Genomic DNA, 287,223 nt, shown 5'->3' on the forward strand with positions numbered 1-287,223 from the left:
CCCTTAGACTGACGCTGGCAAGGATTCACGGGGTCCACCCTCTGGGAGGATAGGGTGAAGTTATCATGGAAGAGGGCAATCTCAGCAAATAAAAGAGGCACGCAGTGAGGTAGAAGGGGGAGCGCATAGAGAAAGCTGAGCAGACTGCTATGTTTTGGCTGGAAGATTCACTCTCTGCAAACTGAAATGGTCTGTGAATTAAACAGCACTGCAGCTACACCTGGAAGGGGGGGGCTCCACTTGGTCACAGCAACACGAAAAAAAGTTGAGAGCATGGACAAAGCCCCCCCCCCTTTCTGGCCCTCACACTAGAAGTACTTTGGATGTGGATTAATTTCTGGCTGAGGTAGTTTCAGTGCAAAGATAGACATTTCAATTTGAATAAAAAAGAGCCCAGTAGGACTCACCTTGAGCAGGCTCTGAAACCCATGGGGCAGCTCCCACAAAGGCCATAGGCTGCAAGCCAGAGGCTCTTTGGCAGTTGCCCAACAGCCTGCTCCTCTAGCCATGCCCAAGATTTCAGCCCCTGTCACCAGGAAGGAGACAGCTGCTCTACTTGGTGGAAAATGGCTGGCTCCCTCTGCTCCCTCCCTAGGCACAAGGAAGATTACATTGTGCATAAAAATGCCAACGAGAAACAAAGAACTTTAAGCACCGTTTCAAACAACCGTCCCGCTCAATAGTACACAATCCTCAACTCCTCAGATGAAAGCTCTGTGAAGTAAAATACGTTTACAGGCTCCTAAAAACCAGAAGGAAAGGAACAGCCCCCACTTTTCGTGATATCTGGTCTCGGAGCAGCAGGGCCATTACGGGAAATACCCTGCAAATGGGGCCACCCCCCTCCAGCCTTCCCTGTGGAGGAGGATAACAACGAGAGACCGAGTTTATGAGGGACGTCTCTCTACACGAGACATCTTAAACAAGACCCCTCAAGTGTAGGGAGACGCAATGCTATCCGGGAAGCACAGTTTAAAAAAACAGAACTGAAGTCTCTGTTAATTTCCCCTCTCTACAGAGCCGGCAAAGATCCCTCCTCAGAGGGTTTGTCAATTTCCTCTTCCCCCTCCCCAAGGCTCTGTCAATTTCACTTCCCCTTCTGGGAGGCAAAGAGGAAATTAACACACCCTCTGAGGAGGGATCTTTGTGTGCAAAAGAGGAGACGTCTTTTGCACCAACAAACCAACAAAGCACAGGGAAGAGACATCCATCAGGTATGCATGTTCCAGGCTGTGATGGTCTCTGAAGAATAAAACTTTAACTGATCCCAGAAACATACCAGCAGCCAGTGCAGATGTTCTAAAACAGAAGTGATAAGGCAAAAGTGAGTTCCCGTAGTAGTCAGAAGATGGGCTGCTGTCATTTGCACTAATTGAAAGGCAGTACAGCACAGTGGTTAGAGTGCCAAATCCTGACTCTGTCACAGAAGCTCATTGGGTGACCAATCACATACTCTCAGCATGACCTACCCCACAGGGTTCTTGGGAAGATACAGTTGGAGGAAAGGAGAAAAATGTAACCCTTTTTGGGTGCCCACTGGAAAAAAAGGCAAGGTAAAAATGAAGCAAGTAAGTGAATAAATAAATGAAGTTTCCAAAAGCAGCAACAGGTAAAATGTGTTATTATAGTAAATCAAGTCTAAAAGTTACACTTGCAAATCAAATGGAGTCCAAGAAAGAAATTCATTAAAAACCATGTTTTTTAAAAATGCAGTTCTTGTCTTTGAGTTTTTAGCACCAGAACAAAAATGTATGAGCTATTCTGGAATCAGTGGCTTATGGACTGAAGAATATAGATGCTAGGATTTTAAATTATTTACTTAAAAATGGTATTTGTGAAGTCTTACAATGGTGCATTTTAGAAGACTTCATGCCACCCAAAAACGTTAAATGTATTCATTCATCTCTGCCTGTTACTTTTCACTGTATTCACCTCCCCTACGGGACACAAAGATGTTCAAGGATTATCTTTCATTAGCATCCCTCCTTTTTAAAAAGTCTTTTAGCAAAGAAAAAGAAACCCTATATTCTATCAGCAACCAAGTTCATTATTGGTATACCTATTTTCCCAATTTATATCAGATCCATACTAATTTAACTTTCCTGAACATTTTTTTTGTAGAATAATGTATTTATTCCTTATCAGTATCAGAAAATAATACTCTACACAGTTACAGTTGCTAGAATAGTTTATGCTAAACACTGAAAGAGAGATCTTTGGGATGATATTAAGGAATGGATAGAAAAAGTAAAAGATAACATTTTTGTCGGTAAAACTCACAAATTTTGCAGTGAGGTGGAAATTTATATCAATTTGAAACACTTTGTAAAAGTTTTCTTAACAATATAGAAAGATGATGAAATTAGATTTGTTAAGTTGTTTATACATATAATAATAATAACATAATAACATTCGATTTATATATCGCCCTTCAGGGCAACTTAATGCCCACTCAGAGCGGTTTACAAAGTATGCCATTATTATCCCAACAAAACTCCCTGTGAGGTGGGTGGGGCTGAGAGAGCTCCGAGAAGCTGTGACTGACCCAACGTCCCCCAGCTGGCTTCAGGCGGAGGAGTAGGGAATCAAAACTGCCTCTCCAGATTACAGTCCTTCCGCTCTTAACCACTACACCATTTTCCTCCTTTCTTTTCTCCCTCTCTCTCGTTTTCTGTGTTGCTTGTTTTATGAAATAAATAAATATTATTAAAGTAAAAATAAATTAAAAATACAAAATTTACCTGCCTGGACTCCCTAACCCCCTCTGAAATACTTGCCCTGGAGCTCAGGGGTAAGGTTGCAGGAAGGGTGTGTTAGAAATGTTGTTGTTGTTGTTGTTGTTGTTGTTGTTAATAATAATAATAAAAATAAAAAAGTTGACTATGCATAGCAAATCGATCCTGGCAATTTCTAGCAGGGCTGTATCATAAGAAATAGCTTAGAGAGATGTCTTGGTAGGGACGGGAACTAAATGCTATGCTACTGGGTACTGCCTGCAGATGTAGATGTGCACTTACTAGAGGGTTTCCACACTGCTAAACAGGCTGTGGAAATAGATCAAGATGGGTAGCCATGTTAGTCTGTCTGTAGCAGTAGAAAAGAGCAAGAGTCCAATAGCACCTATAAGACGCACGAAATTTGTGGCCGTGTATGAGCTTTTGTGAATCACAGCTCACTTCTTTTTGCTTTGTTTCTGATAGATTTCATCTCTGTGCTCGGCTTCATGCGTGTTTCAAATTTTTCTGCTACCATTCCCTATTGTTTCTGCTCACTGAACGTCCCAGCTATTGTTCATTATTGTACTTTGCTCAGTGAATGTCCTCGCTGTTGACTGTGTTGTATTTTCACTCACACTGTATAATCTGCCTTGGATCTCAGTGGGAAAGGCAGACTATAAATACATTAATAATGATACTAATAATAATAATAAGGATGTCAGGTAGCCAGCGTTGAGAAATAGCTTTCTCTGTCAGAAAACCCAGAAAACTGCTGCCAATCAGACTTGATGATCAAGATAGTGCAGTGGACTGAGTCAGGCTATGGCAGTTTCATATACTCAAAATAGAACAGAAGTCTTGGTTCAAAAGCACGGCCCCTGCTTTGAAAAGGTTCGTTTCCATTCTCCATATCTCCATGAAAGCTGCAGGTGTTGGACGCATGCCTTTCTCTGCAGGAAACCCACCGCCCGCCAGCAGAGTGTCTGTGGCTCCATAGTAAAGCAACTGCTTAGTGTATAGAAGTTCCCAGGTTCAATTCTCAGCATCCCCAGTTAAAAATGATCGGGTAGTCCATGACGTGCAAGACTGCTGGCCGAGTCCTTGTAGAGCTACTCGCAGTCTTAGATGATACTGACCTTGAATCGGAGCCTGATTCAGTATCGAGCCTGTTGACAAGGTGATCTCGTTCTAGACGAACCGATCCTCCGATGGTCTAATGCAACTTCATACGGCCATATCATCTGTCCGTTTCAGTCTTGAGAAGAATGGAAACTTTGTTAGGGATTTCGCTAGATCCCAGAGTTTTCAGCTTTTCCTGCCGGGAGGGAATGACCAGTAAACTTCGTGCTGCAAAGATGTAAGGTGTAGATAGGAAGCTAAACCGATACATACTTCCTTGGAGGTAAGTTAGCATGTGGCCATAGCTCAATGGAAGAGCAACTGTTTTGCAGGCATTGGGCAGGGAGTTGGACTAGATGGTCTGTAAGGCCCTTCCGAACTCTAGGATTCTATGATTCTAGGTCCCCAATTCAATCTGTATCATCTCTTAAAGCAGCGGCCCCCAACCTTTTTGGCAACAGGGACCGGTTTCGTGGAAGACGATTTTTCCACGGATCGGGGGGGGGGGATGGTTTCAAGGTGATACAATTGTGTACTTTGTTTCTATTATTACATTGTAATATATAATGAAATAATTATACAACTCACCATAATGCAGAATCTGTGGGAGCCCTGAGCTTGTTTTCCTGCAACTAGACACTCCCATCTGGGGGTGATAGGAGACAGTGACCCCAGAAGTGTGTTGCTTATGTCCAGTCTACTCCGTAATCTCGTTTTGGTTGCTGTCACTGCAGAAAACCCTGCTTCACAAAGATAGGATATTGGAAATGGAAGCAGGATTTTTAGTGCTTTTGTGGCAATCTCAGGATATTCCACCTTGACTTTAATCCAGCCGCTCACCTCCTGTGTGGCCCGGTTGCTAACAGGTCACGGACGGATACCGGTCCACAGACCACGGGTTGGGGACCCCTATCTTAAAGGATCAGATAGTAACAACCTCGATAATGGCCTCATTCAGTATTAGTTGCTTCCTGTGTTTAAACATGAAATCCTAAGCAGAGTTACTCCAGTGTAACTCTACTTAGGATTTCACTCTGCATTCAATGGGCCTTACTCCGTTAATATGCTATCTCACATCCTTCTATTAGTTTTAGACCCCACCATAGTACGGTTTCCTCTTTCTGCCCCAGCCCAAAAAACTCAGACAGCCGATTTCAAGAGAAATACTATCCCAGCTTTGGCACCTTTTTATTCTCTATTTAAAAGAACACACAAACAAAGCATATTCAGGAAACACAATCCACTGATTTCATTTCCATAAATTCAGATTATCCTTATTCCCCAGGATGCAGAATTCTCTCTTGGTGGTTGCAACGTCTGTACCTTTTAAAAAAGGCTTCTGCTCCCTGCATGGGGACACTTTTCTTTCTTTCAGAACAATTTGCAACACATTTACTAAAGCAGCAGCTTCCGAAGGGCACGAGGGGAGGCAGCTTCCGCACAGACGCAGCGGCTGTCGGGGTCAGAGCAGCCACAATGCTTGAAGAGAAGAAGGTTCTAGTCTCTCTTTGCCTATCCCATAATTAGCTTCTGCACTGACTGTACACGATGTGGAGATGGCACTGGTTTTAGGGAGTTTTTAAAAAGGATTTGAGAAATATGTGAAGAACTGGTCTATGAAATACTATTAGCCTTGGTAGCTAAATGGAACCTCCATCTTCAGAGGCAGTATATCACTGAATACTAACTGCTACAGTGGGGTGAGGGGTGATAGGGAAGGCGGTTGACTCATGCCCTGCTCCTTGTCAGCTTCCTGGAAGCCTCGGCCTATTGGAAATACAGTTTCAGCTGGGTAGCTGCTGGGTTTGTCTGCAGTAGAAAAAGCAAGATTCGAATCCATAGCACCTTAAAGACCAATAAGATTTTCCGGGCATGAGCTTCTGAGAATCAAAGCACCCTGACAAAGACAGTATCTGATGAAGGGAGCTTTGGGTTTTGAAAGCTTATACCCTGAAAATCTCGTTGGTCTTCAATAATAACAACATTCGATTTATATACTGCCCTTCTGGACAACTGAACCACTAATTTCAGAATTGTACTCCATCGATGCTCAGAGGCAGGCAACGACTTCCCCTGCCATCCTCTCTTCCTGCTAGAGCATTCACCCTGGAGCATATAACATAAAACAACTGCCAGGGTCGAAGATACAAAAGGATGCCTGAACTCCCTTTGAAGAGAACTGAAAGAGACAGGAAAGAGAAATCCTGTTCTTAAAAGAGAAAAAAAAATAGAGTAAGAGGAATCAATAGCTACATCTGAAAAAGTGGATTTCAGAAAAAGAACTTCCGCACCCCATAATAAATCTAGTCTGATCATTCTCAGGAGCTGCTTCAGAAGGGCTAGAAACTTGTGTATATCATTCTACATTCTGCATATGCTTGCCAACCACCAGGTGGGGCCTAGAGATATCCAGGCATTACCTCTGATAATAATATAATAAAAATAACCTTCGATTTATATACCGCCCTTCAGAAGAACTTAATGCCCACTCAGTGAGGTTTACAAAGTGTGTTATTATTATCCCCACAACAACAATCGCCCTGTGAGGTGGGTGGGGCTGAGAGAGCTCTGAGAGAGCTGTGACTGGCCCAAGGTCACCCAAGTGGCTTCAAGCGGAGGAGTGGGGAATCAAACCCGGCTTTCCAGATTAGAGTCATGCCACTCTTAACTAGAGATGGGCACGAACAGCAATACAAACTAAAAAAAGCCATGAATAGCCCAATCAGCTGCTCATGAACAAGCTGTTCATGAGGCCCCATTCTAAACGAACAAGCCTCGTTCATTGCTGTTCGTTGCTGTTTGTCAAGCCAGACAGTCTGGCACCTGCAATCAATTCCCTTGGCAACCGGAGGCAGGGACTGCCTGAACTCTGTCTGAACTCCTGCTGTTGCCCTGGAAACCCCAATCTAAGCCCAATTTAGCTTGATGGGCAGGTCTTCCTTTCAAGTGTGGAGCTCCAAATTTGTTACAAGGAAGCAAAGAGCAGGGGGGAGGGGGCTCCCAGCTCTGGTTTTGCAGACAGTGAGGGAGAGACAGCTGCTGTTGGCATTTTGAGAGAGAGACAGGGAGAGTGCATTGGAGCTTGGATTTTCTTTGTGTGTGGTGGGCTAGGGCTCTACCTCTTCAAGTTCCAGGGCTGCTGCCAGGCTCTGGGCCAAACTGTTATTTTTTACTGGTACCTTTCCTGCTGCCTGCTCAGGTAGGGTTTCTGGGAGTGGTGTGATAGGGATCTTGATGGCTGGAGGAGGGCCTGCTGGCCCCCACGAACAACGAGCAACAAACATATTCATGAACAGGTCATGTTCATCAATGTTCGTTGTTCGTGGATGGCAACGAACAATGAACACCATGTTCGTTTTTTTCTGTTCGTGTCCATGTCTACTCTTAACCACTACGCCAAACCACTACGCCAAAAGGTGCAATTAGACTCAAATTTTGGAAGCACAGGGCTCCAAGCTCAAGCTGTCTTAAACTTGGAGGAAAGGTCATATGTAAATAAATTAAATTAATAGAATAATGAAATGGACATTTGCCCTAATCTAATAGGGCTCCTCTTGGGCTTTTCTTACTATACGACAAAAAGCATCAAAATTTACTTTGAAGTCACAATGTGTGTAAACACGGACAGTCTATGTGAGAGTTCTCCTTGTGTTGTATGTGGAAAAGGAACAGGAGTATCTGTGCATCTGCTAAGCTCTGTTACATGCTGTGCAGGTGCAAAGGGTCTACTCATTCACACATCAGCAGAAATCAATGAATCAATATGAAAAAGAACCATTGCGCCTTGTTCACAACAAGAATCACGTTGTGGCCCGTCCATGCAAACTTATCACCACCTTGTGCAAACGTGTGTGGATCTTCGGAACATTGTGAACGCAGCCTTACATTTTATAAATAAATAAATAAATGGTTAGATGGTAATTGGCATATAACCACAAACTGGCAAAAGCAAATTGTATGGATTACTGAAGAACCAAAGAAAAATATTGTTGACAGGTGCCGTTTGCTAAGCTTCATGGATCTGGGAATAGCAAGGTCCAGCAGGGGAGGAGGGGTCCAGACAAGAGGGCACGATGGTGCTATGGTCACTATGCCATTTGTATCCCAAGAGGAAGCTTTTCTTATAATAGCGATAACAATAGACTGTGCTCATCTCCAATCCCGTGGAAATATGCCTTTTAAACCTGGTTCTGGCACAATACTAATAGGCCTTGCTTTTGTTTTTTTTTAAAGCTATTTTCTTAATTTTTCTATAAAAGGGAATATTTCATGTTCCCTGGTTTGGTGGGACCTGCCTTAGAAAAATAAAGAAAGGCAAGAAATAAGACTTTTTAAAAAGTTGTAAATAGAATAGTAAATATAACCTTTCCTTCTGTTGATAAATGGCAGGTTTCCTTCCTTCCTTCCTTCCTTCCTTCCTTCCTTCCTTCTTTTTCTTTCTTTCTTTCTTTCTTTCTTTCTTTCTTTCTTTCTTTCTTTCTTTCTTTCTTTCTTTCTTTCTTTCTTTCCTTCCTTCCTTCCTGTCTGTCTGTCTGTCTGTCTGTCTGTCTGTCCCTTCCCGCTTTCCTTCCTTCCTAACATACCTCGCTTTTCTCTCCAGCGGGAACCCGTAGCAGCTTACAACATTCTCCCCTCTCTATTTAAACTGTAATTAGTGTGCCCTTTTAAAGATTTCAGATGTATCGTTTGCATTTTATAACTTGTAACTGTTCTTTTTTAAAATGTATTTTCAACTTCAACCTTCAGTGGTTAATTTGTAATTGTTGATCCTCTGACTATAATAAATTTAATTTGAATTTGAATGGTAAAGAGTCCAGCAGCACCTAACCAGCTTTATTGTAGCGATGAAGAGAGCTGTGGTTCTCAAAAGTTTATGCTACAATAAAGTTGGTTTTCTTAAAGGTGCTACTGGACTCTTTACTATTTTGCAACTACAGACTAATACAACTAACTCCTCTGGCTCTATTTAAATAGCTCAGAGACATGCTTTGGTAGGGACAAGAACTATATGCTATGCTTTTGGGTACTGCTAGCTGATGCAGATATGCTCCACTAGGGAGTTTCCATGTTGCTTAACATGGAAATTAGTTATGTGTCATTTCAGAAGATTTCATCTCTAAGCTCGACTTTATGCTTGTTTTCAAATTCCCTGCTACCATACCCTATTGTATGTGTTCACTGAAGACCCTAACTGTTGTTCATTATTGTAGTTGCTCAGTGAATGTCCTAGCTCTTGATTATATTATATCTCATCTGCACTGTGCAATCCTCCTTGGATCTGAAAGGTGGACCATAAATGAATACATAATAATAATAAAGTTATCTAGACACTCGGAGAGTGCAGGCAGAAACCTCTGTCTTCCAAGGACGGACGGACGGACGGACGGACGGACGGACGGACGGACGGACGGACGGACGGACGGACGGACGGACGGACGGACGGACGGACGGACGGACGGACGGACGGACGGACGGACGGACGGACGGACGGACGGACGGACGGACGGACGGACGGACGGACGGACGGACGGACGGACGGACGGACGGACGGACGGACGGACGGACGGACGGACGGACAGACAGACAGACAGACAGACAGATAGATAGATAGATAGATAGATAGATAGATAGATAGATAGATAGATAGATAGAGATGATATGCAACTGATGATCTGAGGAAAAGCTCAGCAAGCTTCGTCTCCGATGGCTGGACTCCCTTTAAAAGGACTGTGTAGGGAAGTGGCTACTTTACAACCTACGTTCTCAGTGGAGTTTGCAATACTTCTTCGATGGGAGGGAGATCTTTTTATTTCCTACCTATCCCCTATTGACAAGCACTGAAAAACCCTTCCCCCAAGTGCATTGAGAGGTCACTGTGCATACAGGATTGCATTCAAATCCGCAGGGTGAAGGACAGAAATGAAGATAATTTCAAGCTAATTTAAGGGCTTGTGGGGAAGATCGCCATCAGCCTCCTGTTGTTATACTGGAGATGTTCTGTGAATAGAAGTTTAGGTGGGGAGAGACGGAGTCCATCTGCTAATAGCTCTGAGAACAGGCTCCATTCAGTATTAGAGAATATACCCCAAGAAGGAGAAGGGAGGGAGGTTTTAAGAAAGGATGCTGTGAAGCATTTATGTAGCTCTCTCCCACATACATACCTTTAGCATCTGAAGAAGGGAGCTTTGACTCTCCAGTTTTCACCCTGAAAATCTTGTTGATCTCTAAGGTGCCAGTGGACTCAAATCCTGCTATACCTTATCTTGTAATCTTTACAGTATTCCTGCTAGGTAAATCAATATTATTGGCTGCATGGGTGGAAGTGGGGGGGGGGGGCTATGCTCAAGGCCACCTAATGGACTGGTGGCAGAGACCAGACCATAACCCTGGACTTCTCTGATCACGGTTCTACCAGCAGTATAAAGTCGGTGGGGTCAGTTTCCTTTGGAGTCTGTTGGAAAGTCTCCCTTCCCTTAAAGAAACCTGGAGGGTTAATAAACACATGGATCACAACACAACAATTTCTCACCCCCAGCTGAGAAACGACCAGGAGCTGGACCCCGCAAGCCCTCTTCCACCTGCCCCCCAAAGATACATTTCCCCTTTCCTAAACCAGCTCTTTCCAAGCGATGCGGTTTTGCCCGGCGCCAGGCTTCCACCAAGCAAAAGCAAGGGTGCAAAGGCGAGGAAGAGGGGCAGGTGGGTTAGCAATGCAGGAATGGGGAGGTGACGGAGAAAGCTGCAGCCACCGCTGCCCTCCTCCACCTCCTCCCCAAAGACGCATTTCCTCTTTCCTAAATAGTAAAGAGTCCAGTAGCACCTTTAAGACTGACCAACTTTATTGTAGCATAAGCTTTCGGGGACCACAGCTCTCTTCGTCAGATGCATCTGAGGAAGTGAGCTGTGGTTCTCGAAAGCTTATGCTACAGTAAAGTTGGTCAGTCTTAAAGGCGCTACTGTACTCTACTATTTTGCAACTACAGACTAACACAGCTAACTCCTCTGGATCTGTGACCACGGAGAGCACCCCTTTCCTCAGCAGCTCTTTCCCAGCGATGTTCACACGCAGCCGGTTTTGCCTCCTGCCAGACAAAAGCGGGGGCGCAAAGGACTAGACGGGCGGCCAGGAGAAGGGGCAGGTGGGTTAGCAATACTGTGCTGGGAGTCCATGAAGAAAGCTGCGCCCCCTGCCCTCCTCCTTCCCCTTCCCCACTGCAGCCCCTTCAGGAGTCGCACTGATGTTCCCAGGGGACCGGGTCGCTCTCCTCGCCGGCGGCGGTGTTGCGCCTGTCTTTCCAGAAGTGCTCCACGTCGGGGAGAACCTTCTCCTCCGCCGCCTCCCCCTTCAGGTCTCGCAAGGATTGCGGGGGCTCCCTTGCGGCGGCCCCGCCGGCTGCCTCCGCCGCTCTCCTGCAGTCCAGGGCGCCCCAGACGCTGCGCAGCCCTTCCCGGAACTCCTCGGAGGCTGCCATGAAGACCCCGGGGTTGAAGGCGCTGTTGAGGAAGAGCAGCACCTCGGCCAGGAAGAGCAAGGCGGGAGGGGGCCGGGGGCCGTCCCCGAGCGGGGCGTGCCTCTCCCACAGCCACACCACCCACTCGGGCAGCCACATGGCCTGGAAGAGGAGGCTGAGGCAGAGGAGCATCCGGGTGACTTTCCGGCTGGGGTGGCCCGGCTTGGCCAGGCGCTTCTTGCGCTCCCTCTGGAGGCGCAGGGCTCTCCCGTAGCACGCCCAGGTGAAGCCCGCGGGGGCCAGGTACGCCGCCAGGGGGTAGACCTTGCTGAAGACGTCCATGAAGTTGGAGGCGTACGGTGGGGTCTGGAAGACGCAGTCCAGCGGCTCGCCGGGCGCGCCGGCCTCCAGCCGGGTGAAGAGCAGCAGGGGCAGGGGCAGCAGCAGCGCCGCCGTCCAGAGCGCAGCCAGCACCCCCGCCAGGCGCGCCCGGCCCCAGGCCAGGCACTTGGAGGGCGAGAGGACGTGGTTGTAGCGCGCTCGGCCCACCGCCGCCCAGCTCAGGCTCTTGGCCACCAGGCAGGCGTGGAGGAGCCAGTCGGTGGCCCTGCAGAGGAAGCCGCCCAAGAGCCAAGAGCCCCGGGAGTAGGTGGCGATGCGGACGGGCAGGCAGTAGAGCGCCAGCAGCAGGTCGGCCGAGCACAGGTTGAGCAGCAGGGCGTTGGCCGGGCCGCTCTTCCCCCGGCGCAGCTCGTGCGCCAGGACCGCCAGCAGCAGCAGGTTGCCGGCCGAGCCCGCCAGGCACAGCCCGGCCAGGACCGAGGGCAGCGCCGCCGGCACCTCCGCGCCGCCGCCCGCCCGCCAGCGCTGCGGCCCGCCGGGGAAGAGCGCCTGGGAGCTGTTCATGGTGCTGAAACGCGGCGGCGGGAAGGTCCGAGCCTCTGAGTGGCTGGGCGCGGGCGGCTTGTTTTCAACCGCCGGGCCGGAGGAGGGAGGCGCGGCGGGCGGGCGGGGAGGCAGGCAAGTTCTCCACACCTTCTCCGCCGGAGGCCGATTTCTGGGCTGGCTACTTCCACTCCGGGAACGCAGGCTCCATCCCCGCCCGGAGAAACTGCGGGCTGGAGAAACTTGTGGCTGGCAGCCGACAGGTGAGCAGAGAAATGCTCGGCAGTTGGAGGGCTGAGCCCAGATGGGGCAGGCCCCGCCCTTGGGCACCACCCCCCGGAGCACATCGCCGCCCCAAGGAAAAGGGAGAGAAAAGCAGCTCCCTTCTTCGCTCTCTTTAGAATTGAGGGAGAGAGAATAAAACTTTTGGGATTTTGCTCGGGAGAGAGGGGGGCAGAGAGGAAGGAAGGAAGGAAGGAAGGAAGGAAGGAAGGAAGGAAGGAAGGAAGGAAGGAAGAAAGAAAGAAAGAAAGAAAGAAAGAAAGAAAGAAAGAAAGAAAGAAAGAAAGAAAGAAAGAAAGAAAGAAAGAAAGAAAAAGGGAGGGAGGGAAACAAAGAGAGAGAGAAAGGAAGGAAGGAAACAGAGAGAGAGAAAGGGAAACAGAGAGAAAAGAAGGAAGGAAGGAAGGAAACAGAGAGAAAGGAAGCAAGGAAGGAATAAGGAGGGAGAGAGAGAGAAAGGAAGGGAAACAGAGAGGAAGGAAGGAAGGAAGGAAACAGAGATCAAGGAAAGAAGGAGGGAAGGAAGAGAGAGGGAAAGAGAGAGAGAAAGGAAGGAAACAGAGAGAGAGAAAGGGAAACAGATAGGAAGGAAGGAATAGGGAGGGAGGGAAACAGAGAGAGAGGGGAAGGAAGGAAGTTATTTGGTTTATTGGTAAGAGTGCCTGAGTCTGGCAGAAAGAGACAAAGCAAATGGCCAGAGCTGTTCACCAAATGCGGTGCTGAAATTCAAACCCTCTCTATCTGAATTCCCATCAAGTCCACTGTTCGTTCTCCCATCCATTGAATATCCGTGCCATTCCCCTCCTTTGTGGATGATGCCAGATCTCTCAGTCCACTTTGATAATAGCAGCAATTGGGGGAAATGAAGCTGAGGCAGGAGGAGGGGGAGGGGGGATCTGTTTTTCTGCTGCAATTGGGCACTCAGTGGGGGAAATGCGTGCTGTGTTTTCCAGCACCCACTGTATTATTAATAACAAAAAAATCCCTCCAGCCATCTATGTAAAACTCACTAATCCGGTGCTGTAATCATTTATATGTCTAGAAGGCTTGAACTTGACTCACCTGATCTTCCTTGTAATCAACTCAATTTATTAAAGGGCCATGGGGAAGGGGACTCAATTGTCATTCATGAAGTCCCCCTCCTCACAACCCACCCATCAGTTATTGGTTCCCATAGGCTGATCGGTGTGTTAAAGTTTTCAATGGCCTCAGTCAGCCCTGTGGTTTCTTTATTGGATTACATAGTGCTAAATTCTAACTGCCACAAACACGTATTCTGAAATCGAGATGACTGCCTTTTTATTATCAGCCGCTGATAACAATCTTACAGTCTCTCTTAGTTTGCATTGGCAGCCAACAAGATTGGATCTACAGTGGTACTGAATGCGGTGGCCTCAGGACACTTGGGCTAGCTGGGTTTATTGTATTGTTTTATTTAATTTATTTTAATTTTTTAAAATTTAATTTATTTTAATTTTTTTTAATGAGGGGGAGAGGCTTGATGATTTCATCGGAGGTGGACTCTAAGTGTAAATGGTTCTTGATGATCCTGTGAGTACTGGATGGGAAAAGCTACCAGGTTAGATGAATTAGTGAAGAGTTTCTTGGGAGACCTCATTGTCCTAAATTATGTCTTTCCCCAGGGCGTGGAGGGAGCCATTAGTCAGCCAGTTGCTCAGACTCCCTTCTAAAATATTTTTCCAGGCTCCTACCTGGCTGGCATCCATTTGGTTTTATTTCAGGCCTGGCTGTGCCTTGCACTTATGCTATATGAGGAAGAGTGTTTATGATTTCATATCTGTAAACTGCCCTTTAAAGGAAGAAGGGGTCAGACTTCTAACAATGACAGAGAAACTTATTGACAATATAGACAATAATTTTGCTTACTTCCTTACTTAGTGCATGGATACACTTAGTGGGAAAGGAAGAAGGAGAGAGAGAGAGAGAGAGAGAGAAATCCTCAAGCAGAAGAGGCAAGCCTCCGAGAATAACCCCGGTACTAACTGAGGACATAAGCTGCAGTAAGTGAAATTGGGAAAAGTGAGAGTGCAGGTGTATTTTATTTGAGGGCATTTTCACTCTTTAGGCTTAAATGGCTTTCTGCTCTGTAAGAAACTAAGAAAGCTCTAACTGGGTTAGACCAAGGACCCAGGTATCCCAGCATCCTGTTTTTAACAGAGGCCAGTTTATAGTTCAGGGAAGATCATAAGTAGGTCAAGAAGGCAGTAGCACTTCCCTGCAACCTCCCCCCCCCAAATACAACTAGTATTCATAGGTACACTGCCTTTGATCATGGAGGTTTCATTTAACTAGCCATTGGCAGATCTTTCCTCCTCCATGGATTTTATCCCCTTTTAAAGACATTTTAGCCACTGGCCGCCACCCCATCCTATGGCAGCAAATGCTATAAATTAATAAATTGTCCCAAAGGAATATTTTTGTCTGTCCTGGTTTATCTTCTGCCATTGGGTTAGCTCAGGATCTGGTCTTATAAGACAGGGAGAAAAATCTCTTTATCCATTTTTCCCATAACAAGCACAACTTTAATAAACTTTTGCCCTGCCGCCTAACTAAACTAAACAGTTCCAAGTGGAGCCTTCCCAGAGTCATTCTGTGCTTTAAATACAAAGCTTAGATTGGCTGATTGGTACTCACTGGTTCAAGATAACTTGGTCACCAGAAAAAGAAATGCCTCTGAAATGCAAACATCCAAACTGGTGTGTGGATTCCCACTGTCCAGCCTCTGACTTGAGGGGGGGTCCAGTGGCAGCCAGAAATGAATCTATACTTTCTAGAATCCAAGTGATGCTTACTTGTTATATAAGCATTATTTTAAATAAGGTATATAATCTTTTGTTAAATTCTCTTGCAAGCCTTAAAGAGAAATCCTAAGGCGTTCCTGGATTCCAGACCCCAATTTGTTGAGGTTGGGGGGAATGCTTCAAAAGCCAGTAACAAAAGTCATGGGGGGCAGTGTTTATGTGTGTATGCAATTGTGGGGGGGGGCGTACAGAACTGGCTCCCATCCGACTGGTTGCTTGCTTTCTATGACGATTCACGAAAGTAATACAACTTTGTAACTTTAAAAAATAAAGCAAGAGATCACCAAGGACCAGAGCTTTCATCGGAAGCCTGCGATGGAATCTTGAATTTAAGGTTGTGTAGCTCCAGTATAGGGCAGACCTCAATGGGCATGCCATGTGTTGGTAGGTAAAGGTAAAGGTGGTCCCCTGTGCAAACACCGAGTCATTACTGACCCATGGGGGGATGTCGCATCACAACATTTTCTTGGCAGACTTTTTACAGGGTGGTTTGCCATTGCCTTCCCCAGTCATCTACACTTTACTCCCAGGAAACTGGGTACTCATTTTACCGACCTTGGAAGGAGGGAAGGCTGAGTCAACCTTGAGCCGGTACTTGAACTGGCTTCCGCCGGGATCGAACTCAGGTGGTGAGCAGAGCTTGGACTGCAGTACTGCAGCTTACCACTCTGCGCCACGGGGCATGCGGAGGTACCTGCCAGAAAAGTCACTCCAAATGACTTAAGCCAATGAACTGTGCTGCATTATACAAGAAAAGGGGGAATCTGCAGAGGGTCAAGCCCTATGAGGAACAGCTGAGGGACCTGGGAATGTCCAATTTGGAGAAAAGGAGGTGGAGGGGAGACGTGATTGTTCTCTTTAAGTATTTAAAAGGCTGTCCCTTAGGGGCGGGGAGGGAGCTGTTCAGGACAGGACTTGAAAAAATGGGTTTAGGAAAAACTTCTTCACATTCAGAGTAACCTAGCAGTGGAATCAGCTGCCAGGGGAGGTGGTGGGTTCCCCCTCGTTGGCATTCTCCAAGGGTGGCTGGACGAAAACTAGTCGGAGATGCTTTAGGCTGTTCCTGCATCGGGCAGCGGGTTGGACTGGATGGTCCATTGATCAGTGAACCAGATTCTCTGATTCTCTGATCAATAGAAACTGGATGGGGTGATAGAGTATCCTTTCCACAATGTTCAAGCTCGGGAGTGGGAGGAGAAGAACGCAAGTTGATACTGCATGGAAATGATACTACATGGAAATGTCCTCGGTACTGATTGTACTAATCTCGTGCTATGTAATCCGCCTTGAGTCTCAGTGAGAAAGGCGAACTATAAATGACATAAATAAATTAAGTTTTATATTCTTAAATAAAAATGGAGCAAGGAGGTGATGACAGCGAAACTCATCAGAGAGAGAGAGAGAGAGAGAGAGAGAGAGAGAGAGAGAGAGAGAGGAGAGAGCAGCAATATCCTTTTTCTCCCAGCATTGCTGAGTTCCTATATTGGAGCTAGGCTGGACATAAAAGGCTTCAAGAACCAGAGAAAGTTGGAGAATGGACAGGATTTAGTTTTCCTTAAAAATAGCTCCCATCCCAAACACTTCCCTTACGTGTGAACAGGCAGCAGCGTGTCTGTTTTCTCCAACCGGGCTAGCAGCCATGCCCAGGCCTGGGGCCGGGGGGGGGGGAGGCAGTTGTATCTGTGAAGAAGTCAAACTGCTTGTCCATTAAACCAAAGCTCTGGAGAGACCTCATATGATTTGATCCTCTCTCACTACCAATTTTTCCCATGTCATTTGGCTTTGGGTGTCTGTATGTTTATTGTTTGGAGGCTGAAGTCTAGCATACCTTCCACACCAAAGGTTCAACTTGGATGCTAATGTGAAGTTGTTGAGCTATTTTTTCCTGCTTCCTCACAGCATCGTTGTGCATTTGTTCAACATTTAACTTCATGATTTTTCTATTTTTCCCCCTAAACCTGCTTTATTATGATGTGTGTGTGTTATGTGCCATCAAGTCACCTCTGACCCATGGCAACCCTACAAAGAAAAGACCTCCAAAACGTCCTGTCATTAACAGACTTGCTCAGATCCTGCAAACTGGAGGACGTGGTTTCTTTGATTGAGTCCAGCCATCTCATTTTAGGTCTTCCTCTTTTCCTACTGCCTTCCACTTTTCCTTGCATTATTGACTTTTCCAGAGAATCCTGTCTTCTCATGATGTGATCAAAGTACAATAGCCTCAGTTTTGTCATTTTAGCTTCTAGGAACAATTCAGGCTTGATTTGATCCACTACCCACTTATTTGTCTTTTTGGCCATCCCTGGTATCCACAAAACTCTCCTCCAGCACCACATTTCAAATGAATCCATTTTCTTCCTGTCAGCTTTCTTCACTATCCAACTTTCACATCCATACATAGCAATGGGGAATACCATAGTTTGGATTAACTTGATCTTGGTTCTTTACCTTTAGGGATCTTCTCTAGCTCCCTCACAGCTGCTCTTCCAAGTCTCAATCTTCTGATTTCCTCATTGCAGTCTCCCTTTTGGTTGATGACTGAGCCAAGGAATAGAAAATCTTGAACAATTTCCAATTTCCTCATTATCAACACAGGGCCGGATCCAGGGGAGGCAGGGGGGGTAGCCTGCCCCCAGCGCCACCAAAGAGGGGGCGCCGGGTGCGGCTGCCAGGCCCCAGGAGCACGCCACAGCTTCCCGTGTGGGAGGCTGAGTGCAGGGTTGGGAGGCCCTCACCAGCCCCGTTGATGGGGCAGCTGGCTTTGCCACACCCACAGGACCCCCCAGCCCTGCACTCAGCCACCCACTCAGCCACCTCATTGGCAGCGCATGCTCTTGCCACCGCCACCAGCTCCATGGTGCTCTGTGTGCTGGGGCAGCCAGCTTGCCACATTGGCAGCACGGGGCAGCGGCGCAGGCGAACCATGCAGAGGGTCTCCTAGCCCTGCGTTCAGCCGCCCGCGCAGCAAGCCACCCGCCCCAGCGCATAGAGCGCCATGGAGCTGGCAGTGGCGGTGAGGGCATGCGCTGGGGCAGCTGGCTTGCCGCGCGGGTGGCTGAGCACAGGGCTAGGAGGCCCTCCGTGTGCGGCAAGCCAGCCAGCCACCCCAGCACACACCTGTGCCGCCGCCTCCAGCTCTGCAGCGCACCGGGCACTGGAGCAGCCAGCTTGCCACGCGGGTGGCATGCCTCCTGCCCTGCGTGATGATGTCATGAAAGTGACATCATCACGCAGCGCCGGGAACACGCGTGCACACACACACACACACACACAAACCCAGGCAGGGTTGCACCTGCGCCCGTAGATCCAGCCCTACGTCAACGTTACTATGATACTTTTCAAAAAAAATCTCAGGAGAGTGGATGGCCGTCTGGTGGCAAAAGCCTGGCTCTTTCCTGGCCCTGCCTACATCTGCACCACTTCCCCTGCCCCAGTGTCCCACAGTGGCCATTTCCCCCACTGGAGGGATTTTTTGTTCGCTCTTTGATTGGTAATTGACACACGTTGAGATAGAATTATAAAACCATCGCGATATGTTAATTACTAGGGCTTTTTTAAAAAATGAAAAGCTCACTGGAGGTATGGGAGACTGATATCTGGGGTGGGTGATGGAGCAGGAAGAGTGCCGAGAAATCTGCGATGTGCAATCTCTGTCGATGCAGCGGCAGCAAGAAAATTACGCCGAATCATTGCCGTGCAGGGGATGCCTTAGTTTCTGCTCTCTATTCTTCTCCCAGCCTTCAGTCTGTAGAAGCATATCTTCCTCCTAGACAATGTTAGCAAAGCTATTGCTGCCATCATCTCCTGGAGAGCAGGCATACAGCCTATCGTGAGGGGGAGGGAGAAAAATCTGGGAGCAAAATTTGGGAGCACAATCCATCTTTGTCTCTCACACACACACTCAGGTTTGAGTTGCTGCCTCTCACCCCTCCAGTAGAAAATCTCTCTCTCTTTCTCTCCTTCCTCTTGTCTCTATGGCCAGTTTGGTGTAGTGATTAAGAGTGTGGGACTCTAATCTGAAGAACCAGGTTTGATTCCCCACTCCTCCACTTGAAGCCAGCCGGGTGACCTTGGGTCAGTCACTTAAGAGCGGCAGGACTCTAATCTGGAGAGCCAGGTTTGATTCCCCACTCCTCCACTTGAAGCCAGCCGGGTGACCTTGGGTCAGTCACTTAAGAGCGGCAGGACTCTAATCTGGAGAGCCAGGTTTGATTCCCCACTCCTCCACTTGAAGCCAGCCGGGTGACCTTGGGTCAGTCACAGCTTCTAGGAGCTCTCTCAGTTCCACCCACCTCACAGAGTGTTTGCCATTGTGGGAATAATAATAACATACTTTATAAACTGCTCTGAGTGGGCGTTAAGTCATCCTGAAGGGTGGCATATAAATCGAATGTTGTTGTTGTTGCTTATGTAATGGCTGGTACAAGTTTGTCCTTCCATACAGGCCAGTCATATGGCTATCATAGTGGAAGAGGGAGCCTCAGCTTCCACTTCTATCTCCACCTGAGTCTGCACACTCCTGCCTGCCTGCCAGTAGGAAGGTGCAAAATTCACAGTCTACGAATGGTTATAACAGAAATTGTTATAACAAAGCTGGCACTTTGTTGAGCTGCACGGCTCTCACTACTTGATTTGTGCTATTGACGTACCCTTGTAGGTGTCTTTCTGAACTGTTCTGACAGCCTATCAAGACCACCTGAAAAGAAACGAGAAACAAGAATGCATTACAATGATATACGGACTGTAATGAGTTTACCTACATATAATCATTGGGTTGAGGCTGTGGAACTGGAACACATTTAACCAGGAAACAGAGTAGTGAATGAAATGTTTTGTATTGTGTTGTTGTTATACTGAAAATGCATAGAATAAAATGTTTATTTCTGTTATAACCATTAGTATACTGTGAATTTTGCACCTAGCACTTTCAGTAAACCCTATAAAGTACTTTACATCGTTATTTGATGCCAGGCTTATTGTGGTGGGGTTTCACTTTGAATTGTAGATTCACTGCAATACTCCTCTATTTTTTGCCTGCCAGTAGGTACAAACAAAGCTTTGTCCCTGAATCACTGGCTCAGCACCAGAAAACATCTTCCCTGTTTGTAGAGCTGTGTTAGTCTGTAGCAGTAGAAAAGAGCAAGAACCCAGCAGCACCTATACAACTAACAAAGTTGGTGGTAGGGTATGAGAAAGCCTTCCCAAATCCAGAGACAGTGCAATGATTATTAAAAAAAAAGTGGCACCATGCACAGAATTGCCAGTCAGATAGACTCACTTGAGAGGAAGTCTGCTTGCTGTTTTAGATGGCTCACAACCCTGTCATGCCCATCTCTGCTGAGTCACTCTTCTCCCTTCTTGCCCCTCCCACCGCCTACACGGTTAAAACCAGACAGTGAGGCACCAGAATAACAGCAAGACCTGAATGTTTCCTATTGTTACTGATTGCTGGAAATTACTACTATCAGTTTAGTTAGATTAACTATATTAAAGAATGGGCCTGATTTGGTTCAGATTTTGATTACTTGTTATCTAAACGCACATCTGTAGTATTATCCACTGATTAGCAGAAACTTTTTAGGGAGCCAGGCAGAGAAAAGTCTCAACACTTGCTACCTCTGATCCATTAATCTGAGATACTAGGAATGAAACCTGGAATTACCTACATGCAATCAATGTGCAGTGCCACCTTTGACCCAAGGTTCTTTCCCCGAAGCAGGAAAACAAAGGGGCAGGTGATTGAAATGCGATCTCCCAAGTTCTTGTATTGATTTCAACTCTTTGCTAATAAGGTAATGTGGAGGGGGGGCGGATAGCAAACCCAATGAACTGAGATAGCAAAGCTGAGTTATTGAGAGAAGAACAATTTACTGGTGCTCAGTTTTGGCCCTTCGCTCTTTTCTGTCCCTGCGATTAATACGGTAACTTGCTGTATTAAATCGGACCCTGGTAACCTCCTCTTGATTGCTTGTCATCTTTCTTAATCAAACTGTTTTGCTGAAACTTGAGAGATGAAGATGGTGGGAGAAAGCGGGGTGGGTCTGAATGGTGAATGCGCCGTCTTGCCTCCCTCCCTCCTCACTGTCTTGCGTGATTCATCTCCTCCCATGTTCAATTAAGCCCCTTCACACAGCAAGTAGAGTGAAAATTAACAAGCAGGGGGAGATGATCGCTGTGAACCATTGCTATTGGGGTGGGGGGGGGGAGTCAAGAAAATGGGGCAAGGAATATGACCAGCAGCAACCCCTGATTGCATTTTGAGAGGGAGGCTATTGACGACAAAAGGCCATGTCACAATCAGCTAAAGAGTCTTAAAGGCAGAGGTAAGGGTGGTTTTATTTGGTGGGGGGGGGGTGTCAGAGCAAGCCACATTTTTAAGCTTGGGGGAAGGGATGGGAGGAGACCCGACTGCATGTGGATGGATCGTAGAATCATAGGATCTGAAGGGATCTCCAGGGTCATCTAGTCCAACCCCCTGCACAATGCAGGAAATCCACAACTACCTCCCCCCCCCCCACACACACACACACACTCCATCCCCAGAAGATAGAAAAACACCTCCAGGATCCCTATGCAAACTGGCCTGTGGAAAACTGTTACCTGACCCCAAGGTGGCGATTGGCCTTACCCTAGGCATGTAAGAAGGGGCCACAAGGACTAAGCACTGATGTAACCCCCTTCCTGCCCTCCCTCTCATGATCTGCCCAAGTTCACAGAATCATCACTGCTGTCAGATGGCCATCTAGCCTCTGCTTAAAATCCTCCAAAGAAGGAGAGCCCACCACCTCCCAAGGAAGCCTGTTCCACTGAGGGACCGCTCTGACTGTCAGGAAGTTCTTCCTAATATTTATCTGAAAGCTCTTTTGATTTAATTTCAACCCATTGGTTCTGGTCCGACCTTCTGGGGCAGCGGAAAACAACTCCAAACCACCCTCTCTATGACAGCCCTTCAAGTACTTGAAGATGGTTATCATATCACCTCGCAGTTGCCTCCTCTCCAGGCTAAACATACCAAGCTCCTTCAACCTTTCCTCCTAGGACTTGGTCTCCAAACCCCTCACCATCTTCGTTACCCTCCTCTGGACATGCTCCAGTTTATCTACATCTCTCTTAAAATGCAGTGCCCAAAACTGAACACAAGACTCTAGTAGAGGTCTAAGCAGAGTAGAGTGATACCATCACTTTGTGTCATCTGGATCCTATTTCATGGTCAGTGACTGGCCTCAAAGTAACGCCGCTTGTGTTTCCTTGTGCCCGCATGCTTCTTCCCTAAAGCAAAGAACCGCTCCGGGCTTTCCTGCACATCATTGCAGCAGGAGATTTTATTTTCATTTATTTACTGACTTCATTTATAGTCTGCCTTTCTCGCTGAGACTCCAGGAGGATTACAAAATATAAAATCAATTCAGTCAGACAATATAAGACATCCAATAAACAATGCAAAAGTACTGAGATTACAGAGTCGGGAAAAGTGCAAATAGGAAAAAAAATCCTATCTATGGTATGACATACCATAATGCAGACAGTGAGTTACAATGTAGAATACCAAGTAGTAAAAACAAAGTGATACATACAGTAAACATTGCAATAGGCTGCAGCCCAATTCTTCTATAATCGTGATCCTCTAAGCTGTTCCATTACGCCAGTTCTAAGATACCAGGAAGTGTCACATTTTGTCAGCATGGACTGCCTGTACAGAAACGCTATTAGGAGGATACTTGCCTGGGAACGTCCCACCATTTTCTAAGTGTCTCTCCACAGCACCCATTTTGTTGTTGCACCCAATGTGTGTGTTATGTGCCATAGAGTAACCTCTGACCTCTGGCGACTCTACGAACACAAGACCTCCAAAACGTCCTATTGTTAACAGACTTGTTCACTGGAGGAAGTGGCTTCTTTTATTAAGACAAGCCATCTCTGTTTTGATCTTCTTCTTTTCTTACTGCCTTCCACATTTCCTAGCATTATAGATTTTTAATAATAATAATAATAATATTATATTTATATACTGCCCTTCAGGACAACTTAATGCCCAATCAGAGCAGTTTACAAAGTATGCTACTATTATCCCCACAACGAAACACCCTGTGAGGTGGGTGGGGCTGGGAGAGCTCCAGAGAGCCGTAACTAGCCCAAGGTCGCCCAGCCGGCTACAAGTGGAAGAGTGGGGAATCAAACCCAGCTCTCCAGATTAGAGTCCCGCGCTCTTAACCACTACACCAATACTCTTCCTCAAAACTCCAATAGGCTCAACATGGTTAGTATCTCTCTCCCTCACCCGATCCACATGTTCCAGGCGGTGATTTACTGAGCAACATACTAAAAAGAACAACCTTTGGACATAAATCAGCAACAAATGGCCAGTACAGTGCATTGATTCCCTCCAAAAGGCTGTATAAAAATGCCAGATTTCCTGAAAGGCCACAGGGGGAAAAAACGGAGAACTAACCAAAGACCATTTTGAAATCTCAGAGGGAGTTTATCTCTTTGGCTATTTTGAGACAGTTTTGAAGGTATGTAATATGAGCAACCATGTGTTGCCATGGTCTCTTTGGAAGTTTAACGTATTTCTATGGCCATTCAGTGTCAATCGGTTATGCCTCTGACTTAGGAGCTTTTCTTCCACTGACTCCGTTGGTTGAAATTACTCATTGATGCAGGGGGAAACGCTCTGCACATGCTCACTGCCACTCTTCGTATTATGACCGAGACTTCATAGTATCCAGAGCGAAGCCCCTAACACTGAGGAACGTTCTAGAACATCTGCCTTCAAAGGCACCGGCTCCCTTAAAGGCCAGTTTCTAGAAAAGTCTGTTGGGAAAAAAGGGCAGGGAGGGGATATAGAAAAAGAGGGGAAAGAAGGAGAAAGGCTTGGAAACAAGGCAAGGAGAGAGGGAGGGAACTACTGAGAGGAGAAAGGATGAATAGGAAGGGGAAAGGAAATCTGTGCAGACAAGAGAAACAAAAGACGCAGCGGAGCAAATAAAGAGTGAAGGGAATGGGCAGGCACGGAGAGAGGGGGAAAGAGGGTGAGACACACCTGAGCCCTACATGTTGCAGCCTCTGTGGGTGGTCAAGAGACCCTTTTCCTGCCCTCTTCAACAGCTTGAGTGCCAGTAAACCAGGCTGCAACCCTCTGTTGCATCTGGGTCTTTGCACTCCTAATATAAGCTCCAGCTGAGAGCTTCTCCCCCTGCAGCTTCTAACTGTCATTGCTAAAGCCTCCAAGTGGAAGGGAAGCTCTCTCTGCTTTTAGACTCTGGGGACGAAGCACCTCTTCACCAGGCTACAGCTGAGGCCCTTATCCCCCTGCCCCAAAAGCAACCACTGTAAACTGGGTTGAGGATGCTCGTATTGAGAAGCAGTATACGCACACAGAAAGTGTCCGAGAACTCAAATCTAATCTCGTGTTGCAAAGTACTCCTGTCTCCCAAATGCCTGCCCCAATCTTGTCAACCACCACAGAATTCCCAGAGCACGTCTGATCAACAAGACCAGGACGGATACGCGGGGGACTCAAAAACTTTGGAAAGCGTGATCATTGACTTCATTTATGCCCCGGCTTTCCCCGCAAACTGGCTCACGTTATTTATTTACAAAACGTTATTTTCAGTTTTTAAAGTTTTTATTTGAAAGTAAAGAAAAACAATAAACGACAAAGATCCAGAGGAGTTAGCCATGTTAGATGCAAAATAGTAAGAGTCCAGTAGCACCTTTAAGACTAATCAACTTTATTGTGGCATAAGCTTTTGAGAATCGCAGCTCTCTTCGTCAGATTCATCTGATGACAGGACGAAGATAGCTGTGATTCTCAAAAGTTTATGCTTACAATAAAGTTGATTAGTCTTAAAGGTGCTACTAGACTCTTTACTATTTAATAAACAACAAAGACAATAAACGTTGGATAAAATAATATAGGCAAGATATCTAACAATACACAAAAACAATAAACACAGAATATAAAACAACCTATTATACTACAAAACTATTTCTCCTCTGAATCCCCTTACTTAGGAGCCCCGTGGCGCAGAGTGGTAAGCGGCAGTACTGCAGCCCAAGCTCTGCTCACGACCTGAGTTCGATCCTGGTGGAAGCCGGGTTCAGGTACCAGCTCAAGGTTGACTCAGCCTTCCCTCCTTCCAAGGTTGGTAAAATGAGTACCCAGTTTCCTGAGAGTAAACTGTAGATAACTGGGGAAGGCAATGGCAAACCACCCTGTAAAAAGTATGCCAAGAAAACGTCATGATGTGATGTCCCCCCATGGGTCAGTAATGACTCGGTGCTTGCACTTTTACTTTTTTATCCCCTTACTTTACACTCAACATTTATAATCAAAAGTTTTAAAATATGAATTTTACAGTTAGTCAACTTTAATACTAGCTATTCTTAGTTTTTCTTAAATTTCAGCTACGCAATTCGCACCACAAACCGGAGTCATGACGGGAAATCGCTCCAGGAAGATGCCATTGTTCCGGGAGTTTTTGCTATTTTGCACGACTGGCAAGACGTGTGAAAACAGCCTCTCTCTTCCATTTTGCTGCACATACTACTTTCACTGCCGTCGTCGTATATTTAAAAAGATCATATATTTTTATAATATTACTAGGTAGAATATTTAATAACATATTTGGGGGGTTTTCATTAGGCAAGTTTGTCTATCAAAAATCGCTTAAGGGGCTCAAAATTCTGGACTGGCAGAAAGACTGTCCTTGAGTGTGCTATAAGTCTGACCCCACACTCAGATATTGGGCAAAGCCCCACAGGGCACTTATTCCACAGTAATAGATCCAGAGCAGTTATCCGTGTTAGTCTGTAGTTGCAAAATAGTAAAGAGTCCAGTAGCACCTTTAAGACTAACCAACTTATTTGTAGCGCAAGCTTTCGAGAACCACAGCTCTCTTCGTCAGATGCTTCTGATGAAGAGAGCTGTGGTTCTCGAAAGCTTATGCTACAAATAAGTTGGTTAGTCTTAAAGGTGCTACTGGACTCTTTACCATTTTGTTCCATGGTAGGAATTTATAACACGTCCAGGTATTTTTACTAGGATTGTGGAACTCGGGAAGAGGAGTTAAATCTTCCTCTCTGCATTGTCTACCTGATCGGAAATGCATTCCCTCTGTTGCTTTAAGCCTGGAAGAGGGAAAGAGGAGCACAGCACGAGTTCTTTTACCTGGCCAGAACTTAAAGAAGCACAGAAATGGGAGGGGGGTTGATTGGAGAAGCTGCACAGGGGAGAAATTAACCTTCCCCTCCCTAGCACAGAAACTCTGATCCACTTTGGCCCCCTACAGCTGCTTATTAGAGCCAAATTACACATTAGAAGTTGCAGTCATGGAGTTGCCGCACAAGGTGTATTGTGGTGGGGCAGGTACAGAGGCCTATGATTTGGTCCCCTCCACAGCCTCACCTGGTGATTATTTCTGTCCCAAAATTGACCTCAGGAGTTTATTTGTCAGACTGATTATAAATGCCGCCCTGCCCTCCACTCTACCACCGCTCTGAAAAAAACAGCAGTGTAATTCCATTCCCTGCGTAGGCGGAATTGGCACCTCTGAAAAATACAAATGCCTGTAATAAAAAGTCTTTCTCTGTCCCATGTGCCTTCCATCATTTTAACTGCATAGCACACCTCATGGTGGGATGTCTTGCTTTGACAGGCAAATTCTGAGACTCAATCATGCCCTTTGATCACTGTTATTGGGAAGTCGGTGATGCCTCGAAAACAGTAATTTGCAAAGAGGAAAGAGGTGGGGGGCGGAGTGGGAAACCCTTTTCAGACATCAGAAATCATTTCATTAACTGGTAGAAATTTGACATCTTAATATGCAGGTTGATTTACCTTGAAAGGGAGATAAATGGCAAGAGAGAAAAAGCAGCTCACGCTTGGAAACAGAAAGAGATGTGCCCTGCTCTCAAAAACATCTGGTGCTGATATCCAGGAGATACAGAAGTGATGGGGGAGGATTTTGTTAGACCAGCTGTAGGCTTTTTTAAAAAATCTGCAAACTTTTGAGCAGCACATGACTCTTTGTTTGCCAGAAGGGCATTCAGAGAAGTAATCTGATAAGATTCAGCCAGTGCTGGTGGAGAGTGCCCACAAGTCATAGATAACTTAGGGCAATCCGTGGCGGGGTTTTCATGGCAAGAGACTATCGGAGGTGGTTTGCAATTGCCTGCCTCTGCAACGCTGGTCTTCGTTGGAGGTCTCCCATCCAATTACTAACCAAGGCTGACCCTACTTAGTTTCTGAGATCTGACGAGATTAGGCTCACCTGGGCTATCAGGTCAGGGCACGATTCAGTCAGTACTATCCTATAACATAATTGTGTTAGCAACTTGCCGAGGACTCGCATGGATTCTACAGTGCAGGCGTGCTCTAGCTTGCCCCTAGCGGAATGACAAGTGAGTCTCGGAAACAGCTTGCCAATGAGGCTGGAGCAGGAGCGAGCCCCCTGCCTGCTCCCCTCCCTCACTGTGCCTCCAGCCGAACAGGGACTAACCAGACACCTGGCAGCAAAAAAGCCCATCACACTGTCTACATGCCTCTCCCATGCCCACCCCAGCTCCACGCCCTGCATGTGCCAGCCTCCTGTCCGACGCCTGTCTCACCATCCCCGCATTCTCCCTTCCCCCACTGGCCCCGCCACCCAAGCTCCCGCACCTGCCCCCTGCTCCAGCCAGACTTCTGCCTGTCTGTCTCAGCTTCTCTGCAATTTCTCCTCCCCTACTCACGCCCCACCCCGCGGGTGCCTGCCCCTCTATTCCTGCAAGACTTCTGCCTGTCCGTCTCACCTTCCCTGCAATCTCCCCTCCCCCATTCGCCCCCCCACAGGTGCCTGCCCCTCTACTCTTGCAAGACTTCTGCCTGCCTGTCTCACTGTGCAATCTCCCCTCCCCCACTCGCCCCCTCCCCCTGTGGGCACCTTCCCCTCTCCCCCTGTGGGCGCCCTCCCCTCCCCACACCCCCACTGTGCACACCCCGTGCCTACCCCCTACTCCTTCCAGACTTCTGCCTGCCTGCCTTCTCCCCTCCCCCATTCCCACCTCTGGCAGCTCTACCTGCCCACCAGCTGCCTGATTAGGCCGAACTGGGGTGGCTGGCAGGCATATGAGGGCCATCGCTCCTGCTCCCTTTGCCAGGCTGGTAGACCTGGCCTTCTTTCCCCTCAGAGGCCAGGTCTACCTCCCCTTGCTTGGCTGGTTCAGTATACCTGGCCTCTGGTCCTATGGAGGCCAAGTCTACCCACCATGGTTCTGCTGGCTGTGGCTTTCATAATCGTACTTCTGCAGAACTGTATCCAGATTGGTGAAAAGAGCAAGGATTCATGATTATACTTAAAAGACATTCTTCGTTCTATGGAAGATGGACCGCAAAAAGGACTTTCAGGATTTTATGACCGACCGGGACAGATGGAAATGGAGTTAACAAGAGCAGAAATGGTAAACTGGTCTTCTCAGGCCATACATGTTATGAAAGTTCGAGTTCAACAGTTAAAGACGGAGCAGGATCAATTGAATCAGAAGACAATTTCCTCTGGTTCGTGGTTCGTGGGGTTTAAATGCCCCTTTCTGGCCTCTTAGCAGCAGCAGGGAAAGGGGCATTTGACAGATTAAAAGGCCCTTTCCTGCCTTGGAAGGGGCAGGTCCCTTTAAATTATCAGCTGGCAGGCGGCGGGATCTGCCACTTGCGAGCAGCAGGAAAAGTTTATATAGCCATTTCCCTGGGAAAATGGCCATTAAACTGCCTCTTTAATACAAACCAAATAAACCAGTAGACCAGTTCATGGAAGTTCATGGAAACGAGCTTCCACGAACTGCTGGTTCGCGAACCACGAACTGGCACGGTTCGCGTGTTTTTTTGGGTCGTCATTCAATTCGTGCCCATCTCTGCTGAAGAGCCTGGGACTTCTCAGTTTGGAAAAGATAGGACTAGAGGGGACGTGATAAAGATTTATAAAATCGTGCACAGGGTACAGAAAATAGCAGAGACCCGGATAGCCCAGGCAAGCCCTCTCTTATCAGACTTGGGAAGTTAAGAAGGGTTGGGCATGGTTAGTAACTGGATGGAAGATCTCCAAGGAAGACCAGGGTTGCTGTGCAGAGGCAAACCACCTCTGTTAGTCTGTTGCCTTGAAAACACCAAAAGGGACCCCATACGTCAGCTATGACTTGATGGCACTTTCCACCACCAGATTGAATAGAGAGAACTTTTTCTCCCTCTCTCAAAATACTGGAACTCGAGGGCATCCAATGAAGCCAATGGGCTGTAGATTGGGGGCAGAAAAAAGGACATACTTCTTTACACAATGGATGATTAAAATGTGCAATTCGCTGCCAGAGGAACTATTGATGGCCACAAGAGCAGACGGCTTTAAAAGAGGATTAGATAGATTCATGAAGTATAAGTCTATCAGCGGCTACAAGCCACAATGACAAAAGGGAACTTCTAGGGCTGCCAGTTTCCCAGTGGGGGCTGGAAATCCCCCACTCCCAGCCTCTCCCCTCCTGCTGCCACTCACGTGGCTGGGGGGTGGGGGGAAGGCCCAGGGAACGGGTCCAGGATGCCAAAAACCTCCGGGGCTAGTATACAGTGGGCATGCTCCTACCGGGCATGATGACTTCAGTCCCAGAAGTCGTAGATCCAGAGGAGTTAGCCATGTTACTGTAGTTGCAAAATAGCAAAGAGTCCAGTAGCACCTTTAAGACTAACCAACTTTATTGTAGCATAAGCTTTCGAGAACCACAGCTCTCTTCATCAGATGCCTGCATCTGATGAAAAGAGCTGTGAGTCACAGAAGTGACATCATTGCGCCCGCTGGGAGCTTGTGTGCACAAAATATGTGCCTGAGGAGATCAAACAAGGTGTCAGGTTCCCCCTCCCCTCTCACCGGGAGGGTAAGGAGAACGCACAACCCTACCTGAGCTTCCAACTATGGGATAGTATCCAGCAGTGCACCCAGGCTATGAGGCTGCTCCTTCAGGGGAAATACAACTCTCTGGCTCTGCAGTCCTCAAGCAGCTTTGAGGAACAGCTTTCATAGAAGCAAACAATGCAGTCCTGGGCAAAGTTACGTCTTTCTAAGTCAACTGATCAATGGGTGTAGAAGCTTATCAGCCTGCTTTAATAGGACTTTAATAGTTCCACTTTACTCCACACTATGCAGACCTCATCCTGATTCTGTGGCTGCATTGAAGAATGTAGACAAATTGGGATGGGTGCGGAGAGAAGTGCCATGAAGATAGTCAGGGAGCTGGAAGCAAAAAACAAGAGACAATTGGTTCCATGGGAGAATTAATTTTTATTGATTCTAATTAATTTTAATTTGCTTTGGTGCCCTGATACATTTTGCATATGCTTCATCAAGGGGATCTATAAAATATTATTGTCTGGACCCCTCCCATAGCAACAGTGTGGCATTCTGAGCCCGTTTATTTTTTAAAATCAGTTTCTTGCAGCTTCTCTGGGGCTGCATGGAACCCAACCCTGAACCCAGCTCATTAAAAGCCTGAACATGTATCTTGGCCCAAAGGCTCTTATGACTGGGTGATGATGGCAGAAATACCTAATGGGTGGGTATTACAGTTTGGATTGGAGCCAACAACAACAACAGCAGCAACATTCGATTTATATACTGCCCTTCAGGACAACTTAACACCCACTCTGAGCAATTTTATTATCCCTATAACAATAATCCTGGGGCTGAGAGAGCTCTGAAAGAGCTGTGACTGGCCCAAGGTCACCCAGCTGGCTTCAAGTGGAGGAGTGGGGGATTAAACTGCCTCTCCAGATTAGAGTCCTGCCGCTCTTAACCACTACACCAAACTGGCTTCAAGCAGAGGAGTGGGGAATCAAACCTGGCTCTCCAGATTAGAGTCCTGCCGCTCTTAACCACTACACCAAACTGGCTCTCGGGGTGGGGGATATCTGCTGTGGGCAGGCCAAGGGCAAGCCTAGGGATGGGAAGAGTTGAAGTTCTAGGACTGCTAAGCAAACTGAAAATGAATCAATCTTCAGGTCCAGATGGCACACACTCGAGAATTGTTAAGGACCTCGAAGGTAAAATTGTTGACCTACTTATCAGTATATGTAACGTCACCAAAAGCAGCCTCCATGCAGGATGACTGTGCAAGATGGCAAATGCCACATCCTCCACAAACTCCTGCCCCCCCACCTCCCGGGAACACGCTCAGAACCCCCCAGCATTCGCAGAGGCAGTGCTAGCCATTACAGTGCAATCTTAAGAAGAGTTACTCCAGTCTAAGTCCACTGAAATCCATGGGCTTAGATTGGAGTCACTCTTTTTAGGATTGCACTGTGAGTCACTTCAGCTTGGCTCAGTTCTTCAGATACCCTTCCCAAGAACAGTGGCTCAATGGTGGGCACATGCCCCATGTTTTCCAGAGGGAAAACAGTTGCAAAGAATTCAATCAGTTCCTCTGCCATTGTTAGAAGTCTGAGCCCTTCTTCCTCTAAAGGGCAGTTTACAGATATGAAATCATAAACACCCTTCCTTGTATAGCATAAGTGCAAGGCACTGCCTGGCCTGAAATAAAACAAAATGGATGCCAGCCAGGTTGAAGCCTGGAAAAATATTTTAGATGCGAGTCAAAGCAACTGACTGACTAATGGCCCTCTCCACGCCCCAGAGAAAGACGCGTAATTTAGGACAATGCATAATTTAGGAGTTTCCCAAGAAACTCCTGATTGATCTCATTCACACCCTGTCTCACTTACCCTCACCCAGGGCTCATTTCGAGGGGGAATGCACAGGAACACAGTTCCAGCAGTTCCCCAAAGAGGTCACATGTCAGGTGGCCCCACCCACCTGGCTCTTGGCCATTTTGGGCCTGTTTCGGACTAGATTGGGGCCGAAACTGCCCTGATTGGGCCTCTAACAGATGGTGGATCACTCTCCTGCTCATCAGCAGCCCGATCCTGACCATTTTGGGCCCACTTTCAGCCTTGAATGTCCAGAATTGGGTCCAAAACAGCCAGAACAGGTGATGTCAGGGGGTGTGGCATATGCAAATCAGTTATGCTAATGAGTCCCTCCAGCTCTTTTTCTACGAAATGACCCCTGCTCTTTTGAAATCAAATGTGACAGTTTTGGACTTTGGGGGCAACTTTCCACTGACAGGAATGCTGAACTTAACGGCATCGTGGCCACCATTCTCAGTCCCAACTAGTGCTACAAAATCTACATCTTGCACCAGGTCATTCCAGACTTGCTACACTTCTGGGTGGCTCCATTACCAGCTGCCCCAATGTGCAGTCATTTATTGAAATATTGATTCTGGCCACATTTATTCTACCACCAACTCTGTGGCAGAGAAGGTGCTGGGATTGAGACTTCTCTTCCTGGTCTGTGACCACAAACCACAAGTGGGGTAAGTGCAGAATTCCCCCTCCTTGGCTTCATCGTCATGAAATAAATAAATCGTCCAGCTGTTGGGAAATAGCTGCCTGATGAGCCAAGAGGGAAGTGAGAGGTGTTTGAAAGGACCTTCCAAAATCACCATGGCAGCCAGAGGGAGGAGCAACATGTCCCAGCAAAACCTGGAGCTGCCTGTGAGAATCAGTAGAAAAGGTGTTGGGGTGGTAGAAGCCACACCTCTGACCCCAGCTGGGGAGGGCTGCATGCCCTTAAGTAACAATGAAGGGAAGACGCGATGTAGGTTCAGAAAACAAAAGCTGCAAAACGCTGTTTTTTAAGAGCAAGCAAAACAATCCAATACAGTAGGCAAACTTATGTCAAGACGATGGAAGCATCTTGCCATGCCTGTACTTAAGCAGGGGGGCGGGCAGGGGAGAAGCTGGGAGTTGTGATGTTATGTTCATCTGTTGCAGCTGGGACTCTCAGCTCTCCCAGGATGTGAATCCTGTCTGAAGTTCTCTCTCTTAAAACGATGCTGGTTCCCAGCAGCTGGGAAAGAACCTTGAACTCATATATTTAAGGAAGGGGGGGAAAGGGTTACCTTGTAAATGTTATATGCTTTTGAAATCTGACTGTGCCTCATTCCTGACAATTTTGCTCTTAGTAAGATCATGATACTAGAAATTTCCAATAAAGTTTTTCTAAACCAGGGAAGACTTTTCGGAAGAGTCTTGGCAGCTTGCAAGTTCTCTGGAACTCTAAAAAACAAAAAAATGGGTGGAAAAGGGAAAGAAGGTTCTTTCAGCGGGCCATGATCGGCATTATCGCCCTTTGCTGGTTTTATTGGGCACGGTATTGGGTTGCACCCATGGCACGTCTGGTACACTGGTTAAAAGAACCTTATTGACCCACTTAGGGTATGAGCTCTCACAAGTCACAGCTCACTTCTTCAGACACATTATCTGAAGCTGTGGCTCACGAAATCTCATACCCTACCACCAATTTTGTTAGTCTTATAGGCGCTACTGGACTCTTGCTCTTTTCTAGTGCTACAGACGGACTAACACGGCTACCCATCTTGAAGAACCTTATTGTAATTTCTGTTCCAGAGCCCGTTTTTGTACTCAGTGTGCATCTTGATGAAGAGAACTTTGATTCTCAAAAGCTCATACCCTGGAAATCAAGTTGGTCTTTAAGGTGCTACTGGACCTTAAAGATCTTGGACCCAAATCTTGCTCTTTTACACCGCTACCCACCTGAAACTATCATCTTGTACCCATTTATCCTTATCTGAGGCTTTTTTCCGAGTCATAGAATGACCCAAACAGCAACAAGGTGCCTTGAAGTGCATTGCGCTGTTTTGTTGATTTAATTCCCTCTGGTGCAAGGGACTTCCTAAAAGACTGCCAACGCAAAGTCCACAGCTCTCTCTCTCCCCTATCCACAATCAAGGACCACCTCTGGTTTATTTTGGTGCAGGCTGTACAGCTAAATAGCCCTCCTTTCTGTCTTCTTCAACATCCCACTCAGCCACCTTCCATTTTCAAAGGCCGCCTTGCAAATATAGGTCAGCCATTAATTTCTTCCCCTCATCAGTTTGCAGATTGGAATTAGCTTCAGCGCGGTGGATCCAGCTGAGACATGCTGTCTCCAGGGAACTTCTCCTGTTGCTGAGGAGGCCGCTTCACTCCCATCTCCCCTCCTGCTAAACAGAGCTTCTGCCTGCAACATTGGAGGGTAACTATTAGGCTTATGCATGACCTCATTCCCTGAGATTGGCTCCGCCTCTGGAGGCAGCCATTTTGTGGTTGCGCCCACCGTTCAGTGTCAGAATTCCAAAGATGCCCATAGGCTTAAGAAGTTTGGGGACCCCTGTTCTAAAAACGACAACAGGTTGGCTACTGTTAGTTAAACATTACAATGGATTTTAATTGAAAGCTATTTGGGGAGCAAACCTGGCGGTAAAGCGGGGATCCTATAGACTAAATAATTAATACAAGAATGTGAAAGCCGTGTGATATCTTTGGTCAGGAAACATTGGAGACTTTCTAAAGTCAATGCAAGTACTTTAAATTGTGTCCAAACCCCAATTCGAATCCATGCAGTCCTTTCTGGGGGGGAACGTCTTCAATGACTAACCCAGCCAGTGTTCCGGCAGCCATGTTCTGGACTCACTGAAGCATCCAGTCTTCTGAGGTAGCCCCTAGAAGAGCTCGTTACAGCTATCAAGCCTGGATTTGACCAGAGTGTAACTAATAGTGGCCAGATCATTCCTATCCAAAAAACAGGAAAGCTTCCAGGCCAACCAAAGCTGCGGAAGATGCCCATTGAGCATCCAGCCTCAGAAGTGCCTCCAAGCACTCCAAGACCCAGAAGTGCCTCCAAGCTGTAGATCTCATCCCCAAGAAAGAAAATCTATGACTGTGTAGGAATAGTCCCCCTTTCCTAGCAAACTAGAAGGGCTTTGGGCAGCTTTGGTGCATGGGTGAATCCCCAGCACCAGCCTGGCAAACTTGTGTGATCCAGTAAAGACCCAATTTTCTAAGCCAGCTGCAAAGACAGGGGCAAGAAGAGGTTGACCACCATATAGAATGCATTGCCATCGTCATCGTAGTCATGTGATGTTATGGTCTGCCAGATATTTGGGCTGGAATTTTTACTGGTATTATTGTTGTTGTTTGATATTGTCATAGTCCACTGGATGTTTGGGCTGGAATTCTTTGGTCCTTCACTAACTTGGATTTTATCCAAAACTCTAGAAGTCAATGAGATATTGCCTTAGTATGTGGCATGTTCCAAGCAGTGCAGCTGTTTAATTCGATTCGATTTATTCAATTTTCGTTCGCAAACAGGCTCAGAGCAGAATAACAACAGTTAAAAATTACATTAAAAATACATAGATAAGATAAGATAAGATAAGATAAGATAAGATAAGATAAGATAAGATAAGATAAGATAAGATAAGATAAGATAAGATAAGATAAGATAAGAATTCTAGATGACGATCTCCAATATACCCAGCCCCAATAACATTTCAATGGGCAGGAGATGGAAGAACAGCACAATCTCATTAGTAGAAACTCAGAGGGGGGGGGTTCACATATTCACACTGATGGAAACTCAGAAGGGCTTTGGCAGCTCTCCAATTGTTATCTATGCTGATATCGCCTAGTTGTTTAGTTAGTCCTTTTGGAATCACACCCATTGCTCCTATCAATGCTGGAATAGCCATTGTATGTTTCTCCCAGAGATACTGAACTTCAGATCTTAGATCTTGACATTTTGTTATCTTTTAACCTCTTTTTCTTCAATTCGACTGTTTGACCTTCTTACTTTCAACCGCAGTAATACCTGGAGTACCCTGACCTGGACAGCCCAGGTGAGCCTGATCCCCTCCAATCTCAGAAGCTAAGCATTGTCGGCCATGGTTAGTAATTAGATGGGAGAAGACCTCCAGTGAAGACCAGGGTTGCAGAGGCAGGCAATGGCAAACCACTTCTATTAGTTTGGGGCCAGATCCCACGTAAAACGGAATCACGCAGTGGAGCTTGGTGGATTACAGGTATGAGAAAGAATTTCTTGCAGATCAAACTGGTATTAAAGGAACAGCTAGAGGGATGGGTTTTAACAGTTGTCAGCCTTTGCCACAGAATAAACTTTAAACATCTCTTTGCCGAAGAGCTTTCTCTCCCTCTCCCTCCCTCCCCCCCTCTCTCTCTCGTCCTTCTGCCTGGTGGGGACCCTCTCAGCCTCAGGAAGAGATGTGCCAGCTCTGGATCCCCCAAGCAACCTTTCATGCTTTTCACAGCTCTGGAAGAACAATGCAGCTACTGGCAGCGCAGGGTTTCCATTAGCACTTTAGAAAAGGATTTTTAATTGTGAGCTCGGCCGGCACTTATCTAATAGCTGCCAGAGTCAACCCCTTTTGTCTGATGCTTCACAGACGAGGTGGCCACAGGGAAGGAGGCTGTGGAGGGGAATTCAAATGCGCAGGCCGGCCTGTTGTGGTGTGCAGGTGCGGGCAGGGAGGAGATATGTGCTACAGGACCATGGTGGACAGAGGGGACAAATCCTTGCCTGGGAGAGGTTGGATTTAGTGGAGGGCCTGGAGAGAAGGGAGGAAAAATGAAAGTTTACCCAGAACAAACTGTACCTGCTTGTAGGGTGGACTCGTACCAGGAAGGGTTGCCAATTCCAGGTTGGGAAATTCCTGGAGATTTGGTAGTGGAGCTTAGGGATGGTGGTGTTCGGGGAGGGGAGAACGCTCAGCAGGGATCTGGTGCCATAAAGTCTGCCCTCTGCAGTTCCAGGGAACTGAACTCTGTAGCCTGGAGATCAATCAGAATTGCATGCTATCTCCAGGCTCCACCTGGAGATTGGCAACCCTAATACTAGGGCTGGGTCAAGGCATTTTGTCCACCTAAGAAAGATATAACAACAACAACAACATTTGATTTATATACCGCCCTTCAGGACAACTTAATGCCCACTCAGAGCCGTTTACAAAGTATGTTATTATTATCCCCACAACAACAATTGTCCTGGGAGGTGGGCAGGGCTGAGAGAGCTCTGAGAGAGCTGTGACTGGCCCAAGGTCACCCAGCTGGCTTCAAGTGGAGGAGTGGAGAATCAAACCCGGCTCTCCAGATTAAAGTCCCATGCTCTTAACCACTACACCAAACTGGCTCGCTGTCACTGATGGCTGGGCACAATCCGACCCTCTGCGTTTCATCGGTGCCAACCTCATCATATTGCCCCTGGCAGTCATTTGTGTGGCTCAGCGAGAGAACCAGCCCTTCCGGCCTCACCTCTGAGCTTTAAAGGCCCAGGAGACGCAGCTGAGCTACTGCCAGAGGGGTGCTGGAAAAGTCCATAGAGGCGGAGGAACTGGATGCTGCTGCTGCTCCTCCTTGGCTCCTGCCCACCCCCACCCCCCCGTAGGCTTGCCAGCTCCGGTATGAGAAATCCCCGGAGCTTTCGGGGGCGAAGCCTGAAGAGGGTGGTGTTGGGGGGGGCAGATCATGAGCTGGGTATAATGCCACAGAGTCCACCATCCAAAGCAGCCATTTCCTGTAGTGGAACTGATCTCTGTGGCCTGGAGATCAGTTGTGATTATAATATAATAATTCTGGGGGATAAAATAATGCTGGGAGATTCTGGGAGATCTCCAGCCACCATCCGGGCTGCCAGCCCTGCATTGGTGAAACCCTTCGGAGCATTTATGGGGCAGAGCCTGGGGGTAGTGAGGTCAGTTCCATAGAGATTTGGGGACGTTTCTAGAGCATCGCAGATGCTGTGATGTCATCACCTCTTTATTCTGCAGGACCGCCTCTCCCCTTATGCGCCCCAGAGGATGCTTCATTCAACAAATAAGCAACTGTTGGTGGTCCCTGGCCCAAGGGAGGCCCACCTGGCCTCAACCAGAGCCAGGGCCTTTTTGGTCCTGGCACTAACCTGGTGGAACTCTGTCTGAGGAAACCAGGGCCCGGCAGGATTTGTTATCTTTCTGCCGGCTCTGTATGTAAATTGAAATGTTGTACTCCACCCTGAGCCCGCCTGGCAGGGTGGACTAAAAATCTAATATAATGAATGAATGAATGAATGAATGAATGAATGAATGAATGAATATTCCCTCCATGCGCACATGGGATGCAGCGCTGGGAAGGATGTTGCCTGTCATGAAATAACCACTGTTATGGGTAGGCAACTAGCAAGCCTACTTTTAAGCCCTGAAGCTGGGCCTTGGTTTAGCACAGCCCTCCTCTTCTGCTCTTCCGAAAGCTCTATCTGGAGTTGTACTGCTGCCTTTTATCTTGACAGGGCTGAATGGATACCCGACAACCAAAATTCTGACAAGTTCTTCCTCGGCTCCTGAAACACGAAACGCGTGACCCGCTGACTTTGGGCTGCTTCGCCATTGATAAGGCAAAGACAACTCCACAGGGGAAAAGGTTGCCAGCCCAATTACTGCCACCACCCTTCGGTTTTCAGATCGTTGCGCTCCCTCATGCAAAAGGTGAGCTTGCGTGCCAAGACAAACCGCTCAAAGAAAATGTGCAATGCTATCCAATCTAACCTGGTTTGACTGGAAAAGGCAATGTGGTGGCCGGGAGGGGAGAGAAAGACAGAAAAATAGATGTGAATTGATCACCTCTGCAGTCGTTTCTGGCCAGCTGTGTACAAACTTGTTTGATTTTTCCACCTCGGTTTATTTCCAGTTGGTAACATCGCCTGTGTTGACACAAATGGTGGCTTCAAAAGAAAACACAACAAGGAACCCGCTGGGTCAGTTTGAAGGTCACTCTAGTTGTGCGCTGAGTTTCTAACAAGGACCAGCCGGACCCCCGTGCAAGAGGCCCATCCTGGCTGAGTCTCCCCAGCACCTGGAATCGGGTGGAATCCAGGGATGCTCAGACACCCACAAGTTTGATTGACTCCGTGTTTCCTGGTTATTATGAGCAAGGATTAGGGCTGCCAGGCACCTGGTGGAGGCAGAGCATCTACTACCCCAGGTCCTGTTGTTGCTGCAGTTCAGAGCAGCAGTGGGATAATATTTTTCGCATGCTTCCAGGACCCCTGCCTCCAGGAGGCTGCTCCCTTAGGATCTCTTCCCTAGGACTCTCTCTCTGTGCACGCTTATTGGATCCAAGGCGCTGTTCCCTTGAGGTTTGTTCAAAGCCTCTTGCTCTCCGGGCCGAGAATGCCGGCGTTTGAAGCTGCTCTCTTCCTCCATGGGCTGGACTACTCTTCAGGATAGGTAGGTAGGTATACTTTGCCCTCCCTCACTCTATTCCAACTTCTGACTAGCTTCCTAAGACTCTGTGTGTAACCATTTTTACTATTTACTCCTGTGCGTGTGTGTATGCATTTTCCTCTTTTAATAAAATATTGCTCTTTGAACTTAAAAGTACCAGCCTTGTCTGTTATCTGGAAAGGGACTCCGTAAAAATTGGTGGAAAAGATCCCATAGTTACCGCCTCTTGCATAGCTGTCTTCCTTGCTGCTAATTCCCCCTCTATTCTCTTATTTGCAAGGAGGCCAATTCAGGTAACAGATTAAGTCAAGAAAAAGTCATGGAAGGGAGGGGTCACACCCAGCCTGGATTGTGCACGCCACCTCTCTCACGACTTTTGCAACTAATTTGCATCCACTCCCCCCTCCCTTCACCACCTATATATTTCTGGCCAGTTTCTTCATACCCTCCATGCATCTGATGAAGAGAGCTGTGGTTCTCAAAAGCTTATGCTACAATCAAGTTGGTTAGTCTTAAAGGTGCTACTGGACTCTACAATTTAGACCAAGGGAACTGTGTGAAGGGAAGGACAAAAGGCACATCCTCTCGTACCATTTCCCGAATCTAATGGTCAAACCCACATGATTGCTTAGAAGGAAGGACGAATGGCAAGAGATCCCAAGAGAGGCCTCCCGCATCACATTAATTTTTGCCCTTTCTAGATTTTTAACGCATTCCCATTGATTTTATATTTGTAAACTCTTTTGTGAACCTTCTGTCCAAAGGCAAAAGAAAACCTTGCCAATAAATAGGTCTTTCCCCCTGCTTCTGCTGTGAACCACCATGACTATCGACAGGGCTTTTTTTCAGCAGGAACGCAGTGAAACGGAGTTCCGGAACCTCTTGAAAATGGTCACATGGCTGGTGGCCCCGCCCCCTGATCTCCAGACAGAGGGGAGTTGAGATTGCCCTCTGTGCTGCTCGGCAACGTGGAGGGCAATCTCAACTCCCCTCTGTCTGGAGATCAGGGGGCGGGGCCACCGGCCATGTGACCATTTTCTCCGAGGGCAACCCACTGAGTTCCATCACCTCTTTCCCCAGAAAAAAAGCCCTGACTATCAATAGTGTAAATGGCAGCAGCAATAATAAGAATCCACCAAAGATCCTGCTGGAAGCCGCGGCCCCGTCAGCACGGTGTCAAAATCCCACCAGCCATCTGGTGTGCAGAAGTCCTGGAGAGCAAATCGGAGATGAACAAAGCCTCCTGTTGACTGGGGTTTCGAGCGCTACCTGATTACCCCCTCCTTGAGGATGGCCTTATCAGTTTACGTTTAATCCCTCCTGGCACAGAGGCACTAAGCAGAGCAGGTCCGGGGACAAGAGTGGAATTGACGCAATTGCTGTTCTGCTGGGAGTGAAGATGATTCAAGTGCGGGAAGTGATCACATCCGTCTTCTTGTCTGTCTTCTGGATTTGGGGAATGGGGCTCTTCTCTGCTTCATCTGAGATCTCACCCACAGAGCTGGCCTCTCTAGGGAGAAACCTTCAGAGGGTCAAGAGAGGGCCAGAGACCTTGTTCAACAGGCTGCCCATCTCTGGACACACATCTCTGAGATGTGATATGATAACCATTGTTAAGTAAGATTGTTGTGGGTTTTCCGGACTGTATTGCCATGGACTTGGCATTGTAGTTCCTGACGTTTCGCCAGCAGCTGTGGCTGGCATCTTCAGAGGTGTAGCACCAAAAGACAGAGATCTCTCAGTGTCACAGTGTGGAAAAGATGTTGGCAGGTCATTTATATCTACTCAGGAGGGGTGGGGTTGAGCTGAGTCATCCTGTAAGAGTTTCCCCGGGTGTGGAATGCTAATGGCGGGAGGCTTCACTGTATCCTGAGGAGGTTCTTTTGCATATGGATTGGGGCTTGATGTGCTAATCTTCTCTGAAGGGCTATTGTCGGGCATAGAGTGTTTTGTTAGCCTGGTGTTTTTCAGAACTGGAAACCATGCTCTGTTCATTCTTAAGGTTTCTTCTTTCCTGTTGAAGTTTTGCTTATGCTTGTGAATTTCAATGGCTTCCCTGTGCAGTCTGACAAAGTAGTTGGAAGTGTTGTCCAGTATTTTGGTGTCCTGGAATAGGATACTGTGCCCCGTTTGCGTTAGGCTATGTTCAGCCACTGCTGATTTTTCAGGTTGTCCAAGTCTGCAGTGTCTTTCATGTTCTTTTATTCTTGTCTGGATGCTACGCTTTGTGGTCCCGATGTAAACTTGTCCACAGCTGCAGAGTATACGGTATACTCCTGCAGAGGTGAGGGGGTCTCTATTGTCTTTTGCTGATCGTAGCATCTGTTGTAAATGTTGGTAAAGATGTTGCCAACATCTTTTCCACACTGTGACACTGAGAGATCTCTGTCTTTTGGTGCTACACCTCTGAAGATGCCAGCCACAGCTGCTGGCGAAACATCAGGAACTACAATGCCAAGACCACGGCAATACAGCCCGGAAAACCCACAACAACCATCGTTCTCCGGCCGTGAAAGCCTTCGACAATACACCATTGTTAAGTACTTGAAGGACTGTCATATAGAGGATGGTGCAGAGTTGTTTTCTATTGCCGGAGAAGGTCAGATCAGAACCTATGGGTTGAAATTAAATCAATGAGTTTTTGGCTAAACGTTAGGAAGAGGTTCCTGACAGAGCGGTCCCTCAGTGGAACAGGCTTCCTCGGGAGGTGGTGGGCTCTCCTTCTTTGGAGGCTTTTAAGCACAGGATAGGTGGCCATCTGACAGCAATGCTGATGCTGAGAACCTGGGCAGATCATGAGAGGGAGGGCAGGAAGGGTTAGTTCTTAGTGCTTAGTTCTTGTGGCCCCTTCTTACATGCCCAGGGTAATGCCAACCACCACTTTGGAGTCAGGTAGCAATTTTCCACAGGCCAGTTTGGATAGGGATCCTGACGGTGTTTTGCCATCTTCTGGGCATGAAGCAGAGGTCACTGGGGATGTGTGGAGGGGAAATATTTGTGAATTTCCTGCATTGTGCAGCTGGTTGGACTAGATGTCCCTGGAAGTCCCTTCCAACCCTATGATTCTGTGATTCCTGATTCTATTATTTATTTCATCACCACTAAGGAAAAAGAGCACAAGCTGTGAGCCATTAGGCAATTGCTGGTGTGCAGCAAGCAATGAAGGGATCAATCCGTTCATAGCTTTACTGAACCTGCTGCATCTATGCAGGTGTCTGCTTTGCCTCTTTTCCCGAGGTGTCCCCTGGCAGTGAGTGCCCAGGTGTGAATCCTTCCTTTCAGGGGTGATTGCATCATCCACTTTTAAAAAATTTCATTTCTCCCCTGCCTTCCTCAACAATGGAACCCAAAGCAGCGTCCAGCATTCTCCTCTCCTCCGTTCTGCCCTCTAAGAAGTAGGTTAGGCTGAGACTGCGTGGCCTGCCCAAGGTCATCCAGTCAGCTTCTATGGCAGTGTGTGTGTGGGGGGGATTTGAACCCGGGTTTCCCAGATCCTAGTCTGGCACTCGAGCCGCCCCACCCCATTGGCTCAGCAAAGAAGCTGCAACTTGAGTTTGAAGCAGCTGAGCCGAGTTCCTCCCCACAGTAATGACAGCTCCACCAAGTCCACTTAGCTCGGACTGGATGCTGGCCATGATCACAGTGGATGTAGGCTCATTGTTATTGTTGTCACACCCCAGTTCTGAACTGAGCATAGGTCGGTCAAGGGCTGTTAGCCATGCTAGCTCAGTGGAGCCTCCATATTCAGAGGCAGTTTACCTGGGAGCAGTGGCGTAGCGTGGGTTGGCAGCCCCCAGGGCAACTCCCGGCAGGAGATGGTGCACCGGCACCACATGCGTGAGTGTTCCTGGGACTGCACGATGACATCACTTCATCATGCAGGGCACGGACACGCCCCCCCTCCCGGAGCTCTCCCGTGATTCTGGCCGCTTGCTTCCTTACCCCTTACCAGGCAGCCCTCTGCAGCAGCCACCCGTGCCGCTGCCACCAGCTCGGCGCGCTTCTCAGCTGCAGGGCGGCCAGGGCAGCTCAGTGCACAGTGAACCGGCCGCCCTGTCAGCATGGCAGGTGGCCAGGGCGCTGTGGAGAGCCTCCCATGGACGTGACGCAGCACCCCTTAAAAATTATGTGCCCAGGGTGGCTGCCCCTCTCCCCCCCTGCCACACTACGCCACTGCCTGGGAGGAACAGCTTCCAGGAATAAGCAACAAGGAGAGACCGTTCACCTCCGTGCCCTCAGTCTGGGTTTCTCCACGGTAAATTGCTCAGAAGCAAAAACTGATATGGTTTCCCGATGGAGTCCTCGGCCCCTATCACAGATGTGCCTGTGTGTTCAGGGTGTTCTAAGTGGTGCATTCAATTCACATGTGTCAGTTGTGAGGTCCCGGAGGCCGGTGCCCCACACAGACAGAGCATGCCCTTAGAACTAGGGTTGCCAGCCTCCAGGTAGTGGCTGGAGATCTCCCGGAATTACAACTGGTCTCCAGGCCACAGAGATCAGTTCACCTGGAGAAAATGGCTACTTTGGGTGGTCGATTCTAGGGAATTATGCCATGCCAAGGTCCTTTCCCTCCCCAAACCCCACGTTCTCCAGGTTTCTCCAGGTTTCACCCCCCCAGATCTCCAGGAATTTCCGAACTTGGAGCTGGCAACCCTTCCTAGAACATACATAAGCTTCATCTGTACTGTAAAGGAGTTCCATGACAGACAATTCAGCTTGGAAAACTTGCACTAGAAGGTGGGGAGCTTTATGGCTGGCTAGGCTGTCTGTTCTGCTGGTTTGTGCTGGTGTTAAGAAATGCTCTTCACACACACACAAACACACACACACACACATTCTTCCACCCCCTCCTCTCCCCCGGGGAGGTCTTTGCCCTCCCTTGCTGGCATGTTAATTGCTTTGGGTTTTCTTTTCACAAGATGCCAAAGCTGATGGATTGCAACCGTGAAGCTCAGTCAAGAAAGACCCTCTTTAATTCTCAGATCGCAGGCGGGGTGGCCCCTGCTGTTTCAAGCCTCCCAGCTCGATGCAGGCGGCCTGCTACTTTTCCACTGTCTCGTCGCTGGTGGGGGGGGGGAAAGATTGGGAGACTTTTGCAAAGACACACCATTTCTCTCTCTTTGGAAGCCACCACAAAGGCTTGAGAGCTTTGCTAAAGCACTATTTGGGAGCGGGGGGAGGCATCTCTTACGTCAGTTGTAGGCTCCATGGTGGGGCATGCACATAGACTAACTCCCTTTGTACCAACAAGGTTTCTGCTCTTTTCTCTGCTTGGAGACGCAGCATGGAGGAAGGATTACACAGCTGGGCTTTTTTAAAAAAGGTTTTTTAAAAGTTTTCTTTAAAGTTGGACTGAGAGACGACTATACGCTGTGATAGGTACATGATGGAACACCCTTATTCAGAGGCAGTCCATCCCTGAATAGCAGGTACTTGTATGCTCCTATGGGGGAGTTTCCACATTGATAAACATGTTCTGTTAAGTAGTTACGCTTTGTTGCAGAAAGATTTCAGCTCTGTGTACGGCTTTCTGCTTGTTTTCAATTTTTGTGCTACCAGACCCTTTTGTATCTGCTCACTGAATGTCCTAACAGTTGGTTGCTATTGTATTTTGCCCAGTGAATGTCCTAGCTATTGATTATGTACTAGCTTGATACCTGTACTTCGCTACAGTATTTAACTACTTTAAATCCAGTAATAATACTTATGGGTACATAACATTTTTTGGTTGTGGTTTTTGTTTTTGAGTTGGCAACACCAGTGAAATTGAGGGGAAGACTGGGAGGAGCATTTTACCTCTGGACATGTTCAATAACTCCCAATAGCAACTGCATACTGTTTAGAAGGTGGGGGGGTGAGGACCAATCAGGCTGCATATGCAAATGACCTTGAAAGACTGGCCCAATCTGTGGCCGAGCTGGCAGGGGGGGGGGGGTAAGCAGGCAGCAGCCTGCCAGCCACACAGGGAAGCTGTATCCCTTTGGGGAAACACATTTGACCCCTTTTTACTCCCTTAGGGGGTGAATTTTTTAAAATCCCTTCTTGGTGAGCGTTTACATCATGAAAGGAATGTTCTCCCCAAATCTCATGTTTCTAGGTCCAGGGGTTTGGGCTGGGCGTTGATGAGTCAGTGAGAACACTTGTCTTTATATATGTAGATTTCACTTGCTCTGTGTAATCTGCCTTGGGTCTCAGAGAAAGGCAGAAAGAAAGGCAGGCAGGTAGGCAGAAAGAAAGAGAGAGAGAGAGAGAGAGAAAGTAAGAAAGAAAGAGAAAGAGAAAGAGAAAGAGAAAGAGAAGGGCTGTAGCCTTCATGTCTGGCTGGTGGGTATTTCAATGGCACCTGACTGGCTACCTGGTGCTAAGTTAAATGACCTCATGTGAGTCCAAACATCATCATATGTGACAGATGGGACCAGATCTCTGAAGTGCAGCTATTGGTGGGGGCTACTAATCAGTTGGGGGTATTGAAACCTTCCCCGTTTCATTATCCCAGTCTAAATTTGGCATGCACCTAAACCTACTGGGGGGGGGGGGATTGCCCATGCTTGTGTTTATGTGATGTATGTGATGTAGTACTTAGATCGCCCTAACTGGGATAGTCCAGGTGCGCCTGATCTCATCAGATCTCAGAAGCTAAGCAGGGTCGGCCTTGGTTAGTAATTGGATGGGAGACCTCCAGCAAAGATCAGGGTTGCAGAGGCAGGCAATGGCAAACCACCTGTGTTAGTCTCTTGCCATGAAAACCCCACCAGGGGTCGCCATAAGTCAACTCTGACTTGAGAGCACGCTCCACCACCACTAGTTAGATTATGATCAGAGAGACCTGCGTTCACATCCCCCCACCCTGCCATGAAGCTTTCAGGGTGACCCGGGCCGCATTCTCAGATGGTCTGCCTTGCAGGATTGCTGTGAAGGCCACATGGGAGGCTGGGACAACAGTGCTGGTGGCTCGGGGTGCGTGGCTTTACTCTTGCAAAAGGAAATGAGATTAAAAAGAACACACACAGTTAAAAGTTGAGAGGAGTTTTTTTATATAGTCAAGAAACTGAAATGGCCCTCATGAACAAGTAAAACCATGAGGGTGCCCCCTCCCCTGCCGGAATGATGCCTGTGGCGCATGAAGATGCCAGTTTCTAATGGGAGAGGAATGTGCTGGGTTTTGGTGCCACCTTCTGGCTAAAATGTGGCCACGGCAATTTCTTCATTTACTAGGGGAACTGATCTCTGGAGATGGTTGTAATTCCAGGTCTCCAGTCTCCACCTGAAGGTTGGTAACCAAACTACCACTAAATCAGGGTCCAAAATTATCTATTATGTGTTTTTCAATGAACTTCTGGAACAGTTTTGGTTTTTTGTATATTTGATGCTGCTCAGCTGGCTGGTGGCATTCTGATTTTTTGGTTGCTACTGCTGGTGGTAATTTTAATAGTATTTTGCATTTAAAAATGTTGCATTTCATTTCTAAATATTGTCTAAGCCATTTGAGAATCAAATATTGGCCTAGAACATGAGCTAACAATAATTAAAATAAATAACCCCATCCGCCTTCTTCCGAATGTAAGGAACTGCCTTTGATTGAATAGATATCTTGTCTACACTAGCCCTTTCTGTCCTTCTCTTGTTTTCCTGGCCAATCCCAGTCTCAATTTAAGATTGCAGTTTTTTTGTGTATATTTCAGTAAAGCAACTCAGTAAAGCAACAAGCACACGAGCAGCACCCAAATAAATAAATTTCCCGCTACCAGCATAAGTTGGTTCTTGTATCTTTGCAATTAACATTTCTGTAGGATTTTTTTCCTTTTTTTTTATACATGAGAGCCTGATTTAAGAATTTGTTCGTGGAATTTTGTATTTGCACAGCTGTGTCTCATTTAAACAAGGCGCTACCTATGTATCTGCTTTGCACGCTCCATTTAAATCAGACACCATGCAAATATAAAATCCTACAAGAGAGTTCTTTTGCTTCAACCACATCTAAAGTAATTGATGAGTAACCACAAAAGCATGGCAAACATTAAAATCCATCCATCTTTCAGAAGTGATAAGGAGACATAATTCTGTGTTAATTAGATGCGTTACATTATTTTAATTGCATGTTGTATTGAACTGATATTGAACTATGGTTGTTGTGGATTTTCCGGGCTGTATAGCAGTGGTCTTGGCATTGTAGTTCCTGACGTTTCGCCAGCAGCTGTAGAACTGGCATCTTCAGAGGTGTAGCACCAAAAGACAGAGATCTCTCAGTGTCACAGTGTGGAAAAGATGTTGGCAGGTCATTTATATCTACTCAGGAGGGGTGGGTTTGGGCTGAGTCATCCTGTAAGAGTTTCCCAGGGTGTGGAATGCTAATGGAGGGAGGCTTCACTGTATCCTGAGGAGGTTCTTTTGCATATGGATTGGTGCTTGAAGTGCTAATCTTCTCTGCAGGGCTATTGTTGAGTATAGAGTGTTTTGTTAGCCTGGTGTTTTTCAGAACTGGAAACCATGCTCTGTTCATTCTTAAGGTTTCTTCTTTCCTGTTGAAGTTTTGCTTATGCTTGTGAATTTCAATGGCTTCCCTGTGCAGTCTGACAAAGTAGTTGGAAGTGTTGTCCAGTATTTTGGTGTCCTGGAATAAGATACTGTGCCCTGTTTGAGTTAGGCTATGTTCGTAGCATCTGTTGTATTTTTCTGGTGGACACGTCAGGAACTACAATGCCAAGACCACGGCTATACAGCCCGGAAAATCCACAACAACCATCGTTCTCCAGCCGTGAAAGCCTTCGACAATACATGATATTGAACTGATGGTCCAGAGCTGACCAATAAAGATCTTATTCAGTGCAATCCTAAGATTTACACCAGTCTGTTGATTTCAATGGGCTTAAACTAGAGTAACTCTATTTAGGATTGTACTGTCTGTATTGGGAATTTGCCATGCCCACATCCCAGAGAGTACTTGGGACTCCCCAGAAAAGATGCCTGTGGTAGGTTGATTTACTGTCTGTCCTGAGAGTCTCTCTACATGAGATGCCATGGGGCAAGTGTAGGGAGACGCAATGTTAGCTAGGAAGTGTAGTTTTAAAAGACAGAGCCTGTGGAGATCGCTCCTCAGAGGCTTTGTCAATTTCATCTTCACATGTCAATTTTACCTCTCCTGTCTAAAACCGAGTGGGATCACAACCAGGGGGGAGTGAGGAATGGAAATAGGCTGGAGCTGCCTTCCAGAGCCGGGCCTGGACCTGGAGAAGTTATAATTGGTTGAAGTTTCCCTTCTGGCATTTCACAGCCCCTTTGCACAGCTCCATTGTACAGCAAAGCCTTTGCCCTGACGCCAACTCTGTCTTTTTAGACTACCTTTGCGGCTACCATTGCATCTCCCAACACATGTTCTTCACGTGTCAGATGCCTCGTCTAGAGTGTCTCTGTATGGCAGGCTGTTTAATACCACATGATCTTGAAGTGGTATTGTGAAATTAGTTAAAAGAAACAAACATCCTTACAGAGGCAAAAATGTGTACAGCGCACTGGAGAAAATAAAGTATTTCTCCAATTTCTCCAATAGCTAGGAAAACAAATATATATTTGCCATGCCCACATCCCAGAAAGTACTATTTATACACGCGCACATACGTACGTACGTACATATATACATACATACATACATACATATATGGCGAAACTGGTATGTTATAAAAGAAATAAGCTAGGAAATATGATAAGTTACTAAGCTGTTATCATTATTTGGAATGATTTTACATATTGGACAGCAAAACCATATGGCGGTGTTTGTTTTTTTAATTACTGCCATGTTGTTTCAATGTATTGTAACACTTGTATGGTGCTATGTGCATGTATAGTTGCCTAGTCACAGCCAACTTTGGACGACTCCATGCAGTTTTCAAGGCAAGAGATTAACAGAGGTGGTTTGCTATTGCCTGCCTCTGCGCAGCCCCCCTGGATGACCTTGGGGGTCTCCCACCAGGTCCAATCCTGCTAAGCTTCTGAGATCTAAGGAGAGTGGACTAGCCTGGGCCATGATCCAGGTCTGGGTTAGAATGGTAATTGGTGACATTTGTGACAAGGCAAAACCTCTTAAAAGAAGCTGCCTGTAGCTACCATAAAGCCTTTGTGGTTCTCTGGTTGTGATTTTCCCTTTTGCTTGCAGGTCAGGAATAGATTCCTGCTGTTGGGTTCACACAGCAACAGAGATGGGAGGGCTCAAAATAATATCCATTGATTAGCAAGAAAATACAGGGATGGGAGCAAGTGGTTTCGGGAGGAGGGAGTCAGGCAGTCCGCAATTCTAACAAACAGATCTAAGAGATCAGGGACTGCAGCCCATGAGATTAAACCACTGCATGCATATCAGAGGGAGGAACAAGAGTGTTCCATTGTAATGCCTATAATAAACACAACACACTGGTGAGAATTCTTGTTCTTCATTACAGAGGGGAGAAATGTCATTTCACTGAATACAGGAAGGCAGGACATCAAAGGTCCTTTTCAATGTAAAGGTTTGGAAAATTGTTGCCCCCCCCCCCCCGCTCCCACCAGCTGCAAGAGGAGCAAGACAAAGAGGACATTTCCTTCTTTTTCAGGTACATTTTGTGACTTTTTAAAAAATGCTTTCAGAGGGTGGCGTCTAGGGCATCCCAACCCATAATGCAGATTATATTGTATTCACTTGCACTGTGCGATCTGCCTTGGGTCTCAGCAGGCTATAAATAAAAAAATAAATCCTGCCGATCTCCCCGGGCTCCACTCTCCCCAAATCTCCAGGAATTTTCTAACCCAGAGTTGGCAAGCCTAATATGACTCCCTTCAGCTTTGGTTTGCCAGCTCCAGGTTGGGAAATGCCCGAAGATTTGCGGGTGGCACTTGGAGTGAGTTAGATTTTGGGGAGGGGATAGGGTTGCCAGCCTCCAGGTAGCAGCAGGAGACCTCCCAGAATTACAACTGATCTCCAGGCAACAGAGACCAGTTCCCCTGGAGAAAATGGCTCCTCTGAAGGGTGAACTCTATGGCATTATACCCCACTGAGGACAGTCCCTTCTCCAAGCCCCACCCTCTCCAGGCTCCACCCTCAAAATCTCCAGGAATTTCTCAACCTTGACCTGGCAACCCTAGGAGGGAAGGGGCCTCATTGGGGTGCAATTATTAATATATTAGTCTGCCTTTCTCACTGAGATTCAAGGTGGATTCCAGAGAGAAAATGCATTCAAGTCGACCTTAGTAGAGCAGCCAGTTTCTCCAGGGGACCTGCTCGGGAGATCCATTGGAATTCCGGGAGCTCTCCAGCCACCACCTGGAGGTTGGCAACTCCATCTTCCACCCACCTTGCCGGGGCGAGTTGGTGGCGTTTCCCACGGGAACCAGAAGTGGCGCCTCGCGCCACCTTTCCCAGCCCCCTTTGCTTCCTCCTCCCCTCACGCGCCGACGTGCCCTCACAGAACATGGCGGGCCGCGCGTGCGTACATCCGCCGTCGCTCCGGCGCCACGCGTCGGTCCTGAGAGAAGGGCGCGCCAGGAACAAAGATGGCGGCGGCGCCTTCACGGGGCTCTTTTTCTTGAGAGGGGGCTTTCCCCTAGGTCAAGGGGCGGGGCGGGAGAGAAAGTGAAAGCGCGGCGCTGGGCGAGGGGCGGGAAGAGGAAGGGTCCCCTCAGCCTCCCCGCCAAAGGTGAACCCCCTCCCTTTCCCTGTTTTACCTGACCAAAGCCCTCAGGAGGGAAGGCCAAGCCCCCCCCGTCTTGATCCCCCCCCGAGATTCACCCCCCCTGCTGTCACTTTGTCTCCTCCCCCCCCTTTGAAAAAGAATCCCTTCTGAGGGGGAGAACCGCCCCTCTCATTCCCACATAACTTCACCCCCCCCCCGTAGAAAAGGCCGGGGTTTGACCCCCCCCCCCGCCCACCTCCCTGCTTTGGATACCCCCATCAGACCCCCCCCCCATTCCAGCTCCTGAGCTCTTCACACACACCCCACTGCCTCCCTCTCAGCTCTCTTTGCTTCTTTGGGGGGGCTCTATTATTTCAGACTGGTTTTACCCTCCTTCTTAATACCCCCATCAGCCCCCCCTTCCCAGCCCCTGAGCCCCCCAGCTGCCTCCTTCCCAGCTCTCTTTGCTTCTTTGGGGGTTGCCCTCTTATTTTGGCCTGGCTTTGACTCCCCCCCAACCTTTCCCCTCCTTTTGATACCCTATCATACCCCCCCCCTCAGCCCCTGAGTCCCCACTGCCTCAATCCCAGCTCTGTTTTTGTTTCTTTCTTTTTGGGAGGGTTGCCCCTTATTTCGGCCTCCCTTCTCCTCCAAAGGGGGCTCTTTCAAGGGGAGGGAGGCCCCCCGCTGTGCTTGTATTGGGGGAGGCAAGCCCCCCCCCGTGCCAAAGTTCCTGCTTGCCTCTCTGCCTGCTGGCCAGCCATGCCCGGGCTGGAGCAGGTGGCCAACGTGGCCCTGCGGGTGCCCAGTATCGTCCTCCTGGACTTGCTCTACCGCTGGGACGTGCAGACCTCTGCCGAGCTGACCCGGGAAACTTACCTGCTGCGCCAGCAGCACCTGTGGAGCCTCTACTATGCAGGTGAGACACCAGAGAGGAGTGCTGCCAAGGCCGCAAGATGGCGCCTGTGCCTCGATGGAGCTGGTCAGCGCCAAGGGTAGGGCAGTGTGTGCCAAGAGAGTTTCTTAGTGGTTAGAGTGCCGGACCAGGAGCCCATTTGCAAAGCCTTGCTTTTCCTTAGGAGTTGGGCACCTTGGGCCGGTCTTGCTCAGCAGAACTTACTCCGCAGGGTTGTTGTGATGACAAAATGGAGGAGCTCTGAGCTCTTTGGCAGAAGGTTGGGGATTTTTAAAAAAATGATAGCAGGCTAGCCCGATTTCATCAGATCTCAGAAGCTAAGCAGGGTCAACTCTGGTTAGTACGTGGATGGGAGACCAGCAAAGAAGTCCAGGATTGCTATCCAGAGGCAGGCAATAGTAAACCGCCTCTAAGCTTCTCTTGCTTTGAAAACTCTACAAGGTTGGCTGTTATTTTCTACCACCACCACCAAGGGAAACGTCTTTGGATTTTGCACTCGAGTCACAAACATGATACCCAAACTCCTGAGTGTGCAGCGGGAACAAAGTGTGTCAGTTGAAAAAATGTGCATACGTTATGCCATAGACATTTTATCAAATTCAGAAAAGTATCTGAGACAGGGAGCAGCCCTCTGTGTCTGACCACTGGAAGTCTTAAGCATCCCCCAAAACCGGTTAGCTTTTTAATTATTGCTTGATACCAGGCGGCCACGTACTTTCGCGTTATTAACACTATCTTGAGGACTAGAAACCTGTGCTTTTTAAATCTTAAGGCCAGGGTTGCAGAGGTAGGCAATGGCAAACCACTTCTGCCATGAAAACCCCACCAGGGGTCGCCATAAGTCAACTATGACTTAAGGGCATGATTTCTGGGAGGTATTTCTGAATTTCCTGCGTTGTGCAGGGGGTGGACTAGATGACCCCAGAGGTCCCTTCCAACCTATGATTCTGTGATTCATTTCATTGTCCTTGGGGGTGCAAAATTCTATGCCTGGTATCTTGCCTTGGGTAGCACTTGCAAGGAGGCAGAACTCTCTTAGCAATCTGGAAAACTGGCAGGTGCCAAAGCCCTGAAGATTGGAGGCTAGAGAACTAGCTCTTAAAGAAAGAAAAGCTCTTCAAAATGCTGCCTTCCTCTTCTCTTAGGTCACCTCGTGTGCGTGGTGGTTCTGCTGCTTCCGGTCCAGTCCCTTGTGAAGTTGTACCTCCACATCCTAACAGTGCTACTGCTTTATGTGGGCCATCAAACAGCCAGGTGAGGACAGAGTGTTTTGGTTTTGCTCCTAGCATCCCCACCACAGCATCTATATTTTCTTGTGTGTTAATAAATGAGTAAATACAACAATATCCAAACAGATGTTTTCCATGTACCCGTATTTCCATCCTTTGGCAGGGCAGGAAAATATTTCAGATTCCTCAAAGCCAAGATCAGATTTTCAGGAGCCATTTCTCTACCTGCGCGAGACAATAATTTTCAACCTCTAGGAGCCCAGATTAACAGTGAAATCCTAAGAATAGTTACTCCAGTCTAAGCCCATTGATTTCAATGGTCTTAGATTGAAATCAGTGCTCAGAATTTTACTGTAAATTACAGCATTTTCCAATCCTGCTTGGTGGACGTTTTAATAGAACAAAAGACAGTAAAATTGTGAGTGGTGTGTGATCTCACAAGGGATCCCAGGGTGGACTAAAAGAGGGTTTTGCAGAACTTGCCATGTAAAATTACTTGACAAGAAAAGCTGGATTGTGCAACCAGCATAAATTACACAAACCTGTCTTCTGTTTTCTTATTTTTGCATCATTGATTTTGCTCCTGTTAATCACTGGACGGGCAAAGGCCTTTGGAGCTTTTCCCGGCTCTGAATTCCTGTACTTGTGGCATGTGATTGCAGACTGCTGCTCTCTGTTGGCACTGGGTTGGCAGCAGAGTGAATGGAGATATGGGGACAGGTGGAGGAAGGAGACCTGGTCAGCAGACACAAGGTGGTCCTCTGGGTGCTTCTCAAGAAGTGGGGTTGAAAAGTGAGAGCGCTGCTTTCTTCTGATACTGACCGGGAGGTTTGTTCCTGGGAATTGCGACCCATCAGATATTAAGGAACAGTGAAGCATTTTCAAAGCGTTAATGTCAGGTTCTGGCAGTTAGATCCCCATAGTACTCCACTGCACACACTCCAGTGTTTGAGTTAAAGTTACTTTATTAGAGATCCATCAGTATCAGCATACACAGACAAGGGTATTGGCAGAAGTGACGTGTAGAGGTTTGGATGGGTTAGTTATAGGGCAAGTTCCCGCCTGTAGGATATGGCCGGTTAGGATTCTGGCACGAAAGAGCCAGGAAGGGGGGGGAAGGGGGTTTGAGACCGGAGGAGAGAAGAACTGGAGGAGAGAAGCAAAAATGAAGTCATTTTCAGTTCCCAGGCTCTAGCTGGCACTCAAGGACACATTCTCGAGCGGCTGTGAAAACGAAAGTAGACACCACAGTAGGCACCTGTAAGATAAGCAACTCCCAGCCAAACAGGCCACCGATATGCCACTTCACATACTCTCAGAGGATCAGTACAGAGCACAGAATACAGAAAAATACTCATTGCAGATATGTAGACAGACATATATGACAGTTAATTTTGTTAGAACAAGAAAGATGGTTTTGGATATCAACAGGGTTGATACATTTGCTTCATTTCCAAAACAATCTGGTTAGCCCTTGCTATGACATAGTGAAATTAACATTCAGAAAATATATAAATATGAAATAATAAATATAATCTGCAATTAGAATTTGTATCAAGGTTTCTAGAAATGGGAGCGACCAGTAAGCCAGTCATCTCTTTGGCTTTTATCCATTTTTGAAATGTAGAAAAGTGAGCTAAAGCCAAAAGCAATAGCAAAGTTTATTTTTTTAAGGCTGCAAACCACAGGCCAGTTCTTCCTGCTGGGGGGGAGGGGGGGTGCCAGTTGTTGTTTGATAAGCGTGTCTCTGAATTCTGCAGCCGGCTTTGGGTGCTGGCACCCCTCCCTTCACTTCTCCTTTGGCTAGCCGAGTGTCTTCTTGAAATAAAGAGAGATCAGTTGCTGTCTCCACAGTGCAGTCTTGGCTTTGGAGAGGACCAAGGTCAAATAAGAGGAGGCCATTTGACCTGCTCTCTGGCCTGCTGGCCATAGTCATTTATCCCCCTGTTAGCTGCATAGCCTGAGTCCAGGGCAAGGTATTTATTTATTTATTTTTTAATCTGCCGTCCCCGCAAGCGGGCTCAGGGAGAGGTACAACATTGATTAAAATGCAACTTAACATCAATTATAAAAACAGATAAAATACTGTGCCCCTTTCAGGGCAACCAGTGGAAGTGGACTCTCCATACCCCTCGTAGAGGGAGACCGGTGGAAGGCTCGGCAATGATGGACTAAAATCACCCTGTCCCTGTCCTCTCTGTCTGTCCTCAGACAGAGAGTTCCACCAGGTTGGGGCCAGGACCGAAAAGGCCCTGGCCCTGGTAGAGGCCAGCTGAGCCTCCCTAGGGCCAGGGACCACCAGTAGATGTTTTCCGGTTGAACAAAGTGCTCTCGAGGGCACATACAGGGAGAGACGGTCCCTTAGGTATGGTGGCCAAAAAGCTGCCCGTTGATTTTTGCCCAGTTCTTGCCCTTAAAGGGCTGGCTAAGGTGAGGTAACCATGCATGGAAGAAACACGGTCTTAGTTGCTCGGAAGGTGGAGGGGGGAAATGCTCCTCTAAAGGACGGTCTGTGGTTGGAGCTCTAGGCTTCGACAGCAGAAGCCTGCTCCTTGCTTTGGGGCTGATTTTCAAAATCTTCTCTTGCCACGGCCAACCGTTTTATGGGTTCTCGTTCCAGGGACTACATCCGACATGAGATGGGCCATGAATTCCAGGGGGCTGTGTACAACGATCCTGCGGCGCTCAGTCACTTTGCCACTGCACTCACAGGTGAGGGGGGCGGCGGTTTGGTTAGCCAGGACCTTTTTTCTCCAGGCAGTTGGCAATCGTAACATCAGCCCACCGTTTCTGAGTCTTGTTTTATACTTTGCAAGCTCTCCCCACTCCTCCAATCGTTGATTCCCGAGAGGGGCCACGGCACTGTTTCATTTCTTGCTGATACCACAAGATGGGCGGCTGTGTTAGTTTGTCTGTAGCAGTAGAAAAGAACAAGAGTCCAGCAGCACCTATAAGACTAACAAAATTTGTGGTAGGGTGTGAGCTTTTGTGGGTCACAGCTCACTTCTTCAGTATCAGAAGAAGTGAGCTGTGACTCACGAAAGCTCATTCCTTACCACAAATTTTGTTAGTCTTATAGGTGCCACTGGACTCTTGCTCTTCTTGCTGATACCAGCAAGGCCACTATTAAACAAGGGGATGTGAGCTCGGTGGTAGGGCAGATGCTTTGGAGCGCAGAAAATCCTGGGTTGAATCTGGGCTGTTTCCAGCTGTGAGGATCTTGGGTGATAGATCCCGGGAAAGACCTCAAGACCCCGGAGAGCCACTGCCAGTCACAGTAGACAGTACTTAGCTACATAGTCCTATGGCATACATGTGCATAATGCGTGTGTGTGTGTTCATACACACCTGGGCAGTGGCAGCTCCTAAAGCAATTCTGCCCGACCGCCTCATGGTCCTAGTGCCTGGCAGGCAGAAAATCAGTTCTTGATGCTTTTGCTGGCTTTTCTCTCCAGATGGGAAGTTTCTGAAACACACACAGCTGTCAAAGGCTCTTCAAAGGGACGGTGGCGTGCCTTCTGCGGCTCCTCTGAGCAAAGTTGGAAGCCTTCCTCCATCTTAAGTGGCTCTTCCTCCAACAGAATAGCCGCTTAGACTGGAGGAAGGCTCCATAGTGCCAGCATAGTGTAGTGGTTGCAGGGTCCTACTAGGTGCTTGGAGACTCAGGTTCGAATCCCGACTCTGCCATGGAAGCTTGCTGGGTAACCTCAGACCGATCACGCTTTCTCAGCCTAAGTTGTGGGGATAAAAACAAAGGAGAGGAGAATTGTCATAAGCCACTTTGGGTCCCTGTTGGGGAGAAAGGCGGGGTATAAAAAGTCTGCTTAGGTCTAAAGTACACCCATAGCAGCATTATAGACAGGGGGTGGGGTTGACCATTGGGCCCCCTTCCCGACGTCCATGATTTGAGCTTGCCTCTAAGGTGTCTCTTTGCCTGCCAGCTGCCTGTGCTTCCTTCCCAGGGCAGGTCATCGTGATCACCCTCTGCGCCCTCCTGCAGAAGACCAAGCGGGTGTGGCTCTTCTCCGCTCTGCTCCTCCCCTTGGCGGCCCGGCTGTGCTGCCTCCCTCTCCAAGTGCTGCCCACGGTCAACACCTTCGCTGCCGTCCTCACAGCCCTGGAGGTGCTCTACGTAGCAGCCTCTTCCCTGCCTGTGCCCTTCCACCTGGCTGTGGCAGCCTGCAGGGAGGTCGGTCAGGTGAGAGTGGGGGGTTAGGCTTATGTTCCCCGTGTGCCAACCCTTTCCCCGGTCCCTTTACCTTTCCGTGCAAAGGAGCCCTCTACCAAGAGTTCGTTATGTGTATAGGCATACCGGTTGTTTTTGCACAACTTCAAGTCAAGGGTCAGCTTTGAGGAGAGAGTAGGATACAGTCGGAGGCTAGGTTTGGTGTAGTGGTTAAGAGCGGCAGGACTCTAATCTGGAGAGCCGGGTTTGATTCCCCACTCCTCCATTTGAAACCAGCTGGGTCAGTCACAGCTTCTCGGAGCTCTCTCAGCCCCACCCACCGCACAGGGTGATTGTTGTGGGGATAATAGTAATACACTTTGTAAACCACTCTGAGTGGGTGTTAAGTTGTCCTGAAGGCGGTATATAAATCGAATGTTGTTGTTGGTGTAATTATTATTAGGTGGGGTGCACAGGCAGGATCCAGGGAATAGCAGTCATCAGGTCGTGAACAGGGCACAAGGGTGCGATCAAGACTACTGCTGTGAGAGTGACAGTAGCAGGTGCCTTTTTGCCACACGCAGGTTGCTTCTGTTCAAGATTTGCTTGGAAAACCACACAGCACAGCTGGAATGGGGGCTTGTCCCCCATGGAAGGCACCTATTGGCTTGTACATGTGATGTCATGGGGGCACTCCTACCTACCCACCCCTGGTCCCAAAACGGCTCTCAAAATACTTGTTTTTGTATATTCTTAAAATAAATGAAGGGTAGGATGAATGTAAGACTGTCCAGGCAGCATTTAATAATAATAACATTCAATTTATATACCGCCCTTCAGGACAACTTAATGCCCACTCAGAGCGGTTCACAAAGTGTTATTATTACCCCCACAACAATCACCCTGTGAGGTGGGTGGGGCTGAGAGAGCTCCAGAGAACTGTGACTCGCCCAAGGTCACCCAGCTGGCTTCAAGTGGAGGAGTGGGGAATCAAACCCGGCTCTCCAGATTAGAGTCCCGTGCTCTTAACCACTGCACCAAACTGGCTAATTTTTTTTAAAAGAAAGAAGGATTGAGATGAGGGGCAAGAAGCAACAGCAGCCCCAGCATTTGATGGGGTGGCATGCTGCTCGGACAGGCCAGTGGTCTGAATTCACTCTGAGGTACGCTCTCTGTTTACATCGCACCTTTTTCTCTGAGCGGAGGAACCGTGCCCCTCAGCCACTGAGTCGTCCTGCCCCTCTGCCCTTTGCAGTTGCCACCACTTTTCCCCACAGCCAGAAATGTAGAAAGATTCAAATAGCAAATGCCAAGTTCTACAGGAGATGTTGCAGGCGGGGCGTGTGGATTTTGCGCAGCAGGACTGTGGTGCATAGAACAGTCACTGTGCTGATTATTGGCAGAGGACTGCAGTGCAGAGCCCGTGTGCTTGCTGAGCTGCCACCCGTGTGAGCGTGGGACCTGGCGTTGGGCACATGTCCTAAGTGTGAAAGGGAGACTCCGTCTCTGTGCCACCAATCTGAGAGAGTCAGACTGCCTGGCCTCTTGGTTTTTGCCTCCCTCCCCCTGTCAACTCCAGCTCTTCCAAAGGGTGCCTCCTTTCAATCCGTGTTCCCCTCTCCAACCCGATCGTCTGGATTCCTGATTGTAGTTTCGGGTGGGTAGCTGTGGTGGTCTGCAGTAGAACAGCAGGATTTGAGTCTAGTGGCAACTTAGAGACCAACAAGATTTCCTGGGTGTGAGCTTTCGAGTGTCTGAGCTCTTGAAGTCGGAATGACGATCCCTGAGCCTTTATATCCCAGCCAGAGGTGGGCAGGGTGTTACAAGAGAAGGTGTGGATTCACTCAGAGATTCCTCAGAGTTGTAGCACAACGGGTGAACACCCGGCACAAAGCACTCAGGCCAGTGCAAGGTGGTGTGTTGGCAAAACAGGGTCCCCCTTTTTGTCCTTCCGCATTGTGGGGAGCAACGTGGTAGTGTTGGAAAGACATAGGGTGGCCCAGAAGCCTGTGATGAGCCTGGCTGGTGGCTCTCTTTGCCTTTGGGTCTCTCTCGTTCCCAGGCGCTGGAGTTCTACCACCTGATTGCGCTGGGCATGTCCCTGTGGAGGCAGCTGGCCGTCCCGGTGCTGTTTTTGGTCTTCTGGCTGGCACTGTTCACCTTGCAGATCTATGCTTTCTTGGCCTCCCCGGGCACCCTTCTGTCCCACCAAGGGCTCCTGTTCATCTTCCTTAGCAGGTAAGAAAATGGTAAGTGGGGCAGAGATGCGCCGGAGGGGAAAGTACGAGCAGCGATTTCCTGTGGCGTGATGCTCTCTCTATTTCACCTGTTGCTGCTGTCCACCATAATTTCGCGATGGTTGCCTGCCAGTGCTGTGCCCATCGTTACAATGGGCAGGAGGTGAAATTGCTTCCTGCCAGCTCTGTGGGAGCCTAGTTTGCACGGGCAGCGTTCTCAACCCAGGGCTTTCTGCTTGGCTGTGGATCGGGGGGGGGAGGGGGGTGCATATCCTTAGTGGAGAAGGAAATAGTGTCGGTGGCTGGGTGGGGTGTGGGCTCTCCCCGTAGTGCCATTTGATCTCTCGTATTCAAATCCGAATTGGTTGAACAAGAGACAAAATGGCAAGGGAAGCGCAAGGCAAACAAGCGTGAAGTGGTACCTGCTGGCCTAAAAATTCCCAGCCTTGCGCATATGTTGACTTAGGGCAACTGGAAGGAAATAACTCACACAGTTAATTTAGGGGATTCATTGTGAGGAGGGCTACTGGCAATAAATGGCTTCAAATAGAGAGGTGCAGTTTTCTGCCGATGGTTAACCTCCATGGAAATTAAATGGCAGTTCAGTGGCAGTCTATCTGATTGTCACTTGCTGGGCAGGGGCCCTTCCCTCCTGTGTGGGTTGTGGGCTTCCCAGAAGCATCTCGCTGGCCCCTGTGGGGGGTCAGGGGCCCTGGATACCCATCAGAAGGGCTTTTCACTGGTTTTTGTTGCCTGCAGCGTGGCCAAGTGCTGCAGCACTCCCTATTCTCTGATCGGACTCACCTTCACCGTCTCCTACCTGGCCCTGGGGCTGCTGAAACTTTGCAAGTTCTACCTGGCAGGCTACGGCGCTTTCCAGAACGGCAACGTGATGCACAGGTGAGAGCGCCCAGGCGTGGCATTGGGCTTTTTGGTGATGGTATCCGTCTCCGTCCTGTGGCACCCTCATTCATAATGCAACACAGGCTGTGCCCCAGCAGGTAAAACGGTCAGCATTTTTTAACGTTTCCCTGCTGGAAATGTGGGGAGGGCGGAATAAAAATCGAAAATAAATAAAAATAAAATATGTTAAAAAGAACTTGTTCAAAGCTCCCTTCCTCCTGCCCCAATGTTGCTAGTGCTCTAGTCATTTTTTTTTTAATGTTTCAGTTTTAATGTGCGGAAGACGTTAAAAATGGCACACCCCACCTACAATATGAAGTGGTACAGTCCTGCCACCTCCTTCTGCAGCGTGTATAGACCGGGCCTGTGCTCTGCAGCATCATTTTTTTTTAAAAGATGGTGGGGAGTTGGTGGGAACAGGATCCCAAGGCCAAGTCAGCAACCGGCAGGGTGCTTATAGCCTCCGAGTCCTTTTCACGCTTCCAGGCTCGGGGCTGAGTTTGGAACGGCTGGGTGGGATGCATCTTGATCTCGGTTTGCAGGCGCGAGATAGGGACGGTGACTGTGAGCCCAGGGCTGATATTTGCTGAAGATGAGGAGAGGGAAGCTGCCAATTAGCTTTTTAAGATCTACAAAAGATCCTTCCACATTTCCAGTAGTGTGTCCTTAAAAAGTTTGCCCACTCTAAGGGCATCAGAAAGCACCGCGTGTGTGAGCCGTCTGTGGGTCGTCCTTCCTCCCAATCCACTGGTGAGGTGCCATTTCTTCCACGCTCCTAGCGGGGCTCTCCCAATTCCCACGCCTTTTGCTCCTTGTGTCTTGGCCGTGCAGGGGCATGACGGAGGGCGTGACCCTGCTGCTGCTAGCCCTCCAGACAGGCTTGCTGGACCTGCAGCTGCTCCAGAGAACCTTCCTCCTCAGCATCATCCTCTTCATCGTGGTGACGTCAACCCTGCAGTCCATGGTCGAGATAGCGGACCCCATCGTGCTGGGGCTGGGGGCCTCACAGAACAGGTAACGTGCCCTCTGGTGTGCTTGGAGCCAGAAATGCTCTGGGTATCCGCAGAACATATTTGCAGTGGGACGGTTATTGAGGAGGGTTTGGAAAAGGGGGTGGAGCAATAGAGGGGGAGCAGGGGAAGGCAAGTGGCGGTGGTGGGAGCTAGGATGGGGGTGGCCGTAGCTTAGTAGTAGAGCCTCACGTGCAGAAAGGCCCAGATTCAGCCTCCAGCTAGAGTTGCCAACAGGCCTAGAGAAAAATATCCTGTCCTTCTGATGGTGGAAAGTTCCGTCAGGTCATAGCTGATTTATGGCAGAGTTTTCATGGCAAGAGACTATCAGAAGTGGTTTGCCATTGCCTGCCTCGCAACCCCGGCCTTCCTTGGAGGTCTCCCATCCAATTACTTACCAAGGACGGCCCTGCTTAGCTGCAGAGACCCGGCGAGATCAGGCTTGCCTGGCCTATCCAGGTCCCTGTCCTTTTAACAAAGGCTTAATGGATGGAAATGGGCAGGTGACACTTTTCGTGGCGTGGTGGTAAATCACATCCCATTGAGAGCCAGTTTGGTGTAGTGGTTAAGAGCGTGGGACTCTACTCTGGAGAGCCGGGTTTGATTCCCCACTCCTCCACTTGAAGCCAGCTGGGTGACCTTGGGCTAGTCACAGCTTCTAGGAGCTCTCTCAGCCCCACCCACCTCACAGGGTGTTTTGTTGTGGGGATAATAATAACATACTTTGTAAACCGCACTGAGTGGGCATTAAGTTCTCCTGAAGGGCGGTATATAAATCGAATGTTGTTGTTGTTATTAAGCCTCTGCAAATGGGAACAGAACTTTTTTTCTCCAGGCCGTTGGCATCCCTCCATGCCCCTGTTGAAGGCTATATCAGTTTCCACCCTCTTCTTTACCTTCCTCATGAAGTGTGATATTAGCAGCCATTAATAGGCTTGTGCGTTCTCAGTAAGCTTTGCTTCTAATAAAACACTTTTGTGGAGGGTAGGGCTCACGAGAGCTTTGCATGGCATGGGGGAAAATAACATCCTATTAAGCCTTAATTCAAGGGGTGGGGCCCTTTTTCTCCAGGCAGTTGGCAACCCTGTCCCCAGCAGCAGGTTGTTTGGAAAGACATCTTTGCTGCCTTCCTGTCTCTAGCATGTTTCATCTCACCTTATTTCACACAGCTCCGGTAGTTCTCCCCTCCTGTTTTGTCGTCACAACATCCCTGTGAGGTAGGCTAAGTTGAGAGTGTGATCCAGTGCTCCAGGGGTCTCAGGGTGCATCTTTCTGAGCCTGCACTGCCTCAGAGAAAATGCTCAGAGCCCTGAGTAACCATGACTGAGAGCAAATGCTCCTTTGGAACTGGATTTTGCTTTACCTTCTCATTTCTGAGATTTATCAGACTTTTAAATGGGTTTTTTAAAAACAAAGTATTCAGACTTGGACATCTGTTTACTGACAGCTGTATACCCTGCTTTTCTTCCTAATGGGGACACAAAGCAGCTGACAACGTCGTTTTCCCCTCTTCCATTTTATCCTCATAACCACCACCCTGTGAGGTAGGTCAGGCTGAGAGAGAGGGGCCGGCCCCACGTCACCTAGTGACCTTCAGTGGCAGACCGGGGATTTTGCCACACGCCTTCCAGATCCTAGTTCGACATCTGGCCGGCTACACCACTCTTGCTCTTACGGAGACGGGATGTTGCTAGATTGAGCCAACAGCCTGAGCCAGAATAAATGCACCTTAATAAGACTAACAACCTTTTGACTTAATAAGACTACCAAAAATTTTGTTAGTCTGATTAAGGTACATTTACTGAAGAAGTGAGCTGTGGCTCACGAAAGCTCGTACTCTCCCACAAGTGTTGTTAGTCTTAGAGGTGCTACTGGACTCTTGCTCTTTTCTACTGCTACAGACAGACTAACGCGGCTACTCATCTTGATCTATCTTAATAAGTTTGTGAGCTGAGAGCAGCGTGGTATTCTCAGAGGGCTTTAATAAAGATGTGGGTTGTAGAGAGAGGGTGAAGTCGTGTGTGGGCCGGAGGTGGGAGGGCTGTTCCAGGTACATGAAGGCAGAGAGGGAACAAGGAGAGGCAGACGAAGAACCTGATAGGTCCATAGGAGGACATGGGGAAGCTCCTATCCTCAGTGGCGCTTCCTTTCTTCCCCTTTCCTCTTCCAAGCAGCTGGTCCCTTGCCCGGGAATGAAAGAGAACTGGATTAGGCCTGCCTGCAGGGTTGTGTGTGAAGCCAGGGAGCAGCACCTTGCGGGAAAGAACTTTATGACGGCCCTCGGGAAAGTCTTTAGGTGAAGAGAAGGGCATTTCTTTTGCTCTGAATGTCCAGGTCATGGATCTCAGGGAGCCAGTGTTGGGCAAGGTCCTTCTCTGCCAGGCTGGCTCCACCGTGTGGCACTTCTGTGCATCTTTGGCACTCAACCCGCCTCTCCTTGCAGGAGTGTTTGGAAGCACTTCCGCGGGGTCAGCATGTGCCTCTTCCTCTTGATCTTCCCGGGCTTCATGGCGTGTAGGATCGCCCACTTCTTCCACATGGATTTCTGGCTCCTGATCCTCGTCTCAAGCTGTATGCTGACCTCCCTTCAGGTACTTCCCGGGTCTGTTGATTTCACATATTTCCAGGGTTCTTACCCCTCCCTCGTGTTTGCATTTAGGCCTTCTCTTAGTCACCTTCTGGCCCAGGGAGGCAACTTACCCAGAAGAGAAATGCAAAAACACCTGAAGCAGAAAGATTTCCCCATTTCTCACTGATGTCTCTTCTGCACTGTTTGGCCACGAGAAAAGGAGGATTAAAATAATGCCTGGAAGGGAGAGGGCTCACAGATCTCTGTCTTTTGGTGCTACACCTCTGAAGATGCCAGCCACAGCTGCTGGCGAAACGTCAGGAACTACAATGCCAAGACCACGGCAATACAGCCCGGAAAACCCACAACAACCATAGAGCTGTGGTTCTCGAAAACTTATGCTACAGATGCATCTGAGGAAGAGAGCTGTGGTTCTCGTAAGCTCATGCTACAGATGCATCTGACAAAGAGAGCTGTGGTTCTCGGAAGCTTATGCTGCAGATGCATCTGAGGAAGAGAGCTGTGGTTCTCGGAAGCTTATGCTGCAGATGCATCTGACAAAGAGAGCTGTGGTTCTCGGAAGCTTATGCTGCAGATGCATCTGACAGAGCTGTGGTTCTCGAAAGCTGACAATGCATCTGATGAAGAAAGCTGTGGTTCTCAAAAGCTTACACTGCAGTATAATTGGTTAGTCTTAAAGGTGTTACTGGACTCTACTATTTTGCAACTACAGACTAATATGGCTAAGTCCTCTGTATCTACATCCCCAGGAAGGCGTCTACAGCAGCCTGCTTGTTTTAGCACCAGCTTATTCCATCTCGCAGAATACAGAAAAGGCAAAGGGAGTTACTGCCACTCTCGACACCCCCTTTGCCCTTACTCACCCTCCTCTAGCTACCTGCAAGTCTTCTGCATTACCCCTTTTAAGGCTGCCTCAGCCACTGGACATGCCCCGACCTTGCTCCAGTTGCCAACCTGTCTCCAGCCTAGCAACAAGGCATCTTCTTAGTACCACCTGGGAGGGCTTCCTGTCTGTGCAGGGGCATCCATCGTTCTCCATTTCCTCCTCTTCTTCCTCCTCTTCGCAGGTGATGGGAACCCTCTTCATCTATACCCTCTTCATGATCGAGATCTTCCAGGACACTCCAATGGAGAAGATGGACGAGATCATCTATTACGTCAATGCCATCAGCCGCGTGCTGGAGTTCGTGGTGGCAGTCTGCGTGGTGGCCTACGGCACCTGGGAGTCCATCTTCGGGGAGTGGAGCTGGATGGGAGCCTCGGTTATCATCATCCACTCTTACTTGAATGTCTGGCTGAGGGCCCAATCGGGCTGGAAGAGCTTCTTGCTCCGCAGGGAGGCGGCCAAGAAGATCAACTCGCTGCCGAGGGCCACCCGAAGGCAGCTGCAGAACCACAACGATGTGTGTGCCATTTGCTTCCAGGTAAGCACCAGGTGGCTCTCACCCCCTTTTTCATTGGTGGGGGAGGAATTAGCCCGAGAAATGCCAGCCTTCACATCGCACGAACCCACAAAGCTGCCTTATACTGAATCGGGCTGTCAGTCCATCACGATTAGTCCTGTCTGCACAAGCTAGCAGCATCTCTCCAGGGGCTCAATAGTAGTTAAATGGTTGGGCTGCAAATCAGCGCTCTGCTGGTTCAATTCCCGCTATTGCCATGAGCTTATTAGGTGGCTGTGGGCAAGCCACTCCTCTCAGCCCAGTTCCCCAGCTGTACTGCGGGGATAAAAACAACACTGACTTTGTTCCCTGCTCTGAGTGGAGACTAATTTGTCTAGAAGAGCCGTCTATAAGCGCACTAACTTGATACCCATGCTTCGCTACGGCATTTAACTACTTTAAATCCAGTTATAATACTTATGGGTATATAACATTTTTTGGTTTGTGTGTGTGTGTGTGTGTGTGTGTGTGTGTGTGTGTGTTTTGAGTTGGCAACCCCAGTAAACTTTGAGGGGAAGACTGGGAGATGCATTTTATCTCAGGACACATTAAATGACCCCCAGTAGCAACTGCATACTATTTAGAATGTGAGGGGTGAGGACCAATCAGGCCACATATGCAAATGACCTCTGTGTTCCAACTGTCTGGGGGGGGAGATGAGGTGTGGAATGTTGTGAGCCCTAATCAGACCGCATATGCAAATGACCGTGAAAGGCTGGTCCAATCAGGGAAGAGTGGTCGAGCTGGCAGTGGGCGGGGGTGCAAGCAGGCACCAGCCTGCCAGCCACACAAGGGAGCTGTATCCCTTTGGGAAAACACATTTAACCTCTTTTTTACCTCCTTAAGGGGTGAATTTCTTAAAATCCCTTCTTAGTGGGTGTTTACATCATGAAAGGAATATTCTCCCCAAATTTCACATTTCTAGGTCCAGCGGTTTGGGCTGGGTGTTGATGATTCAGTCAGGACAATTGTCTTTGTGTGTGTGTGTATAAAAAAATAGGAGCTGCTGTAGCATACTGGTTAATTGGTTGGGCTGCAAATCAGCACTCTGCTGTTTCAAATCCCACTCCTGCCATGAGTTTGGCAGGTGGCCTGGGGTAAATCACTCCTCTCAGCCCCAGCTCCCAGCTATATTGTAGGGATGATAATAATAACGCTGGCTTTGTTCCTCGCTCTGAGTGGGGCACTAATCTGTCTAGAAGAGTGGTGTATAAGCACTGTCTAGAAGAGTGGTGTATAAGCAGGTTATTGTTACCTGCTGCCTGAATCTTTTACCTGGAGATACTAGGGATTCAACTATGGACTTTGAGCATGCCAAGTGGAAGCTCTGCCACTGAGCCACACACACACACACACACACCCATTCTGACAATTAACTACTGCTGCTTTCTCAGCATAAGCTCCGGTTTTCCAGAGTTTTGTGTCGTCTGCGCCCCCCAAATTCTTCCCTGAGTTAACTTGAATCCTGCACTTGGAAGAAACCGCATCCATATGCGTACCTGTAACTTCCTCAGTTTGCAAAATTGATTCTAATTCCATTCAGGTTTTAAAAGAATTTTTGATGCTTAGGGCAGATGTGGTGGCGGGAAGGGAAAGCCGATGCATTTTCATGGGGGTCTCTGCAGCCACAGGGGTTAGAAGACTTTGAAACTGGTTTTATTGAGAAATAAGTTTTCGTGTCCAACAGCCTACTTTATTGAAAGCATTTGCTTTCTGCATCTGTAGACAAGCACCTGAGAAGCCCCGTTCCTTTCTCTCCACTCGCATTTCCTTGTATGTGCTATTCCCATCCCCTGTTCCGAGTTTTCATTTAAAGTCTTTCATTTACTTTTTCTGGGTACGTCTGGGGAAGACGGCCACGCTGCATCCTTTCAGTGGCAAGGAGAAAGCGCTTTTCATACGCCGCTCGACATAGTTTTCTAAATTGGCCACTCTTGTTGCATATGTTGTAACCCTTTCAGAGGAAACCACAGTGTGAAGAGTGTGAAGAGTGAGAACATTTGGGAGGTGACGTGGCTCAGGGCCAGGGCACATGTCTGTGTGGGAAGGTCCCGAGTTCATTCTCCGCTATAAGGATCCAGAACAACAGGTGTCTGGAAAGAGCTTTCTGTATCCGAGATCCGGGAGAGTTACTGCCCGTGAGATGAGAGCTACAAGGCCCTATGGTATCCAGCAACTTCCGAAATCCTCCAAACGGCCGTATGAAAAACCTTGCATTCAGCTGGGCCAGTTTAGCTTTTTAAAATTAGCCATCTTGCAACCACCCAGTGGTAGAATGCCAGGCAGAAATGGTAGATTTGCCGGTCCCAGCACTACTGCTCATCTTCTTCATTTTTTTTTTTTGGAAACACATTTCCTGCTCTGTGTTCCCTTCCCTCTCCCTTTTCCATTTAACTGTCTTGGTCCTTCCGGTGTAGGAGATGACCCTTGCTGTAATCACCCACTGTGGCCACATCTTCCACGAAAACTGTCTACGCAAATGGTTCTACGTGCAGGACACGTGCCCCCTGTGTCACCAGCCCGTCAAGGCCTCGGCAGGTGAGGAGAACCACGCGAACCACAGCAGCACAGAAGAGGGAGAGCCTCCACCAGAGGAGGAGGAGTTGCCCAGCTCTGAGAGTGGAGAATCCGCTGCCTGCTGTAGCACAGAGAGCGCAGGTTTAGGACAGACCACAGAGACCGGCGAGTCCGACAGGAGAGAACGTCAGGGCCTGGATGAGGAAGAGCTACAGTTGGGTGAATCCAGTGGATCAGGAGAGTCAGCGGAGAAAGATCTGAACCCTGGACCTCCCCAGAGAGAACCGAGAGTGTCCGCTGGAGTGGCGAACGATGATCTTCAGGTGCCTCTTAAGGCAGAGAATCCACCTGCGCAGGGAAGCCCGGGGAAATGGCACTCAGCTGACTTGGGCACCAGATCAGGAGGAGAGCTTGTGGCCCTGGGACAGAGTGGGTCTGATAGCAGGGCTCCCCAGAATGAGTGTGGATTTCTCAAGACACAAGGCGACGCCGGCCTTTATCTGCCTGTCGCTCCAGGTTGCCCAGCTGTAGAAAATCTGGGGGTTCCTACACCAAGTCGGGCAGCTGTAGAGCGTCCTGAGATGGAAGAGGGTGAAACAGAGACCTTGGGCAGGACCGAGCAACGAGCCACAGGTGGCCTTCAGCCGTCGGGCCACCCAGAGGACAATACTGGGCCTTGCCCCTCCTTTGCCTCTTCTTAGCACTAGTCTGCCCCAATCGGTGTGGCTTTTGTTTCCTTCGAGCCCGTTGTCTCCACCAGCTTTTCTTGCTGCTTCTAGGGGAGCAGGCAGCCCCAGTAGCCAAAAGCTTCTTCCCCCCCACCCCAGGGCTAGGAATGCCTGACCCTTTGCAGGGGAGCAGAGGCCTGGAAACAGCCTCTTGGGAGTGTGGGTTCCCTTGGATCTCCCAACAGCTCTCGCCTTCAAGGCTGCCGTGAGACCCTTTTGGTCTTAAGCTCGAGGGCTTAAAGACTACTGTAACTGCACAATGGGATTTTTGCGCTGGCCGCAACATGTGCGCATTCTAAAACCTGAAGCAATAGCGTTGTGATTTAGTCTCCAAGATGGCAGCAGTCTTATCGCAAAGGGTGTCGAGGCCTGGGGGCTTCCTTACGCTTTAGCTCACAGGTACCCGCCAGCCCCTCAGCACCCACTAAGCGCAGCAGGGTCCAGTTGGCTGGTTCCTTCTGTCCATGTGAGGAATCAGCAAGGCAGGAAAATGCTCGAGAAACCCAAATATGTCTTGTGGGGCACTGGGCCCCTCGGGGATGCTGCGAAGCAACGCTGGAACGACATCTCATTGGCTGCCCATTTTTGATGAGGGATTTTGGAGTAAAGGGGTGCCTGAATCGGTGGGGTGTAGGGAGAGCACCCATCAAAAAAGACTCAGCTCGTGAGCTTAATAAATAAGCAAGGGACACCATGGGCTTGCTGTGTGCAGTTTTTACGAAACTGGCCTTGTAGCAGTGCTGAGAGAGAGGAGCAGACAGGCATGAAATGAGAGCTCAGCTGGTAAGTGGGCTGCCTCGCTGTGGCTGCGTTCACAAACTTTGGATAATGCACTTCTGGCGATTGTTTGCAAGTGGATTTTCCTGTTTCATACGCAAAAGTCCAGTTGCAAATGCGCTAAAGGGCATTATCCTATCTGTGAAAGCAGCCTGTGTCTCCTCTAGCAGGCCCTGGGTTATGTAGGAGGCTTTTTGTCGGAGGACGGCTCTGACTCAAGAAGAGTCCAGTTGCTCTGCAAAAAAAAAAAGGCCCCAACGGATAGGCTAGGCGTGATGCTTGTTTAATTGTCCCCGAGTGGGCTTAATAGTGGTATTGGAAAGGGATTTGCCCAAAGACGTGACAGAAGATCCTCTAAGGTGGTTTTGGGGCACCGTTTCATCCCCCCCAAAGTCTCCAGCTTGCAGAGGGCTCTGAGCCCATCTCTGCCCAATCCCAGCCTGCTGACCTTGACTGAAACCCTGCACGTTTAAACCATTCCTGAGGGCAGCATTTCCGAGCGCCTGTGGAATTCCCCTTTCCCCCAACTCAGCTTCAGTGTTACAGTTCTTAGCCTTAGAGTTTTGTCCTTCTAGGCCTTCATTTATCTTTTTAAAATAGGTCTTTCCCCCTAAACCTCTCAGTAAAAGATTTAAAATACATTTTTTTTAAAAAATCAAAGCGTCAAAACGTTTGAAGCGATAGAACAGCCACGAGGCTAAAAACAAGGATAAGACGTGAGTACGGGTGGGTCGAGGTGTACTTCTTAAGTCTCAGCGCCACCTTTAAGCCCTGTTGGTTACTTTCTTCTGGAGAAGGTTGCAGTTGACTGCATTCATGTTTCAGGGTGAACAATAGAATTCTTTTAGGACTCACTTAATTTTTGAAAATTGTTAGGAGTGTGATTTTTATCGTGGGCTGCACGTGGTGTGTGGACAAGATCACAGAGATGTCCCTGCCTCGACCCTTTTACCATCTGATGTTTAATGGTGCAGGGAGGGAGACTCTGGAGGCAGGCAAGAGGGTCTGAGTGGAGGCAAAGTGTGACTTCGGTGGGTAAGCCATGAGTGGGAGAGAGAAGAGTCCAAGCGGATAAATGATACGTGGGAGGCAACTGGCCCACGCTGCTTAAAAGTTTAGTGGTCCTTTGGACCAGACATCAGGGTAACAGCTGCCAGAAACAGGCCCCGAAGGCTGAGTACCCTTGAGAATTGGTCACAGATCCAGAGGAGTTAGCCGTGTTAGTCTGTAGTTGCAAAATAGTAAAGAATCCAGTTGCACCTTTAAGATTAACCAACTTTATTGTGGCATAAGCTTTCGAGAGCCACAGCTCTCTTCGTCAGATGCATCTGACAAAGAGAGCTGTGGTTCTCAAAAGCTTATGCTACAATAAAGTTGGTTAGTCTTGAGAACTGGGAAACACATCTGGGTCCGCACCTGTTTTTTGCGGGCTCCAAGTTCCAAGCTAGGTGTTCCCGTTTTCAGCACCAGCAGGCATGCCCCGTGTGGCCCTGAGGCTGAAAAAATGTTTGGAGGAGAAGAACAAACACTCATAAAGCAACATCCTAAAATCTTGGCCTTTGTCAAACAAAAGTTTCAGGCTGCAGAAAAGGCCTTCTGGTCCGCTGACAGCTACGTGCCGCAAGTTAGAGGGGAGAGGAGGGAAACATGTCTGGTTTTGTATCAGTGAAAGTGTGTAGAAATGCATCTTTTTAAAATCCCAAGTTAAAGCCGAAGGCTGAGGAAAATGAAACACCAGGCGAATCAAAAAGGGACCAGATTCTGCGTTGCTGCAGGTATTCTAGCTGGTTCTACTGAAAAAAGAAAAAAAAACGATCTAGTGGACCAAAGGGTTGGGTTCTTCTCAGCCCCCTCTCCTGGGGGAGGGGGGGAGGAAATGCTGGTGCTTGAGCTCCAAGGGACAGCTCAGAGCTGTGGCCCAGCCAGTGCTCCTCTGCCCAAAGGAGGACAGGAGGTTGTCCCTTTCTCAGAATTGCAGGAGCCTGTGTGTTGCATTGGCAGGAGAGGATTGGGGTTTCAAATCCCCTGAAACACCTGGTGGGGGGGTGTGTGCTAGGGTTAGCCACTTTGTAGTGTGGAGGAAGCAGTGCTCTGAACTCAGAATGAGTGGTCTCTAAGGCTACATCAATAGTAAACAGCAAAATTAAAAGATGCTGTATGCCTCTGGGAGGGTGGAATTCTCTTTTCCATGTCAAGGCAGCCTCGGGGGGTAACACAGGCCTAGCAGCAGATCGACACTTTGCACACAGACGTGGAGCAGGTAAAAGAGGCATGCTTCTGGCCATGTGCAGAGCGCCTTCCATCCGTCTGATTTCCACCTCGGAGCTGTGCCTTTTGTAAAAAACAAAGGGGCACCAAATAGCCCTTTCTAGCAATCTTTGGAAGAAGGGAATAATTGTCTAAATCACTGTCTACGACTTTTAAGACGCAGCAGGAGCTAGCGGGTCATGGCATTGCCTTGGACTTCAAGCAGGAGGGGAGCATCTGTATGCTGAGCCAGAAAGCAGGTGTTGTTCTTGGGTGGGGAAATCTTCGGGATCCTCATCCCCCTCCAAGAGACAATGTTTCACCCTTCCATGCGGAGGGCTGTGGCTGTCTTTGTTTTAATTTCGGCACATCTAAAGGGGGCAGGGCGGCCCATATGATTTGCTGTCTCAAAGTCTGGTGCCAGGTGATCTTAGAAACGCACCCTAAGTTTCCTTGCTACAGTGCCAAGTGTATTGAGAGGCACTTCTTAAATCATGCGCTGTATGCACCTGCAATGCTCCTCCAATGCTCTGCCAAAGACCACTGGTCTGCCTAGCCTAGGAGTGGCTCCCGGGGTAGGCAGCAGGTCTCCAGAATCTCGCTGGGAGGGGCTTGCCCGGCTCTGCCTGCTACCAGCGGGCTTGTTGACTGGATTTGGGATTGGCTGGCATGTGCTTCCCCCTGGGCTAGGGTTCCTTCAGTGCAGATAGGGCTGGTTTCATTGCGATGGTGTCTCCGGTTTGGGGAGAGAATTTCATTGCACGGTGAGGCTTACGCAAGACGGCCTTGTCTCTTCTCCAGACCTGCAGGTGTCAATGGGATGAGAGCCAGGAGGCAGGATGAGTCCATGTGCCAAGGAATGCTCCAGGCCAGCAGCTGTCAGGTCTGAACCTGCCACATCTGTGCCTGTTGTTCACCACCATTACTTCCTACACACACAGACGATCTCTCCTTCTCTGTGCTTGGGATGGACTCTGTGGCTTCCACATGAGTGGAAGCCACTCCAGCTAGGCAAGAAACAGCCTCCAGCGAGGCAAGAGCTAGCCCTGATGGCACACAAAACCACTTCCTGACACTGGTGGAGCAGTGCAGTCAGTTGGTGAAAGACACTCCCAAGACAGCCTTGTGGTTAATGTGTCAGACTATGACCTCGGAGGCCCGGATTCAAATCCCGCCCTGCCGTGGAAGCTCGCTGGGTGAACCTGGACCAATCACACACTCTCACCCTAACCCCTCTCACAGGGACGTTGTGAGGAGAAAACGGAGGAGAGGAGAACGTTGTAAGCTGCTTTTGCTCTTACAACAGCTGGTTATAAATAAATCCCCTCTGTTACGAGCCCTAGTGAGCAACGGCCCAAGTTTGTTATAGCAGTCAGTAGCAGCCGACCGTTTGGGTGGGTGGGGGCTAGAGCATCAGCTGAGAGGGAGGAGAGAAGGAGGTGAGGGTGGGGCTTAGCAGAGTGGGTGGAGCCTAATGCCACCTCGTAGAGACGGGAGTCATACCAGGGAATCAGAAGGTAGGCCCTGAATACGGCTGGAACTTCTGAGCAGAGGCCGATGGAGGCGAGAGGAGCTCACCCCAATGGTCTCATCCAGCCAAATGCAAACCCATCTGGACCATTGTTTCCGGCTGAGGCCCCGTATTTTGGGACAGAGCCCCTGAGAGCTGACCGCTGAGGCCAGTTTCCCACCCGCCCTTGCTTTTCCTTGTCTTAGCAGTTTTTCCAGTGGTTTGGCATAGGCAGCTGGCAGCAAACCAAAAGAAGCAGGGGCAGGCCAGGCCGGCTGAACACCTGGTGGCATGGAGCGAGGAATAAGCCACAGGCCAGAGCGGAGGCGGAATCTAAACTGTGGCTTGCAGCCGTATATAGAGAGAAAAGAGGCGAGGTGGCCTGGCGTGTGTGCTAGCAGCCGGTCCCTTCAGAGAAGCAAGCACAGGATGAGGGAAGCATGGAGACCTCTGTAACCCACATCTTGAAAACTACATATTAGCACATCAAGCCCCAATCCATATGCAAAAGAACCTCCTCAGGATACAGTGAAGCCTCCCTCCATTAGCATTCCACACCCTGGGAAACTCTGACAGGATGACTCAGCCCAAACCCACCCCTCCTGAGTAGATATAACTGACCTGCCAACGTCTTTTCCACACTGTGACACTGAGAGATCTCTGTCTTCTGGTGCTACACCTCTGAAGATGCCAGCCACAGCTGCTGGCGAAACGTCAGGAACTACAATGCCAAGACCACGGCAATACAGCCCGGAAAACCCACAACAACCATCGTTCTCCGGCCATGAAAGCCTTTGACAATACATAAAACTACATATTCATTTGTCTTCTGCTCAGATGCCAGCAGACTGGGCCAGAGGTGTTTGTCAATGGTCCAGTCCCTATCCTATTTCCAGTATTGCCCATATAAGATTGAGTCAGGGAACTGGGAGAAAAGAGGGTGCTAAAGGGCTGCACGTCAATTGCTTTGAAATTATGGATTACCTTAAAATAATAAAGTGCCTTCAAATTCCTCGTCAACCTTTTTTTAAAATGTGCCTTTCAAACTGGGATTTCAGAAATGATCTTTCAAAAAGTGAAAATTTCAGAGTTCCGAATTCTGCTGAATTGTGCTCGGGTGTGAAGTTTCATTTTCTGCTCTCGCTTTTTAAGGCTTCGCAGCTTGCGAAGGAATGGCTTGCGTTCTTTCTTGGCAAACTTTTCTCCGGAAATTTAAGCCTGCGTTTTCACATGCCAATTGAAGTGTTTGCCAGCTTCAGTCTCAATTTCAGTGTGCAAGTGAGAAAACCAGAGCGGCTTTCAATGGTGTATCTTTAGGTTTCTCAATTGGTTCACAGCCACACAGATAGGATGATAGATGCAGAGGAGTTAGCCGTGTTAGTCTGTAGTAGCAAAATCAAAAAGAGTCCAGTAGCACCTTTAAGACTAACCAACTTTATTGTAGCATAAGCTTTTGAGAATCACAGTTCTCTTCGTCAGATGCATGGAGGGCAAGAAGAATATATCTGATATATATATATATATATATATATATATATATATATATATATATATATATATATATATATATATATATATATATATATATATATATATATATATATATATATATTTATATAACCAGTTTCTTCTTGCTCTCCATGCAGATATATATATATCTGACCAGTTTCTTCTTGCCCTCCATGCATCTGACGAAGAGAACTGTGATTCTCGAAAGCTTATGCTACAATAAAGTTGGTTAGTCTTAAAGGTGCTACTGGACAGATAGAATGATTTCAGCCTTTCAGACCATCTGGCCTTACACTCTCCTTCCTTTTACTCTCTTGGGTTGCGTTCCGTGGATCTCTTTTGCTAACCACAGCACTTTCCCTTGATACAAGTGGATCTTTCCTTGTGCCACCAAATTATGGACAAGAGTGCCTCTTGGACTAAAAGTTTTATCCATTGGAAACATCAACCCCTAGACAACTGCACAGCACTAAATTGGGAGATTATTTAGTAATATTTATTTATTGTCACGGCTTTTATTCTGGGGAAAGAGGTGGTGGAACTCAGTGGTGGAACTCAGGAGTGCACAATGACGTCCCTTTGGGTCAACTGGAACAAGGGGGGAGTTTTCAAAAGTTTAAATCGCCCTTGGCGAAAATAGTCACATGGCCGGTGGCCCCGCCCCGATCTCCAGACAGAGGGTAGTTTAGATTGCCCTCCGCGGAGGGCAATCTAAACTCCCCTCTGTCTGAAGTTTAGGGGGCGGGGCCACTGGCCATGTAACCATTTTCAAGAGGTTCCGGAACTCCGTTCCACCGCGTTCCAGCTGAAAAAAAACCCTGTTTATTGTATTTATGTTATTTATAGTCTGCCTTTCTCACTGAAACTCAAGGCGTATTACACAGTATGAGATTAGCAGAGCCAATATCAAGAGCATTTCCATAAACAATGCTATAGGCTAAATAGATACAAGTTCACAAAGACATAGCATTAGCAGGAATCCGACAGAACATAGTGGTGAAGTCTATGGTTCCTAACTCATTAGCGAACCGTCTGAGACCCCCTCCCTACAATACAGCCCTCCTATCTGAGTAAAAAGCCTTTTTGAATAATTTGGTTTTGCATCAGTTGCGGAAAGCCAGGAAGGGGGGGGGTCTCCTGACCTCAGGCTGGAGGCCATTCTACCGGGCAGGGGCCACCACAGAGAAAGCCCGTATCAGGCTGCTGTTGATTTCACCCATGTGCAGGGTGGCACCTGCAGGCGACCCTGTTTAGAAGACGAAGTTGCCGTGGAAGAGCATAGGGAGGGAGGTGGTCCCATAGATATTCTCATGTGCAGCCCTTGACTTTATTAAAGCATTCTTGTCTGCATCTTTGCCCACTTCTGTCTTCAAAGCTGACTGTTCCGGGAGAGCAACTAGCACACTGGGTGGTGGAATAGCATGGCAAGATACCTTGTCAGATATTGGAAGCTAAGCAGGGTCAGTACTTGGATGGGAGACCACCAAGGAAGACTCTGCAGAGGAAAGCGATGGCAAGCCCCCTCTATTCCTCACTGGCCTTGAATGCCCCTTGCTGGGGGTCACCATAAGTTGGCTGGGACTTGATGGTACACACAGCACTCTTTTGGACACCATCCAGGAAATACATCATTCCATAGCAGCCCTCTAGGTGGTGACACATTCCCAAGCAAAAGGCTTGCGGAGATAGAAAAATCGCTCCACATCCTTTAAGACTTGTTCTTCCCTCCCTTCGGCAAGGGTGTCTGTGCCAGTGTTCATTTTCAACTTTTGTCTGACGTTTTTTACTAAATGCTTTGAGTTATCACAAGCAGCATGTTCAATATCTGTCAGGCTTTGGCATGGGCGTGGCTGCGCAGAGCGCCAGTGGGCCTGAACTGCAGCTCCCAGGCACAGAGAGGGACAGCACAGGCTCCAGCTCTGTGGAAGGAGGGGAGGTATACCTCACCCTGGCTCCCTCTCTACCACTCGCAGGCCTGCTCAACCTGTTGAGCACCCTTCCGTCCCTGCTTCTTGCCTCCAACCCTAGTCCTCCTCACCCCTCTCTCACTCTCACCTCACACTCACCTCACATCATCTCCTAAACTCTCCACTGCCACTCTCCACCTTTGCTTCTATCACCACTCCTACACAACCCACCCTGAGCTCCCAACTGACCCTGCCTTTATAGGGCTTCTCCCAACTTCCCCCTCCCTTCCTCCCAGGCTCTGCCCTATCCCTGATGCCCTCCAGCTGGGTATGCCCTCCGGTGTTTCCTCCCTCGTCCCAGTCTCCCCCTGCTCTCCTTTCATGCAGGGTGGGGCTCGATGTAACCCAGCGGGTGGCGCCCTCCGGTGTTCCTCCTCTCATTCCTCCTTGCCCCCTTATCCTTTCCTGCAGGGGGGGGGGGGCTGGCAGGGCCTTTCCAGGCAATGTGGCTTGACTACCTCTGCTCACGAGGAGCCACCCTGGCCTCCTGGGTTCTGGCCAGTTCCCCAGGGTAAACTGCTGGTTCTCCCCAGGACTTGGGCAGGGGCATCTAGCCCGTTTGTCCTGGCATCAGTGTCCCAGGTAGGCATGCGTGCCTCTTGCCCTTTCAGGCTTGGCTGGGCAGCGTGTGCCTGGCTGGCTTCTCCAGCTGGCTCTTTCCCCCCCTCCCTCTCCACTGGCTGGAGCTGCGTCAACTCCTCTGGGCGCTCTGCATCTGCTGCTGGGGTGCCATCAGCCTGCAGGTAAGGGGTCTGTGGCAAGTCCGGGGTGCTTGGGGTACTCGCCCCTGGACATTATCTTTCCTCCCTCTGCCCCCCCCCCAAAACTGGGACTGTTTTAGGAGCAGTCCTGGAGGTTTTACTGATGCACACCTGGACTGAGGCTCGAAGGTCCAACACAGCTTTTGTACTGATTTCATTTACTGTGCAAACTCAAGACAACTAACCAAACAAAGCCTGCACGGTGCAGACATCACAAGCACCCGACAAGTTAAAACCTGTACACGAACACAGTGTGCCACCTGTGTGGAACAGTTAAAAGCCGATACACAGCCAAAGACAGTTTACCTGCTGCCAGATGCCCTCTGGGACAACACGGTCTTACGCACCTTCCTGAATGTGGCAAGCACCCACTCTGGTAGGTCATTCTGGAGGAATGGACCTGCCACAGAGAATACCGGTGACCTGTTGCCAAACCGACTGTCCTAGGTGAGGGTACCATTAGGACAGGACTTATCTATGGAGCACAACTGGCACATGAGAGTATACCGGGAGATGCCTAGTAAAAGACAGATATTTTTTGTGACAAGCAGAGCTCCAGTCTGCAAAAAAAAAAACCACAGGTTTTTGCTTCTCCCCATCCCAGACATTTCTTTCCATTTCCCTTCTTCGGAAGCTTTTTCTTTGCCTCTCCTGCCATGGAGTCAGATTCCATTTAACTAATTGATCGGGGCAGATCCAGACATAACAGCACGAGGCTGCCGAAAACCACCCCGCCTCCCATAATGAGCTACTTTGCCCCGTGTCACTATGGCGTCACATCCAGCCTATCCCCTCTCCTGCTTCACATCACGTGCCACACCTGAGGAGACTGGAAAGGCTCGATGCGGGGTGAGAGATTCCAGGGCCTGGAGGATGATAGCGGCAGAGCACCCACTTTGCTTGTGGGATTTTGCAGGTTCAGTCGCTGGCATAGTCCATTAATAGAGCATCTCAAATATCAGATGCTGGGATAGGCCCTTCTTTGCTGGAGGCTCCAGGCAGCAATTGCCTGTTAGAGGAGACATTACTGAGATAGATGCACCAATGGCTCGAGCAGCATCACTCCTTGCATGGATCACTGAGAGAATGCCAGCAGGAGCTACTGTGACTCAGAGGCAGGAAAGGTAGCCAAAGGGCCTGGGTTCAAGTCCAGGCATCCGTAGTTCCAAGGTTTACCATTTTCTGCTTGAGACCTTGGAAAGCTGCTGCCAGACAGAGTGCACAAAACTGGGCTCAATGGACCGAGGGTCAGGCTACCCGTGGTCAGGGACGTCGTGATGAAAAGTTAGTGGTGTGTTTTCGCACCAACTTCTGCAAAAGGGACAAGCTGCGTATGGCTCTTGTGGCACCATGAAATCTAACTCTCACATTGCAGCAGGAGCTTTCATGGACTACAGCCGCTTGCCAAATTCACAAAGCAGAAAAGAAGAATCGCTTTATTTATTCGCAGAGTATGACCAGGCAATTCTTTGGTCTTTCCCCCCTGTACTTAAGATTTAGCATTATATAGATTTCCTCAGCACAGTGATTGTTTCCTTCATCAGATGGAGGGAGCTGTAGTCTGCAAAAACTTCTATCACAACCATTCTGCCCTGAAATACTCTTTTTATTATTTTATTTCCAGGGCTTTTTCTCTAGGAAAAGAGGTGGTGGAACTGCCTATCACCACATCTTTTCACCCCCCTGAAAAGAAAGCAAAATGAACTCAAAGCAGCACACATACACACAGCCCCTCCCCCTGAAAAGAAAGCAGAATGAACTCAAAGCAGCACACACACAGCCCCACCCACCACCAGAATGAAAATAAAACAGAATGAACTCAAAGCAGCACACACACACACACACAATCCCCCTGAATGAAATGAAAGCAGAATGAACTCAAAGCAGCACACACACACACCACCCACCCCCAAATGAAAAGAAGGCAGAATGAACTCAAAGCAGCACACATACACACACAGCCCCACCCACCCACTCCCCCAATGAAAATAAAACAGAATGAACTCAAAGCAGCTTAACCTCCTCGGGAGAGCCGGCTCCAGCAGCTCTGCTTGTGCGTGCGCTCTCTCTGTGTGTGTCTCTCTCTTTCTTCCTCTCACTCACTCACACAGAGGAATGAAAAGAAAGCAGAATGAACTCAAAGCAGCTTAGCCTTCTTTGGAGAGCCCACCTTGGGCCCCAGCTTGCTCTCTCTCTCTCTCTCTCTCTCTCTCTCTCTCTCTCTCTCACTCACTCACTCACAGAGGAATGAAAAGAAAGCAGAATGAACTCAAAGCAGCTTAGCCTTCTTTGGAGAGCCCACCTTGGGCCCCAGCTTGCTCTCTCTTTCTCTCTCTCTCTCTCTCTCTCTCTCACTCACTCACTCACTCACTCACTCACAGAGGAATGAAAAGAAAGCAGAATGAACTTAAAGCAGCTTAACCTCCTCTTCAGAGCTCGTGGGGTAGAAAGAGGAAGGAATCACGTGGGCAGATTCCAGAGCTGCCAGAATGCCGTTCCGGGGCGTTCCCCCTCAAAAAAGGCTGTTTATTGCAAATGAACACAACTAACCTATTGGAATCTGAGTAAATTCCACCCATTTGATCACCGTCTCTTATTTTACAAACCTTATTCTTCACAATGTATGTAGCCATGGGTAGCAGCAAAAGGGTAGTAAATTCTGACTCCTGACCTCTGGAATTCTTGCTTGCTCACTGCCCTGGGTCTCTGAGATGCCCCAGGCATCCACACACATTTGAAGCACAATATTCTCTGCCGTAACGGATAGAAACCCGATTTCGTTACAACTGTTAGAGCTAAACTACATGAGACCCCAACACGTGTCATGTTCCTGCAGGTTCACCTGGGGAGTGTAGTCAGACCAGCAGCAGCAGGGCCGGAAGGAGGGGGGGAAGCATTAGCGAGGGGAGCCTGAAGCTGACAGGCAGCTAGCAGTGGCAGAAAGAGCTGCTGCTGCACTGCTAGACTCAACTAGCTCCTGCCACTGTTAGCAGCCTGTCAGCTTCGGGCTCAGCTCTCTCCAGGCTCCATTTGCTGTCTCTTTCCCTCCTGTCCTTCTGACCTGCCGCTGCTGGCCTGACTACACTTCCCAGGTAAACTTGTGGGAACCCGACACGTGTCAGGCATCTCATGTAATTTAACTGTCATGAAAACCCCACCCGGGTCACTATAATTTAGCCATGACTTGATGGCACTCTTCACCACTACATAAGAGCATCTTTTTTAAAAGGTTGAGTTTCTCAGGATGTTAAAATTCATGCTTTGTTTTGTGACTTCCCTCCGAAATGCATACACACGTTTGCATGTAGTCTAGTGGCTGTGAGCTAGAGCCAGTTCAGATTTTTCCTTATTATTCAAAAGAATGTACTTTAGAGGGTTATTATTACTTTAGAGGGTTATTATATTACTGCAGTGAAACTCCGTGGCTTGTGAGCCACCGGTGGCTCTTCTAAGCAATGTTCCCCAGTGTGGCACCCGTCCTATGTTCCAGGAAAGAGGGCAGGGCTGTTGTCCACTTGGGCTTGTGGTTAGCAGGTGGCTCCCACCTTGAAAGAATGATCACAGGGGAGACTATCTAGCTTACGCCAGGCATGCAAGGCAGGACTTTAACCAGCCATGATTTATCATGGAATCTTTGCCCCTGGTTGTGGCATTTTATTTATTATTATTATTGTTGTTGTTGTTGTTGGTTGTATTTTTGTGGGACCCCTCAATTGCAGTGATTTTTTTTAAAAATATATCTTCTTGTTTTTAATGCTGTAAACTGCTTTGGCCCTCTTTTGAGGGAGAGGTGGTATAAAAGTCCAAGATATAAAATAAATAAGAAAGGGTAAGCTGCAACCCTCCTTGAGCTGCAGTCCACCTGCAGGTGGCTGAAGAAGTGAGCTCTGACTCACGAAAGCGTATACCCTGTTGGTCTCTATGAGTCTCTCTCTACACAAGACACCTGACATGTGAAGAACACGTATCAGGAGATGCCATGTTAGCCAGGAAGGGTAGTGTAAAAAGACAGAGTCAGTGGCAGGGCAAAGGCTTGGCTTTGTTATACACTGGAGCTGTGCAAAGGGGCTGTGAAATGCCAGAAGGGAAACTTCAGTCCACTATAACCTCTCCAGATCCAAGCCCGGCTCTGGAAGGCAGCTCTAGACCATTTCCATCCCTTGCTATACTCTGGATGTGATCACACACAGTTTTAGACTGGAGAGGTGAAACTGACAGGCCCTTCAGGAGGCGAAGATAAAAATAAGAAACCCTCTGAGGAGTGACTGCTGCCAGCTCTGTCTTTTTAAACTACCCTTCCCGGCTAACATTGTGTCTCCCTACACTTGACAAACACACACTGAGGCATCTCATGTAGAGAGACTCTAAGATGCCACTGGACTCAAATCCTGCAGTCCTTCTGCCAGGGCTGGAGGAAAAGGGACCATCCTCTCCCATCTCTAGACAGACTCATTCTTCACAGCCTCTGCAAGCTGGCTGCTGAAAAGAGAGAGTGAAACCACTCCCTCTGCCATCAGGGAAGGCCCCTGGGGAAAGAGCCAGCTGTCCACATTGGCGTGGTAGTTTTACTCTTTCCTTTCTCCACAACCAGCTTGCTCTCCTTGACAATCTCACTCTCTCGCCCGACCTGCTGTGCCTCATGCAAAAAGGCAGAGAGGGAAGCCCCTTTCCCATACCCCTGAAACGCAAGGTCAGACAGAGATGGGGAGAGACACCCCACATGCGTAGAGGGCCTCTGGCAATTAAAAAGGGTCTGGTTGGGTATTTAATGTTAATAGTTGTGTTGAATATTATTGGGCAGGGTGGCACATACAAGGCATATCAGAGTCGTGTGGCTCTTCTGGTTGATGGCAGTTTCCAGTGTGGTTCTCCGCGAGCCACAAAGTGAGCACAGCTGAATTATTGAGACAATGTAAGTGACGGAGCGGGTGAACGACGATACCTTGCTGTTGCCACTCCGAAATCTTGTTTTAGTAGCAGCTGTCTGCTGGATGCTATAAACCAAATCCAGATTTTGGCCTGGCCTGGGAGGCTTGAAAGAGAGATCTTCTGCAACCTTTTCAGACCTTTGGATCCACTGAGCATGCAGTCTACTGAGCTCCAAACATGTGACAGGAAACGGTTGGACAGCAGTCACATGACAGGAAGAGAAGCCAGCATGATACCCTCACCAGCGTCAAGCTCAGAGCAAAGCACAGGCCACAGGAAGTCACAAGCCAAGGGTCAGACCCATAGAGACACCCTCTGCAGCCACCGAGAGGCCCCAACCCATCATCCCGTTGCTGCTCTGAGAGCTAAATTACAAGAGGCGAATTACACGAGGACGCTCACGTGAAGAGAGTTGCAATTTTAGCCAGGAAGCTGAGTTTTCAAAGAGATCGGAAGGCTTTGTCCATTTCTTCTCTCTACAGAGCCATGGAGATCACTGGTCAGAGGGTTTGTTAATTTCCTCTTTGCCTCCCAAAGGCTCTGTCAGTTTCACCTCCCCTTCTAGGAGGCAAAGAGGAAATTAACAAACCCTCTGAGCAGCCATCTCCCTGGCTCTGTAGAGAGGGGAAATTGACACAGTCTTCCGATCTCTCTTAAAACTCAGCTTCCCAGCTAACATTGCGACTCCCTTCACGTGCTCCTCCTAGTGTAATCCATCTCTTGTAGCTTAGCTCTGATAGAGCCTTTGGGAGGCAAAGAGGAAATTAGCAAACCCTCTGAGGAGCCCTCTTTGCAGGCTCTGTAGAGAGGGGAAATTGACAGAGCCTTCTGATCTATCTTTTAAAACTCAGCTTCCCAGCAAACATTGCGACTCCCTTCACATGCGCGTCCTCGTGTAGTTTGTCTCTTGTAGCTTAGCTCTCAGTGTGCGTGCAAAGAGAGCCAGGGGGCCTGGCTTGCACTCCACACGTTCTCACTACTGGCAGTTCCCCCTGAAAGCAGCCAAGAAAAATGGTGGCTCTGAAGGGACTTGCGACCAACCGGAGGGTCCCAAACTGTGGTTCAGAGACCAAAGCAGTAGTTGAACCAGATGGAGGGAGCTGGCAGATGACTCATGGGGTTGTACAGGCAGGTGGCATAGCTGCGATGGAGTAAGGAAGGTGGTGCAAATGAAAACTTTGCACGCATGTCTGTTCACACATGCACCTCTGGGGATTTCATGGATCGTGTTCTCCATTCCAAAGCTTCTTTTGCCTTTTGCAGGCTATGTTGTTTCCTCTAGCCCCCAGCTAAGCAGGTAGAAGCCACCGGCCATCACAGGTCATTCAGCAAGCACTTGCGCTCTGCAAAGCCCCAGAGGGCTGGTGGATTGCCACACCCCAATACGCCCACAACAGCATTCGCGTCGTAACTTGAGAGCTTCGTTTTCATACACCGACACACAGAAGGGAAGGTAGCCTTTGAGCATCATGATTCAAACCCCGGACTGGTCTCCGACCAACAACCCAAGTGACTGTTTGGAGTAGTAGCACAAGGAGGGCACCGATGCGCCCCAAATGTGGCATCCACTCCTGTGCCCTGGCTGCCGCTGGCTGTGGGGCGATGGGTGGACCTGTCTTTGAACTGGCCCTGATTTGGTCCTTAAAGGTAGCCATGGGGATGGAAGGAGACACTGCGGACCCACGTCTCTGCTGGTACCATTCCCCCAATTGCAAATGTGCCCCTTGGTTTTAGCCCCAGGAGGAGGGGGGGACATCCATAGGATGAGCTACGGGCTTCCTTACCAGGGCTAAAAGCAGACTGTGCGGCCGGGGGATATTATCAAGTGTGGGAATGGTTGGACGTGGTTAAGGTCTCCCTTGCCCAGCACAATTGTTCTGAACACAGCCATTCTGAGGGCCCAGTTTCACACCTTGGTTTTCAGTCATCAAATGCTACGTCTCATCTGTGGCTGTTATCTAAAAGATTCCAGAATAGGATCTCAGCTACAAAGACGCTCAGTGTCTTAGGCAGCCACAGTCTCAGCTATACAGAGGTAATACTATTGGCCTACCTGACAGGGCTGTGGTAAGATTGCATAGAAAAATAGAGCTGGAAGGGATCCCGAAGGTCATCTAGTCCAGCCCCCTGCACAATGCAGGGAATTCACAGGTTACCTCCCCCCTCACCTCCTCCTGTGACCCCTGCAGAGGCAGCACTTCACGCCAGTGAGGCATCATTGACGTGGACCTGCCTCCAGTAAACAACGTATTTCAGACGCAGCATTTCTGTCTGTGATGTGAAATTGGCTGGGGCCTTCTCACATCTGTAAATCTTCACTCCAGGAAAAGTGTAACTGTGAAGTCATCCTTAAGGGCCCGTTCTCACATTACTGTGGTTTCCACCTCCCTATGAATCCATCCCACATTGTTCCAGTTGTGCCAGCACATCGACAATCCCACGGCTTTTTAAAATGTGCAACCAGACACAAAATGAGCAGCTGGGTGTGTGGGGGTGTGCAAATGCTCCAACAGGACAGTTGTACTCTTCAACAAGTCCGGTCTTTTTTGTCTATGCTATTTAATTCTCCCACTCTTTGTAGGCTTCTCAGCAATAAAGCATGTGTGCGCTGGCCGGGACAATACACATGTGCGTGGTGGCAGTTTATTCAGTGCGCAGAATACAACCACATCCCAATGGCCAGCTCCAAATATTCCTTCTAGAGAGCCCTGGGCCAGGATCTGAGGACGAAGGACAAAGACTGGACCTCTGAGGTTTGTGTGCAAGAGAAGCGCCTTGTAGGTTGTTCCAGGTGCCACAGAATGTCACTCGGCCCCCACATGCACAGTTGGCACTGGTGACATGTCTTGCCTCCGTCCCTTGGAACAAAAACTTCCCACTCCCCAGAATTTTCCAGGAAGATATTTTCAGGTGGGCAGCCGTGTTGGTCCGCAGTAGAAGAGCAAGATTTGGATCCAGTAGCATCTTAAAGACCAACTGGATTTCCAGGGTATACACTTTTCAGAGTCAAAGCTCCCTTCATCCAGAAACAGAGGAGTTAGCCGTGTTAGTCTGTAGTTGCAAAATAGTAAAGAGTCCAGTAGCACCTTTAAGACTAACCAACTTTATTGTAGCATAAGCTTTTGAGAACCACAGAGAGCTGAGGTTCTCGGAAGCTTAGGCTACAATAAAGTTTATTTATTTCAAATTTCTATTCCGCCCTCCCCACGAGCGGGCTCAGGGCAGATAACATATTAAAATACAATAAAAAATTCATCTACACTAAAACAGTGTATTCATCTACATTTAAAACAGGATAGTGGACAGCCTTCACAGGGAGGGTTAAGATTTTATACACCCCTTTTTTCAGGCCGGCAGAGGCCCAGCTTCAGCCATGTGCCTGGCGGAACAACTCTGTCTTGCAGGCCCGGCGAAAGGCTAGTAGGTCCTGCCGGGCCCTGATTTCAGCAGACAGAATGTTCCACCAGGTGGGAGCCAGGACTGAAAAGGCCCTGGCTCTAGTTGAGGTTGGTGGGCCTCCTTGGGGCCAGGGACTACCAACAGCTGTTTGTCCCCTGATCGGAGTGTCCTCCGGGGAATATATGGGGAGAGACGGTCCTGTAGAAACACTGGTCCCAATCCACACAGGGCCTTATAGGTCAATACCAGAACCTTGAATCTGATCCGGTACTCCACTGGCGACCAATGCAGCTCGCGTAAGAATGGTGTTATATGCGCCTTATTTGGCATTCTTGCTGGTTAGTCTTAAAGGTGCAACTGGACTCTTCACTATTTTACATCCAGAAAAGCTGTGTTGGTATGTAGTAGAAGGGCAAGATCTGGGTCTGGCAGCACCACAGAGACCAGCTAGAAAATCTAGTTGGTCTTTAAGATACTGGACCTTAATCTTTCTCTTCCTCAGGAATGGAGATCAGGGAGCCTTTATATCCCACGCAGAAGGCCGAGGGATCTCCATTCCTACTTTTATCTGAAGAAGCAAGCTCCTGCCCTGGAAATCTAGCTGGTCTGTAAGGTGTTGCTGGACCAGAATTGTGCTCTTCCTCAGGAATTACATTCCTTATTGAAGTGTCTTTGAATTCAACCGTACTGACTCACAGTGTCATCCGCCTAGAGTCTCAATGAGAAAGGCAGACTATAAATAACGTTAACTGTATCCCAGGCAGAAGGCTGAGAGATCTCCATTCCTCCTTGCACCTAAGGAAGGGAGCCTGACTCTCAAAGTTCACCCCCAGACAAGCCAGTCTGTCTGGAAAGTACTAGTGGACCCGAATTTGGCTCCCATCTTCCAGAGGTCTGCAGCCCTAGGCTAGCTGCATTCAGACGTTGCAACGTCCCCAACATGCATTCCTCCCCTGGCCTGGAAGGCAGCTTGGGTCCAGCCCAGCTGGGGGGGCGGACTGGGTTTCCAGAAGGGGCTGGGGGCGCTGGAGGGCGACGGCTGCGCTCCTCTGGGGCTCGGAGGGGAGGGCTGCTGCTCGGGAGGGGGGGCTTGAGAGCTGCTGGGGGGTTCCAGGGCGGGGGGGGGAATACCGGCGGGGGGGGGCTGGCGCAGGGCGCGTGGCCAGGCCGGGCGCCCCTTCCCGCGGGGTCCGCCGCGACCCCCGCCTCCTCCGCTGCCCCCTCCCCGCTCGGCCCGTCCGTCCCCCGGAGTCCGCTCCTCCCCGGATGATGTCAGCCCGCCCGGCCCGGTGGCTCCAGCCTCCTCCTCCTCCCTCCCTGGGGAGGCGGCGGAGGGCGGCATGGCCCGGCTCGGCCCGGCCGGAGGCGGCGGCGGAGGCGGCGGCCCGCTCCCCCTGCGCCTGGAGGCGCCCGCCGGGCCCGCGCCCCACTGGCTGGCCGTGCTGATGGTGCTGCTGCCGGACGACGCGGCCGAGGCGGCGGCGGCCGAGGAGGAGGCGGCGGCGGCGGCGGAGGAGGAGGCCGGCGGGCAGCGCGGGCGGCGGCGGCGGCGGCTCCGGCGCGGGGGGCGGCGCGGCGGCGGCCCCTCGCCCCCCGCGGCCGGGCTGCTCCCCGGGGACCCCCGCCGGAGGCTCCTCCTGCTGCTGCTGCCGGGCGCCCCCGGACCCCCGCCGGTGAGCGCCCCCGGCCCGGACCCCCCAGCCCCGCGGGCCGCCCCCCGCGCCCCCCTGCCGCGCCGCCCCGGCGCCCCCCGGCGCCCCTCCAGAGCGGGCCGGCCCGGCGCCCCCGGGCGCCCTGCGCGCCTCTCCACGGCGGCGCCCCTCGCCGGCCCGACCTCGCCCGCCTGCCCGCCTCCCCGCCGGCCGCTCCTCCCCCTCCTCCTCCCCTCCCCTCCCCGCGCCGCCCGCCCAGCCGCGACGCCGCCTCCTCCGCCGCCGCCTCCTCCTGCTCCCGCTTGTCACCCCGACCGGCACCTCCCGGCTGGCTGGAGCTGCTCGGGGGCAGGTGGCGCGGACGGAGCGCGCGGGGGCCCGGCCGTCCCGTCCCGTCGCGGAACTTTCCTGGCTTCCCCGCCGGACGCCCCGCGCGGGGCCGGGCCGGGGGCGCCTGACGGGCTCTCTTGATGTTCTCCCTCCAGGAGGGTCTCCCCAGAGGAGGGCTGGCCATGAAGGAAGAGCCGCTCGGCGGCGGCGGCGGAGGGGGGCTGGCGGCCGTCCGCTCGTGGATGCAGAGCACCGGGATCCTGGACGCCAACACCGCGGCGCAGAGGTAGGCAGGGGCGCCGGGCCGGCCCGGGACGCTTGCCCGCAGCGGGCGCCGGAGCGGGCAGCGGCTCCCTCCCTCCCGGGGCGACCCTTTTTCTTGGGGGGCTCCTTCTGGCCGGAGGCTGCAGCTTGCCCCGGTCCCACCAGCCGGGATCCCAAGCGGGAGCCGGGCGAAGCTGCCAAGCCCTCCCTCCGCCTCTCCGCCGCTCGCCGGTTTCGAAGTTGCAACTTGCGCACGTTTCGCTGATTTGCAGCGGGCTGGGATCGGCAGGAATTCGTGTGCAGGCTCGCACCCCCCCCCCCCCCCGTGCCGCTTTCGAAGGACGCGGCACTGCAGCTATAGGGTCGCCTTCGCTGCTGGAAAGTGTTTCTGAGACACGGGGGAAATGGTGTGGGGGGGGGCGGGGGGGGGCTGGAGATGCAGGGGGAAATTCCCCCCCTTCCTTTTTAACACCCACTCTCGCAGTGTTACAACTTCCAAGTTCTCTTTTCTGCTTCTTACTGACGTTAGAAGAGCAAGAATCGGTCCAGCCGTACCTTAAAGAACAACGAAATTTCCAAGGTATGAGCTTCGGAGGCTCATTCCTTGGAAATCTAGCAGGTCTTTAAGGTGCCACTGGACCCAAATCTTGCTCTTCTACTGCAGACCAACACAGATGCCCACCTGAAACTTACTGATATTAGTGGGTTTTTTTGTTTTCCTAGTACATCTAACTTCCTAACTCTTCTTAAATTGTTTCCGTGGCTGGCTGTTGTTTGCTTTTTGTGTTATTGCCCTGCTCTCTGTCCCCACATCCCAAACCCATCTCTCTCTCTCCCTTCTCCTTCTATCTGTCTTATACAATTATTTCTGCCGGTCGATAAGCTGGGACGTATGAATCATTTCTCCCTAGGCTTGAAGGTTTAGGGGGACTTTGCTCCTTTTGATTTAAATTGATTTTCTATCGATCTCAAATGTTCCCTGACCTCTGACATCCGATCTCGCTTGACATTTCTTTGAGGTTGGTTAAACAAAGGAAATCAGAATTAAGCGGCAAAGCAAGCCCAGTGGGTAGAGGCAGCAGATGGGAATATTTCTCCCCCCTGCCCATTTCCAGCTCTTTGTGCACCTGAGATTCACAACCCCCCCTATCTGCCCTGGTCCTCCCCCCCAATCTATTGCTGCTATTAACCTCATTGCATAAGAGTAAGCTGAGCTGTCCCCAAACCTTTTGCCATGCTGCCATGTGGCCAGGAAGTGGTACTCCAGTTTCTTCGGCCGGCATTGGCGAGGGGTCTTGGATACTCCTTCCAAACTGCCTAGGTAGCACCTTAAAAAAACAGCTGCCCTCTCCCTGGTTTTGGGTTGCTTGCGAAGCCATCGCAGGCCCAGAACCAAGTCATTGCTGGGATCTGTACAGCTTGTAGCAAGACTGGAAGTAAATGATATGTATTACAACCGGGATTCAGTCCCTACCATCTCCAATGTAGAAGACCGTTATCCGTCTGAGATTCTGGAGATTCATCGCCCAGCAGACAGGAGAGAGCTAGGTGGAGTTTGTGTTGATACTGCCTTTCTTCCCAGTATACAGAGGGCATGATCCATGTAGGAGAGCAAGATTCAGACCCAGGAGGACCTTAAAGACCGACTATATTTCTGACTCTTGAAAGTTCATACCCTGGGAACCTAGTTGGCTTTAAGGTGCTGCTGGACCTAAGTCTTGCTTTTCTGCTACAGACCAACACGGCTTCCCACCTGGCTCCATCTAGGGGCGCTCCTGCACAAGTCCCATTGGAATGAATGGAGAACTGCGCCCTTGTGCACTTCCCAGCCCTTCCAGCGCTGCAGGCAAAATGACTTCCGTGTGGGTCATGTTTACGGCTCAACGTGCTTTCCAGCTCAGATCACATTCTGCCCTCCTAACAACCTCAGGAGCTGACTAAGCTTCTAGGCGGTGGCCGCAGCCGAGGCCAGGAAGGTTTCCTGAATGGGGTTTTTGGATCCCCCCTGGCTTCTCTGGGCTGAGCCCTAACACACTAGCTGTGAGACTTGGGCTCAGGCACAATCTGTCTCCTTGGACGCTGCTTCTGGTCACTTCAGATGTAAAAGTACTGGGGATCAGGCTGAATTAGGTCCACTGATTTGCCCTGGAATGAGGGCGTCTTCAATTGGCATTTTTAGCAGAATCCAGATCAAATTAAAAGGGCGTCGATTTTTTCCCCCTCAATGACCCAAGAAGAGGTTGTGAAATTGATAAAACTTGGCTCAAGTGCTGGAGGGTTTTTATCATCTTCAGCCCTGGCCAGGTCTTGGTGGAAAATATTTCCAGACGGAACCAATTGTCAAACAGAACCAGAATATCCTGGGCGGACTGTGGAAGAGGCGAGCTAGACCCATTTGTACAATGAGAATTAGCAGTGTGAAAAAAATGTTTTCCTTGTTCTCATTTGAGCCGTCGACGCTGAATTCATTTCTGAAGAATCTGTTCTTTTTCACTTGGCTTTTTTAAAATGCTGATTTAAACAGAACAATCCTTGGGAAAGGGGCTCTAAAAACTCTTTTATGCTAAATTATATTAAGGTTTGTTCTTCTGTCTTAAACTATAGCATATCGTAACTGTAGACTATCCCATTTGGCTAATATTCAGTATTTGCACCTCATCACATCCATTTTCTCCTGCTTAATTCAGTGACTCTGTCACCTTCACAAGCCTGTGAAACTTAACAATGCAAGTCTTTCCATCCAGATCCCAGTTTCCTCCTCACTCGGATACGTCTCTCAACTGGCTGTTTAACCTAATCTGTTTGTCTGTCCATCCCATCAATCTCTGCTCCGTTCATTCTCTGTGTTTGCTCATCCGTCCCTGAGATTCCGCCCCCCCCAACCCCAGCCTTCTGTGTTATATTCTTTCATTAGGGTACCAAACTTGATAAGCCGAAGCAATTATTTCCAGGCATTGAAAGAACAGATGCAAAGTGTTAAAGTTCTGTTGCTGTATCTTGGGACTGATGTTGATAGCCTAGACAGAAAAGGGTTAAACTGTTCACTGTGTCGAAGCCACTGGGTGCCTAATGGAGTTCTTCTCCTTGGAAGTCTCTGTCCCCTTGTGTTGAGCTGTCTTGCCGCTATGTCACAGCCACCTGCCTTCTGGAATATTTTTTGTGGCTGCCCTGTAACTGTCAAAGCCGCCTCATTCTGGATTCCATTGCAGGGGAAATTTGGCAAATTTGGCCATGGTAGGACTTTTGGAAACAGCTATGTTAGTTGGTTGTTGTGGATTTTCCGGGCTGTATAGCCGTGGTCTCGGCATTGTAGTTCCTGACGTTTCGCCAGCAGCTGTGACTGGTATCTTCAGAGGTGTAGCGCCAAAAGACAGAGATCTCTCAGTGTCACAGCTATGTTAATTGTTCTCTATTCTCCCATCATCAGGGTAACTTTGCCCTTGTTCCACTAGCTCCTAGAGCCAAGAATAGCTGCCTTCAGTTTCATTCCCAAATATATGAAGACAAGAGATTGGCATTTCAGTCAATTGCACCCCGATTCTGAACTCATTTGCACAAATCAGTCCCGTTCATTTCAATAGCACCAGCTTCTGAGAAGTGCTTTCAGCAGCAGGTTTGTGAATTAGTGGGCATCAAGGCAGATTCGCTTGGTCGGGATGCTTTGGGGACTGGAAAGCCGAGATAACATTGGCACAGGTGTTGCTGTTCATCTGAACTGTGCATCCCAAACGTACGACACTTTAGGCAGGTTTGTGGAGATACACAAAACTGTGATTTGTGCTTATGGCAAATGGGACTGTTGTTCACTATGTGTCCAGTATCATTTGGCTGAAAAAAATAGCCACTAGGAAGGCAGAGAGTGAGTCATATCATATGTCTGGCGACTTAAACATTTGGCTCCATCATATTGTGTAGCAAGAATGTTTTTTAGAATGCATGTTGCTTTGGGACTTTCCAGCAGTTTGTGAATTACAGAGGGAAAATCGCCTCTGATGCAAAAAAACAAAGGAAAGAGAGATCAAGTTATGTAAAGCATCAAAAGGGAAAATAGATGCCTCCAACTGTATGACTGAGTCAAAGGAAAAGTCCTTTTTCCTTGTGCACTTGATAAATAAGCAGAGGAGGCCAGATGTTGACAGAAATTGTTTTGGCTGCTCTGATAGATTTTCACCGACCCTAAACTGCAGGTCTCCTACCTGATCTACTGAGAAATTCTGAAAGCCTTTCTTTAGAGAGAGAAAAAAATCTTCTCTGGTGATCGACTGTTTAAAATTCTACTCAGCCAAAGAAAAAGGTTTCCAAGCGGGCAGGTTTTATGTACTTGTGTGTGGTGTGGATCAGCTTCTATTTGGGGAGTTAACTTTTTTGGTGACAAAATTAACTATCTGTGTCAGTGCTGGGGGGTGGGGGGTGGAGGGGAGAATGCTGACTTGAGGACCCCAAGCATTACTTTCCAGCTTGAATTTCTCTTTCAAGGGAGGTGAAATGTAGAAAGATCTCCATTGATAAAAAAAAAAGCCGCTTGTCTCTTTTTTTCTTTAAGACGATCCTTAGCTTTCAGCTTCCCTTGATTCATTCACACCCCCCAGAAGATGTTTAATGGAAGTCGAATTGATGATCTCAGGTCATGTTTGGGTTGGGGAAGGAGCTCCTTCGTAGCCATGGAATCGACCTGAGCTTCCAGTCTTTCCTGTACTGGGAGCAACTGTGGTTTGTTGGAAAGGTTGTATGGATTTTTGACGGCGATATTTGTGTTTGGGTGATCGAATTGCCTTTTTCGTTGGGCCGCTGTTATAGACGGATCAGAAATTTCAACCAGGGTAGAATGCGATGGCGGGCATCCTGATGGCTACAAACCGTTTGTTTGCACCATTCTAGTGTTTGCATTTATACCTGAAATTGTTTAGATCTTGAATAACGAAGGATCCCCTTCTCCCAGATGTTCTGCCCTGTATCTTACAAGCAAGCAAAGATGTCTTGCCATGTTTTGTGGCTCCACCTTTACGACAAAGCAGAGCCTTTTTAGTAATGGCCCCCCACGCTCTGTGGAACTCCCTGCTGAAGGAGATCCTCCTGTCTCTGCCCTACGTGCCTTTGGACAGCTGCTGAAGTGTCATCTTGTTTTCCCAGGCTTTTGCGCGTTGGAGCTGCTGACGACGGAACCGTCTTGTTTTGCAATCTAATTCAGCGCTTAGCTTTTGTGTCATTTGGGTTTAACCATTTTTATGCAGGCTTTGTTGTCGCTGTGTGCGCCGTGGTTTGTAGAAATGTATTTCAAACATTTTATGAGCAAAAAAAGATTTTCTCCTTGCATTCTGCTTGTGCAGTTGCCGTAGGATGTTGCCTGGGTGATTGTCTGGTGTGTGTTCGCTTCTGCCTTATACTGACCCTATGAATTAATAACCTCCGAAACGTCCCATAATTGATAGCCTTGCTCAGGTCTTGCAAACTGTGGCTTCCTTTATTGAGTGAATCCATCTCAGGTTGACTTTTCATCTTCTTTTCTTGCTGCCTTCAACTTTTCCTAGCATTATTGTCTTTTCCAGTGACTCTTGTCTTCTCATGATGTGACCAAAGTACGACAGCCTCAGTTTAGTCATTTAAGCTTCTAGGGAGAATGGTAAAGAGTCCGGTGGCACCTTTAAGACTAACCAACTTTATTGTATGCATCTGGCGAAGAGAGCTGTGGTTCTCGAAAGCTTATGCTACAATAAAGTTGGTTAGTCATAAAGGTGCTACTGGACTCTTTACTATTTTGCGACTACAGACTAACATGACTATCTCCTCTGGATCTATGACCAGAGAGAATAGTGATTCTTTTACCATGTTTCAGTTAGGTAGCCATGTTGGTCTGCAGCGGAACAGGAGGATTTGAGTCCTATGGCACTTACATCTGAAAAAGGACTTTTGATTTTTGAAAGCTTATGCCTTGAAAACCTTCTTGATCTTTAAGGTGTTGTTGGATTCAAATCCTACGGCTCTTACCATGTTAATATCGAAATAATGATCAGAAAGGCGATGCACAGAGTCTAAGCATTCAAGCAACGCAGGACAGTACTAGGAGATTGTACAGGTCTGTTATGGCTCCCGGGACGGGCGCCTAGGACAGAAGAAGAGAGGACCACCAACGGTTGTAGGAGCACAGAACAGGGAATGAGGAATTGCAAAAGCAAGAAGAGGGTGTGGCACTTATTTCTTGGCTGAGCACAAGATACATGGGGATCACCAGGGCTTTTTTTCTGGGAAAAGAGGTGGTGGAACTCAGTGGGTTGCCCTCGGAGAAAATGGTCACATGGCTGGTGGCCCCAGCCCCTGATCTCTAGACAGAGGGGAGTTTATATTGTCCTCCCCGCTGCTTGGTGGTGCGGGGGGCAATCTCAGTTCCCCTCTGTCTGGAGATCAGGGGGCGGGGCCACTGGCCATGTGACCATTTTCAAGAGGTGCCGGCACTCCGTTCCACCGCGTTCCTGCTGAAAAAAAGCCCTGGGAATTACTATTTTTTTTTAAACTAGGCTGGTAACAACTATTCAAATATAGTTGTATAATGGAAACGTGTTTAACAGAAAGGTCTTGGGGGTGGGTGGGAAGGATACAGGACCGAATATGTTAATACATTTCCGAGAGGGCAGAAAATGGGAAAATGTCAGAAAATATTTAAGTTTTATTTTAAAAAAAAGACATAACAGGAGAAAGTACATAAGAATTTAGACAAGCACTACATTTGAATTTGAATCAAGCTAATAAAAGGATATATTCAGAGAAAATAAGAGCACTAAATTATGTAATAGCTCTCATTCCTTCTCCTTAGTTGCTTATACTCAAACTTTAGTATAAATAATTTTAATCAATCATTTCTCCTGTGTTTTATCTTTATGTCTTATTATCTTATTTTATAATAATAACAACATTTGATTTATATACCGCCCTTCAGGGCAACTTAATGCCCACTCAGAGCAGTTTATGAAGTATGTCATTATTATCCCCACAACAAAACACCCTGTGAGGTGGGTGGGGCTGAGAGAGCTCCAGAGAACTGTGACTCGCCCAAGGTCACCCAGCTGGCTTCAAGTGGCGGAGTGGGGAATCAAACCCGGTTCTCCAGATTAGAGTCCCGCGCTCTTAACCACTACACCAAACTGGCTCTCATCTTATCTTAGTTTTAACCTAAGTAGTTGAAAACTTTCCATTTTTTTCAGAATTCCGCTATTGGTCTATTATGCACATAAGAAATTAGTTCGGCCATTGATGGGTATTAATACATCTTATCTACCCACTGTGGCGTCCAGTGTGTTGAAGGGGCTCAGTGTGAGACCCTCTGCTTGGCATGGCAAAAGGTCCCAGGTTCAAGGCAGTTAAAAAGGACCAGGTGATGGCAGGTGATGTGAAGGGCCTCTGCTTGTTGGAGAGTCGCTGCTAGACCCAGGTGACAAGAGGGTCCCACTATGTATTGCGTTGGTCAGGCTGCACCTGGAGTCTTGTGTGCAGTTCTGGAGGCCTCACTTCAAAAAGGATGTGGACAAATTGGAACCGAGTGTCGAGGAGAGCAGCCAGGATGAGCAGGGGACTGGAGGCCAAGCCCTGCGAGGAAAGGCTGAGGGACCTGGGAATGTTCAGTTTGGAGAAGAGGAGGTTGAGGGGGGACAGGATTGTTCTCTTTAAGTATATAAAAAAGGCTGTCACTTAGAGGAGGGAAGGGAGCTGTTCCTGTTGGCAACAGAAGACAGGACTCGAAACAGTGGGGTTAAACTAGAGGAGGGAAAGTACTGCAGGACATGAGGAAAAACTTCTTCATGTTAAGATCCAGAGGAGTTAGCCGTGTTAGTCTGTAGTTGCAAAACAGTAAAGAGTCCAGTAGCACCTTTAAGACCGATGAACTTTATTGTAGCATAAGCTTTCGAGATACACAGCTCTCTTCGTCAGATGCATCTGTAGCATAAGCTTTCGAGAACCACAGCTCTCTTCATCAGATGCAACTGTAACATAAGCTTTCGAGAACCACAGCTCTCTTTGTCAGATGCATCTGTAGCATAAGCTTTCAAGAACCACAGCTCTCTTCGTCCGATGCAACTTTATTGTAGCATAAGCTTTCAAGAACCACAGCTTCGTCAGATCCTCGTCAGATGCAACTTTATTGTAGCATAAACTTCCGAGAACCACAGCTTTCTTCGTCAGATGCAACCTGATAGTTGCATCTGACAAAGAGAGCTATAATTCTCGAAAGCTTATGCTACAATAAAGTTGGTTAGTCTTAAAGGTGCTACTGGACTTTTTCTTATTCATGTTAAGAGTGAGTCAGCCGCTTAGGGGTGTGGTGGGTTCCCCCCATTGGCAGGAGCCTTGTCGGGGATGCTTTAGGCTGTTCCTGCATTGGCAAGGGGTTGAACTAGATGGTCTGTATGGCCCCCTCCAACGCCATGATTCTATGATTCGATGACCTTGATAGTCCAATAGGCTGGCGCAGCAGAAGGCAGCATCATGCGTGTTCATGAAGAGTTTTGACAGCTTGCACGTTGCCGTCTGTTAATTTCATTAGTCTGAATAAAAGGCATGACGTCGACTTCATTCTTATTTTAAGGGTTTATCAGCTTGCCATTGAAGTGAATAGGGACTGCTGCTCAGCAGGGTCCATGGCTTAGTAGGAGAACGCCTGTTGTGCATGTCGAAGGCCCCTGGTTTGATCCCAGCCATTTCCAATGCAAGTGTTCAGAAAAGATTTGTCTCTGTCGGAGGCCATGGAGAGCTGCCACTGTTCACAACAGACAGCGAGATGTCCTATGAGGAGCAATTTGTGGTGCATAGAGTTCTGGACCAGATGATGGGAGGTTTGACTCTTTCTGTAATGGTTATGTGCAACGTCAAGCCATTGTTGGCCGGGACTTCTGTGTGCCAATGCAGGCTGCTTCCCAGGTTTCAAGACTGGGGATATTTCCCTCTCAAGCCACCACTGACATGTGACATAGAGTGCTGGATGGAATCAACGACAGTCTGGCAGTTCCTATGATCTTAATAAAAGCGTGTGCAAGCTTTTGGGTTTCACAAGATTCCTTGATGAAGAAGACTCCCATTGAGGGTAGTGATGTGGGACGTGGTGTTAAGCAAGATAAATCAATAGAAAAGTTCAAGCATCCAGTAGCACCTATAAGACTAATAACATTTGTGGTAGGGAATGATCTTTCGTATCTGAAGAAGTGAGCTGTGGCTCACGAAAGCTCCTACCCTACCACTTATTTTGTTAGTCTTATAGGTGCTACTGGACTCTTGCTCTTTCTACTGCTACAGACAGAATAACTGAAGAAATAAGTTGCGGCTTACAAAAGCTCCTACCCTAACACAGATGTTGTTAGTCTTATAGGTGCTACTGGACTCTTGCTCTTTCTACTGCTACAGACAGACAAACTGAAGAAATGAGCTGTGGCTTACAAAAGCTCCTACCCTACCACTAATTTTGTTAGTCTTCTATGTGCTCTGTGCTTATGGACTCTCGCTCTTTTCTATGGCTACAGACAGACTAACACAGCTACCCATCAGGATGAACCACATATTGTATTCCCTGTTTATTCACCTATGGGTAGGTAGGGTGGCCGCGACTGGCTGTCCCTTCAGCCAGAAGCCAATGACAGGCCTTCCCTTGCAAAACAGAGGTACCTGTTTCAGTGCAGTTAGAGAGGGGCGGTAGCGCTTGCCCCTTTCAGCGCTGGACAGATTTGGCCCCGGAAGGGGCTTTTGTGCCTTTACATCTGTGTAACAGAGGGGAGGGGGAGCGTCAGTCTCATGAACTCTAATGGAGTGCAGCTGATTTGCACACATGCACACGCCCCTTCTTCCTGGCGGCCCAGCGCCTGAGAGAGGTGGCTTTACAGGAAGAGCCCTTTGCTCGTCTCCTTTGCTAGGAAATGCTCAGATTTTCTTCAATAATTAATGGGAGCCGAGCCCAGCCGCTCCGGCATTGGGAGGTTCGGGGAGCGCAGAGTCATTACCAGCACTGTGGCTGCCTCCTCTCTTCTCTCCTCCATCTCCCCACTCCTCCTTGCCTTTAACGGCCAGCGCTTTGGGGAAATGGGAATAGAATTAAATGCAGGTGCGTCTGCTTGGCTAGGAGAGATGAAGAATTACGGACCTTTCGAGGGAGGAAGTTTCCAGCTTCTTCGGAGCTCTTTCCTGAGAAATCGGGTGGAAGATTTTAAACGTTTTTGTTTTTTGGCGAAAGATTCTGGAGGAGCTGCTAGAGAATTAGTCAGAATACAACTTAGGGTTTCCAGCCTCCAGGTGGTGGCTGGAGATCTCCTGGAAATACCGCTGATCTCCAGGGGACAGAGATCAGTTCCCCTGGAAAAATGGTGGCTTTGGAGGGGGTCTGTATGACATTATACCGTTCTGAGGCCCCTTCTCCAGCCCCCACCCCACCCCAAATCTCCAGGAATTTCCCAACCTGGACCTGGCAAAATACAACTCAACTTTGTTAGTCTTATAGGTGCTACAAATACAACTCAAACAAAAGGCTATCTCGGTTATAGACAAAACGGAGTCAAAGAGAAAACTAACCTAGATTAATGATATGTAGATAATATAAATTTTTAGTTTTTAGTTTCAAATCACCCAATATTCTTGAAGTGCAAGTGCTTAAAGGTGTTCAAGAGATGAACCAATACAAAAGCTCAAGTTGCCAACTCCAGGTTGTGAAATCCCTGGAGATTTGGGGGGTGGAGCTTGGAGTGGGTGAGGTTTGGGGAGGGGAGGGGCCTCAGTAGGGTATAATGCCATAGAGACCACCCTCCAAAGCAGCCATTTTCTCCAGGGGAACTGATATCTGTCACCTGGAGATCAGTTGTAATTTCGGGAGATTTCCAACCACCACCTGGAAGTTGGCAACCGTGAGTTAATCAAAATACATTCATAACCCTCAATACTTATCTTGCTCCTACCTGGGACATTTGCTGGAAATGATTGTATCCACTATATCAACTGTGTACTATATTTTATTGAGGGTTGGGTGATTGGAAACTAAAAACTAAACATTTATATTAATATTTATATATCTATATCATTACTCTCGGTTAGTTTTCTCTTAGAGAACTAGTCAGGACAGATTGTTCCCCACCACTGAGCATTATTGCCATGGAATGATCCAAGATTCGAGTCCAGTAGCACCTTGAAGACCTACAAGATTTTCAGGGTTTAAACTTTCCAGAGTCAAATCTCCCTTCATCAGGAATGGAGTTCCCAGAGCCTTTATATCCCAGCCAGAAGGCTGAGGGAATCTCCATTCCTACTCGTATCTGAGGAAGGGAGCTGTGACTCTTGAAAGCTTAGACCTTGGAAAGCTTGATGTTCTTCAAGGTGCTACTGGACTCGAATCTTGCCATTCCCACTGCAGGCCAACGTGGCTGCACACTTGACAATCCGAATGTCTGGTATTCATTCTTTCAGGAGTGCTTGCAACATGCTGTAAGGAAGAGCCACATTATAGTTGTCACATAGCAACAATGAAGCAGAGAGGTTTGCACAAGGACATGCGGAGGTTGGTGGTGGAGACAAGATCTGAGGGATGCACTTCTACCATCAAATCGCTTGGCCTTTGCATGGCACGGGCTCACACTTCTGGCGGGATCTGGGAAACTCTCAAGGCGGCAGTTCAGCTCGGCTTTGCAAATGCCGCAAAAGTCTCACGGGCCCAGAAACATTTTTACTAGCCCGAGGTGAAAAGGAAAAGGAAAGAAACAACGTCTATAAAATTTCCTTCTTCGGTTGCTTGGAGGCACCTCCCCTTGCCATTGGAGGTGGGGCAGAGGCTACCTATAAACCGACGATAGACGAATACCGGCAATCAGACTTAAGCATTCGGTAATGTTGAAGATCCAGAGGAGTTAGCCGTGTTAGTCTGTAGTCGCAAAATAGCAAAGAGTCCAGTAGCAGTAGTCCAGTAGTCACAAAATAGTGAAGAGTCCAGTAGCACGAACCAACTTTATTGTAGCATAAGCTGTCAAGAACCACAGCTCTCTTCGTCAAATGATGCATCTGATGAAGTGAGCTGTGGTTCTCCAAAGCTTATGCTACAATAAAGTTGGTTCATCTTAAAGGTGCTACTGGGCTCTTTGCTGTAATGTTGAAGGGAGGGGTTAAGGCTCCATGGCGTCTCGCTCTTCTCCTGCATACCACAAAAGCTACCCACCTGAAACTTTGCACATCAAGTGTCTTGGGCAGCAAGTATTTGGAAAGAACTTTTTCCTGGTTATTACTGAACGAGCAGGGCCAATGGTCTACATCAGGTATTAAGAAGTTTCGCATGTAGTGGGGGGATCGAGGGGAGACCAGCCCTTTAATTAAACCACATGGTACAACTGGAGAGGGGGGCAGTCAACTCAGGAGCGCTTTTAGTGTACATAAGGCCATTTCGTCCTTTTTCTTTTCACCGAGTGATGGGTTACTGGTGGAGAAAACTGCTGTTAAGTCACAGCCGATTTACGGTGACCCTGAAGAGTTTTCAAGGCAAGAGGCTAAGAGAGGTGGTTTGCCCTTGCCTGCCTCTGCAACTCTGGTCTTTGTTGGAGGTCTCCCATCCAATTACTAACCAAGGCCGACCCTGCTTAGCTTCTGAGATCTGACGAGATGGGGCTCTCCTGGGCCATCCAGGTCAGGGCGATGAGTTAGTACTGTCCCCCTTTTGACAGAACCTAAATATTGCCCTTCTTGATCAGGTCAGTGGTTGATCTAAACCAGCATCCTGCTTCATACTGCGGCCAACTAGTTATCCTGGAGGGCCAGCTAACAGAGCATAAAATCCTTCCCCCAGTGTTGCCTCCTGGCACTGGGTTTCAGAGGTAGACTGCCTCTGAATATGGAGGTTCCCTTTAGTCACCATGGATAATAGCTGTTGATGGACCTCCCTCTGTGGATCTGTCTTACCCACTTTAAAGTCATCCATGCTTGTGGCCAGGGCTCTTTTTCTGGGAAAAGAGGTGGTGGAACGCAGTGGCGGAACTTAAGACCGCACAATGATGTCACTTTGGGTCAGCTGGAACAAGGGGAGAGTTGTATTGTCGAAGGCTTTCACGGCCGGAGAACGATGGTTGTTGTGGGTTTTCCGGGCTGTATTGCCGTGGTCTTGGCATTGCAGTTCCTGACGTTTCGCCAGCAGCTGTGGCTGGCATCTTCAGAGGTGTAGCACCAAAGGGGAGAGTTTTTTAAAGTTTAAATCGCCCTTGGTGAAAATGGTCACATGGCCGTTGGCCCCGCCCCATGATCTCCAGAGAGAGAGAGGAGTTTAGATTGCTATCCGCACTGCTCAGCAACGCGGAGGACAATCTAAACTCCCCTCTGTCTGGAGATCAGGGTGCAGGGCTACCGGCCATGTGACCATTTTGAAGAGGTGCCGGAACTTCCTTCCACCGCGTTCCCGCTGAAAAAAAAAAGCCTTGCTTGTGGCCTTTACATCCACTGGCTGTGAAACCCACAAATTACTAGTTGAGTAACAAAGAACTTCTTTTTATCTGTCCTGAACCTGTTGTCTGTCAACTTCTTGGGGACTCCAGAATTCTAGTATTACACGAGGGGCAGGAAAAAAATTATCTCCATTTTCTCAGTCTCCTGTTTAATTTTATAAACATCTGTCATGTCCTTCTGTTAGCACTTTTAAGACTAACCAACTTTATTGAGGCATAAGCTTTCGAGAATCACAGCTCTCTTCATCAGATGCATCTGATGCATCTGATGAAGAGAGCTGTGGTTCTCGAAAGCTTATGCTACAGATGCATCTGACGAAGAGAGCTGTGGTTCTCGAAAGCTTATGCCTCAATAAAATTGGTTAGTTTAAAGGTGCTGCTGGACTTTTTACTATTTTGCAACTACAAACTAACACGGCTAACTCCTCTGGATCTATGTCCTTCTGCTAGTTTCTCTGAACTGGAAAGCCCTGGGCTCTTTGGCCTTTCCTTGTAGAGAAGGCACTTTAACCCCTTAGTCGTCTTCGCTGCCCTTTTCTACCCCTTTCCTAGTGCTACAATATCTTTTTTGAGAGAGGCCAACCAGAACTACACACAGTATTGCAAATTTATACAGAGGCATTATAACATTGGCCGTTTTATTTTCAGTCTCTTTCCTAACGAGCACAAAGAAACTTAAACATACAGGAAGGGCTCTGCTATATCAGGTCAGCCGTCTATCCACAATGCGCTTACACATATCTACTCAGAAGTAACACAGCCAGCATAGGCTGAAATCCTGCATGCTTAAATCCTCCTGATTTCCAGTCCTTGCCAGACACAGCTAGGATTTGAATCCGTGTCCTTAACCTACCCCTCCAGTTGTAAGATCACCGTTTACCTTTTGCACATGTACATGTAGAAGAACCACTCCTGCCTTTGTGAGATAACTGTTTGACAGCAGGCACTCCAGACAAGTTCTGGATTTTAAAAAACATGGGGTTTCTCCTACCATATCCATGCTGGAGTATGGTCTTTTAAACAAAACAAAACAGTCCTAATTCTTGAGTCTTTGGGTTTATTCTGAAATCTTTCCCTCCCTCTCCGCTTTCTGGTGCCTCTGACTTTTAAAGGGTGAAATCTGAGACTGTAATAAATCCAGCAGTCTCAAAACACTTAACTTGTGAGCCTCGTGGTGATAAAATCGGGGTCACATTTCTTGTATTTTGTCACCCAGCTGCTCCCCTTGCAAATCTCATGCAGCGTCCCTCCCCCTCTTAAAATCCCTTCTCCATTCCCTGCCCCTCCCCACCTCCCAGAAGGGCTCAGCGTTCACACCCCTTCTCTTTCCTTTTGTTCCATACCTCGAGAATTCAGATGCAAAATGCATTGACCACATACGAACAACATCCGAAATCCATTTCTTTATTTACAGATGAAAAATTCTAAGTGCCTTAATGGATATTATTGTTACAGGGATTGTGGAAATACTTCCAAGGGTCCACTTTGGAGCTTAAAACTGAGGCCACTAACCCACACCTTGTTCCATTTAGCCCCGATACACATAAAAAGACCATACTGTACCTATTTTTTAAAAAAAATTCTATTGGGCTAATACAACTTTGGGCCAGTCAGGGGGCAATTTGTTTGAAGCTATCCCAGCCCCTCCCACCCATCCAGACCAGTACTATGGCTTCACTCTCGATTGTTAAATTATTATTATTATTATTATTATTATTGATGATGATGATGACGACAACATTCGATTTATATACCACTCTTCAGGACAAGTTAACTCCCACTCAGAGTGGTTTACAAAGTATGTCATTATTACCCCACAACAAAACACCCTGTGAAGTGGGAGGGGCTGAGAGAGCTCTGAAAGAGCTGTGACTACCCCAGGGTCGCCCAGCTGGCTTCAAGCAGACGACTAGGGAATTAAACTGCCTCTCCACATTAGAGTCCTGCCGCTCTTAACCACTGCACCAAACTGGCTTCAAGCGGAGGAGTGGGGAATCAAACCCGGCTCTCCAGATTAGAGTCCTACGCTCTTAACCACTACACCAATTGCACACTGGGAGATCCAATCAGAGATTCCCAAGCTAGTGTTCGGGTAGACCCATCCCCTGGCCTCTCCTCTGTGTGGCCGGGACTCTGCATTGCTCTTCCACCCTTGTGCTTGGAGCTGCTGATTGCTGAAGCCTTTGTAACACCAAGGCTGGATTTCAGCGATGCGTTCCGGGAGGGGGGTTCTTGCCTTGTGGAGTGCAACATCTGCCCTGTGTTGGAACCATTTAGCTAGCCCTGCACCATCTTCTTCAACAGACAGCAGCTTCCGTCCTCAGTGCTCTTTCCAGGCTCTCAGGGTGACAGTGCCAGGAATTGAACCCGGGACCATGTAAACCCAAACCAAGTGCCCTTTCTCGCATTTAGCTATGGTCCCTTCACAACTCATTTGTCAACTTCCACTGCTGCAGAACATTGGAGCCCACCTCTTGGGTCGTCATGACTCAGTTCCGTGCAGATGGCAGCTTTTTCAAAGATACAAATCTAGCACCGCTTGTTGAGGCAGTGAGGTGTCAGTCATATTCTGGATGGCTTTCACACACATTGGATAACACACTTTAGCAATTGTTTGCAAGTGGACTTTCCTGTTCCGCCCAGGACTATCCAGTTGCAAACAATTGCTGAAGTGCATTGGAGGTGCATCGAACGACGTGTGTGAAAGCAGCCATGCTGTTTAGGCATGCTGGCATTGCAAGTTTTTGCAAAGCTCCAACCAGCATCTATGGGCCAAGCTACACATGACGAATGACACTTGAACGGCAAGTGGATTGAGTGGAGGGCAAGTGAACAGGGAGAAATACACTTGCTGTTCAAGTGTCATTCGTCATGTGTAGCTTGGCCCTTAGAAGAACCATAACTGCCCCACACAAACACACACACAAGCCACTGAAAAAGATCCATAATGTGTATTGTGTTGCGTGCTTTCTCCCTCTCCCTAAATATGAGAACTTTATAGCCCAGGCGAGCCTGATCTCGTCAGATCTCAGAAGCTAAGCAGAGTCAGCCTTGGTTAGTAATTGGATGGGAGACTTCCAACAAAGACCAGGGTTGTAGAGGCAGGCAATGGCAAACCACCTCTGTTAGTCTCTTGCCATGAAAACCCCACCAGGGGTCGCCATAAGTCAGCTATGACTTGAGGGCAGGATTTCATTTGAGGGGGCACACAATGATGGGCTCGGTGACTTAGAGCCAAGCTACAAGTGACGCCTGACCCAGGTTGGACACTTGCCAGCTTCCCTCAAGTTTTGATGGGAAATGTAGGCATCCTGGTCTTGCAGCTGTAATGGAAAGCCAAGCTGTAAAACCAGGATGCCTACATTTCCCATCAAAACTTGAGGGAAGCTGACAAGTGTCCAACCTGTGTCAGGCGTCACTTGTAGCTTGGCTCTCAGAGGCAGCTTGCACAGGTTCTTCAGTCCTCCATAGGAACTGCCCCATCGTGAAGACCTTGTAGCTTTAACAACATGCATAGTAGCATAACTTGTCCTCAGTCCGTTCTTCTGACTCCAGAGAATGTATTTGACAGGCAGCTGCTGCGTTCATCTGTTGGGCGGCAGTCTTGTGACAGCCACTCTTCCTGCCTCAAGTGGATTTTCAAATTTCCTTACATATTTAGGGAAATCAAAAAGAGTCCAGTAGCACCTTTAAGACTAACCAATTTTATTGTAGCATAAGCTTTCGGGTTTATATCTGCATGTACTTTGTAAATTACTTTGAATTTGACCTGATATTTCTGTATTGGGACATGTGTAATGGTGATGTATCTCATACTTCAGTTATATGTGGATATCAACAGCCTGTTCAGCAAAGGAGATCTGTATGCATTAACAGGCTTAAAAGTCTCTTCGTATGGTTGCTTATATTTTGAGTCATTTAAATTACGAAAGCAAATAAATCTTCCACATCATTCTTAGGTAGAAAATAGAGATATTTCAGGCTTGTGGACTACACTGAAGAAATCGAGTGATTATCTAAGCAAATGGGTTTGTCAGATACACTGCAGACACATCCCATACTTTTCCGTAGTGTTTTAAATATAACTTGAGATCTTTGGTAATCTGCGTGTTCCCAGCAAAGCATTCAGTGTTTGCAGCCAGTCGTGTTTTGAATAAATTGTGCTTTTCCAGTATCTGGCAAACACAGTCGTGGCAGCTGCTAATGGGTTGCGGAGCCATGGCTGCAGTTTTTCAGGCACAGGGTGCTACACAAAGTTAAGCGAAGCAAATATACTAGCAGGTCTAAGGGTTAGAGTGGAGCCAGGGCCAATTTAAGGTATTCTGTTGCCCAAGCAGGGTGTACCTAACCCCTCTGGTCCGGCTTCATTGATGGGGGAGTCCAAGGAAAGCTTTGGTGGCCTGCCTAGAGAACCATCCCTGATTGGGGCAGTGGTAGGGCTGCCAGGGCCCTCTATTCCCCTGGCGGGGGACTGGGATCCCGGCACTCACCCTCCACGGTGTCCAGTGTCCCTCCTGGCGTGTGTGATGACGTCACTTCCTGGAAGTGACATTATCACATGGGTCAAAGTGTGGCCCAGTGTGTGCTCCCACACTTGCCCAAGGGCTGAATCGCCCCTCCACGGGCCTGATTCAGCCCGAAACGGGCCCATTGTGGGTCACGGGGGCACGGTGCAGTGGGGCATGAGGGCATGCTGTGCCGCCGGGGTGCACCCCGCACTGGCCAGGTAAGTGGGGTCGGGGAGGAGGAGGTGGGAACATGGGATCCCCTGCCCCGGGCAGCCCTAGACAGCCCTAGGCAGAGGTGGGGTGGGGGTATACTGTTACCCTGATTTCACATGCACCCTCTTCTCCAACTTTTCATTCTCTCGGATGGAGAAAGACGATAGATGCGATAATGGTGCTTGATTTTTCTTCCCCCATTGGGTCTCAGAGCAGCTTACATAGAAGATCTAGATCAGGAAAACAGCTCTGTCTTTGAGGCATCGGTTCTGTGAAATAAAATTAAAGGTGCCGGGAGAGCTGAACTCATCTGCTTAAGCCCTGTGGGTAACATAGTAAAGAGTCCAGTAGCACCTTTAAGACTAACCAACTTTATTGTAGCATAAGCTTTCGAGAACCACAGCTCTCTTCGTCAGATGCATGGACATTCCATCAAGAACTTAAAGGTCACCATAGTTGAACAGAAACATTTCCAAAACAAAATCCAACGGGAAGCTGCTGAATTGGAATTCATATGTAAATTTGACTCAGTCAGACTTGGACTGAATAGAGACTCTGGATAATTATCTCATTACCAAAAGTAACTGCCTCCCGGCATTCTATTCAGATTCAGCAATAGAGGGAAGGGGTCACACCCAGCCTGGATTGCGCACTCCACTTCTATCATGACTTTTGCCACTGATTTACATTCATATGGCCCTCACTCCCTGCACCCTCTCCCCCCTCCCCTCACCACCTATATATCTCTGCCCATTTTCTTCATACCCTCCATGCATCTGACGAAGAGAGCTGTGGTTCTTGAAAGCTTATGCTACAATAAAGTCGGTTAGTCTTAACGGTGCTACTGGACTATTTACTATTTTGCAACTACAGACTAATACGGCCAACTCCTCTGGATCTGTGGATATGTGTATTTCTAACACATCTGAGATAACTTCACTTTCTGTTTTCCATCAAGAGCTAGCCTTTATGCCAAACCGTCGTATCGGAAAGAGATCAGTGTCATAATGAAACTACTACCTACCTACTCCCAATTTATTGATTTTTGATATTGGGTATGAAATGTCATTGTGCGGCTAATTTGTAATACTTTTCTCCTTTATTCAGATGGCTGTCTTTTTTTTTTTTAAAGGAATCAAACAAGCAAACTGCCCAATTTCAATGCAAAATTTTCTTTTTGTAGATTCAACTTTTAACAAAAATTAATAAAACCTTGGGGAGGGGGGAAGCTTTTCAAATCCTGCTGACTCTCTGTGTATAACTGGATTTCGTGTTCTGCATGTAGGGTTGCCAGCCTCCAGGTAGTGGCTGGAGATCTCCTGGAATTACAACTCATCTCCAGGCCACAGAGATCAGTTCACCTGGAGAAAATGGCTACTTTGGGGGTGGGGTGGACTCTATGGAATTAAGCTGTGCCAAGGACCTTTCCCTCCCCAAACCCCACTTTCTCCAGGTTTCTCCAGGTTTCACCCCCCAGATCTCCAGGAATTTCCCAACTTGGAGCTGGCATCCCTATCTGCACGTATAGAGTAGTTGACACTTGACAGTCCTGATACAAGGGGATACATTTTCCCATCTCAGCCATAATGTCTCCATAAGATTCTCCTTGTGAAAGATATAATTAATGTTGGTGAAATTCAGATGTGCGTCTTGGTGGATGCCATTTATTTATGGTTGATTTATTTTAAAATATTTGTGTCCCATTTCCCCATATAAATATCTGTAAGTGCCCGAAATAACAACAACTCACTATAAATAACAACAACTCACTATAAGAAAACACAATAGGACAATAAAAACAACAAGGGAAGAACTCGGGCTGCTGGTCTCTAGGTGGGGCCTGGAAATCTCCCAGATTTACATCTGATCTCTAGATTACAGAGATCAGTTCTTTTGGAAGAAATGGCTGCTTTGGAAGGTGAGCTGTATGCAGCCTCCACCCCCAAATCTCCAGGAGATTCTCAGCCTTGAACTGGCAACTCTAACCCAGCCGAGGTCCTCCCCAAACCCCGTCCTCTCCAGGCAGCTTCCCCAAATCTCCAGGAATTTCTCATCTCTGAGCTGGCAACCAGGCAGCCCCAGTAAGAAAAGCAGCAAAAACAGGAATCAAATTGCAAATCGTTCAGAACCGCATCAGCTTGAAAGCAGGGAAGATCTTAGAGGCATGAAAACAATTGTGATTTTTTAAAAAAAACAGAAAGAGTATAATAATAGCAATGGGATAAATGCAGGTCGATTGATTAAACTCCGCAAGAGAAGATAACGTGAAAGACTTGGGAAAATAAAAACCAGAATGGCGTTTTTAAAATGGGGGAGAGACTTGCGCTACGACTAGCTGTGGAAGTTTCATTTGTTTTTTTAACAAAGCCCTCAGTTTTCTGTAGTGCATCGCTTTGAATAGATGGACATTCTGGTGTAAGTTTTAGCACAATTAGTCACGCATAAATACAGTTTTTAATTGAGGTGCTTATGTTTTGCTTATTATGAGTTGAGATTTGTTTACCAGATAGCCTGTAAGTAAGCAAAAAAGTGAAGGCTGTTTTATCTTCTATAACAAGGCCTTGCCCTTCGCCCTTTTAAAAAATGCATTTTCTTTGAATGGCCAGTGCCTTTCAGGCACCTCCTAGATGAGAAACGGCAACGTTGGAAGGAAGTCTTTTGCAATCTCAGCATTTGGGTAATATTCCCCTCTCCACCACCTCTCCATTATATCAGCCTTGGTTAACAAGCTACGGGGGCTGCAACTGGATCAGATCTTATTATTTATTTTTTGATTTATGTCATTTATAGTCTGCCTTTCTCACTGAGACTTAAGGCGGATTACATAGAGCGAGATTAGCCCAGTCAATATCAAGGACATTTCAATAAATAAATGCAAGTTTATTGGGCCAGGCAAAAAGCGATCTCAATTGCTTTATTGAAATCAAAACTCCAGTGCACCTTAAAGAATAATAGCCTTAATTTCCTTTTTTTAATTAATTTTTTTAGTCATAGAATTAAAAGCCCAATAAAAAGGGCAGAAAGCAAAAATAAAGAAAAGAATAATGAAATGCTTACAAGAAGAAGAAAAGACAGAATTTAGAAATAAAAGAAAATAATAATACGTATTTCCATTCTCTTCTACAACACTTATCTTTTTAAACAAACATCAAAATTTAATCTCTCCAAAATTTTCTTTTCCACTACTGCCTCCCATCTATTTCTTTTTTCCCAGATTTATCTTCTTAAAAATCAAAGCCACATATCATCAAATCATTTTTCCTTTTTTCACGCAGAAAGTCAATAAGAGGAGTCCAAAAAAGTAGACAATGTTTTATCTCTGCTCAAAGCTGTAAGTTTAACCATCTTCACTAACTCCGTCATTTTCATAATCCAATCTTTAGTTGAAGGTAATTCTGTGCTTTTCCATTTTTGCGCATATAAAAGCCTAGCTGCTGTAGTCATATACAAACATAAACCCCCATGCTGATTTTCCAACTGTTTGTCCGTTAATCCTAACAAAAAGGCTTAAACTGTATAGTCGTCTTTAAAAATTTTTGCATTATATGGATTTGAATCCAGAATTTTCTAGCCTTACGACAAGTCCACCAGAAACGATAGAATGTTCCTTCTTGTTTCTCACATTTCCAACATTTATTCGACATACCTTTGCTCATTTTAGCTAATTTGTCAGGGGACATATAGCAGCGATACGTCATTTTATAAAAATTTTCTTTAAGCGTAATACGCAAAGTAAATTTAAGCCCCTTTATCCACATATTTTCTCACTGATCCATCATTATATTAAACCCAAAGTTTTTAGCCCATTTTACCATACAATCTTTCACAGATTCTTCTTCTGTTTCAAATTTCAGTAACAAACAGCATTAATTTCCATATGAGCTTTTGTGGGTCACACAGCCCACTTTGTCAGATAGATACGACAAAACCGTACCGGGAAATGTTATGTGTAACTGGTTAATCTATTGTTCTGTGGCGGGACTTGTAGGGACCCTTTCTGCATCAACTCCTCCCCTTCCCCCTTATGATTTACACTTGAGAGGGACGCAGTTTCCATCACGCCAAGTCTTGACTCTCCGTCCCCTCAACCTCCCCCTTGAAAATTCCCCAGCGCAGTTTCGCATCACCTGTCTATCTGACGAAGTGGGCTGTGTGACCCAGGAAAGCTCATATTGAAATAAATGTTCGTTTTTAAGGCGGCACTGGTTTATTTTTTGTTTGTTTTATTTCGCTAAGACAGACTAGTACAGCTACCCCTTTGTGAGCATGTATCAAAACAGGCCATTTGGCATCTTTCTTCCCATCACTTCCTGGAGATCTGGAATTGCAACTGATCTCCAGAACATAAGAGTTCAGTTCCCCTGGAAAAAATGGATGCTTTAGAGGGTGGACTCTGTGGTATTACAGCCTATAGAGGTCCTTCCCCTCCCCAAACCCCTCCCTCTCCAGGCTCCACCCCCCCCAAATCTCCAGGAATTTCCCAACCTGGAGCTGGCAACCCTAGCCTGGAGAAAAGTTGTAATTCCATGAGATCTCCAGGCCCCACTTGGAGGCTGTCAACGCTACCACTGAACATGGAGTACGATCCATTGGGAAGTTCTGCATTCCATTCCGCCATGGCTTTTGCGGGATGGAGACCCTCCTAGTGGACTGTGCACATCCGTGGCTGGCCTTGTCACCCGCCCCCTCTGGTTCTTGCTTGGGATTGTGCCAGAGCTCGGTTTCTTCCAGCAGGTGAGAGGGGATACTGGGAGCAGCCATACTTCTTTTCCATAGGGCTTGGCGTGGGAGAATTGCCCAGTGGACGGTGCTTCAAACCACAAGCACCATCCACAACTAGAGAATGTCATTTTCTCCCATGTTGTCTGTATGGCTTACAGCCACACACCCTGTAAGATTTTCAGCTAAAAGGACACCCAGAGAGAAACAAAGAAAAATGGTTGTGGGTGGGAAGGTAATTTACCTAGGAGATTATACTGAGGGGGAAGAGATTGTCTTCGTGCTCTTCTCTGTGGGCTGAACGCTCGGGAGAAAAATTGCTTCGTGTTTTTAAAGAGGACAAACTTCCCATCTGCTTTCCCTGGCTAGCACTGGGCTGGCTGGGACTGCAATATTTAAACAGCCGTTTTAGAGAGTTTTAGGGATGGAGGGACGCAGTTGTGAAAGTGAGCCTCTCCAGTCAGGATTCCTTTTAGAGCCAAAATATAATTTGGAGCACAGATACCCAAATTCTGAGAATTGCAAACAAATTTTGATTTGAGCACTGAGTGCCAGTTTTACAGCGGGGGATTGCGTGTTTATAAACCCATAAACAAAAGTGCATAAAATCGGGTCCGTTTAAAGAATCCGTTGTTCATTAATCATATGCCTTTCAACTGATTAATTGATTGCATTTGAATAAATTTGCATGCGGCCCAAAGCTCCGCAACTGCCTGTTTGAGATATTGAAGGAAATACAGGATAGCTTCCAGTTTAATAAACAAACGCTACCAATTATGGCTAGACAGGATGGCAGCCATTAATGCGCTCATTTCCTAAGATAGCTTTAAAAAAAAAATCAAATGTGGGTCATTAACTCCAAGCTCCATCCCTAGATTTCATCACTTCCTGCGGACTATAACCTGCCTGTCCTTTTCTCTAGTATATCGAGATCTCGTTTGCTCCACTGTGTTCTTTCACTCAGAAATGATTCTGGCTCACGGTGGAACTAAGTAAGGGAACCTATTGCTGTGCTTTGCTCAGAGTTTCAATTATTTTGGCATATTTTAGGGTCAAACCAGATGTGAAGCAGAAAGGTCTGTAACTGGATCGTTACCAAACTTTGAAGGAAAATAGCAGTTGAGCAGGCGGCAGAGCGAAAAAGGAGAAAAGAGAGTCATATTCCGTCTGTCTTGTCTTTTTCCCCCTCCAGGGCTAATAGCCAGCAAGGAATTCTTTCAGTTGGTCAAACTGCGCATGCGGTGTTTATAGGGTAGCCAACCTCCAGGTTAAGGTTGCCAGCTCCAGGCTGGGAAATTCCTGGAGATTTGGGGGGGTGAAGCCTGGGACGGGTCCCCTAGAGAAAACAGCTGCTTTGGAGGGTGCATTCTATGGCATTATACCCCTCTGAGCTCCCTCCCCAAACTTATTTATATGTATTTACTTGTTGGATTTATATCCCGCCCTCCCCGCGAGCAGGCTCAGAGTGAGTCACAACTTCACCCTCTGCAGGCTCCACCCCCAAATCTCCAGGAATTTTCTTTCATGTGGAGTTGGCACTCCTAGTTTCTGATGCAGCAGGGCGACCCTTAAGTTCCTATCAAAGGAGAGCAAAATGGAATCTCTGTGGTGCAAGGCAGTATATCCTTCGATCCCAGCTGCTGTAGGAGAAAGGGCTGAAGAGGACCGCTGATGTCACGCCCCACTTGTGGACTTCTCAGAAGCAGCTGGCAGTGCGGGCACCTGGGCTGGGGACATGTTTTAGGCTCCCGGTGGAGAAGACAGATCTCCAAACCTTGCAGAATGGAAGAGATGTTGCCCCCGCTGATGGTGGAAAGGAGAGGAGATCCCCATAGAGCACAATTTTGCAGGGATATGTCCTTGGTGCGGTTCTGGTCAAAGTCCGCCCTGATTGGTCCAGCCTTTGGTGCTGGTTTCCCCACTCCACCTTAATTCTTTGGGTTTTCTAGTTTGGAAAAAAAAAGTTTGCGCTCAACTGTGGCGCTGTTTTAAACGCTGCAGCTATGGAACGAACAGCACTCTTTGTTTTTAACGATTCTACTGCGGTTGCTGCTTTTTGTTCACTCCCCGAAGTCCACTTTGAGAGAGCAACATGTGTGACTTAAATCGAGAAGGAAGCATCTTGGGAAGGGGGTTCAAATCTCTACAGCAGGAGGAGCTCAGGGAATTCCTGGTGGCTTTTGACTGGTTACAGCCACAGACTGGCTGCTCCCTTCTCCCCCCCCCCGCCCCGCCTCTGCACCCCGCAAGGTCCAGCAGGGGTCTTCTCTTCCTCTGTCCCACCGCTGAGCCGCAACCCAGAATCATTCTCAGGTTTTCCTTTTCTGAACTTCTCAATGACCATTACCATATTTCCATATATCTTCCGTTCTTGGGGGGGGGGGCCTGCAAGACGGAGATGTTCCGCCAGGCTTTTGGTTGACGCCAACATTAAATCCCTCAAATGAGTTTCCCTTCCGGCCTCCCACCTGTGGGGGGGGGGCGCTATATGGCCATCTGCCCCCCAGGAGCAGCTGCAGGAGCACACATGAGCAACCCACTCCTTCACCCTTTGAGCAAGTGAATGGCTGAAATGCGGTTTTGTAAGATTTGTGATTTTATTGTTATGCCTGTGGTTTTGTTTTTGTTGAGCCCTGAGCCCGCTTGCGGGGAGGGTGGGCTATAAATTAAACAACAACAACAACAACCCGAAAGGAAGTCAACCCTGGATATAACAAGACCACCCTAAAAAAAAGTTACACCCCAAAGTTTTTTTATTCATGTACATACCTGTAACTTGTATGTGAATATAAAATGTCCTCCTTTTTTTCTTGACCTTGGAAAAAAACCCTAGTCTTCCTTCTGAGTAAACACAGTTTTTATTAATCATCCAACATGGTGATTCTTTCTGACTGGGAGGAAGCAATGTCGGAGAACTTAGCAGACTTAAGAGTAATTTTAAGGACTTGCGGTGTCATCTTCTTACTATTTCCAACATGGATTTCACTATTTATTGAATATTTATTACTTATTTATTGGATATGGTTCATGGGGTCTGTATGAACACGTGACATTGAATTGCGTGCCGGAGGTATTTATGTTATGGAGTGAATATTTTCTGATATTTATTCTTCACTTTATTAAGCACCTTGCACTTTAAGACTGATAAAAAAAAGTTTTGAAAATTAGCATTTGATTGTTATTCACGGGGACTGTTGTCTATATTGATGTATTGTCGAAGGCTTTCACGGCCGGAGAACGATGGTTGTTGTGGATTTTCCAGGCTGTATAGCCGTGGTCTTGGCGTTGTAGTTCCTGACGTTTCGCCAGCAGCTGTGCCAGCCACAGCTGCTGGCGAAACGTCAGGAACTACAACGCCAAGACCACGGCTATACAGCCTGGAAAATCCACAACAACCATTGTCTATATTGTTCATCTTCTGTAGGTAGAGTTGATGCAAAGTCATAGAAGCAGACCGGGCTGCAGTCAGCTGGCAACCCGGGCACATCTCAAGGGGCTCCTTTGCACTTAAATAGTTCTGGCACTGTCTTCTCCCAACTGAGCTATTTTGGACACGGAGAGCAGAGCAAAATATTGGCTTGACTGTCCCAAAGGCGAGGCAACCTAGCGGGGCTCAGGGAGAAATGCTTTTCCGTGCCCCCCCGCCTAATGCTGTTGCTCTCCCTTCCTATAAGGATGTTCAAATCTAAGCCTGCATGCTGCTTCAAAGAACTCTACACCTTTCCTCTTTGGATGAGCATTATCTTTGGCTTTATTTTAACTGCTGCTGCTCACCGCCAGCTCTTGGGAACGGGCAAGATAGCCTTTGTCAAGCAGGTTAGAAAATATGCAGATACTGCACTGTTGGTTTTCCTGCCATTGGCTTCAAGTCGCCATTCCCTGGGAGCTGGTCGTGGAGCTAGTTCGGAGTGGAGCCCAGCCTGGAGGGGTTCTTCAAAGGCCTGGGGAGAGACGGGATGCGGAAGCTCTTCCGAGGTCTTTTTTGATCCGGCCAGCGCAGCCTCAGCATGATAAGAGAGAGAAAGCCCAGGTGACTCTGTTACACGGCATGTCAGGTTTTATTACAAGCCGGTTGGAGTCTTGAGCAGCCAATCTCCCAGGAGAGAACCTGGGGGGGGGGGGTACAACAGTTGCTTTACAAAGCCCTCTCCTCCCAGGCACTTGGAGCGCTGAACGAAAATTCAGCATCCGACATGTGAAGCTGGCTTCAGAACGGGCCACAGAAAATATGAAAATTGGCTCCATTTTTTTTTTAATTGGAGGAGTCTTTTTGTGTGTGTTAAATCTCAGGAAGCTGACTCCTGCTCTGGACGCAAAATTGCATGCAAAATATGAAGTTGCTTTGCACCAAACCAAAGTATCTAACTCAGCGCTACTTTCTCAGGGTGGTGGCTGTTCTCCAGGCAGGGTTGGGAACTCCAGGTTGGGAATTTCCTGGGGATTTGGGAGTGATTGGAGATTTACACGTCGATCTGTTGTTGACATTTGAAGCGGCGTACTGGATCGCACAGATCTGATTGAAGGGGCGGTTCTTAAAAGCCTTAAGTTAATTGTGTTGCCTGAAGGCACACTTGGATCCCTGCCTCTCTGGGATCCAAAAGGTTTCCAACTTCCTTACTGGATACAGAATTGCTAGCAACATTTTGAACATAATGAACGGTGTGTGTGTGTTGTGTGCCATCAAGATGCCTCCAACCTCTGGCAACCCTATAAATAAAAGTCCTCCCAAACGGCCTATCATTAACAGACTTGCGCAGATCTTGCAAACTGGAGGACGTGGCTTCTTTGATTGAGTCCAGCCATCTCGTTTTAGGTCTTCTTAGAATGAGATTTCCTGCTGCCTTCCATTTTTACTAGCATTGTTGACTTTTCCAGAGAATCTTGTCTTCTCGTGATGTGACCAAAGCAAGATAGCCTCAGTTTCGTCATTTTAGCTTCTAGGGAGAATTCAGGCTTGATCTGATCTAGAACCCACTTATTTGTCTTTTTGGCTGTCCATGGTATCTGCAAAACTCTCCTCCAGCAGCACATTTCAAATGAGTCAGTTTTCTTCCTGTCAGCTTTCTTCATGGTCCAACTTTCACATCCCTACGTAGTAAAGGGGAATACCATCGTTTGGATTATCTTGATCTTGGTCCCCAGACAGACATCCTTATCTTTGTATTGTCGAAGGCTTTCACGGCCGGAGAACGATGGTTGTTGTGGGTTTTCCGGGCTGTATTGCCGTGGTCTTGGCATTGTAGTTCCTGACGTTTCGCCAGCAGCTGTGGCTGGCATCTTCAGAGGTGTAGCACCAAAAGGTGTAGCACCAAGGAAAAACAGTCTCCTACAGGAAAAGTGTTTTTGCCATATATCAAAGGAATTACTGATCAGATGGGAAAGCTTATGAAAAAGCATAACCTTCAAGCAGTATTCAGACCCACCCGAAAAATACAACAGATGCTACGATCAGCAAAAGACAGTAGAGACCCCCTCACCTCTGCAGGAGTATACCGTATACCCTGCAGCTGTGGACAAGTTTACATCGGGACCACAAAGCGTAGCATCCAGACAAGAATAAAAGAAAATGAAAGACACTGCAGACTTGGACAACCTGAAAAATCAGCAGTGGCTGAACATAGCCTAACTCAAACAGGGCACAGTATCTTATTCCAGGACACCAAAATACTGGACAACACTTCCAACTACTTTGTCAGACTGCACAGGGAAGCCATTGAAATTCACAAGCATAAGCAAAACTTCAACAGGAAAGAAGAAACCTTAAGAATGAACAGAGCATGGTTTCCAGTTCTGAAAAACACCAGGCTAACAAAACACTCTATACCCGACAATAGCCCTGCAGAGAAGATTAGCACATCAAGCCCCAATCCATATGCAAAAGAAGCTCCTCAGGATACAGTGAAGCCTCCTGCCATTAGCATTCCACACCCTGGGGAACTCTTACAGGATGACTCAGCTCAACCCCACCCCTCCTGAGTAGATATAAATGACCTGCCAACATCTTTTCCACACTGTGACACTGAGAGATCTCTGTCTTTTGGTGCTACACCTCTGAAGATGCCAGCCACAGCTGCTGGCAAAACGGCAGGAACTACAATGCCAAGACCACGGCAATACAGCCCGGAAAACCCACAACAACCATCCTTATCTTTAAGGATCTTTTCTAGTTCCTTTATGGCTGCTCTTCCGAGTCTCAGTCTTCTTCTGATTTCTGCACTGCAGTCTCCCTTTTGGTTGATGATTGAGCCAAGGAATAGAAAATCTTGTACAATTTCAGTTTCCTCATTGACATCTTTAAAATTCTGTAATTCCTCAGTAGTCATTATTTTTGTCTCTGTGATGTTCAGCATAGGCCCATCTAATCCAAAAGCAGCCCTCAGGAAAAGGAGTGGCCAGGATATTACCATCCATCCTAAGGCTGCCAAATTCCAGGTGGATCCTGGAGATCTCCCCACAATTACAACCGCAGAGGAGTTCGCCGTGTTAGTCTGTGGTAGCAAAATCAAAAAGAGTCCAGTAGCACCTTTAAGACTAACCAGCTTTATTGCAGCATCAGCTTTCGAGAACCACAGCTGTCTTCGTCAGACGCATGATACAGAGACTGGTCAAATATAGAAGAGGAGGGAGAAAAGGGGAGGAGAGAGAAGAGGCAATTAGGGGGGGAAAGGGGAGGGCTTTCGGAACCTGGCGTGGGCTTTCGGGGACCACAGATCTCCCCGTCAGATGCATCTGGCAAGGAGAGCTGCGGTCATCGAAGGCCCACACTGCACTGGAATTGGACGGTCCAGCAGCCCGGCCGCCACAAACCAACAGGGCAAACTCCCCTGAAGCCAACCGATCCACACACCAAAAGGAGATGTTTACATATACTAGCAAAGGAATGTCCTGGCTGCACCCTCCCCTTCCCCCCCCCAATCGCCCCCCCTCTCCCCTCCCCCTCTCTCCCTCCTCTTCTATATTTGACCAGTCTCTGTATCATGCATCTGACGAAGAGAACTTGATTCTCGAAAGCTTATGCTACAATAAAATTGGTTAGTCTTAAAGGCGCTACTGGACTCTTTTTGGTCAAATATAGAAGAGGAGGGAGAGAAGGGGAGGGGAGAGAAAAGAGGCAACCATTCTCCAGATAACAGAGTTGAACCTCCCTGGAGAAAACGGCTGCTTTGGAGAATGGAGTCTATAGAATTATACACCTCTGAGAGCCTTCCTCTCTCCAAATTCCGCCCTCCCCAGCCTCCATCCTCAAATCTCCAGAAATTTCCAAACCTGGAGTGGGCAACCCTAACACACCCGAAAGTCCACCCACCTAAATTTTGAGTTTCAAACCAGGGAAACAACCATGGAAGGAAGAATGAACAGATTTAGTAGTCATAGATCCAAAGGAGTTAGCCGTGTTTGTCTGTAGTTGCAAAATGGTAACGAGTCCAGTTGCACCTTTAAGATCGACCAACTTTATAGTAGCATAAGCTTTCGAGAACGACAGCTCTCTTCGTCAGATGCATCGTCAGATGCATCTGACGAACAGAGCTGTGGTTCTCGAAAGCTTATGCTACAGATGCATCTGATGAAGAGAGCTGTGGCTCTTGAAAGCTTATGCTACAGATGCATCTGATGAAGACAGCTGTGGTTCTTGAAAGCTTATGTTACAGATGCATCTGATGAAGACAGCTGTAGTTCTCGAAAGCTTATGCTACAGATGCATCTGACGAAGAGAGCTGTGGTTCTTGAAAGCTTATGTTACAGATGCATCTGATGAAGAGAGCTGTGGCTCTTGAAAGCTTATGCTACAGATGCATCTGATGAAGAGAGCTGTGGTTCTCGAAAGCTTATGCTACAGATGCATCTGATGAAGAGAGCTGTGGTTCTCGAAAGCTTATGCTACAGATGCATCTGACAAAGAGATGTGTAGTTCTCGAAAGCTTATGCTACAGATGCATCTGATGAAGAGAGCGGTGGTTCTCGAAAGCTTATGCTACAGATGCATCTGATGAAGACAGCTGTGGTTCTTGAAAGCTTATGTTACAGATGCATCTGATGAAGACAGCTGTAGTTCTCGAAAGCTTATGCTACAGATGCATCTGACGAAGAGAGCTGTGGTTCTTGAAAGCTTATGTTACAGATGCATCTGATGAAGAGAGCTGTGGCTCTTGAAAGCTTATGCTACAGATGTATCTGACAAAGAGAGCTGTGGTTCTCGAAAGCTTATGCTACAGATGCATCTGATGAAGAGAGCGGTGGTTCTCGAAAGCTTATGCTACAGATGCATCTGACGAAGAGAGCTGTGGTTCTCAAAAGCTTATGCTACAGATGCATCTGACAAAGAGATATGTAGTTCTTGAAAGCTTATGCTACAGATGCATCTGACGAAGAGAGCTGTGGTTCTCAAAAGCTTATACTACAATAAAGTTGGTTAGTCTTAAAGGTGCTACTGGACTTTTTACTATTTTGCAACTACAACTAAAACGGCTAACTCCTTTGCATCTACTGAGACATGAAGCTCTTTGTGTGACCTTAAGACAGTCCCTCTCTTGCATCATAACCTACCTCACAAGGTTGTTGTGAGGATACCCTCTAGGCAGGGAGGACCATGTATAATGCTCTGAGTTCCTTGAAGGAAAGAAGAGAGGAAAAAATACTAGACTGCGTCTTGATGGCATTTTGTGCAGAATAACAGAATAAAAAGAGCGTTATTTGGTGCTCCTTTGCAGTGGGCGCAGCATCTTCTCGCTCCAAAAATGTCTCACTGATGCTTGGCTGGAACCAGCCTGTTTTCATTTTGGCTTTCAAAGCTTTCGGCTGGGTAAGTAAACAGAGAGTTAACAGTTGCCTCCCTCAGCCTCCTTTGACTGTCCAAATGCTGAATTATCGGGAACTGGATCTGGCAGCTTTGCTCAAGTGTGCTCAGCTTGGACATGCTCGTGTTTGGAAGGAGTGGGAAGTGTCGTGGCCGAACTGGATGTCCGAGTGCTGAACTGTGCACCCTGGGCTTTAGCGGAATGCGTGTTGTGAAGCCAGGAGAATTGCAAACATTCTTTTGAAGTGTCATCAGGCAAGCCATTCCCACAGAAGTGGCTTATTCGTTCGGTTCAGAACCCTGTTCACATAGTACAGTAAAAGCACATATAATCTGTGCACGGCGCGCATTTGATTTTTCTCTAGGCTGGTTTGGTCATGAAGCAATTTTCTGCAGGCCAGTTTGGCCAGGGATCCTGGAGGTGCTTTGCCATCTTCTGGGCACGGTCACTGGGTGTGTTGTGTAGGGGCAAAGTAGTTGTGAATTTCCTGCATTGTGCAGGGGGTTGGACTAGATGACCCCTGAGGTCCCTTCCAACCCTATGATTCTATGCATTGTGTAATTCTCGTGTTTGTAGAGATGAATGTGTGATTGAAGCCCTGCATATATCCAAGCAGAAGAAGGCAATGGTAAACCACTTCTGCTAATCTCTTACCTTGCAAACCCTATGTTGGGACAATCCAGAATGAAAAGAGGAAGACCTAAAACGAGATGGCTGGACTCAGTAAAGGAAGCCACGTCCTCTAGTTTGCAAGATCTGAGCAAGTCTGTTAATGATAGGACAGTTTGGAGGTCTTTCATTCATAGGGTCGCCATAGGTCGGAGGCGACTTGACAACACATAATACACACACACACACACATATATCCAAGTACTGGTCCGAAGTTTCATTTGTAAAATAACTGTGCATAAGCTCTTTCTTACAATCAGGTATACACACATACACGCAGGTGGTACGTGCATTCACTGTAACGTGAACAGGGCGTGTCACCTTTTTCAAAGCCAACTACACTGGTTGCAAGTTTGTTCCTAGTACGCCTGAGTCAGGGTGCTCGTTCTGAACTGAAACCCTGAAATGTTCTGGGTCCCAAGGAGACTCTTTTTATATTATGACTCACCTTCTCAAGGGTTTATTACAGCCCATGAGGTTTAGTTCCACATGCTATCATTTTCCAAGGCCAGATTGTCGCCTTCTAGAAGCAGGGTCTTTTTTGCATTGGCCCAAAGACATTGGAATTCCCACCCTCAAGATGCTTCGACAGCATCTTCCCATCTTCTCCTATGAAGACTGGGAAAAGCCAGCATGTTTTATCAAGCTTTTGACAGCTGGTTGTCTTGCTATTTGAGTTGTGTGCCACTCTGGCTTTTATGTTTTGCTATTAGTTTTATTCCTGTTATCATTTGCTTTATGGCTTTAGATTTTGAGATGTGTGAATTTTAAATAGCCATTTTAAAGATTCTTAGTGTAAACTGCCTTGGGGATATTTTTTATGGAAAGGTGCTGTACAGATAACGGAAATAAATAAAATAAATAGATGACATTAATGCCTCATTACTGAACAATCAGTTTGCTAAGAATTCCAGAAATCCAAAGTGAGGATTTAGCATTTTTCACCCACGCCACAAAACTGGGTGCCTTAAAAAGGTGATTTTAGCGCTTGGAAATATTTTTTATCTCTATTTATGATGCCACAGAATTTAGTGTAAGGAACTGTTTGCCTTCCATTCTGTTTCAAAAGCACAAGTTTCCAGTCCTCATTAGTGGAGAGAAAAGCCTGAAAATATACAGGAAGATTGTTGCATGATTGAATGTGTGTGATTGTGAATAAGACAAAGAGAGAGAGCGTGTTCAATAGGGGGAGCAACACAGTGTACAAAAAAGGATGCAAGCTTGAAGCTACTGTCTCCATCAAAGTGAATGGAGCTATTGTCACTGGCTAGGGAGCCCTGCAGGAAATTCCTGATTTGGGGTGAACTTCTAGAATTTGGGGTCACCCAGCAAAGCTGATGAGTAGTAAAAGAGGATGAGAGGTGGTTTGGTGTAGTGGTTAAGAGCTCGGGACTCTAATCTGGAGAACCGGGTTTGATTCCCCACTCCTCCACTTGAAGCCAGCTGGGTGACCTTGGGTCAGTCACTTAAGAGTGGCAGGACTCTAATCTGGAGAGCCAGGTTCAATTCCCCACTCCTCCGCTTGAAGCCAGGTGCAGTGATGGCCACTGGTTTAGTTGGATTCAGTAGATTCACGTAGGAGACATCCAGCCATGGCTATGAGCCCTAATGGATAAAGAAGATTCCCCCCTCCATATCCAGAGGCAGGACTGAAAGCCAGTGCTGGGAGGGGGCGATAGGAGGACGCTTTGTCCTCCGGTGCCCTGCTTGTAAATTTCCTGGAGGCATCTGGTTGCCCATTTTATGCCACAAGATGCTGGGCTAGATGGATTGTAGGTCCCGCCCATCAGGTCTTCTCTTATGTAACATGTAGTCGTTTCAGGATGAAAAAGAGCTTTGTTTGCAACTCAGCTCCTATCATATCGCCCTCTTTAAAGGTTTGCTGTCCGAGTCTCATGTGTGTGTCTGGGTGGCAATGATGGTGTGGCACGGGCTGTCTCGCTGTCAGAGTCTCTGGGACATCTCTGTCCCCTTAGTGCCTACTGCAGGTGCGGAACTGGAAAGAACTTGGTTGTCTTTCTCAGTCCCATATGATTTAGATCCAGCGTTTGTAATTGCCGTTTTATGTCCCAGAATTCCAGACCTGGGACTTGGGCTGAGCTCTACGTTTGAGTGCCTGGAAGGGCTGGCCTCCTGTCTTACTTTGGGGTCTTGTCCTTTGATCCCCAGAAGTATCTCTGTGCACAGGGAACAGCGCCCCAAACACCTTCACCACATAGGGTTGCCAGCCTCCAGGAGATGGCTGGAGATCTCCTGGTATTACAACTGACCTCCAGGGTGCATAGATCGCCTCCCCTGGAGAAAATGATATAGAAGGTGAACACTATGGCATTATAACTTGTTGAAGTCCCTCTCCACCCCAAACCACACCGTCTCCAGGCTCCACCCCTCAATCTCCAACCTGGAGCTGGCAACCCTATCCCCACAGCTAGCTTATGATTGCTTCCCTCGCTTAGTTCACACATGCAGGCAGATGGTTCAATGACTATAGTGATGATGTGCATGCACGGTTTCCAGGCGTTGGAGTTTGACCTGAAGTTTCAGGGCATCCGCTGCTTTCCTGGGGTCCCCTAAAGAAGGAGTAAAATCTCAGCTTGAGGGGCAGAACCAGAGGGTAGGGCAGGCTGCGCTTCCAGATGTACAACTGCTCTCCATACAACAGAGATCAGTTTCCCTGGAAGAAGAGGCTACTTTGGAGGGTGGACTTTATGGCATTATAGCCATCCCTCTCCAGACCTCGCCCTCCCTGTCTCCACCCCCAAATCTCCAGGAATTTCCCAACCTGGAGTTGGCAACCCTACCAAAGCCTTTGGTTGTGAAGGTTCCTTTTAGCCATTGCTGCTACTAACACCTGATGGACAATCTCCTTTTAAAGGTAGTGAGTATCTTGTGGCAGTGAGTTCCACAATCTCATTGTTCTTGAGAGCTGGCTTCCTTTTGTCTGACCTGAACCTGCTGGCTGCCAGCTTCACGGGGTGCCCACAATGTTCAACAGAGTCCATCCCTAAGCCACAAAGCACAAACAGGCTGCCCCTGGCCCAGAAACCTTCACACACCCATGTCTGGTACAGTTTTCGTCACTCCACGGCTCACGGAGAGCCACATTTGCAGTCACCCTCAGCCAAAAGGACCACATTTCCTTCCATTCCTGCCATGAGACCTGCACCTCAGGGAAGCTCGTAGCTTCCCCGTTCCTCTGGCAGTGGCTGTTTCAAGATGGGAACTACCTGCCAACCTCATGCCACACCTCGCCCGCTTTCCTGATACACGGGGCAGGTACCACATTGGGAAATGGTGCTCAGGAGAGCCACGGGTGGCTCCCAACAAAACCAACGAGTGAGTTCCACTGCTCTAGCACATCAGGAGCCCTGACAACCTACTTACAAGTCTGCCTGGCTGTGACACCACGCAGGGCTGCTCGGGAGTAAGCCATTCCTTCCTGAGCCCTCCATTTCAGGGCCCAACGAGCACCGATAACCTCTGTGCTGGGAGCCCCTTCCCCTCCCGAGTTTCTCCTCCATACGGTCTATGCCTGATGCGTTCCTGCTCTGTGCGGCCCTTTATGACACCACACCAAGAATCTGCTAGAGGAAATTAAACAGGGAGCCCCCCCCCACCTCTCTGCTGCTTGTGCAACTTGAGTCCGAGAGCTTAAGCCATAGGAACGATCTTTCTGCAATTGGCACAACGGACCAACAGGTGGCATTGTTTTATCAACCGTGCCCGGGAACCTCACATTTCGATGAAACCGGGAAGTTTGGGGCCAAGCTTTGCGGGGAGGGAGGAGAGAGGGGGCCCGTGTGTGTGTGTGTGTGTGTGTGTGACCATTGACCTGCCTGTCGGGGACACACGGAGTTTAGTTCGCGATGTTTGGACAGAGCCGTCTGTGTCATGTCCAAGAGTCTTTTTCCAGTGCTGCAAAGAACAGTGGAACACCACTCTCGGTGGAATGCATGCCCTTACAGCCACCCAGTGATGTGGTCTGCCCACCCCGCCCACATGACAAGCTATTCCAGGGGTGCCTCTTTCATATCCTGCAGTGCATCTTTTTAGTGTAACTGAAAGTGTGCATATCAGAGCAGCAACAGGCCATGACGGTGCGCAAAAGCAAACGCTCCTTCAGAAGTGAGTTTGCTTTACATTCTCATTTCCCAGCTTTGTCAGTTTTTCTAACCACGTTTAAAAGCACTATTACCCGGCAGCAGATTTGCCTCGGCAGCCGCCACCAAGAAAACAAACCTTCCCCCTCCCCACAAACCACATACTCATGAATACATAGGGCTGGAACCCGTGGATGCAATCCACTCATGGCTTCGCGTTCCTCAGCTGCCTGGAACCTTCCGCAGCACAAGGCGCCATGTGCCAGAGCAGAAGGGGCCCATGATTTTGGTACGGTTTAACATGAGATGCATTTAAAGCCCTGAGCGGGTTGGGACCGGCATATCTTCGGGACCGCCTCTCCCTGTACGTTCCCTGGAGACCGCTTCGATCAGCGGATAAATGTTTACTTGTGGTCCCCGGCCCTAAGGAAGCCCGCCTCGCTTCAACCAGGCCCAGGGCCTTTTCAGTCCTGGCCCCAGCCTGGTGGAACGCTCCGTCAATGGAGACCCGGGCCCAGCGGGACATATTATTGTTCCGCCAGGCCTGTAAGACAGAGCGGTTCCGCCAAGCGTTTGGTGGTTGAAGGGGGCGGTGCCATGTCGGCCTCCCACCTTTGGGGGGGGGTTCTCCCCACCATTGCACTTTAATGTACTTGGTTAATTTATTTTATTATTGCTTATTGTATGTTGATTTTAGCATTATTGTTTTCTTGTTTTTATTGATTTTAACTGTTGTTCACCGCCCAGAGCCCCTGAGGATGGGCGGTTTATAAATCGAAATAAATAAATAAATAAATAAATGTATTTATTTACTGTACATTTATTTACTGTAGAACAAAATCTGAGTCCAGTAGTATCTTAAAGACTAACAACATTTTCCAGGTGAGAAGCTTTCTTGAGTCAAAAGGTGTCTGCTATTGAAAAGGCGATCATAAAACAGTAAAAATGCAGCTGGCATGATGGATTCGTATCCAGGGCAGGCATGGCAGAACATGGCAGTCAGGAAGGACAAATTGCCAGCGCCTCAGCCATAGGCCTGGTGAAACAACTCTGTTTTACAGGCTCTGCAGAACTGTAACAGATCTTGCAGGGCTCGGATCTCCGCTGGGAGAGTGTTCCACCAGGCCGGGGCCACGTCTGAGAAGGCTCTGGCCCTGGTCGAGGCCAGGCAAACGCCCCTCACTGGAACCGCCATGCTCAGAGACTCTGGGCCAAGCTACACGTGACGAATGACACTTGAACGGCAAGTGGATTGAGTGGAGGGCAAGTGAACAGGGAGAAATACACTTGCCGTTCAAGTGTCATTCGTCATGTGTAGCTTGGCCCACTGTTCCCAGGTGTGTGGAGAGGGGAGCAAAGAATGGGAGAAGGCATTTATGCTTTTCCCACAGAAATTGCGCTGGACTAGATGGTTTTTTCCAGCTAGGGGATCCTTCCGTCCTTTACTCCATCGAGGAATTCTTCTGCCCTTGGGCACTCCTTCTTCAAGCTGAGCGACCGCTTTGTCTTGTCCAAGACGAGAGACTCCTGTGCAGAAATGGCTGAGGCGTAGGAAATTGCAATAAACCTGCATGCAGTTTGTCACACGTGAGAAATGCAAGCATATTTTGCCGCGCATGCACACGGCTGCAAGCACAGTCCCTCTGCCAATGCAGGAGACATGATATTTCTTAACTGGGAACGGGGTGGGACTCTACACCTAAACAGACCTCTTCCCATTCTGTGGGTTTTGGTCCCTTGTTTTGTTCTTCCTCTTAGTTAAGAACGTGAGAAGATCCCACCAGCCGCCTCCAGGCATCTGACCAGCGGGGGCATTGCCTTCCCATGCTGCTGGCCCTTGTTGGTTGTTACTCTGGAACACATTGTCTCTGAGCATGGAGGATTCATCACTCATGGCCCTAGACCTCTCTGTCGCCTTTCCCAGGCGATTTGCAAGGCCTGTTCCTGGCTCAATCATTTCTCTGCGCCTATCATAATCATTGGAGGGCACCATTCAGGGGTATGTTCTCCTGTGAGATGAATGGGGGCCATGCAAAAGCACAGAAAAATATTCCCCTTCCACAGGGCTTTTTTTCTGGGAAAAGGGGTGGTGGAACTCACTGGGACTGTGTGATGACATCACTTCTGGGAAGTGACATCATCACACAGGCTGTGGCCACCCAGGAGTGCTCCCATGCTCCACAGGGGCCCCGATATGGGCCCAAATCGGCCTGGAACATGCTTCTGCCATGCGGGAGAGCACTCCCCTGCCCGGCAGTGGCCCAATCCTAGCCATTTCAGGCCCGAATTGGGCCAAAATGGGCCCAAATTGGCCTGGGGCCGCTGCTGCACAAGGAAACCCCCACCCAACAGTGGCCCGATCCTGGCTGTTTGGGGCCCGAATTGGGCTGAAATGGGCAGGATTGGGCCCGAATCGACCTGGAATGGACTGCCACTATACAGGGGAACCCCCCCCCGGCCCCGGCAGAAGCACGATCCTGGCCGTTTCGGACCCAAATACCTACCAATCACGTATTTTTAAGAGGTACCGGAATGCTGTTTTGTTGCGTTCCAGCTGGAAAAAAGCCCAGGGTGATGTTTGTGCCGCTTCATCTGGGTTTCAGGCAGCCCAGATCTTTAAGAGATTTAATACTGATCTATCAGTGGCTTTCTGCAACCTATTTCAGGTGGGTAGCCATGTTGGTTTGCGGTCAAAAAGCAAGATCTGAGTTCAGCGGCATCTTAAAGACCAACTAGATTTCTAAGCTCTGAGCTTCCAAGAGTTAAAGCTCGCTTCATCAGATACGAGGAGTGGAAAAAAGGAGTTTTTATAATCCAGGCAGAGGGCAGGAAGGTTATTATCCTCTGCTTGGATTATAAAGACATTCTTTTTTCCACTTCTCGTATCTGATGAAGGGAGCTTTGACTCTTGAAAGCTCATACCTTGGAAATCTAAAGTGGTCTTTAAGGTGCTATTGGACCCAGATCTTTAAACAAGCCAGTAATGTGACAGCCGCTGGTACTGCCATTATCATGCAAATCTACCAGGGAGACCTGGAGCCCAAGTTCCTTGAGAAACAAAGACTTGTGGGGATATTGGCCTTGGACTGAGAAGTCACGGACACCCCTTCAGGCGGCATGCGCTGTCCCCACTATGCCCATTAACAGAAGCCGATGTGGCTCTGCTCCACTTCCTGCCTTTTGGAGAGATTGTATTGGTGGATTACTGGACTGGGATCTTTTGAGCTTTGACCCTGAATTCCTGGTATGCACTTCTGGGCTTTAGTTGTCGGGTTTCAAACTTGATGGTATTCAAGAAAGTCTGTGAAATGGCCTCATTTTGATAGGCCTTCCAAGAAGAGCCATCTTCTTAATCTGATTTGGCTCTGTTGCCATTGATGTTCAAAATGCCTGGATTTTTTCGTTCCTATTCGTTTTGTGGCCTTGCTGCTTTGGAGCGTGTGGAATGAGCCGCAGACCTTTTCAGGTCTCGGCCACAGTGTGTGGCCTGCACCTCGTGGAGCTTTAGCACACCGTCTCCCGTTCACTTTGGCTTTCTGGTTACCGACGGCATTCTGGGAGGTTTCCGTTGGGCCAGACCGCCCCCTCTAAAGATCTCTTTCTTGCTCTCTTTCCCTCCCAGCGGCATTGGACTGGCTCGGGCCCATTTTGAGAAGCAGCCGCCTTCCAACCTCCGAAAGTCCAACTTCTTCCACTTTGTGCTGGCCATGTACGACCGGCACGGGCAGCCGGTGGAGATTGAAAGAACGTCCTTCATTGACTTCGTGGAAAAGGACAGAGTAAGGGGCTGGTCAGGCTGGGGTTGCTCTCCTTTCCCTCCCCCTAACATCCATGGGTCAATTCTGATGCATTCGGTCCCAGAGGCAAGCCTTGCTGAGGAGGCACCCGCTGGGCCTTTGGCAGCTTCACGGGCAAAGGAAATTAAACTGCTGGCGCATTCCCCATCTCTTTGCTGGGAGAACAAACTGCATCTGCTTACTTCGTAAGAATTGCTTGCCGGATCAGACCCACGGTCCATCTAGCCCAGCTGTCTATTTTTGGTCACATTCCTCTAGAAGCCTTAAAGAATTAACGGTGTTTATTTCCATATGAGCTTTCATGAGGCACAGCCCACTTTGTCAGAGAGATGGGCGATGGAAAACCATATGGGGGAATTTTTATGGGGCAAGTTAGGGAGGAAGAAGAGTCAGTGAATGAAATGGTGAAACTTTCAAGTGTCAGTTGCAATGTAATGGGAAAAGAGAGGAGTAGATTTAGCAAGCGTAGGTATGGGTTGTGAATAGAAATGGGCATGAATGGGGGAAATGGTGGTTCGTTGCGGTTCGTGGTTCATCGCGTTTCATGAGCCACGAACCGGCATGAAATTGCCCAGTTCGCGAACCGATTTGTTTGGTTCATGGTTCGTCACTTACGGGGCAGCAGAAGGTTTGCAGAAAGCACCGTGCGCGTGTGTGCACCCCGGAGCCGACACAGCAACATCACTTCCGGAAGGGACGTCGCTGTGCTGGTTGGGAGCGTGCACGGGGCAAATTCCACTGATGAACCGAAAAACGAACCAAATGAACTGCCCTAAAAGTCGGGGCGGGGGGGCATGAATGCCAAACCGGCCCCATTCATGACGAACTTTGATTTGTATTTCAGTTCATGCCCATCTCTAGTTGTGACCCACAAACGCTCTTATTGAAATAAACACTGTTAATCTTTAAGGTGCCGCTGGACTTTTGTTTTCTTTTGCCAGAACAGACTAACATGGCTACTCCTTGGCAATTCAAACCTGGCCCTTAGCTTAGCTGATATGGCCTATCAGGCCCCTGTGTCAAATCAGAGCGTCAGGCCACCCAGTGCAGTGCACCCTGCAGCCCCCAGGTTGTGAGGAAGGGAAGGGACTTTCCTAACAGATGCTAATTCTTTTTCCGGAGAAGTCGGGGTGTGAGCGTGTGCATGCAAAGCCCACGCTTTCCCACTCAGCTCCGGCATCTGGGAGGGGGCAGACAGCTGAGTGAATGTCTGCTAACAGCTAAACTGCCCCTGCTTTGCCCCTGAAGAGATGGGGCGTGTCCCAGGGTCAGATGGGGGAATTCAGAGCCAGCGCTGGAGGAGGCAGACAAAGGAGCTTGTGAGGGGAGCCAGCAAGGGATGGACTGCAGCTGTCCGACTGCCTGTGAACACTCCTGGGTTCAAGCCTTAGGCTTGCCAGGCATTTGGCGCTGGCCAATCTGGCTAACAGAGAGTTCCTGTTGCTTTTGGGTAGGGGATGTGTGTAAAATGAGGCTCCTATTAATTACCCAGAGGAGTTAGCCATGTTAGCCTGTAGTTGCAAAAGAGTAAAGAGTCCAGTAGCACCTTTAAGACTAACCAGACGCATCTGACGAAGAGAGCTGTGGTTCTCGAAAGCTTATGCTCCAATAAAGTTGGTTAGTCTTAAAGGTCCTATTAATTATGGCATTGATCGGGTTGGAGATGCTTTCAGCATGTCTCTAGTGCTCTGATGATCACAGCCTGCCTCTGGGGCTTGTGATGCAGGATGAAGGACAGGAAAGGGGTTTTAAATAAATAAAAAAACCAAAATATCCACATCAGGAGGGCTGGGAGGAGGCCTGGGGGAAGCAAGGCGGAGATAGAAAGGGCCTCCGACAAAAGAGGGACGTGGCCAGATGACATTGGGCGGCAAGTACTGACGCAGCACAGCTGCAGATTCCAAAGCAGGGGTTGGGAACGGGGAATTCCGGGTAACATCCTGTGCCTTTCACAGTTGTCAGACGAGTAGAACAGAAGGGAGGAGGCTTTTCCCTCTGGCACAAGCGCTGAGATGGCTTGGCAGAGCTCCGAGGCTTGGGAAGGCTGAGGGCTTCAATGTGCATGGACTCTATGCTCAGCTGGCCACGTGCGAAGTTCTTGGGCCTTGTGGCATCACGTGTAAAGCAGGCTTCGCTTGCCAGTCAGGAAGGCTCCAGTTCAAATCTTGCCTCCATGTTATCCTCACAACAACCCTATGTGGTAGGCTGAGAGAGAGTGATGGGCCCAAGGTATCCCAGGTTTAAGACCGTAGGTCACAGTTCAACACTGGGTCATTAAGGGCTATTATAATTACATTATTATTATTGTAAAGAGTCCAGTAGCACCTTTAAGACTAACCAACTTTTCTGTAGCATAAACTTTCGAGAACCACAGCTCTCTTCATCAGATGCACCTGTAGCATAAGCTTTCGAGAACTACAGCTCTCTTCATCAGATGCATCTGACGATGCATCTGATGAAGAGAGCTGTGGTTCTCGAAAGCTTATGCTACAGTAAAGTTGGTTAGTCTTAAAAGTGCTACTGGACTCTTTACTATTTTGCTACTACAGACTAACACGGCTAACTCCTCTGGCTCTATTATTATTATTTTTATTATTATTATTATTGATGATAATGATGATGATGATGATGCCCTCTTCTTTCAGGAGCAGAATGGAGAAAAGACCAACAATGGAATCCATTACCGGCTGCAGCTGCTGTATAGTAATGGTAAGGATCGGGGGGGCAGGGGGTGGAGGTGAGGGTTGGGGCTCTAAGCTCCTTAGGCTGGAGAAAGAAGGTGTACTTTTCCTGGAGAGTTGAAGGATTTTTGAAGGCTACTCAAGGTGTGTCCAGTCGTCCCATTTTGGCCTCTGATCAACAGGTGTTGCAAGTTTTTCTACGGCTTAAGAAGATTGCAAAACCTGTTTGACCAGACGTAAGTGCAGGACAAACGGCCTATGCGTATGCGCCAGAAGACGCATGGCTCTCAGGATTGCTTTCAAGCCCATCCAGAGGAGGGCCTTTTCCACACTACTTACCTTCATCCGGAACGCCGCAGAACGTCGTGAAAAAAACGCAGAAGATAGCGTCATCTCGCGTGAGTTTTGCATGATGTCACTCAAAACTCGCATGAGAAGACGCTATCTTCCGAGTTTTTTTCGCAACGTTCTGTGGCGTTCCGGATGAAGGTAAGTCGTGTGGAAACGGCTTTTATCGTGCTGAAATGGAAGAGCCCGCGTGGCATTGCAGAGAAATCTCGGGGCACACCGCTAGCCTGCGTGTTGATCTGACATCAGCGACGGCATGATACGAGACAGGCTTTCAGGATCCTTGCGATGTCTCAGAGAATTCTGAGATTGCAGCTTCTTGTGTCCTGTGCCACGGGCACCCGGGATGGCCAAATGTCTCCAGCCGGCCCGTGCTGCTTTTCTATTTGCCCTTATGGCCTGTATCACAGGGAGTGCAGTTTTTTTACGAGAGTAGTCCCACCTCCATCTCAGCCTTAAATGGGCTTTCATTAAATGGGCAGTCATTCCCTGTCCCCAAGGAAGTCTCGTTTTCTGCTAGGAATCTTGAGATCTCTCTGAGCCCCATTGACAGACTACGGTTCCCAAAAACTGTGGAGTGAAAATGTGACAAATTAATATTACAGAAAGGGGCTTAGTAGCTAAAATAACTAGGCGATTCTTATAGAATCATAGGGTTGGAAGGGACCTTCAGGGTCATCTAGTCCAACCCCTTGCACAATGCAGGAAATTCACAACTACCTCCCCTCCCCACTACATGTACACCCTCAATGACCCTTACTCCATGCCCAGAAGATGGCAGAAACCCTCCAGGATCCCTGTGCAAAATGGCCTGGGGAAAATTGCTACCTGACCTTAAGATGGCGATTGGCATTACCGTGGACATGTAAGAAGGGGGACTAAGCACTGATGTAACCCTTCCTGCCCTCCCTCTCGTGATCGCCCAGGTTCACAGAATCAGCATTGCTGCTATCTAGCCTCTGTTTAAAAACCTCCAAAGAAGGAGAGCCCACCACCTCCCGAGGAAGCCCGTTCCACTAAGGGACCGCTTTAACTGTCAGGAAGTTGTTAGCCATTAGGGGGTTCCCTGGTTTGAATTTTGCCTCTGCCACTAACACAAGCTACCTGCCCTCAGCCCCCTGCCTGTGCTCATTACCCTGGCCTACCTAAGAGGGCTGTTGTAAGGGTTGCAACAGGATAACACAGGAGTACACCGTGGAAATGCTAAGAGAGAAACAAGCAACTAAGCAAGCTTATAGCATAGTGGAGGACTGTCAGCCAGGAGGCATCTTTGAGTCCCATTTCCACCTCTGGCATGTGAGCAAAGAGCTGGGAAGGGGTTGTGGATGGTTCCTCTTCCTACCCTGAGTATCTCAGAGTTTCTCTCCCTTGCTCCCTCCAACACAGGTCTTCGGACAGAGCAGGACCTCTACGTTCGGCTGATTGACTCCATGTCCAAGCAGGTAACAGCGTCCAGTGCTGGGGAAGGGGCCAGGGTCTCTCTCTCTGTCTGTCTGTCTCTGAGTGTATGTGTGTGTCTGTGTGTGTGTGTGAGAGAGAGAGAGAGAGAGAGAATGTGTGTGAGAGAGAGGACTTCTGGGCTCAACTACACGTCTTTCATGTATCTCCAAGCTTCTTTAGCAAAGAATTGCCTATTCAAGGAGCAAAACGGTGCGTTGAGAGACATTTCTAACCCTTTCCTGTCTGCTGTTTTGTTGCTGGAAAAAGCCATCCCTGAGCTACTTTTATGGGTACCTGTAAACTTTCCCCAATGGAGGTAAAAGCAGTCTGCGGGGAGGGGTATATCTTTCCAAAAAGAAAATTGGCGAGGGAGAAAAGGGTTAATGTTCCCTTCTTCGTCCTCCTTGATTAGACATGCAGGAAGGGAAGAGGATGGAGTTGCCAACCTCCAGGTGGGCCCTGGGGCTCACCCAGAATAACACCTGGTCTCCAGATGACAGAGATCAGTTCCCCTGGATAAAATGGCTGCTGTGCGTTCCGTGGCATTATACCCTCCTGAGCTCCCTTCCCTCCCCAAATCCTGCACTGCCCAGGCTCCCCTCCCCCCCACCTCCATATCTCCAGGAATTTCTCAATCCTTTTCAACTCTTGAGGATGAAGAAAGATCAAGATGGGTAGCCGTGTTAGTCTATCTGTAGCAGTAGAAAAGAGCAAGAGTCCAGTAGCACCTCTAAGACTAACAAAATTTGTGGTAGGGTTTGAACTTTCGTGAGTCACAGCTCACTTCTTCAGTTAGTCTGTAGCAGTAGAAAAGAGCAAGAGTCCAGTAGCACCTCTAAGACTAACAAAATTTGTGGTAGGGTTTGAACTTTCGTGAGTCACAGCTCACTTCTTCAGTTAGTCTGTAGCAGTAGAAAAGAGCAAGAGTCCAGTAGCACCTCTAAGACTAACAAAATTTGTGGTAGGGTTTGAACTTTCGTGAGTCACAGCTCACTTCTTCAGTTAGTCTGTCTGTAACGGTAGAAAAGAGCAGGAGTCCAGTTGCACCTCTAAGACTAACAAAATTTGTGGTAGGGTTTGAACTTTCGTGAGTCACAGCTCACTTCTTCAGTTAGTCTGTCTGTAACGGTAGAAAAGAGCAGGAGTCCAGTTGCACCTCTAAGACTAACAAAATTTGTGGTAGGGTAGGAGCCTTCGTGAGTCACAGCTCACTTCTTCACACGGAGGTTGAAGAAGAGCTTTGGGCTCCGCCCTGAGCCTGCTGATGCGGGGAGGGCGGAATATAAATCGAATAAATAAATAAATTAATTAAAATTTTCCTTAACCCCACTGAGCTTATATGTGTGGCCTGAATGCAGCCTCCGTATTCCAAAGAAGAAAGAAGAGCGTGCAAGCCGCAGCCTGGGGCTCGCTTGATGACAGCCACTGGGTTCGGTGGCTTGATAGAAGGGAGCTTTGACTCTTGGAGGCTCTTACCTTGGAAATCTCGTTGTTCTTTAAGGTGCAGATCCTCTGTCTTTTGCCTGGGTCTGAACAAATGAGGAGGGGACAGATAGAAAATTACGGAAGTATTGTCTTGAGTTCCTGGGACGGAAGCAGCTGCAAAAACTAGGCAGCGGGCGGGGGGAGTAGGGTTGCCAACAGGACTGGAGAAAAGTGTCCTGTCCCTTTAATAGAGGCCTTGTGGGCAGAAATGGGCAACTGAAAATTTTTGTGATATGAACGTAAACAACGTTGCCTGGTAAATAACATCCTATTACGCCTCTATTAAAGAGATGGGGGTTTGGGTTTGGGTTTTTTGTTAGGGGCTCTTGGTGACCCTAGAGATGTGTGTGTTTGTTTGCTCAACACAGCTCATTGGCATGTGCATTGTTTACTTGGTGGTGGAGAGTGCCCTCAAGTCCTAGCTGACTTATGGCGACCCCTGATGAGGTTTTCATGTCAAGAGACAAACAGAGGTGGTTTGCCCTTGCCTGCCTCTGCAGCCCTGGTCTTTGTTGGAGGTCTCCCATCCAATTACTAACCAAGGCTGACCCTGCTTAGCTTCTGAGATCTGGCAAGAGCAGGCTCGCCTGGGCTACCCAGGTCAGGGCACGCTGTTTACTTAATTTACATTTCTTATTAAATATATATACTTTCGCCCATGAAACTCTGAGCCGCAGCCTTAAGCTCCAACCACTCGCTTGGCTTCAATAAGTTTGCTATATCTTGAACCTCCAAGCTTCTGCTATTTGTTAGGGGGAAGGTGGGGAGGGGGACGCCATTTCCTGGCAGTCCAGTTGGTCACCCTGCTTCCTGCTAGAGGGGTCGCAGACTGCCCCACCTGGACAGCTTTTGGCCCCAAAAATGATGTAAAATGGGATGGTGGGGGAAAGCGTCCCGGGCAGGAGGAAGTTGGAGACAACCACTGCTGCCCACCCCCTTGCCGGAGACAGAATGGCGGGGAGAAGGAACGGAGGCCGTGTGTTTGCACAACTTCCTCTTGCCTTACGAACAGGGAGATCAGTGCAAAGGAGGGTGTTTTCACACAAGCTGTGCCCAAGGGAGCAGCCGTCTCCTGCCCACGATAGTGGATTCGTTCCACCGTCATTAGCACAGTTCATTGGGGAATCGTGGGGCTGCCCAGGGGAGATATGCGCTCACTCTCTGCTACCATTAGCACGAACACCTATTTAGCACCAAGCATGTGTGCCAAGCCCAGTTCAGAACACAGAGTTCTTCTGCTTGGCTGCAAATCTAAAAGGGCGCTGCACCAAGGGAGCCCCAGTTCGGCGCGGAGAAATTTAAAATTTTAGCACCTTTGCACATTATGCAGATTTTTAAAATGTGCCTATATTTTTGCCTCATTTATTCTGCAAAGAACTCTCCTCTTTTCGTGCCCGCTCCATTTTTCAGATTTCACCAAACAGAACCCACTGTTGCCGTCACTCAGGGCCAAGCTACAAGTGACGAATGACACTTGAACACTTGAACGGCAAGTGGATTGAGTGGAGAGCAAGTGAACAGGGAAGAATACACTTGCCGTTCAAGTGTCATTTGTCACTTGTAGCTTGGCCCTCAGACTTAGTGGCCAAATAGTGTCAGGACTGTACCACTTTGGATTGTGGTTGTGCCCTATCTGAAGCAAGGCTTTTTTTTCCTCAGGAAAATTTGGAACAATGCAGTACATGCAATTGTAATTTCATACGTCTCGTGCACTGCCACCTCTCCTTGGAGCATTTTCCCTGTGTGTACACAAACACTCTGTTGCTTAGAGTCACAGTCCGTGACATAGAGCAGGAGAAATTCTCCAAACAAGGAACTTAGACAGCTTTAATGCCTTTTATTCAAGTGGAGAGAATGTGTGGTGTAGTGGTTAGAGCACCTGACTAGGATCTGAGAGCCCCAGGATCGAATCCTCCTTCTGCCATGGAAGCTGGCTGGGTGACCTTGGGCAAGGTGCATTCTCTCAGCCTAACCTGCCTCGCAGGGTTATTGTGGGAATAAAGTGAAGGAAGGAAGGAAGGAAGGAAGGAAGGAAAAGCCAGTTTTGTATAGTGGTTAAGACCAACGGGACTCTAATCTGGAGAACTAGGTTTGATTCCCTACTCCTCCACTGGAAGCCAGCTGGGTGACCTTAGATCAGTCACTTAAAAGCGGCAGGACTGTAATCTGGAGAGCCAGGTTTGAGTCCTCACTCCTCCACTTGAAGCCAGCAGGGTGACCTTAGATCAGTCACAGCTTCTCAGAGCTCTCTCAATCTCACCCACCTCACAGGGTGATTGTCATGAGGGTAATAATAACACACTTTGTAAACTGCTCTGAGCGGGTGTTGTCCTAAAGGGGGGGGGTATATAAATCAAATGTTGTTGTTGTTGTTGTTGTTGTTAAGGGGAAACAATGTAAGCCACTTTGGGTCCTTATTACAGAAAAAGGTCAGATATAAATGGAGTAAAGAAAGCTTCATTTAAGAGGCAAAATGAATTCCCAACAAAGCTTTATTTGAAGCGAGGGATATAAATTCTCCCAACTAAGAACAAGAGAGAAAGAAAATCTGCAGATGCACAACCACATACAGCAGGACTTAACTAACCGCAGTACAGCAGGACTGAACTAACACCCTTCTTAATACATAGACTGCATCAACTCCTACAAGAACAGACCAGAAGTCATCTCTTAAAGTAAAATAGTAATCCTTCAGCCATATTTCCCATGCACCGCAACAAAGAGAACAAAGCCACAGTCCTTTAAGCAGGTGGCGCATTTTGCACACCGCCGATGTCATTCATCTGTTCCTACTTCGGATAATCCACAGGCGGATGAAACAGAGAAGTCACACCACTGGGTCAGGCAGCTAATCCTCGTCTTCCCGAAGGCAGAGAGTCCTTCTCGTGTTTGAATCATGATGAGAGGAGCTCTCACTGGGTTCAAGAATAGCAAGGATGACTCATGTTGTTTTCCCAAATTGTTCTCTGTCACTTTTTGCATCTGCTGAAGACAACACAACTTTTGCATGACTTGGAGTTTCAAACTGTGCAAAAGTTCTGAAATTCCACATTTTGTCCGGTTGCACTTTTTAAAAAAACAACAGCAACAACACACGTAGAAGGAATTTTATTTCTATAAAAGTAAAAAGTCCAGTAGCACCTTTAAGACTAACCAACTTTATTGAGGCATAAGCTTTCGAGAACCACAGCTCTCTTTGTCAGATGCATTGTCAGCTTTCGAGAACCACTTGCTCTCTTCATCACACCTTTCGCCGTGCCCTTAAGACGTTATTATTCCAACAAGCGGGGCTGGCCTAAATGTGTTTTAACTGAACTGTCCTGTTTTGAGTTAAATTATTTAATATGTTTATTTTATATTCTTAGTGTTTTATATTTGTATGTTTTACTTTTGCTGTACACCGCCCTGAGTCCTTCAGGAGATGGGCGGTATAAAAATTCAATTAAAGTAAAGTAAAAGTAAAGAAGCATCGATGCTGTAAATGTATCTGATGAAGAGAGCTGTGGTTCTCGAAAGCTTATGCCTCAATAAAGTTGGTTAGTCTTAAAGGTGCTACTGGACTGTTTACTATTTCGCAACTACAGACTAACATGGCTTACTCCTCTGGATCTGTTTCTATAAAGGAGTTCCCAGCTTCTGTCAGAAGTGGTACCAGGTTAAGGTTGCCAACTCCAGCTAGGGAAATTCCTGGAGAATTAGAGGTTGTACCTCGGAAAGGTGGGATTTAACAGGGAGAGGGTGCTCATGTGATGTGGTAGAGTCTGCCCTCCAAAGTTTCTTTTATTTCTTCAGGGAATTGATCCCTGTAGTCTGGAGTTGTAATTCTGGAAGAACTTTAGGCCTCTAGGAGGTTGGCAACAGTATATCGGGACCAGTTCGAGGTATTTTGTCACCCCAAGCAAAGCTCCCTCATCACCTCTTCCCACTGTACCACCCTAAGCAGCTACTTGGGTGGTGCGGCCTCAAAGCCAGTCCCAAGAGAGAAATTCCAGGCATGGGTTAACCACAATGAGAATTCCCCCTTCATTTCACAAACACAGGCCAAAGGTCAGTGCTAAGTGCTTTAAAACACAGACACTTTTGCGGTTGCCTCTCCCCTTCAACTTCTCCCTTTCTGTCCCCTCCATCTTTAGGCTATCATCTACGAAGGACAAGATAAGAACCCGGAGATGTGCCGTGTGTTGCTGACGCATGAGATCATGTGCAGGTGAGAACTTCTGCACAGCTGCGGGGGGTGCGTGGCGGGGGTGTCGGCAATAACATTTAAAGATTGCTTTTGGAATGCTGAATACAGTTTTGGTTGTGCAATGCCTAAAAGGAAGTCTTAGAGCTGGAAATGATGGAAAGGAAGTTGGGGTAGGGTGGAGAGTCAAGTGATCAAGGAACGGCTAAAGAATGGGGGGCTTTTAAGTTTAGGAAAAAATATGTCAATGTCTGGAGGACAGGACTATAAAACTACATAGAGCATGGAGAATGTGGGAAGAGAAGAGTTGTTCTCCATGTCTGGAAAACTAGAACTTAAGATTCATGCAACTGAATTGAAAGAGTCCAGGAGCACTTTTTAGACAAACCAACTTTATTGTAGCATAAGCTTTCGAGAACCACAGCTCTCTTCGTCAGATGCAACAACTGACGAAGAGAGCTGTGGTTCTCAAAAGCTTATGCTACAATAAAGTTGGTTAGTCTTAAAGGTGCTCCTGGACTCTTTACTATTTTCCAGTTGGCTTGCGGAATTCACTGTCACAGGATGTTGTGTTGAGCTCTAGATGAAAGCCAAACATGATGTGATCGCAGCACACCTGCAAACAGTGTTCCAAAATGTAATTAGCTGCTGTCAGGGTAATTAATTTGCACCATTTGCCCTCTTCAAATGAAACCTCACACTTCTATTTGCTCCATGGGTGAAATTTTACAGGTAGTATCTGAGTCCCTAAATGCTTTCGCTTTGTGGGCAGTCATCATGAGCCAATTTGCAATGACTAAAAGGGTTAAATAGAGAGTCCAGGAGCATCTTTAAGATTAACCAATTTTATTGTAGCATAAGCTTTCGAGAACCACAGCTCTCTTCATCAGGTGCTGTGGTTCTCAAAAGCTTATGCTACTTTAAAGTTGGTTAGTGTTAAAGGTGCTATTGGACTGTCTACTATTTTGCAACTACAGACTAACACGGCTAACTCTTCTGGATCTAAAAGGATTAACACACCCACCCTTTCCCCAACCTGTGCTCCAATCTGTGTTTACACTTGGAAAAAATGGAAAAAAATCCATTTGCTGTTGTTGTCCTGTCTACTTTGGCCAAAGTGGAATGGACAATTTTATGTAGGATAGCAGCTACTGTCAAGTTTAAAAAGAGAAGTCTGTGGCACCTTGTAGACTAACAGATTTATTGCAATCTACGCTTATGCCGGAATATATGTATTATTTGACACAAGGTGTCTTCTGAGGGCCAAGCTACACATGACGAATGACACTTGAACAGCAAGTGTATTTCTCCCTGTTCACTTGCCCTCCACTCAATCCACTTGCTGTTCAAGTGTCATTCGTCATGTGTAGCTTGGCCCTCATTTGTTAGCCCAGTGGCTTTGGTTGCCAACTTCTCCTTCCTAATATATGCATTGCTATTTGTCAGAGTGCCTTCTCGATTGTTAGACCAGTGGCATTGATAGCCAAGTTTAGAGGAAGTAATACTTCTCCATACTAATTCCTGGAGGAGAAAGAGCTAGCTGCCAGATGCTGGACAAGATAGACTTTTGGGGTGATCCATGAGGGCTTTCCTTGTTCCTTCATTTACACATGGGCCATCGACATACAGGTTTTTACAAGGTATCCTTGGCAAAAGGGACAGGTCCCTGCCCCAAGGATCATCCAGTCCCTGTAGGGGAGACAATCTAGAGAGGGGGAGGGAAAGAGTCAACCATGTAATACATCCAATAAGTTGCATTTCACACTTAGAGACTAATGAAATAAAGACAGTATTATACATCCAATAAACCAAGCAGAAGGCTTGCCTGATATCTTCATTTCTCAGAAGCTAAGCAGGATCAACGTTGGTTAGTGCTTGGAAGGGAAACCACCTAGTAAATCCAGTGGCAAGCTATTGCAAGCTACCTCTGTTGGTATCTTGCCTTGAAACCCCTCTGGGGTCACCCTAACTGGGTTGCAATTTGATGGCACTTTCCAACACCATGAAGGGGAGAAGGGAAAAAAACCTGCTTAAAATTTTCACAGACATTCAAAATAACATAATCATAATAATAACATTCAATTTATATACCGCCCTTCAGGACAATTTAATGCCCACTCAGGTTTACAAAGTATGTCATTATTATCCCCACAACAACAATCACCCTGTGAGGTGGGTGGGGCTGAGAGAGCCCTGAGAGAGCTGTGAATGACCCAAGATCACTCAGCTGGCTTCAAGCAGAGGAGTGGGGAATCAAACCCAGCTCTCCAGATTAGAGTCCTGCCGCTCTTGACCACGACACCAAACTGGCTCTCTTACTAACTTTATAAAAGGTGCCCTCCAGCACAGCTGTTTTCCACAGCCCCATTCCTTTTATAAAAATGCCCTCCTAAACAGTTCCATTTTATTATTTCTGCAAGATGACCGAAGAGCGGAAGTCTTCCTGGTCTCCTTAAGCAGTCTCTTCCGCTGGAGGGGTGGGGGGGCGGAACCACATGGAATGCTCAGGCCACAGGTACATGAGCAGTAGTGCGTCGTAACATGCTATTGGCTGTACCCCTGGCTTTGAGGCAAAATGAAACCGACACATATTGAGACAGTGCAAGCAGACTGGAAATATATATGCTGAAATATTCTGAACTTTTAGAGATTTAACTCTGATTGCTGAAAGTCAAAAACAAGAAAATCATAAGAACGTAAGAGAAGCCATGTTGGATCAGGCCAATGGCCCATCCAGTCCAACACTGTGTCACACAGTGGTCAAAACCCAGGTGTCCTCAGGAGGTCTGCCAGTGGGGAAGGGACAGTAGAAGCCCTCCCACTGATTGCCCCCCCAAACACCAAGAATACAGAACATCACTGCCCTAGACAGAGAGTTCCATCTATACCTTGTGGCTAATAGCCACTGCTGGACCTCTGCTCCATATGTTTATCCAATCCCCTCTTGAAGCTGTCTATGCTTGAAGCTGCCACCACCTCCTGAGGCAGTGAATCCATACCATTCCTTTTATTAGGACCAACCAAATTGGCACAAAACATTATGCAACCTTTCAAGCCCACCAGGATTCTTCATCAGGCTGGATGTTAAAAAGAGTTAAATAGATTTCAAAAGGCAAGGCAGAAAACAGATTTCTCAGGTGTAAAGGTCTGATCTTGCCAGCCTCTGTAGGGAAGCCAGAGAACATGCCGTGACCGTACACCGCAGCAATAAAGTTAAGCTTATAGCCTCATGGAGGCGTCTCATGGAGGAATCCAGCAAGGTCCAACGCTGAGCAGTGCCTAGCGCTCTCCTTTACACCCTCCCACCTTTTTAAATCTTGGAGCATCCAGTCTGGTGAAGAATCCTGGTGGACTCAAAAGCTTGCAGATATTTTGTGTGAATTTGGTTGGTCCTAATAAAAGGCATACCTGAAATGTGTTCTTGTTCTTGGATTTTGCATGGACCAGTATGGCTGTGCAACATTTTCTACTTCCCTGAAAGTCAGTCCAGCTTCTAAAAAAGGGTTGGAAAGACGGGCTTCAGGCCTGATCCATGTACTCTGTCTTCTTTCACAAACCTCAGTTGTATCAAGTCACCTCTCAGCCTCACTGTGATGTTGCTGTAGAAAAAAGCAAGAGTGCAGTAGCACCTATAAGACTCACAACATTTGTGTAGGGTAGGAGCTTCTGTGAGTCGAAGCTCACTTCTTCAGATACAGCTAGAATGTGAGTCCACCTGTTCTTATATCTTGGAGAATGGAGTGATTTCAGATGCTGAATGACAATAGTCAATGAATGACAATAGCAGGCGTGATTGGGTAGGGTGGGGTATGCAGAGAGGTAGTGGGTGTGGAGAAATCAGCATCGGTAATGAGACAGGAAGCCCAGGTCTCGATTCAATCCTGGGGGATACATTGTCTTGAGTTTTGTTATCAGTTGCAATTCAGCAGTGTCTCTCTCTAATCTCCCTTTGAAATTCCTCTGCAGGATAAATGCTACTTTTAGGTCAGCAACGGAATGTCCTGGAAGGTTAAAATGTCCCCCCACTGGTTTTTGAATGTTCTGGTTTCTGATGTCAGACTTATGTCCATTAATTCTTTGTCAAAGGGACTGGCCAGTTTGTCCAATGTAGAGGGTGGGAGGGCATTGCTGACACGTGATGGCGTAAATCACATTGGAGGATGAGCAGGAGTCTGAACCTGAGATGGTACGGCTGATGTTGTTGGGTCCGCTGATGGTGTTGCTTGGATTGATATGAGAGCAAAGCTAGCATCTTGGTTTGTTGCAGGCCTTGGTACCAGAGTCTGTGTTACTGTTAAGTGGTTTATCATTGCGGGTTTATCATTGTGGGTTTATCATTGCGGGTTTTAGGTTAGCAGGCTGTCTGTAAGCAAGAAACCACAACCACAAGGAAAATTTTCTGTAGCCCTCTGACAAAAGTTCCACCCCAGATACCCCCTCTTCTCCCTCCCTAGTTGGGCTGGGTTGCAGATGTCTGGAGCAGGCGCAGTCGGGCTCAGCCCTGGGAATTAGAGTGCCCTGCCTCTGTTGCCGTCTCTGGCCACTATTCCATGTCCTTGTTAGGGTTACTACCTGATTTTATTATAAGGATTTGAAAGTTCAAGTCTTTTTTTAATGGTTTCTGTACACTCTAGGCAAAACTGTGCTTGCCTCTTGTTCCTAAATTTAACAGAAATGCTTGTGTTAAAATCCATACTTGATTTATTTTTTTGCATTAGTTGCATAAGGAGCAATGCAAATGAAAAGCAACATCCGAGTACAATAGCTCCTTAAAGACCCACAAAATTTCCAAGGTATGAGCTTTCGAGAGCGAACACTTCCCTTTGACACTCAAAAGCTCATACCTTAGAAATCTAGCTGGTCTTCAGAGTGCTATGGGACCCAGATCTTGCTCTTCAACAGCCAGTCAATATGGCTACCCACCTGTAACTATCCTCATGGAATGGAAGTGAACGGAAATGGGAAATGCCCCAAAGACAATAGGTTGCACGGAAATGATTTTCAGAACCATGCACGAAACGGACAAGAAACGAAAAATACCTATTGCTACCTGGCCTTAATCATAGAGGCTTGCATCCAGTTTCTTTGTTCAGCAGAGTTTGCACGCTTCTTCCAGAAAAAAGAGACTTCCTCCAATGCCAGCAAAAGAACCTCTTTCTCCTCTTTCGGAGGAAGGCTCCTCAGCTGGGAGGAAGAATTGAAGCTTGGTTGAATGGAGTCACAGAGTACCGGCCAGTGAGTCTGAGGAAGAGTTGCCCCAGCCTTCTTATGGGCAGCCTGACATAGCAACCCTTTTCAGGTGAAGCTTTTCCTTGTACAGAGATGCAGAGATGGGGGAAAGCCTTGCTGCTCATTTCCCAGGAGGAAGGCTGCAGTTAAAGGGCGAGGAGCCATTTAAAGAATAACTGTTAAGGAATACAGCCACCATAGCCAGCAATGGGTTCAGGTGAGCCAGAGGCAGGATGAGGCCTTTGCAAATTGATAATTGGGGTGTGGGTGGCAGGTTTGTGCAAACATTCTCGCACGTCATCACGCTGGAGCATGCCCCTTGGCACCGGTCAGCTTTCCCTGCAGTTCAAAGAAATTCAAGTGGGTTTGGGGCTATGATCTCTCTGCTGCTGAAAGGTTTCTTTTTCCTTAAGCAAAAGAAAAAAAGTAGCATTCACTTGAGGTGAGCACGAACCAAAATACCAGCCAAATTTCATCACAAACTGGGCTGGTTTGTGGTTCGTGAACTGTGTCGGAGCACATTTCTGACGAACTGCCACGAACTTTAGGCTGGTTCGTTTGTTTTGTTTTTCAGTTCGTCACTGCAGACAGCCTGCTGCCGATCAATCAGTTTCCTAGGCAATGGGAGGGTGGGGGGAATGAGCTTTCTGCAGCCCCAGAAGTGATGTTCTGCTGCCCCAGAAGTGGTGTTTTCATGAACCAAATGAACCGGTTCACAAACCGGGGCAAGTTCGTGAAAGTTTGTGGTTGATGGTTCGTGAAACGTAACAAACCATGAACCACACAGTTCAGTATTTTCTTAGTTTCTTGGTTTCTTGGCCCACCTCTAGTGTTCACCCTTCCCTTGACCAGCTCATTGTTAAAGCTGAGCCACATTACAATTGCTCATAAAAGCGACTGAGAGTTGACTAAGGCCTGGACTTTAACATCTTTCATGGTACTTCCTCTCCGTTATACCCCTGCCCGTGCCCAGGTGGCCAGCTGGAGATGAGAACGTTCTTTGCCTTGTCTATGAACTGCCAGGCACATCACACAGCTAATCAGATGCTAAAGGTGCTGCCATGTGCCTCTGCCAGGAGAGCGCCAATGGGAGCGCTCTCTGAGATGCTTACAGCAAGCTGGGATCTTGGCACCCTTGGAGACAGTCCTTTAGCTGGGTAGGTCTTAAGTAGGGATGTGCGTTTCGGCATTCAGAATGCCGAAAGAATGCCGAAATAAAAGTGTTTCGGCTTCTTTCGGGGAATGCCGAAACGTTTCGGGGAATGCCGAAACGTTTCGGGTAGCCGAAAGAAAAAAGCCGAAACGTTTCGGGATTCTTTCGGCTTTCTTTTGGCTTTTCAATGGGAAAATGCCTCCGTCTTCCCGGACGTCTGGGGGAGGCATTTTCCCACCGAATAAGCCCAAAATTGGTGGGGACCTTCCTCTAACCCTTCTCTAACAACCACCCAAGTTTCAGACAGATTGAACTTTGGGGGGCCATGTTATGGCCCCCCAAAGCAGGTCCCCCCATCCTCCCATAAGAAAGCGAAGGAGCAGCATATTGTTAGCATGCTGCTGCTAATCTTCTTCATTATTTCCTATGGGGAAAAAATGAAGAGGCAGGCTTCCTTTGCCAGGGGTGGCATTTTGCATGCAAAATGCCCCCAAGCCCTCAGGGGCCCTTCTCCCACCCCTCCTCCCACCCCCCACCAAGGCTCAGCCTGCTCCCACTTGGGGGGGCCATTTCATGGCCTCCCCAAGTAGGTGCTCTAATCTCTACCACTGACAGCTGGGGGAGGCTTGTGTTGCCAGGGGTGGCATTTTGCATGCAAAATGCCCCCAAGCCCTCAGGGGCCCTTCTCCCACCCTTCCCCCCACCCCCCACCCAGGCTCAGACTGCTCCCACTTGGGGGGGCCATTTCATGGCCTCCCCAAGTAGGTGCTCTTTTCTCTACCACTGACAGCTGGGGAAGGCTTGTCTTGCCAGGGGTGGCATTTTGCATGCAAAATGCCCCCCAGCCCTCTGGGGCCCTTCTCTCACCATTCCTCCCACCCCCCACCAAGGCTCAGACTGCTCCTACTTGGGGGGCATTTCATGGCCTCCCCAAGTAGGTCCTCTCAGCCCCTAAAGTCCACCCCTTACAGCCCCACACAAACCCAATTCCCCCCAGCTGCCACACACAGACCCAAATCCCCACATTAGCCCCTCACAGACCCAAATCCACCCCCACCTGCCCCACACCCATAACCCCAGGAACAGGCTGGCAAAGGCCAGCCCTCTCCCTTTGTTCCCTATGCTGGGAACTTCTAAACTCTCTTTCCCTGGGCAATTCTGCACAGCCCAGGGGTGCCACAATGGTGGGCACACTTCTGAGTGCCAGCTGGTCCCTGTGAAAGAGCACCTGAACCACAGACACCCTCCCTCAAATTCCCCCACCACCTACAGAGATGGCTGGCCAGCCAGCCCCATTGTTCCCTATGATGGGAACCAACTGCACAACAAAGAATAAAACAAGAACAACACAAAATAAAGTTTTAAATTTTTTTTTCTCCCTTCCAAAGTACAAGTAGGCAAAGCATTATGATACATTACACCAGCAGTCCCCCACACAGAAAAATAACACAACTCACTTAACATCAGAGAATCACAAAGCATGATTCCTGTCAAAAACACTTTATTTCTTGAACAGCTTTAGGTTACACAGCAGGGGGGAACACCAAAGGGCATGGCAGCACTATCTTACACAAAAATAACACAACTCACTTAACATCAGAGAATCACAAAAACACAATTCCTGGCAAAAACACTTTATTTCTTGAACAGCTTTAGGTTACACAGCAGGGGGGAACACCAAAGGGCATGGCAGCACTATCTTACACAAAAATAACACAACTCACTTAACATCAGAGAATCACAAAAACACAATTCCTGGCAAAAACACTTTATTTCTTGAACAGCTTTAGGTTACACAGTAGGAGGGCACAACAGGGCATGATAGCAATGTACTACAAAAAATGATACAACCCACTTCACCGTTTTTGACAGCAATTGTGTTTGTGTGATTCTCTGATGTGAAGTGAGTTGTGTTATTTTTGTGTAGTACACTGCTTTCCTGCTCTGTGGTGCCTTCCTACTGTGTAACCTAAAGCAGTTACAGAAATAAAGTGCTTTTGACAGCAATTTTTTGGGGTGATTCTTTAATGTGAAGTGAGTTGTGTTATTTTTGTGTAAGATACTGCTTCCATGCCCTTTGGTGTCCCCCCCCCTGCTGTGTAGCCTAAAGCTGTTCAAGAAATAAAGTGTTTTTGACAGGAATTGTGCTTTTGTGATTCTCTGATGTTAAGTGAGTTGTGTTATTTTTGTGTAAGATAGTTCTGCCATGCCCTTTGGTGTTCCCCCCTGCTGTGTAACCTAAAGCTGTTCAAGAAATAAAGTGTTTTTGACAGGAATCGTGTTTTTGTGATTCTCTGATGTTAAGTGAGTTTTGTTTTAATTTTTCTGTGTGGGGGACTGCTGGTGTAATGTGTCATAATGCTTTGCCTACTTGTACTTTGGAAGGGAGAAAATAATTTTTTTAAAACTTTATTTTGTGTTGTTCTTGTTTTATTCTTTGTTGTGCAGTTGGTTCCCATCATAGGGAACAATGGGGCTGGCTGGCCAGCCATCTCTGTAGGTGGTGGGGGAATTTGAGGGAGGGTGTCTGTGGTTCAGGTGCTCTTTCACAGGGACCAGCTGGCATTCAGAAGTGTGCCCACCATTGTGGCACCCCTGGGCTGTGCAGAATTGCCCAGGGAAAGAGAGTTTAGAAGTTCCCAGCATAGGGAACAAAGGGAGAGGGCTGGCCTTTGCCAGCCTGTTCCTGGGGTTATGGGTGTGGGGCAGGTGGGGGTGGATTTGGGTCTGTGAGGGGCTAATGTGGGGATTTGGGTCTGTGTGTGGCAGCTGGGGGGGAATTGGGTTTGTGTGGGGCTGTAAGGGGTGGACTTTAGGGGCTGAGAGGACCTACTTGGGGAGGCCATGAAATGGCCCCCCCAAGTGGGAGCAGTCTGAGCCTTGGTGGGGGGTGGGAGGAAGGGTGGGAGAAGGGCCCCAGAGGGCTGGGGGGCATTTTGCATGCAAAATGCCACCCCTGGCAAGACAAGCCTCTCCCAGCTGTCAGTGGTAGAGATGAGAGCAGAGCACCTACTTGGGGAGGCCATGAAATGCCCCCCCCAAGTGGGAGCAGGCTGAGCCTTGGTGGGGGGTGGGAGGAGGGGTGGGAGAAGGGCCCCAGAGGGTTGGGGGGCATTTTGCATGCAAAATGCCACCCCTGGCAACACAAGCCTCCCCCAGCTGTCAGTGGTAGAGATTAGAGCACCTACTTGGGGAGGCCATGAAATGGCCCCCCCCCCCAGTGGGAGCAGGCTGAGCCTTGGTGGGGGGTGGGAGGAGGGGTGGGAGAAGGGCCCCTGAGGGCTTGGGGGCATTTTGCATGCAAAATGCCACCCCTGGCAAAGGAAGCCTGCCTCTTCATTTTTTCCCCATAGGAAATAATGAAGAAAGATTAGCAGCAGCATGCTAACAATATGCTGCTCCTTCGCTTTCTTATGGGAGGATGGGGGGACCTGCTTTGGGGGGCCATAACATGGCCCCCCAAAGTTCAATCTGTCTGAAACTTGGGTGGTTGTTAGAGAAGGGTTAGAGGAAGGTCCCCACCAATTTTGGGCTTATTCGGTGGGAAAATGCCTCCTCCAGGCGTCCTGGAAGACGGAGGCATTTTCCCTTAGAAAAAAGCCGAAAGAATGCCAAAATAATGCCGAAAGAATCCCGAAAGCCGAAAGCCGAAAGAGATTCTTGTTTCGGCTTTCGGCTTTAACGATAGAGAATCTTCTTTCGGCTTTCTACTTTCGGCTATAGCCGAAAATTTTTGGCTTGCACACCCCTAGTCTTAAGCCATGAAGGGCCTTGAAACACCTTGAATTGAACTTGGAAACAAACTGACAGCTAATGTAGCTGTTTACAAATAGTCAAGTTCCTGACAGTAATCAAGCCGCCACCTTCTGAACCAGCTGCAGTTTCTTGATAGTTTTCAAGGGCTGCCCAATTTAAGCTGTGTTGTAGCAATCCATCCACAAGGTGACTAAAGCATGGATTTAGCATGGCCAAGTCAGGTGAATCCAGGAAATGAGAGTTGCCAAACCAGTTGCCGCTGAAAGAAAGCACACTTGGCCACTCCCCCAACCAGGTTTTCAAACAGGTGCACCCCCGAGCCCTTAATCTGCTCTGTAAATGCCAGCTCCTACAAGTGGATCCAGACCCTCTAAACATCAACTTTCACCGCCTGCATTACTTCTGTCTTGTCTAGATTTAGCTTCAGTTTGTTCTGCCTTAGCCCCCTGACCATGCCCTCGAAGCACTGATTCAACACCGGTTGTTCTCTTGACCATGCCTTTGTTCTCTGCTCTGGTTTCTCCATCTTTTTTGCCCTCACCTTACCCTCACTTGCCTTCATTGCTGTTGAATCTGGTTGTGGCGACTCACATGGGTTTTATGGATGGTCGCAATTCTTTGCTTTTTTCCATGCTGCCTTCCCAGATACCTGCAGGCAAAACCACATGGGTACCCACAGCATGTTGGTGTAAACAGCAGTGAGGGCAAATGAGGGCAGGAGCAGTGAGGGCAAAGAAAGTGAAAAATGGCTCTAAGAAATGAAAAACGGGGGAGAGAAAGGGTTTGAACAGCATTAGATTGATTTGAATGTGGTTGCAATAAACTTCCAAAATTGTCAGAAATGGAAGGTGCTTTTCAACAATCACAGAAGTTAAGCAGTTTGTGCTCAGCCCAAGTTTCATCTGTGCTGGCTGTTTCCCAAGGGTGAGATGTGGTCCTTAATGACTAATGTGTGAACATCCCCAAGGCCAAAGGAGAGGGCAGCCGTATTTGTTTATTCACATGTCTGCCCTTTCATGTGTAAATCAGAGAGGTAGACTTCAATTTTTACAGTGAATGCTGCTTAGGGGCGAGGGGAGCTGCCTCCTAGTACACTTCCAAAAGAACATAAGAAGAGCTCCACTGGATTAGACCAGTGTGGACTATCTGTTCCAGCATCCTGTTTTACATAGAGGCCTACCACTTACCCTGGAGGACCTACAAACAGAGCCTTTCCTCACCCATTGCTATGTCCACTGGCAGTGAATCCTACAACTGAATCACTCACCTAAATTTCCAGGCCAGGAGCTTTCGAGAGCCAGAGCTCCCTTACAGATGCTAATTTTCTGCACTTCACACCCATGCTCTATCAAGCTAATTACAACATGTATTATAGCTAACTTCCCAACACTCTAATTTACAATACCTCTTTCACCCTCTGCCTGGATTGTAAGGACTCCTTCCTTTTTCTAACTTGTATCCGACAAAGGAAGTTCTGACTCTTGAAAGCTCACACTCTGGAAATCTAGTTGGTCTCTTAGGTGCTACTGGACCTGAATCGTGCTCTTCTACTACAGACCAACATCTGAAACTATCTCCAGTGAGTGAAGGTGCATATTCTATTGTCTGTCCTACATCTATTGCCCATCCCCTTCATTGGGTGCCCCCGACTTCTATTCTTAGATCTCCCACCCAGCACCTTTCTCCCATCCGAGCTCTGATACTTTAGCCACTGACCACAGGGAAATAATAATGAAGCGGGTCAGCTCCCCTCACTCTTTACAATGAAGCTCTCGCCCACCCAGATTTGTACGTCAGTGCGTCCCCGAGAATGCCAGCTTGCCACAGCTCAGCCGGTGGGGGCTGGGCAAAAGGAGCCACCTCCGCTGGCCGTGAGGCACCTGGGTTGGCAAGAGCCGTCAGCCAAGTGCAGGGATGCGGCAGGTCAATCAGCCATGCCGAGGAGAGCCAGCGCTGGGAGCGCCTCCTGCTCGGCTCCGCCACGTTCCCTGGTGTCCCATTATCGCCTGCCTTGTTTACGACACTCGCGCTTGGTGTTTGTGCAAATTAGCCTGGCTGCCTGGGAGCTAACTTTCGTGGCTAATTGATCTCCAGGAACCTTGCTAACGATCCCAGGGGCTAAGGGAATAGATGGCAGGGGCGGGTGGGAATTGGGGAGGGGTTCGAGGCACCTCCTCGACTTAGACGCCTTTGCTTTTGTTTGTGCAACCTGGGGTGGGATCGCAGCTCCCCCAAGGGGAGCCGGGAGAAACAGAGAACGCTCTGTTGTTTATCAGATCCGTTATTAATTATATTTAATGCAAGTGGATGGGGCCTTGTCAAATTGTAAAGCTCCATCTGGGAAATGATCTCAAGTATCGTGAAGTCTTAAGAGGAGCATGTCCTAAAAACGCTTTTCCAAGAGATTCAAAAACGGTTTTCTCCCCTGCTTCCTTGCGTTTGTGAGGATCTTGTTTATCCCGTACTGCGATGATATTTTTGCATTTGAAGTAATGCTCCACTCACTGCCTTTCTTGTGCTGGAGTTTTTGTGGCTCTTGATGCCCTTCAGTGTACCAGGAACTGACTTCAACGGTTCATTCTTGGTGTAAGACAGCTTCATGTGTTCAGATCAATGCCCCTTTCTGATAGTGCCTGCTGGTACACTTTGCGGTTGTCAACCTTTTCCGGCAGGGCTCACCTGCCAGTAACAGCTGCACGACAGGAAGAAACTCAACTGGTGTTGTTTTTCTTGGCATGGAAGTGCTGTGATTGAGAGAGCTTCCCAAGTGGATTTTTGGCTTGACAGAACGCAAGCGTCTCAGCTAGTGAGAATGTGAAAATGTAAATTGAATGTTAAGACCTGTACCCTAACAGGAAAAGGAAGAAAAAAACAAATTCCCCCAGCAAAGAGGGGAAGGAAGGAAGGAAGGAAGGAAGAAGGGGTAGCTTACATTTTGTGAGTTTCAGACCGAAACAAATCAATGGAATTTGGCCAAATTAAAGAAAATTAAATGTCTATCATGAATCATTTCTCCCCCACTGAACTTCAACTTATGCTGATTATCAGAACTCTCAAGTCTGGCTGTAAGAGGGAAGCAAAATGCCAGATGAGGGCAGTGCCTCCACTGGCGAGATGCATTAAAAAAAGAAGAAATTACAGCACAATTCTAAGCAGAGTTGTGTAGTGGAAAGTGCCATCAAATTGCAGCCAACGTATGGCAACCCCGTAGGGTTTTCAAGGCAAGAGACGAACAGAGGCGGTTTGTCATTGCCCTGTTTAGCTTCCAAGATTGGGCTAGTCTGGGCCTCTAACAGTGAAATCCTAAACAGAGTTACTCCAGTCGAAGCCTGGATTAACCCTGTTTAGGATTTCACAGCCAATCTGTTGCCTTCAAAAAATTGCACTGTGAAATTGCATTCTGCGAGTTGCTGCATTCACAAAAGCATGTGCATTTTTATATTTTTTTCCTGCCCTTCTTTCCTATACACCTGCTATCACACAGCTGTATACGTGAATCGCCTGTGTTGAGAAAGACACACACACAAACCAGCCTTATTCTGACTGGTCGCAAAATTGCAACATGTGGGTGGGCAGCTTGGATGGAGCGGGGGGGGGGGGCATGTTTTCTTGCACATGGACTAAGTGTTGGAACGGATGTAGTCTCTGTTTGTCAAAAAACTTAAGGGGGAAAAAAATAGCGTGACTCATGATTTAGCTATATAAATTATTTCAGTAGGCCTTAGGTGCGGCTAACTTTCTCTGGATTAATGAAAAACACTTTTTTTTTCCAAAGGGGGAAGTGTGAGAGAGAGTGGCTAAGAGGAGGGGGGCTAAAGAAAAACAAAAGCAAGTTGCTTTTCTTGGCATGGAGTTCCGGTGCCGAGTTGCTGTTGCTGATATTTTCCTTTCGCATAATAATACCAGCTCAGCATTTTGGCTGTGAGAGTTCCCTGTGAAACTGGAAGTCCCGGGTTCAAATTTCACCTCTGCCCTGAACTCAGTGGGTGGTCCTTGATGAACCACCTTCTCTGCACCGCAACCCCTTCCTCTGCAACACAAGGCAAAAAACCTGACTGAGCTCGCGGGGCTGATATCAGGATTGCTGCAAGAAGGCAGTGTGGTGTAGTGGTTGTAGTGCTGGAGTAGAATCTGGGAGACCCAGGTGGAATGGAAGCTTGCTGGGTGATCTTGAGCCAGTCGCGCATCCTCAGAGTAACCTACCTCACAGGGTGGTTGTGAGGATAAAGAGGAGAACGATGCAAGCTGCTTTGGGTCCCCTTTGGGAAGAAAGGTGGGGCGTTCACCTGGAATAATTCAAGGCCTCACCTGGAGATTGGCAGCCCTACGTGTGAACAAGGCCTGTGTTTTCCTTTTGGGCAGAATGTGTGCTCATCAAGCATAAATATTGTATGTATATGCGCCACGGAGGCTGAGCTGCACCTGCTCCAAGTCTGTAAAGCGGCGGCCCTACAAGATCTTTCCCGGCAGGCAAAATGGCTGCTCTGCCCATGCAGCTCAGGTGCCTGGAAGTTTTCTTACTGTCTCTCTCTCACCTCTGCAGCCGCTGCTGCGATAAGAAGAGCTGTGGCAATCGCAACGAGACGCCTTCCGACCCTGTCATCATCGACAGGTAAGGAACACTGGGTTTTGCTCTCTTACCCTTGGGGGGTTTTGCAGGGGTCATTTCGTAGAAAAAGAGCTGGAGGAACTCATTAGCACAACTCATTAGCATAACTCATTAGCATATGCCACGCCCCTTGACATCACTGGAAATGTGTCATTAGCATAACTGATTTGCATGTGCCACACACCCCGGCATCACCTATCCTGGCTGTTTTGGACCCGATCCTGGCCATTCAGGGCCAAAATTGGGCCCAAAATGACAAAAAGGGGCTGAAAATGGCTGAAAAGGGGCCCAAAATGGTCAGGATCAGGCCGCTGCTGAACAGGAGAGTGATCCACCACCCGTCAGAGGCCCAATCTGGGCCGTTTCGGCCCCAATCCAGGACGAAACGGGCCTAAAATGGCCGAGAGTCAGGTGGGCGGGGCCACCTGACATGTGACTTCTTTGGGGAACTGCTGGAACTGTGTTCCTGCGTGTTCCCCCTCGAAATTAGCCAGTTTTTTACAACAAGAGGACTAAAAGTTGAGCTGCTAGAGAGTCCTGAATGGGTTGGGCACAAAGAAGGAGCTGCCACTGGTTTCTGTGCACCCAGGAAGGGCTGTGGCTCAGGAGCAGAGTGCCTGCTCGGCCTTCAGAAGGTCCCAGATCCCGTCCCTGGCATCTCAGGTGGTGGGAATGCACTGACCCCATCGGAAACCGTGCGGTGCAGGTCCCTCCAAGGGCAGGCAACACTGGACTTGCATTCCGATGTCGGGCAAGCCTTTATTCATGATTTCTGGAAGTCTGGTTCAAACTTCTCCTGGATTCTCAGGTTTTCACTCTTTGTCACCCAAAGGAGACTATGGCCGTTTCACAAGTCGTTACCGTTGCGCAACATCGCACAGCACTCATGGAACGTTAGAGTCTTTACGGCGCGATTCCTGATGGCATTGCACCACGAAAACGGAATCGTGAACAGGTGCCGTCAGGAATCACGCCACGAAGACGGCACCATTCTGTGAGTGTTGTGCAAAATTACGTGATGTTAACGATGTGTGAAAACCATATGGGCTGCGTAATGGTAGAACCTGTCAGTCCTTGGCAGGTGGGATCCCCAAGTTCTCCACAGCAAACACGCAGGTGTATTGGCTGAAGTAACTTTATTAGAGATCCATCAAGCTCAAGGTGCTCAGGCAGCTGAATTGGCAGAAGTGACGTGGATGGGGTCGGTGGTGTTAGTTATAGGGAAGGTTCCAGCCATCAGGATAAGGACCGTTAAAGTTTTGGGCGCGAAAGAGCTGGAGGGGGTGTGTGTGTGAAAGGGAGAAGCTAGGTTTAGGCTAGACAGATCAAAGAATGAAATCATCTCAGTTCCCAAGAGAGAGACATTTCGAGCTGGCCGCAGACACTTGCTGGAGGCAGCGGGGAAAGAGAAAGTAAATACTTGCAAGATAACCTGCTGCCTTAACATCAATAAGAAACTTCTCATGCCCTCAGAGGACCAGCACATAACACAGAATACATTCGTGGCAGATATGCAGACAGGCATATATGACAGAAACTGATGAGATTTTTTTAACGGTGGGAGCTTTTTTTTAAAGGATACTGACTTCCACACTGGATACTGGCTTCCCTGCTTGCTTAGTCAAGGAGGTGTGGGACAGGCAGAGACCTGCCTGATGACACACTCTCCCCACGCTGTCATACACTGGCCTAGTCCATGCTGTCAGGTCTTGGGTGCTTGACACCACAGATCAAGGTTTCACAGCTCTTCTTCCTCCCTGAGCACGGGCCCCTAATTCTCTGTGTACCCCCCCCCCCAACCCAAACTGGCTTGTAGCCCTGTTACAAACCTCAGAGCAAATGGGAGCCACTATATCATAGTGGTTAAGTGGTTGGGCTGCGAATCAGCATTCTGCTGGCTTGACTCCCACTTCTGCCATGAGTTCAGCAGGCGGCCTTGTGTCAAGCACTCCTCTTAGCCCCAGATCCCCAACTGTATCATGGGGATGATAATAACACTGACTTTGTTCACCGCTCTGAGTGGGGCACTAATCTGTCTAGAAGTATAGTTGTTATTATGAGAGCTGCACAGTGGTTGGGCTGTGGATTAGCACTCTGCTGGTTCGAATCCCGCTACTGCCATGAGCTCTGCAAGTAGCCATGGGTAAGCCACCCATCTCAGCCCCAGCTCTATTGTGGGGATCCACTGGGCTGACTGAGGTTACACAAAGCTACTCTATGCAGTTTTCGCTCCCTCTCCCCAAGCATCCAGGCCTTCTCCATTATGGGGAGGAGGCTGTTCCTCAGTCACAGTTCCTAGTTCCTTGTTGGTGAATCCAACCACAAATATTGATAGTTTAAAAGCTCTACACTTCACAATAAGCTCTGGACCAATCATCTGAAGAAGTGAGCTGTAACTCACAAAAGCTCTTACCCTACCACAAATTTTGTTAGTCTTAGAGGTGCTACTGGACTCTTGCTCTTTTCTACTACTACAGACAGACTAACATGGCTACCCATCTTGACTAACCACACTGTTCTCCACATTGTACCCTACAATGGGACCATGTGAAGATGTTTGGTTTATGGTGGCCTAAAGCTTGCCCCCTATCTTTCAACCCGTGACCTAATGACAGTGATCCACGCAACAGTCATCTCCAGACTGGACTACTGTAACTTGCTCTATGCAGGGCTTCCCTTGGGTCTGACCCGGAAATTGCAGCAAGTCCAGAATACTGCTGCGCATGTTCTGGTCAGTACACCCTACAGGGCACACAACTCCAACTTTGCAGCAACTACACTGGCTCCCCATGGAGTTCCAGATCAGTTTCAAGGTATTGGTTTTAACCTGTAAAGCACTAAACGGACTGGGACCAGCATACCTGAAGGACCACCTCTCCCTGTATGTGCCCCGGAGGATGCTGAGATCAGCAGGTAAACACCTGCTGGTGGTCTTTGGCCCCAGGGAGGCTCAACTGGCCTCGACCAGGGCCAGAGCATTTTCGGTCCTGGCCCCGACCCGGTGGAACTCTCTGTCGGAAAACACTCAGGCCCACCAAGATCTTCCATCTTTTCGGTGGGCCTGCAAGACGGAGATGTTCCGCCAGGCATATGGCTGAGGCGAACATTAAATCCGTCACATGATTCTCCCTGCCGGTCTCCTACCTGGGGGAGGGAGCTATATGGCCACCTGCCCCCCCTCCCACGTATGAGCAGCCACAAGGTACCGATCCAGACCTTCAGCCTTTCTATATATAGTGAGCAGGTGAATTTCTTGAAATGTTGTGTTGTGAATTATGTTATTTTTTTGTATTCCTATATTTTATCTTTTTTATTGCAACCCACCCTGAGCCCGCTTGTGGGGAGGGCGGGCTATAAATCAAATCAAATCAATCAATAAATAATAGCTTATAGTTCACAGATAAGGAACTAGGAATCAATTGAAACCTCTTGCAAGGAACCACATTTATCACTATCTGGAGAAGTGAAGAATTGCTAGAAATCAATTCCAGGGGTCCCCAGTTCCCCTACGTGCCTCCTTTTCCTAGGCCAAAGATCCATAATCTGGACAGAAGCCTGAGAGGGACTCACCAGTATCCCAACAGAAAGAGGCCCCAGAACGGGATTGAACACCCCAATTAACCAAGGCAGAAATGCTGGTAAAGTAAAAGCGTTTATGAGAATAAAAAGACCCAAAAAACTGATGCGCAGCAGATATCTCTGACCATGCATGCCGCACAGGGCACACCCACTGAAGTGATAATGTTGCACAACCATTGCATGTAGGTGAAAAGAGGGAGAAAGGGAGGGACTCAGCCAAGTCTCATCCCAACATGTCTCTCTGTAGAACCAGAGTTTGATTAAACTTATAACTAAAAGAAGAAAAGAGGAAGCGTCCAGTTGCATCTATAAGACTAACAAAGTTTGTGGTAGGGTATGAGCTTTCATGAGTCACAGCTCACTTCTAACAAAATTTGTGGAAGGGTATGAGCTTTTGTGAGTCACAGCTCACTTCTTCAGATCTTCAGAAGCGAGCCATGACTCAAGAAAGTTCATATGCTACCACAAAATTTGTTAATCTTAGAGGTGCTACTGGACTCTTGCTCTGTTCTACTGCTACAGACAGACGAACACGGCTTCCCGTCTTGATCTATAACTAAAAGAGTTTGACTAAATTCTATACAATTCTCTGAAAATTCCTTTAAGAAAGATGGACTGATTTTCTGACCTTCCGAAAGATATCTGTTTTTTTTTCCTGGGACAGGGGAAGGAATACAGCAGCCCAGTCTCCAGATCTCAAAGCACTTGTCTCTTTCTCTCTCCCTTTGTCAGCATTTTGAGTGTGTGTGCATGCGTGTGCATAAGTCACTTTCCCCATCTGTCGGACAATGGGGCCAGTGGGTTCTCCCATTTCAACACATCCCAAAGGCAGTTGGGGTGCCTTGATAACACATTGACATTTCCCGGGCTTTTGTCCACCGTGATAGCATCGGAGCGGCTGCAACAGGGGCCTGGTGCTGTGGGAAGTCCGCCTGTCACTCAACCCACCAGAGAGGCAGCCGGTGGCCAATGGAGAAGAATAGGGATTGACAAGCCAACGCGGAGATTAGGAGGAGAAGAATCAAACCCATTACAGTCTGTCTGGCCAGCAGCCATTGTGTGCGGCGATGTCTCAGCCGCTTCCTCACCCAGGTCACACGCACACACGCAAACACACACACACACACACAAATGCATACAGTTTTCACTCTGGACAGGGCAAAAAACAATCAAATTAGCCTCCTGGGAGTTAAGCTTTGCTTGATTGGCCAACAGAACCAGGGAGGCCATCTAGACTCACTCTCCGCTGCAAGGAGCGCATGGATATGCTCAGACCTGTCTGTGCAATTCAGAGCACAATGTATTGCAGACAGAGAAGGACCTCTTAAAAAACACCTAAATAGCTCTCGCTCCAGGTAACCGAAGCCAGCGACCCCACGTGTCTGCTTAAAAAGGAAGGGAAGTTGATAGCACCGGTTAACTGCAAAATGTGCTCCCTTTGTTTGGGCGGCACTGCGTTTTCGGCACAGGCTGTTGGTTGTGGGGCTGTGCCAGGCTGTGCTGTAGGGAAATGTTTCAGTTGCCAGCAAATGCTGCCAAGGGCAAGCAACCCTCAGCACATCAGACTATTATGCTCAGCGCATAGGGCAGGTCCTCCAGCCAAGGTTAGCCCCTGATTTTCTGGGAAGCGCTACTGGGGCCACTGCTGGAGGAGAAGACAGGAGGTGCGGCTTAAGCCCTTCAGGGGTTTCCGGACCCACAGAGATGCCCCAAGGCAAGCCCCTGAGGTGCAGGCAACACCACTGGTGTGCAGTTTGCTTCCAGTGTGCCTGACCAAGCACCAACTTTCATTTCTCCCCCTTCACAGGCACCTTCACCAGTTGGCATTGCGGGTTGGCCTTGTGGGATGCCAGCTTCCTTTGTCCAGCTTTGGGGAAGTGTGCCTGCTTGATGGGTGTTTCTGACAATGGTGCTCTCCCTAAGTGGCTCCTGTCAGCCACGGGCCTCAGACCTCTGGCTTACAAACAGCAAATAGAAAAGGGAGGGGCCGTGGCTCAGCAGGAGAGCAACTCTTTGGCATACTGAAGTCCGTGGGTTCAATCCTCGGTAAAAAGAATCCGGTGGAGGGGGATGCAAAAGACTCCTCTTTGAGACCCTGGAGAGCCACTGCTGGTCTGAGTAGCCTGTTCTGACTTCAGTTTAGGTGGGGAGCCGTGTTGGCCGGCAGTAGAACAGCAGGATGTGAGCCCAGTGGCACCACAGAGGCCAACAAGATTGTCAGGATGTGAACTTTCGAGAGTCGGTGTCTGAAGAAGGGAGCTCTGATTCTCGGAAGCTTAAATCTTGCGGGTCCCTTAGGTGCCACTGGACTCCAGTACCGACTTCGATGGACTGATAGTCTGATACAATAAGAGGCAGCCTCGTGTGTGTGCCTGTGTGACACAACAGAGGAAAAGGGGGTTTGTGGGATGGAGGCAGGGCTTTTTTTTCCTGCCGGAACGCAGTGGAACGCCATTCCAGCACCTCTTGTTGCTGGGAGGTGGAGGAGGCGGCGTTGGTGGGTGGCCCCGGCAGGGGAGAGGCGCTCCGAAGCTGGGCGGCCGCATGCCAATACTGCTTCAGCAACACCTCCAGCAAGATGTTGTGCTCGGGCAGCCTGCGGAGGGAGGCATGATGGCCTGGCAGTGGGTGCAGCTGCGGCCTCAGTGGCTCGATGCTCTCTTTGGGTCGACCTGCCAGGTGGCAATGGCGCCTCCTTTCTTCATGTCTGCATTTTGTGGGCAGCTGCCATTTAGAACTGATTTGTTTTGGCATGAACGGGGCAACCTACTCCCTGCCTAGCTGGTCGAGATCACTGGACAAGCGCAATGGATCATAAACCTTCCACAGGGCCTTCCCAGGGACCGCAATGGTAGCCACGAGGCCTGCTCGGATCCTGGCTGCCACCTGCCACGTCGCTCCCATGGAGTTTCCCACCCCTTCAGTGTCTCCCCCAGATGCATCTGTAGAGACGGCAGAGAAGGAATGATGCTCTCTTGGGGCTCCAGGCAAACTTAAGCTCTCCAGGCCCCAGTGCCAAGCTAGCCAGAGCTTGTTGCTTCATTGTGGGTGAGGAGGAGACCCGATCCATGTTGGTAGGGGCATGACCAATGGTCACTTTAGTCCCACAGCCCATGTGGCATCTCCTAAACGTCACTGGAGTCCTTCCACAAACAACAGGCCATCTCTTTGCTTGCTCATTGTGTATGTATCTTTTCTCAAAGGGGTCACGATCCAAGCTTATAAGATCGTGTCTGATCTGAAGAGAGGGCAGACAGGGAGGGTTATTCGTTCCCCGCTTAACGCTTGGGACTGATTGCCACAGGATGTTGGCATATCCCACTGTCATCAATTAAGTAAGATTTACTTATTGAAATGTTGAAGTTAATTAAGTAAACACCTGGAGTATTAGTGTCGTAGAGCCCAAAGTTTGGCTGGTTATTTCAAAGCCATACATGATCGGAGCTTTCCTTGCCTCTGCCCATTTCCTCCTCCACTTTACCTTCCTCTGCCAAGTCTTCTGGCCTTTCTCTTTGGGACTTCATTCCTCTACACTGAGCAGGGCTCTTTCCAACCCTCTTTTTCTAAACCTGTTCTCGATCGACCTTTTTTTGATCGCTACCTGTTTGTTTTCTAGGCCATTTTACTCCTTTTACTTTGCCTGTCTTGCAGCTCAGCCAATAGCAGCCAGCACCCATCCCTGCCCTTCTATGACATCAGGGCAGTTCTGCCAATCATCACCAAGGATGTATCACCTCTTCCATTGTATTTACAGCAGAGATAGGTGTAGCAGTGACGCAGGTTTATTGGTGAGAACTAGTTGGGTGTAGCGGCTAGGGAGAGTTGAATTCAAATCCTTGCTTATCCGTGACGCTCTTGGGGTGGCTTTGGGTCAGTTACTATCTTTCAGCCTAACCCCACAGTGGTTCTAAAGTAGAGGGACCTGAGCTCTGCAAAGAAAGCCTGGGATATTTATGTGGTTGACAGATATCGGCAATCAGAATTCGTTTTTCCTTGCAAACTGCCTTGCAGAGTTACAGTAGAGATCCAGAGGAGTTAGCTGTGTCAGTCTGTAGTCTGCAAAATAATAGTCCAGTAGCACCTTTAAGACGAACCAACTTTATTGTAGCATAAGCTTTCAAGAACCACAGGTCTCATCTGCATCTGACGAAGAGAGCTGTGGTTCTCGAAAGCTTATGCTACAATAAAATCGGTTCGTCTTAAAGGTGCTACTGGACTCTTTACTATTCTACAACTGAGAGGCTTGGTAGAGTTTTTTTGTATGTAAAAAAATGTTAATAAGGAAAACCTCCAGGTTCTAAGCTGCTGTCGCTGATTGCCGGATTTAGCAATTCACAGTCAGGGTGGAAGTGGCCAGCCCGTGAGTTTTCCAGCAATGCTAAATGGACCATAAGAACACAAGACCGCAAGACCAGCCATACCAGATCAGAGCGGTGGTCCATGTAATCCACTATCCTGTTTCCAGCAGTGGCTCATCACAAGCCACAGGGAAAGCTACCAGCAGGGCTCACTGTTCCCTGATCTCCGCCAACCCGAAGCATTCTGTCACCAAACCTGGAGGCCCTATTCAGCCACCGTGGCTAGCAAACAGTGAAGACCAACAGTTCCACCGCCTGCCCCTTCTTGGGCCGTCCAAACTCTTCTGGCTGGCTGTTGGAGGCAGTGGTGAATCCCGCCCTGGGAGAAAATCAGTTCACCTGTATTTTTAACCGTTTGCTTTATTCCCGCGCCAGATCCGAGCCCACTCTCTCATCTGCCCATCTGTCCTGCCGTGCCCATGTCTCTCTCCGTGTTCATTCCTCCGTGGGCAGCCGAGGTGAAAGACGGGGTCCGGCCTCCTCTCCCCCTGCCTTTGCGCCCCTCAGTCCCCTCCCCTCCCCGCTTCCTTGACGCCCAGCCCCACTGGTTTAGAGAGCCCGATAAGTGCCCTATCAACATGTTAATCAAATTACTTAGGAGCTAAAATTGACGCTTTTCATTAATTATACAAGATTATTCTAATTGCAAATTCAAATTTATGCGCTCGGAACAGAAGGTGTTCAGCAGCGTGGCTGGGAATTTGCATATTAAATGGGGAGAGTGGTGCATTATGGATGCTAATATATGCACATTGTCTTTATTTTTAACTCCTGGGCCTGTGTGCGCCGCTGCCGCTTAAGGAGGTGAAGGCGTCCGACGTGTGTTTATTATTATATCTTTCTCTTGTCTCTTTGCTGAAGTTGGTGGCACCGGAGGGGAGGACAGTGGGCACGGCAGAGGTGCAGGGGGGGGAGGGGGGTTATTGGATCACTGTCAGTCTTTTGATGGGGAGGGGTACCCACTTCTCTCTCTCTCTCTCCTTCACCCCCCTCTCTCTGTCTCGCTCTCTCTATGTATATCTTTCCTCCTCCTTTTCCCCATTCCTTCCTTTCCTTGATTACCACCTGCAAGGAAAGCAGGAACTCCAGCCAACCAGCATCTTCAGTCAGCAACTCTCATTCCTTGAGATTGTTTTACTCGTGTGATTAAACTCCCAAGTTGTGCTTTTTTGGGGAGGGGGAGAAGAAGCCCACCTCAAGTGTTCGTTTTTGTTCAGGCTCCGCGCACCTCACTCGTTTCTGTGTCACCGTTCCTCCGAGGAGCTCAGGGCAGCCGTTCCCCGTTTTATTCTCACAACAGCCCTATGAGGGAGGTTAGGCTGAGAAAGAGAGAGTGAGAGATTGGTCCTATGTCATCGAGCGTACTTCCAGGTAGCACAGAGATCTAAACTCAGGTCTCCCCACTCACAATCTGACATACTAACCGCTGTACCACATTGGCTGTGAACGTGGAATTTGTGCTGTGTGTTCACCTTGTGGGTCATTTCTGTCTGCTGCAGTTTCGGGACGCCAGTGTAGGAGGGTAGCCGGAAGAGAACCAATTTTATTTTAATTTATTTAGCAAAATTTCTATCCCGCCTTTCTACTCTCACAAGGGCCACCAAGGAGACTGACAAATTAAAACATACATAATAAAATCACATTTTAAGACCTTTATAACCAACCAAAGCAACTTGCTACTACTACACATCATTAAAACAATTAAAATTGGAGCTTAAAAGGCATAAAATTGGAGCTTCAAAGGCATAAAAACAACATTTTAAACAATTAAAAATGTTGGGTAGGAAGATGCCAGCTACCAACACGAAGATGAAAAATCCAGAAAACGAAGTCAGCCAATACTTATTGACAAGCCCCAATGAAAGTGGATTCTTCATCTGCCACTGCTCCTTTGCCATATTGCTATGCCAGTCTACCTGCCACCATTGCACTCCTGTGTGGGGTATATATCCAAAGAATATAGCCTTCAGCCAGATCACACACACAAACACACACATGTTTACTCCATACAGGGCAAAAAAAAAATAGAATTAGGAAGTCAAGCTTAGCTTGACTGATCTACTTAACAGAACTGGGCAACTGGCTCACAGGCCATGGATTTCCTTCCCTGGATTTCCTGCCCTGTTTATCAGCTTGTTAGCAGTCTTCCTACCAGGATATCCAAAGTGACTTACAGTCAAACTCAAAGACATTAAAGGGCACAGGGAACGCAACCAGAACACCGCAAGGGAGACGGCAGATTCAATTGCTAAAACACATTGAAAACATACTGCAAGTATATGATCCAATATGTGTGAAAGAAGCCACGATAAAATAGTTCAGGGAGGCTTGCATTAACAGTGAGATCCTAAACAGTTACTCCAGACGAAGCCCATTGAAATCAATGGGTTTAGACTGGCATAAGTCTGCCTAGGATTGCACTGCAATCCTGCACGTTCAACCTGTCAACCGTCCCACCAGCTTGCTTTGGGGGGCTGCTGGGAACCTGAGCTCCACCAGTTCAGAGCAGCTATCTTAGGAGTGTTCTCCCAGCCAGTCGAGGGTAGGAGGCTGGGGCCGCTCCCGAAAGGGCAACATGGGCTCCCAGTAGTCCAGGCACGATCTTTGCTCCAATGGCCCCACCCCTCCCCTTTTTTCAGGGCTGAAGGATTACACAAATCAGGCCTTGGTGTTATGATTGCTAACTCTGGGTTGGAAAATCCCTGGGTGTAGAGTAGAGATGGGCACGAACTGAAAAAATGGTGGTTCATTGCAGTTCATGGTTCGTAGCATTTCACAAACCATGAAATGGCATGAAGTTGCCCACTTCGCGAACCGGTTCATTTGGTTCGTGAAAACTTCCGGGTCAGCAGAAGGTCTACCAAAAGCCCATCCCACCCACCCCGTTGCATAGGAAACTGATTGATCAGCACAAGGCTGTCTGCAGTGACGAACCAAAATACGAACCAAACGAACCACGCTAAAAATCAAAATTGTTCGTCGCAGTTTGTTAAAAATGAGTTCCCATGAACCATCCTGGTTCGTGACAAACTTTGGTTCGTATTTCAGTTCATGCCCATCTCTAGTGTGGAGCCAAGGGAAGGTGGGATTTGGGAAGGGATCTCAGCAGGGTATAATGCCAGAGAGTCCACCCTCCAAAGCTGCCTTTTAGCTGCTATTTTTCTCCAGGAGAACTAATCTGTGTAGTCTGGAGATCAGTTGTAAATCCAGGAGTCCTCCAGTCCCAACCGGGAAGCTGGCAGCCCTAAACTGCAAGCATTTGTACTACTTGGTTGCGCAGCCATGTGTGTGGTGGGGTGCGTGCCTGATTAGAGCGGGTTTCGCCTCCCTCCCCAGCCTTCCTGGCCTCTTTGGCGTGTGCACGGCTGCCGCCCATCAATTATGGATGCTAGAATGACAATTATAGGACCCTACACAAGCATCCTAAATATTTCATCAGCTTGGGAAGCTGTTGGGGCCGCCATCCATTTTCTCCGGGGCTGCTGCTCTCCGCCGCGGGTTTCCTCCCCTCTCCCCATTTTTCCCAGCTCCTTCCTAGAGATTCTTGGAAATGTGGCGACTACTTTGTGTGGGCTCCAGGGATCTGGCTACCTCAGCTTGCTGTGCCAGAATCCAAAGGGTGTATCCTGGGACACTATGCAAGGATGTGAAGGAGCCACTCTTTGCACACAATCTAAAAGTCACTCTGTGACAATTCAAGTGATGCCAGATGTTTGCATCTGTTATCCGTTTCAAAGTGACTTGCTGTAGAAAAGAGCAAGAGTCCAGTAGCATGTAAAAGACTAACAAAATTTGTGGTAGGGTATGAGCTTTCGTGAGTCACAGCTCACTTCTTCAGGAAGTGGCTTGCGCGGGGCAACGTCTCGCTAGAGGGTGCCCTGTGGAAGTATCTCTTTTCCCCTTACCCTGCTGCTCTTCGTGGCACCCTGAACTCTACTATGAGTCATCTGCTAAAGTCTTATACTAGGCAACAGTAAATAGTCCAGTAGCACCTTTAAGACTAACCAACTTTATGGCAGCATAAGCTTTCGAGAACCACAGCTCTCTTCGAAGAACTCTTTACTGTTTTGCAACTTCGAACTGAACTCTTTACTATTTTGCCACTACAGACTAAAATGGCTAATTCCTCTGGATCTAGGCAAGAGATCACTTATCACTCTCCGGTCGCCTCTTACAAGCCCAGTTCTCTTCGCAGTTGCTCAGACTGCCTTGGAACTAGGGCTGCCAGCTCTGGGTTGGAAAATTCCTGGAGATTTGGGGGCAGAGGGGCCTGGGGAGTGCATATGGTTGCCAACCTCCAGGTGGGATCTGGCAATCTCTTGGAATTACAACTGATCTCCAGACGACAGAGATCGGCACCCCTGGAAGAAAATGGCTGCTTCGGAGGGTGGACTCTATGCCATTATACCCTGCTGAGTTCCCGCTCTTCCCCAAATGCCATTGTCCCCAGGTTCCCCCTCCCCAAATCTCTAGGTATCTCCCAATCCAGAGTTGGCAAACCTTTGAGGGTGGAGTTTGGGGAGGGGACCTCAGCATGGTTTAATACCTTACACTCGATCCTCTAAAGCACCCTGACCTGGATAGCCTAGATGAGCCTGATCTTGTCAGATCTCAGAAGCTAAGCAGGGTTGGCCTTGGTTAGTAATTGGATGGGAGACCTCTGATGAAAACCTCCAATGAAGGGTTGCAGAGCCAGGCAATGGCAATGAAAACCCAACCAGGGGTCGCCGTAAGTCAGCTATGACTTGACAGCACTGTCCACTGCCACCGTCCTCTAAAGCAGCCTTTTTTTTCTCCATGGGAACTGTTCACTGCCATCTGGAGATCAGTTGTAATTCCAGGAGACCTCCAGTTTCCACCTGGAGGCTGGCCGTCGAGCAACCCTACTTGACCCTGAATCTTCCTCAACGTGTAGTGTGGTACCAGGCACAGGTTATTGGTTTGTGTATTATGTATCAGCCTGGATAGCCCACCTTAGCCTGAGCTCAGATCTTGGAAGCTAAGCAGGGCCCGCCCTGGTTGGTACTTGGATGGGAGACTGACCACCAAAGAAATCCAGGGTCTCTATGCAGAGGCAGGCAATGGCAAACCTCCTCTCCTCATTTCTTGCCTAGAACATCCCATGAAGGGTCGCCATAAGTCTGTGGCAACTTGATGGCACTTTATTATTATTATTTATTGTGTTTCTAAATAGAGTTTCTTTGAAATAGTAAGAGTCCAGTAGTACCAAAAAGATTAACAAAATTTGTGGTAGGGAATGAGCTTTCATGAGTCACAGCTCACTTCTTCAGATACAGTTAGAAGTGAGTCCATCTCTCATATCTTAAAGAGTGGAGTGACCTGTGGGGGGAACATTTTAACCTTCCAGGACGTTCCGTTGCTGACCTAAAAGTAGCAGTTATCATGCAGTAGAATTTCAAAGGGAGATTAGAAAGAGAGACTGCTGAATTGCAACTGATAACGAAGCTCAAGACAATGCATCCACCTGGATTGAATCGAGACCTGGGCTTCCTGTCTCATTACCAATGCTGATTTCTCCACACCCACCAACCCTCTTCATACCCCACCCTATTCAATCATGCCTGCTATTGTCATTTACCTGCTATTGTCATTTGGCATCTGAAATCACGTTGGATGGACTCACATTCTAGCACTATCTGAAGAAGTGAGCTGTGACGCATGAAAGCTCGTACCCTACCACAAATTTTGTGAGTCTTCTAGGTGCTACTGGACTCTTGCTCTTTTCTGTTGCTACAGACAGACTAGCATGGCCACCCATCTTGATCTCTTTCTTTAAAACACACACACACAAGGTTGCAAGCAAAAGCAATCCAAACGGAAAGGGCGTGGCTTCAGTACGGGGGGGGGGGCCCAGAAGAGCTTCTCCTCCTTTCTGTTGCACTACAGCCAGCTGCTGGTGGCGTGGGCTGGGCAGGGAATAAGCAAATGCTCCCAGTTCCATTTCTTTCTATATTCCTTTATCGTTTCAACAATGCTGCTTCAGTTGTCTTCCTTTCTTTTTCTTGCACCACTTTATGTGGAATTTTATATGCGTGATGGACACTACATATGTGATATGCGTATTTACTGAGACACAGAAAACACTGAACAATGCACACATTTGATTGGGTGGGGGGTGATATTGGAGGCAAGGATGCCAAAAGTGGCGTACGAATTAAAAATCTCGGATTAAAAACACATGTCTGCGAAGGAGGCTATTCAAAGAAATGCAAACTGAGAAGAGAACTCACAAATGGGGAATTTTTTTGGGTGGGGCAGAGATGAGAAATTACGGCCATTTCCGCACGGCTTACCTCAACCCGGAACGCTGTGCAACATGCCGAAAAAAACGCGGAAGATCGCATTTTCACGCACGAGAAAGCGCGATCTTCCGTGTTTCTTTGGCATGTTGCGCAGCGTTCTGGGTTAAGGTAAGCTGTGCAGAAACGGCCTACATGGCAAAGGCCTCAGTAGCAGAAGGGCCGGCTCTGAAGGCTGTCTCTGCCCTGATGCCTTTTCTCTCCTGGAGCAGGTGAAGCATGGCAGGGAAAACTCCTGCCCCTTTCTCCCAGGTGAGTCTGCTGTAAGGGCCCAGGAGCTACAGCATGAAAGTATTAGCCAGGAGAGGGGAGGGTCCCGCCTTGGTATCTCCGTGAGCGGGGTGCGGGCTGCAGCTGTGGCTCGGAGACAACATTGGTATTGAGCACAGACTCCTGGCTTTCCCCCCATGGGCCTCCCCCTCCCCCCTTTCCCCTGGGCTCAGATATCTCCAGGGTTAGTATTCCCTGATTGATCGTCCTTTGCAGCAATATAGCCCATTAGCTGCCTCAAAGGCAGCCGGGATCAGTTACCAATCAATACCCTCTTAAGAAGAGAAGGATGCGTTTCAGGGCTCCTTAAAGGGCCAGCCTTTCAGCTGAGGATGGGAGGAAGAGAAGAAAGCCGCCCAAAGATCGGTCCTAGTACAAATAGTTTGGGCTGTGCACAAGGGCGTGGGAATGTGTGTTTGGCCTCACCATCAAGCCCACTTGGACCTCCCTGGCTTCTTCTTTTTTTAAGCACAGAAGTTCCTAGTCCTCATGGTTGTGGGAGAAGCTTGGGCAAGGGCACTCTACCTGCAGAAATCTGTAGGCTAAGCAGATGATTGGTTAAGTACCAAGGACCAGACCTGGAACCTCTTGCTCTGCCACTGACCCACAGTCCCTCTCTGATCGTGCAGACAGCAGGATGATTTGAACCCAGGGCCACAAAGTGACTGGAACAGTAACTCAGCATTTTAGACTGGCCAGCCATGCAGCCCCCTAGGGTTTCCAACCTCCAGGTGAGGCCTGGAGACCCCCCAGAATTACAACGCATCTCCATGCTTCAGAGATCAGTTCCTCTAAAGAAAATGGCCGCTTTGGAGGCTATCTCTATGCCATTATACAGTGCTTGGGCCCCTGTCCTCCCCAAACCCCATGCTCCACCCACAAATCTCCAGGAATTTCCTGGACTGGAGTTGGCATCCGCATTGCCAACTAGATTTTTTGGGGGGGGGGTGCTACTCTTCCCATGAGTCTAACAGTAATTAGGCAGGTTCTCCCCAAGATTACAATTCACTGACCAGCAGTGCCCCCAGTTGCTCCTTCTGGACTCCTGCCCTGGCTGTAACGGCCAGAGAGGGCCATAGCTAAGACCTGGTTGATGCACACAAGAGAACGAAAGTCCAAACCAGAAGCAAGTTGGGAGTTCTGGATTTGGAGCTGCCGGCAATTTGTTAAAGTTAATTCTCAGGCACTCCTTAGAATTTACCTTAAATCACAGGCAGCTCCAAATATTGAACTCCCAACACGCATCTGGTTTAGCCCTCGTTCACTTGTGTACATGAACCCGGAGTTCTGAGCTTTATGAAAGAGAGAGAAAAAGTTTCATGCGTCCACAATTTTCACACCATTCCTAATGTTCGTATGTACATTATGTAGCTGCTTTATACTTAGTCAGACCTTTGGTCCATCAGTGTCAGTCTAGAGAGCCAGTTTGGTGCAGTGGTTAAGAGCGCGGGACTCTAATCTGGAGAGCCAGGTTTGATTCCCCACTCCTCCACTTGAAGCTAGCTGGGTGACCTTGGGTCAGTCACTTAAGAGTGGCAGGACTCTAATATGGAGAGCCAGGTTTGATTCCCCACTCCTCCACTTGAAGCCAGCTGGGTGACCTTGGGCCAGTCACAGCTCTCTCAGAGCTCTCTCAGCCCCACCCACCTCACAGGGTGTTTTGTTGTGGGGATAATAATAACACACTTTGTAAACCACTCTGCGTGGGCATTAAGTTGTCCTGAAGGGCAGTATATAAATTGAATGTTGCTGTTGTTGTTGTCTACTCAGAATAGCAACAGATCTCTGGGGTCTCAGGTGAAGGTCTTTCCCATCACCTGCAACTTGGTCCTTTTAGCTAAAGATGCCAGAGTCTGAACTTGGGACCTTCTCCATGCCAACCAGATGTTCTACCACTGAGCCACCGCCCAACCCATCACTGTGATGTCTTCTCTTAGTCCCCTTTTATTCCCCCAAAGAAAATGCCCCAAATGCAGTAGCCCTTCTTCCTTATAAAAGAGCATCCAAGGTACCCAGCAAGAACCTAGAGGAGACCCTGGGAGACCCGTGGTTAGATCTCCCAAGTCTTTTTAAAAAGGAAATAACTGAACATGTCCCTGATTGGAATCAAGGGCTGATGTGGCTGCTATACTTTGAGAAAATGTCTGGGAAATTTAATCCTGGATCTCAGCATTTACACACCCTCTCGGTAACTGTATCCTCCTCTTTTTTTCTTCTTCTAGATTTTTCCTCAAGTTCTTCCTCAAATGCAACCAGAACTGCCTAAAGAATGCCGGGAACCCCCGAGACATGCGGCGCTTCCAGGTGAGACCACCTCCCTTGCTCGCGCTGACCACCCGGTGCAAGCCACATTCTACCCTCCTCTCCTGTTGCCTTCCCCTCTAAGGCGTTTTCTTGGGGCTCACTCCTAGGAGCCATCTGAAGCAGATCTGCTATGAATGAACCTTCTTCAGATTTGGGCTGATCTCCAGGGAAAGGGAAAAGGGCAGCCCCAAACTATGATTTTGGTACCCAAATATTCTCAGAGGGTCTGAACGGAAAATAAAGGAGGTGAGCTCTAAAGCGTGGAGGATTTACAGTTTTAGTGGTCAAAGAGTAAAAAGAGTCCAGTAGCACCTTGAAGACTAACCAACTTTATTGTAGTGTAAGCTTTTGAGAACCACAGCTCTCTTCGTCAGATGCATCATGACGAAGAGAGATGTGGTTCTCAAAAGCTTATGCTACAATAAAGTTGGTTAGTCTTCAAGGTGCTACTGGACTTTTCTTTACTATTTAGTGGTCAAAAACAGCCTCTTGATTTACCAGTCAGTCAGTCTGTCTGTCTGTCTGTCTGTCTGTCTGTCCATCGAGATGAGTAGCCGTGTTTGTCTGTAGCAGTAGAAAAGAGCAAGAATCCAGAAGCACCTATAAGACTAACAAAATTCGTGATAAGAGTATGAGCTTTTGTGAGTCACAGCTCACTTCTTCAGGTATCTGAAGCCGTGTTAGTCTGTCTGTAGCAGTAGAAATGAGCAAGAATCCAGTAGCACTTATAAGACTAACCACGTTTGCCATAGAGTATGAGCTTTTGGGAGTCACAGCTCACTTCTGTCTGTCTATCAATCGATCCATCTATCTCATTTGCATCCCTCCTTTCTTTGCTCCAAAGAGGTAACTTCCCCCATGATTCTCCTGAACTTTTATTTCTTTTATTCTCCTAACAACTCTGTGAGTCCATTGAGGCCAAGAGAGGGTGACGAGTCCAAGAACAGCCAGTGAGTTTCAAAGCAATGTGGATCCAGAGGAGTTAGCTGTGTTAGTCTGTAGTAGCAAAAATAGGTCCAGTAGCACCTTTAGGAATACCCCTTTACTGTAGCATAAGCTTTCGAGAACCATAGCTTTCTTCTTCAGATGCAGTGTGGGGGAATTGAACTGGGGTCTCTCCCGTCCATGTTCAAATCCACCCCACTGCTTTGAAGGTCTCTGAGTGTGTTTGGACCAGTTACACTGAGCAGTGAGTAGGTTACAAAAAGGCCCTTTGACAGGCTGTTGAGCGTCATCGATACTGAGCTCTATGATTTTATTGTGGTGTAATTGGTGGCTGGGCTTAGCTCGAGTGTTGCCATGTTTAGGGCCTGGAAGGTGGTGCATCAAGGGTCTTCAGAAAGCCTTGACCGGCAATGATGAACAAGGAGCATGGCAGAGCTGTGGCAAGCCCAAACTCCCCTGTAGTCCTTGACCTCCCTTGGTCATAGATCCAGAGGAGTTAGCCGTGTTAGTCTGTAGTTGCAAAATAGTAGTCCAGTAGCACCTTTAAGACTAACCAACTTTATTGTAGCATAAGCTTTTGAGAACCACAGCTCTCTTCGTCAGATGCATCATCAGCTTTCGAGAACCACAGCTTTCTTCGTCAGATGCATTTGTAGTATAAGCTTTCGAGAACCACAACTCTCTTCATCAGATGCATCGTATCTTGTAGCATAAGCTTTCTAGAACCACAGCTCTCTTCGTCAGATCTATGCAACTGATAAAGAGAGCTGTGGTTCTCGAAAGCTTACGCTACAATAAAGTTGGTTAGTCTTAAAGGTGCTACTGGACTCTTCACTATTTTGCATCTGACAAAGAGAGCTGTGCTTCTCGAAAGCTTATGCTACAATAAAGTCCATTAGTCTTAAAGGAGCTACTGGACTCTTGATCTCTCATGGGCACTCCTGGAGCAAGCACACCTCCTTCGTCCACCTCCAGATCCTACTGGTCATAATGGCAGACATTGCACTTTTATAAGCAGGCCGTTGTCCATTCAGGCCAAGGGACCTTTTAGCCCCACATCCTGTTCTTACAGTGGCCAGCCTCTGGGAAGCCGCATGAGCGCACGAAACAGCCTTACCTTGACGCAGACCCTCGGCCCACCCATGTCAGTCTTGGCTTCTCAGACTGGAAGTGGCTCTCCAGGGTCTCCGGTGGAGGTCCCTCACATCTCCTACAACCTGATCCTTACTGGAGGTGCTACGGGTTGAACCTGGGACCTTCTTCATAACCAGGAGATGTTCCACTACTGAGCCATGTTCCTCTCCAAAGCCACCAAGCAGGGCATGATTATGTCAGCCACTGGCTGTTTTCACACATCTCAGCATGGCGCTGAACTCACGGAACGAGGGCGTCTTCATGGCGCAATTTCTGATGTCATCACGCCACGATTCCGTTTTCTTGGCGCGCTGACATCAGAAATCGCGCCATGAAGATTTCCTTGTTCTGTGAGTTTAGCGCTGTGCTGAGACATGTGAAAACGGCCTCTCTCAGCAACTGGAGTTAAGTGGACCATCTCTGTCCATAAGCGAGAGTGTCTGAGCATGGGCAGAGGGCATTTCCCTCGCCACAGCACAATGGCAGTCCATCCCCAAGCATCAGAAATCAGGGAGAGAGATTCTCGGCTTGAGGCTGCAGTTCCAGGTCGATCTCTGTTCTGGTATGCTGCGACATAGAACCTAACTGGTTGGAAAGGGGGACCCACCAAGGCCAGACACTTCGCATGTTCCTCTGTGATTCTCTGGGTATCTAGAGGCCAAAGTCACACTCCAAGGGGCTGCCATCTCTGAATGTGGGGGGGGGGGCTTCCACTCCCCCCTCAGCCTTCCCCGCTGCTCCTCGCTTGCTCCCTCATCAAGGTGGGTGTGCTCGGCTGCTCCTCCAGCCGCCGGCGCGCCCGGCACCCGCGCTATGCAAATCGGCATGGCTGTTAATCATGTAAAAATGTCACAATTACCATATCGTTACGATGATGAAGCCACGAGGCAGTCGGCGCTGCTTGATGCCTGGGGAGTCCCCTCCTTGCCTACCAGCCCAGTGTGCACCTTTCAACCTAAGGATGTAAGACAAGCCCTGCCAGATCACACCAGCAGTCTGTCTAGTCTGGCATCCCCTCTCACACAGTGGCCAGCCAGTTACCCTGGAGGGCAAACAACAGGGTAGAAAAACCAATGCCTTCTCCTGAGGTTGCATCCTGGCACTGGTATTCAGTGGTAGACTGCCTCTGAATGTGGAGGCTCTCTTTAGTCACCATGGGCTGATTCCGCACACGTTGGATAGTGCACTTCCAATCCTCTTTATTGATCATTTGGAACGGATTTTTTCATGTGCGGAACAAAAAATCCACTTCAAATGATTGATAAAGCGCATTGAAAGTGCATTATCCAACGTGTGCGGAATCAGCCATGGCTAGGAGCCGCTAAAAGACCGATCCTCCAAGAATCTGTCTAATTCTCGATCTTCTGTGGCTAATGTTGGAGGGAGAAAGGTGCAGAGATTTAAATGTGGGTTTTACTTGTAAGCAGGGCTTTTTTTCAGCTGGAACGTGGTGGGACGGAGTTCCGGCACCTCTTGAAAATGGTCACATGGCCGGTGGCCCCATCCCCTGATCTCCAGACAAAGGGGAGTTTAGATCGCCGTCCATGCTACAGAGCAGAGGGTAATCTAAACCCCCTTCTGTCTGGAGATCAGGGGGTGGGGCCACCAGCCGTGTGACCATTTTCGCCAAGGGCAATTTAAACTTTAAAAAACTCCCCCCTTGTTCCAGCCGACCCAAAGTGACGTCATTGTGTGGTCCTGAGTTCGACCGCGGAGTTCCGCCCCCTCTTTCCCCAGAAGAGCCCTGCTTGCAAGTATTCCCCTTTGGGGTCCCCTCTCCGGTATGGGATTGCTACCAGCCTTCTTCTTTCAGCCATTTTTGTTGCTGGCATTCCAAATCTGTGTGTCTCTTTTACGTGATTCTGAAGCAGATGTATATTATATATGTTTATTTAATACTGAAATAAGATTGCATACATTTAACTGGGGGGAGATATTCAGCACGAGGAAACAGAAACGGGCGCGATAATGAAGGCTCCTGCATTTGATTTCCACAAAGTTCCTTAAGTGCCGACGAGCCTTTATGTCGGCTCGTCTTAATTCAATCCCAGTTACAGAACTATCTGGCCATTTTGGAAGGATCTATTAGCTGATAGACTTTGCAGCTGTGATACAGGGAGCCTTGACACTTTGCTCCACTGTTTATTGGATTGTCCAAAAGTCCATGTTTGTCTCTCCCTTTGTAAAGGGCCTGTGTCCCAGCCCAACACAAGTTACAGATGTTTTTGGCCGGAAGTGATCATAATATTCCTTTGGCAGTAGCCAGATTCTTTTCCTATGTAGTCAAATCTAATAGACAGCCAGATCTGGACAACTCAGTGTGCCAGCCGTGCGGGTTATATCTGTCGTTATTATTATCATTTTTGCAGTTATCATTATAATTGTTTTTTTTTCCTGTTCTTCTGTATTTTTGATGCTCAAGACTTTAGTCGTAAGAGCAGAGAATAAAAAGAAAGATTTCCACAAAGGAGAAGAAAACTTGAAATGGGTTTTTTGAGTCCAAAGCATACCAGGATGAGAAACTCAGACTTACCCCTCAGACCTCCCCCCACCCAAGTATCTATTTCATGCACAGGAGCACATTTGCAAACTGGTGCCTCCCTCCTTTTCACTCTTTTGACTTCCTCCCTGTCTACGTTCAGGTTGTAATCTTCATGGGGTCTGCTTTTGTTGGGGGGGGGAGCTGATTTATTGGCTTACACAAAGACCGCAGAGAGCTCTGTATAGCTCTCTGGCAGAGTTCAGCACCAGACCCGCTTACGTGCTTCGTAAACTTTGTGAAGTGCCCGGTACATTGATAGCAAACGAATCAATAATACATTAAAATTCACACGTTGCCCTCTTAAAGAAGGTCCACATAGAATCAAGCCCTTCCCGCGTTTATTAGCTGTTTAGAGAAGGGAGAAAGCTTTCGGCAGCCGGTACTAAGAGGTTTTTTTCCCCATGGCTGGAGAGCCTCCCCTCCATTCCTATGGCTGACAAGAGGCGAGATCTTCAAACATTAATGTAAGCCAACCTTCTCTTCGGAAGCAGCAATACTTCACCACGACTAAACTCCCCTGAGTAGGCAAGTAGAAGGATTTCAGTTACATCCATTGGGTTTGAGTCCAGTAACGCCTTTGAAACCAACAAGATTTTCAGGGTGTAAACTTTTGAGAGTCCAAGCCCTGGAGCTAAAATACCTAAAAGTGTTCCTTCCTTCCTTCCTTCCTTCCTTCCTTCCTTCCTTCCTTCCTTCCTTCCTTCCTTCCTTCCTTCCTTCCTTCCTTCCTTCCTTCCTTCCTTCCTTCCTTCCTTCCTTGCTTGCTTGCTTGCTTGCTTGCTTGCTTGCTTGCTTCTAAAACTGTTCCTTCCTTCCTTCCAAAACTGTTCCTTCCTTCCCTCCCATAAAGCTAAGAAAACACTGGTGCCCATGAGACAGACACCCTTTGCAGAACAAGAGTAAATCGCAAGCAGAGTGCTGGTTCACCCACTCCAGCATCGAGTTTCATGCAGCTCCCAGCCAGATTGTGCCCCCCTCCCAAGCCTATAAGCAGGAGGCCAACGCATCTCCGTGCTCCTGCTTACTCCCTGTGTGGCAGCATCCTGCTTACGGCCAGAGGAGTAAGATATTAATGTGAGAGTCACACCCTGAAATTCTGGTTCTGCACTGGAAGTCACTCTTGGCTGTGACTCTCTCTGAGTAGCAGTGGGGGTGTTGCTAGACCTCAAGATGAGGATGGCCATCTGTGCATGGCATCTAGCTAAGGTAGCAACCAGTAAAGGGATGCAAGCAATGCCAACGGAGGCACCATTCTGTGATTTTGCAGTATCATGCCCCCACAGATGCGCGAGCCCTTGAGCCTTCTCCGTTCCCCTTCCTAACGTCTTTTTTCCCTGTATTTTTTGCTTCCCTAATTTTGCATAACTTCTTCATACTTCCATCAAAACGAGGATCTCTTTATTTTCCCAGGGACAGAAGAAGAAAAACAACTTGGGGAGGGGTGATCTTGAGGGAAAAGCAGCCAGGGGGAGGGTTGAGCAGGCCTTCCCATCTCACAGGGGCGGGGACGAGGACGGGCAGGGGTTGCATGGGGAAACAGCCCTAGGGAAAAGCTCCCCTTCATCTTCCTCCACTCAAGATCACATCTGCTTTTTGCAGGAAGAAAACCCCAAACTGTGGAATAGCCATATTACAGCAAAACAAAATGGAAGTCCAGCAGCACCTTAAAGACCGGCAGCATTTATTCCAGTATGACCTTCCGTGAAACCGAGCTCATATCTTCAGATACAGCAGAAAGAAATTCCTTTACCTCATTTTACTACAAAATGACAGTGAGGGGAATTCACCAGCCTCCCAATTTAGGGAGACCCCAGTGTTGCACTCAGCACCCCATTAAGCAAGGCAGAAATATTGGCAAAATAAAAGAAAGTTTATTAGAGTTTAGAGAACCAAATAAACTGAGGCACCGCAGATATTTCTGACAATGCATACCACGCAAGGTCTGCCCTCTGTCTTATATAGCTTCTTACAAACAAGCCATCAGAAAAGTTATTCAGTAAAGGAGTTTCTTTATACTGGAATAAACGTTGCCACAAGACTTCTCTTTTGTTTTCATCAAAAACATCTTGCAGGTGCCACCCTGCACATGGGCAAAACCAACAGCAGCCCATACCCGGGCTTTCTATGTGGTGGCCCCTGCCCTGTGGAACGGCTTACCTGAGGAGGTCAGGAGAGCCCCCACTCTCCTAGCTTTCCGCAAACAATACAAAACAGAATTATTCAAAAAGGGCTTTTTCCTCAGATAGGAGAGCTCTATTGTAGGGAGCGGGTCTCAGAGGTTTTGCTAATGAGTTAGGAACCATAGACTTCACCATTATGTTGCTTTACATATTATCTGTTGCTTTGAATATGTACTCCTATATACTACCTGTGCTTCATGTTGTTTAATGACAGTCCTAGAATTGATGTTTCAGCATTTCTTTAACTTTGTATTGGACTCTTGCTTTGTAAACTTGTATTCATTTACCCCGTGACATTGTTTATGGAAATGTCCTTGACACTGTATGGAAATGCCTGCCCTTGTCCTTGCCACTGATTGTACTAATCTCACACTATGTAATCTGCCTTGAGTCTCAGTGAGAAAGGCGGACTATAAATGATATAAATAAATTTTAAAAAATAAATTAAAAAAGAAATGCCAATAGAAACGTTCAGGTGGGTAGCTGTGTCGACGTGCAGTGGCAGAGTAGGATTTGAGTCCAGTGGCACCATAGAGACTAACAAGATATTCAGGGTGTAAGACTGGACTGGTGTCTGAAGAAGGGAGCTATGACTCTCAAAAGTTTACACCCTGAAAATCTTGTTGGTCTTTAAGGTGCCACGGGACTCAAATCCTGCTGCAATACAAAGTTGCCACTCCCTGGTGTCACATGCGGTTTGGTCCTTAGATGTCAGAGGAGATGAGCCGTAAATCAGTCGAAACTTTGAAGAGCCAGTTTGGTGTAGTGGTTAAGTGCGCAGGACTCCAATCTGGAGAAGCAGCTTTGATTCCCCACTCCTCCGTTTGAAGCCAGCTGGGTGACCTTGGGCTAGTCACAGCTCTCTCAGAGCTCTCTCACCCCCACCCACCTCACAGGGTGTTTGTTCTTGTGGGGATAATAATGACATACTTTGTAAACCTCTGTGAGTGGGTGTTAAGTTGTCCTGAAGGGCGGTATATAAATCAAATGTTGTTATTATTATACCATAGAGGTTCTGTGGCACAGTGCAGAGCCCCCCCCCCCCTTACTGGTGAAACAACCTGGGCTGTACAGCATCAAGGCGCAAGATCGTGGGTCCATTTCAATCCGGATTGTTTAGCACATCCCTGACCTCTTGTCCCTTCAGGTCGTCGTGTCAACAACAGTGAATGTAGACGGCCATGTCCTTGCGGTTTCTGATAACATGTTTGTCCACAATAATTCCAAGCACGGGCGTCGGGCACGGAGGTTGGACCCCTCGGAAGGTAGGCTCCTTTTAAGAATGCAGGATGGATCCTGAGGGATCGGGGCCCATCTCATCCAGCATCCGGTTTCTGACAGCATCCAGCTAGATACCTTTGAAAGTTCACAAGCAGGGCATGAATGCAGGGGCTTTCCTGTGTCATGGTTCACCTGTACAGGTATTCATAGATACACTTCTCCTGTGCGTGGAGGTTCTATGTATTTATCCTGGTTAATAGCTGTTGATCGACTAATTCTCCTTGAATTTTCCTATCCCGTGAACTCTTTGCTCGCTCAAGGAACAGTCTGTCCACTCTAGTTCATCCTCTGGTAACTGCGATAACTACTCAAATAACTGTGGAAGCTCATCAGCCAGGGTGCTGTATATGTCCTCCTCCCTGTAGTCTTGCCCCCATCATGCGTCTGTGCGCTTTCCAAAGTCTCCCTGAAAGCCTCACTCATTAAAGAATCTCCCTTTCTCACAAGGGTGCAATGTTTAATTAGTTTAATCAGAAAATTAATCAGCTAAATTTGATTGCTTAGTCAGCGGGGACCAATTTTAGACAGTGCGGGAAATTTCAAATTCATGGGCTGAGAACGAAGGACACCTTATTTGGCGTTTGGGACATTTTGGGGTGTTACTGTGATAGGGAATGAAAAAGGGAAATATTTCTTTCTAACAATGAGCAATAGTTTGGGGGCATAGCATTGGCAACGACTCCTCCGCCCCGTTATCTTAAATAGGGGCCTCTTTGTGCAATCCTAAGAAGAGCTATGCCAGTGTACGTCCACTGGTTTCAATGGACTTAGACTGGCGTAACTCTGCTTAAGACTGCAAACTTTATTAAGGTATGCCAATATGCACATATGCTTACATTTTGATGAAATGATTGAAAGTCTCGAAGAGAGATGATGGCTTAAATTGGTGGACCCCGTCTGATAATGCTATAGTCTATATGCCTGCTACTTTGATAGCTCAGATTTGATACTAGAGTCTATCCACAGCAATGAGAATTTTAGTAATATTAGTAGAAAATTCAGTGTCATCTCTGTCGATGCAATTGTTATGATTCAGGAGCTACTGAGATCTCGGCTGTTATTTTTATTTATTTATTTATTTATTTATTTATTTATTTATTTATTTATTTATTTAATTCGATTTATATCCCACCCTTCCCGCAAGCGGGCTCAGGGCGGTTTCCAACAAAATATATTGTTAAAATACAATAAAACATTATTGCAAATAGAATAAAATCCAATATTAATATACATTAATACAAACAGCATAAAAATCCAGGCACCACCAAACAAATCAGACCACTACAGAGTCACCGTAAACCACGGGCACCGCCATGATGTAACTCCAAGGTGGCTGCAAAAGGAGGGTGTGGCGGTCAGAAGAGGGGAGAAAATGCTGGCCCCTAGTCAGAGGCCCAGTGGAACAGCTCCATCTTGCAGGCCCTATATTTTAGTGTGAGAACACTCATCTGGCCATGTGTTTAAAACATGGCAAACATTAGACTACCATTCCTGTGTATAGAAAGCTAGCACTTCATGGAGAAGGCTTTTACCTAGCTATCTCCAAGCGGAAGCTGATTGGCTAGCCACCCCTGGCAGTGGCTGCTGATGCCATTGAGGACAGCTGTGCAGCCAGTGACCACGTGCTTGCATGGTGGCGACTGAACATGCCTGTCTCTGTGGCTGCCTCCCAGTCTTTAGAGGACAAGAATTTCAGCCCATCCCAGTCACCTCCAGCAGCACCCAGCAAAGCACTCCATAATAAGCCGCTGGAACTCCTCTTGCTGCCTTATGTGCTAGCATTCTACTTGCAGAGAAAGTCTGACATGCAACATGCGTTCTGGTGATACCGGCCCTTGATCTTATGCCGCGTTTAATTACTACATCCCCTCCCATCTCTCCTTCTGGGAGCTCCAGGCATCTACGGTGTTCCCTTTTTTTTATCCTCACAACAGCCCTGTGAAGTAGGTTAGACACAGAGCAGGCAAGTAGCCCACCAAGCTTCTTGGTTTAGTGGGGATTTGAACCTGAGTTCAAATCGCCCTAGTCTACACCACATGTCTCTTAGACACTCGAATCTTGCTCTAGCCCCCAGTTCCAAAGGAAGGGAGGAAACGCCGCTTCCTTGTGCACACCCTGCACACTTCCCTCCCTCTGCCTGATGAAGAGTTCTGTGCCGCTCCGAAGCTATCACGATGCCTGTTTTGTATCTTGTTCCCTCCATTACGCATCACTCCCCTGTTTTTCCCCAAGTCTCCCTCCCCACCATCCGTGTCTGGCGGACCCCCCCAGCCTCTCCCCACTGTGCTCATTCGCCCCGGTCCTTGATGCTCTGCCTTGTCTCTCCCCTCCGCATCTGAAGCTGCCACCCCCTGCATCAAAGCCATCAGCCCCAGTGAAGGCTGGACCACGGGAGGCGCCACCGTCATTGTGATCGGGGACAACTTCTTTGATGGGCTGCAGGTGGTCTTCGGCACCATGCTGGTGTGGAGCGAGGTGGGTCTCCAAGGGAACGTCCACAGCGGGGCACCTGTTCTTCTCTTCAGGGGGTCCTGGGAATTGTAGTCAGAGAGGGGGCTAACAAATCACAGCCTGCACCCTCCTCAAATGCCAGTCCCCCAGATTCTTCGAGAGAAGTTGTAGCAACTGAACTACTGACTTGGTGGTGGAGAATGCCCTCAAGTCCTAGCTGACTTACGGCGACCCCTGGTGGGGCTATCATGGCAAGAGATTAACCGTGGTGGTTTGCCACTGCCTGCCTCTGCAGCCCTGGTCCTTGTTAGAGGTCTCCCATCCAATTACTAACCAAGGCTGACCCTGCTTAGCTTATGAGATCAGGCTCACCTGGGCTATCCAGGTCAGGGCAAGCTATTGAATTATTGACTGCCTTTTTACCCCACCTTTCAGCCAAAGCTGCTTCCAGCAACAAATATAAATATAATTAAAAGTGGTCTCGGAGAAGCCACTCTGCACCTGGGTCCATGCACAGTGGAGGGGCGCCTGCCTGCTTGCCCGTCTCCCTCTGGTCTCAGGAATAACACTTAGTAACTGTGTGTGTGTGCATCTCAGCAGAGGAGGCGCAATCACGCCTGTGATCGAACGGCCATTTGATTGCAAGTTGCAAGCAGCATCCTCAATCACTCGAAAAAATTGTCTCGAGCGCATTAGGCTTGCAATAGAAATCAGGCCAGGATGTGTGAGGGCCCCGGGAGGACGCAGGAGTGAGTGGCCCTGGCGATAGAACAGTTCAAGCCTCTGGGAGATGCAGCGGCCGAGGAGCAAAAGAAAACGCAAGCGGTTCCGATGCGGCAGCCTGCTAGTTTTCAGGGAGTCGCTGACGGAACGCTGCTCTCCTGTTGCAAAGCAGCTACGTTGGCTGCCGATTTGTTTCCGAGTTTCCAGATGCACAGTGCTGGCTTTAAAGTCCTTCATGGCCAAGGACCCGCAACGCTAAATGCCCGTTCCCATATTCCTGGGGCACCAGTGATGCCCCCCCCCCGTCTGCTAGTTCCTTGCTGTCTCCTTGGCACCTACCGGTTCCCATTCTTTTCCCATAGCAGCTCCCATTTTTTGGAACAGGCTCCCCAAGGAGGCAAGGAGGGTGACATCTTTTGACATTTTTAAGAGGTTCTGTAAGGCTGTTTCATTTGTAGGGCTTTTAATGGGCTTTGAGCTGCAGGCATTTTCTGGGTAACGGGGTGTTGGGTTGTTGTTGTTTTTTTACTATGGATGGTTTCAATTTCGAATTGTAAGCCGCCTTAATCCACAGTGGGAAAGCAAGATATGAATATTTTGATAAATAAATGAAATAAGTTTGCCACAGGGTGGGGCCGTGCCTCGGCATGCAGAAGGTCTTGGTTCAGTCTCTGCCTTCTCCTGTTAACTGGGTCTCAACTGGCAGTGACTGGGGAAGACTGGTCTGTGCCGAAGACCCTGGAGAGTCAACGCCATGCAGAGTCCTGGGCTCACCGAAGATCTGATTCGGTACAAGGCATATGACCTCCAGCACTGCCTCCTTCCACCATTGCCTTCCTTCTAGCAGATGTTCATCGAACTGCTTTCTTCCCCTCTTTTCTGGCAGCTCATCACGCCGCATGCAATCCGTGTACAGACGCCCCCACGGCACATCCCCGGGGTGGTAGAGGTGACGCTGTCCTACAAGTCCAAGCAGTTCTGCAAAGGGGCGCCCGGACGCTTCGTCTACACAGGTAAGGGGAGGCCGGGAATGGGAGAATGCCTTGGCCGTCCAGCGGAATCACAATCCAGCGTGGCCGTGAGTCTTCTGGGCCCCACTTTGGAACAATCGAGTGTATTCTGTGGAGCTTTCAAGTGAGCTCTGAAACGACAGGAGACATAGAGTCTCTCTACATGAGACATCTTATACAAGGATGCTCAAGTGTAGGGACACACACTGTTAGCCGGGAAATGTAGTTTAAAAAGACAGAGCCAAATACTCTGTCAATTTCACCTCGCTACATAGAGCCGGCGGAAATCACTTCTTAGAGGGTTTGTTAATTTCATTTTTACAGAACCATAAATGGAAGGAAGGAAGGAAAGCAGGCAGGCAGGCACTGCTGGTCAGCGACTAATTTTACAACAGGGCATCTTTGAGGGGGAGATGGAGGCCACATGCGTGCCCCCAGATGTAGACTGCCAGCAAGACTTTTGCCAAGCCATCAATCTCTTCCTGCCAGGAGGAAATCTCATCCTGGGGCAAACTGGGGTGGGGGGAGAAGCAGGGCCCTCAGTCCATTTGTTTGAGTCAGTTGGAGTTACTCTCTGTGCCGTTGAACTTCATGCTAAAATAATTCTGCAAATTCTGTAACTCCAGGTCTGCACCTAGAACACCTGAATTCTGTGACAAACTAGAACATATGCAAAGAGGCAACTAGTGGCTTATTTTGCATCCTAAATTCTACTGCTTCTCTTCTTGGGGCAGGGGGGGGGGGAAGGACCTTAAGTCAGGAACTGAAACCCTCCCCCAACACATACACAAGAATCTTCCCAGAACTTCCGTAATTTCGCTGTGGCTTTCAAGCCATCAGGGCTAGAAACTTGTGAACATCAAATTTGGGGATGAAAATTGTGAACATCAAATCTCCCTTCATCAGAGTCAAAGCTCCCTTTGACTCTCGAAAACTCATACCTCGAAAATCTAGTTGGTGTTTACGGCGCTATTGGACCCTGATCTTGTTTGTGGAAGAAAGTGCATTTTTGGGATCTTGCTCTGCGACTGCAGACCAAAACAGCTGCCCACCTGAAACTGTCTTCCAAGATCTAGAGGAGTTAGCCGTGTTAGTCTGTTGTAGCAAAATAGTAAAGAGTCCAATAGCACCTTTAAGACAAACCAACTTTATTGTAGCATAAGCTTTTAAGAGCCACAGCTCTCTTCATCAGAGGCATCTGACAAAGAGAGCTGTGGTTCTCGAAAGCTTATGCTACAATAACGTTGGTTCGTCTTAAAGGTGCTGCTGGACTCTTTACTGTCTTCCAAGAGGAATCATAGAATCGTAGAGTTGGAAGGGCCCTCTAGGGAGCGTGGGGGGCTGTTTCCACACTTTGCTTACAACTCTCTTGGGGGTGGCGGAGCAGGACCAAGCCTCTCTGATCTTTCAGCCATCCTGATTGAGGAGGGGGGGGGAGATCCTTCTCTCCTCCCTTCCCCCACAGTTCTCCATTTCCAGCTCATGAATTATCTATGTATATCGACATGCAGCAAAGAAGCCTCCGTGGGGGGTGGGGAGAGGGCAATTGATAGAGCCCCCCCCCTTGCTGCCTCTCCCTTCATGCTGCTTCTGCAAAGACCATTACCAGCTTAAGGGAAGGGGAGCTGATCCAACTAGAGATACGGCTACAATTAGGAAAGAGAAAGGGAGGGGGGTAGGTGTTGGGGGCCTGCTTCTCTCCATCTGGGTGCCTTGAAAAAGGAAATGCCTGGATTTTTGCTCCCACCATGAAGGCCAGTCGCTTGATAGGGGATGAAGCTGTGGGATGGGGCGGGGGGGGGGTAGAAGCAGTGATGCGCACCCTCCCCCCAACACACCCATTATTCTCCCTTCCCCTTGTGCATAACTGAAGGGTTCAGCCACTCCACTCTCTGTCTTTCCCCTGCGTGTCTCTCCCAAGGCAGTACTGGGTGCAAAACCCGCACGGCAGACTTTGCACTAGCATGATGCCACATTCCTGTTTTTTCCAAAATACCTCTTTAAGCACATTCCATTTCAGCCTCAACAAAAAGTACAGGGAAACTGCCATATGCTAGATTTAATCTTCGCCCCTCCTCAAAAGTCCAGAGTTGTGCACCAAATTAGCCCCTATTCCACATCAAGCAATGCTAAATGCTTTGCCTTAATGCAATGATATGAATTGGCGTACGTTTGCCTGGTTTCTTTTTTCCTGATTGCTTCAGCTTTTGCTAGGCATGCCCAAGTTAAATGGGATCCTGAATCCAGTCCCTCCCCCCTCCACCTCAGCTCTCCTCTGCCTGCCCAAACTGCAGCAAGCAGTTTCACATGTTCAGAAAGCCTTAGGAACTAGAAACTTGAGATCTTTGGCGGCTTTGCATGGCTTCAGTGGTTTGGAGTGCTTTTGCCAAGCTTCGGTTGATGGATCAGCTGTGTCCATTCCTGGTTCAATCCCATCTAGCTGTAGTGATCTGTGCTTTAGTTACATCTAGATTGGACTGTTCAGGGGCAACCCTTGAAGAGTGTTCGGAAGCTGCAGCTAGAGCAGAATGCTGCAGCTAAGCTGCTGGCTGGAGCCAGTTACCGGAATACGTGACTCCTATACTGTAGCAATTACGCTAGTTATTCTTCCATTCCCAAACCCCATTCAAGATGTTGGTTTTGATTTTTAAAGCCCTACATGGCTTGGGACTGGGGTGTCTGAAGAATTGTCTTCTCCCATCTGTTCTTGCCCAGGAATTAAGATCCCACCCAAGTTACAACTTTTACTAGAGAAGCTCATTTGGTGGGTACATGAGAAGGGCCTTTTTGGTGACAGCCCCACAATTACATAACAACCTTCCCACGGTGGTGCACCTGGCCCTTCACTATCAATGTTTAGGAAGCAGCTAAAGATGGTTTTATTTAGAGTGACATTTGATTAGTTTTGCTACTTATTGGTAGTTTTAAATTGTGATTTTAAATTGAGGTCTTTTTATGTAATTTTTTGTTTGCAGCAAGCCACCTCAAATGTCGTGGGTAGAAAATGTTCATTTAAACATTTCTTTAAATGCTTTAAATGAATAAATAGATGAAATTTGTCAGCCAGCCATTGCTGTTTTGTGGGTTCCCTACTGGGAACACAAACCTGAGATTTTTAGGGCTCCATTTGGATCGGGACACGCTGCCCTATCCAGGACAAATAGGGCAATTTCCGATAAGAACAAGGGTGTTGAGGAGAAGATTTAAGCAACCTCTCCCCACCGTGCCATGATCCTAATCCAAACTGGGTTGCTTGTGCCTCAAAAGTTGTAGTCCCGGTGCGGAACTTGCAAAACAGCACCTGAAAGAAATTCCAAATGTCTGACTAAGAAATGACTGCAAGTGTGCAGAGTTCGCAGCATTTCGGTAGAACACGCGCAGAAGACACGCACCCGCTGCTTGGTGCAGGCGCCCTGTGAAGGGCCAGCAGGGGCTTGCATAGTACATGGGATGCTCTAGGACTGGGGGTGCCAGTTGGGAAGCAAAGGTAGGAGAGACCAGAGGGAGGAAGCGCTTGCTAGCAGGCTGTTTTATTTGTGGTGTGTGTGTCCTTGAGCTGGCTAATCTAACACACGGTGGTGAGCAGCTTGATTTGGCAAAGATAATAATAATAATAACTGCGCTTATATACCGCTCTTCTAGACAGATTAGTGCCTCACCCAGAGCGGTGAACAAGTTAGTGTTATTATTATCCCCACGATACAGCTGGGGAGCTGGGGCTGGCCCAAGGCCACTTACTGAGTTCATGGCAGTAGTGGGATTCGAACCAGTAGAGTGCTGATTCACGACCAAACCATTTAACCACTGTGCTACAGCAGCAGATACAGGTGAATATAGGAGGCACAGCTGAGGAATTCTTCCTTGCCTTTGCCTGTTACTGATCTCAGTAATGGCCTGTACAAATTGTGTAGGGGGGGGGGGGTCCACCAAGTTGTAGCCCCAGCAGATCCCTGGAAACTCCTGCTGTGTGCCTCGACTTGCTGACCTCCAGGTGGAAGATCTCCTGGAATTACAACTCAGCTCCAGGTGACAGAGATCAGTTCTCCTGGAGAAAATGGCTGCTTTGGAGGGGGGACTCTATGGAGTTATATCCTGCTGAAGGCCCTCCCGTCCCCAAACCCCACCCTCTCTAGGCTCCATCCCCAAAGTCCCCAGGAATTTTCCAAGCTAGAGTTGACAACCCTAGATACAGGTGAATACAAGAAGTGCAACTGAGGTATTCTTGCATGGCTATCTTGCCTAATATTAACCTCCAAAGAGTCAGCACAAATTGCTTGTTGGGGATCAGCCAAAGAGTTGGCCCCACAGATCCCTGTCAACTGTGTACCTTTCCTTGCTCTTGAAAATGGGGGCAGCCCCCAAGAACGGGCTTGCAAGCAGAACAGTCCGGGGGGGGGGGGGATGAGCATCAGCTCAGAGGTCCCCGTAAGTCAGCAAAAACTGAAAGCCAAGACTTTTGGAACTCGGAAAGGGGTTCAGTTATCATACAGCTAACAGACAGAGGGCAAATCCGTCTCAATATTTTTGCTCCCCGCCCAGCCAAGTTTTGTTTGCTGGGTCAGGCCAAAACACCCTCTCTTCCCAGCAGCCTACCAGATGCCCACAAGAAGTCCAGCACTGGCCTTTGAAGCTCAGTGGTAGACTTCCCTTGAGCGTGGAAGCTCGGTTTAGCTCTCACCGCGGGCTGTATCTTCTCAGCCCCATAACAGCTCACAGAGCCATTGCTTGCGAATATTTCTTGTGAGTTATTATAGCTCCCAAATTAAAAGACAGAGAATTTTTCCCCCTTTGGAAGAAGCAGAATATTCAGGGAAGGAACCTGATGGTGGGAGCGCCTGAGTGGGTACCTGTACACATATTGGTGGTTACGCCCTGAACCAAAAATGGACACCCCAGACCAGCCGTATAAATCACCCTGTACCCAAGGATTTGGGCAGCTGTGCTCAGCCCGCTACCCCACCGCCTTCATGCACCTGAGCAGAGGCAGAGAATTTGACTGGGGTAGAATACGGTGGAGATCTCAAGGCCATCTCTGTCCCCTCTTCAGCCTTCCCCAGGGCACAACCTCATGGCGCTATTGTGTCCCCGTCCCCCTTCTTGCATGGATAATCTTGTGTGCTCTGGCCTGTGAAAAGTCTGCCAGGGGGAGCAGGGAGAAAATCAATACCCATTACTGGCGCACGAAGGCTGCCCAGAACTGGGGTCTGCAGCATATGTTTACGCTAAATCGGGCAATCTATCTTCATCTCAGCACAGTAATGAAGCGCCAATCTGGGGGATGAGGGAGGGGCCGCAGGCTTGCTAGATGACAGGCAGGTTAGGGGGCATCCCGGATTGACACTGTGTGGGATGGAGATGGGGCAGGGGGAGAAGTATGAAGGGGGAGAGGGGCAGAAGAGGGAAAGGTGAGGAAGAGAGGCGTACGCTTAGTCTTGCTAACACTGTTATCTAGACAGCGGGTGGAAGGTAACCAGCTCAGCTTCGGCATTTTTGCCAATGAGGGCTCTCTGTGTGAGTTTCGGTTTTAAAAAAAGAATGAAGAAAAAGAAGATAAAGAGGGTCTTGTCTGCCGAGCGGATGGAGTCAAAAGCGATTGATTTAGCAAATTTGCAGAAGCGAGTTAGGCTGTTGCGCATCCCGACTTTGATTTCTCAAAACAATGAACAGCAGTCTTGTGGCCTCTTAAAGGCAAACGAAATGTTATTCCGGTATAAATTTTCATAGACTAAAGCTGGATCCTAGTCCATGAAAGTTTATGCTACAACAAAATCGTGGTAGCCCTTTTAAGGAGCCGCAAGATCCCTCTTTTTGCTGCCAAAGACTCCCTTCTGATATCTGGATTGTCTCATTTGAAAAATATATATTTTCCCTTCTTCTCCCCCTGGAACTCATAGATACACGTAGGATAAAACTGAGGAGAGGAAAACAATTTAAGCCACTTTGGGTCCCCTTTGTGGAGGAAAGCGAAGTATAAATGAAGTAAAAAATTAAAAATACCCCCAATTTGATGTAGAGTAAGGTGAGAATGTATCCCAAGTGGGTATGAGATTCATTCTTTCTCCCTCTCTCGAGAACTCTTGGAAGTTTAGTTCTGTGAGGGTGAGGGAGGAATCTCTACAAATCTGAACAACTTCACCTAATGATATTTCCCAAGATTCTTTGGGAGGGTAGCCATGACAGTTCAATGCTAAATCATCGTACAGGCGAATGGCAGCAGTCTTCTGAGAGATAACAAATGGGTTAGTGAACTAAAATGGGGATTAGAAACCTGCTTCCCCTCCACCTCCCAATTGTCCATCCTCCCCTCCTTGGCTCTGAGTCTGTGAGGTGGCACGCTGTGGTGGATCTGGGATGGTTTATGAGCATGTATAAATCACCCCTGGCATTTTTCAGCCATCAGGTGATAAAGATACCTGTCGTCTTTTGAATTTCTGGGATGATGCACTGGACGGCGTAGAGAGTGCTTGCGCCTAGAGGCGGGGAAGGTGCCCCCCACTATGAAAGCAGCACCCAGCAGGGTAGAGGCAGGCAGGGATGGCGTCCTCATGCCCCATCCTCATATTGCTTGCGGCTGTCCTCCCCCCCACACACACACACCCTGCCCCTTGTAACATCTGTGCAGGATAGGTTGGCCAACCTCCAGGTGGTGGCTGGAGTTCTCCCAGATTTACAGCTGATCTCCAGACTGCAGAGACCAGCCCCCCCTGTAGAAAAAGGCAGGGTTTTTTTTGGGGGGGGTGCTCTCCATCTCCTCCCCCAAGTCTACCATTCCCAGGCTCCACCCCAAATCTGCAGAGATCTCCCAACCCAGAGTTGGCAACCCTGGTGCAGAAACTATGATTGGGTTGGTTGGTTGGTTTATAGTCCGCTTTTCTCACTGAGATCCAAGGCGGATTACACAGTGTGAGTGAAAATACAATAGGATCAAACGCTGGGGCATTCACTAAGCAAAGTATAGTAATGAATGAGAGATAGGACATTCCGAGAAACAGAGACAAAAGGGACTGGCAACAGAAAAAAATTTAAACAAGCATAAAGCCGATCACAGATATGAAATCTATCAAACCAAAGCGTAACTAATTTCCCTGGCCTGTTTAGCAGCATGGTAACTCTCTAGTAGGTGCATATCCACATCAGTAGACAGCACCCAGTAGCATAGTGTTTAGTCCCCGTTCCTACCAAGGCATCTCTCTGAGTTGTTTCTTATGACACAGTCTTGTAATCTGGCTATATTGCTGTGTCTCCTCTCACTGGTTGGTGTGAATTTATCCAGGAGCTGTGAATTTTTTTACTTTGTTTTGCCGAACCCTTATAATCCATGCACACTTTGAAGGAATTGTCTTCTCTTGTATGTGTTTGTAGCCTTCTAGGACTTTTTCCGTTTAGCAGGAAGGCCCGGTAGGCCTAGCCGATATACCCCATGTGAGACGATTGTGCCTCTTAGAACGTTCCCCAGCACACTCTTCCGCATTAAGGGGTTCCTGGGCAGACAGGTTCCTGAAAAAAGGGTTCCACCATGTTAGAATTCTTGATAGGTTCTGGTCTTTCAGCTGAGAACGACGATGTACTCGAGAGTTTGGATCCAAAAATCTCAGCAGAAAGTTGGAGGTCATGAAGGGGAAGGAAATCCTGAGGCCTCTGGGCTACTCGCCACACTTTTATCCTGCAGAAATCTCTGTACTTTTAAATGACTTCAAAATTTGATGCCAAGTGTTGGACCGGATTCTTTGACTTCTAAGATCTGGGCTCCGGTAATCTCAAGAGTATTTTCGTAGTCTTGAGGATTACAAACCATTTTGGTAATTAGGTATTGAAATCATCTGGATGGCCGATGCCCAGTTTGGTGGTATTGGTGCCGAAATGTACACAGCCCTGGTTATCAGAGCCACGGCTCAGTGGACAGATTAAATCTTTGCGGCAAACTTCCCCTAGTTTTGGCACACTAAGTCCCCCACGATGACCCTCTTCCACTGGACTCTAACCCCCTTTTTCTTCTTACCCCCAGCCCTGAATGAGCCAACCATTGACTACGGGTTCCAGCGATTGCAGAAAGTGATCCCACGACACCCTGGGGACCCTGAACGTTTACCCAAGGTAAAGACCTGTCTGCTCATTCCAGATCGTGGGAACAATTAAAACAAGCAACATCTACTTTGCAAGAGGTCACTTGCATGTCAGATCAGGTTAGAATGTCGGGGATGCTTTAGGCTGTTCCTGCATTGGGCAGGGGGTTGGACTGTGTGTGTGTTATGTGTGACTTATCTGTGGTCAAGTTGCCTCTGACCTATGGTGGCCCTATGAATGAAAGACCTCCAAAACATCATTAACAGACTTGCTCGGATCCTGCAAACTGGAGGACATGGCTTCTTTTATTAAGCCCAGCCATCTCCTTTTAGCTCTTCCTTTTTTCCTACTGCCTTCCACTTTTCTTAGCATTATTGACTTTTCCAGAGAATCTTGTCTTTTCATGGTTGGACTAAATGGTTTGTAACTCTATGATTCTATGAGAATGTGCAGTGGGACAAGCCATTTTTCAGCATGACCTGTTAAAAATAAAACACTCAGGTTTGTTATGGATGTATATTTCAGAATGGGTTCAAAAGAAACATACGTTTCCATTCCAGAAACAGGAGGTGTGCGTTACAAAGGAGAGGAACGCAAGCTGTGCTTCTTTATTATAAACCAGATAGGCGTGACCCCAACTTTCAGTGTTCCAGGGATGCATTTATATTTATGCATTTATTGGTTAATTTATTAAAGGTACTCTTGTATATCACCTTTCCCTGGTTTCAGCTCAGAGCAGTTTTTTCCGTAATGCAATATCTGTGTCCGGGTGTCCCTTTGTGGCCATCTCTTTACATGCAAGCAGGGCTTTTTTTCAGCGGGAACGTGGTGGAACAGAGTTCCGGAACCTCTTGAAAATGGTCACATGGCTGGTGGCCCCGCCCCCTGATCTCCAGACAGAGGGGAGTTTAGATTGCCCTCCCCGCCACTCCAGTGGCGCAGATGGCAATCTAAACTCCCCTCTGTCTAGAGATCAGGGGGTGGGGCCACCAGCCGTGTGATCATTTTCTCCAAGGGCAACCCACTGAGTTCCACCACCTCTTTTCCCAGAAAAAAGCCCTGCATGCAAGTAGTCCCTCGTGTCTGAAGAAGAGAGCTCTGACTCTAGAAAGCTTATCCCCTGAAAATCTTGTTGGTCTCTACAGTGCCACTGGATGGAAATCCTGCTGTTTACATGGCAGAAGATCTCCAGGGGAAGCCAGGCTTGGAGAGCCACCACTGGTCACTGTCCAGGAGCCACCAGGGACTAGATGGGCTGATTACCTGAAGGCAGCTTTTGGTGATGGGCAGCAACTTAGATAGCTTTCGAGAAGGCTAGCGACATCGTGGTTAGACTAAGGCCTGGGGAGATCCAGTTTCAAATTCCGCTCAGCCATAATGCTCCCTTGGGCTTGTCATTCCCTAGCCTGGCCTACCTCGCAAGGTTGCTGTGCATTTAAAATGGAGGAGAGGAAAACCATATATGTCAGTCTATGGAGTTCAAGTTACTCTGATTTCATCTCCCACCCCCTTGCAGCAAGAAATCCAAGGTCTCTTGAGTCAAAGGTTATTTATTGAAAGATTATATTCGAAGTACAGGTGTCCATAGATAATCCAAAGGCTACGCAAGCTTCTGGCTGACACAAAGCTTTGTTGAGAATGGCATGCTGGTTACATGTTGCAGTATATCAAACCCTCCTTTCCCTTCCCCTCCATATGCCCAGCCATTGTAGAGCTTTGGGAATGTGAAAGTAACTTCTCCAAGGTCTGTGGCTAGCCATGCTGGATAAGGCTGTCCTGGGAACCACAGCTGTCTTCTGAAACCTGCAGACAAACAACACTGGAAAGTTACAGTAGTGAAATATATAACTGAGGAAAGTAATATGGCAGTACTGTGGGTAGCAGACCTGACAATATACATACTTGGCAGACAGAATTAGCAGCCTCCATGGAGCCTCCATGTTCAGAGGCAGTATGTTTTTGCAAAGCAAGCTGCTGAACGAACACCAGAGGAGAGACTTTTCCATGGGCTGCCCCATGCTGGAATCAGGGTGTTGGACTAAACAGGCTTCCTAGCGAGAGCTGTGACTGTGGGCTGAGCTGCACCAGGCCAGGTCTCCCGGAGTCCTGGAACGATATTGATAGACACAGGCCTCAGATGTAGATCAGCCCCGTAGACCGGAGAGCGACAGGCGTCTCCCTCAAGCGCCAGCACGCAAAGCCCTCGATTAGTTTTGCGTGGCTTGGGACAACTTGCTCCTTTGTTCCTCCGGCTCCCACCTTCCTTGGCAAAGAGCGGCAAATGTCTCTGGGCAGAGAGCAGCTGGCGGCGAGAGGGAGGGCCTCTAGATGGAGAGTGACAGCGGGAAGCGAGCTCCAAATTGGAGCCATTTATCACGAGCTGACAGGCGGTCCCCACTGCTGCCGCCGCGCCACTGCTGTGGCCTTTGCGCCAACTCCCCGTTCTCGTAGCTGCACTTAATTTCTGCACCAAGCGTGTCTCGGCGTGCACGTGTGCCGTGGCCCAGGGCTTCCTTGGAAACCACACTCACTGCCCAGGGATGCCCGCCCAGCCCTACTGAATCAGGCCACCCAGTCCTGTTGAGCGTCCTCTTCCCAGCCCAAATTGCTTCCCGATTCTTGCAAACAGGACAAGAAGGTCATGGCTGCTCAGAGGTAGACAGGCTGTGTATAGGGAGGTTCCATTTAGGCACGGTAGAATGAGAAGGCAAGCGGGTATCTGGCAGCCACTTTTCCTGTCCATGTCGTTACCAATCTGAAACTGGCAGTACCAACAAGAGAATCAGGGGCCGCCAAATGCTCAGCCATGCTGGCAGCCAACACCAGACTTCAACATTTGTGTTGTGCCTTGACATGCGACGGGTATTGGCGAGGGAAGTGCCAAGGCTCCCGGGTGGCAGCTTCTCTGCACTTCCTCCTGCAAAGCCCCTAGCTCAAGGTGCCATCTGACCAGGTTCATGTCAGCTCCGTGTCTGGGAGCTCGCAGGTGGCCACTTCCGCAAGACGATGCATATCACCTGTTAATGCCAGCTGCTGTGACGCCCAGGAACACGGGGTGGTCAAAGATTAGGCAATTTTATTTTCTCCAGAAGGGTGGAATGATCTCGTTTTGTGTCCCAGTACAGATCGGGAGGTTCCCCAACAGAGGTGGGCCTTGACAGAGAGGGTCCCTTTCCCACCCTGGGAAAGCTTTATTAATTGTGACAATGGACCTCTGTATCGGCTGAGCGGCCTGTGATTTCTCGCAAAGGCTTGACGGAGGGGGGTGGGGGGGCTCGCCACGGCCAGCCATTCATCATAGTTAAGCCGCTTGTCGTATCCAGGCTATGATGAAGCCAGATATCCTTTTCCTCGCCCCCCAACCCGCCCATGCATCATGCAGAGCTGACAACAGGTATACATGGTAATCGTGTGTGCGAGGGCGGCGTGTGCACGTTTAACCCCATCCTGACCACGGGGGTGCTGAATGGAAGGCCGTTGTGTGCTTGTCCTCCTCGTGCTGTGGACTTGCAATAGGAGTTTGACTCGCAGTATTTGGGGGAGCAGAGAGGGGCCCTCCCTTACTACAGCAGATCGAGAAGCCCTGCAATTCTGCCGATGCGAACAAACTAAGAGCAGAATAGTTAGCTTTTCAGAAAACAAGTTTCTAGACTGTGTGAGTGTAGAGTCCATTTGAAGTGCTGTTGGCTTTAAACAGACATGTTCTCATTTACCCATGCAGGGCCATCAGAGTATAATAATACAATATAATAACATGAGAGTATAATAACACAAGTACTGTTGTGGTGGGGCAGACTACTGACCCATCAGCGTGGCTAGTAAGCCACAGGGCACTTTGGAGGCTGGTCATTTATGGGATGAGATAATAATAAAAATAACAACAACAGCAGTGTGCATACTGCTGTTCTAGACAGGTGAGTGCCCCACTCAGAGAAGTGAACAAAGTCAGTGTTGTTGTTATCCCCACAAAACAGCTGGGGAGCTGGGGCTGGGAAGAGTGGCTTCCCCAAGGCCACCGGCTGAGCTCATGGCAGTAGTGGGAGTCAAACTGGCAGGGTGCTGATTCATAGCCCAACCACTTAACCACTATGTTACAGCAGCTCCTATAATAATAATTGTGCTTATATACCACCCTTCTGGACAGATGAGTGCCCCACTCAGAGCAGTGAACAAAGTCCATGTTATTATTATCCCCACAATACAGCTGGGGCTGAGAGGAGTGGCTGATCCAAGGCCACCTGCAGAGCTCACGGCAGGAGTGGGATTCGAACCAGCAGAGTGCTGACTCACTTCACCACTGTGCTGCAGCAGCTGGTCTGGAGACCAGTTGTAATTCCAGGAGATCTCCCCACCTGGAAGGCGGCAGGTTTAACTAGTTGACCTATGCAGCCCTTTCTGGCTCTGAGAGTCTATAGATAGATTAACCCTTCCTCACTGCATGATTTTGCCAATAAAAACTCGTAACAAAAAAACAAGACATGAAAGGGATTTCCCCTCTTGTCCAGCTGTATGTGGGTTTTAATAACAATAACAACAACTGATCTTTTATCCCACTCTTCTAGACAGATTAGTACCCACTCAGATTGATGCACAAAGTCCAAGTTATTATCCCCCAGTATAGCTGGGTCACTGGGGCTGAAAGGAAGAGCTTCCCCGAGGCCACCTGCTAAGCTTATGGTAGGAGTGGGATTCGAACCAGCAGAGTGCGGATTCACAGCCCAACCACTTAATCACTATACTGCAGCAGCTCTCAGATCCCCGTTGCGTCCTCTTAATCTCCAGCATCTGGTAACAGCATTCACAAGGACCATCTTGGCTGCTAGCCACTGAAAGATCTCTCTATTCCATTGGAAAGAATCCCTTCCTTCCTCCCCCACTCCCGGCAATCTTTACCGAATCCTTTTTAAGGATTCTGCAGTCTGTTTAGATGCGTGACAGTGATCTTTTCAGAGAGCTCTATCTGTGTTTATACTCCTGGTACATTTTTGCTTCTGGTCAAGCAGGTTTTTTAGGCTTTTCTGTTGCTTAAAAAAGCATCAAACCTGTTTGACTGGGGATGACTGTGTGATAAAAGAGCAAGATTCGAGTCCAGTAGCTCCTTAAAGACCAACAAGATTTGCAGGGTGCGTGCTTGCAAGAGTCAAAGCTCTGTTCATCAGGTGCCAAAGGTCTAAAGGGTGTATCTGACAAAGGGAGCTTGACTCTCAAAAGCTTATACCCGAGAAATCTTGTTGGTCTTTTAGGTGCTAATGGACTTGAATCTTGCTTTTCTATTGCAGACCAGCACGGCTACCCAACTAAAGCTGTCTTCAGTGGATAAAGGAAAATTTACAGGGCTTAGGCACCAATGCATTCTGAAATTTCAAATCCTTGTCTGTCCCTGCAACTTTTTCTTTCTTTCTTTCTTTCTTTCTTTCTTTCTTTCTTTCTTTCTTTCTTTCTTTCTTTCTTTCTTTCTTTCTTTCGTTCGTTCGTTCGTTCGTTCGTTCGTTTGTTCGTTTGTTCGTTTGTTCTTTCATTCATTCGTTTGTTCTTTCTTTCGTTTTTTCGTTCTTTCGTTCTTTCTTTAATTGTTTGATTCCGTTATACCCTGCTTTTCTCCTCAGTAGGAACCCAAGCAACTTACATTGTTGTCCTCTCCTCCATCTATCCTTACAGCAACCCCTTGAGATAAGTTAGACTGAGAGTGTGTGCCTGGCCCAAAGTCACCCGGCAAGCTGCCACAACAAAGCAGGGATTTGAACCTGGGTCTCCCAGATTCTAGTCCGATCCTCTGGCCTGCCTTTCTCCACAATGAGGACTCAGGTGGCTTCCATCATTCTCCTCTCCTCCAATTAATCCCCACCACAATCTGCAACGTAGGTTAGGCTGAGAGTGTGTGGTTGGTCCAAGGTCACCCAGCAAGCTTCCATGTCAGAGTGGGGATTCGAATCTGGGTCTCGCAAATCCTAGTCCAACACACTAACCTCACTACAGAAAAGTGGCTTCTTGGGCAATCTCAACTTAGCAGTGACTTTGGAAACATTCCAGTGGAAATCCCAGCCTCGGGATTCTGTAAGTGCCACAATTCCTGGAACATGCTCATTGGCCCATTTTTTCTATTTTCCCTCCTTGTCTTGTAGTTAATTTGCACAGTCATATTTTTCTGCATCTGTGGGGAGTCTCCCAGATAGGTCACCCTTCTGCCTTATGTGTGGTACCTAGAGATGGGCATGAACTGGGAAGATTCCGAACTGTGCAGTTCGTGGTTCCTTGTGTTTCACAAGCCATGAACCATGAACTTTCCCGAACTTGCCCTGGCTCGTGAACCGGTTCATTCGGTTCGTGAAAACATCACTTCCGGGTCAACAGAAAGTCTGCAGAGAGCCCATTCCTCCCCCCCCCCGCCCCCGTTGCCTAGGAAACTGGTTGATCGGCACCAGGCTGTCTGCAGTGATGAACCGAAATATGAACCAAACAAACCAGGCTAAAATTTGTCATGGTTCATGAGAAATGAGTTCCCATGAACTGACGATTCACGAACCACAAACCGGCCCAATTCGTGATGAACTTTGGTTCGTATTTCAGTTCCTGCCCACCTCTACTGGTAACCCTTTCATGCTGCAGTCATTATCCACACAGGAGTCTGCTAGTTTATTATACAACGGTGTAAATTTTTTCCAAAGTTACGCTAGATCCAGGTCCGCCTCTGTTGTCTCTTGAAATGAATTTTAATAGCAGCTGTTGCTGGGCGGGGGGGGGGGGGTGGATTTGCTATAGGGGGCAGTTCTTTCATCTGTGCCATTCCCCCAAAGTAAATTTAGCTCCCACCAGTTGCTTTTTGTCCCATCAGACAAAACCTAAGTTTTCCCAACTGGGGCAAAGAGCTCCCAGTTTGGCCTCCCTGAGCAGGACTCCAGGTGTTGGATGAGTTCAGCTCCCAGCGGGGTTTGGTACACTCGAGAAGGGGAAATATTACCTTTCGGCCATCCCTTCCTTTTTACCACCCTGCCCTTCATTTGGACTTCCGAACAGAGGTGATGGTTCCATTTGGAACAGCCAGTCTTGCTTCCCTCCTCTTGCTCTGGAAACAACTAAGTGTTTTATGTCACCTCAATGGGAGCTAGATGCACACAAAAGGGCCAGCGGTGTCGTCTCCCCCCCCCCCCAGTCGCTCCATTACCGTATTGATCGGGGAGATATTGCAGAAGACAGAAGAGCAAGCGCTTCTGATTGCTGGCACTTAACTTGACAGCAAGCCAATAGCTTTGGGATCCTGATGTACGGTCCCCAGCCGGCAGGCAGGGCCTGTAGCCATCACCTCTTCGGCGGGAGGAGGAAGGGTTGGAGGGTTAAGGGCGCACCAAGAAGCGAATGGAACCAGGTGACTGCTGGGCTGGATGACCCGCTGCAATAACGAAACATTTCCAGGAACTCAGTCTAGAGTTCTCCACAGCAGCTGTCAAATCAGTGTGTGGTATAGCAGTTAAAGTGTCGGGCAGCGATCTGGGAGACCCAGGTTCAAATCCTCACTCTGCCATAGAATCATAGAGCTGGAAGGCGTATTAGAGACCATCTAGTCCACCCCCTGCCAATGAGGGGGGAACCCACCACATCCCTTACAGACCATCTAGTCCACCCCCTGCCAATGAGGGGGAACCCACCACATCCCTTACAGACCATCTAGTCCAACCCCTGCCCAATGCAGGAACAGCCTAAAGTATCCCTGACAAGGATTCGTTCCGCCGCTCTTTGAAGACCGCCAATGAGGGGGAACCCACCACATCCCCAGGCCGCCAATTCCACTGCTGGATTACTCTTCGTTGCTTGGAAGACCTTGAGCCAGTCACACACTCTCAGCTTAATCTCCTGTTGTGAGGATAATGGAGGAGAGAACAGGGCCCCATCGGGGTATAAATGCAGTGATAGATAAATAAATAAAACCACCAAGGAGAAGAGGTCTCTGACACCAAACGTTTCAAAGTGCTTCGAAACTCGTTTGGCCGCCACTGGGGATTCACTCGTGGCATGATACTGGGATATGCTTTGCAGAGACCTCGTTTGCCTTTTCACACCACCACCGTCTCCCCGTGTTCCTTCCTTGAGACCTGCATTATGCAAGGAGGACTGAAAGCGGTTTGGGGTTGCTTTGTAGGCAGGCCAAGATATTTAGTCTCCAGGCGGTGCAGAAGCTGGAAGTGACGGCATCTCTCATGGGCAAATCGGCAAAGGGACGGCTGGAGATTGAGGAGGTGGGGTGGGTTGGAAGTGCAAGTAAGCAGCCAGCAAGAGAGGTTTTCCTGAAGGTTTATGCGGAGAAGTCAAGTTTTAAAAGCCAGTTTGGTGTAGTGCTTAAGAGCAGCAGGACTCTAATCTGGAGAACCGGGTTTGATTCCCCACTCATCCGCTTGAAGCCATCTGGATGACTTTGGGTCAGTCACAGCTCTCTCAGAGCTCTCTCAGCCCCACCCAACTCACAGGGTGATTGTTGTGGGGATAATAATAACACACTTTGAGAGCCAGTTTGGTGTAGTGCTTAAGATCGGCAGGACTCTAATCTGGAGAGCCAGGTTTGATTCCCCACTCCTCCGCTTGAAGCCATCTGGATGACTTTGGGTCAGTCACAGCACTATCAGAGCTCTCTCAGCCCCACCCACCTCACAGGGTGATTGTTGTTGTGGGGATAATAAGAACACACTTTGAGAGCCAGTTTGGTGTAGTGCTTAAGAGCGGCAGGACTCTAATCTGGAGAACCGGGTTTAATTCCCCACCCCTCCGCTTGAAGCCATCTGGATGACTTTGGGTCAGTCACAGCACTATCAGAGCTCTCTCAGCCCCACCCACCTCACAGGCTGATTGTTGTTGTGGGGATAATAATAACACACTTTGAGAGCCAGTTTGGTGTAGTGCTTAAGAGCGGCAGGACTCTAATCTGGAGAGCCAGGTTTGATTCCCCACTCCTTGAAGCCAGCTGGGTGACCTTGGGTCAGTCACAGCTCTCTTAGAGCTCTCTCAGCCACACCCACCTCACAGGGTGATTGTTATGAGGATATTAATAACACACTTAGTAAGTCTCTTTGACTGGGCATTAAGTTGTCCAGAAGGGCAGCATATAAATCAAATGTTGTTGTTGTTACTGTTATTGTTATAAAAAGTGGTGATGGGAGGATGCAGTTTATGGGGGAAAGAGTGCCTGCTCCTCCTCCTGCCTGTTGTGGCTGCCTGACTCTTGCCTGCATTCCCGAACCCCTTTCTCCCTCCCCAAGCCTCTTTCTCCCAGTTGGAACACCCAATCCATGTGCAGTTTTTTTGGCAGACCTAGATCTCTGCTGAATGCCTAGTTTGGCCTGTTTAAGGGCCAAGTATAAAGGAGGAGAGGGAAGCAGCCAGGCAAACACTGTGAGGAGGGGGAGGTCATAACAAGAGAGATAACAAGAGGTCATAACAAGAGAGATCTCTGCAAGAGAGATGCTAATCTTGCAGAGCCATAAAAGCGGAGTAGGGGGAGTGTCAATCAGGCCCGAGCAGTGCATTGCTGCAAGAATGAACATGCAGATTTGGCTCGGATGCTTTGCTGGGACCAAGGAGGGGGCGTGTGAAAGAGAGAGACGGATGAAATGAGACACCCCCGTTGTGAGCATTTCCCCCGTGGTGCTCTATTGAATGCAGAGCCGGCTGTCCGTGGCTCTAGCTGCAGCCAAGTTTCCCCAGCCACTCATAAATCAGCAGAGGTGTGGTGCTGACCCACAGCCCACCACATCACTGGCGCATATGTACATGCTTGGGGCCACCACATGGGAAATTGTTCTGGAGCCATTGGGAAATAAGTGACCGGTTAGATTCCACCACGCGTGCGTGTGTGTGTGTGTGTGTGAGAGAGAGAGAGAGAGAGGTCTTCTAGAGGAATTGTGCCAACGAGTCAAGAGCATTTCCGATTCCGATGTGCAGAGACACTTGAGAAGAGAGGTCTGGTAGAAGGACTGTGGAGGCGTTTCCACATGTGTGGCTTTGTTTGAAACTAGCTCCTGGGCATAACTTTGCCAAAAGTACTCTGTTTTCTGCAAGCATTTCCGGGCATCTTGAAAAATGCCTTCCCTTTTCAGCGCTCCTGGAAATATTTGCTTGTTGTGCCTTCAAGAGAGCCCTTTGTCCTTTGGGTGGTCTGCCGAGAAATCTCTGAATCCCCGACACAGAAGCCCTGCAGGCTGGGAAAGATTTTCAAGGGTGCTCTCCCAATTGCAGGCAGGTGTGGGTCTGGCCCATTGGGCCTTCTCTGGCCCAGCTTGAATTGCGACGGTGGCCAAGAATATGCCCACCATGCACCTGTGGCTGCATACTGACCCAGTCCAAGCTGTCCTTCAGGGAACTCCCCTGCTGTCCCTAGAGGCAGAGAATGCCCTCAAGTCATAGCTGGCTTATGGCGACCCCTGGTGGTGCTTTCATGGCAAGAAACTAACAGAGGTGGTTTGCCATTGCTTGCCTCTGCCTCTGTGGTCCGTAAGGAAGCTTTAATAAGCTTCTGGGGAATCCTGGATCCATTTACTTGGCCGTCACTGAGAGCGGGACCACAAGTGACGCCTGACACAGGTTGGACACTTGCCAGCTTCCCTCAAGTTTTGATGGGAAATGTAGGCAGCTTGGTGGAATGTTGGACAAGTGACAGTTGAAAAGTCCATTGGACAGCAGTCGGAGAGCCAAGCTGCAAAACTGGGACGCCTACATTTCCCATCAAAACTTGAGGGAAGCTGACCAGTGTCCAACCTGTGTCAGGCGTCACTTGTGGTCCCGCGCTCATTCTGTTCACTGTGTGACTCCTGATTGGTTGGAATTGGTCATGTGACTAATCCAGGAAAGAGGAAGAAGCAGCAGTGGGGGGTGGGTGGCATTAAAAGAGCAGCTGGTGCCAAACAGGACTGAAAAAGTGAAGTTAAAAATCTGCCCTGCAGAAATTGCTAGTTGCCATCCCTAAAGATGGAGGCCGGGGGACTTTTGGCACACCTCTGTGCTTAACACAGGTGTAAATAACAGGGTTGGCAGGAGCAAACCTGCAATTCCTTGTCCAGATTCTCTCCCAAATAAAGAGCAGTCCCCCCCCCCCAGAAAAGCATGCAAGGGTCCACATGTGCCATAAATCCCAGTGCCCGGAGGAGAAAAGAGATTCCACCCTTGCAGGTCCCATCAATGAATTGATCCTTTGAGCGCAGCAGCTGTCAAGAGAAGAAACACTGGAAAATTCTGAATGCCCAGAAACGTAACGCCAGGGCAAATGGTTGCCCTCTAACAGCAAGAACACCCAAGGAGGGCTATCAGGCAGCAGACGCAGCACAGGATTACTGATCTCCAGGGAGATCTCCTAGGATTAAAACTGCTCTCCGGATAGCAGAGATCAGTTCCCCTGGAGAAAATGGCTGCTTTATACCCCACGGAGGTCCCTTCCCAAACCCTGCCCTCCAAAGGCTTCATTCCCAAATCTCAGGAATTTCCCAACCCAGAGTTGGCACCTCTAGGGAGGGAGGGGCTGTGCTTGCTCCCAGCGAGTGCCTGTTTGGCCAGCATTGTGTGTGCAGACATGTCAACTTTCCTAGCGCATATGAATCTGCCTTCAGCATTGAAAAAGAAAGGACCGGCATAAAGAATGCAGGGGGAGGCTGCCGTTCCCGAGGGACAGACACACCCAAGAGACGGGGCATTCGGCATCTCGACTTTCTCTTTCACCCACAGGAAGTGCTACTCAAGAGGGCGGCTGACCTGGTGGAAGCGTTGTATGGAATGCCACACAACAACCAGGTAGGCGACGCAGCCCTCCGTGGCAGGGTGGGCATTCCGAGATTCCTGGGGACTGGAGATTCAACCTGTCCAAGCTGAAGGGCTTTTGCAACCAGTCTGTGCAGGGGAGAACAGAAAGCCCTGCCCCACCGCCCACCGCCCCATGGTTATTCCCAATCTCAGTGGGAGGTTCTGGGAAGAAATTGGCAATTCAGGTATGCTCCCAGCTGTCACTCCTGGAGGCCACTACCTGTTCCTGCCCCACCTCCAGCTGCCAGAGCAGTTAATGCCCCTTCCCTCTTGGTTCCCAACAAGATTTTAAAGCAGGGTAGGCAGGCCGTTGAACATACGGGGAAATTTCCAAGAGGCCCTTGTCCTAGAGGGCCACTGGTAGCCAGGAGCAAAATCTACTAGCTTCACCAGAGCCTCGGAAGCCATGTGGCTTAGACCCTTCCTTGGCAGTGGTAGCTGGTGAGCCTCCCCCCCCCCCCCCGCTCTGCTGCCAGATTTCAAGGGGAAGCTCTGGGTGAGCTCATACCCGTTGCTTATACTGCTGAGCTGAGCATCCCGTGCAGTGCGGGCTTATGGTTCCACTCAGCTCGGCTTGTTCCAGGGCCGTTATCGCTTCCCAGTCTGCTCCTGCTTTAAAAACAAGCCAGGCCAGCTGCACGTGTCTGGAGGTGGGGTGGGGAGGGGTGCTTCCAAAACTCTCGCATTGTGCCAGAGTTCAGAAAACCCACCTGAGCCTCCGCACCTTGCCTCATTGCCTTTAAAGACTCGCAGCAACAAGGAGAGGTGTGTTAACTGCTCCCTGTGGGGTGCAACAGGGGCAGAGGTGGCCATTCTGCACCCCACCCATCTGCCCCAGAAGATTAGTCTCACCGCACCTCATAATAGAACCAGACACATTGGGCAGGTTCAAATCTTTGCTGGGCCATGACATTCACTGGGAATTCTTGGACCAGTGACTTGGCCTACCTTGCAGGGTTGTTGTAAGGATAAAAGGGATGTGGGGAAGAACCATCTCTGCTTGGCAGAAAGGCAGGATGGAAATGTAAGAGACAGAGACAGAGTCTGTTATACTGAGAACTCCATCTCCATTCCTGGAGGTACGGTTGCCACTCTGCTACCATGTGGAGGCAGGCACTAGGAGGCCTGGTTTCCACATGGGTATCCCAGTGGCACTGCCTTCTTTATCAGTGACTCAGAGTCTCTCTACATGAGATGCCTTGGAGCTTGTTTGTCAAGTGTAAGAAGACGCAATGTTAGCCAGGAAGCATAGTTTTAAAAGACAGAGCTGGCAGCGATCGCTCCTCAGAGGGTTTGCTAATTTCATCGCTGCCTCCCAGAAGGTTCCGTCAATTTCACCTCTCTAAACCTGTGTGGGATCGCAACTAGAGGGCAGCAAGGAATGGAAATGGACTGGAGCTGCCTTCCAGAGCTGGGCTTGGACTGGGAGAGGTTCTAATGGGCTGAAGTTTCCCTTCTGGCATTTCACAGCCCCTTCAAACCACTCCAGTGTATAGCAAAGCCTTTGCCCTGCCGCCGACTCTGTCTTTTTAAACTACCCTTCCCAGCTACCATTGCATCTCCTGACACATGTTCTTCACGTGTCAGGTGTCTCATGTAGAGAGGCTTATAGGAAGCAGCCATGAGAATATTTCAGTGACATTGTGGGATTGGACAAATGGGTGCCAGTTAGGGTTGCCAACCTCCAGCTGGGGCCTGGAGATGTCTGAGAATGACAGCTGATCTCCAGCCAACAGAGACCAAATTCACTTGCGACTCCACCCTCCTCAGGCTCCACGCCCAGATCTCCAGAAATTTCCCAACCTGGAGTAGGGAACCTTATTGCCAACACACAGTTTATTAAGAAATCCTGGTCCCCTGGGCATGTCCCCTCCACATATTTGTGGTCTGGCATAACAAAGTGGCCGAGCAGTGAACTGTGAAGTTACCCGTTCCAGTCTCACCTCTGCTTTGACGCAACTGGGTGATTTTAGGCAGACAGCTATTCTTGTTACTCCTGCCTGCCACATGAGGAGGGCAGCACCATCCAACCCTGCAAGGTGGTTGTGAGGATTGTATATGTGAAGCCTTTGGAATGCTCGAAAGCATTTAATGCAAAGGGCAAGTCTTCATGCATCCCAAGCGTGATCAGCCCTTCTGCAGCACCTTTGCACACAACACAGTATTTGCAGTGGAGAACTGGGGATATTTTCCAGTGCCCAAGTCCCCGATCATACCAAGCGTGTTACATCCCTTGAAATTCTATTGCTTTGTCAGTAATTATTTCCATATTTTGGACCTCGCTGGCTCCCCCCTCCCCTCCCCTTCCCCTCCCCACCCCCCAATCTTGCAGGGAGCTGGCGGGGCCCATTCAAGGACCTGGCTTCTAGGCAGACATCTGTTCGTCATTAGAAATTCCAGTGCCGTTAAGTAACAGACTTCCAGCGGCCCCATCCGCCCGGCACCCCCATAACTGGGCCCAGCCGGTGTTTTCACGGCTCAGTAGCGGTTAGCTCCACCTGGACGGATATTGCTGCGGTCTCGTGGAGGCGTCGGGTCAGGCCATCACAGAGGAGGCGTTTGGCTCCGCTTGCCTTTTTGTTTTGCTCATCAAGTCCCCTCCGTTTTGCCCCTCTCTTCCCTTCCCGGTGTGGAAATCTTCCCCAAGTGTGACATCGTGGTGACCAAGAGTCCCCCCCCCCCCCCCCGGCCATGTTCTTTGTGCTCAGCTTCGGTCAAGAGCCTGCATATTTCTTACATTCACCCCATGAAAGCTAGGCTGGGAGTTCTGAAGACATCCTGAGAGACAGGTGAAGAAAGCTGAAGGGAAATCGAAGGCATGCAGACGAGGAAGGCAGAGCTCCTAGTCACCTTTGTCTGTCTGCCTGCCTGCCTGTCTGTCTGTGCTGGTCTCAGATTTCCGTATCCTTGCTCCTCCTAAATCATGACCCTAAGGAACTATTCGCCTGAAGACAAGATAAGCAGCAGCGGGAAAGGGGGCCGAGGCGCTTTCTTCTAAATGCATTTACGCACGAGACCCTCCAGCTTTCCACGCTTGGCTCCTCGAGGGCCTTCAGGTTTCTTTTTTTTTGTAATTAAGACGTTTTTTCCAGATTAATAAAAACAGCAAAGAGAAAAAGAAAGAAAAAAAAGCACAGCCAAAAAAGAAAAAGCAATAGAAATTCGGAATAAGTACCAATTTTCTCTGTGAAAAAATATATAAATATTACATATTATATCCTAACTCCAAATTTACCTTTCCCGTCAATAATGTCGCTTAACTCCGAATGAACCCTAAGTGACAACATCTCCTTTTTCTCTAAAACATGTTTCTTCACCTCTTTCAGTGCAATCCTAAACAGAGTTACTCCAGTCTAAAGCCATTGAAGTCCATGGGTTTAGACTGGAGTAACTCTGCTAAGGATTGCACTGTTAGTCTTCAAATGCACACACCGTCATCAGTTCATTTCTCTGTTTCCCACAAAAACCTTCAGATTCCTCAGTGCACGGAGCCTGACTCGTATGTTTTTGACATGATGAAGGAAGGTATCTTGACACGAAGCTCTTGCTACACGCTATTCTATGCTCTGTGCAGAAAGTCAAGATTTTGGACTTCAAAATGCAGGTTGGAGGGGGCAGCATATTTTGTGATGCTCCCTCTTTTTAGTGCTTCTGGGGGAAAGGGTTAATGCCGTGCCCCCTGTCAGCGTGTTCGCTTTCATCATGCAGAGCACTGGGTCTGCTTTAAATATTGGGTCTGCTATTTCAAAAATATACCCATATTTGAAAATATGCCCCACGGTCTGAAGTGGTACAGTCCTGACCGCATCCTTTTAGCGCACGCATACAGCCGCTGCAGGATCACTTGGAGGCAAGCCCACAGCACTGGGGCAGGTGCTGTCCTGTACCATTCCATGGGGTTATTGCCCCAGAATGGCAACGTAAAGCATTTATTAGCTTCTGCCAGTGGCTGATTTTTCTCAGGGGAGGGGATTCTTTCCCCTCTGCCCACTCTCACCTCTGTGATGCGGACCTGATCCAAATTGAAAGCTCCTTTTGTAGCAAATTAAAGATGTCTGCAGCTCTGGTTTGAAATCTGCAGCATCTCAGCTAGGATGCCTCTTGGGGGAAGATCGAAACAGGGTGGGTGGAGATGGCAACAGAAGGGGGACTTTTGCCCGTGGCCCCCTTTGTACGTGAGTGCTGGTAGATTAGGAAGCACGCCTACAGAACCCAAAGATGAAGAAGAGGGCAGAATACGGGGCATCCATTCCCTGTCTTCCCCTCGCTGCCCCGCCACCTTCCACTTCTGTACAAAACAGCTTATCTGGGGACCTGGCGGATGACACGTTATCGCTTCCAGTCCTCATTGTCCACAAGAAAAACTTTGAACAGCAGCAACAATTCTGCGCTGAAACGAGCGGCATTCAGGTGCCATCCTTCTCTTCCCTCCCAGGACATCATCCTGAAACGGGCAGCTGACATCGCCGAGGCCCTGTACAGCGTCCCTCGCAACCCCAACCAGCTGACCTCCCTGGCTGGGAACCACGCCCACTCGGGCATGATGGGCGTCAACTCCTTTGGGAGCCAGCTGGCCATCAATATCAGCGACTCCCAGGGCTCGGAGCAAGGTAGGTGGCAGCTAAATCATAAGTGGGGTTGCCAACTCCAGGTTGGGAAATTCCTGGAGATTTGGGACTAGATTCTGGGGGGTTTAGAGTTTGGGGAGAGGCCTCAGCAGGGTATAATGTCGTAGAATCCAGCCTCTGAAGCTACCATTTCCTCAAGGAGAACTGATCCCTGTCACCTGGAGATCACAGCAAGAGTCCAGTAGCACCTGTAAAAGTAAAGGTAGTCCCCTGTGCAAGCACTGAGTCATTACTGACTCATGGAGGGGACATCGCATCACGACATTTTCTTGGCAGACTTTTTACGGGGTGGTTTGCCATTGCCTTCCCCAATCATCTACACTTTAGCCCCAGGAAACTGGGTACTCATTTTAGCAACCTCGGAAGGATGGAAGGCTGAGTCAACCTTGAGCCGGCTATCTAAACCCGGCTTCCGCCAGGATTGAACTCAGGTTGTGAGCAGAACTTAGGCTGCAGTACTGCTGCTTACCACTCTGTGCCACGGGGCTCTTAGAGCAAGAGTCCAGTAGCACCTGTAAAGGTAAAGTCCCCTGTGCAAGCACCGAGTCATTACTGACCCATGGGGGGATGCCGCATCATGACGTTTTCTTGGCAGGTGATCCTTGTCACCTGGAGATCAGAGCAAGAGTCCAGAAGCACCTATAAGACTAACAAAATTTGTCGTAGGGTATGAGCTTTCGTGAGTCACCCTACCACAAATGTTGTTAGGCTTATAGGTGCTACCGGACTCTTGCTCTTTTCTACTGCTACAGACAAATTAAAGAAGTGAGCTGTGATTCACAAAAACTCTTACCCTATCACAAATGTTGTAGGCTTATAGGTGCTACTGGACTCTTGCTCTTTTCTACAGCTACAGACAGACTAACACGGCTACCCATCTTGATATGCCTGGAGATCAGTTGTAATTCTGGGAAATCTCCAAATCCCACCTGGAGGTTGGCAACTCTAGTCATGAGGGCTTCTCTTTTTTGCAGTGGGGCCTTCTGAGCCCCTCCAGTCAGCTGACTGGGCTGATAGAACTTCCCTTCCTGTCCCATTGCACCCTACTCTTATGTCTCATCCTGACCCACCCTGGTCCTTTTGTGGTCCAGCATACCTACAGGACCGCCTCCCTCCCTATGTTCCTCCACGGCAGCTTCGTTCATCTGAACAGGGTCTCCTGCAGGTACCAGGCTGCACACAGGTGAAATCAGCAGCAGCCCATACACGGGCTTTCTCTGTGGTGGCCCCTACCCTGGGGAATGACCTGCCTGAGGAAGTCAGAAGAGCCCCCACTCTCCTGGCTTTCCGTAAACGATGCAAAATCGAACTATTCAGAAAAGCTTTTTACTCAAATGGGAGGGCTGCATTGTAGGGATGGAGTCTCAGGTGCTTCACTGACAAGTTGGGGATCATAGACTTCATCACTATTTTTGCCTTATATATTATCTGCTGCTTTAAATATGTACTCCTATGTACAACCAGCGCTCCATGCTGTCTAATGTTAGTCCTAGAATTGATTATGTTTTGCCCCAGTATTTTTTCTACTTTGTCTTGGATCCTTGCTAATGCTATGTCTTTTAAACTTGTAACTTATGGTATTGTATTGAAATGTCCTTGATACTGATTGTATCAACCTCATACTGTGTAATCCGCCTTGAGTCTCAGTGAGAAAGGCGGACCATAAATGACATAAATAAATAAATAAAAATAATAGCAACGAAGGGCCCAGCAGCAACCTCCAGGACTAATGCATGTTTCCTGCCTGCTTTGCCCGATGCGATATTATAATGTGATTCTAGGAATCCTACCTTTGCCCTCAGATAGCCAGATGGTTTTGCATCCTCTTTACTGTGGTCCTGGCAAAATGTGGCTTCAAAGGGCAAGAGAGCAGCAGCCGGTTGCCGGAAGTTCTCCAGCCAGCAGGATCAGGCATCGAGATGAGGACACAGACTGGCCTGCAAGTCCAGAAGGCCGGGAGCTGGAGGCCCAGTGGTGCAGCACAGACAAAGGCGAGACGGGGGAGACCGGCCAGAGCCCCTGCTCTGTGTTCCAGGGAGGCTGTTCAGGAGCTGGAACTAGATAGGTGGTCCCGTATTGCCTCCTCGACAGGTCTGGTTCCCTGGGATACCCAGAGATTTAGCAGAGGGCAAAAGTGGCAGAAGTTCCCACGTTATCAGGATACAAGGAACTTGCCAGTTTAGTGGAAGAGTCAAGGAAGATCTGTTTGGCTTGAGGGTGCTTTTTGTAACACCCTCCAACACCTACCAGGTTGGTTTACAAGTGAGAGCCAAGCTACAAGTGACGCCTGACACAGGTTGGACACGTGGCAGGGCAAAACTCAGGGAGACAACCCGGTTAGTAGGAGCAAACAGAAACAAAGCCGGGAATATAACAATATGTATCTCTATTCTATTAAAGTGCATTTAAGTGCAAATAGCAAAAGTGTTATAAACAGTGTACATAAAGCAATAAATATATCAATCACAATCCGTCAATGTCCATATATACATTCCACAATGGGAGATCCCAGGAAGGGGAGGTGGAGTTCCAGTTGGAAACAAATTTCCAGGAGAGTTCATAAATTTATGAACCTCCCCTTCCTGGGATCTCCCATTGTGGAATGTATATATGGACATTGACGGATTGTGATTGATATATTTATTGCTTTATGTACACTGTTTATAACACTTTTGCTATTTGCACTTAAATGCACTTTACTAGAATAGAGGTACATATTGTTATATTACAGGTTGGACACGTGTCAGCTCCCCTCAAGTTTGGATGGGAAATGTAGGCGTCAGGAAATGTTGTGCAACATCGCACAAAACTCGCGCGAGAAAACGCGATCTTCCACGTCTTTTTCGGCATGTTGCGCAGCGTTCCGGGTTGAGGTAAGCCATGCAGAAACGGCCCTGGTCTTGCAGCTGTCATGGAGAGCCAAGCTGTAAAACGAGGATGCCTGCATTTCCCATCAAAACTTGAGGGAAGCTGACAAGTATCCAACCTGTGTCAGGCGTCACTTGTAGCTTGGCTCTAAGGCTGAGTCGAAGCGGCCTCCCCCACTACCTCCCTGCCCTGCTACAGGCTACAGACGGGTCCATCTTTCTTCCACTGCTGGCAGAAGCTGGATTTTTTGGCAGCAGCAACAACTGGCCCCCTGATGCAACGGCAGAGCAAGGGCATGAAGCATTGCCCTCATTTGGATAGGCTTCGGTCATGCAGCCCGTCAGAGTGAGGGCACTGCTTCCTGCCTCACTCTGGCTCAGCCAAACAAACAAATGGGGGGAAAACCCCAAAACAACCAGCAGCCTTCTGCGGAGGGGAGCAAGGGGATTTTCAGGTTCCTGCTTGCCTCATCTCTGCTGGAAATGTTAGCTCTAGACTTTGTGCCTCTGCCCTGATCGTGACTCTCAGGGTCTCACCACACAGTGACGCCTGGCACGTGCTCTTTAAGTGTCGGGTTTCACAATTTTACCTGGGAGTTGTAGTTTTAAAGGAGCTGTTGGATAGAGATCAATTCACTCTTTTTGTAAAACAAAGAGTTGGGGGGGGGGTTGAAAAAGAAATAAGCTTTTGTCTAGTGCCCTTAGTTGCTGAACTACACAGTCTCCCCCACCCTCTTTAAGATCTGGCAAATTCGACCCAGAGGGTGGCTGAACTACACAGTCTCTCCTTCTCTGCCCGCTCTGGGTGGAATCTGCAGGGAGGGAGACACTGTGTAGTTCAGCAACTAAGGAGTTAAGAGAGCTAGCCAAAAGTTTCTTTTCTTTTCCACTCCTCCCTCCCAACTCTTTGTTTTATATAAAAAAAGAGTGGATCCTTTTCTCTCCACAGTGATCCGATCCAGCGGCTCTTTTAAAACTACAGCTCCCAGGTAAAACGGCAAAACCCGACACTTAAACAGCACATGCTAGTCATCACTGAGTTGTGGCTAGGCAGGCCATCCTGGCAGAAGATTAAATTTGCCCCGGAGACCCCAACAGGCCCAATTTTTTCTGCATACTTGATGCTCCCAGCGCTGTTGCCATCTGAAAGACCAGTTTGCTATAATCATACTGCACCAGATCTGGTATTTTTAAAAAGCTTTTTTTAAAAAAAAACCAGCATGTACCTAGTGAAAGTTGCACGCTGCGGAGCACAAGTAATGAGCTGCCCGAGTACTGGATCAAGATGAGGAGAGGTGCCAGGGTGGCTTTAATTTGGGCTGAGAGAGAAGCTAGAACTCATCATTTCAGAGGAAAGATTTTGGGGGAAAGCTTGGATGTGTGGCTTTTCGGCCAAATGCATAGAAACCTTGAAAGGAATGGACTGCTTCTTATGCTCCAGGCGTGATGAAACTTCATTGATTGTGGGTCTAAACCAGTGATACTCCATGGCTCAAGAGCCACATGCGTCTCCGGCATGCCACTTGTGGTTCTTCTGCACCCCATTCCCCAATGTAAAGAAAAAGACGAATAGCATACACAGTCATAGTCGTGTTAGTCTGTAGTCACAAAATAGTAAAGAGTCCAATAGTACCTTTAAGACTGACCAACTTTTTTGTAGCATAAGCTTTTGAGAACCACAGCTCTCTTCATCAGATGCATCTGATGTAGGGAACTGTGGTTCCCGAAAGCTTATGCTACAAAAAAGTCGGTTAGTCTTAAAAGGGCTACTGGATGCTTTTTTAGGATACACAGTGTAATACTAGCAAAATAAACGCCCCACTGTGTTAAAAAGTGTTTTATATAATATCTCCTGCACCAGCAGACAATTATAACAATTTAAAGACACATTGACAAATTATTACAAATTAAATATAGTGTTCTGTATCCAAATTTACAATAGCCACACACACAAAATAAGGTCCATATTGATTTTAGGCAAATGACTTGCAAATTCCAACTTCAACGTAAATTTCCTTCTGTCTTGAACTTCTTTAGTTAGAACTTCTGTTATTGCCTAGTTCTAAACTTATATTGTTTAGAACTTCTGTTCTGTTTTCTGTTAACAGGTATCCCCAGGTTATTCCTCTGTTTTAACTGTAAGCCTTTATCAAAACCACGATTCTATTCAGGACAAATAGCTTATTCAAAGGCACAATATCAACTGAAATTCATATTCCAGTTTGGTGTAGTGGTTAAGAGTGCGGGACTCTAATCTGGAGAACCTGGTTTGATTCTCCACTCCTCCACTTGAAGCCAGCTTGGGTAACTTTTGGTCAGTCGCAGCTCTCTCAGAGCTCTCTCAGCCCCACCCACCTCACAGGGTGTTTCTTGTTGTGAGGATAATAATAACATATTTTGTAAACCCCTCTAAGTGGGTGTTAAGTTGTCCTGAAAGGCGGTATATAAATTGAACGTTGTTGTTGTTGTTGTTTTATATACATTCCTGAACCATATTAGCCATTAATACCATTTTCCATAGGATCTGGTCCTTCAATCTTTCCTTCTAGCATCAATACGTTCCCCAGTGTGGCAGCTCCCCCAAGTTATTATAATCATTATTTATTTGATGGTTATTGTGGGTTTTTCGGGCTGTATTGCCGTGGTCTTGGCATTGTAGTTCCTGACATCAGGAACTACAATGCCAAGACCACGGCAATACAGCCCGGAAAACCCACAACAACCATCGTTCTCCAGCCGTGAAAGCCTTTGACAATACGTTATTTATTTATTGTCCTTTTTTCTTACTGAGATCTGTTGGATTATACAGTGTGAGTGAAAATACAATATAACCAACAGCTAGGACATTCACCAAGCAAAGTACAATAATGCACAATTCAGAGAAACTGTTACAATAAGGAACGGTCGCAGAAAAAAGTTAAACAAGCATAAAGCTGAGCACGGAGATGAAATCTGTCTGAAACAAAGCATAACTAATTTCCAGAGCATCTTTAGCAGCGTGGAAATTCCCTAGTAGGTGCATCTCCACATTAGCAGACAGTTCCCAGTAGCATAGCATTTAGTCTTCATCCCTGCCAAGGCTTCTCCCTGAACTAGTTCTTACGATGCAGTCCTATAATCTGGGTAGAAATCCCTCCTGAATAATTCAGTTTGGCATTGCTTGCAGAAAGCCAGTCGGGGGGGGGGGCTTTCCTGACATGCTCTGGCAGGCCAGTCCATAAGGTGGGGGCCACTGCAGAGAAAGCATGTATGTGGGCAGCCGTTGTTTTTGCCCAACTGTAGGGTGGCATCTTCAGAATGCCGTGACCGAATGGGCAAAGCTGCCATGGCAGAACATAGAGGGAGAGGCGATTTCACAGATATGAGGCCATGAAGGGCTTTGAATGTGCTAGTTAGAGGAAAGTGAGTGAAGCCCTTGGCTGGCAAGCAGAGTGGCCAGGATCCCTTCCCCGCTCTCTCAGTGAGAGGGAGGGGACCAGACGCAGACATTCATCTCTTTGCCAACATGCCGCTCGTGCACTTCTGGGAAGGGACTTCATTGTGCAAGGTGGAGAGAGCCAGTTTGGTGTAGTGGTTAAGAGTGCTGGACTCTAATCTGGAGAGCTGAGTTTGATTCCCCACTCCTCCGCTTGAAGCCAGCTGGGTGACCTTGGGTCAGTCACTTAAGAACAGCAGGACTCTAATTTGGAGAGGCAGTTTGAGTCCCCGCCCCTCCGCTTGAAGCCAGCTGGGTGACTATGGGTCAGTCGCAGCTCTCTCAGAGCTCTCTCAGCCCCACCCACCTCACAGGGTGTTGTTGTTGTGGGGATAATAATGACATTCTTTGTAAACCGCTCTGAGTGGGTGTTAAGTCGTCCTGAAGGGTGGTATATAAATTGAATGTTGTTGTTGTTGTTGTTGTTGTTGTTGTTGAGTGCGCACGCGCTTTGCAAAGCACACACATGTTCTTGGGGCTGTGCGATGACATCAGTGACAGGGGGAGGCCGTTCCCCACCTTCTCTCCCCCCACCCCAGCCGGCCAGGTAAGCAGTGGCGGGGGCTGAAGGGGGAATGGGATCCTAACTGGGGAGGCATATGGCTGGCAGCTGGTTTCTGCCTTGAAACAGCTACCACCAGAGGAACAGGTAAGCTATGAGCCTCCTTGAGGGGTAACCCCCCCCCCCAGGCCACGGATGGAAGTAAGTGTGGCTGGAGTAGAAAAGAGCAAGAGTCCAGTAGCACCTATAAGACTAACAAAATTTGTGGTAGGGTAGGAGCTTTCATGAGTCACGGCTCACTTCTTCAGATACAATGAGCTGCAACTCATGAAAGCTCCTACCCTACCACAAATTTTGTTATGTCTTATAGGTGCTACTGGACTCTTGTTCTTTTCAACTGCTACAGACAAACACAGCTACCCATCTTGGTGGCTCTTTTGGGTTGATGGTAACTGTGAATGAGGCTCTCCGTGAGCCATGGAGTATCGCTGGTCTAGACAAAAAGCTTTGCAGTGCTCTTGTATGCAGTCACATGGATGCAGTACTCGTTTGCTGGGCAGAATGAGGTCTGCTCTTTCACTTGGTCAGAATCTCTCCCCCTCTGCTTGCAGGATACACACGCAACACAAGCAGCGTCTCGCCGCGAGGTTACGTGCCCAGCTCCACCCCGCAACAGAGCAGCTATAACACCATCACGTCCAGCATGAATGGTTACGCGGGGACTGCCATGACTAGCCTCGGGGTGCCCGGGTCGCCCAGCTTCCTCAATGGCTCCACTGCCAACTCCCCCTATGCTAGTGAGTTTCTGCTGCTGGTGAGAAGAGCGGCCGTGTGTGCGTTCTCCGTTTCTGCAGAAGGGCAGCCGTGCTCACGTGAAATCTCTTGGTTTAAAGAAATGCAAGTTTCTAGCCCTTCTGAGCATCTCTGGACACAAGATCTTAGCCCAGAAGCGTTGTTTAAAAAGACAGCGCCGCAGAGACTGCTCCTCAAATGGTTTGTTAATTTCATCTTTGCCTCCCCCAAGGCTCTGTCAATTTCACCTCTCCAGTCTAAAACTGTGAAATGGCAACCAGAGGGCAGCCAGGAATGGAAACGGGCTTGAGCTGCCTTCCAGAGCCGGGCTTGGAACTGGAGAGGTTATAATGGACTGAAGTTTCCCTTCTGACATTTCACAGCCCCTTCACACAGCTCCAGTGTATAGCAAAGCCTTTGCCCTGCCGCTGGCTCTGTCTTTTTAAACTATCCTTCCAGGCTACCATTGCATCTCCCGACACGTGTTCTTCACATGTCAGATGTCTCATGCAGAGAGACTCTGGGAAGATAATCTGGGACACGTGTGGATTTGGGAAAATCTCAGCAGCCATAATTGGGTCAGGGCAAGTGGTGGGACAGTAGGGCTTTAGGATTTGGAGGAGACTCACCCCCTGCAGCCCTCCCAGGAGAAGCCAGAGAGGATCATGCAAAACAGGAAGGGCGTGTCCATCTTTTCTGCAGTAAAAAGTAACTCCACAATCCTTTGCTGCTATTTCTTCCCAGGACAGAGAGCTGCAGGAGGAGGGGAGGGGCTGTGGCTCAGTGAGAGAGCATTTCTCTGACATGCAGAAGATTCCAGGTTTAGTTAAAAAGGGCCAGGCAGTAGGTGATGCGAACGGCCCACCTGTGAGCTTGGGAAGCTGCTGCCCGCCTGAGTAGACAACATTGACTTTGATGGACCAGTGGTCTCATTACACAGATAAAGCAAAATAGTAAAGAGTCCAGTAGCACCTTTAAGACTAACTTTATTGTAGCATAAGCTTTCGAGAACCACAGCTCTCTTTGTCAGAATTAGCGAACAATCAAAAAGAGTCCAGTAGCACCTTTAAGACTAACCAATTTTATTGTAGCATAAGCTTTCGAGAACCACAGCTCTCTTTGTCAGATGCATCTGTACCATAAGCTTTCGAGAACCACAGCTCTCTTTGTCAGTTGCATCAGTAGCATAAGCTTTCGAGAACCACAGTTCTCTTCATCAGATGCATCGTCAAACTTTAAGACTAACCGACTTTATTGTAGCATAAGCTTTTGAGAACCACAGCTCTTTGTCAGTTTTGAACTGTCACTTAATAAGTAGAAAGTCCAGTAGCACCTTTAAGACTAACCAACTTTATTGTAGCATAAGCTTTCGAGAACCACAGCTCTCTTTGTCAGAGAACCACAAAGAGAGCTGTGGTTCTTGAAAGTTTATGCTACAGATGCATCTGATGAAGAGAGCTGTGGTTCTCGAAAGCTTATGCTACAATAAAATTGGTTAGTCTTAAAGGTGCTACTGGACTCTACTATTTTGCAGCTACAGACTAACACGGCTAACTCCTCTGGACAGATAAAGCAGTTTCTTGCATTCATGAATGTTCATCTGTGATGTTTGGATGGGAAGACTGAACATTCCTCTAACTGTGACATGTGCCCCTCTCCCCTGACCCTCCTCATTCCTCCCCCTGACTCATTTCTGCCCTTCTCTTCTGGTAGTCATGCCATCCAGCCCCCCACTGGGAGCCTCCTCCATCGCCAGCTCCTCCACACCGGCAGGCGTCTTCTCCTTCTCTCCCGTCAACATGATCTCCGCCGTCAAGCAAAAAAGCGCTTTTGCCCCCGTAGTCCGGCCGCAAGCCTCCCCGCCCCCTACCTGCACCAGCGCCAACGGCAACAGCCTCCAAGGTGAGTCGGTCATGGTCCTTTCCCTAGCCCACAGCCAGGGGCATGCTGGGACGGAGGGCAAGACAGCAGCCCCAAGTCAAAATGTGGTCAAGGAGGGGATACTTCCTTTTCTTCCAAAATATCCACTTTGCTCAGTGGTGATAGCAATGAAGTAGCACTCTTGGGCATGGCGAAGTTGAATGAGAGATGCATTATTTAATTGTAATATTTGCATGCCACCCTCTCGAGAAAACATTTCCAAGGAGGATTCCAAGATGTAGGTAGGTAGGTAGGTAGGTAGGTAAGTAGCTAGGTAACTGAGAGCCATTTGATGTAGTGGTTAAGAGAGGCAGGACTGTAATCTGGAGAGCCAGGTTTGATTCCCCACTCCTCTGCTTGAAGCCAGCTGGGTGACCTTAGGTGAATCACAGCTCTCTCAGAGCTCTCTCAGTCCCACCCACCTCACAGGGTGATTGTTGTGGGGTTAATAATAACATACTCTGAGTGGGTGTTTGTCCTGAAGGGCAGTATATAAATCGAATGTTGTTGTTGTTATAAGTAGGTAGGTAGATTTATTTACTGTGTTTATGCTCCACCTTTCTTCCCAATGGGGACTCAAGGCAGCTTACATCATTCTCCTCTCTTTCATTTTATCCCCACAACAACCCTGTGAGGTAGGTTAGGCAGAGAGTGTGTGATTAAAATACAATGATCCAGCGACGGCACCAAGCCCATAAAACCAATGCATTGACCAGATGCCCCTAAACGAACAGCATTCACAGTTAAACAAAGTGGAAGTAAAACAGGGCAGGAAAAATCTGGTAGCTGGTTGTCGCAGCCCTGTGCAGTTGAGCAGTTGTTTTTGAGCAAGAAACAAATGTTGAAGAGCAGCAGCAGCTCCTCTGTTGGAATTCTATCACTCTCTCCAGCCCTCCGAGGGGCTCAGAGCAGCATAGCCCTCAATACAGCAGGCTGTGCCGGCAGATGAGTAAGTGGGTCAGAGAAACTTCCTCTCCACAGGAGAGATGGAATGCCTGGGAGGGGCTCTCAGCCTCCCCAGCTGAATTTTTTAGGGATCCTGCAAATGCCCTCTTCATCCAGCCTACACACTGTGGGTCACCCCTGGAGCTAAGGGCAGGGGGGTGGACATGCAAGATATGAAGAGGGGAGGGGGGAAGCCTTCCTGGCCCCCATGCAGAGGCCACAAACATCCTGCCCTCCGAGCAGGAGCCTGGAGCAGGTTCCCTTCTCATCCAGAAGAAGCCAGCCCACGTTTCACCTGAGATATCCCCTGGCATAATCTCTGCTCTTTCTCGACAGCTTTTGCCCTCACTGTCCTCCTGACCTCGCTTGCTCTCGCTTTCCCTTCTGTTTATACATGTTTGCTTTCTTTCCTCCCTTGCCCTGGGCTGCTGTTTGCTTGGTCCTGCCAACCAGACCAAACCTTTGAGGACTCAGACAAGTTTCACACACCGTCTCGGTCGCTCCAGGGACTGGCTTATTCCTAATCACAGTATGTTTCTTCTCTCGATCTCTTGCTTCCACCCCAGCCTCGCTCTGTCGCCTCGCCCTCTTTTTCTGTTCCTTTCACTGTGAATGGTTGTGACTGCCCTGCAAAGGTCTTTGATCGGGATTCGGGATAGTCAGATCTGTTGCTCACTAGCTGGAAAGTAGCAAGGGCCGAGTTTGAATCCAAAAGGCTAGTAAGGGGCGGTTTGCCGTGCCTCCAGTGCCCACCCACCCCTTGCTGTGATATCCTTGACATTCCTTATCTTCATGATGGCTGCTATGCCTTTCCCGTAGGCGTGGTAGTGAATACTGGCTGTTATTTCCCCCATGACAGGCATAGAGCTTGAAGTCTCCAAGCCTGGGAGGGAGAAAGAGAAGGACACACACTCGCATAGAATCCTCCTTCCCTACCGAAGCGGGGAATGAGCTGCACAGCACTGGAGCTTGGCCTGGCAGGGGGTCATGGCTGCAAGACTGAGCCGTGAACCCAAGGGCATCTGGTGCGAATCTTGCCTCTGCTGTACAGTGGCCTTGGGCAAGGTTAGGGTTGCCAACCTCCAGGTGGGGCCTGGAAATCTCCCAGAATTACAGCCGATCTCTAGACTACAGAGATCCCCTGGAGAAAACGGCTGCATTGGAGGGTAGACTTTATGGCATTATGCCACCCTCTGAGGTCCCTCCCCAGTCTCCACTCCAAAATCTCTAGGAATTTCCTAACACAAAGTTGGCAACCTTATCCCCACACCTGCATTTCTGCAGGGCAGGGAGGTGATGGGACTTTACGTTCTTCCCAGTCGATGTTTGGTAAATTGTGACGGCCTATGGCTATAGACAATAAACTCTTTGGATACATTCTTCCCATTAAAAAAATTTCATAGAATCATAGAGTTGGAAGGGACTTCCAAGGTCATCTAGTCCAACCCTCTGCACAAAGCAGAAAATTCACAACTGTGGGCCAAGCTACAAGTGACGAATGATGCTTGAACGGCAAGTGAACAGACTCACATGTATTCCTCCCTGTTCACTTGCGCTCCGCTTGCGCTCCACTTGACCACATGTCTGTTCACTTGCCATTCAAATGTCATTCGTCACTTGTAGCTTGGCCCTTCCTCTCCCCTCCCAACAGCCCCAGTGACTGCCTGCTCCATGTCCATAAGATGGCAAAAACTCTGCAGGATCCCTGGCCAAACTGGCCTTGAGAAAAAATTCCTTCCTGACCCCGAAGTGGAGATTGGCAGCATTACACTGAGCATGCAAGAAAGGGCCACAAAACCTAAGCACTGATGTATCCCTTCCTGTCATATTGGTCCCTCTCAAGTATGTGCAATAGCCATTCCCCACAAAATGCCTCATCTTGGAAAGGGCACAGGGGCTCACGAGTGCCAGAAGTGACCCATAGAATCCCCGACTGCCATCCTCCTTCAGGTGGCCCCAGCTTGCTTCTGGCTTCTCGATAAGCCATTCGGGATGAGCAGAATTTCGCCAGATTTCTACGAGTCTCTCTTCACGCGAGACAAACCCTCATTCTTATATGAGGACACTCAAGCGTAGGAAGACGCAAAGTTAGCCGGGAAGCATAGTTTAAAATTGTCAATTTCACCTCTCTACACAGAGCCTGCAGAGATCACTCCTCAGAGAGTTTGTTCATTTCAACTCCGCCTCCCCCAAGGAGAGCTGAAATTAAATTACTCTTCCCAACTAACATTGCATCTCCCTACACTTGAGCATTTTCGTATAAGATGGGTAGAGAGACTCTAAGTCTGACTAGCAATCTGGGGAAACTGCCATGAGTGGTAATATTTTCTTTCCCGCGGGACAGGGCTGGGTCACCGATTGCATGGGAAAATACACACAGCAGTAAGCTAAACTTCGGCAAACTACTGTCTGTGTCCAAGCTGGTTCTTGAAGGATGTGGAAGTGCGCTACAACTCAAAGAATTGCTCCGTGGGCTCAAACTGTAGCACCTACGATGCAGTTGTGCAAAGAGAGTCTGTCATATTCCTGCTGCGGTTGAGAACTCCAGGTTGGGAAATTCCTGGAAGTTTGGAGTTAAAAGGCCGTGCTCCCGTAGAGCCTCCAATGCAGTTGAGCACAGAGAGTCTGTAATTTACCTGCTAGGGTGGAGCGCTCCAGGTTGGGAAATTCCTGGAAGTTTGGAGGCGGAGCCTGGGAGGGCGGAGTTTGGGGACTGGAGGACTCTCTGCAGGGATGCGACGCCATAGAGTCCGTCTTCTGAAGCAGTGGGAAAAAGCAAGAGTCCGGTAGCACCTAGAAGACTAACAAAATTGTGGAGTGAAGAAGTGAACTGTGGCTCATGAAAGCTCATACCCTACCGCGAATGTTGTTAGTCTTCTAGGTGCTACCGGACTCTTGCTCCTTTCTGCTGCTACAGACAGACTGACATGGTTACCCATCTTGACCTGTCTTCTGAAGCTGCTGTTCCTCCAGTGGAGCTGATCTCCACCGTCTGGAGATCAGTTGTAATTCCAGGAGATCTCCAGCCCCCACCCGGAGGTTGGCAACCCTAGTTCCTGCCCCCCTGCACAGAGAATGAACTGCTTGTTTTTTACTTTGCAGCCTTGTCCGGTCTCATCGTACCACCCATGTGAGCCAGGGACGCCTACTGAGCCTTCAGGAAGAATGGAGCAATGGACTGGCGTTCCCCCCTGGCCCTTGGACTGAAAAAGCACGGGCATTGCTTATGAGATAAGAGCTCCTGGAGCACCCCAGCTCCTTCTGACTCGGCTGCATGATTTACAAGAGGCTCCCCCTTCTGGTGGGAGGCTGAAATGTAGCCGGAGAAGCCCAGGAAGGTGATCTTCATCCACAAACCCTGAATTGTGGGGGGTGGGCTTCGTCCTCAAGGAGGATAGTGATGTTGGGGCTAGGGTGAGAGTGTTGGAGGGGGGACTTGGCACTGCCATCCTTCCCTCCCAGGAGTTTCTTTTGCATCCTGCACCATTTCTCGCTGCTTTGGTTAAAGGACCACAAGCAAAAAGATTCCATCGTCCCGGTTGGGTTTCCACTCAGGTAGATTTGCTCCCTGCCAAGAATGGAACATTCCTTTGAAAAAGTGTGTATCTTGTAGTTCCCGATTCCCCTGTGTCTTTGGAAAACTGACCCCGTGAGCCAGCACTCCGGAGTGCTTTATTCCTGAGGTCTTGGACAGGCATCCCAGGAAATGAGACAGTGAGCAGATAGAAAAATTGCCACCATTCCAGAAGTCTTGCCTCTCTCTTCCTGGAAATGCCTCCCCGAGTAAGATGGCTTCGCTGGAGCCAACTTCTACTGGCCCCCTGGTTCTTGCCAAGTTCGAGATTGATTCCAGTGAGGAAGAAGGCTTTCAGGAAAACAATAATCATTCCAAAAAAGGACCCTATCTCCCACCTCCCTCGCCTTTCATTTTTCATCCTGACTTCCTTTCAGCCTCTTATAAGTAAACACAGATGAAATCCTCCAACACAATTGAGTTTGGCCTAGCAGATGTTGGCAGGAGCATGCCTGTGAACGAAAGGCATTGCCCGGAAAGCCAACGTCTGGTGCCACTGCAAGCCCCTCTTTCACAGGCAGTGTTGCCCAAAAGCACATAAACATAAAACTGGCAATCCGCACGTATGCCTTGGGTCAACCTGCCTCCCTCTAGAAAACTGCTAACTCCAGTTTGCTGAAGCCGTGCATGAAGTCGTCTTTAGTCTTTGGGAAACGTTTGCTGGAATCCCAGCAACACCCATCAGTTATGACCTTGGCCGTGTGCTCTTCCCAGATGTTCCAGATGTTGCCGTGCCCACCCACAAATCCCCAGGAGTGTTTTTCTCCACCTTCTTCCGCCTCGCCCCATTGGCAGCCACGCCGCCATTGTCTCTGATTCCCGAGAACAGAAAAGAGATGAATCAGCAACAGCCTTGCACGTTAAGTTCTCTGAGGCTACGTTCACGTCGACAGCTGACCGCTGTTTGACAAACCCTTCGCGGGGCTTCTGTCCTGGGCTTGTTCTCCCAGGTGCTGGCTTTGCAAGCATCCTGGGGCGGGAGATCCACGTTGCAGCCCCACGTAAGCCACACAGCTCCTGTGCTGTCCCCACCCTGGGTATCGCCAGTCCATACCTTTGCCACTTAGATCTGTTAAATGTCTTGCAGGGAGGTTTGATTGGCACACGGAAGTGACTCCCGTAACCAGGATAACTCGAAGCCCGCCTGAGCAAGGGGCAAAAGTGAGGAGAGAGCAAGAAACACGGGGTCTTCCTACAAGACCCTCCTCCCCCCTCCCCCTGCCTGTTGGTTCATGTGAATGTTAGCAGTAGAAGGTCCATTCTGACCTGTCCTAGAATACCTCTGCCCCCAGGGCAGAGAGGAGACTAGAGTAGAAGAAGATGGCGAGAGAGTCTAATGCCCTTTTCCGCAAGGTTATTCTTCTTGGATATTCTTGCACCGTCAACTGGCTTGGCTTTCTGCCGCTTTGATTAGCAAGGCGTTCCCCAAAGCATCTTGGGAAGTATCGCCTGTTGAGAATTCAGCCCTTGAGATCCCAACCCCCCCCCCTTCCCGGTTATGTGGGGAAATGGAGTTTTGTTTTGTTTTTGAGCCAGTGTCGTCACCCCCCTGGTCGGGGAGCATAAACTTGCACACACCGAGCCTGTCTGCAAAAAGCACAGAAATTCAGGGCGGAACAAAGTTTATCCTAGCTAGCGTGCGATCTCCATTCTGCATGCTGAGATTGGGGTGGTGGGGGCATTACAGGGATATCGGCAGGTGTCTCTGCCTGCTGCCAAGCCTGTTTCTCCCCCAAGCTGGATTCATTCTTAAGGGGGGGGCGCTTTAAAAGCTCTGAGAAGGCATCTGCAACGAGTGGGAAGGAGAAGGGGTACACAACTCTCCCACTTGTGGCTCAGTGGCAGAGCATCTGCACAGCACGCCCCAGGTTCAGTCCCTGCAATCTCCAGTTAAAAAGGACTGGGCATTCGTTGATGGGAAAGACCCCTCCCAGGGAGCCGAGAGAGCGGCTGCCAGTCCAAGCAGACAATACAGATCTTGATGGACCAAGGGTCTGACTCTGGGTAAAGCAGCTTCAGGTGTTAGCCTGCTGTTTCACCCTGCCAGCTCCACCTTTAGCGTTATGTAGGAAACAGGGATACACCATCTGGTTCTTTACTAAAGTTTGCCCAGCTGGAAAATTGGGGTTCCTACGGCTGTTTAGCTTTCTTCACGCAGCCCAAGAGAGCCTACAGAATGACGGGGGAAAGAGAGGCAAGCGGGAAAACTGGTTGCTTCCTTCTTCACGGTCCATTCCGAAACTTGTTCCAGAACTTTTGTCGTCAACAGTTCCAGAGGACTTTCAGGTGTGCGCGTGAAAACCTCACACAAAGCCACCATTCCCTGCCCCAGAAGTTGGGTTAAGACCAAAAGAAAACCGAAGAACCACTTCCCTGGTGGATTCGTGAAAGAGTTGAATTCATGAACCGACTTGGGGTTTTATAGCAAGGGAAAGCATTGTTTCTTTACAGTTTTACATTTTCTCCCCAAAGTAATCTCAGATCTTTACAAACTGCAGGTACGCTGATTTTTGAATCACTTATTTTTGAAAACATCTTTTTAAAACAAAAACTGTACCTTGTGTTTTTTTTAACTCCTTTTTTTGTAAAAAAAAAAAATAATAAAATAGGATTCAAAGACGGGGTCTGAATCTGATGGGAAGCTCTCCCGCAACTACGCCAGTAAAATCAATGGGTGTTGCTCCTGTTGGTTTTAGTGGGACCAGTGCTGGAGAAAGCCCTGTCGAATTGGGTCCTGGAATTTTAGGACATCTTCTTTCCACCTCCCACATTTATTTTTCTAACATTATTTCTAAGTGGGAAGAAGGGAAGCAAAATTTTGTAAATAAAGATTACGGGAAACGAATAGCCCCCGAATATGGGATTTCATCCCACCCGCTGGGGTTTGTTCACTGTGTATTTATCTTGTTGTCTGGAGAGCTGTTCTCCTTTCTCATGGTTTCTTTGGTATATTTTTAATTTTTTTTTTTACATTGTCCGTTGTGTGTCCTGTGACGGCTGTTGTACAATAGCAAAGTTGATAAATTACTGGCTGCACTGTTTTTCAATGTAAGCACATGTAAATGAACTATTACCTTCATTTCTTAGGAAACGGGCCCTAGAATATATATACCTCCTGCACTTGCCTTCTGAGAAAGTCCCTTTTTTTCCTGTACTACCCACACCAGTCCCTCCAGTCGAAAGATCCAAGCTGCTGCTTCTCCACCCTGCCCAATTGAGTTTTCTCTTTAGGATACCTGCTTGGGGCATGATTCCTTTGAACGAGGGGATACTTGTTTGTTAGCCAGGGCTCACCTCTGTGACACAAGGGAAGAGAAGCAGAAGCAGGTCCCGATGCGTGGATTTCATGAGCTGGGAACAGAGAGGTCCCCAAACAGAATCTCAGCCCAAACACATCCGTGACATCAACTGAAGAAAGTGCGTAAAAAAGCTCTGAGATTCCTCCGAGGCAGGCTGCCCTACAGTCGTTAAGTACCAGAGAATCCTAGAAACATCCCAGTTGCTCAGAAAGAATGGCCTCCTGGTCCATGGGCTCTCGGACCAACTACGCCAAAAAGAGGGTTGGACATAGGCTTGCCAACTCCAGGTTGAGAAATTCCTGGAGATTTGGTGGAAAGCCTGGGGAGGGTGGAATTTGGGGAGGGGAGAGACCTCAGCAGGGTGTGATGCCATAAAGTGCATCCTCAGAAGTAGGTATTTTCTCCAGGGAAACAATCTCTGTAGCCTGGAGGTCAGCTATAAATCTGGGAGATCTCCAGGCCACACCTGGAATCTGGCAAACTTAGCTAGATGCTAGGATATGGTGTTAATGGAGCAACCCTGTAGCTGCAAGAGAGATGGCTGCTCTTAATTCAGGCAGGTGCTCAAGATCTGATGGGGAGGCGGGGGCTGTCGCATCGTCAGGGAAATGTTTCCATCAAGAATTCTGGTGTCCTTGATAACTCATAGATCCAGAGGAGTTAGCCGTGTTAGTCTGTAGTAGCAAAATCAAAAAGAGTCCAGTAGCACCTTTAAGACTAATTTTATTGTAGCATAAGCTTTCGAGAATCAAGTTCTCTTCGTCAGATGCATGATCCGAACTGGTATTTGACCAGACTTGATAACTCAGTTATTGTCCAATATTAAAGGTATTTAGGAGGAGAGAGGAAGGGGTGGTAGAAGAAAGTGGAAAGCAATCCATAGAAACATAATCAAAAAGAGTCCAGTAGCACCTTTAAGACTAACCAATTTTATTGTAGCATAAGCTTTCGAGAAACACAGTTCTCTTCGTCAGCTGCAACTTTATTGTAGCATAAGCTTTCGAGAACCACAGCTCTCTTCATCAGATGCAACCTGACGGTTGCATCTGATGAAGAGATCTGTGGTTCTCGAAAGCTTATGCTACAATAAAATTGGTTAGTCTTAAAGGTGCTACTGGACTCTTTTTGATTTTGCTCCTACAGACTAACACGGCTAACTCCTCTGGATCTATGACCATAGAAACATAGAGCTGGAAGGACCTGAAGGGTCACCTAGTCCAACCCCTGTACAATGACGAAACGCACAGTTATCCCCCCTCCCCCACCCCCACTACTCTCCCAGTGACCATTGCTCTGTGCCCAGTGGAATGCAAAAAAAAAATCCAGGATCTTTGTTCAAGCTGGAATCAATGCGAGCCTCAGATCTATGAAGCCTCGAGCTCCCACACCTGTTTCACCCAAAGGGGTCAGTGCTTGGCATACAGAAGGTCCCTGGATCAAACCCCAGCCGTCTCCAGGTATCAGGTAGCAAGTGATGTGAAAGGCCTCCATCCGAGACCTCGGAATGCTGCTGCCATCCAGAGACTTCTTGGCTCCAGGGCTCTGCAATATGCAGGCCCAGAGTAGACGGCATTGACCTTGATGGGCTTCATGGTAGCTTCCAAGTGTCTCTTCGATTCAATTTGTGAATTTCCTCCCAAATCAATCCTTACCCCCCCCACCACCACCACAACCCTGGATGTGCAGTCCAATTGTTGGGAAGCAATCCCAGATTTTGCGTTGCACCTCGCAACTGCTCGCTTCTCTAAGTGATGGGGTGGTCAAGGCAGCCTTGAATGGGATTTCTGTTGGAGGTGGGAGGAAGAGAGCGAGAACGATGGAGGTGTCTGTCTGTCTGCTGCCTTTGGAGCAATGGAGAAAACGTCGCCCTGTGGCACCTTAACGGATAGCACGTGTACCCAGGCATCTGATTTCATGGAGTCAGAGTCCACCCTCTACTCCAGTGGCATGAATTGGTGATACTCAGTTGGCAGATATATAGATAGAAGGAATCATAGAACCATAAAGTTGGAAGGGGTTTCCCGGGTCATCTAGTCCAACCCCCTGCACAATGCAGGAAATTCACAAATACCTCCCCCCCCCCTACACACACAGTGATTCCTGCTCAATACCCAGAAGATGGCAAAAAATCTCCAGAATCTCTGGCCAAACTGGCCTAGAGAAAATTGCTTCCAGACCGAAGAGCGGCAATCGGCATTACCCTGCACATGTAAGAAGGAGCCACGAGAACTAAGCACTGACGTAACCCTTCCTGCCCTCCCTCTCATGATCTGCCCAGGTTCACACAATCAGCATTGCTGTCCGATGGCCACCTAGCCTCTGCTTAAAAGCCTCCAAAGAAGGAGAGCCCCCCACCTCCCGAGGAAGCCTGTCCCACTGAGGGGCCGCTCTCACTGTCAGGAAGTTCTTCCTAATGTTTATCCAAACACTCTTTGGTGTAGTGTTTGGTGTAGTACACCAGTTTGGTGTAGTGGTTAAGAGTGTGGGACTCTAATCTGGAGAGCCGGGTTTGATTCCCCACTCCTCCACTTGAAGCCAGCTGCGTGACCTTGGGCAAGTCACAGTTCTCTGGAGCTCTCTCAGCCCCACCCACCTCACAGGGTGATTGTTGTGGGGTAATAATAACACTTTGTAAACCGCTCTGAGTGGGCATTAAGTTGTCCTGAAGGGCGGTATATAAATCGAATGTTATTATTATTTCATTTTAGCCCATTGGTTCTGGTCCGACCTTCTGGGGCAACGGAAAACAACTCCGTGCCATCCTCTGTATGACAGGCCTTCAAGTACTTGAAGACGGGTTATCATATCACCTCTCTATTGTCTTCCCTCCAGGCTAAACACACCGAGCTCCTTTAACCTTTCCACATAGAACTTGGTCTCCAGACCGCTCACCATCTTTGTTGCCTTTTTTTGGATACGGAAAACCTATACAGAGACTTCTGGATGAGAAGAGCAACCACAACTGCAGGGAAAAGAGCTCTCTCAAGTACAATACACAACCATAAATTTCTTTAAAGTGTTCGGTGCTGTTTTTCAGTTAATCATTGAATAAAGTACAGAAATCTTAACAATACATTATATCCATAGTTTTTTACATGTAATGTACGGTAATACAATCAATCAACGATTCAACAACCTTTCAAGTAAGTAAGTTAGGAATGTCCGATAATATTCAAGTAGTCTTGTCCGTGTACAGTTCCAATTGATTAATACAAATTGCATTTGCCCGTTATTCTCCCCGTATTCCAAAATAGCTGGGTATACTTCCCAATTTAGGTGATGAAATCTCTCCAGCCCAATCGCTGCGGTGGGGAGGTACTGGTTTCAAACTGGCCCGACAAACAGCTAGCGTCGTTTGTTTCGCATACATATTTTAACTTTCTCAGTGCATTTGTCAAGTCGGATGTACTTCTGTTCATTGCCGACAGACGCCATATCCACCTCTTGCATGCACAGGACAGCTGTTTGTTCGTTGATTGATTGTATGATTGTACTTTACATGTAAAAAACTATGGATATAATGCATTGTTAAGATTTCTGTACTTTATTCAATGATTAATTGAAAAATAGGACTGAGCACTTTAAGAAATTTATGGTTGTGTATTGTACTTGAGAGAGCTCTTTTTCCAGCAGTTCCTTCGGATACATTCTAGCTTGTCTATATCTCTGTTAATATGCAGTGCCCAAAACTGAACACAATACTCTAGATCAGGGGTGGGCAAATTGCGGCCCGCGGGCCACATGCGGCCCACTACAGAGCCACATGCGGCCCGCCAAGCCAGTCACCTACTGGGCACCTGGCACCAAAAAAGCAACACTCTGCAGCTTTTCTCCCTCACACAATAAATAAATTGAATAAAACTACCACTATTTTATTTAATTTATATTTATTGATTTTTATGATATAATTTATACCTTTTCTGAAACGCAAAGTTAACTAATGAATGCAATCATTTTAAAAGGTGCGGCCCTCCGCTAACCTCCGCTCCCACAAAGTGGCCCCCGAGCCAAAACAATTGCCCACCCCTGCTCTAGATGATGTCTAACCAGAGCAGAGTAGAGTGAGACCATCACTTCTTGTGATCGGGACGCTATGCACACGATCACCAAATCACCAGTAATAATTGTGTTTTGTGGCCTCTTGGTCCTCCTCTATACAATCTTTCCTCTGTGTGTGTGTGTGTGTGCGCACCTGTCTCTGTTTCTGTGTGTGTGTCTTTGTGAGAATCTGTCAACTGAGGTTTTTGCATGAAGATGCTACCAGCACTAACCCAGCTACCTCTCTGGAATGTATAAGGTTATTTCATTCTGAGATGCACGGGTTAGTCAGGTCTTGTCGAGGTGCAATTTTAATCAGCCAAACAAGTGTCCGTTTGGGCAGCGATCCTAACCAAAATTCCCCCAAACAAATTTTCCTCTCTGTTCTTGCCCACAAGGTAAGATCTTGCAATGTCATCCTGAACACATTAATTCTAAAGCAAGCCCCATGGTGTGCATGGAAAGCCAGGCTTCCTAGTAAGTGTGCCTCATGCTGCAGCCCTTGGAGACAAAGATGGATGGGTGCCCACAGCCAGGATAACACAGCCCCTCCACCTTCCCTGGGTGGAAGTTGATATTTTTTACTGGGAAAGCCAGCATTGAGATGTCTCCCTTTCCTGAACACCAGAGGTCTTGAGGTTCAGCTCTTGCAAAAGATGTCTGATGAGGTGGCCATGCAGATGGGTGGGCCCAGATTGCGACTGCTGAATGGTGTGGGAAAGGCACTCTGCACATGTTCAGAGCAACTCCCTGCTTTGATAGTGCCTCCAACTGTCCTCAGCTGAGCGACAACAGTGCAAATAAGATCTGGTTACCGTTAATTAAGCCTTAGCTTAATTTAAAAGCGGCCAGACAGAAGCCAGAGGAGGGCTCTCAGGCCCTGGAATCCCGTGCCATTCCGCCTGCCCTGCGCCGCAGAGGCATTCCAACATGCGATCTCTAATCAGTGCAGCTGCAGTTCGTGCAGGCTGAGCCACGGGGCTTGTCTCTGAGGTGGGCTTCAGAGGCAGATCCCAGCTCCGTTGGTCACCGGATCACGCCCATCGCTCAAGATACTATTACTGCTCTTGGCAGAATTGCCAACTCACCAGGAATGAACACCCGGGCTTGTTCCAATGCTTTTACCACAAGGTGGATCTGCAAAAATACAAAAAGGCAACTCGACAGTGTAGGGAGAAGCAGGCTCGCTTGCTAATGTCTTCAGATCAAGCGGCTGGCAAAAGCAGAGGATCGTGAGCCAGCAAATAAGTTGGCAGCCCAGCTGGATCTTTTCCCACCTGTGCAATTCTCCAGCACCCCACACTTCATGTCTGTTCCATGTGCACCCCCATAAGCCCTAGGAAGTGGATGGAAGGTTTTTTATTGTGTGCATGAAAAGACACTTCCAGTTCAAGGGGAGGTCAAGCATCGGGCTTGGTCGATGGGCAGATTCCAGAAGAGCGACAAAGAAGCCAAGAAAAGGAGCGGGTGGGGAAGTGTCCCAGAGAGGGAAGGAGGCACACGCTGGGTCCAATTCAGGGAGCTGCCAACTGGATGAGATCCAGTGAGCATTTTGGAAGCAGCACAAAGTCTGCTGCGAAGGCCAGCCAGCCTAGTGGCTCTGCAAATCACCATCCTCAGTTTAACCGATGCAGGGAGAGAGGGTGCACCATGCCTCCTCCATGCTGAGTGACCCTTGGGAAGGGACTGGAGGTGGAGACCAGCCCTTTGGCAGAAGGCGGCGAGTGAAATGAAGTGGCCGGTGCGGGGAGGCCAAGGGGCGGCCAAGTCCACTCCCATCTTCCTCCTCAGCTCCACCCACACTATACTGGCAGTAGAGAGCCAGTGAGTTAGAGCCTGGCCACATCTTATTTGTCATGTGTCAAACCACACACACACCAAAAAAGGGGGGTGGCAGCCCAGGACAGCATTGGGCCCCTCCCTCTTGAATCTGGGATTGTCAACCTCCTGGCAGGGCCTGGAGATCTCTTGTAGTTACATAGGGTTGCCGGTCGTCAGATGGAGGTCAGGGATTCCCCTGCTCCCAGCCTCCTCCCCCTTGCCACTACTCACCTGGCCAGCAGGGGAAACAGTGTGGGAAGGGGCTTCCCACGGCCCGCTCCCTGCACTGCGCAACAGCGTCATTCCCAGGAATGATATCACCACGCAGGCCCTGGGAGTGCTTCTGGGCTTCGCACTGAGCCGATTCTTAAAGATTAGTTCCCCTGGAGAAAACGGCTGCTTTGAGAGGGGGGCTGTATGGCATTATGCCCCTTTGAGGTCCTTTGACTCCCCAAGATTCACTTCCAAATCTCCAGGAATTTCCCAACCTGGATTTGGCAAGAACAAGTACAACAACAACATGCCATCAATGCCTTTATATAAATACTGTAAATCCAAAAATTTTCTGCTTTGGGAATCTTATGTTCTGTCAGTTACTCTGATGCTTCACTACCTAGTTTCATTTTCCCAGGCACCAAAGGGAAGAGAGTGACTCAACAGATATGTGCCTGCCAGGGACATCATCCAACCAGAACAGCCAGCCCATTTCCCCACCAAACAAGAGTATCCGGATTAGCATATTTGTACACAACATTTTCACTTAATAGTAATCTTTGTTTCATCTCACTGGCTTTGGACAGACTTTCTATACAAGCAAGTCTCAATTAAATGAGCTATTTGGTTCTCTGGAGCTGACCCAAGGCCACCTGCAGAGTTCATGGCAGTAGGGACAGTTGAACCAGCAGAGTGCTGATTCACAGTCCAACCACTTAGTGTCCCAGTAAGAGGGAACAAAGTCAGTGTTGTTATTATCCCCACAAGGCAGCTGGGGAACTGGGGCTGAGAGAAGTGGCTTCCCCGAGGCCGCCTGCAGAGTTCATGGCAGTAGTAAAAATCAAACCAGCAGAGTGTTAGCTTGCATTCCAACCACTTAACCCCTACACTGCTATCTCTATTAGACCCACATTTCTCCCCTTGGAGCCATGAAAGAAGGGCTTCCATGAGATGCCCACTAAGTTATGTGAAGCAAGATAAATGTTGGGGTTGTGGGATGGGCAAAGCCCGCTCCCTCCCAGAAACTAGGCAAGGGGCAGTTTTAACCCCTTACATGCACCGAACCCGCCCTCCCCGAGGCTCTGCAGTATGCAGTCCCTTTTTCTGTGTCCAGCTCTGCGTCTCACACAAAACAACCCCTCTCCCCTCCAACACACACTGCCGTGTCTTAAATAGATTCAATGCAAGCACCCCCCTCCCCCAAGGTGGTGCATCTTATCATCGGCTCACTGGTGGCTATCAAACCTGCCTCTGCGCATGATTTCTGCAGCCTTCTTGGCATAAGCCGTCCTTGATTTCTGTCTGTGCCTGCCTCCTTGTTAGTCGTCTGGGGGCGCCTTTGGGGCCACCAAAGGAAAGGCAACACTTCTGCTGAAAAGAAGGCTGTCAGCAGAAATGCAGCAAGGAAGGGGGAAGAAACCGTAGCAGGTATGAAAACACTCGCCCTGCTTGATAAAGTTTCTACATTTCGATCTCAGTTTTTGGTTGGTGCAGAGATGCGTTCCTTCTCGTTCTCGAAGTTCTTATAATTGGGACAGTCTAGCAGCCTAGGTTCAGTAAGGTTGATTTTAATTTGTCCAGCAGCTAAGGACTCGCAAACGAACGAGATTCAAGTCTGAACTATTTAGCAGCAGCAGCCAATCTTTCTTTAATGCTAATTAAGTCAAAGCCATGCAAGGAGCACCCATTTTGGTACATAAGAACACCAGAAGAACGCTACTGGATCTGATCAGGAGTCTATCTAGTCCAGCACCTCTGTGTCACACAATGGCCAGTAATGGTTGCCAGCCTCCATGTGGGGCCTGGAGAGCTCTCAAAATTGCAACAGACTACAGAGATCCGCCGCCCTGGAGAAAACAGTAGCTTTGGGGGGCAAACTCTACAGCATCACGTTCCCCTCTGAACTTCTCCTCTCCCTAAAGTCTGCCCTCCCTAAATTCTGCGTCACCCCCCCCAAATCCCCAGGAATTTCCTAAGCCAAAGTTGGCAACCCCTAGTGGCCAGCTGATATCCCTCGGGGGGCCAATAGACAGGGCACAGAGGCCAAGGTACCTTCCCCTTAATGCCATCACCTAACATGGGGTTTCATAGATTTACTATGCAGCAGCAGTTAGCCATAGATTTTTTTTGAAAGTTTTTTTATTATTTTTTAATATCTAACATTAAAAAAAAAACTACAGAAGACTACAAAAGTATAAAGGGGAGGGGGAAAAAAAGGGAAGGGAGGACTGGGAAAAGGGAAAATCAACATACAAACAACAAACACTACACTATATGTCTTGTATTCCCTTCATACTGCAATTTTTCTTAAAAGTTAACTTTCTAATATGCTATCAGATTGGTAGGTCTTATACAATACAGATTATATTCAGGATCAGGACTTCTCCCCCCCCCCCCTTGCGTCTCAGTCTCAATTCTCTCTGCGCAGCTGGAGCAGCTGCGCCCGCTCTTTCCTCCCCCCCAGTTAGCCATAGATTTACTGCCTCTCACCACGTCTAGTAGCCATTGATGGATTCTCATCCAAGAATCTGTCTCACCCCCTTTGGACTGTTGCACCTCAGCTTCTCCAAGGCTTATTTTACAAAATTTGCAAGCGGCGTTGCAAAATTGTTGATTTGATCTAGCAAGCTCTGATCTTACATCGGCCATTTCCACACACGTTGAATAATGCACTTTCAATGCACTTTCGCAATCCTTTGGAAGTGGATTTTTTGTTCCACACATGGAAAAGCAGTTTCAAATGTTCACTAAAGAGCACTGAAAGTGGATTATCCAACGTGTGTGGAAGCAGCCTTCATTAGAACGCTTCAATGAATTTAAATCCGGTAAGAGCAGATCATGAATTCAAAGCTGAACAGAGAGAAATTAGCCAAACGGAGGTGCTGGCAACTGAGGTTCCTTTGAAGGTTACTTTTTGTTCAGGAGTCTTGCTTCCTAATACAAGATATGTGAAGAACGGAGGTCATTGCATATTCCTGAGGAAAATGCACTTTTGCACACATGCCATTACTCAGTGTGTCCCTGTTCTTCAAAACACCTTCCAAGGTGAGCCCTGAGTGCAAAGTGGAGCAGTTCTCCCTGAGCCATGGAAAACAATAATAGAGTCATGTAGCACACTGCAAATAGTCAAAATCATTGGTGGCACATCAGGGATGCTGCCTGAGTCCGATACACATTGCCCCGGACTGCCTAGCACCCATGGCAGATGAAGCTCCATTCTTTTCCATTTCCTTGTCATCTTTCTTTTTATATATATATATATATATATATATATATACACACACACACACACACACACACATATATATATATATATAATTTTTTATTTTATTACAACAGATAACAAGCAAAAATTCACATAAAGAAACAAGAACGTAAACATGAAAAAAAAAAAGAATGAATGAAAAAGAGCATCGAGGGAGACATACCATTTTGGACATTTTACAAACTTTCTTTAAACGCATTACATAATCAATAACTCTTCCGTAATACCCATATCTTTACTAAGTATATAACTTTGACTTTCGGGGGGCAGGGGTGAGACAGAAGTAGAGAACGCCACCCTTCAGAACCCACTTCCTCACCCACCCTCATCAAAGAGCGACCATGATCCGTGCATAACACATTATCACAGACACCCTACTGAAAGCCCTGTGAGGTAGGCTAACATTATCGTGTCCATATTGCAGAGGGGGGTAGGGGAGAATGAGGCTCAGGCCAGGGCTACTGGGTCAGCCCCTGGCAGAAGTAAGGCTGCCAGCCTCCAGGTAGGGCCTGGAGATCTCCCAGAATTACAACTGATCTCCAGACTACAGAGATCAGTTCCCCAAGAGAAAATAGTAAAGAGTCCAGTAGCACCTTTAAGACAAACCAACTTTATTTTAGCATAAGCTTTCGAGAACCACAGCTCTCTTTGTCAGATGCAACAACTGACAAAGAGAGCTGTGGTTCTTGAAAGCTTATGCTACAATAAAGCTGGTTAGTCTTAAAGGTGCTACTGGACTCTTTAGTATTTTGCAAGTACAGACTAACACGGCTAACTCCTCTGGATCTATGACCAAGAGAAAATGGCTTTTTTGGAGGGTGGGCTTTATGGCATTATACCCTACTGAGGTCCGTCTCCCCCCTAAGACTCAGGGTCCACCCCCAAATCACAGGGATTTCCCAATCTGGAGAGGGCATCCCTAGGCAGAAGTGAGATTTCACTTTTCTGGTTGATACTTCTATTGGCCATTACACTGCGCTAGTCCTCAAGGGAACAGGGGAAGATTTTGTTATGTCTTTCCCTGGAACTACTGCCCTGTGCACCAGGAAATAAAAAACATCCCTGAATTGTGCTGGGGGCGGGGGGAGTGGAGGGCCTTGGCCAAGTGGAAACTTCTGGCCCAAGTGAGAAGGGATGTTGGGGTGTACATTAGAAAAGAATTAAGGAAGAGAGCAGGCGGGGATCCGGCAGCTTTCTTCTCTGCGGTGTTTTCACAGCTGGCCTGGCTGCATCCATAAAACTCTTTGGCAGCAAAGGCTCCATTCGGCAGATGGAGACGTCATCCTTGGCCGGTGGGAGCACTATAGCCAGAAAGCACCTTGTGTGGTTATGGCTGGGGAAGGAGGGGAGCCAGCCCAGGAGGGGAGGTTGGATGAGACCCTGCCTGGGTTTCCAGGAGATGTGGGGCAAGCAAAAGTGGCTGCTGGTGTTTGCATCGATTAGTGCACATGGTGCGAATCTGTCTCTAGTTGCATCTTTATAGCACCTGGCCACCAGGACGCTTAGGGCAGTGTATTCCAGATCTCTCCCTCTTCATAAGAGGAAATGTTTCCGCCTCTACGAGCAGCGGTGGTGTAGGTGAAATTGCTACTAGGTGTACCCCAGAAGCAACAAAAGCAGAAGGTGCCACACCCGGTTAGCCTGTCGACTCCCCCACTGCAAGCTGGGCATACACAGTTCTTGCTCGTCTCTGGGCTTTGCCTTTCTTCTGCTCATGTCCCTGGAAGTCTCACACAACATCATAGACTCTTAAGATCAGCAGTCCGGAAGCAGGCTGTGCAAATAGCCCGGGGGCATGCCTGTGGCAGTGGGTGCTGTGAAATCCTGAGACCCGGGACAGCAGCTGCCAATTAGAGCGGACAATACTGACCTTGGTAGACGAGTAGTCTGGCTCAGGAAATGGTAGCTTTGACTGTGCTCTGTGTTAAAAAAAACAGGGTCCCTGCAGGGTCGCTTAAGCAGTTGTCCGGGTTTTCACTTGTTGCCTTCTCCAGTTACCCGTCTTAAATTGTCCACTAGAGATGGGCACGTACTGAAATACAAACCAAAGTTCATCACAAACCGGGCCAGTTTTTGGTTCTCGAACCAGCGGTTCGTTGGCGCTCATTTCTGACGAACTGCGACAAACCGCTGATTTTTAAAGGAGTTTGTATGGTTCGTTTTTTGGTTCATCAGTGCAGACAGCCTGGCACCGATTGATCTGTTATCTAGGCAACCAGCAAGGTATGGGTTTTCTGCAGATTTTCTGCAGCCCCAGAAGTGACAAACTGATGAATCAAATGAACTGGTTCGTGAACCGGGCAAGTTCATGGCAGTTCATGGTTTGTGGTTCGGGAAACGCAACAAACTACAAACTGCAACGAACCACAATTTTCCCGGTTCGTGCCCATCTCTACTGCCTACCCATCATCACTTTTACAGCCAGGTTATGACATTTTGCTATCCCAGTCAGAGTGAGCCAGAAGGTGCGTCCAAACCTCCTGGCAATTATACTCATCATCAACACTGGGAAGCTAAATTGGTAAGGAAGGGGTCTGTGAATCTGATTATAAGGATTTGAAGTTTGAAATGTACTGAGCAAGATCTCATGCCATCAATGCCTTTATATAAATACTGTAAATCCAAAAATTTTCTGCTTTGGGAATCTTATGATCTGTCAGTTACTCTGATGCTTCACTATCTAGTTTCATTTTCCCAGGCACCAAAGGGAAGAGAGTGACTCAACAGATATGAGTCTGCCAGGGACATAATCCAACCAGAACAGCCAGCTCATTTTCCCACCAAACAAGAGTATCTGGATTAGCATATCTGTACACAACATTTTCACATAATAGTAATCTTTGTTTCATCTCACTGGCTTTGGACAGACTTTCTATACAAGCAAGTCTCAATTAAATGAGCTATTTGGTTCTCTGGAGCTGTGCACTGTGGGCCAGGGGAAAAGATCTGTTTCCACACATTGTAAAGCAGTGCAAGGGGAGGAAATAGAGGCAGAGATGTGGTTACATTCTTCTCACACAAACATCAACAGCAAAGGAATGAGGCAAAGGTTTTGCTTGCGTATGCTGGCAGGCAGGCAAGTAGCAGATACTTTTTCTTACCTCAGGCAATAGGCAGACTACTTGACCTGCCAACTCTAGGAGTGCAGAGACAGAGACTCAAGGCTCAAGAGCACACACACACACAAACACACACACACACATATTTTGGAGATGCAAGAGAGATTCTGAGGGATCCTATTATTCCTTTGTACACAAGAGAACTGGTAATTTCATATCTGAGAGCTCAGATATTGTGGTTCTATGCCAATCACCCCTCCCTAAAACCTCCCTATCTCTATGTCTAAGGGCCAAACTACAAGTGACGAATGACACAGGTTGGACACTTGTCAGCTCCCCTCAAGTTTTGATGGGAAATGTAGGCAGCTTGGCAGAATGTTGGACAAGTGACAGTTGAAAAGTTCATTGAACAGCAGTCGGAGAGCCAAGCTGCAAGACCGGGACGCCTACATTTCCCATCAAAACTTGAGGGAAGGTGGCATGTGTCCAACCTGTGTCATTCGTCACTTGTAGCTTGGCGCTAAGATAAAAAGGTCTGCCTATTAGCCAAACTCCAAGGTTTTGCCAGCTGGTAGGAAGTCTCCCCACGGGGGTGGATCTCTCATCCTGGAAGGACTGATACATTCTGAGAGTCTGAGAGTTCCAATAGCTTATTCGGCTAGCAAAAGAATCTGTGAATGGTCTCCCACACACTTTTAAATTGGTTCCTGACCTGGGGAGGGGCAATAAACCCCAGATTACCTGGGGTGACTGGGTGCCAGTTTTCAAATAAATCATACAAGGTGACCCTCCCCACAAGCCACTGGTCTTTGTCCTCCCTGTCTTGTTATGTGCAGTTAGCTGATTTGCTTCAGTGTTGTTCTGACGTGTCCTCACTGCCTGCTGGTGCACTTTCATTTTTCCCTTTGCCATTTTGGGATTCAGTCTGAGTCCTGGATGACTCAAGTCAGAACAGTTACTTAGAGTCTCTCTACATGAGATGCCTCGGCGTGCATTCATCAAGTGTAGGGAGACACAATGTTAGCCAGGAGGTGTAGTTTTAAAAGACAGAACCGGCAGCGATCGCTCCTCAGAGGGTTTCATCTTTGCCTCCCCCAAGGCTCTGTCAATTTCACCTTTCCAGTCTGAAAGTGTGGGATCTCAATCTCAACCAGCGGGCAGCCAAGAATTGAAATGAGGTGGAGCTGCCTTTCAGAGCCAGGCTTGAACCTGGAGAGGTTCTAACAGGCTGAAGTTTCCCTTCTGGCATTTCACAGCCCCTTCACACAGCTCCCGCGTATAGCAAAGCCTTTGCCCTGCCGCCGACTCTGTCTTTTTAAACTACCCTTCCCAGCTACCATTGCATCTCCCGACACATGTTCTTCAGGGGTCAGATGTCTCATGTAGAAAAACTCTTGTTCATGACCTTCCTCCAACCGCTAGGCCAGCCACAATTTTATCTCTTTTTGTAGTTAATAAATTTCTTCGCTTTTCCTTGGATTAAGTTGTCACTATATTTTCTTCAGAGTTCTCTGCACATGCCCAGAAAAAACTCACAGCACTGCTACTATAGGGAAACGGGGAAGATTTTAACCTGGTGTCCCAGATGGCAGTTATTCTTTCCTTGCCCCTGCCCAAGCTCAAGCAAACCACTGTCCAGGGTCCTGAAAAAGGAAACAGGTGTATCAGTGGATACCTGTTCTGCTTAAAAATATTCCAGTGGCAGGCAACAATAGAAACACCATTTTCTCTCTCTAACTTTATCAGAGTTCCCCGGGTTCCCAGCTCAAGCTGAGGGCAAATACCTCCCCTAGGCTACCAAAGATGTCTTGCATTTAAAATTACTGCCTCTTGTTATTTCTGAGTTTACCTCTTCACAGGGCTACTTAGAGCAAAGCAGAGCATTTGGGTGAGGGGAGCGACTCCTGCTTCATCCTTGCCTTATCTGGCCAAACTCTGTAACAGAAAGTCAGCAGGGCTGAAGGAAAATACTGAAAGAAAAGGAGTGTCATGAAACAAAGCGTGGGAGGGGGACAGGATTTAGCTTCCCTCACCAGGGAACTTTATTTTGCCCCCTCCCCCCCCCAAAGGCATCCTACTGACCTGTACTCGAGGATCCCATAAATGAAGGAAAAGGCCAATTAATGCCTGCCTGCCTGCCTGCCCCAAATGAGAATTTTAATTTAATTTTAATCTATATATATATAAAGACAAGTGTCCTGACTGACTTATTAATGCCCAGCCCAAACCCCTGGACCTAGAAACATGAAATTTGGGGAGAATATTCCTTTCATGATGTCAACACCCACTAAGAAGGGATTTTAAGAATTTTGCCCCCTAAGGGGGTCAAAAGGGGTCAAATGTGTTTTCCCAAAGGGATACAGCTTCACTGTGTGGCTGGCAGGCTACTGCCTGCTCCCCCCCCCCCGCCAGCTCGGCCACTCTTCCCTGATTGGGCCAGCCTTTCAAGGTCATTTGCATATGTGGGCTGATTAGTCCTCACCCCCCACACACATTCTAAACAGTCTGCAGTTGCTATTGGGAGTCATTGGATGTGTCCTGAGTTCAAATGCCCCTCCCAGTCTTCCCCTCAAAGTTCACTGGGGTTGCCAATCTCCCTGTGTGGCTTTCCTGTATGGCTGGCAGGCTCCTGCCTGCTTGCACCCCCCTCTCTCTGATTAGTCAGCTGTGGAACTCTGAGTTCTGAGGTAAAAATCAGGTCAAGGAAACAGTTGAAGAAAGGTGGTACAAGACTCCTGAGCAGGGATAACCCACTTTGCTTTATTCAAGCACCTTTGTGAAGCTTGGCTACTATGCTATTATACTACAAAACCAACTAAAAAAACCCCCCACAAACCAAAAAATATTACATACCCATAAGTATTATAACTGGATTTAAAGTAGTTAAATACTACATCTGACGAAGAGAGCTGTGGTTCTGGAAAGCTTATGCTACAATAAAGTTAGTTTGTCTTAAAGGTGCTACTGGACTCTCTACTATTTTGCGACTACAGACGAACACGGCTAACTCCTCTGGATCTATGACCTTGGAAATTAGAGAAATTTCTTCTTGCTCAGTTTAGTAGGTGGTGGCTGTTATCCTGGCTCCAAAGAATAAGTTTGTTTGTTTTTGAAACTATTTCTATGCAGGCTTTCCTCAATCAGGGTCCCCCTACTGGAAGCAAGTAAAAATGGCAAAGTATTGTGTGCGACCCAAGAGTTCACACCCTCTTGCATCAATTTCAATAATTTCTTCTGGAAAACTGGGAGCTAAAATCTCGTGCTTTGGATTGCCTTTAGCATTTCTTTAGCTCAGCAACTTTCCTGGGGTGCCAAAGCTGGGATTGCACCCCCCTCTCAATATCCAGATGCAAACTGTGCACGTTGTGTGTGTGTTCTTCAAAAAGGGATCCTTTCTAGCCAGCAAGCTGATGAAATATGAGAGTAAGATCCGAGCAGGAAAATAAAAGCCAGCAAGGCAGCAATCGGAAGGCGGGTGGAGGATTTTATGGGCCCCCCACCCTTGCAGGCTGCGCTGCCTAAAGAGCTCGGCCAGGTTTCCTTCTTTAAAATGCTTTTAGCAACCGGCTTTATGGGCCTCTGATGGTACGTGAAACAGGAGAAACTCTAAACAGATGGATCTATAAAAAGCATTTGGTACGGGTTGTCAGATATAATGGCACCCCTGGCCACTGTTTCTGAAATGCACACACATGTACATTATCTCACAATTACACACACACACACCCCTCAGCACTCATGTGCAACAGAAACTCCATTCAGGTTCCAGAAAGGGAAACTGGGTGGAGATCATTTAAAATGTTGCCCCTTTCTTTCTGGCATGGAAGAATTAGCCAGATTTGTATGTTGGTTATCCCATAGGAAGCTCTATACATGTTATGTGTTGACATCATTCATAACTATGAATACTTTGTCTGCTGATATCATTGTCTGAGGGGCTTTAAACATAATGAACAGCACTCAAGTGTACTGAAGTGCACAGTGTGTATCTTTCGGTCACCAGCGGTCATTGTAACAGCGCCCATAAAAATCTGAGTCCCAGCGCACTTTGGGTAGAATATGTGCACATCCACTTCATACACATATAGCCAGCTAGATGGGTGCAGTTGTGATAATTTTGGGAATGTTCCAAGATTAGGTACAGATTTGGGGTGAAAAAATGGGCATCTTTGGAAGGGCTCAGCCCTGTCGAACCTGTAGCGGGGGGGGGGGGGAATAGGAGGCCAGAAGGAAATGGAGCCAGGCATGCGGCTAGAACGAGGCTTGAGAAGAGTCCTACGGCTTGTAAAAATAAATGAGCTTCAGGCGCTGTGGCTGCCCAGGTGAAACCTGTTAATGACGGGAAAGCTCAGAGCCGAGCAGGCCCATAAACGGGGAGGAGGGGAAGGCGTGTACGGAGGCGCCTTGAATGCTCATGCGACCCAGGTAGCTGCTTGGGGGTGACAGCACTACATGAAGCCATCAAAGCAGACCCAAGGGCCATTTCTCTCAGTCGGACTGGTGGCACCTCGTGGAGGACCCAGGCAGAGCGGGGTTGCTTGGCTGGAGGGATCTCAGCCTTGGAATGAAGCCTGAGACCTTCCGCATGGAAAGCTCTACCACTCAGTTATGGATCCTTTCCAAAGGGAAGAACAGGCAAGCATGCACCCACCAGGCCTCATCCGGGGTTCCCACGGCTGGCAACATCACAAGTGCCTCTATGCCAGAAGCACTGCTCTGGACACTCATGGGGAATCACTCAAACCAGATAAATTTCCCTAGCATGACCCAATGAGATGACGCACTTACTTGGATTTGGGTTGTTTTCAAAATTTGAGTCAGGTGCCTGAATACTGACGTTAGGAAATCAATCCCAACAGGTGAAAAGAGAAATAGTCCAGTAGCAGCTAGAAGACTAACAAAATCTGTGGTAGGGTATGAGCTTTCACAAGTCACAAAATTGTGGTAGGGTGTGAGCTTTTGTGAGTCACAGCTCACTTCATCAGATACCGCTCTGAGTGGTATCTGAAGAAGTGAGGTGTGACTCATGAAAGCTCACACCCTACTACAAATTTTGATAGTTTTATAGGTGCTATAGGTGCTCTTTTCTACTGCTACAGACAAGCACAGATACCCATCTTGATCAATCCCAACACCTCTTTCTTTGTTTCATTTACTTTATCCATACCCTACCTTTCTACATAAATGAGGACTTAAAGCAGAATATATCATTCTCCTCCGCTCCATGCTCACAATCACCCTGTGAGGTAGGTTAGGCTGAGTGTGTGTGACTGGACCAAGGTCACCCAGCAAGCTTTCATGGTGGAGTGAAGATTCGAACCTGGGTCTCCCAGTTAGGGCTTGCTCAGAGGAACTTCCTACCATATCAAACCCAATGCACCAGATCTGTCTGTCTTCTACTTTGCCGTCATTAACGGCACCCCAAATGCATCAGCTATGGTGATTGTTTCCCTTTGGCACATGGGAGGACTATTCTTGATCTTGACATTGTGCTTCTCAGATCACATCTTGGACGGAGGGGTTAAAGCTTCAGTGATTGCTTCATGGCTTATGCAATTTGATCGGTGTTACTCCAGAATTTCCATCTCTGATGGATTTTCCATCTGGTGCTACAGCAGCCTTGGAGATCGTTCTTGCTTTTCCCAAGTCCAGCTTCGAAAAGAGAATTTATTCACAAACTGAGTATCGCCTACAATGGCACTGGGGATCAACCTCCCTTGATAGCGGGTGTGATGTAGTCATTCCAGTCTCAGACTAAGGGCCAAACCACAAGAGATGAATTACACGTGTCTGTGTGAGTGAATATAATCATGTCTGTTCCTACCCGCCCGTGTCCATCTTCCTCGAGGTGAAGAAAAACCTTGGGAGTGAAGTTTTTGGTTTACCCTGGAATAAAAGAACACACAGAATTAGAGCCAAGCTACAAGAGATGAATTACACCACTATACGCATAAAGGGAGTCGCAATGTTAGCCGGGAAGCTGAGTTTTAAAAGACAGATCGGAAGGCTTTGTTAATTTCCCCTCTCTACAGAGCCAGCAAAGAGGGCTCCTCAGAGGGTTTGTTAATTTCCTCTTTGCCCCCTGAAGGCTCCATCAGTTTCACTTCCCCTTCTAGGAAGCGAAGAGGAAAGAAATAAACTCTCTGAGGAGTGATCTTTGCTGGCTCTGTAGAGAGGGGGAATTGACAGAGCCTTCGGATCTCTTTTAAAACTCAGCTTCTCAGATAACATTGAGACTCCCTTTACGTGTATGTTCTCATGTAATTCTTCTCTTGTAGCTTTGCTCTCAGACTAAGGGCTAAACCAGAAGAGATGAATTACACGTGTGAATATACCAGTGAATATAATCTACACGAGTGAATATAATCATGTCTGTTCCAACCCACCTGTGTCCATCTTCCTCGAGATGGAGGAAAACCTTGGGAGTGAAGTTTTTGGATTACCCTGGAATAAAAGAATACACAGAATTAGTGTGACAAAGATACACTTCATACTTACCTATGATGTCCTGAGTTACTGACCCACCTTGCAGGAATGGTGTATACCTACCAGGGCTTTTTTTCTGGGAAAAGAAATGGTGGAACTCAGTGGTGAAACTCAGGACCACACAATGACGTCACTTTGGGTCAGCTGGAACAAGGGGGGGGTTAAAGTTTAAATTGCCCTCGGTGAAAATGGTCACATGGCCGGTGGCCCCACCCCCTGGTCTCCAGACAGAGGGGAGTTTAGATGGCCCTCCACGCCACTGAGCAGAGGGCAATCTAAACTCCCTTCTGTCTGGAGATCAGGGGGCGTGGCCACCGGCCATGTGACCATTTTCAAGAGGTGCCGGAACTCCGTTCCACTGTGTTCCCGCTTAAAAAAAGCCCTGATACTTACCATCATCTTTTTACACCACGGGAACAAATGAACTGCGGTTGCATTTAACATATTTATGCCTGAGGACCTAAAGTACACTCTTTACATATACATGTACACTGGCTTTACTATTTATTGAATATTTATTGCATAATTCTGTACCAACTGAAGTATATTTATGAGAAATGAGATATTGGATTACTAAGGGAGTGCCAGTGGCATACATGTAATGAGTGAAAGTTTATTGATTACAATCACTGCTTAACTTTATTATGCACCTTGCACTTTAAGATAAAAATTGGAACCATATATTGAAGTATTGATTGTTTTCCACTGGGACTATAGTCTCTTTTTTGGTGGTCCTGACCTGTGTAAGCGCAACAATTGGTTATGGAAGATAGGCAGGCAACCTGGAGCCCATCACAGTCTTTCAGCCTAACCTATCTAACAAGATCCAGAGGAGTTAGCCATGTTAGTCTGTAGTCTCAAAATAGTAAGGAGTCCTGTAGCACCTTTAAGACTAACCAACTTTATTGTAGTGTTAACTTTCGAGAGCCACAGCTCTCTTTGTCAGATGCATCTGACAGATGCATCTTATACTACGATAAAGTTGGTTAGTCTTAAAGGTGCTACTGGACTCCTTACTATTTTGCTACCCCACAAGGAGGTTGTTGAGAGGAAGGAGAACCAATGCAAAAAGCCACTTTGTGTCCTCGTAAAGGAAAAAAAGAAGGATATTAATAACAAAAAATGATAATAGTGCTGAGGGCCCAAGATCTGGGCTGGTGAGCAGTGATGGTAGACAGCAGCAGCAACAGTCATTATTGTTGTTGTTGTTAATTTGATTTATAGCCCACCCTCCCCAAGCGGGCTCAGAGCGGGTTACAATAAGAAGTAAAAATAGAGAAATACAGTAAAATACAATAAAATCACAGGTTCCAAACACAAACATATCAAGAAGTCCACCTTCTCACCCTATATAAAAAGTGTGGAGGACTAGATCAATATCTTATAGCTGCTCATGTGTGTGTGTGGGGGGGGCGGATGGTCATATAGCTCCCCCCCCCCAGGTAGGAGACTGGCAGGGAGACCCATTGATGGATTTAATGTTCGCCTCAGCCATATGCCTGGCAGAACATCTCCATCTTGCAGGCCCGCCGAAAGGATGGAAGATCTTGGCGGGCCTGAGTGTCTTCTGACGGAGAGTTCCACCAGGTCGGGGCCAGGACCGAAAAAGCCCTGGCCCTAGTCGAGGCCAGTCGAGCCTCCCTGGGGCCTGGGACCACCAGCAGGTGTTTACTTGCCAATCTCAGCACCCTCCGCAGCATCTACAGGGAGAGGCTGTCCCTCAGGTATGATGGTCCTAGTCCATTTAGGGCTTTATAGGTTCAAACCAATACCTTGATTTGGAACTCCATGGGGAGCCAGTGCAGCTGCTGCAAGGTTGGGGTTATGTGTGCCCTGTCTGGCATACCGACCAGGACACGCACAGCAGCATTCTGGACCCGCTGCAATTTCCCGGTCAGACTCACAGGAAGCCCTGCGTAGAGCGAGTTACAGTAGTCCAGTAGCAGTGCCCTCATTCGCCCTCCTCTCCCAGACTGGGCATCAGTGGCTGCTCTTCCTCTTTTTCAATCCTGCTGATGTTTCACTTCCTGCCCAGGCGGCAGCAGCACTGGTGCCTAGGTTTACCAACCTCCAGGTGAAGCCTGGAGTTCTCTTGCAATGCCAACTGATCTCCAGACTACGGAGATCAGTTCCTCTGGGGTGAATTGCGGCTTTCGGGGGTATGCTCCATGGCACCACACCTTAGCTGAGCTCCCTTGCCTCACCAAGCTCCCTAGGCACCACCACCAAATCTCCAGGAATTTCCTGAGCTGGAGTTAGCAGCCCTACTGATTAGGGTTGCCTACCACAGCTCTCTTTGTCCAATGCATTGTCAGCTTTCGAGAACCACAGCTCTCTTCGTCCAATGCATCGTCAGCTTTCGAGAACCACAGCTCTCTTTGTCCAATGCATCATCAGCTTTCGAGAACCACAGCTCTCTTCATCAGATGCATCTGATGATGCATCTGACGATGCACCTGATGAAGAGAGCTGTGGTTCTCAAAAGCTTATGCTACAATAAAGTTGGTTAGTCTTAAAATTGCTACTGGACTCTTTACTGTTTTGGAGATCTGTTGTAATCTTGGGATATCTCCAGGCCCTGCCTGGGGGTTGGCAGCCTTATTATTGATGCCGAAGAGGTGCTTCTGGCACTTTGTGGGATGGGGAGGCAGACCAGACCTTGCCGGCCACCACCACCCCAACCTGGAGTCAACACTGGAAACCATTCTGAATCCGGCTCAGCTGTCTCTACACAATGCTCAAGGTGTGCCAGGCACACTCCCCCGCCCCGCAAACTCAGTCGCTTTTATTTGCATTGTGTGTGGATGGGACACATGACTGCTGCCGTGGGAGTGGTGTGCACATGCAACAACTTTGAGCAGAATGAGGCATTTCCAAACAGAGGGGTTGAGAGAGAGAGAGAGAGGAAGGAACCAGGGGCAGGTTGCCAGGCTCAGCTGTAGCCATAAAGGTCTCTCGGGGCCTATCCTGTTCTCCACCCCCCCCCCCCCGCCATCTCATTGCTAATAGCTTTGCAGCTGCAGGTTCAGTTCTGGGCTGTAAACATAGTTTTCTCTAGGTTGCCGTTTGCGTTGGAAATCAGACAGCATATTTGTGTGTGTGGAGGGGGGCGGGGGGGGGGCGTCCCCAGAAGAGTGTTTGAAATAGTGGTGCAATGTTTTGCAGGCATTCAAGTATCCAGCAACTTTGCCAGTGGTGACCTCTGGTTCTTGGGATGAGGGTTTCTACAGATATGCTGAACACTCAACCAGCTTTCACTGGGATAGTATGGGACCTAGGGTTGCCAGCCTCCTGGTTGTAGCTGGAGGTCTCCCAGAATTAGAACTAATCTCCAGGTGACACAAATCAGTTCCCTTGGAGAAAATGGCTGTCTTGGAAGGTGGAGTCTTTGGCATTTTGCTCAGGTGAGGTCCTTCCCCTCCCCAAACCCCTTTCCTCAGGGTCCCCCTCCCAAATCTCCAGGAATTTCCCTACCCAGAGCTGGCAACCCAAAACCTTGGGGGAGAAACCATGCCCAAGAGCTTTTGCACATTTTTTATTCCTGAGGGCAATCCCTAAAAACACAGGCAAGGAAGTTCAAACCACATTGCAAGCTTCCATCCCTTCATCTCCAGCATGTGGGAGATTTCCGATCCTCAAAGCTGAGCAAAGGGTACTTCACACATGCTCAGAGGCCCTGTCATCATCATTATTGCTTTGCAAGCTCTAGAGCTAAGTCATGACATTTGAGGAAGGATTAGCTATAGCAGAAGTCCGGTCTCAAATGTTACCCCAGTGAACAACCTCTGAATTTGGGGGTGGGGGGGGTGCTTAAAAATAGCAACATTTGCTGGAATGGGAAAGAACATGGGAGAGAGTAGAAATGTAGTTCTGAGGTTTTATCATCCGTACGAGTATTGAGAAAACCGAGGTTCGGGCAAATTTCCCTGTGTAAGTTCCATTGAAATGAACTGGGCTTTGCTGAGGCTGGTGTCAAGTAACGACTCGGCGGATTGGGCCCAGAACTGAAATCTACCTGTCAGATTAATTGAGAGACGTCCAGATGGAGATTTGTCCGTGCAAATTTTGCTTAGGAAAAACTTGATATGAACACAAGGGTCTAATTTAATCTCTGCCCCCCCCACCCCCACCCCCAATACCATTTTGCTGGGGAAAGCAAAATATTTTTTTGGTTTGGTTGTGGTGTGTGTGTTTTTTTTACTGAAGAGAATGAAACCAAGCCCCGTAGCTGTTTCCCTTCATAAATTCTGCTGACCTCTCCGGGGGAATAAATGTATCCGTCATTTTATATATACATATAATATGCTCACATACACACAAGAGTATGTACGCTTGTATAAATATGATTTATGGGAATATCAAAACCATCTGTGGAATAGACCAAGGGGCAACAAACAGGGGAAGTGAGTGTTTCGCCACAGTATCGAGTTTACAGATGACAACACAGTGTGTGCTGTGTATGGGTTGCACAGGGGTGGGTGGCATGCTGTTCCTGTACACGATCTTTAGCACACCTGACCTGCCCCTCCAAAGCTGATTTAGTAAATGGCGCTTCCAGCTATTAAATCAACATAGGAGAATGGCAGTTCCCCCACCCCAACCTGGTCTTTTTTAGCAGGATATAAGAACGGGACTTCAGTGGCTCCATTTTGGACTGAGCCGTTCTCAGATCAGGAGAACTACAAAAATGGCTTTCTCTCTCTCTACATAAGAAGGCGTAGGTTCATCAAGTGTAGGGAGACGCAATGTTAGCAGGGAAGCATAGTTTTAAAAGACAGAGCCGGCGGAGATCGCTCCTCAGAGGGTTTGTCAATTTCATCTTCCCCTCCGGGAAGACTCTGCCAATTTCACCTCTCTGGTCTAAAACTCTGTGGGATGGCAACCAGAGGGCAGCGAGGAATGGAAGCGGGCTGGAGCTGCCTTCCAGAGCCGGGCTTGGACCTGGAGAGGTTCTAATGGGCTGAAGTTTCCCTTCTGACATTGCACAGCTCCTTCACACAGCTCCAGTGTACAGTAAAGCCTTTGCCCTGTCACTGGCTCTGTCTTTTTAAACTACCCTTCCCGGCTAACATTGCATCTCCCAACACGTGTTCTTCACGTGTCAGATGTCTCGTGCAGAGAGACTCTCTGATCTGACATTCTTATATGGCAGTCATTGCCCCAGGATGCGATGATGGCCGGTAACTCAGAAAGCTTTTAAAGGAAATTTGTGGAAGAGAAGTCTATCAGTGGCTATTTGTCACAACAGCTCCATGGAATGTCCATATTCAGAGGCAGTATACTGGGAAAAAGGCTAATTCAATCCTGGGTTGTATCAAAGGGGCCATAGCATCGAAATCGCAGGAGGTCATAGCCCCTCTCTATACTGCCTTGGTCAGGCCACACCTGGAGTACTGTGTGCAGTTCTGGAGGCCTCACTTCAAAAAGGATGTGGACAAAATCGAGAGGGTGCAGAGGAGAGCGACGAGGATGATCAGGGGTCTGGAGACTGAGCCCTACGAGGAAAGGCTGAGGGCCTTGGGAATGTTTAGTTTGGAGAAGAGGAGGTTGAGGGGGGACATGATTGCTCTCTTTAAATATTTGAAAGGCTGTCATTTGGAGGAGGGCATGGAGCTGTTCCAGTTGGCAGCAGAGGGTAGGACATGAAGCAATGGGCTAAAACTACATGCAAAAGGTACTGGCTGGATATTAGGGAAAACTTTTTCACGGTCAGGGTAGTTCAAAAGTGGAATCAGCTGCCTAAGGAGGTGGTGAGCTCCCCTTCACTGGCAGTTTTCAAGAAGAGGCTGGATGAATCCTTGTCAGGGATGCTTTAGGCTGATGCTGCACTGGGCAGGGGGTTGGACTAGATGGTCTGTAGGGCCCCTTCCAACTCTGTGATTCTGTGATTCTATGAAATAACCAGTTGCTGGGGGCCAAAAAGTGCATGGGGCTTTCATGCCCGGCTTATAGGCTTTCCAAAGGCATTTAGCTTTCTACTTTGAAAATAGAAAAGGCAAAACTTGGACTGACCCAACAGGACTCAGCCTTCCTATTATGATTTAACCTCTTATGCTGTTATGGATCTGGATAGAGGGCTCCCTTCTGTTGGCCCACAAAAATGACAATCCATGCATGCCGCATAAAGGCTTTCTGAACTTCCAGGGGAATTCAGCCATCAGAGCACAGGTATCTAGGGGGAGGGGGAGACGTAGCTGTGAATTTCCTGCATTGTGCAGGGGGTTGGACTAGATGACCCTTGGTGTTCCTTCCAACTCTATGTTTCTATGTCTCCTGTCCCCACACCCTCCTTAAAACCACCATGACAATCCACTCGTGCTCTATAAAGGCTTCCTGAACTCGCAGGGGGATTCGGCCATCAGTTTGGTTACCTGGGCAGCTCTTATATATTTATTTTAGTTATTTAATTGATTGATTGACTGATTTTATTCAAGACACTTCCCTGCTGCCTTTCCACCCAAATACAGACTCTATGGTATGCCATAGAGTCTAGGTGACACTTCTCCTCAAATTCCTGCTTCTTTGAGTACTGCCCCCAAATCTCCAGGAATGTCCTGGGCTGGACTTGGCAATGCCAGTTATCTTGGATAACTGTTTGCTGTATGTATTATACCACTCTCACTGTATTGTTTTCACTGTATTGTTTTCACTGTATTATTATCTCCTTGCAAGGCGAGGATCTGTCTTGATTCCCAGCTTCCCAGGACACATTGGCACTCTTGGGCTCTGCCTCCTAGCCATTCTCCTCCCCCAATTCTAGCGAGAGACGCAAGACAGGAGGGTTTGATTCACAATTGGGGGGGGGGGGTGATGATGATGTCATTGTTTCATGCTCCCAGCCCATCTGGAGTCTGTCTCAACATTCAAGGTATCCAGAGACTATCTGGAAAATCAGTTAGTTTGTTTTGGGTTATTTCCAGATCAGATTGGGAGGGGGCTGCGTCCCTCCTTAAAATTAAGGAATTCTTCCATCATCATGTTTTATACATGGATCCTTTAAAGTGGTCTCGGGGTTATAGTTGTGTGGGAAGGACCGTTCGTGAGACTTTCTTCATACGGGAGTCCTGTCTGTGGGTTTGGCTCCAGAAAACGTGTCCCTTTTTTGATTTTACTTGGAATACATTGTGCCCTGAGGCAAGAAAGGGCAGCTTGGACATCAAAAGGGGGGGGCAAGATTGGCATAATCAATGCCAACCCAGACCTTCATGTAGCCTTAGCGGAGTGTAGCAAGAACTGTCCGTTTCATGTCCTGCCGCTTGCATTTTTGTTCCGTGAATATCCTAGCTGTTGATTATATTGTATTCACTTGCAGTATGTCATCTGCCTTGGATCTCAGTGAGAAAGGCAGACTAGAAATAAACAATCAACAATACACTCTTCTGCAGTACACCCTAAACTGTTTATTGACCCAACCAGCTGCCTGCAAGATCCAGGTGAGTTCACAATGCGTAAAAAAGCAAACGTTCCTCCGCTTTGGGTCTCAAATCTTTCAGACTCTCTCCAGTGACTTTTAATTTGTTGTTTATTTCCTTTATTTGTAGTCCACGTTTCTACCTAAGATTCACAAGGTGGATTACACAGGATAAATCAATGCAATCGATAGGATGAGGCATTTAATAAGCAATGTAATAGGACTAGGATTACCTGTGAAACAAAGCATAAAGTATTAGACATGATATGTTTAACAAAGCAGAAAATGGTATTACAAAAGTAGAAAGCAATACAGTGAGAGTGGTATAATACATACAGCAAACAGTAAAATACAGTGGAATAGTCTACAGTTCTTTTATTAGAGCCTTAGTGAATGGTTCTGTTACTAGTATAGCCTTATGTCCTTTATAGAAATGCTCTCCTGAACAATTAATAATAATAATAACAACAACATTCGATTTATATACCGCCCTTCAGGACAACTTAACGGCCACTCAGAGTGGTTTACAAAATGTGTTGTTATTATCCCCACGACAATCACCCTGTGAGGTGGGTGGAGCTGAGACAGTTTTGAAATAGCTGTGACTGACCCAATGTCACCCAGCTGGCTTCAAGCGGAGGGGTGGGGAATCAAACTGCCTCTCCAAATTAGAGTCCTGCCGCTCTTAACCACTACATCAAACTAGCTCTTAGTTCTGTTTTACACAGTCTGGAACGCCAGAAGTGTGGGGGTCTTCCCAATGGTATCAAGCAAGTGGGGGGGGGCACAACAGGAAATGCATTGTATGGGCACTTCTTCATCAAACTGGGAGCCAGTTTGGTGTAGTGGTTAAGAGCGGCAGGACTGTAATCTGGAGAGCCAGGTTTGATTCCCCACTCCTCCACAAAGCCAGCTGGGTGACCTTGGGCGAGTCACTTAAGAACGGCAGGACTCTAATCTGGAGAGCCGGGTTTGATTCCCCACTCCTCCACAAAGCCAGCTGGGTGACCTTGGGCGAGTCACTTAAGAACGGCAGGACTCTAATCTGGAGAGCCGGGTTTGATTCCCCACTCCTCCACTTGAAGCCAGCTGGGTGACCTTGGGTCAGTCACTTAAGAGCGGCAGGACTCTAATCTGGAGAGCCAGGTTTGATTCCCCACTCCTCCGTTTGAAGCCAGCTGGGTGACCTTGGGCCAGTCACTTAAGAGCGGCAGGACTCTAATCTGGAGAGCCGGGTTTGATTCCCCACTCCTCCACAAAGCCAGCTGGGTGACCTTGGGCGAGTCACTTAAGAACGGCAGGACTCTAATCTGGAGAGCCGGGTTTGATTCCCCACTCCTCCACAAAGCCAGCTGGGTGACCTTGGGCGAGTCACTTAAGAACGGCAGGACTCTAATCTGGAGAGCCGGGTTTGATTCCCCACTCCTCCACAAAGCCAGCTGGGTGACCTTGGGTCAGTCACTTAAGAGCAGCAGGACTCTAATCTGGAGAGCCGGGTTTGATTCCCCACTCCTCCACAAAGCCAGCTGGGTGACCTTGGGCGAGTCGCAGTTCTCTGGAGCTCTCTCAGCCCCACCCACCTCACAGGGTGATTGTTGTGGGGTAATAATAACACTTTGTAAACCGCTCTGAGTGGGCATTAAGTTGTCCTGAAGGGCGGTATATAAATCGAATGTTATTATTATTGTTGTTATTATTATTATCTTACCCCTTCACAGGATGGAACCAGCAGGCAACCCTGCTCAGATGAGCGAAGTTGCCGCAGCGGGACATAGGGGGGCAAGGTGGTCCTGCAGATATGAGGGACCAAGGCTGTGAAGAGCTTTGTATGTGACAGTCAGTACCTTGAACTGAACCCAGTAACTGACAGGCGGCCAATGGAGCGCCTGTAGAAACGATGCAGTGTGTTTCCTCACTCCTGATAGCAGGATGTGAGTCCAGTGGCACCTTAAGAGACCAACAAGATTTTCAGAGTGTAAGCTCTTGAGAGTCACACAGCTCCCTTCTTCAGACACAAGTAGGAATCCTCCCAATAGTAACCGAGCTGGGGCACTTTGTACCAACAGGAGTCCCCATGTTGTCTTCAAGGGCAGACCCAACTGAAAGAAGTCTATGCTTGCAGAATCACAGGGCTGCCCCTGCTGCAAAACAGTCTGTGATGTCCTGGGGTGGAATCCGTTTTACAAGAGGCCATGAACTGGCCAGGGCGCCTCCCTTGTGTTGTACAACTGATGCAGCTTCCAGAGGCAGCAAAATATCCAGGGAATTGCCTTCACCAGGGGCTTGAGGGAAAGGATGGGCAGGGTGCTTGCTGGAGAAGCTTTCAGGGTGTTTTCACACATCTCACTAAGAGCCCTTGGAAACCTTTTTGCCATGGCAGCTAATGCAACCCCTCAAGTGCAAGAGAGCCCTTGGAAACTGATGTTCTATTATGCATTCCTTGCTTCCTGGAGCAGCAGGCATTTCCAGGGGCTGTGCTGCATAGGATCAGGTACCTCCAGGGTCATCTAGTCCAACCCCCCCTGCACAATGCAGGAAATTGACAAATACCTCCCCTCTCCCACACACACCCAGTGACCCTTACTCCATGCCCAGAAGATGTCAATCTGGTCTGGGAGAAATTGCTACCTGATCCCAAGGTGGCAATTGGCCTTGCCCTGGGCATGTAAGAAGGGTATGGCTCCCTTTCCTTCTGTCTGAGGACCACCAGGACAGAACCATGATGTTGGAGGGGGGGCAGATGACAGATCTGGGGGGGCCATCAGCGCTCACTTCTTCCACCACCACCACCATCTATGTCCCACCCCCACGGCCTTCGTTTCCCCCTTGGCCATCCTTTGCCTTGGGTTTCCTCACTCCCATTCTCTGGCTGCCAGGAGACCCTCCCATCCTCCACCCAGGAACTGGCCAGTGCTCCTTCCCTGCTTGTTCCTGAAGCGAACAGCATGACAAACCATGCCATGGGCATCCAAACTCTTGCACCTTGAAAAAAGGCAGGAAGCCTAGTGGACAAGTGCCCCTTGATGCACCTGGGCAAGAAACTTTCACTTCATAGAGCCAAGCTACAAGTGACGCCTGACACAGGTTGGACACCTGTCAGCTTCCCTCAAGTTTTGATGGGAAATGTAGGCATCCTGGTCTTGCAGCTGTAATGGAGAGCCAAGCTGTAAAACCAGGACGCCTACATTTCCCATCAAAACTTGAGGGAAGCTGACAAGCATCCAACCTGTGTCAGGCGTCACTTGTAGCTTGGCGCTCAGGCTACAGGGACAGGGAAAGGAAGAGGGTTTAGAGAAGGGAGAGGCAAGGAGTGGCAGCTGGGGACGGTGGGCTCTGGGGGCACTGCCATGTTAAGCAATACCCTGCAAGGCAGCTTCCTGCAAAGCCAGCAACCTCCACTTACAGCCGCCTGCAAGGGCTTCTTCCAGACAGCTGTAAAACAGGCTGATGTCTCCCTTGCTGACAACATTGCACCACCAAACTGTTTCTCCACCCGGCCACAGCATGCAAGGGAGTGTCCTAGACATCAGTGTTAATGGGTCATTGACAATTCCTCTTCTAGACTTTAGCGTCCTCAGAGTAACTGTGAACTGCACGGTCGGTTAACAGCCACCCCCCCGCATGCTTGGCCAATGCAGCAAGAGGCACAAGGAAGCCCCAGCCTCTCCCCCATGCTTCAGGCCCAGGAGCACTTTTATTTCTACCGACTGGTCCCTCCTTCTAAAAGCCTAACTGTTCGAGGTCAGACCTGCAAGGGCAGTTTATAGATGAACAGGGTCTCCTGCAGGTGCCACCCTGCACACGGGCGAAATCAACAGCAGCCTGTACACGGGCTTTCTCTGTGTTGGCCCCTACCCTGTGGAACGGCCTGCCTGAGGAGGTCAGGAGAGCCCCCACTCTCTAAGCTTTCCGCAAACGATTAAAAAAAACCAAATTTTCAAAAAGGCTTTTTACTCAGATAGGAGAAAAGTATTGTAGGAGGGGGTCTCAGATGCTTTGCTAATGAGTTAAGGACCATAGACTTCACCACTATGTTGCCTTGCATATTATCTGTTGCTTTGAATATGTACTCCTATACACTACCTGTGCTTCATGTTATCTAATGTCAGTCCTAGAACTCATTATGGTCTGTTCCAGCAATTCTTCAACTCTGTATTGGATCCTTGCTAATGCTGCGTCTTTGTAAAATCCTATGACATTGTTTATGGAAATGTACTTGACACTGTATGGAAATGTCCTGATAATTTGCCTTGAGTCTCAGTGAGAAAGGCGGACTATAAATGACATTAAATAAATAAATAACCCCCTTTGCCATAAGTCCTAGACACTGCCTGGCCCTAGGCAGAGTGGGTGCCAACTGACCTGGAGACTGGAAAATTACCAAGCCATGAGTCAGGGGGGTGTCACTGACTGACATCCCTCCATGTGCTAGAGAGTAGTGGAGGTAACTAGGCTCCCTGAGACAACTTCCTGCCTAGTCTCATCAAAACCTTCCTTTACCTCCCCTCTCCCACTTACCTAATCAAGGCTATTCAGCGTGTCTGGTAGCCTTCCTGCCCAGCACTTACCAGGTCACTAAGCAATATTTTTACCTCTAGTCCTTCCAAGATAGTCATATCACACCATTCTCAATTTATTGTCCTACCTCCAAACAAAAACAAGAGGCGTGAAAAACTAACTATGCAAACTAGGAAATAAATTATACAATAAACATCATCTTATAGCAAAACTTCTGTATTTTACTGCCAGTTATACGATTTTCAAAGTGCTATAGTGCTTCAAAGTGCTTTGTAAACACAAATAATTCTCACAGCACAAACAGCTGCAGCTACCAGAAATCATTCATACAATAAATGATTTGATTCACTTTTATTTCTCTTTTGATTAAAAAAACCCTTCCTGTTGAACATCTGCCTGATTTATTTCAGCGTTCTCTAAGGAAACAATCCCAGAATACATAGGTGGAGATTCCTAGTTACCCCCTCTCACTGTGTCTCCTTTAATGCTAATTCCCCCAACAAATTAAGGAGACTTCCTATTTGGGTAAAATAATTTCCTCCTGGATAGGGGAGGGGTGCATGCCGGAAGGGGAGATGGTCCAGCACACCAGTTGTGGCAGGTGGCTGTGAGAGAATCTGTCCCCTCCAAAGTGATCTCTGCCAGCTCTGTCTTTTAAAACTACACTTCCTGGCTAACACTGCATCTCCTGGCACTCGACGAGCACTCGCCCAGGCGTCTCAGACCAGAAGACCATGTTGGGAAAGGAGAGAGATCCGAGTCCAGCAGCACCTGAAAGAGCAAAAAGATTACAGGGTACGGGCTCTTGAGAGTTCAATGCTCCCTTTGTCAGATACTAGATTGGACCCTCGAAAGTTTAAACCCTAGAAATCTTGTTGCTTTTTAAGGTACTTCTGGACTCAACGCTTACCCTTCTACTGCAGACCAACATGGCTCCGCACCTGAAAGTATCCTCTTGGGAAAGGAGGCTGGTTTAAGCTGAGGAGAAGACTAGGGTGATACTCCTGAAATGTGGGCTTCAGTCCTGGAGAGAGAAGCGAAACCCTTTAAACTTCAGATCAGACCCTCAAGAGCAGGCACCCTCAGTGTTCCTCGGCAAACAGTAGATCCAGAGGAGTTAGCCATGTCAGTCTGTAGTTGCAAAATAGTAAAGAGTCCAGTAGCACTTTTAAGACTAACCAACTTTATTGTAGCATAAGCTTTCGAGAACCACAGCTCTCTTCGTCAGATGCAACAATAAAGTAGTCAGATGCAACCAAATTGCATTCTCAAAAGCTCATGCTACAATAAACTTCCATCTGACGAAGAGAGCTGCGGGTCTCGAAAGCTTATGCTACAATAAAGTTGCACCTGATGAAGAGAGCTGTGGTTCTCGAAAGCTTATGCTACAATAAAGTTGCACCTGACGAAGAGAGCTGTGGTTCTCGAAAGCTTATGCTACGGATGTATTTGACGAAGAGAGCTGTGGTTCTCAAAAGCTTATGCTACAATAAAGTTGCATCTGACGAAGACAACTGTGGTTCTCGAAAGCTTATGCCACAATAAAGTTGGTTAGTCTTAAAGGTGAAACAGGAGACAGGTGTTTCAAGGCTATCCAGACTGGGGACCTGCTTCTCATAAAGGGGTCCTGCTGCCAATGAAAATGCCGGCCTCAGAGAAGGCTGGGGGTGGAATGGGAACCAGGCAGATTTCCGTAATGGCTTCTCTGGGCCAGTATTAGGCAAGACTTTGTCTCTTATGGAAAAGGTCTGGAGCCAGCAAGCAAAAATCTGAGTTCCGGAGCAGCAGCCTAGGTGAGATGGAAAGGTGAGATGGAAAGGTATAGAGGCTTGCAAGGGGGGACTGGAGCATGGGAAGGAAAGGGTTTGAGGAAGGGAGGGGGTGTGCCATTAAGCATAACGCCATAGAGTCCGCTCTCCAAAGCAGCCATTTCTTCCAGGGGGAACCAATCTCTGTAGCCTGGAGATCAATTGCAGTTCTGGGAGGGTGACAACCCGAGCTGTAACACATCCACTCTCTCTGGGGTTGTAAACAGCCAATTCGGGTGCCGCTTGCTTGAGTTACGAGGCAAGGCGAGTGCTGAAGAAACACCGAGTGGCGAGCCCCGGACAGGCAACCTGAAAGGGAGGCAAGTTCCTGAATGGGGAAGCCGGAGTGTTTCCTTGGGCCTTGGGGACTTGGAAAAGCAGCCAGGTGGCTTTTATGGCAGGATCAGGTTTAAGGGAGTCGAAGGCTCTGAAGAGCAAAGAGCCGCCACCGCAGGACTGCAATGGGCCAGCAGAGGCCTTGTAAAGTTTGGGTGTGATGTTTTAAAGATGATGCAAGGAATTGTGAGAAATCCACTGGTAGCCGCAGCAGGGCAGTCATGTGAAATGAGAAACCATGGGCCATTAAGCATCCATTCTTGTTCTTCTCCTCCATCCTCTCTCCAAATTCCTGTCCTGGGTTGCCTCTGAGTAGTATCTTTAAGTTCCAGAGGAGTTAGCCGTGTTAGTCTGTAGTAGCAAAATAGTAAAGAGTCCAGTAGCATCTTTCAGACCGACGATCTTTATTGTAGCATAAGCTTTCGAGAGCCACAGCTCTCTTTGTCAGATGCATGGAGGGTATGAAGAAAATGTCCAGAGATATATAGGTGGGGAGGGGAGGGGGAGAGGGTGCAGGGAGTGAGGTTCAGGGGTACATCTTTAAGCAGGGCTTTTTTTCTGGGGGAAAAGGTGGAGGAACTCAGTGGTGGAACTCAGGACCACACAATGACATCACTTTGGGTCAGCTGGAAAAAGGGAGGAGTTTTTAAAGTTTAAATCGCCCTCAGCGAAAATGGTCACATGGCCGGTGGCCCCGCCCCCTGATCTCCAGACAGAGGGGAGTTTAGATTGCCCTCCGCGCCAGTGGCGGAGAATATTTTGAAACAGGCCCAATATAATACAAAAGTGTGGCGAGATGATGATATAGGCCGATCTCAGATCTCAGAAGCTACGCTGGGTTGGAACTTGGATGGGAGATACTAGAGAAGACTGCACAGAGGAAGGCCATAGCAAATCCCTCTGCTTCTTACTTGCCTTGAAAGCCCCTTGCTGGGGTCGCCGTAAGTCGATTGTGACAAGGGCGCATAGCATACAATTCAAAAGTGAGCTGAAAGTTTAAAAAAGGTCCAGCTTTCTGAATCATATTGGCAGGCAATTCAGACACATGACACGCCTTTCAATGTAGTTGATATACCATTTCTGGGAGTGACTTGTTCAAGGCAGCTCCTCAAGTCTGTGACAGATGCTGCCTCTTCAGCTGCCACAGCTTCTCCCAGGATCTGAAGCCTGGCAGGCCTAGGGCTGATTCCGCACACGTTGGATAATGCACTTCCAATCCTCTTTATAAATCATTTGGAACGGATTTTTTCATGTGCGGAACAAAAAATCCACCTCAAACGATGGATAAAGTGCATTGAAAGTGCATTATCCAGCGTGTGCAGAATCAACGATACTGTGAAATACGTTGCTTTGATATATGTCGCCCATCCCTCCTGGGTCTATTTTTAAAGCAGTCCTGTTTTAAAAGCAACTCCCCCACGTGGGCTAATAACAAAAGAAATTCACCGCGTTCCAAAGCAATGCTACATAGAAACATTATTCCTCGTGATCAGCCCTTGATATTATGCTGTAATTCACTATACAAATGGCTAGAATTGCCAGCCCCAGGTTGGGAAATCCCTAAAGATCTGGGGGTGTAGCCTGGAGAGGGCAGAGTTTGAGGAAGGGAAGGGGTTCAGTAGGGTATAAAGGCACAGAGCCCACCCTCCAAAGCAGCCATCTTCTCCAGGGGAAATGATCTCTGCAGCCTGGAGATCAGTTGGAATTCCAGGAGATCTCCAACCACCCCCTGGAAGTTGGCAACCCTATGAGGGCCAGCACCATTTTGTCTTGCTGACTGGAAATATGCTCAGTAGTTGATCACAAGTCAGGCTGTTGGTCCATTTACTGGGCAATCCTGGGTACAATTTCTCCAGCCTCTCTCTGTGTGTTATGTGCTGTTCAGTTGCCTTCAACCTATGGCGACCTTACGAATGAGAGACCTCCAAAACGTCCTCTCATTAACAGATTTGCTCAGATCCTGCAAACTGGAGGACGTGGCTTCTTTGATTGAGTTCAGCCATCCCATTTTAGGTCTTCCTCTTTTCCTACTACTGCTTTCCACTTTTCCTAGTATTATTGCCTTTTCCAGAGAATCTTATCTTCTCATGAAGTGAGACATGGGCACGAACCAAAAACATTTAACGAACCAGCGGTTCGTGGTTTGGTGCCGCCGCCGAACTTGAACTAACAAAACGAAACGAACGTTTGCAGCTGATGAACCGGTTTGAGGTTCGTGGGCATCACAATGGCCCCCATTGGACTTAGAGAGCCCATATTCCTGGGGAGTGTTTAGCTGGCTCTCCTCCAGCCAGTGACCAAGTTTGGTCAAGATTGCAATAGGGATCTTGGAGTTATACCCTCTCCAATCTAAGGCCCCCAGGAAACTCCCATTCGATACAATTAGAGCCACCAGTTGATGTTGGCCCAGTGTACAAGGGGTTGGCCGTCAGAACTGCCTATCAGGGTTTGCAGGGATGAGATTGGAGTGCCCATGGCTACAGAACACCCCCCTTCCCCTTCCCTCCCCTCGAGTGTCTTCTCCCATGTAACCAATTGTAACCAATTTGCAGATCCATGGTTGGAAGGAAGACCTGCCGATCAAGGTAAGCTGGGCTTCGATTCAGGTTTCCAGGGTGACAGAAGGAGTGCAGACAGAGTTCAGGCATTCCCCCAGCTCCGTTTCCAAGGAAATTGATTGATGGTGCCTGACTGTCTGGCTTCATGAACCACAGGTGAACGCAATGAACCGGACTTCCAACAAATGCTGGTTCGTTGGTCATGGACCCTCATGAACTGCCGGCTCACGAACAGACGATCAGGCAGTTCGTGGGGGTTTTTGGTTTGTAATGCGGTTCATGCCCATGTCTAGATGTGACCAAAGTACGATAGCCTCGGTTTTGTCTCCTCCCGTCTAAGGCCACCGAAATCACAGGCATGCTCTGAGATTCCCCATATCATCTGCTGCAGCCAGTGGGGGACTCTTCACTGTCAGTTGGAGATGCACAAAGAGCCACGGCACAGGTGCCACGTGGAGATGCTTCAGGGCCCTGGCATTTACCCTCACCTTGCCATTCTCTGGAGCCAGTGATGGATCTAGAGTACCAGCCACAAGTCAAGTCATGATAAACAGCTCATATCAAGACATTTCTCCTCTCCAATTTATTTCTCCTCCACTATGCCGCACCCCCCACCTCAATCTGCTAGCATTGTAACAGCATGCTGACACACAGCCTGTGTTTGCGGTCTCGCTCAGAGACGCACGATGGGATTTCCCCAGGGGAGATAACACACCGGGTTCGGCGAGGGCGGGCAACAGATGCTCACAAGCCGTGCGCCTCGCACGTTCGCCAGGAACTGCCGGCTCCCTGCTGACAGCCGAGCCAAGGCGTGTGGGTTTGTTTTCCGACTTCTCCCAGAGAGTTTGGCCAATCCTCTGGATTTGTTACAACAGCCACCACAACACCTGCCATCCTTGCCTCCTGGGCCAAGGCCTCAGTTTGGCTCATCAGGGATCCGAATAAGGGTTTGACCTACGGACAGCAGGGAGGACGGATTGAACAGTATGTACGTGATGGATTGCTGGAGACCTGCAGCTTCCCCTCCAAGCTCTGATTTCAGATCAATCCACAAAATGTACCCACGCTTCACTGCCACCATGTTCTCTGGGCTTCCCCCAACGCAGCACCCCACCCACCCAGTCTTCTAAGTCCACAATTCCTGTCTGTTCCCTTCCTGCCAATCAAGCTCGGCCCCTTCTTGTGCCCCTTGGCCCCGAGGGAGTTTTCCCCCACTCCTCTTTTTCTTGGTCCCTCCAGTACTGGGCTTTAGGCTTCTAAGAGTTTTCAGCTAAATGTTAGGAAGAACTTCCTGACAGTTAGAGTGGTCCCTCAGTGGGACAGGCTTCCTTGGGAGGTGGTGGGCTCGCCTTCTTTGGAGGTTTTTAAGCAGAGGCTAGACGGCCATCTGACAGCAATGCTGATTCCGTGAACTTGGGCAGATCATGAGAGGGAGGGCAGGAAGGGTCACCCCAGTTCTTAGTTCTCGTAGCCCCCTCTTACATGCCCAGGGTAAGACTTGGAGTCAGGTAGCAACTTTCCCCAGGCCAGTTTGGCTAGGGTTCCTGATGGTATTTTGCCATCTTCTGAGCATCGAGCAGAGGTCGCAGGGGGTGTGGGTATTTGTGCAGTAGTTGTGAATTTCCTCTATTGTGCAGAGGGTTGGACTAAATGACCCTAGAGGTCCCTTCCAACTCTATGATTCTATGATTCGTCCAGCCTTCCCTCTTGCTTCCCTTCCCCTCTTTATGTCTGCTCCGTTGCTGGATGCCTGCTTTCTCCCAGACCCTCTTCCCAGTAGACTTTCTTGCCCTCATTCTTCCATCCCTCCCGGAAGCTCTGCCTTTCCCCCTTAACCTCCAACAGCATATGCAGCCTCTGCTCCCCCTGGAGCCTGCGGGGAGCTTTTCTCCTATGCAGGGCTTTTTTCCAGCAGGAACGCAGTGGAACAGAGTTCCGGAACTGCTTGAAAATGGTCACATGGCTGGTGGCCCCGCCCCCTGATCTCCAGACAGAGGGGAGTTTAAATTGCCCTCTGCGCTGCTGAGCAGCGCGGAGGGCAATCTCAACTCCCCTCTGTCTGGAGATCAGGGGGCGGGGCCACCAGCCATGTGACCATTTTCTCCGAGGGCAACCCACTGAGTTCCGCCACCTCCTTTCCCAGAAAAAAAGCTCTGCTCCTATGCAAATTTTGATCTCTCTGTGGACATTCAACAGACTGTCCCAGCTCTATGATAAAAGTCATCTTCATGATACGGATAGGGTTACCAACTCCTGCTTGGGAAATCCCAGGAGATTTGGGGGTGGAACTTGCAGAGGTTGGAGGGGGCTTAGAGGGGAAGCAGCTCTTTATGGGATAACACAGAACCTGCCTTCGGAAACTGCCGTTTTCTCAAGGGGAATTGATCCCCGGTATGTGGAGATCAGTTGCAATTTCAGGACAACTCCATGCCCCAGACACACGTGTTTCCAAATGCCTTCGTGTTCATGTGTTACCATTTCGTGTATATTTTAAGAAAAACGTAGGTGTAAATGGGAGCAAGTCGGGAAGATGAAATAACCCTGGGAAGAGGCACATGAAGCATCTATTCTGACCTTTAGTGGCAGGGCACTATGAGTCAAAATATATGTTACAAAGGACCTGGGGATGCTCAAGATTTTATGTGCGGTCCTCAATTCACGTGCAGGCTGTCTCTTCCTTGGCCCACGTGCATGCCGCTTTCATGGGTGCTCCCTTTGTGTAATTGCATCTGCAAGCAAGTACGAACGCCACCATCAAGTCAGGAGTGCAGCGTGCCAGTTCAGCTCTTTTTTCGCAGCAAGAGCTCTCAGGGATGGACATTGTAGAGCAAGCCCTTCAGGCTCCTCTGACTTGCCAATGGGCATTTCTTTAAGGTGTGAGAAAGTGTCAAGATCTGCATTTCAATGAATGGATGTGGGAGGTGGGGGGAACTGGGAATTGGGAAGTTGTAAACAGAGGATTTCCTTGTCAAAGAATAACTACAGGGGTAGCAAAAGAAAAAAAAGGCACAGCCAGAGCTGTTTCCAGGGCCGGATCTACAGTTGCCAGCGCCCAGGGCAACCGTAGTCAGGCTCTATACGCGCGCGTAGCATGCACGCGCTCCTGGCGCTGCATGGTGATGTCACTCCCGTGATGTCATCATGCTGGGGCACCCCCCGCCCCCGCAGCAATCCGGCTGTCCCAGCGCGCCGCGGAGCTGGCAGCAGCGCGAGTGGCTTCGAGGCTGCCCACGCCGTTCACCTGCCCCGCAGGACAAGGGGCGGGCGGCTTGCCGTGCACCCCTTGTCCTGGGGAAAGGCGAATGGCGCGGGCGGCCTCCCAGCCATTCGCGCTTCCTTTTGCCTTTCCCCAGGACAAGGGGCAGCTGCTTGCCGCGTGCCCCTTGTCCTGGGGAAAGGCAAAAGGCAGTGCGGGTGGCTGGGAGGCCGCCCGCACCATTCGCCTTTCCCCAGGCGCACTCCCAGGGCTGGCAGCATGCTCCTGGGGCTGGCAACTGTGCCCAGCGTCCCCTCTTTGGCGGCGCCTGGGGCAGACTACCTCCCCTGCCCCCCCCCCCCCCCCGTCGATCCAGCCCTGGCTGTTTCTTTATAGAAATGTAATGCAACCGTTTGCATCAATTTCAAACCACATTGCTATCGGAAGGGGAAAATGTAAAACACTGGCGGCTCACGATACATTTTAAAAAAAGAAAGCAAGGGAGCGTGGAATACTTTTAGCAGTTGAGGAGGAACTGATACTGAATGTGTGAATGTACTCACGTGGAGCAAATGGAAGTGTGACTGGGCAAGCAAGTGCACGGGAAGTTGGAGGGGGGACACACGAAATGAGGTGCACGAGCATCCCTCGGTAATTTATAACGTGTGTTTCCACCCGACGGCAGTGGATGATATAAAGCACCCTTCTCACATTGGGCAGCCTGGACCACCCTCTGGCAGTCTTCTACATTTTCAGCCCACCGGAAATCTTGCCATCAATTAACGGCCCAGGCCAGGCCTGAGTGCACTTCAAAACATCAGCTGGGAAGGGGTCTTGAAAGTCCTGGGGGCAATAAATGACTCTTTCTTGTGCTCTGTGCAGCACCTATCACACCACTAGGTAAAAAAGGACGCTGAGCATTAATTAGTTGGAGAAGATCAATTCGACAGGGATGGTGTTAGCTACAGGATGAGCAAGCGCCTGCCCCTGGCCTTACTCCAGGTAGAAGGGGAGTCAAGTATGTGCAGAGGACCATCAAAAAGCAGGATTTGCTTGGACAGAGTTGCAGAACCAGTTTTCATTGATAGCCCCAAAGAAAGCGCTCTGGCCACAAGCAATGCATCTCTACCTCAACACTAGCACAGCCCAAACCACATTGTGTTCCCTTTCCCCACTAACCTAATAGTTAGGATTTGGGAGAAGACTTCAAAGACAGAAGGGGCACGACTTCCCAGCAACAACCTGCCCCGGGCCCTCTCTGCTCAGAATTCAGGGCTGTTTTGTCGCAACCTTTAAGGCAAGCTACACACATCACAAAGCGAACAGGAGGGCCAATTAATGCAGGGAGCCGACAGTTTGGGGAAATGAATTCCACAGCTTTGACACACAAGGTGTCAGCAGGCGCCAGCCTCGTGTACCATCTGGGCTCCAAAAGTAGCACTCTGAACTCAAGCTGTTTCTGCTCCCTGGCAGAGAAGAGAAAAATATACAGAGAAAGTGTAAAGATCTCTGAGAGACGGTGAGCGAGAGGCTGTACGATGGGGCCGAGGCCCATGCCCCATAGGGTTGTCAGCTTCAGGATTTGAAATTCCTAGAGATTTGGGGGAGGCGCCTGGAGAGGGTAGGGTTTGGGAGGGTCCTCTGCAGGGTATAATGCCATACAGTCCACCCTGCAGAGCGGCCGTTTGCTCCGGGAAAACTGATCTCTGTGGCCTGTAGATCAGTTGCAATTCCAGGAGATCCCCAGCCACCAGCTGGAAGTTGGCAACGTTAAGTCACATCCTTTGCTCAGTGCTAGCAATAAACACAACCTCCAGGAGAAATTCTCTTTCCAGTTCCTTTTCCAGAGAGCTCACCAGTGGACTGCCACAGAGCCTGTATCTCATAAGCAATGCCCGTGCTCTTTCAGTCCAAGGGCCGGGGGGAACGCCAGTCCATTGCTCCGTTCTTCCTGAAGGCTCAGTAGGCGTCCCTGGCTCACATGGGTGGTACGATGAGACCGGACAAGGCTGCAAAGTAAAAAAACAAGCAGTTCATTCTCTGTGCAGGGGGCAGGAACTAGGGTTGCCAACCCCCAGGTGGGGTCTGGAGATCTCCTGGAATTACAACTGCTCTCCAGACGGCGGAGATCAGCTCCCCTGGAGGAACAGCAGCTTCAGAAGACAGGTCAAGATGGGTAACCGTGTCAGTCTGTCTGTAGCAGCAGAAAGGAGCAAGAGTCCGGTAGCACCTAGAAGACTAACAACATTCGCGGTAGGGTATGAGCTTTCATGAGCCACAGTTCACTTCTTCACTCCACAATTTTGTTAGTCGTATAGGTGCTACCGGACTCTTGCTCTTTCCCACTGCTTCAGAAGACGGACTCTATGGCGTCGCATCCCTGCAGAGAGTCCTCCAGTCCCCAAACTCCGCTCTCCCAGGCTCCACCTCCAAACTTCCAGGAATTTCCCAACCTGGAGCGCTCCACCCTAGCAGGCTCAACTGCATTGGAGGTTGTATGGGATCATGGCCTTTTAACTCCAAATTTCCAGGAATTTCCCAACCTGGCAACTCTAGCAGGAACACGACAGCCTCTCCATGTTCTATTGTATCTACAGGACCTCTACAGGACTCTACAGGAATTGAGCCCACTTAGCAGTCCTTTGCCGTTTCAGCCCAATTCCATATGTTTCAAGAACCAGTTTGGTGACTAAAAGCTCAGCACATTTGAGTGCCAAACAAGAAGGGACATTTTTCCATATGTGGTGGACATGTAAGAAATCAAAGAGTTTTTGGTTGCAGATACAATCATTGATTCAGAAAATTTTGAAGATTAAACTTCAGCTGAAACCAAAGACTTTGCTGTTGGGAATAATGGACAGCCAGTTGGGAAAAAAGTTTTAGAACACTGTTTTTATACTTTATTACAGCAGCAAGAGTACTTTATGCACAAAAGTGGAAAACTACAACATTGCCTACAGTGAAGGAATGGTTGACAAAAGTTTTGGAGTTTGCGTTAATGGCAAAACGTACTGCATTAATTAGAGAAAGGACATTAGTTAACTTCTTGACTGAATGGAAACCGCTAATAGACTTTTTGCATGAAATGGATAACAAAGATTTGATGACATCTGGATTTATGGATTAAGAAACATGAGCAATAGAAAAAACAGGGGTTTTGTGACTAACTTAGAATAAGTGGGACTCTAGAAATGATATATACTTGTTGCGGAGAAAATCAGAACTCAACTTGTAGTGTAATTTAAGGGTTTTTTGTTTTCTTTTTTCTTTTCCTCTTAATTTTATAGATATATGTATTGTTAGTATGTCATGTTTAGAATTGTGTGTTTTTTCTTATTCTCTATATTTATTGTTTATTATGTTATGGTGTATAGTTTATAGTTTAAATAAAGAAAATTCTGAGAATTTGGGCATAACAGTCCAAATGTTTTGGACATAATTTGGGCATAACAGTCCAAAGTTTTTGAGCAAGTAGTGGTTGGGAACAACCCCGCACTCGATACAGAAGTGCTTGAATTTGAATAAGCATTTCTGCTGAATGCTCAAAAATATTCCATGGCCATTTGCGATGAGTGCTTGGCTCCTTTTCCTGCCAGTTCTCCGCTGCCCCACAAACCCGACCTTTCCAAAGGGGAGAGAGAGAATCAAGGGGATAAGTCCCAAGTGGAACCTCTCGTTCCTGTAAATTACCCTTCCCAGTTTTCCTTGGCACAACTTCATGCTGGTGTTGATGGAGCTGATAGCTTTTACAACCACTCAGACTGTATCAGAAGACTTAGGAAACTACAAATCCCATCAAGCGCTGTCAATCTAGTAAATTGTGAGCTATGGCTACCCAGTCAGAGACCACGCTGAATTCTGTCAACTTTGCAGACGGACTAGCATGCCAAATATACTTGCTTTGAATGGCGAACACAAACCAAGTTCAATTTTTCTTTGCTAGGTTCACAGCGTCGCTGTTTAGAATTGCCAGAATCTCGGTATTTGACCCATTTTTTTCAGCACGGCTATTTTCGGCACGGGCTGAACTCTGATCTTTTCCGCACACCCGAACGGCGTGTGCAAATTGGCACGGAGTCTACCCCAGCCGCCTCTGCCAATTTCATCTGTTAGCAAAGGAAGCTAAAGTGAGAGGCAAAATTTCCAAAAATATATCCACCAACAGAGACGTCAACAATCCGCCAGCACTGACAGCAGGTGTTTCTCCTGGTACTGGCTTGTTTATTGCCTAGCGCCTGCAAGCTGAAGTTAAACAACATCACAAACAAACAAACAGGTTTTTTTTTAAAAAAAAAAAAAGACTTCTAAAAGAAGCAAATTCTTCCTCCCTGTCCCACACCGATGTTCCCAGAGCCAGAGTTTGAATCCAAAAGATGCATTTCCCAAAGCTTGGAAGTAATTGCTGAGTACAGTGGCTTAGTTCAGTACATCCCTGAGGGGTTGGGTGCGAGTAAATCCACTGCAGTTGGATACCTGGTAATTGAAAGGGGTGAGGGTTGGTAAGCCCACAGAGGATGCTGGAGAAAACGTGGTGGGTGCCAAATGTTGCGAGATAAACATGAAAATTGAATTCACACCTTCTAAGCGGGGGGGCGGGGGGGGTAGAACGTGTCATTTATGCTAACAACGTGTTGACAGCATCCTGACATGGCACAGATGCTGAGAACATCTGCTTGGAAGCTCATGAATATTAATCAACCTAGATGCTCCCTGTAACGCTGGTAGGGCTGCCACTTCTTACACACTTAACAATGTGACGGTCCAAAACAAGATCACTAGGGGCGAGTTATCCATCCCAGGGTGTCTGTGCAGAAAGGACCCTCAGGCATTGGATATAAGCAGCTCCCCCCACAATGCCATTCATTTTCAAAACAGCGTGGGGAGAAAGGCAAAATATCGTGCCATTGAGTTGCAGTTTCAAGGATATTGGAATGAATATTGGTGTACATACTCAGGGCACCATTCTGCATTTTAAGTTTAAACCTGAGTAAATGTTCTAAATGTATTGAATTCTGATTTTATCCTTATATGCCTTCCTACTCAGTTATTACTGTTTACTGATATCATTGTCATTTCAGTTGACTGAATTATTGATAACAGTACAACAAATATTCTGCAGTTTCAATTTTCAGGTCCCAACAAGCCTCTTGAAACAATTTTGGTACTGTTATTTCTTCTGGAATCTGCTTTTTTCCCCTTCCTGAATTAGTCACTTGAATGACTCCTTCCCCCACCCTGGCACAATGAAATGGATTATGTCATGATAATGTATTTAATGAAATAATAGTATTAGAAATCAATAAATAAAATAATAATAATAACAACAACAACAACAACAACATTCGATTTATATACCGCCCTTCAGGACAACTTAATGCCCACTCAGAGCGGTTTACAAAGTATTATTATTACCCCACAACAATCACCCTGTGAGGTGGGTGGGGCTGAGAGAGCTCTGAGAGAGCTGTGACTCGCCCAAGGTCACCCAGCTGGCTTCAAGCGGAGGAGTGGGGAATCAAACCCGGCTCTCCAGATTAGAGTCCCGTGCTCTTAACCACTACACCAAACTGGCTCTCAAATGTAAGTCAACACAAGTAAATAAAATTTGGCTATACGCTGACATCAATGTGGGCAAAGGAGAGAGGGCAAGTGAGGGCAATTTTCTAAAAAACAAGTTATCACTTTTGCAAGATGCGCTGAGAAAAATGCAAAGAGAAAGGGCTGAGAGTGTAAGCAAACAGCTGGGAGTAATTTCAGCAAAGGTTGTTTTTTTCCCCAAGTGGACATGACCGTACCACTAAAGGCCACATCCTTCCCAAATAGCCAAGTGTTAAATCCTGGCTTCATTACCAATGCAACTACCGGATGCATTGCTGAGCACCTTTCCTTTCTTCCTGAGTGTGCCAGAGGCAGCCCCACAGGAAAGGTTTTCCCCAGCAGCCTCCCACCTCGGGCCGCCGTGCGCGTGCAGCAGCCCCTCCAGCCGCACTCAGCTACAAAGTCGGCGATGTTTAGATTAGAGGATAATGTGCTGGAAATAATTGCCTTAATCAAGAAAGGTTAATTAGGCTGTCTGTGTGTACAACGGCAAAGGGTGTTATCACAGCGCAGAGTTCACGCGTGTGGCACTCCTGCCTTCACCTCGACAGCAATTAGAGAAGCGCTCCAAGCAGCCGCCGCCACCCCCAAGAATCTCCCAGCGATGCAGACTTCAGCACCTCAACAACATGACACCTCCCCTCTTTAATCTCTTCCTAGGGTTGCCTCTTCATTCCAATGTAGAAGAGCTGGGGGGGGGCAGCAGTTTATTCTCCAACTTCCTGGGCGGGGCACCTCTCTATACAATCAAAATCTACTGGTTGTTCTTTGGGGGCTGTTATCCTGTTATAACCATGCGTATCTCTTTGCAAGCGTGACATTCCAGGGTGGCTGACCCCCTGGGGTCATTCGCTGGTCACTGTCAAGGCTTTTCATACGTTACATTACTCTGTACAAATATGTACATTCGTGCTTATATGTGTGCAGTTGTGTGTGCAAATGTCTGAATATATGTGCAGTTGTTCATGCGAATGTCTGAACATGCATTCATTCCTGAAAAACCCAGGGTCCTGATCTTGTGTGCTAACTGTTGAGTGAATAACAACAACAACAAGTGTGCTTACTGCTCTTCTAGACAGACTAGTGTCCCACTCAGAGTGGTGAACAAAGTCACTGTTACTATTATCCCCGCAATACAGCTGGGGAGCTGGGGCTGAGAGGAGGGGCTGTCCCGAGGCCACCTGCTGAGCTCATAGCAAGAGTGGGAGATGAACCGGCAGAGTGCGGATTTGCAGCCCAACCACGTAACCCTATGCTAAAGCAGCTCCATATAATAATAACTGTGCTTATATTCTAGTCTTCTAGACAGATCAGTGCCCCACTCAAAGAGGTGAACAAAGTCAGTGTTATTACCTTTCTATATAAAAGGCAAGCCGCATTGGCGATGACACACTTTTTATCCTGGTGCACCTATGCAGGAGCACTAGGATAAAATGTGTGTCATGGCCAATGCAACTTCCAGAGGGCGCTGCTGCGGCAGAACAGCCAGGTGAGCCGTCCGCCCCTCTGGAGGGAGCTGTGGCGGTGGGATGGCCAGCCTTCCTGGGTTTTCTAGGGCCTGTTTTTTTAAAAAACTGGGCTCTGTTGCTAGTTATCCTCATAATACAGCTGTGGAGCTGGGGCTGAGAGGAGTGGCTTGCACAAGGTGACCTGCTGAGCTCGTGGCAGTCCTTGGAGTCGAACCAGCAGAGTGTTGATTCACATCCCAACCACTTAAGGGCATACAGAGCAGAGAATAAAGGCAGTGTTATCAGTATCCCCACAATACAGCTGGGGCTGAGAGGAGTGGCTTCCAGAAGGCGACCTGCTGAGCTCATGGCAGGAGTGGGATTCCAACCAGCAGAGTGCTGATTCACAGCCCAACCACTTAACCACTATGTGGGAATGAACAGCAGGATCCAGGTCCGATAGCACCTTAAAGACCAATTAGATTTCCACAGCAAGATATGGGTCCGATCGCACCTTAAAGACCAACTAGATTTCCACAGCAAGATCTGGGTCCGATAGCACTATAAAGACCAATTAGATTTCCAAGGAATTGAATTGAATTCCAAGGAATTTCTAATTGGCCTTTAAGGTGCTATCGGACCCGGATCTTGCTCTTTGACTGCAGACCAACATGGCTACCTCCCTGAAACTACTTTGTGAGATTAATTCACACATTTTCATGTGCAGCCCATAAATGCACAGCAATTGTATCCTTCCTGAATGTGTATGTACTGCCTAGGCCAAAAGGGATTGTGTTTCTCTAGGGATCTGGGAAGTGATTCACCCATCTCTGCTTTTATTCCTAAGATCACTTACCCTGAGATAAAAAGCAGAGAAAGAGCCCAGACTTTGCCAGCAGCAGATATAGCTTCAATGATCTCTGATCTAGCCTGTAAATAAATGAGAGGTTAAAATGAGCTCAGGAGGTTGTATGTATCCCAGAATAGCAATTAACCAAGATACTGGAGTACCTGTCAACAGGCACTAAGTGAAGAGGTGCAAAGTTTTACTCTGGTAGACAACAGGCCTGCCAACTTTCTCCTCCAACCCCTGATACGCAGAAAAAGATGGCTTCATAAGTTATCAAAAAGAAGGGGAGGAAAACTCTTTTGGATAGTCCAGTGGAGGACTTAGCATGCTTCTGGAGGCTCAGCTTGCACATGCTGCTACAAAAAGCGGGAAACAACTCCATCCCACAGCCATCTTGTCTTAGGAAAACAGTTAGGGTTGCCAGCCTCCAGGTGATGGCTGGAGATCTCCCAGAATTACAACTGATGTCCAGGTCATAAAGACCAGTTTCCATGGAGAAAACGAAGTGGCCTCTATGGCGTTATACCCTGCTGAGGTTCTCCTTTCCCCAAACCAATCCAGGTTCCACCCCCAAATCTCCAGGAATTTCCCAATCCAGAGGTGGCAACCACGCAGCACAAGGAGTGGCGGGAGCCCTCATATCTCAGCTTAGAATTTCTAAAGAACCATTCTGGCCACAGCTGCCACGTGGGTCACTCAAAGAGAAAAAGTGGAAGGAGAAATCAGCTTGCTCATACTTCAAAGAGCTCAGAAAATGCTTGACAGGAGATTGGAGAAGGGGGGGGGGGGTTCAACATTTTTGCTCCCTCCTCTGTCTTTTATGAAATTATCTAACCCCTTGCAATGGCATCTAAACAAACGAACATCACCGAAGTGTGTTGCACGTGCCCAGAATCTGCTACCAGTCTACATCACTGCGTGACCCTGGATTCTACTTTTATGGGGGGGATGGAATTCTCTCTACCCATGTTATTCCAGCTGTTCGTGCCTATTTATTACATATCAAGTTTGTGTTTAAAAAAATCTTTTTTAAAAAAAAAATGACCTAAATGCTTCTACTGTCCTTCTTTGAGGTCTGGTGGACAAGGTTATTGGCAATCATGCAGCATCTTACTTTGCAACAGCTGATCTGCAAACCCCAACAGGGTACGTTGCAGGTTCAGCCGCATTGCTAGTGGAAAGGAGATTTGCAGGAGCCAGATATGCTCCCTGGCAAAAATTTGGTTCTGCAGTGAAGATTAGTGAAGTATGTTTTATAAGAGCCAAGCTGCTAGATATTTTTTTTTTGGTCAGTCCTTTGCAAGAAAAAAACAGAACTGACCTTGGGTTTTTTTCAGCAATACTTTTTTAAAAACAAAACAAGGAAGAACATTTTTTCATTGCTGTCTTGCATGCTGCCCAGACCTAAAGTTTCTTCTGAAGGGAAGGAAAACGAGGGGATACACAGATTCCACCCCCTCGATTGCTTGTGCTGGGTTTCAGTTAGTTTTTTCCACTTGGGAGACGGAATCCCGTATCTCTCCAGGGCTGATGCCAAGCAATATGTCAAAGAGAGGCAGCAGTGGTTGTGTAGTGGTTAGAGTGTCAAAATAGGGGCTGGGAGAACCAGGTTTGAACCCCCACTCTGCCATGGAAGCTCACTGGGTGACCTCAGGCCTAGGGTTCCCAGCCTCCAGGTAGGGTATAGCAAACTAAGAACCAACTGCGGTAAGGTCTAGAAGACCAAAAATGTTTGTTAGAGTGCTCCATACAGCCGGAGGTCATTTCATAGAAAAAGAGCTGGAGGAACTCATTAGCATAACTCATCATCATAACTCATTAGCATATGCCACGCCCCTTGCCATCACCGGAAGTGTGTCATTAGTGTAACTGATTTGCATATGCCACACCCCCTGACATCACCTACCCTGGCTGTTTTGGACCCAATCCTGGCCATTCAGGGCCAAAATTGGGCCCAAAATGGCAAAAAGGGGCTGAAAATGGCTGAAAAGGGACCCAAAATGGTCAGGATCGGGCTGCTGATGAGCGGGAGAGTAATCCACCACCCGTCAGAGACCCGATACAGGCCGTTTTGGCCCCAATCCAGGCTGAAAAGGGCCCCAAATGACCAAGAGTCAGGTGGGCGGGGCCACCTGGCATGTGACCTCTTTGGGGAACTGCCGGAACTGCCGGAATGAGCCCTGCGTACAGCTAATAAGTCACCAACGTCATGTATAATCAAAATATTATCTTTTATCTAAAGTACTCGGTGCTCACAATTATATAAGTCAAACACAACAATCAATGACAAAGCTGGTACACAAACTGGGAAGACAGATTGAAACGAGCAACCTGCGTAACAAGTCCAATACTCCAAACAGGACTTACAAAACTGCAAACGGAGAACAAGCTCTCTTCCTTCCTTTCTTGTGCTTTCAAGGACCCAAGACCACGGGTAAGCAGAGAGGCCGACTCCTGGACTGAAGGTCCCACAGAGGAGATACTGGAAGCGCGGGAGAAAGCTCGGCTATCAGAACGCTCAACAGGGCGCAGGCTGAACTCCTGTTTCGGGGAGCTTTCTCAAGAGCGTTACACGACAGGCAATCAAATGACCGTATAGTTCCAAAGACATAATCGATTTAACTTCTCTTGTCCCAAACGGGAGACCCAGATACCAGGTAGGGCACGGCAATTGCCTGGAACTGCAACAGATCTCCAAACTGCAGAGATCAGTTCTTGCGGAGAAAACGGATGTTTTGGAGGGTAGACGCTATAGCATTATACCCCACTGAGCTCCTGCACCCCCATGCCCCTCCCTTCCCAGGCGCCGTCCACATAGCCCCCCAAATTTCCCAACCCAGGGTTGGCAACTCTACATGCCAGTCACCCTAACCTACCTCACAGGGTTGTTGTGAGGATAAAATGGAGGCGAGGAGAATGATGTATGCTGCTTTGTGTCCATGCTGGGGATAAACAAAATAAAGACGGGCATGAGAACACCAGGAAGGGGTTTTCTTTCTCCTGTCCCAGATCAAAGTCTGCCTAGTAGTTGTGTGAAACGCAGCTTCTCTGCTTTGAATTTTCATCCTCACAGCAACCAACATTATAAGAAAGGAGGACCCGCTCCTCAATTCCAAAGTGCTCTGATCATCCCATTCTGTATTATATATTCCAAATCACCGGGGCTTTTTTTCAGCAGGAATGCAATGGAATGGAGTTCCGGCACCTCTTGAAAATGGTCACATGGCCGGTGGCCCCGCCCCCTGATCTCCAGCTGGAGTGGTGCAGAGGGCAATCTAAACTCCCCTCCGTCTGGAGATCAGGGGGCGGGGCCACTGCCCATGTGACCATTTTCGCCGAGGGCGATTTAAACTTTTAAAAACTCCCCCCTTGTTCCAGCTGACCCAAAGTGATGTCATTGTGCGGTCTTGAGTTCCACCACTGAGGGCCAAGCTACAAGTGACGCCTGACACAGGTTGGACACTTGTCAGCTTCCCTCAAGTGTTGATGGGAAATGTAGGCTTCCTGGTCTTGCAGCTTGGCTCTCCGACTGCTGTCCAATGGATTTTTCAACTGTCACTTGTCCAACATTCCGCCAAGCTGCCTACATTTCCCATCAAAACTTGAGGGAAGCTGACCAGTGTCCAACCTGTGTCATTCATCACTTGTAGTTTCACCCTCAGTTCCAACACTTCTTTTCCCAGGAAAAAAGCCCTGCAAATCATAGAACATGCAAGGAAAGAAAAGAAGCCAAGTCAAGGCATTGCTCCAAACACCTCCAAATGGCACTCAAGTAAGTGAGCCAAGCCAAATTGCAAAAGCAGAGCCAAGCTGATGGAGTGGTTAAAGTGTCAGACACTTCTGCACTGTTTAATATGTCATATCATTCTGCTTATGTTATGTTTAAGCACAGTTTTTCAGCTCTATATTGGATTTCTGCTTATTTTCACATTTCTGCTTTCCCTTACCATGTTGTACTGTTTATTGAATGTCCCAGCCAATGTTCGTATTGACTTTTACAACGTAATCTGCCTTGCATCTCAGTAAGAAAAGTGGACCATAAATAACGTAAAATAAATAAATAACAGCAAAAGACTCCTCAAATTTTGTGTGCGCCACGATGCACTAGAGCACTTGGAAAGAGAACTCCATGTGCACAAAAGAAATAAGTGGGTTAAAAAAGCAGAGATGCACCGGCTAGCTCACCCACAGAGGAGGCTAGCCGGTGCATCTCTGTGTGATATAATGTCTCTGGACTAGCCAGCTTCCAATTGGCTTCTTCTGGGAGCAGATAACACCTGCCACGTCCCTGCATCAATATGACTGGGTCCTTTGGACCCACGTGTTGCAGAGATGCAGCCAATAATAATAATAATAAAACAACAATAACAACATTCAATTTATATTCTGCCCTTCAGGACAACTTAATGCCCACTGAGAGCCAAGCTACAAGTGACGCCTGACACAGGTTGGACACTTGTCAGCTTCCCTCAAGTTTTGATGGGAAATGTAGGCATCCTGGTCTTGCAGCTGTATTGGAAAGCCAAGCTGTAAAACCAGGACGCCTACATTTCCCATCAAAACTTGAGGGAAGCTGACAAGTGTCCAACCTGTGTCAGGCGTCACTTGTAGCTTGGCTCTCAGTGTTTTACAAAGTATGTCATTATTATCCCCACAACAAAACACCCTGTGAGGTGGGTGGGGCTGAGAGAGCTCCAGAGAGCTGTGACTAGCCCAAGGTCACCCAGCTGGCTTCAAGCGGAGAAGTGGGGAATCAAACCCAGCCCTCCATATTAGAGTCCCGTGCTCTTAACCACTATGCCAAACTGACAGCAATTACCTGCTTTCAGTGAGGCTATACCTGGAATAGTGATCTTACAGAGAAAAACAGTAAGTCCATTCTCCTGAGAGTGGGACGCCCATATTCCTACATCCTTTTGGATCTCAGAGCAAAGCTTGCTTTGATTTTAATTTGTTAAAAAAAAAGTTTGCTGCAGCTGTCCAAAGTTTAGGGATCACTGCAAAGCTTTTTTAAAATCAGATGAAAACGAAAAGTCATGAATACATTCCACACATCGCATTGCTTTCTTGGGATTTTCTTCCCCCGCTATGTGCCGGGGTAATATCTGCTGCCTTGATTTTGTCCACCCATCCTGTCAATGGGTCTCACAAGCACCCCATATGTAAGGTTTGTTTATGCAAATGCTTCTAGCCAGAATAATCAAGGGGCCGTCTCATACCCTGCCAGAAAGGACAGAAGCGGGGGAAGCCAAATGATAGATAGTGGCTGTTTCCGTGTGTCCTTAAAGGGATGGCCCATTCACCGAACGTGGGCGGCTTTCCACTTCACTCCAGACATCTACGTTTTCAAAATGGTTACAGGCTGTTTGGCTTCTGGGGTTTTTGGTGTCTTTTCTGGAAATGCACTTTCCAGCAGTACCAGGTAATATGATCCCTGTATCCATTTCCTGACAACAGCCTGGCTGCCACGTTTTGGATTTTTTAGAAACTTCCAGACAGTTTTTTGAAAGAAGTCCCATGTACAGTACATTATCCTAATCTAACATGGACATGGTCAGAGCATGGCTTTGGCCAAATCACACTTTTTGAGGAACGGCTATAGGTGGCATGGCAGCTGAAGCTGGTAAAAGGCACAACATGCCTTGGAGGAGACCTGAGCCTCCAGTCACAAGAATGCACTGCAGCAAAAGTGTGAGCAAATACCACCTTCAAAGAAAACCTATGTAAAATGTTCTACAGGTGGTATGTGACACCAGAAAAATTAGCAAAGTTGTATCCCGAAGTACCCAATAAGTGATTGAAGTGTAAACAGGCACCTTTTCCATATATGGTGGTTATGTAAAAAAGCAAAGAAATTTTGGAAAGGGATACATGAACTGTTGCAAGAGATGCTAGAAACAAATATACCTTTCAAACCGGAAATGCTCCTATTAAACATACGGCCAGATGAGATAATGAGGGAAAAGAGATATTTGATACTTTACATAGTAACAGCAGCAAGAATAGCATATGCCAGATATTGGAAAAATACAAAGATACCAACAAAAGAAGAATTGATAGAGAAAATTTTAGATACGGCTGAACTGGACACACTGACAGAACTAATAAAAGAAAAAAATAGCCATAACGGGAAGCAAAAATGGATCCCACTTTACAGATGGATTGAACGAAAGTATAAAATAGGGACTTAATTGCACAGTAGCAAAAGACGGTTAAACGAATGAGGAAAGGCAAGAAGTATTAGAACTAAAGAAGGTAGACTTCTAGTGATAATAGCTTGTGAAGAGATAATATGTATGATGAAATTGTAGAGATGGAATGAAATACATGTTATATAACACGCAACAAAAAATACAAGATTTTTGTTTAAATCTGATGTTAAAATAAGTTGGATCTAAAACTAATAAAATATTTTTTTAAAAAAAAAGTGCGGGCAAGTATCTAGGACAAGCAGGTACAGTGGACAGGTCGGGTTGCCCTCAACCTCCTGCCAATCTCCTCTGTCTCCTGCCACCACACCATAGGGCTGTGTAATCAGAAGTTACATCAGTGCCCCACACAGGTTCCTGGAGGATAGGTCTATCTTGCCAGCGAAACAGAACTTCCATGTTCAGTGGCAGTATACCTCTGAATAGCAGCTGCTGGGAGAAACAACAGGGATGCCCACCACCTTCTTGTCCTTTGTATTGACATCTGGCTGCTCACTTGGGAAGCAGGATGCTGGACTGTATCTTTGGACCAACCTAGTTTAACGTAACTTATGTCCTTCACAACTGATCCTTTCCATCCACTCTATGAACCCACATAAAGCTGCTTTATACTGAATCAGACCCTCAATCCATCAAGATCAGTATTGTCCGCTCAGACTGGCAGCAGCTCACCAGGGTCTCAAATAGGGACCTTCTGGAGTTTGCACCAAGCAGGTGCTCTACACTGAGCCTCCCCTCTTGTCATCATGCGCTCCTGGCAGGGTGGTGTATACCTGTTTAAGGAAGGGGCTGGTGCCTGTCAGCCGAGAGATCAAGGGTGCCTTTCCTTTGCTAACAAAACAGCAGCCCGTTCCTCAGAAAGGCCAGTTCCCTTTGCCAGGCTCTGCCTTCTACCCCAGCCTTCCTCTCCCTGCTTCTCCCTCTCTTTTCTGGGCAACGCCTCCTCTCTCCAGCATTCCCTCTTTCTCCATTTCAAGGGGAACAGAGCCACCTGCAGGAGTCTGATCTGGCAGTCTGAAATACTGAAAGTTTGGAAATCTTGTTCTGCGTGCTCTTTGAAAGTGAAAAGTTCAGGGCGAGGCAGCTTGTGCAGGCGTCTCCAGAGACCGTGTGTAAAGCTGCTTATTTACAGACGTTCCCATCCGGAAGGGAACATTGGGGGCTGGCCCTGAGCATGTGCCACTCAAGAGCAATCCCTTGTCGCCTAGCAGTGTAGCACTCGCAGGAACCCCTAAATAACTGCCACTTCACACAGATCCTTGGGTGTTTATTCAACACAGCTAAACCTGCTTAGTAGTGTTGTCAGCCACCAGATGGGGCCAGGCGTTCTCCCAGAATGGCTACAGTAAGATCCGTTCCCTTGGACGAAATGGCAGCTTTGGAGGGTGGACTCTAGGGCATCACATAACCTGCTGAGCTGCCTTCCTGACCCACCTTCCTGAGGCTCTACCCCAAATCTCCAGGAATTTCCCAAGCCAGAGTTGGCAACCATACTGGCTAGTGAAAACCTCATATGTAAAGGGCCAAGCAAGATGTCAGCTTTATTAATACATGTAGTCCAGGTTTCCCCAACCCAACTTGCTTTCCACACAGCCGCTGGGAAGCTAATTTTTAAAGCAGCACAAGAGCTCAATTTGGGTTGAAATTGGGCTGTGGTGTGGGCGAGAGGCTTCCACCTCCACCTAGGGCTGCCAGGGGTCCGGTTTTGACCCAGACAGTCTGGTATCTTGGAGGAGTATCAGGGTAAAACATCCCCCAAATACCAGACCCCTGGCTGACCCCTCCCCCGGGGCAGCTCCACCTCGCTCAGCCAGCCTGCGCACCCAGCTGGCCCTCCTGCGGCTGTGCTGTGTTGCCCCGGAACGGCTAGCCAGGCCACCCGCCCGGGAAGTGGAGTGGCGTGATAACATCACTCTGGAAGTGACATCATCATGCTGGGGGTGAGAACATGTTCATTTTGTTTTAATGAGGTAAGTGCCCCTTCTCTCCTCAGGATCGACTATTTCTATAGGGATATTTTCAATGTTTTGATTAGCAGATAAGCGCATTGGATATAATGAGAACACACACATTCCAGTTTAGCTCTATAAAATAGTTTACTATATAAAAGATAAAAGGTTACATTGGAATAAAATAAGAAATGCCTAACTAGGCTGCATCTTTGCTAGCCAGAGAGACTGGCTTAAGAAGAGTGTTGCATCCTAAAAGTGAGTTTAGACTGAAAATTGACTGGAGACTGAACAAAGCGCCATAAAACTTAATCTTTCTACTTAATTGCCCCTCCAATAAACTGGTTGCCCAATAGAGAATCCTAATTCTTCTTCATTAAACATAGGTAAAGGTTGTCCCCTGTGCAAGCACCGAGTCATTATTGACCCACGGGGGGCATCGCATCATGACATTTTCTTGGCAGGCTTGTTGTTACGGGGTGGTTTGCCATTGCCTTCCCCAGTCATCTACACTTTACCTCCAGGAAACTGGGTACTCATTTTACTGACCTCGGAAGGCTGAGTCAACCATGAGCTGGCTACTTGAACCCGGCTTCCACCAGGATCGAACTCAGGTCGTGAGCAGAGCTTGGACTGCAGTACTGCAGCTTACCACTCTGCGCCACGGGGCTCCCTATTATCGTTAAGCATAGAGGCTCCCTTTTCTATGGTGGGAATCCTCACTCTATGCCTAAATGGTTACATGCAAATAAATTTACTAAGTAACACAAACAGTTTGCTAATTCCCAACAATTTCTCCAGATCCCATCTGGCAACCCTACCTCCACCGTGCGCCATTTTCCACACCTAAAATGGCCCAGGAGGTATTATTTGCCACATTTCAGAGCTGCGGGGAAAAGTGAATTGGGTCCAAGGAACATGGACCACCTGACTTGTTAAAAAAATGCAACATCTAGTTTCAACTTAAGAGATTTTACAAATATCTGATTAATAGATGCAGAAAGCAGCAGTTTTTGATATTCTTAGTTAGTCGGGGTAGAAACTCTCAGGTTTTAGCGCGTCAGTAGCAGAACTCAGAGGGTACAGGGTGAAAAAGAAAACCCACAATTTGTAAGGTACCCAAAACAAAATATTTGTTTTATTTCACAAAATAATAGTGGATAACAAATTCAAAGCAAAAATATTGAATGAGCAGGCAAGATGCCTGAAACTTGGCAGTCCTAAGCGTTCACTTTTAGGAATTACTTCCTGTAATATTTATTTATTTATTTATATCCCGCCCCGACTTCCTGTGTCCTCATATGAACCTCACATCATGGGGAAAGATCTGCAGTTTGTGCCTTCTATGCACAATGTTAAATCCAGCATGGCGCATGGCCTTTTCAGCAGAGGCACCTTTCTTATGGAACTATGTTGCCGAAGAAACCCGGAAAGAGCCTTCACTGGCTGCCAACCGCCAGCTGCTCCAGACTTCATTACTTACCAAAGCCTTTTTAAAAAGACTGAACTAGACTTTTCATTAACACTTTGCTGCTATTTTTTCTTTCTTTGTTAGGAGATTTTATTTAAAGATTTGTGCTTTTCAATGTTTTTACCACTAATTTTAAACGGCGTACATTTTTATGCCAGGTCCAACATCCATCCGTCCGTGAAGCTGCCTTAGGTGGAATGTGGCTGTTGTTCTCTAGTTTGTTGTTGCATACTAAGGCCAGGAGCAACTTCCTGGCAGAGGACAGCTTTTCATCAGGCAATTACCCTTGCCTGGAAATACTGAAGACTAAACCGGGGATTCTCTGCACTGATTTCTTTGCTGAGCCAGTGTGGTGTAGTGGTTAGAGAGTCAGATTAGAATCTGGGAGAGCCAGGCTCAAACCCGAGAGAGAGAGTGAGAGAGAGAGAGAGAGAGAGAGAGAGAGAGAGTGCTTGTTAAGAGCTTCTGCAATTGCACCCATGGGGAAGCTCTCCTCGCCAAAACCCATGTTTTTAAAAAAGTGACTTCAAATTGAGAAACCCACATTAAGAAAGCTTCTTCAGTGGTTCTAAATCTGAAGTCACTTTTTTTAAACAACTGGGTTTACGCTAAGAGGGCAGTTGCAGAACTGGGAACTGTGGCTGCCAGCTGCCCCTTGGAAAATTCCGAGATTTGGCGGTGGTGCCTGGGAAGAGAGGAGATTGTGGAGGGAGTGTCGTGTATGCCGGCATACATGCCATGATAGTGTTCTGCATCTTGTACTGGTCATTGCTGTTTGCCAGAGTTATATGCTGTATCCTGTGTAAATCACCTGAGTGTGTGAGAGCCAGGGGGCCTCTTCATTATCTATTGAAAATATGTACTTTCTCTTCTTCCAGCCAGTGTCCTTGGAGGAGAGCTGCTAGCAATGCACATTGTATCTTTTCCCAGAGACTGGGATATTTTCCTTTGTACTTCATTTAGTCTAAACTAATCTGTTCCCATGTAACTTCTTTGGGGTTTCGCGCCAGAATGTCAATGGACCCCGAAGGGCGGGAAGTTTCCCTATAATTAGCAACGCCTTTGTTTGATGGTTGTTGTGGGTTTTCCGGGCTGTATTGCCGTGGTCTTGGCATTGTAGTTCCTACAAAGACAGAGAGATCTCTGTCTTTTGGTGCTACACCTCTGAAGATGCCAGCCACAGCTGCTGGCGAAACGTCAGGAACTACAATGCCAAGACCACAGCAATACAGCCCGGAAAACCCACAACAACCATTGTTCTCCGGCCGTGAAAGCCTTCGACAATACATCGCCTTTGTTTGAATTGTCACTCAATAAAGCTACTTCAACTGGAACACCTGTGTGTTAACTAGGGAGGGCTTAAAATTCCTGCCTCATACCGCTTCTCCCACCCTTTTCTCCCACCTCACCCCACTTGCAGGCTTCTTTATGCACGTGTTCTCCATGTCATGCTTTGAGCATAAATATTTTTCCTGGCATAACTGGCTACTATCTGCTTATGTTCTGCTCAGCCTCTCAAAATCTTCTTCCGTTTTTTCTCAGTGTTAAGATGATAAATCCAATCTGAAGCCCCGATCGAGGACATCAGCCCTCAGCAGTCCCATCTCACTCTCATTCGTCAACCAGGTTTTGGCCTTTAATGTCTTTATAGCCATCAGTTTCTCCTAGTCTCTATAGTATACCACAGGAGAAGAGGAAGTCCTAGAGCATCAACTTTCTGTAACCACTCAAGGGCTTCCATTTATCCTGGACTCTATAGTATACCATAGAGACTAGATGATTCCTGCCCTAAGCATCTGATTTACAGGCAAATGGTGCTCTGATGTCCAAGTCATGCAGGATCCTTTAATTAGATCTCCATGTAATTTGACCCTTAAAAAGCAGCCGCAGAAAGACAATATGGAGTTCCATGTTGAAACTCTCAGTTCCCAGGTACAGGGGGCCTGATTCTGATAGGGGCTACAGTTCATTACCTCCAAGGAAACTGATCTCCATAGTCTAGATATAGTTCCAGGAGATCTCCAGGCCTCACCTGGATGTCGGCAACCTACTTGGCCACACCCTCCACCAGCAACCAAATGTGCAGCTCTGTCCGAACCTCCCAGCTGCATTTGAATGAAAGCACAAAGTAATTTTGATCTCTCAGCTCTTCTTTGCCCTTTAGCCCTGAGAGGAGGACTGTCAAGGTTGTCCGCTTCAGGTTGGGAATTTCCTGGCTGCTTGTCAGTAGAGCATGGGAAAGATGGAGTTTGGGAAGGGGAAGGTCTTCAATGGGTTATAATATAATAATAACAACAACTACTACTACTACAATTGAAATCAGATGTCACATCAAGGCTGCATAAAACCAGAGTGCACACGATCCATTCTTGTTCCAGGTGCTTGGCTTCCTCTGCCTGCCTCTTGTGCAAAGCATAATGAAGGAATCCTGGATCAGAGGCAAGTCTGGTTACTAAGGTTGCCAGCTCTGGATTGGGCAACTCCTGGAGAATTTGGGGGTGGAGCCTGGAGAGGTTGGGGTTTAGGGAGGGGTTCAGTGGAGTATACTGCCACACAGTCCACTCTCAAAAGCAGCCGTTTTCTCCAGGGAAGCTGATATCTGTCGTCTGGAGAACAGTTATAATTCCGGGGGAATCTCTAGCCGCTACCTGGAGGCTGGCAACCCTACCCTCTGCATTCATAGGTAATCGGAGTTAGCTTGAAAACTTCACCTTAAGTATTTCAGCACGCATGGAAAATATGGGTGGGGGCTTCTAGGACATTTTGGGTTGTGTGTCCATTGGAGAAAAGTTGGGTATAAATTATAATAATACAATACAACAATGACAATGACAATGACAATGATAACTATAACGACAATAACAATAACAATAACAGATTTATATACCACCCTTTAGGACAACTTAACGCTCACTCAGAGCCGTTTACAAAGTGTGTTATTATTATCCTCACGACAATCGCCCTGTGAGGTGGGTGGGGCTGAGAGAGCTCTGAGAGAGCTGTGACTAGCCCAAGGTCACCCAGCTGGCTTCAAGCGGAGGAGTGGGGAATCAAACCCGGCTCTCCAGATTAGAGTCCTGCCGCTCTTAAGTGACTGGCTCAAGGTCACCCAGCTGGCTTCAAGTGGAGGTGTGGGGAATCAAACCCAGTTCTCCAGATTAGAGTCCTGCAGCTCTTAACCACTACTCCAAACTTCCCTCTGAAGTTGCCTTTTTCTCCAGGGGAACTGATTTCTGCAGTCGGGAGATGAGTTGTAATTCTTGGAGATCTCCAGCCCCCACCTGGAAGTTGGCATCCTTAGCTGCCAGGCAGACTGTCGAACCCTTGAATCCCTCCTTCTCTTGAGCCACGTGTGGACGAGTGGCTGGGCCCTTCTCTAGTCCTGTTTCCTCAGCCGTACAGAAGAAACAAAACTTTTCATGGCACTTCAGACGCCCGGCCCGACCAGCAAGGGAGTTGTGGGTGCCCAGGGAGCATTCTGCTATTTTGCCACAGTTCCTGAATGCCCCAGGGCGGTCCCGTTCTCCAGGCAGAGCCGTGGGTGTGCACTGCGGCGCTAATGAGCCAATTGGAGCCATCAAAACAAAAGGAGGCCTTGGCGCGCAACCAGCAAGGCCCCAAGGAGTGCTGAGGAAATGGCTTCCTGGGAGTTATTCGGCATCTGCTAATGAGGCCCGGCTTCGCTCTCTTTGATGGAGAAACTCAACGGCTGAACTATAACTCTGCACGGCGCTGCCCTTGAACCAAAGCTCTTTGTCTGTGTGTGTGTTGTGTGATCCTGCAATTGCCCCACACAAAGGCAGGGTTGCCAGGTCCCCCTACCTTTCTGATGGAAGGGAGACCCAGCACTCACCGTTTTCCTCTCCTCGCACGCGTGCAAAGTGATGACATCTCTTCTGGGAGTGACTGCATGGCGCAGGCTCCGGGAGCGCTCCCGCACTTTGCACTGGGTCAATTTGGGCCCCAAACGGGGCAGATTTGGCTGCTTGGGGGCCCAAATCAGCCCAGTGTAAAGCTCAGGAGAGCTCCCAGGGCCTGCGCAATCACATCACAACTGGGAGGGATGTCATTGCACCGCACCAGGAGCGCGGCCAGGAAGCCTGTTCCCCCACCTTGCCCCCCCCCACCAGCCAGGTGAGGGGTTTCAGGGGCTGGAGGGTGGGAGAGTATCTCACACCCCCACCATGAGACCTGCCGTCCTGTTTGCAAATCTGCTTCCCTGTCATCTCATCCTCTGTGATTTTTAAAACGCACTTAATGGCCGTTTTCACACGTCTTACCTGCCACTGGAACATAGTGCAAAACACCCAGAAGAGAGCATCTCCTTGTGCGAAATTGCACCAGGACGATGAGATTTCGTGCAAAACTCCCAGGTGACAGTGTCTTCCTGGCACGATTTCATGCAAGCAGACGCTGTCTTCCAGGTGTTTTGCACAATGTCAGCAATGCCCAATGAACTCTCCAAAAACCAGTTTTCAGCTAAACATTCAGAAGAACTTCCTAACAGAACGGTTCCTCAGGCTTCTTCGGAAGGCGGTGGGCTCTCCTTCCTTGGAGGTTTTTAAGAAGAGGCTAGATGGCCATCTGACAGCTAGGGTGATTCTCTGACTTAATATGAATGTACACAGATCAAGAGAGGGAGGGCTTGAAGGGACAAGCAGGTGCTTGGCTCTCGTGGCCCTTTCTTATATGTCCAGGGTAATGCTGAACACCACTTTGGGATCAGGACGGAAATTTCCTCCAGGCCAGATTGGCTAGGGATCCTGGAGGTTTTTTGCCTTCCTCCGAGCATTAATAATAACAACAACAACAACAACAACATTCGATTTATATACCACCCTTCAGGATGACTTAACACCCACTCAGAGAGGTTTACAAAGTATGTCATTATTATCCCCACAACAACAAACACCCTGTGAGGTGGGTGCGGCTAAAAGAGCTAGAAGCTGTGACTGATCCAAGTTCACCCAGCTGGCTTCCAGTGGAGGAGTGGGGAATCAAACCCGGTTCTCCAGATTAGAGGCCCGCCTGTTCTTAACCACTACACCAAACTGGCCCTCATCGAGCACTGAGCCGAGGTCACTGGGAGAGTGAATGTCACACATTCTGCAGGGGGTTGAACTAGATGACCTTTGGGGTCCCTTCCACCACTATGTTTCTATGATTCTATGTTTTTTTTAAAAAAAGCACTGATCAACAAGATGCCCTAACAGACGTTTTAACCTCCTGTGCTGTGTTCCTTCCTTTGTGTCTGGACTGGCTCCCTTCTTGCAATCGCTGATTCTTCTCTAGCTCCCTCTCCAATTTCCTAAGGGTGAGTTTACACAAATCAATTGCTACGTGGAAATGTCATTACAAGGTGAGAAACCCTCGAAGTCTCTTGTGGCAGCTTATAACTGCACACCCCTGTGAAGAAAGAGAGAGACCACCACAGGAATCTCATTGGTGGGGAAGTAGCACGTTCCTTTGGAACTGCAGTTCCATTTCACCCGTTCTGCTTATCTCCCCTCACCCAAATTGGATGGAGTCCAGTGTAGCTGCCAAACCACCGTCTCCTACATTATCTCAAATCAGGCCACTGGTCCGTCAATCTGTCACATTTTTATATTGGCCTCCCTCCAGCGAGTTCAGGGCAGCATGCTTGTTTCTTCCCTCTTCATTTGTATGCATCACAACAGCCCTGTGAGGTAGGTTAGGTTGAGAGAAAAAGTCAGCCACGTCTGCCAGCTTCATTTGACATTCTGACCTCCATTCCACAGCGGAGTCAATCTACTGCTGTCTATTCTCACTAGCTCTCCAAGGTCAAGAGTTACCAACCTCAAGGTGGGGCCTGGATTATCCCACAGATCTCTAAATCACAGAAACCAATCCCCCCCCCCCGAAAGAAATGGCAGCTTTGGAGGGCAAGCTCTACTGCAACACGTCCTACTACATAAAAGGCTAACTGTGTTCCAGACGACCCTAGTGTGCCTCCAGAAGGCACTGCCATGGAGGGAAGCCCAGAAGAGGCAGCCTGTCTCTCCAAGAGCGTGCCGCAGCACGGTGCCCAGGCCAAGATCAGGTGCAGAGCAGGCGGCAATGCCCCCCACCTTCACCCAGCTGGGATCAGGAGCGGAGCAGGTGTCATTGCCCACCCCCTGCTTCACCCAGCTGAGATCAGACGTGGAGAAGGTGGCAATGCCTGCCACTGCTTCAACTCACCAGAATCAGGTGCGGAGCAGGCTGCAGTGCCTGCTCACCTTCACCCCGTCAGGACCATACGTGGAGCAGGCGGCAATGACCGCCCTCCTTCACTTGGCTGGGATCAGTTACAGAGAAGGAGACAATGCCAACCCCGCCTTCTGATCAGGATCAGGAGTGGAGCCGGTGGCAATGTACACCCCCCTTCACCGGCCAGGGTCAGGTGTAGTGCAGGTGACAATGCCCACCCCACCCCCGCCTTCACCCAGGCAGGATGAGGTGCGGAACAGGAGGCAATGCCTGCCCCCCTTCACCCTGCTGGAATCAGGCATGGAGCAGGTTACAATGCCTGCCCCCCCCTCCTTCACCCAGCTGGGAACAGGCATGAAGCAGGCAGCAATGCCCGCCCGCCCGCCCCCTTCACCTGGACGGAATCAGGTACAGAGCAGGTGGCAATGTCTGTCTCCCACGTTCACCTGGCTCAGATCAGTCACAGAGGACGAGGCAATGCCCACCTGCCTGCCCTCCCCTTTCTAGAGCCCGTTGTATTTTTCCCCACAACAGGCTTTGTTACTAGTCTCCACAGAAAGAAAGAAAGAAAGAAAGAAAGAAAGAAAGAAA

At 48.2% G+C, this 287,223-nt stretch overlaps 3 protein-coding genes across 3 annotated transcripts; 2 read left to right on the forward strand and 1 right to left on the reverse strand.

Moving 5' to 3' along the window:
• Positions 1–11,059: 11,059 nt before the first annotated feature.
• Positions 11,060–12,193, reverse strand: LOC129336935 (G-protein coupled receptor 151-like). The gene has a single exon (XM_054990357.1). It carries the CDS (start codon positions 12,191–12,193, stop codon positions 11,060–11,062), a length of 1,134 nt encoding a protein of 377 aa, XP_054846332.1.
• Positions 12,194–51,454: 39,261 nt separating this feature from the next.
• Positions 51,455–69,475, forward strand: LOC129337115 (RING finger protein 145-like). Its single transcript, XM_054990622.1, has 10 exons — positions 51,455–51,963; positions 53,106–53,214; positions 55,810–55,901; positions 57,152–57,387; positions 59,417–59,592; positions 60,351–60,491; positions 61,326–61,508; positions 63,948–64,095; positions 65,162–65,518; positions 67,954–69,475. The coding sequence occupies exons 1-10, from the start codon at positions 51,807–51,809 to the stop codon at positions 68,752–68,754; spliced, it is 2,400 nt and encodes a 799-aa protein (XP_054846597.1). The 5' UTR covers positions 51,455–51,806; the 3' UTR covers positions 68,755–69,475.
• Positions 69,476–88,002: 18,527 nt separating this feature from the next.
• Positions 88,003–223,987, forward strand: EBF4 (EBF family member 4). The gene is made up of 16 exons (XM_054989982.1): positions 88,003–88,148; positions 128,192–128,348; positions 131,012–131,075; positions 132,782–132,837; positions 138,454–138,527; positions 153,185–153,253; positions 170,000–170,081; positions 178,030–178,147; positions 180,505–180,638; positions 182,224–182,350; positions 190,353–190,441; positions 202,112–202,177; positions 206,622–206,796; positions 214,270–214,455; positions 216,164–216,352; positions 220,418–223,987. The coding sequence occupies exons 1-16, from the start codon at positions 88,003–88,005 to the stop codon at positions 220,447–220,449; spliced, it is 1,764 nt and encodes a 587-aa protein (XP_054845957.1). The 3' UTR covers positions 220,450–223,987.
• The last annotated feature ends 63,236 nt before the right edge of the window (positions 223,988–287,223 follow it).

This window comes from Eublepharis macularius, chromosome 10, assembly GCF_028583425.1.
Source record: "Eublepharis macularius isolate TG4126 chromosome 10, MPM_Emac_v1.0, whole genome shotgun sequence".
NCBI lineage: Eukaryota > Metazoa > Chordata > Lepidosauria > Squamata > Eublepharidae > Eublepharis > Eublepharis macularius.

Excerpts from the sequence above, each read along its gene's own strand:
- LOC129337115 (XM_054990622.1), top strand. The coding sequence starts at position 51,807 with ATGCCCGGGCTGGAGCAGGTGGCCAACGTGGCCCTGCGGGTGCCCAGT. Across the intron at positions 57,388-59,416 it reads CCTGCAGGGAGGTCGGTCAG|GCGCTGGAGTTCTACCACCT; the intron begins GTGAGAGTGGGG and ends TCTCGTTCCCAG. Across the intron at positions 59,593-60,350 it reads CTGTTCATCTTCCTTAGCAG|CGTGGCCAAGTGCTGCAGCA; the intron begins GTAAGAAAATGG and ends TGTTGCCTGCAG.
- LOC129336935 (XM_054990357.1), bottom strand. The coding sequence starts at position 12,193 with ATGAACAGCTCCCAGGCGCTCTTCCCCGGCGGGCCGCAGCGCTGGCGG.
- EBF4 (XM_054989982.1), top strand. The coding sequence starts at position 88,003 with ATGTTCTCCCTCCAGGAGGGTCTCCCCAGAGGAGGGCTGGCCATGAAG. Across the intron at positions 128,349-131,011 it reads ACTTCGTGGAAAAGGACAGA|GAGCAGAATGGAGAAAAGAC; the intron begins GTAAGGGGCTGG and ends CTCTTCTTTCAG. Across the intron at positions 178,148-180,504 it reads GAGGTTGGACCCCTCGGAAG|CTGCCACCCCCTGCATCAAA; the intron begins GTAGGCTCCTTT and ends CCGCATCTGAAG.